Source organism: Falco punctatus, assembly GCF_963210335.1.
Source record: "Falco punctatus genome assembly, chromosome: 3".
In the NCBI taxonomy this organism is placed as follows: Eukaryota; Metazoa; Chordata; class Aves; order Falconiformes; family Falconidae; genus Falco; species Falco punctatus.
In genome coordinates this window covers 102,837,372-103,069,895 of record NC_137582.1, presented here as the reverse complement: position 1 = coordinate 103,069,895, position 232,524 = coordinate 102,837,372, and the positions used below count along the sequence as shown (strand labels likewise).

At 45.6% G+C, this 232,524-nt stretch overlaps 3 protein-coding genes across 14 annotated transcripts in view; 1 reads left to right on the top strand and 2 right to left on the bottom strand.

Annotated features, from left to right (window-relative positions):
• The first annotated feature begins 4,666 nt into the window (after positions 1-4,666).
• Positions 4,667-70,177, top strand: SLC66A2 (solute carrier family 66 member 2). 5 transcript variants are annotated; one of them, XM_080380368.1, is made up of 6 exons: positions 4,667-4,792; positions 5,112-5,415; positions 14,807-14,940; positions 19,195-19,248; positions 47,391-47,607; positions 67,212-70,177. In XM_080380368.1, exons 2-6 carry the CDS (start codon positions 5,213-5,215, stop codon positions 67,417-67,419), a joined length of 816 nt encoding a protein of 271 aa, XP_080236494.1. In that variant the 5' UTR covers positions 4,667-4,792; positions 5,112-5,212; the 3' UTR covers positions 67,420-70,177. The 5 variants fall into 5 exon arrangements, 4 of the variants coding, with proteins under 4 accessions (XP_080236494.1, XP_080236493.1, XP_080236496.1 ...); XM_080380367.1 differs by having other exon boundaries at positions 4,776-4,792; positions 5,109-5,415; XR_013927002.1 differs by lacking the exon at positions 4,667-4,792 and adding an exon at positions 62,396-62,688 and having other exon boundaries at positions 4,807-5,415; positions 67,212-67,342.
• Positions 68,887-138,495, bottom strand: KCNG2 (potassium voltage-gated channel modifier subfamily G member 2). 8 transcript variants are annotated; one of them, XM_080380349.1, is made up of 4 exons: positions 133,691-138,495; positions 111,957-113,378; positions 99,062-99,882; positions 68,887-76,213 (listed from the first exon to the last, which is right to left on the bottom strand). In XM_080380349.1, the coding sequence occupies exons 3-4, from the start codon at positions 99,812-99,814 to the stop codon at positions 75,401-75,403; spliced, it is 1,566 nt and encodes a 521-aa protein (XP_080236475.1). In that variant the 5' UTR covers positions 99,815-99,882; positions 111,957-113,378; positions 133,691-138,495; the 3' UTR covers positions 68,887-75,400. The 8 variants fall into 8 exon arrangements, with proteins under 8 accessions (XP_080236475.1, XP_080236472.1, XP_080236473.1 ...); XM_080380346.1 differs by having other exon boundaries at positions 99,062-112,109; positions 112,796-113,378; XM_080380347.1 differs by having other exon boundaries at positions 99,062-113,378; positions 133,691-135,337; positions 135,985-138,495.
• A 29,197-nt stretch (positions 138,496-167,692) lies between these two features.
• The window catches only part of CTDP1 (CTD phosphatase subunit 1), a 114,553-nt gene continuing 49,721 nt past the window's right edge, over positions 167,693-232,524 (bottom strand). The window contains exons 11-13 of the mRNA XM_080380333.1: positions 230,764-230,929; positions 205,713-205,903; positions 167,693-168,728 (exon numbers count right to left, since the gene is read on the bottom strand). Of these exons, the coding sequence (XP_080236459.1) occupies positions 168,587-168,728; positions 205,713-205,903; positions 230,764-230,929 (499 nt within the window). The 3' untranslated portion in view covers positions 167,693-168,586. The remainder of the gene's footprint in view (positions 168,729-205,712; positions 205,904-230,763; positions 230,930-232,524) is intronic.

Here is a 232,524-nt window from a genome sequence, read left to right as displayed (position 1 = left end):
GAACAGGCATGGCTCCCCTTCCGGCTGGGCAGCTAGGTAGGCTTCCCTCTGGGGAGCAGAGGTTTGCCCTGGGGGCAGTCAAAGTGGGCTGTCCACTTACAAAGTCATGGAGTCCTGCGGTGAAGGGTTTGCAGGGGTGAAGAAACAGCTGGAAATGTGGAGGAGCAAGCGCTATACTGACGTGCGGAATTAGACTCTATAACTCGAAAGTTATAAAGTAGGTATGTTTATTGCGCGCAGATGCACGGGGGATCGCTCCTCCACAAGCGTGCATACTCAAAGTGACGAACCATCTCACATTTATACAATAAAACAAATGAATATTCAATTAACGCCTATACATATTTGTTACCTAAACCCCGCTTCGTATGTTAATGAGCTTATCAGTCCGTTTCCTGGAATGTGGTGGTCTTGCAGGTTTGTAGGTGATTCATGTTCTTGTGACCATCCGATCTTTTTCAGCAAGGAGACTTAGCACTCCCTCCCTCTAGATAGCATTGGAATATCTCTCATCCTTTTCTCATTCTTTTTTAAATAGCCCCTTTGTTAGAGGAAGAGGGGCAGGCGTCTCCTCAAAACTGTAGTCCTCTCCTCAAAGCTGTGTGCCTATGTGACCAGACACCGCACCCATGACTAGTCACCATACCCACATTCCTGAGCAGATATATACAATCACAGTTGGTGTCCATTGTCCCCATTTCACACTATTTCTCCATATCAATACAGCTAGCAAGTTCGCCAGAATCGCCCTAAATCTTCGTAGTGCTGCATTTTAGCAATGGCTGGGTTAGAGCTCAGCTGAAGCCTAGCACGACTTGGTAAAGGCTTTTTGCAAATAGCTTCTCCTGTTTGCGAGGCAGGTCAGTGGGGTCAGAAAAGGACGTGGTATCCAGCCAGCACAGCAAGGGAGAAAGGGCAATTAAAAGCATGAAGGAGACCAAAGGGAATATTTGACCCTGCATTCCCCCTCCAAAGGTCTGGTCTGCTTACGCTGTGGCGACCGCAGCTGACCCGAAGGGTCCTCCCCGTTCAGACCCTGAGCTGCGCTAGGCCAGTAGTCCACAGCTGGGTTTATGGAATAAACATTGAAATGTCTGTAAAGCCAAAATTGGTTGTGGAAAAGTTCCAAAGTTCAGAAAACCTAAGAACAGAAAAGACAAAGAGCAAGACCAAAAGTCGTTGTTTAACAATGAGCTTGTTGGAACAGAGCAGCTTTGCCCCGCTGTCCTCTCCTGCCTCAGAGGGCTCAGTTTGCCTGAGTTGGGCTGTTACACATTTCCAGGGTCTGAAATCTGGGAATGGAAGATAAGCCATGTTTTAAAAGCAGTTACCCACGTTAGGCATGCATCCACGTACTAAGGGAAGCTGAGCCAAAGAGCTTTGGGTTTTTTGTTGTTGGCTTCAAAAGCAGAGGCTTAGCCAAGAACCAGCTACCAGCCGGTGCTACCGGTGCTCTTAAAAGCATTTACTGCAATAAGTAAAGAATACTTCATTTAGTAAAAGGGTACCAAGAAGTTTGTGTTGGCAATGAATACAAAAACAGATCTTGAGGGGGTTAGAGAGAGGAGCAAGAAAAAAATTGACAATAGAAATTCATTTTCCATGCCTAAATACGCTCTATGCTGTTCCCTTTCAGTAAAAAGCTTAGATTTCAGTTACTTTCAATTTAAATAGATCTTCTTGGTATGAGGCACGTGAAACAAAAATAAAAAGCAGGGTGACCTAGAGGCTGGGGAACCATCTGCTTCCAGCTTGTGTCGGGATCACAGGCCTGTGCTGTCAGCTCCTCAGGCTGCACTTTCGTGCTGTTGGCACCCAGAGCGTGCTGCTCTCACTGCATCCTGGGGAAATGCTGGTCCCGCCAGCGCTGGACGGAGAAGCCAGGGTAGCAGCATAGGAAATAAAAGTGTGTTTAAACATTTATAGTCCTAAGCTCCGACTTCAATGCCACTACTATACGATGCTGTGCCATAAAAGCTTGTGGTGTGGAACGGTAAAGGAATTGCATTACTTGTGTTGTTTGGATGTTACATAAACTCCTTTCCCTCTCCTCTTTGCTGACAAATGAGATTTTATATACCAGGGGTCAGGAATCCTCTGGTCATGTACTCCAAGCATGTCTGGCGCAGGGCTGCTTTGGAATGGAGGTGGGGACAGAGAGAGGGCACCTCAAAACAAACAAACAAAAAAAGCCTAATATTCTGTGTGTAGTAAGAAAGAAAACAGGGAATTTAGTCCTGGAAGGGGACAAGGTGGCAAGTATTCCTGGGCTGCCATGGTGGCTTGGCTGGCTGTAGGTCAGGTGGCAGGATGCAAGTCACACTGCACGTTTCTTGGGTTTTGCTTTTGCCCCTCCCCAGCAGAAGCATGGTCAGCCGTAGGAGTTTTCCCTGACGAGACAAGGGCTGGGTACAAGCCAGCCCTGGCACCGCAGCTGTGGTGGTTTTGCTCCCAGGTGGCAGGGTTGGGTCTGTGTGTCATGCTGTGCCTGGTCTTCCCCTCTCGTTGCAAGCTTCTTGTGTGTCATGTTGCAGTCGTTGTTCAGAGGGACACAACGTGCAGGAGAAGCATCTGGCTTTGCTGAGTCATCAGCTTTTATTTGCTGAAATCCTAAATGGTGCTGATGGCTCTTGCAAGCAAGCTATTTGATGTTTACCTGTTTCTCCTGACCTAGCATGGTGTAGTTCACTGAAAGCTTGTTCCACTGGAATATGTACTGGTGAAGACTTCCCTATCCTTTCATCTGGTAACATCAGTAGAAGTAATAAGGTGCTGTTATTTCAAAGCATGGCAAGATGTGGCGAGTGAAACATGGATCCTTCAGGCATGGGGAAAAGGGGTCCGGGTCAGCAGTGTCTGACTCTGTGGTGCTGCTGTCATAGACAGGTCTTCTGAGGTGAACAGTAAAGGCTTGTGCATTTGTGCACGGTGCAGATTTCAGGCTCTGTATCTTTGAAGAGAAAAGGGCAATTCCAGTGGTTGGGAAACCTGATCCCTGATGGAAGTGCTCTGCCGTCTGTGAAAGTGTTCCTTTTTGGCTGCTCACAAATCCCTTATTGTGAGACTTGCTGGGGCAGCCCCTTTCAGCAAGCTCCTCCAGCACGCCTGCTGACAGGGTGACGGTGCTCTCTGGGTGATCTGCGGGCACTGTATCGCCCGGTGGCTGCACCTGACCACAGGGCAGCGTTTCCCTGGCAGGGTTCTGCCTGGGGTAAAGGCAGCAGCAGCAGCAGGACTGCTGCGGGTGCTCGGGCCATGGGGGCTGGCGTGGCAGTGCCCTTCAGCCCTGGGGGAGCTGTGCTAAGGTGGCCCTGTGGTCACCCAGCTGGCTGCTGCCGGCCACGTTATGGGGTGATGGTCTCGAAATCTCTGGCTCTGTTTCCCGGGCATGTTGAGATGCTACTTCCGACGCTGCTTTTTGCTCCAGCCTTTTTCCTGCTGCCCTTGGAGAGGGGGCATGGAGGAACGTTCATGGAGCGGTTCCCCTCCCGAGAGGCTGGGGAGGGCTGGAGGTGTTTGTCCGCTGTGGGAAAGGGAGCGGGGTCTGTCCCTGCAGCCTCGTGGCCCTGGTGGCACGCCTGACACGGGATCTGGGGGTTGTGTGCCTTGCCTCGCAGCCTTGCTCCTTGCACTGGTGTCAGTGCGTGGTGACCCTTCAGGATGAAGCTGCCATGCAGCAGGTGAGGCTGTGGCAGCCGCTCAGGGGCTGTGCCATGGTGCAGGGACATGGTCCGGCCCCGTGTTCCCACCCCACACCCTGTGTGGGTCCCTTCCAGGAGCCTCGTGGGCCGAGGCACAGCGCGTGATCCCCACACAGGAATTAGATGCAGTACGTGGTGTGGCATGTGACAGCAAGGGGATTTTCTGCGGCTGGAGGGGCTTGGGAGCTGGGTGAGGGAGGGAACGGTTTGTTTGAAGACACAAATTTTGCTTTTCGAGAAGCTGGGAAGGGCCATGGCCAGAGCTCCCTGCGAGCCACCTGCAGCCGTGCTCACGCTTCCTTGCAGCTCCAGGGAGTTTGCCCCGAGAAGGCAGCAGGAGTGTTTTTCTGGTACGAGCGGTTTAAATTCACCTTGGATTAGTGGAAAACACTTACCGCAGCTGCAGAAGACATGGGTGGATTTGGACAAATATGGGGAATACCCCTGGGGAACAGCAGGTGTGGGGTAAGCGGTACCTGCTCTGACAGGGGGGCTTGAATGGGTGAGCGACGGCAGCAGCGCAAAGCCTGGGGCTGTGGGAACCCCGTTCTTGGGCTGCTTCTGTTGGGAGAAAAAGCTCGTGCCTGCCTGAAGCAACGGCCCTTCGCAGTGTGCTGAGGGCTGCAGCCGTCCCCAGCGGCGGCCGGCCCGCCCCGGCTGTGGCGTGGGGCCGTGCGGGACGGGCTCTGCCGCCTCCGCCGCCGGTGGCGCCTCGCCGCGCTCCCAGCAGGAGCCTTGCGGGCGCGTTCCAAGTGCGCCTGGCAAACGGCGTCTGACACGAGGACGCGGAGCGATCAGACGGTGCGGCAACGCTCAGCGAGGCTGGCGCCGCCGGTCTGGGCCTGCCCCACGCCGGTCTGTGTCCCCCTACCCACCGCCCCCCGTCTGGCTCCGCCTCCAGTCTGGCTCCGCCCCGTCCCGTTTGGCTCCGCCCCCGCCCCGCCCGCGCGGGATCGGCGGAGCGCCCCCGTCGCTCATTGGCTGCTCATGGTGACGTCACGGGCCGCCCGGCTCCGCCGCCGGCGGGCCGGGCCCTCAGTGGCGGAGTGGCGGCGGGCGGAGGATGGCGGCGGGCGGAGCTCCGCGGGCAGGTGGGCGGGCGGGGAGCGGGGCGCGGCCGGCGGCCGGGCTGGCTGTGCGGGTGGCAGGCAGGCAGGGAGGGGGCCCCCTCAGGGAAACAGCCCGGCGGGCGGAGGAGCAGCCCCCCCGCCTCTCGGCCTGCCGCCCGGCCGCCACTCCCCTCAGCGGTGGCTGCCGCCCCCGCGCCGTGCCAAAGCCGCGGTCCCCGCTGCGGGCAGCCCCCGTGGTGCCGGCGGCGGCCCCCGGCCCGCCCGGCGCAGGGCGGCGGCGCAGGGCGGCGGCCCGGGGGCGGGCCCCCCGCTTGACGCTCCGTCCCGTCCCTCCCAGCAGGCGCCGGCCCCGCGGGACAGGCCGCAGCCATGGTGCCGCGTTCCGGCCGGGGCGCCGCGCGGGGCTGAGGCCGCCGGAGCGCTGCCCGCCGCGGCCGCGCCATGGAGGTGGCGGGGCTGGAGTGGCTGCTGGGCCCCGCGCGGCAGCTGGTGGCGTGGGGCGCGGCGGGGGCCATGGTGTTCGGCGGCGTGGTGCCCTACGTCCCGCAGTACCGGGACATCCGCCGCACGCAGAACGCCGAGGGCTTCTCCACCTACGTCTGCCTGGTGCTGCTGGTCGCCAACATCCTGCGCATCCTCTTCTGGTGAGTGGGGCGGCGGGCGCGGGGCCCGGCCGTGGCGGGGGCGCTGGGGTGGCGACGGGCGCGCCTCCCGGCTGCGCGTGCCCCTGGCCCGGGGGTCCGCGTGCTGCCCCGCCATCGGCGCGTGGGTTTGCGGGGCGGCGGCGCCGGGCGCTGCCCGTTGCCCGTTACTCGTGCCGGCTCCGGGAAGGAGCCCTGCGGCTTCTGGCAAAAGGGAGAGGTATGTTCGAAGTCAGGTCTATTTTCCTGGCTGGCTGCCTCCCCCTGGCCCTCTCGCTCCGCTCCCGGGGCGAAGGCCCCGTCCTGCACGGCTGTTCTAGCACCTGGTTGCTGTTACCGGCACTGGGACGCCTGCTGTATGTTTCCCGCGCGCCAGTTGGCTCCAGAGAGGTTCACTTCTGGGGCTCCATGCTCAATTGCAGACTAAAATACTCTTTCTTAGATAAGCGGGCAAAAGCTGGATTATCTATCAAAGCAGGATGTTTTCAGCACCACTTTCAATATTGAAAAGCAACTCTGTTACCGTATTTAGGTCTTGTGCCGCTGGACAAAAGAAATGTTATTAGAACATAATTTCCGTGAATGAATTTTACAAACTAATTTTCCATATTACTACTTACAATATAGATGCTACATCACTGGGAACGTGCTTGAGAAACCAAAGATGAAATGGTCTAAAAAATTACTGCAGAATTATTCTAAAAATTATTTGACTACAAGATGCTGCTTTGTAGTCCAGAAAGAACTGATAGGTAATGTGCTACATCCTTTTGTTGCTTTGCAGTTTCCTTTTAAAGCCTCTCTGACCATTTAAGTATAAGGAGCTTCCTGGATTCTTATACAGCAAAATGCAACATCTAAGTTGTGCTGGAGTGGAGAAAACGGGACTCTCCCTTGGGGCCAGGGCTGGCAGTCAGGCTGAGGAGTTGTCACTAGATCAGAGCTACTTGTTGCATTGGACCTGTAGTTTTACTGGAGAGAAGCACGCAGAGCAGCTGCTGGAGGAAGCAGAAGGGAAGCAGAGAACTGATGGGGGTAGGAGAAGTGGAAAGCCTGAGTTGACAGTCTGAGAAATAGAAATTGTGTGATTTTTTGTTTCACTGGAGGTAGTTGAAATATATGAATGACTTGGGCCTGAATGGAGATGCTGGCAGTTTCTGGGTAACCCGGGTGAGCGCATCTGTTAAATAAGACTTTGGCTGTGGAAGAACAGAAAGAGCTTTAATCGGAATTGATTTTAAGTATATCTAGTTGAGATGTGCAAAAGGATAAATACTATGAGCGATGAAAAGTTATAATTTATGTCTATGTTAAAAAATTTACACTTCAAAAGAGAAAGAACGCAGTTACATTGATAAGGTTATGTAATTTTTTACTGTGAGTATTTAAGCCATGTAATAGTATCGCTCTCTTGACACGTACTAGCTAGTACTAGCTAGCTCTGCGTAGGCTCTGGTGATCTTGGAGCTCGTGATGGCATGGAATGGCTTCAGAGAGCATGTGCATAGGTGTGTCTGGCTGAGCAGGGAGTGTAAGGTATGCTGCTGGCTCGTGGTACAGCCACTTCTGTGGGGAAATGTGAGTGTGTGCCTGCAGAAACCTTGCTGTCTGTACTTGGAATGAATTGTCCCTTTCTCTAGTTCTGTTGAATGGAAAGAAAAGAAGACTTGTGTAATGATAATCCAGTGTTCCTTGAGAGAGAATATTTTGCTTTTCTACTTACAAAGATTAGGCATCTGTGGTAGTTCACTACAAACACCAGTAAGTCATGAAGGCAGCACTGGGGGTGGATGTTATCCTTGGGCATATGGGTGATTAAAGGCAGATAGCAGAGAGCCTCTGATTTCTGTGAACATGTTTAAAATACACCCATGGAGCAGCTTGGCAATTCAAATTTTGCATTAGTTGTTTAATGTCAGCTATGGCTGATGTGATATCTGGGATGCAGCCCTCCAGATAATTTGACATAAACAGAAGAATTATTTTAATTTTCATTGGAGGGAATTAGAAGTTGGGTTTTTTTTGTTGTTTTAAATGTATGAAATAATTTATCCATTCTTGTGCCAGAACAGAACTGTTCCTCCAAATAATTTTTTGTGCATAATTTTTCCCCAATTTGACTTTCAAAGCACCTGTTGGTAAGATTATCCCTCCTTCCCTTTAGCAAGCCAGTCCAGACCTTAATCCAAGTCTCTTCTGAGAACTTTACTGACATACAGCTGCTGTTTTTTCAGTTGTTTTTAGTTTTTCTTCATTACCTCTAGTTATTAAGAGTATGATTTGTGCCAGATTCATCCCTCCTGAATTCCTCGCCACCCTGATCCAAAAATAAATGGTTAAAGTGGTCCGCCTTAAAAACTTTTGAGTTCTAATGGTGTTGCGTTTCAGGCCTTAATTATTTATCAGGATGCCTCATAACTTGTTTTGGTGTGGTGGTTGTTTTGTTTTGGTGTGTTTTTTTTTTTTTAAACTCCAAAGACATTTCTGTAGTTTTTCTTTTATTACTTCCAGATTTTCCCTGGGTTTCATATATTCTTGAATTTGAGGCTCACAGAGTGGAATGCTATGTATTTCAGATGCATGGCAACAGGAACAGACAGTTCCTGCCTTTTATGCTATGTTTTCTCTGTATTTTCACTCTTGAGTAGTGCTGGTCTTTCTGTATCTCTGTCACTGGTAAGAGACCCAGTCCACCTTTCCCCTCTGGCTCTAAGATTCTTTGTTCATCTCAGCTGTGCAGGCAAGTCCCTCCTTTCCTATTTGTGAATTGGCAGATTCCACATGTTCCTAGGACTGTACTTGGCTATCTCCAGAGTGGTGTTTTAATTTGTTTGTTTCTAAGTCTGGTTTTGCAGTGGGTGAAGTTTGACCTTTTGTCTCCCCTCCAAACTGGGTATTTACTTCCTAATCTTGGCACATTTTGTATGTGGGTAGAGTTGCAGCTGGTGTATTGCACTATGCCAGTAGCCAATGAACAAAGTACTAATGAGATCAGGGATAACAAACCTGTTTCCAGTTACCTGTTTTCACAGTTTCTCTTCCTCCAATTAGACTGTCTCCAATGGTAAGCCATCTTTTTAAAGTCAAGAAGACTCAGTGCAGTGGCTCTTCTCCTTGTCTTCCTGCCACTGAATCCTTTAGTTTCAGGGTGTGTTCAAAGAACTTCTGTTTGCTATTGATGACAGTAACACATTATCTGTTAAGTCATTTTTCGTGCTTTTCTGTTAGTGTCTCAAAATGTCATCATTAAAGAGACCTTTCTGCTTTCGCTTGTGTGTGTTTGGCCTTGCTCTGTTCCAACAACGAGTTATGCCAGAACTTTGTGGAGAAGCAGTTGGAGAAGACTGCTCTGCAAGAATGGAAACTGTATATGGATAACAGTGGGCATGATTCTACTTTGCTTTGTTTGTGCACACATGGCTTTTTTTTTTTTTTTAGGGAAAAGGAAGTAGAAGTTTGACTGTGCAAACTTGTTCAGTGAGTTGACTGGATGTGAAGTCTTTGGTTCTTTTAAAGAGGATTCTGGAAAAAAAACAATAAATGTGAAAAGTAGACTTTGCTCACAGCATCATACAATGAGATCTCTGTTTACCAGTGTGAGAAATAGATTTTGTGCTGTTACTAGATTTGATACCAAGTTAACTTAATTTTTAGTAATAATCCATTGTTACAAATTTATGTAACACTTCAAAGCAGCGCTTATTTTGGGGTGCCGACATAGCTGCTGGTCATGTTTTCTGATTGGTACCAGCTGCTCCGTTGTTCTGGTCCTTCTGCCGCTGTCAGTGCTGCTGCTCCTGTCAGTCTTCTCCAGACCCCGTAAGTCATTATTTCCAGCTCTCCACTGAGTTCAACTTCTGGACTGGTCAGCCTGGTGGAGGTCCGTGCTGTGGGTCAAGAGGAGGAGGCGGTGGCAGTGCAAAACTCAGCATCTTTGTAATTCTGGTACACAGGAAGATGTGTGGCATGCTCCAAAAAAATCTGTTACCAACCCCCCCCACCCCCCCAGTATTTTTACTAAAACACTTAATTACTGTTTTTTTTTCAGCTGATGCCTTACTGTGCTTGCTAGGGTTATCTCTGACTTCTGGTTCAACACTGGTTGTTAAAATATCCAAGGGATACCCTGGGCCTTACTGATGGTTTTGAAGTTGTGGGCTGGCTTCAGGGCGCACCATGGCACTTGAACTCAGTTGTGACCAAGACAGAATATCTCCTTGGTTGATGTGGCCTGCAGGCTGCCAGCTGACAAGCTTTGCATTGTCATCTGGAACTGGAACAAGAAGGCGGGCGAGAGTTGTGTAATCAGTTGGGGGTGGACGATGCAGAACTTACTTGTGAGTTCTCTCTCTCTTCCCCTTTTTTTTTTTAACAGAGCTTATGTTGAGAGAAGTTACAGTTTCTTTTAGTATTAAAATCAGAATAAATAGCTGGAGGAAAGGGAACTGCAGTTTTCTTAGAAGTCAGCAGTAGGTTTTCTTTTTTTTTTTTTGTATCTTGAGTGAGTTCAGCCAAAAGTACTTATGTTCCATCCAATTCCCAGAGGGTTTTGGACTTTTTTTTTCAGTTTTGCAGTCCATAAAATGCTTTATACGGTAGTATGATATATGGTTTGTATATCTTCCAGGAAGACAATATTCCCTCCAAAGGTTTTGAGATACGATTCTATGGGCCACTGGCCTAAACCCTCTACGGCAACACCATAGAAATTCAAAGAACAGAAAATAAAATCTTCCAGTTTTGGAGGAGTTCTCTCAAAATAGTTGCCTTGAGACAAACTGTGGAAACAAGTTCTGGCAGTCCGGCAAAAGATGAAAACTATGAAGCGTGTTATTTTTGAACAAAGGTAACCCTCTACTCATTCCACTGGAACAAAGTGGGTTCTGAAAACTGTAATGTCAGTAGAACTGGGGGCTCTGTGCTGGGGCCAGTGCAACGTGCTCCCTGCTGTGCTTAGAGGTTTACTGAGACAAGCATGCAGCTGGAGATGATGTACAGGAACACGTTCAGCTTGCCATTGTCTGGGGCAGATTCCTACACACGTACTTGTTGCACTCTAACACCTACGGTGTTACTAGTGGATCAGGTCTGTGCTGTCTGGTGCTGCTTTGGCTTCGGTGGGCCAGTGGTGTCTGTCTGTGGGACTTATGTAGGAAGGAGAAACTTTTGCTTTTAAGACTTCTGTTACTAAAATGAGTCTTGCCAGCTTTTACCAGGTGGGGAAGGTGGTGTGATGCTGTAATGAACCTGACAGAGTGACTACAACTTTACAAGATTGCACTACATATGGCCTGCTGGTGGAATCCTGCTCGGATACTGACAGCAGAAGCGTGTTATGCAATTCCTCCTCCTCTTCATAGATGCCAGAGAGCAAGGATAAAATGCGCTGCTCTTTTGTATAAAAAGTACAAGTAAAGCAGGTATTGATGTGCCCAAATGAGAAGCTTGTTTTGGGTCTCCATAAAGTCCTGGAAGCTCACATGTTGAGGAGAATCTCTTATCAAGAGATCTTGTTGTAAAACTAGTTTGTTTCTTGTTCTTCCTGCTGGTTAAATTCTGTAATTAGGCTTTCAGGACCCTGCCGTGCTGCTGCCCTGGGCTGTCTGTCGCTGCCCTGGTGGCATGTGCAGTATCCCGTATGCTTTCCACGTTGTCTAGAATCTGTGACTTCCGCTGGAGCAGTCAGCCCAGAGCAGTGAGGCTGGTAGTAATCTGGTGTAATTTCCACGCTTGTGGTGAGTGCACCTGCCTCGGCTGTGGGCAGAGGCTGTGGGGCTCTGCCTGGGACAGTGTGGCCAAGGAGATGGGGATCTGGTTGCAGCAACAGCAGTCACTTTCTTCTCAGAAACATCTTGGGAAAAGAGAAGCAAAGCTTTTGTGTTTGGTCTAGTTGGGCTGCTTCTGCACAATTGGCATTTGCTGCTTTGAGCAAGACCTGGGCTGGAACAGCAGGATTATTGCAACAGGATCAAGCAGTGCTGATGGGATTACGTAGCTTTCTCAATGACTAGTCAGTCTTTGCTGTGGCTTGAACATTCACTTCCCTTGTCTTCATTGCCCTGAACATGCATAGGTCATTTTAAAGCTGTGAACTATTAAAAATGTAAGCCCCACTCCGCCCCCCTTTATTTGCATATTTGACTAGTACAGGAAAAAAGAATTAGTTTGTTTTTACAGCATTGAGTACAAAGAGATAAAAGCTGTTTAATCTGGCATATGAGGTCCGAGTTCCCTGAGTACTGCACATGTCCCCGTTCACCTTCTCACACAACATCCTAGCTGTGGGGTGAAAATGCTGAATGATGATGGTGACCCCCTCATCACCAGGACTTCAGTGTTGTTCTTTTCTGCAAGCCTGTTCTGGTGTCCTGGGGCTCTTCATCTTTCGCTCATCATCTGCTTCAATGTTCCTCTCCTCCCGGTTCCTGCTTAGGCAAAGATGGGAATGATGTCTGCAGGGCAGGTGGTGAGCAGGACGTGGTAGAACGGCACGCTCTGCCCGTGGGGCTCGCAGCTTGCAGCGCTTCTGGCTCAGGCTGGCGTGAGGAGCCTTAGGCTGGATTGGTGTTGCTTTGGTAGGCCCCGAGATCAGCGTGGAGCAGAGTAAGCGGCTTGGAGTGCTGTTTGTTTCCATGATCCTGAGCAAAATGGTTGTTCTGGCTGTACTTTTAAAGCTTCGAGAACCCATCAGTGCTCCTTGACACTGGTACACCTTTGGGTCTGGGCAGTGTGGTGTGTGGGCTGTGCCCCGTCGTGCTGCCCCGTGGTCTCCGGGGTGGATGTCCTGCAGCGTGAGGGCTGTGCAGCCTGCAGGGCTCCCTCTGGGGCTTAGTGTCTGCGGGCTTGTATTTCACACGAGTATGTTTTGTTCTGTAACCCTTACTGTCTTTGGCTGAAGGGTTGTAAAAAAGAAATCTACAGGTGGCGTGTGCGTTGTTTGAAGTCCCTGTAAGAATTTTCAAATTTTCAGTTTGCCTCCCTTGCGCATTGTAACTTTTGTTCTCTTTCCCCTCCCCCCCCCCCCCCCCTCCAGTTTCTAAGGGGTAGAGGATCTGCAGCAATACTTCTGGTCTCATTTCCAGTAAGGCTGTGGTGATGGCACATTGTTATGATCAGATAGCAGGAGCTTATGGGTGGTGGTGGTGGGTGGATGTTGATAGTGCAAGCAATACCTTTGTGAGGCACCCATTCCTGAAGGGCCAAGTATCTCATCAGCTGGGAGAAGCTAACCTTGCAGGGACCTGAGGCTGGCTTTACCGTCATAACAGCTTCCAGCTTATTTGCTGCTAGCTCAGCCCCTATTAAAGGCATTACTATATTTTTGCATGCAAATGCTTTTGTAATTGGAGATGTTTTTTCTAAACCTGATGTAAACAGCTCTAACTGCTCTGTTATTCTGAGTAAGTCTTTCGCGCTTTTTTTCCTCATTCCCTGAGTAAGAGACGTAAACCCGTAGTGAATTCCAGTAACCTGGGGGAACTTGGCCACAGTTAGCAACAGGGACTGAGTGAGCTTTGGGATCATGGGCACGGTGAATAGGCTGGGCCAAAGTCTTGTTCTTCTCCTGTGCATTTTTCCTAGTGTAGGGAAAGCCTTACCCAGAGCATGCTCTGCCTATGGTTACGTCCATCAGTTGTGTTCTTTTTTCCTTCCTTATAGCATCCTGCAAATTTGTTAGCATCAGTAGTAGTAAGAAGAGGAGGGGACTAAGGGATGTGGAAATACTGTATCTTCAAGTAGCTGCTGATGGTGTCTTTGGAGTGATGTGGAGGCTCAAGCGTTGTCGTACTTTTCCAAAGCTGCATGCCATTAGGCAGGAAATACTTAGCCATTTGCATGGGTGTAGGCTGCTTGGCTGTTCTGCACAGGAAGATTTCCAAGAAAGCTAGTCAAGGACTTTCCAGTCTCTCTCCTGTTCCTCGTTAGTTGACTCATAACAAAAAATACCTCTCTGGTGAAATGGCTGTAGTGGAGGTGAAGTATTCTGTGAGAGAGCGTGGTGGTGAACCTAGTTGTTTTTTACCAACATGGAGCCCTGCCATGACAGTAGCCCAAGCATAAGAAATCATGTTTTGCCAGGGTGCTGTAAAACAGGAACTGTCGAGAAGAGGGCAATGGTTGCTATGCCTGTGAGGCTGAGGTCTCAGGCAGCTTCATGTGCTCAGAGGATGGCTTTAAGCAATTATGCTGGAAGGAAATTTGGAAAGACTGTGTGCCTCACGGTGCAGGCTGAAGGATGTGGGGAACATAGCAATCCATTTTCACCAAATCCCTTCCTCAACACCTCTGTCTTCAGGGCATAAAACCTGGCAGAGCTGAGCACAGAGAAGCAGCTCACAGTGATGCATGTGCAGCCTTCCTATTCTAAATCTAATATGCCTTGAGGGCTGCCTATGAACAGCTTCCACCCTGTAGCCCTAATGCACTTACTGAGTGTGTCTGGTGAGGACTGCTGAGCTTTCATTGAGGAATTCAGGAGCATCGCTGGCCTTTGCTGAAGGGTCTCGTTTTCCTCTGGCAGAATCTTGCGCAATCGCGTAAGAATAAGCTCTTCGGTCAAGACTGGCTGCAGTCCACGTTCACCCCTCTGTGTTAACATGCAGGAAGGGCTCAGTAGTCCCCACCAAGCATCATCTGTGAGCAAGCAGAAATTAAACTGGGAAGGGTGGAGGGCAGGAGAGGACAAATTAAGTATGTTTGGTTCCCACATCTTTTGGGCTTGCTTACTTGCCCCGGCCTTGGTCCAAATTAGACACAAATTGATTAATTGATTGGTGTGTTCTGCAGACCTGGTCTTTCCACTCAGAAGTCTAAAGGCAAAGTATCATACTTCTCACCCCCAGGAAGATGTTATATTAAACCTAGCAAGCTAATAGCTGTGGGTATTTATTTCTTTATAGGCCAAGCACTATTGTTTTTATGACTTCACCTTAAAAATGAAAACCTGAAAAAGGTTAAGTTTTGCACAGAAGTCCTTGTGAAATCTACTGAGTGTGTATGTGGCAAGGACACACAACTGGTATTAATGCAGCATAACTCTCTGGTCTCTCTGTACTGCCTTCACTGTTCAATGAATCTGCTTCTCTTTTCAAAATAATACGTTTGCTGCTGGCTTTGGAAATGGAGACTTCAACTTCTGGTTTCAGAATTTCTAGGATCAGTCCACAGGGAGGTTGTAATAAGGTTCTTCGGTGCTTCTGCAAGGGGATTGTGACTCTTGAGCTACTATATGTGCACCTAGGTTTGGCTGGTGACTTTGTCTAACTCAGGCTTTCATACCTGTTACTGTTAGGATTTCTTTTTTCAGGTGCTTAGATAGGATCAAAGAATGAAAGAGTACAACGCTTGTTATCTTTGAGATGTTTTATGTATTTTCTTTTATCTTTTTTTTTAGGTTTGGAAGGCATTTTGAATCCCCTCTTTTGTGGCAAAGCATTATCATGATCATTACTATGTTACTGATGCTGAAGCTGTGCACTGAAGTACGTGTATCCAATGAGCTGAACATAAAACGCCGCTCTTTTGCAGGTGAGTGACACAACTGACTTTTGCAGGATAAATCTTTTTGAAAGCAAGGCGCACTGTATTTTGGACAAAAGTTCTGTCTGAATTGCCATCCATATATAATTCAGTGTAGCACTTCCTGAACTTTTTTGAAACTGCTTTTTTTACAGGTAAATATGTAAAGCTGTAATTTTATTTCAGATGAGTCTTGGTTCAATCTAGAAATCAGAGTTCTCCTTAATATTTCACACTATGCCCTAAGTATAGAGCTGGCTGTGATGCCATTGTGCTAGCCTGTGTTTTTTTTAGATCTTGACCAGAATAAGAATTTATTTTCTTTAGCTGTACTTTCTACCAAGTTCTTAGCTATGGTCATATGTTTTTATCTGAAATTTTATTTTGCAATTGCAAACATTTGCTTTTGTACATAATTTATTTTCTACTTACTGAGTTTCTGGCAGTCAAAATAGGAGGTGCTGTCATATGGCTACAAAACAATGTCTTTTTGTGTACAATTTCCTTAGGTTTTAGTGTGCGTTTAGTTGGGATTTATGCAAATTTTCACATTTTATTTTGGTTATTTATTAATTTTTAGGCATTGATAATTTCAGTTAGGGCCAGAGTATTATTGTTTATTTAATGAAATGTTCAAGCTTAGTGGGAAGTCCCTGCTTCTTTTCCCAAATATAAAATGAGAGGGGTATTTTTTGTGTTGACTTTGACTTACAACATTTTTATGTTTCAGCTTATCACCAACAATAACAGAATTAACGCTGTCAGCTTTTTGTCAGTTGTTTTGCCAATATAGATGTATAATTTATTCTCTCCATCTGTTCTCTTCTCTCACTCCCCATATAATTGAGGGTCTGATTCAGTTCCAGATATCCACAGCCATCATTAGAAGGCAGCAGCTACTGGCTGTGCAGTAGGGTAATTTATCTAATAGCTAAGGAAGCTGCTTCCATTCCTGCTCACTGTGGAGTGTAGTGTGGAACTGTTCAGGTAAGTGAATCCATGTGGAGGGGGAGCTGCACTCCAGCTCCCAAACAGAAGCTGCTGTGTTCACAAGGGTGTTAGTCTGGCAGGATGAACGACTTAAAAACTGCTTTCAGCCAGGTGAGGCAGCAGGTAAAATCTAGGAAGCGTTCGGGAGGGACATGGATGTTTTCTCCCTCCTTTGCTCTCTGTGCTGGCGTTTCCTGAAGTGGCAGAACGGTTTCTCTGTTTGCCCTTTCTGAAGGGAGATTGTCCTTGTGCACATTTACACGTACACTCTTGCAGGCTCCTTTGGTAACCTTTGGGCAAAAGGGGAGGCTATTCAGTTCCGTATATAGCGCTCTTTAAACAACTCTCCCTGAAAGACATGCAGTCTCCTAAAGGGTAATCAGTCTTTCCCTGAGCAGGTAATCAGTCTTTCCCTGAGCAGGTAACAGAAACTTCTCAAGGTCACATTGTGTCATTTGATCCTTTTCCCTGAAACTCTGCTTGTCATGTGTGTGTTTAACTGGGGAGACTGATTTTACTTGTGGACCTTATTTATTTGTTTTCATCGAAAGGCTTGCATCCTTCCACAACCTTTGAGAACAGCTAAGATCTTTTTCTTACCTGTGATTGATTTTTAGTAAGGCCAACTGTAACGTGATGGCTCAGAATAGACATGTAAATGCATACAAAGCTCCTTTCAAGACGGGCAGAAGGATGGGTTTGTATTTCAAGCACAGTATGAGTAGGAGTGAGATCTGTGTTTCTAATCCTATGCCTAATCTTACCTCCTAAGTTTTATGGTGATCTAGGCAAGCTGATAAATCTGTGTACTTACTTTCTTTCCTCATAGGGTACAGGGCAGTGAGAGGCTAGGTTTGAAGTCAGTGTTCTTCATTAACCTTGTCGTATCCTGAGGGGAAGGTGCAAATTTTCTGTATGATAATATAATTTATTATTTCTCACATGGCTGGTCTTCAGTTTAAACCTTTTTCTTCTTTAATTTCTATCCTCCATCTGAATGTTTCTGCAAAATAATCCAAAATAGTTAGAAGGTGAATAGAATAGAATATTTCAGTGGAAGGGAGGTTGCTCTTAAATTAGTGTTAAATGTGGTATTTCTCCCCCAGTCACATTAGTATATGTTTATATATATATATATATATATAAAAACTATATATATAGTTCGTTTTGAATTAAGTTGGGGTTGCTTTTGTTATTCTCATGCATAAGGTTCCTTAAATAATAACTAGTTCAGAAGGAATCTACTTTAAAACATCCTCAAGAAGTAAGGAGCAGTCTCATTCTGACAAGCTTGTTCTGTATTCTGTAGCCTGTTTTGTGGTGTTACTGGGTTAAAATACACACCAACAGTAACTCAGAACATAGACATAAAGCTGTTCAGTCGAGATCTTGTACTTTCACTATGTAACTATCATAGCATGAAAATATACAGTCTCCCCAGACACTTTCCACTAATGCTTGATTATTTCTGGTAGGTTCTATATAAAGAACTTACTAGGAAAACTCATATAATCTGACTTTTTCTCTCAGTTACTTCTCAGTTGTGGGATTTCTCCCCCTCCCCTTTTTTAGTCTTGTGAAGTGAAAGTAAGTTGAAAGTGGCAGAGCCCATCTTTGGCTGCTGCTGCCTTCTCTGACTTTGTTCTGGATACATAAACTTTATCCTTCAACTACGTGTACTGGTTGAAGACAGGGTAAGTCCTCTTTGTATATCCAGCTGTTCTATTATTTTTAAACTTTGACTGGGTAGCCTGTTTTTAACTGGTCTGAATTGGAAAAAAACCCTAACCAACCTCCAAACAAGAAAACAACATTAAAATCCAACTTTATTTTAAAACCTCCAATGGTAGAACAGTTTCTCTCCTGTGTATGAATATTTTGAAAGCTATGTGAAGGAGTCTCCGGATGAAGTCGGCAGGCTTGAACAATACCTCCTTTTATCCTTTATTTAACACCACTTTGATTGCATCCTGGCTGCTTTAATGCAGATCTCCTGTTACCATTGTTGTGGTAATAACAGCTCTCCTTACTCTTAGCCCACTGTTAAATTGGTGTCTTCACAGCCCTGTGTGTGCTGTGTGGTTGGCTCGGTACAGAAAGGCTGGAGGCTCCGTGGTAGTTTCTGTTGTTGTTGAAGGGGTTGTGCTGTTTCTGGGGCATGATGGTGCTGCCAGGCTGGAGAGCTGAGTGGTGACAAGCAGAATGTGCACATGCCCATGTATCGACTCGAGAGCCCAGAGCAGGCTGCAGCGAGGCTCTCACAGATAGAGCAGCTAAAACCACCTTGTCACTCTAGAAAACGTCAGCAGGCCAGAGCAGTCTCCTCATGTTCCTGTGGAGACAGACACCCTATGAAGAGCCCTCTTTTTCTTTCCCCAGATAAGCCTTCCACCTCTCTCTGACAAAGATCAGTGTCAGTTATGCTGAAGACATTGTGACAGATGTCAAGCACACTGAATGTATGAACTATTCTGAAAAGCAGTGCACATTGTTCGTTAAAAACAGACTCTTAGATATCTCTTACTGTAGTACAGCCCAGGCTCCGTAAGTAGAACATGGGCTCTTGTATTTTTTTGTGAAGATGATTTCCTCTGGTCATTCATCCAGACTTGTCTTCCTTCCAGTTGCCTTAACCTGCCTTGTAACGTGTATCTTATTATAGCACGCTGATCCCTTGAAGAGCTCTGGTTTTGGCTCTGGAAAGCACTCGTGTAATATATGGTTTTCAACTGGCAGAGGAGGGCTAGAGGGAAAAAAAATTAGCATGCAGAATGGTTGCAGATGGGGTCTGCTCCATCCTTGATACGATTGGCTTGAGCTCAGGCTTTTTGAAACTATTTTAGAACAGCATTTTCCATGGGAGGCAAGGCAACTGTATTGTCTTAGCTGATTATACGTACATATCCGCAGGCTCAGTGTTGCTGAGGTAACAGCTTGTTTTCTCTGATCACGAAGAGTATATAAGTAAGAGTTAAGCTGTCCGTTTCACTGGTTTTAAGCCTCCATTTTTTCGCCAGGGTACATGGCTGTGGGTTCTGCATTGTGACTGCTCTGGGCCTTCCTACTGCTTGACCCTATCTTAACATCCTGGGGTGGGAGCCTTACAGAAAGCACGGAGACTAAAATTTCTGGCATGTTTTGTTTTGGCTATTGTTGTTTTATAAGCAAAATATACTAACTGACTAAACTGTAACTAGAAGACCCACTGTTGCATTTAATCATACAAGTCTGTTTGTCTTTCCTTCTTCCCCCCCTCAACTGTTTTTTACATAGCTGCAGATAGTAAGGATGAAGAAATCAAAGCACCTCCCAAGAGATCCTATCTGGGTATGTACTGTACAAACCCATTCTGCATGAAGTTGTCCTCTCAACTATGTTTTTTGTGCTTTGTTACCTTTTGTAACCATTTTTAGAAATGATTGCATGGTCATTTCTATACAGAATGTTTGCGTTGCCTTACATACTAAAACCTGGTATGTGATTTTTTTTCCTCTTAATTTTCCCCTCCCCAGTTTTAACTTTCATAGAGGAAAAGATGCTTTCAGCTCTATTTCAGAAACCAGTTTTCTGAAGACAGTTGAATTCACCGCATTGGTGTCTCAATGATACCTTCCTTTTTCTTTTCCCAAGCTAGACAAGCAAATACATGATACAGGGATCCATCTCTTTAGATTCATATTCCTCCTCTTCCAGCTGTGATTCTGCAGGAAACTATGAAAAATACAGGAGTATCTTTCAGCACTGTGTTCCGAATGCTAGATAAAAAATTTCCCACAACACCTGATACTCAAGCAAAATGCCTGCATCCTTGTGAAATTTTCTGTCTTGTTTCCCTGTCTTTCATTAGAACAGCCTCAAAATTGTTACTTGGGCATTAGTAACATTTAAGGTGAGAGCTTCCAATCTTCAGTTTCAGAGTTGGAGTTTATGTTCTTTAGTTCGCCTAAGGAAGAGGAAATACTAGGTGCAAACCAGCTTTGCAGTATTTTCAATTATTAATAGTTTGGGAAGACAGTTTTACTCAAGTAATGGCAGTTCTGTTTTAATTAGTTGGGGCATTGCATTAAGGAAGTTATACTGACTAGAGATAAAGAAGTTCCCTAGAGTCAACTACTAGGCTGTTTTTGATTGAACTGATTTGGAATTCCACATTGATACTGGCTATGCTGTCTTGCAATTCTTGAGTTAGTAAGGGGTCAACTGAAAAAAATACAGGGTAAAGAATAATATTACTGGTGCAGAAGCAGAGTCTCTATTTGTCAACAGACACAGTTAATTAAACTGGAGTTAGCTCTGAGAAACACTACCAAAGAGTTAATATTAACCTGAATGCTTTCTTGAAGACCATTCCTGCTAAGGTTAAATAGACTCTCTTTTAATGATTCATCTGTGTCTCCCCTGTCCAGCTGTAGGGGCAAAATGCATGCTCTGAGAAATTTACCTTTTTTTTGGTCTGATACCAGTATTTTGCAAAGCACCTTTTCCTTTTGTGTTTTCAAAACATTTTTTTCCGGACTTGGTATCAAACTGTTTTGGTTTTCTGTTTGTCTTTAATTGTAGTTTGTAGTCATCCTCACTGGCTTGCAACACTAACCAATGGAATTTGTTGTTATGGAAATAAGCTTTAAGAAGTGGTGTCTTCCTTGTGCCTGTGTTTCTGTTGTCTTTTACTAGTATTCACCAATGCTTTATTTACAGTGTCAGCGCTAGAAACAGCTGTCTGTGCTCCTAGTTATGAGTGGATTATTTAAAAATGCTTCAAGTGGTTAAACAGAAATAAATAACTTAATGTGACCTTGTATTTATTTTAGTGTTTTTTTTCTTGTCATTTTTTGGTTAAAAAGGAATTTGTTTGGTAAGTTTCATAGCTTAAAAATTTGGTTTGTAGAAAAAAGCACCATAACTCTTAATCCAACTTATTTAAGTCTGAAACTTTTGGTTAATAAATGTTACTTGAAGTTTACTTTGGAATTGTTTAGCAAAATGGGATGAATCAAATTGCCACTAGGAAAGAGGATACTCTTATGCTATTGTTCAGATGAAGACTGGGGTGGGTGAGTCTGTTGAAATGTGATAATTCGTAGTGGTGTAAACAAACTAGAAATGTTTTGAGGTGTTTGTGTATATAATGTATGTATAGAAGTATGTCCTGGCGGTTTAAAGAGTGGGCTGCCTCGTGCTTTGTCACAGTGTAACTCATACTTCAGTTTGCAGAGGACTTAACCGAGCTGCATCCTGCAGTGCTGTGTTCTGCTGCAGCGCTGGGGAAGCTGCTTGAAGTTAGGTAAGGGGAGTATTTGACATGCTTTTCTGCGGCAGTGCATTCTCACAATGTCTTTTTAATAAGTTTTGATCTTTTTCATTTCCCCTATTCATTTTAGCGGTGTAAAAAATGTTCTTCGATGTATTTTTAGGCTTCAGAAACCGTTTGTATTACTTTCTTTTTCTGGTTACATAGTAAGCACTCTGTGTATTGTGTTCATAATTGAAGATTGACTACCCATAAACACTGTTTTGTTGTGGAACTGTTGAACTGTTAATCTGAAAGCGTGCTGGCCTACCAATGAATTTCAGGTGAACTTGGTAGATAAATACCGAGGCATTTGTTTGGTGCCTGCCTTTGAATAGGAACTGAGCTCCTGCTGTGCTCCCTGGGGTTGCTTTTAAGTATATTTTATTGTCAGTAATCCAACAAACCACTTAATGGCACTGTTTTTCCACTTATCTGAAAAAGCCTTTATCTGGCACATGACTGTGACTTTTGAGCAGTCAGTGCTGAGGGGAGTTGGGGGTGTGTGGGAAGGTTGCTGTGGCTCCACTGCCCTAAGTAAAATGAATATAATTTACAGTATGGTGGGCCTCAGAGTGTAGGGTTTCTTAATTTCACACAAATAAAATTATTTCCCTCTTTTTCTAGGCAAAGGAAGGACTAAAAAGGATTAAGGAGCTCCAGTTCTGAAGGAACAATGCTTTATTCCCTGTTTCTAATGCAAGTGTCTAGTTCTACCTAGTGCCTGCTAGCATTTGATGGCTGCCGCTGAGGCTGAGCAAAGCCGCGGTTGAGTGATGTTTGCTATTTTGTTTTGGTTTTCCTGATGATGTGTTTTGGAACAGATCTAGATAAATGCCTTAATTTGTTGCACTAAAAGAGAAGTTTCCTCTCTATATATATTGAGCCCTGTGAGTGTTGGAGATTGTTGGGGCAGAAGTAACAGCACACTAAAGGAGGCATTGCTCCAAAGAGGCTGTGTATCTTTTGAAGTTGTTTCCAGTGGTCTTATTGGTGTGGCAGGCAAGTCTCAAACTGGATGTGGCTTGTTTGATTTTTTTCCAGGTAGATGTTTAAACATTTTGAAGGACAATTCTGATGGATCACAAGGGTTTTTCTTCCTTCTCTGAAGGCTTGCAAACCTCTGGTTTTAAAACTTGCCATATTACCGAACCTTGCTTTTAGCTCAAACAAAAAGTTATCCAAGTAATGTTAAGTTTTAAAACAGTAGTAGTAAACGACAAAAACTTAAGATTCACCAAATGTGCATTGAAAAAATATTTAAAACTAGTTCTTTTTTAGGTGGGAAAAAAATGTAAAATGTCTGTGTAGTTAACTGCACAGTTAGTATCTCCATAATAATGAAGAGAGAATAGTGAAGTGGATTAAGCAGGTGCAGTCATCTGCTACATGGTTTCCACTGGCAGCCTGACAGCCGGGTAAATAACTTGAACTTTCACCTCTTTTTTTGTCTGCACTCTTTACTTAGGGCATCGGCTGGCTCATGATAAATTAGGTGTTGGCATACTCCAGAACAGCAGTAATACATTACATGTGCCACGGAGGACGTAAAGGATTTATTGGGTGCTCGGCTCTGTCTGTTCAGTGTTGGGTCTGCGTGGGTGCGCAGGGGCGTGCAGGCGCGCACTGTGGTTTCCCATGGGTGCTCTGGCAGTAGCATGCACGGTGCACTCCTCTGTCCGGGTGCCGGCGTCCTGAGCCGAGCTGAGCACAGAGCCGAGGGACGGTTCCCTTGGGCGGCTGTGGGCAGCACTTGGGTTTCATTGGAAGCGTGTGATTTCTACGCCATGCTCTCCAGTAGCCGAGTTCTCTGTACAGCTGCTGTGCAGTCAGACACCTAGCGAAAGCACAGTTGTTGCTGGGATGCGGCTGCCACCACCTCTGTGTGTAACTGCACACGGACGTGAAAGGGTTTAGACTGTGAAAGGGTTTAGACCCCTCCTTGCCAGGATTTAGATGTATGTTTGTTAGGCTAATTTCGGAGTGCTTTTGTTGAGCTTCTGGGGAGGGTGTGCAGAAGAGGGATTGTAACAGCAACCCTGTGTGAAATTGGGATGCCAAAGGGATTTTGTTTCTTGCTTATTAATGGAGTTCTAGTTGTTGAGGAATTCAGGTCTACTTTGCTTAAGGAAATGGCACCTGGCTGCATTGGCACTTTGGTTGTAGTTCTGTTTGTGGTGGGAACAGTTGTGTCCCCTCATCTTTCTCTGCGTCAGTATTTAGGCCTTTTCAGAACAGAAAAGAAAATGGAGATTCTAAGGATGAAGTAGCAATTTTCAGTTTGTTATATGGGAAATACTTAATATGAAAACTGTAGAATCTCTGGGGTTTTTTTTGGATACCTAATTTTGTTTTCTTCTTAGTTGATGTTACAGATGAAACAAATAGAAGTCTGGAAAATATCTGTTTATCTAGGTATGGGTCTGTGCTGGAGGTCTAAGTTTTCAGGCATTTCAGAATAGTTCAGTCCAAATAGAGCACCTACTAATTTTTTTTTAAAGGACCTTACAAATCTTTTGCATCCTGAACAGGTAACTTTTTTTTAAAACTACAGATGCAGGCAGATAGAGGGAATAGTTTCATTAAAAAGGTTGTTGCTTTATTTTCATGGGGAATTCCTGTTTCCTGAACCATTGCAAAACCAACACTAAAATACTTTTCTTTCAGAAAGCTTGAAAAAAATGGTTTTGTGTCAGTGTTTTCTGGGGCCAGTGTAATGTTTCTCTATAGATACTCTCTTTCAAGATTGAGTTCCATTTAGTGTAAATCTTTCTTCAGCTCCTCAGGCTAATAGGCCTTGAGTGAGAAGTTGTACTGCGGCCTTTTCTGTCCTGTTGAAGCGTTGGAAGTTATCCAGTCGGAGGGCATACCTTTTTGCAGTTTATCTGGTGCTATTGAGAAGTTATGAAAGGAAAGAATAAGTTTATCTACTTAAATTTTATATTCCAGAGGGACATTTTCCTTTTAGAAAAGACAGCTGGGAAGGGAGAAACCCAAATATTAGGTTATGATTGCTGAGGTCTCTCTGCAGATGTGATCCCTGTCTCTGGTAGGCTGCAGTTTCCTTAACACGAGGCCCCCAGAAATGCAGGTGTGCCCCCCACCCCCGGTGAGGCGGTGGGGTAAGGCCAGTATGTTTGCTGTGTGCGTGTGTGCTTGTTACAGTGTGGAACGCGGAGCTCTGTGAAAGCACATTCCTGGCCACGGAGCGATACTGTCTTTCGTTCCCCGATTGCCCTGTGCCGGAGGCAGCTGTGCCACATGGCTGTGAGGTGCAGCAAAGAGGGGAGGGGGAGCCTGTCCATAGACTTAAGAGGCTGTGATGAGGGACCCAGGTGGGCAAGTTGCTCTGGAAATGCATGGCATGTAGCAGGTTTAGATGTGAGAGGCAAGCAATGAGATGCTTGGGAATAAAGGTGATGGATCACCAGCGGTTTCTTTTCATGGGAGGCATGGATGAACTTGGCAATAGAAGGGGAAGGGGCTGAAATACCTGCATGAGTGACACATAAAGTATGAGGCAACAGCTTCCAAGTCTTAAGCAGGTTTCAGATGCGTCGCTCTATTCATGAACTGCAGACATAATATCTGTAGCTGTAGTAAAGTGACAGGGGGGAACACACCTGTTGCTGTGTTGCAGGCTTGCCCTGGTGGGCAGCCTAGCCCACGCAGCCGCTCGCTCACTCCCCTGCTGTGGAATGAGAGGAGAATCAGAAGGGTAAAAGTAAGGAAACTCATGGGCTGAGTGAGGTAGACAGTTTAATAGGTGAAGCAAAAGCTGTGTGTACAGGCAAAGCAAAATAAGGGGTGCGTTACTTCCCATCAGTAAGCAAATGTTCAGCCATTTCCAGGAAAGCAGGGCTCCATCATGGGTAGCAGTTACTTGGGAAGCGACAAACTCCATCACTCCAAACACCCCCCTTCCTCCTCCTGAGCATGCTGCTTACACTTTTTGTGATCACTTGATGAATGTGTGAGCCGACACAGGCAGGGAAACAAAAGACATCTGTATTCCTAAAATAGGGAGCTGAGAAGATGATGTTACCTATGCTCACTAGTGATCAGGCCTGGGAACCTGGAAGACAGTGTTCTGGTTTTGGGGCTACCACACTTTGGAAATACTGTTTAGCTTCCTTTTTAAGATTTCAGCTTACAGGCAGTAGGGAAAACAGCCAGCCAGAGGCTTGTAAAATCTCTGCTGAGTCAGAATGGTTTCAGCAAGACGTTTATTTGGGGGTAGAGCAGTATGTTCAGACTGGAGTTATGGGCGTTCCAACCCCTCCTTTTGCACCAGCCTTGCTACTGCTTTTGAATGGCTTCAGCGAGAAAAGGGAAGCAGGCCATGCATTTAGTTCTAACGCAGTTTACAGTGCTTGTGTTTATAATTTCAAATGGTCTGCCAGGTTGAACGTAGGACGTGATGGCCCGTGCCTGTTCTGGCACCCTGCCTGCCTCACGGAGGATGGGGACGGTGGGTTAGGCGGTGCAAGAGGCTCCTGCAGCGCGGGGACCTTGCCTTTGCCATGCGGTGTGACACACGTGGCAGTTGTCCAAAAGGTGGGAGCCAGTTGACACACACAGCTGAGGTATTTCTTTGTTACAGATTTGTTAAAAGCTGGGGGCTAGGTAGTATTCCACAAAGCAAGCCCAGAACTCAGAAGAATAATAATGACACAGTCTAGTTATACATACGTGTTTTCCAAAGTCTGCCTAAAGGGTACATTGGTAACTAGTTATGCTTGGTAGTTTTCTATTGGTCTATGAATATCTTGCTTATATTTAAACTTACAGTGTATTTTTATTTATTACGCATGTCCGGAGGGAGGTGGAGGGCTGAGTCTTTTTAGTCCTGAACAGAGTTGGTGGTCGTGCTCTCCCCCTGCCGCCTTTACCTTCACTAGTTAGTCTCATTCTGCTGACTTCTTGTCTTTGTTGCAATTAACTGGCTGTTGACATTTCTGGGGTAGGAGGTTCCCCTTATCAGGCTTGTAGTTCTCCTTCAAGACAGTCATTAATACAAGTTACAGATACATGACTAACCTAACTTCACTAGAAGTGAATCATTTTGTGTTGACAGCAGTAAGATAATGGGGGTTGAATGCATAGCCTAGCCATGACAGCGGCGGGGGGAGCGGGGATGGAGGAGTGCAGCTGTTGTTCTAAGCCTCTCTTTATTGAAAAGAAAAAGGTGGGCAGGGAACAGAAAAAAATCCATATTTGCTATCAGGAAATTCTAGTTTTATCTTAAACTGAGGGAAAACTGTCCTTTAACACTGGAAGAAGAGAGAGGTGGTGAAGGTGGCTTTGCAGCGTGGCATGAGCAGTGACACCAAGGGGTATGGCAGGCCGGGCTCAGCCCTGGGCTTCAGCACTGAGCTGCTGGGTCGGCGCTGGGCTGGCTGCCGGTGCCCCTGCCCGGCCCTTCGGCGGGGGTGAGCCCGCCGTGTCACCCAGCTGGAGGCGGGTAGGAAGGAGGTGACTGTTGGAAGAACTGTTGGTGGCAGGCTGGCACGACTGTCGCTTCTGGTTGGTGGTGTAGGGGGGAAATAGACGAGGGAATAAAATGTGGATTTTGCTTGTGCCGTACAGCGTACCTGGGGCGGGGACCGCTCGCAGCAGCGCGTAGCCACACGAGGGTGCCCGTGGCTTTCCGAGCTGCCTGCCGGGCCGTCGGCTGGAACCCGGGAGAGCCTGCCGAGCTTGCTCCCGCGGCTGCGTGGGTAACTGTAAAAACAGCAAATAAACAGAGATTTTGAAAAAATCTTTTCCTCCGTGGTGAGAGAAACAGCTGGGTGCTTTAATAACATCGGCAACGAACATTTAGACATTCCAAATAACCGATTTGTCTGCCCATCCTGCGGGTCCGGGAACATGTATACAGCAAAGCTGCTGCTTTGCTTTGGTAGATGCGAGAAGCTTTTGCAGTTGCCTGCTTCTCGAGCATGTCACGTGCCGTTGTATACTTGGTCACATCTAGATCTGAACGGTGAGATTTGTTCTTTAAACAAGGTCACAGAATAATTTGGCTTGGAAGGGGTGGCTGAGGTTATTTGGTCCAGCTCTACTTGGAGCAGGTCCAGTCAGATGAGGTTGCTCAGGGCCCTGGCCGGGTGAGTTTTATCTCCAAAGATGGAGATTGCACCACCTCTCTGGCATCTGTGCCAATGTCTGACCATCTTCATGATGATAAAGTTTTTCTTCCATGTAATTGGAATTTCCCTTGCTGTAACTCATTTCTGTTACCTCCTGTCCTGCCACCATTTGCCTTCAAGAAGAGCCTGCCTCCATCTTCTCTACGTTCTCCCTTTAGATAGCTGTAGGCAGCAAGAAGCCTTCTCTTAAAGCTGGACAAACTTGGTTCTCTTGCCTTCTCGTGTACACCATGTACCTCAGTTTTTAAATAACCTCTGTGGCCCCACCAGTGGGCTCATTCCAGTAGGTCAGTGTCTGTCTTGTACTGGGAGCCCAAAACCGAACACGTTACTCCTCATACCATCTTGTGGACATTGAATAGAGAGGAATAAACACTTCCATCTGCTGGCCACGTGCTTACTCGTGCTCAAATAGTCTGCCAGGCTGCCCTCTGCTCATCTGTCTGCACAGCTGCTCTCTAGTGGTTCAGCCCCCTGCACCTCTACTGTGGTGTGTGGTTACCCCTTCCCAGCTGTGCAACAGCCCTGCATTTCATGGTACTCCTGTTGGCCCACGTCTCCAGGCTAAGATCCCTTTCAATAGCAGTGCTGTCCCTCAGTTTATCACACACTCACCCTAGTTTGGTATTGTTCATGAACTTACCATCATCCAGGTTGCTAATAAAAGATGTTGAAGAGTGTTGGCCTTAGTGTGGATCACTGTGCTGCCTTGTAACTGGTCATAAATTGTATGCTTTTTCTTTGAAAGGAAAAATGCTTTGCTCCTGATGATCCGGCCAATTTTCTACACTCTTTATTGTCTGCTTATCAGTTGATATTTTACTAATAAAGATACTGTAGGAGACTGCCAACAGCCTTGCTAAAGGCACCGTAAACAATATCCACTGCTCTCCTCTTGTCCTTTGAGCTAGTAATCTCATAATAGAAGGCAGTCAGGTCAGTCAGGTGCAGTTTGCCTTTGGTAAATCCATGCTGGTTGTTACTAGTCACCTTCTTGTCCTTCGTGTGCTTTGAAATTACTTCCATGAGGACTTCTTCCATAACTATCCGAGGGATGAGGTTAAGCTGACTGGCTTGTAGTTGCCCTGATCCTCCTCCTTGAAGACAGGTGTGATTTTATTTTTTTTTTCTCTCCCATCCCCAGTCATAGAGAACCTCTCCCAATCACCATGACCTTTCAGAGATGATAAAGCAGCCTTGCAAAGACATCAGCCTGCACCCTCAAGACCCTCAGGTGCTTCCCGTCTGTGTCCTGTGACTTGCATAAATCCATCAATTTAGAGGTTCCCAAACTCATACCTTCCTGTTCTGTGGTTGCTGCTTCACTCCCTCAGCTTTGCTAGTAGAGCTCAGAAACTGCAGAGGGCAGACACTACCAGTGAAAGCACATTAAAGCATTATTAATGCAAGAAGTCAATAGGTAAGTTTAAAGCCATGGTGACAATGAGTTGACTAGCTTTGATTATGATATGCTTTGCTGCTTGTCTGATGTCTTTCAATTTCTGTAAGCAAAACAGGTGAGAAATTTTTTTGTAGATTTTCTAGATGATGGCTAAGTTGCCAGTTTAGTGCAAAAGGTATAATTAATGAAACATTTAAAGAGTAACTCAGTTCCACAGACATCATAATAAACTTTCAAGGTGAGGTGGTTTTGGTTGTTAGTACAGATGCAGTGATAGCTCATTTCCCCCCCCGCCCCCCCCCCCCCCCCCCCCCCCCAACTGGTTTGTAACACTGGATGACATGGTGCATGCTTAAAGAAGTGCTGCCTGCTCAGATGTAATGGATTGTCTAGACAGCTTGCTAGGGAAAAAATTTCTGGCTGCAGCACATTTTTAGGATCTTGTTATAGATCCTGGCACATCCCCATTTTCTAGGTTTCATGTATTCTTAAAGAATGTTACCTTTACATTTGTGTAAGTGGTGTAGAATCAACAGTTCAACACACGAACACATCATTAGTGTCAACGTATCAAGAGTTATGTCCTGTGCAGGAGGTGGGGGCAGAGCCTGCCCTCAGCTTCTGCTGCTGGCTCTTGTATGTGGGCTCCTATGAAAGGCAGACGCTGCTCGCTGCTCATTTCGTATGTTGAGGCCCTGCAGGCATCGTTTGCTCAGGGCTTTTGTTTCTGTTTACAGTTTGTCTTAGTCTGTTGGAAGTGTGCCCACTGAGATACCATACCCACTGTAGTATACTGAGTGGGAGGAATGGACAATGAGGTGACCCAACGTCTAATGCTGGGTGCCAGCTCTCACTTGGTCCCCATTAAAATGGTGTTTACAAGGGGCCGGTATGACAGTAAGATGTCTGAGCTGACATAATATGTTCTACAAACTGTATGTGAAGGTGATGCTCAAGGTACAACCTGATTGTTGCACTCAACCTGATTTTATTTTTTTCACTACATTTTATGTCCTATGTGTTTTATTAGCCTTCTTTAAAGTGCACTGGGAATATAAAGTTAATAGCTTCTACTAGCTAGAAATAGGGAACATGTTTAATGTCTAAGTTTCTGAAGCTTTTATAAATAATGACATGTTAACAAGATGTTTCCTTATGCTGGATATTGAAAGGCACTTATCCCTGAAGCAGCAGCGCTTTGCCATTTTCATTGCTGTACCAAGGGAAAACAAAATAAACCCCTATCTATTTAGACACAAATGTCATGCTTTTAACCTGTAATGTGCTATGCTGACCATCCTTGACTGAAAACATTTAGGAATAGCTTTATTTTACTGAAAGATTCCCACCTTCCCCCAGCTCCCACTCCTGCTTTGCAAGCAGTGATGCACCAAAGATACATTTATTGGAAAAGGGTTTTCAAGCCCTAGATGGACACCTCAAATGAGAAAGAAGAAAGGTCTTTGCTACACTCCAGTTAGCTGGTCTACCTGGGCTGTTCACTTTTGGGAGATGACGCAGGAAATTCCATTTTATGTCCCAGCTGTGAATCGGGAAGACTGAGCAGTGGAACCTAGGTGGTCACTACCCGTGTCCCATGGGCATACTAAGTGAGGGTGAATCAGGGCGGGGGGTAGGTGCTCCTGCTTTCCTGCATGTTCTTGATCCCCTCTTGCCCTCACAAAAAGATGCAGTTGGCTCTGTTTTGCCTTTGCCCCTGTTTAGCTTGTTTAGCTCTCCCCCTGAATGCTTTTAGCCTTATAAAGGCTGCAGCTGAAACAGCCCGGCCATACAGGCTGTAAGGCAGCGCTGTGGGCTGTGAGGGGTGGAGATGGAGGTTCCTCCTGCACAGGTAACTCCGAGTGTATCCTCTGAGCAAAGCCACTCTGAGGGTCCCCTGGGAAGCCAGGCTGCAGGCAGGAGCAGACCGGTGAGAGCTTGAGGCAGGCACGCTAGCCCTGAGGCTTCTCTGATACTTGTGTTCCCTGTCTTTGGGATTGTCTGAAAGAGTGTGATTTTATCCTGACTTGGCATGGAGAAACATCTGGAATCTCGGTGTTTCCCATAAAAGAGAAAGGCCTCCAGTCTGGCTCTGCCCCTGCCTCCGAGTCGCCCACAGAAGCCAGAGGCAGGCAAGGGGCCTGTGTCCCATCCCGGCCGCAGGCTCCCAAGCCTGGTGAGATGAGGACTACCCTCTGTGGTGCTGGGATCAGCACTGCATCATGGAAAACTTCCCACTGCCTTACTAAGTTTTACTTACTAATTTGCTTTTGGGACAGTAAGTTCATGGTTGCCTTTATTTATGTTTATTTTTTTTGAGTAATTTCTTACGAATTTGCAAGCCCAAGGCATGCTGAAGAACAAAACCCAAACCAAACACCCTCTGGGGTGAATGCCAAATTGTCACTCCTGATGCTTGGCAGTTAATAATAGGTGCCTAAAGAACAACTTACAAATACTGAAGAGAAAAAATCTGTTTGTGAATTATTCATTCAGGTGGGGAGATGGGCATTGTTGGGAACAATGACCTAGATCTTCTTGGGATTTAGCCTGGAGGTGGTTTGATGGGAATGCTGCCATAGCACAGACTTGGCCTATGTATAGTAGTTAACAACTAAACCCCCCTCCTTTGTTGTACCTCTAACAATAGGAGACATTTGTTTCTTCTGAACTTTGTATTATAAGTAACTTTTTTCCTGTACTGATACTCTATCTCATCTTACTGAGATGACAGTCACATTTCAAAAATAGGCAACTTCTCTTCCCTGACCCCCTTGATTTTTTTTTTTACTGTTGCATGCACCCTAAATAGATAATTTCCAAACAGATGATTACATTAGATATTGGGACAAATTATTTAGACATTTAGCGGTGTGACAGTGCAGAGCGTTCAGCAGCACTGGCTTACAGTCATGTTCCAGATTGCAGCCTGGGCTGCTGGAGGGTTGTGCAGGACATTGCATCGAGGAAGAGACAGAATTAAGACAGAAGGATTTTTTTGCAAGCCATATTGTTCCTGAATTCACTTCAGAGTCTTGTCCCACAAACAGTTGTTCCTGCTTTAAGGCCCAAGCCATCTCTCTTTGATTTCCAGAGACTTCAGTTCATTGAAGCTGTGGTGAGGAAGTCTTATGTTGTAAAAGATTTGTTTCCTCTTTCTTGGTGAGGATGATTGGAGCTGCCTTTGCAAATAACAATTTGAATTATCAAGTAAGAGATATGGGAATAAAATACGTCATTGTGTCTTTCATTTAGTTCACATGGTGACGTCTGTATCAATACAGTCATTATGCTGAAGTAGGTTTTGTTGCTGATGAAGGAAGTGTGGTACCTATACAGTTTAGTAATGATACAGCTGTGGTGGGTTGACCTTGGCTGGATGCCAGGTGCCCACCAAGCTGCTCCATCACTGCCCTCCTCAACAGAGTGGGGCAGAAGAAAATAAGATTAAACTCCCCCTTGCAGGTCAAGAAGGCGGCAATTTAATGAAGCAACAGCAAAGGTGGTGCGTGCGGAAGCGAAGTGAGACAGAAGACGTTATTCCGTACTTCCCATGGGCAGGCGATGCATGGCTGCTTCCTGGGAAGCGGGGCTTCAGCGCATGTAGCGGATGCTCCGGAAGGAAACGTCACAAATGGCAAATGCCCCCCCTTCCTCCTCCTCTCTCTCAGCTTTTGTATTTGAGCAGGTGCCATGTGGCGTGGGACATCCCTTCCTGGGCCAGCTGTCCCGACTGTGCCCCCTCCCAAGGCCTTGCCCACCCTGTCCTTCCCACCTGCCCACACAAGCACGGCACAGCGGGCTGCTGTGGGGCTTAGCCGGATCCAGTGCAACAGCATAAGGTGATCCATTCAAACTATGTTTCTTGTCATGTTAATAATACGTTAAATAGCCATGTATTGGATTACTTGTAAGTTATAACAAGCTGTTTTAGTTAAAATTGGATTTCAAATAGAAATGTGGATTTTTTTTCATATAGAAAATATAGAAAAAATAGAAAAATGAATAACTTATTCAAATTTAAAAAATGCAAATAAACTGCAGTGTGTGTACCAAGTCTTCTGTGGAAACATGCTTTTTTAAAAAAAATAAAGCATGTATTATTTTTAGATAGATTTTTAGTAAAATTAATTTTTTTTCTGGTCACCTCGTCCATTTATATTCTCAGCCACTATTCAGAAATGGAACAAAGTGGGTGTTACTCAGCTCCCAATCAGTTTCTTATTGTTTGAATAAATGAGACTTTTATTAAACTGAAAAAGTAAAAATTGTTCTTGCAAAAGCAGACAAAGCTTTCTAAGCTCTGGTTCCGGTGCATCAGCCAGTAATTCTTTAGATTTAGTATTTGACTCGTTAAAGCTATGTGGTAGATGCTCAATGGTTTAAATGCTACTAATAGACTGGCAGACATAGGCCTCATTAGAAATGTGCATAGTCACATTTTAAAATTTTAATTTGTTTTATTTTTGAGTAAATATTTTTAACTTAAATTTTATTTTATCTTGTTACTAGAAGAGTTGTATGTTGTTTCTGAGTATATGGGGAGATGACATAATACTGAGTGGGGTTGGGGAGAAGGGGTGTAGCTTAGCTGTTCACGCGAAGGTGCTTCCTGCGTCTGTTGGATCAACATGGAAGAGGTGTTAATTTTTCAGTGAATCATCAATTTACAGTGAGGATCAGGGTGCGTGCAGTCTCCCTCCAGATGCTCAGAGTGCTAGTAATCATCATATTTCCCTCCTTATGGAGGGAACTATACCACCATTATCCCTGAACTTACGAACATCTCCTTTCATGTGCATTGATTTTGTGCCCTACTTTCTTTTTGCTCTGCTCTATGATCAGTATGCATTGCATCTACTGCACTGGGATCCTATGTTCCCTCCCATGGGTAGGGGAAACATTCCAAATCCCAGAATTCAGTTCTGACAGATTTATTTTTACTTGCATTGTACATTTAAAAAAACAAGTCTTGTTCATCCTGGATGATTCCATGGAGACATAGAAACTAGTGAAAGCAAGACAGATCCCGAGTATTTCAGGGAAACATTTTTTATTTTTAATAGTTGCTTAAAGCTGTCTTTTTTACTCTTACTTACGGCAACTCAAAAGCCTGATGAGAACTCGGGAGATGCAACATTTTAAATATTCAGAACATTGCTGTTTCTTCATGTAAGGTATACGAATTTCAGGTTCCCCCCCCCCCCCCCCCCCCAAAATCAGGACCGATACCACCATTTCTAAAATACAAAGACTACTTTGGCTTTTATACACACTTCAGTAGCCTTTGTAAGCTTGCTGCATTTTGTGTGTGGACACTTTTCTTTAAAATTTGAAGTGTATTTTATAGTCATAGTAATGAAAATTTTACCAACCCCTCCTTATTTAAAGTGACTTTTTGGTAGGTTCTTTCTAAATATCACAAACTGTGCAGTTTTTGCTAGGTATCTTTTTTTCCCCTCTCCTTATCTCCAGTTTTTATAGCCTTTGAAAAGAAATGGTTGCTGGTCTTGAAATTCTCTGCTTCCTCTCACCACCGTTTTTTGTCTGCTTACACAAACAAAAAACTTGGAATGACTCCTTGCTTATGTTAAGGTTTTACACTGCTGACCTTTCTTGTCTTTGCATCCCTTGGCATGTAAAAATCAGGAGCAGTTACTTCAGAAAATGTCATTTGGCTTGAATTTTTTTACTGTCTCTTCAGAGACACTATTTACTCCCTTGTGCCTTTCCTCACCCCCTGTTGGGATTGGGTTGTAGAAGAACAAGTAACTGTGCTCTCAGGGAATACAGCAAACTTAATACTGAAATGGCTTAAAATAGTTTTATCCACAGGTTCCTCATTAAATTTCTGTGTACAGTTGATGTCAAAGAACTGCTTAGTCTTTGAAGAAATTTACTGTTTCTTCACAGAAGAGCACAGAAGTGTAACGAGGAGTTTGTGGACAGAACTGTTGTTTGGCAGCTCATTGCTGATGGCTGACCGGTCACCTTTCTCTGTGTCCCCAGCACTGGGAGCATGGGATGTGTAAGGGACGCGGCAGTGGAGGGCAAGTCGCCCTACCACTAGGCCAGGAAGAGAGGGGCCGTACCCTGTCGCGACAGAGTCATCTCACTGGCGAGTGCTGCCAGCGTGCTGTCTTCTGCCTGTTTTGGTGTGGAGTTTTCTTTGTTGTGCTTTTTAAAACTGATTATATTTATGAAGGGGGCATAACAGTCAAAGTCTTTGGCCTCCAGCAGTGGCTGGGTGCCGTGACATTTGGCAGCAATGGCAGTCTAAGATATTCCTGATCCTCTCTTTCTTTTTCACCTCCACTCATTCTTGCCCCCTCAGTTGTACTGACAGAATGGTTTGTGGGATTGTTTTGAACCAAATAAGTGCACAGATCTGGCTTAAAATGCTGGCCTGTTCTTTTTTGTGTGTAAAACCTTAAAAAAAAAAAACAAACAACAAACCAACCAAACAAAAAGCCCCACGTTTTGTGGCTTTGATGAGAAACACTTCAGGGAGCTAAACAGTTGTTGTGCTATAGCTTGAGGCGGATGAGAGGGACTTAAACTTCTGCTGAGCAATGTGAACAATTTGTGAGTGCACACCTGGGTCACCACCAAACTCTTCATGACAGATCAACTTGCTTAACCCTAATACCTCTCTTTGCGGATCTTGGAGATCCATGGACTGTGGAGCATTGCACTGCAGGCACAAGGTGTTCACCAGCTGTGGTGTTCAGGAGTGCATCTTGTGTAACCACGGCTCACGTCAAAGGGGGATGGCTCTCAAAGGGGGATTGCTCTCGTTCAAGCTGAGCAGCTGGGAGGTTGAAGGGTAGTTCTGTTTGAGGGTAGCTCGCTCTGGCTTGGCTCCTCCAGTTACAAGTGCTGTAATCAGTAAGGCAGCCTGCAGGTGCTCAAGTGAAACTCTGCACTGGTCTCCCTCCCTATAAATTCTTCCTGCTAATGCAAGTGAAGTCATTTGTATGGAAATTCCTCCTGTTTGGTCGCAGTATACAGTAATTTAGATTTGTGCAGATTTGTTGTGAACAGAGTGAGTTTTGGTTTAAAGATTGTGAGAGAACACTGCAGGCATGTAGGTTCTGGAAAACCTTCTGCTACCAGAAGTCCCTTTTTTTTTCTTTTTTTTTTTTCCTCCCCCTTTCCCTAGAAAGTCATATGGAAATTGAAATTACTCCCAGATTCATCTACCTACATTTCTTTTTTTAAAAGTGGATGAAATTCCATAGTCACCTTTACAAATGTCAGTGTGCTTAAATGATATTTATGGTAGCAAATGAGAAATTGTAAGTTGAGTTTTTTCTGCTACTACTGGCCAGAAATTTGCTAATTGGTTGTTGGGGTTAAGGGTTGTCATTGGTGAATAGTCACATCTTCACAAACACATACGTAAATAATGTAAATGAATTTGCCGGGTAAAACTGTCTGGCAAGGGCAGAATTTAAGCTGAGAGGAGACACTTCCTAACCTGACTGGGCAATAGCCTCGTGGCTGGAGGCTCCTTTAGGACATGGAAAGACCTAGGCAGAAGGTCCTTAATTCAAATCAGAGACATTAAAATCTTGAATTCACTTCCCAAATCCCAGCTGTATGTTTCCCTTTCTCCTCATCCTTCCCGAGGTATTCCAAAGTCTTCCTTTTGTTGCAGTGTAGAGCAAAAATCTAGAAATAACAATTTCTTTTTTTCAAAATGGGATTCTTGTTTGCCAGTCTACCCTGTTATTCTTAACTACAATAGACATTTGAAAGGAAGCCCGATGAAGGGAGTAGATTGTGCACTTATTTTGAGATATTAGCATCTTTGTAACACAGTTCAGTTAATTAAAAAATAGTCTGACATTTCCGTGTGTGTAGCAGGGACTGGGCAGAGGAGCAAGGCAAGTGGAAAAAAAGAGCAGAAAGCTTCCTACCATTTTCTGTGGGCTTGTTACAATTTTGAAGCGTTCAACTATCGATACTAAAATAGGTCATTCTGTGGTTAACTGAGGCAATTGCCCAGAGATGTATGTAAGGCCACCTGACATTATTTTGGCAAAAGAGGCAGTTGCACAGGGCATTATTGTGTTTGGATGCTAAATTAGCAGGGCCAGTTTGGGGGCTAGAATTTGTCTGGAGTGGTGGTGGGTTACCTAGGAAACAAGGATTAAACTTTCCACAAAAAGATCCTAAATGAGGAGAGTAGTTTATATTTTTAGGAGTGTTTAGCTTTGTGTTGTATATATAATTAGATGTGCATGTATGTGTGCCGGACTGCAGTATCTGAAAAGAAAAAAAAATCACGTAAATGCTTTCTTTTTGTGGTGTCCTCACAATAGAGGAGGTAGGGTCTCAGGTATGTCAAGCTCAGAGGGAGCTGAAAAAGAGAGAGATTGTTTCTCTTGAGGCAAGTTACTGGCTAGTCAGCATTTTCCCCGGAGATGTGCAATTCAGAGGGGGGTGAAGCATCACCTGAGCGCTACCTTCGGCGTTTCTCGGGGGAACTTGCTGTGTTATACACGCAGCCTGGCACTGTAGTCCCTGGCACGGTGGGATCGGAGGCAGCCTGCGTCTGGGCTAATGCACATCTTGGGTTTGTAATATTTCAAAGAACCTTTATTTGTCTCTTTAATTGCAGTCTTTGAATGAGGAGGAGGATGATAAGTGCATATTGTTTCTAATATAGTACTCTTGGTATCTTCTGAGACTTTAGCTTCAAAGAATAAGTTTTGGTACTATTAAAAATAAACTGTTTTCATAGTGAGTTTATAACTCTAAGGATTCAGAGCCAAGGCTGCCTGCTCTGCAGTGCTTGACTTACTCCCTTTCAGTCTTTTGTGTGGAGGCCTTTGTGTACTGCATGGTAGGGCTGGGGGTGCTAGCTTCGATAAACCATGCTGAGGATAGAGTAAAATATTGTCTAAAAGATTGTAAAAATAGTAACTTGGTACTACACGTTCTTGCTGTGACATTCTCATCACCCTTGCTTAGCTTGCTGTCAGAAAAAGAAGTCTCTTTCTATAGTTAGCATGGGAAGGTGTATCTAGCCAGAAGAAGAGCGAGCTTGGCTCTAATCTGCTGCCTCCATCATTAGCGCAGCTGGGAGCAACGGCCTTACTTCAGAGCTGTGCCTGCAGGTGAGGGGCTGGGGGATTTGTTCCTTTAGCTTGTCCTGCTCTGGGACTTCTGATGCTCTTGGTGTAGGAGGTGAGCAGAACCAGGAGGGTTTGTAGCGAAGGCATTGGGTGCCCAGAGTCATCAGAACTCTGCTGTGGTGCTCCCTGGGCTTCCCATTCCACTCCTGCCCTGCGTCTGGAGAGGAGGGCTTCCTCCCAGAGTCCGTGCTCTCTCTGTTTCGTGTGGTTTCTGAAGCTGTTCATACTGCTTTCACTCCACCTTTCAAATACATAGCTTATTTTCTGTAACACAAATTCCTTTGGGTCACAGCTGCCTCATGCCAGTGGCTTTCCTAGCCCCACATCTGCCTAGTTACTAGGCTGTTCTTCATCAGTCGTCTTGTAGGCCAGCTAGTAGCTGCTTTTGCTGGCTGCCAGGATAGTCTCGTGGAGACAGTGACTGAGCATGGTCAGTACATTGGGATAGAAAGAGGCGAGAGTTGTTCTGCACTGAACAGGCCAAAGCAGCAGTACATGGTAGGTGTTTTCAGCAGCAGTGTTACTGAGGAAATTCCCATGACTGGATTGATTTAGGTATGTCTAGGCTTAAGTGCCTTGCCCCAGTAGCACTATTGGTGTGTATCTGCAGTGGTGGCTGTCTGCCTTTTTTTCTTCTCCTAATCTCACTGGCCTGCTCTGGGAGTACAGACCCGGTGTTTTCTCTCAGAATGGCTTGGGAAGAAGACAGAGTTTGGATGGCTTATGTTGCACAAGGTCAATCAGCAGGGGTTGCAAGTGTACCCCCTGTAAGATTGCCTTGACAGCATCTGCAGAACTCCAAGAGGACTCCAAGAAACGTCCTTGCTTTGGAAGAGACCAGTCCAGAGTACGCTTCTGCAAGCTTTTTTGGAGGGGAGCAGGGCAGGAGTTCGCTGCTGGCTCACCCAGTGTTGGTTGTGCCCGTTCTGCAGTACCGTGCAGGATGGCGGCGCTGAGCTGTGCTGCTCCATGTGGATTTCCCAGACAGCTGGCACTCACCGGCAGCCTCTGAGCCCAACAGCTGGAGCCTTGTTCACAGATACCGTACTTGCTGAAACTTCCTCTATATTAGAAGAAAAAACCCTTTTATAATTTTGCTTTCTTTTTAATGCTTATAATGTTAGCAGTTATACTGTGAGGAAGAGGTATGTATGTGTGTGCAAGCATTTTTAGGTGTATATATAAACACACACAAATTAAAATTTTGACAGAGCTGGTAACAGTGCAGCATAAGGATGTAAACAATTCTGCATCCTGTTGTAAGACAATGGAAAATGTCAAAGACAAGTTAAAGGTCAACCTAATTTTGTGGGTTTATATAACTGCATATTTCTCTAAAATGTTTTTTTTCCCCCTCTTTACTGTGAGACTTCCATGAACTGAAGCTGTGTAGAAAACAAATTACACTGTGGATAGCACGGCAAACGGTATCAGCTGCACAGGAGGTACCCAGGATATGAATATTTTGTTTCAGGTTTTCATTCTTACTTGTCCTTGTGTTACTAACAACAGAGGTAAAACTTTCAGACTAAATGTAACTTTTTAATTGCTGTTCTTTAAGGTTCACAAATGGTCAATATAGGTGTTATTGCTAAGTGTCTCTGCTCAGACCACTGAATCAGTGGTATTCAAAGGTTTACCTTAAACCAAAGGCCATAAAATCAGGAAAGTAGCAAATTAATGGGAAAGGCAGGGTATTATGAAATAGTTTGGATTGCTTGACTTTTTTATATGTACCAGTGCATTTGTGTGTGGGTTTTTTTGTTTTTTAAAGTAGTTGTAACTAACATGTATCTCTTAGCCTTGCAGTTACTAATTCCCTTTGGTGAGGAAGTAGAGTGGACCTCCTAGGACCTGAAGAGGGAAGGCAGAGCAGTTGCTGATGCTTGGGAGGTGTGTTGTCCTGGGGGACAGTATGGAAGATAAGTGAGAATCCCTGAGGGGAGGACAGTGCTGGAAAAATTTCATCCCTTTTACATATAACTTCTTTGAGAAAGAGGAAGAAGAGTGAGCAATAACCCTGATTGTGGGGAAAAAACATGAACCTGATGTGACAAAACGGAGACCCAGCACAGGAGATTTTAGAAGCTGGTGACACCACGTGAAATGAGGCAAAGAGCACCAAGGCAAGTACTTGCCTTCAAACTACGGAAGACTGAGGGAGACTGTGATAATGTTGATGTGGAGGAAGTTTTGTCAGACTTGAGCTTCTAATCTCAGGTGTTCAGCAGTCCTCCACCAAGCAGCAAAACTGCCAGTGAGCTTTTTAAAACATGAGTTCTTTGTATGAATCTTCAAGGTTTGTTTGGGTCAGGCTTTCACTCTTTTTCTCTGCAGTTAGGATTTGACATTTTACCCCACTGACATGAAAATCTACTGATTACTTTTTTTGTTAACTCAAGGACTTTGTGCTGGGGCTTTAAGGAGAGTCAAATACTAAGAAGATTGACTCTGTTGAAACCCTGACATCAGTCTAGATGTGGCCAAGGAAAGGCACTGTATGGGCCAAGGGATGTAAATAATGGATTTCATTATATGACAGTAATTTGTTCGGTATAGGCTGGGATGGTACTTTCAGAAGGTTCAAGACCCTCTGGAATACTTTGCTCTCACCTTAGATGTGCTAGAGAGAATGAAGTGATGGTGTTTGGGTACTACTCGGTGTGAAGGCCAGATGACAGTAGCCTGTAGGTGGGAATGTTGTAAGGTAAAGGCACATGGAGAGATGCCTAGGTACTGTGGTGACAGGGCTGTGCAGATACACAGAGATGCAGAAATTCCTGGGTCAGAGGCCTGAAGGAACGGAGATGGAGAACGGTGATGTTAGCATATTTATATAGACAGTGCAAGGTGGTGGATTCCTTAATTTTTTTCCCAAAAGGTTAGCGGTTTGGATCAGAGGTAGAAGTTTGTGATGCTAAGCTCTTATTTCTTCTCTTTTGCAGCATGAATGGAACATAACAAGTCCCTTTTCAGTCCCAGTGACTGTAAAAGAAGTGCTGGCTTCAGACAGCATTTTGCAGGTTTCTATCACTTCTTAAAAAAGGAAGAAAGAAAATCTAAATGTATCAGTTCTCACTGTCTGCCTGTAATGCTGCTTGCTTCCTCCTTTCTGAAGGAAAGAAGAAAGTGCCTAGCTGGATGTGTAGTTGATGTGGATCACCCAGTAGCAGTCATGCAGAGCCTGCCTTCTCTCATCACCCCAGTTAGTTCCTGGGTGCCTAGTGGGGTACGCAGGAATTTCAGAACAGAGGATTGGAGAAACCCACCTGCTGGCTGGTGGCTGCCCGGAATGAGCAAGGTGCTCAAGTGCTAGCCAGCGTGCTTCTCAGCAATCCTGCTGCTATTTTGAGATGAGGCATCTGAAATCAGGATTGCCAGGGAGACGGATAACGCTCGAAGGAAAGTGTCTGGCGCCGCAGCTGGAGGACGGCAACTGTAAGAGCCCCCTGCTCAGAACCCACTGCCCGGGCCCCACCTCTTGTGGCAGGTGCCTCCCAGGTCCTCTTCAGAGCATGTGCCAAAACTTACTTATTTTAAGATGTAACTGCTGAGTGCAGTGCCTGCGTGTAGCTTAGAGCACTCACTCAGGGTGTGAGAGCTCTGAGATAATTTCTCTTGTCAACCTGGGGATGCAAGTTGGCATCTTCGGGCTGTGCAAAGTCCCTGTTGCCAGGCTGGGATGAGGAGGGGCATTGCACTGACCTGCTGCTCAGAGCCAAACCCCTTTTACAGTGGAGACCATGGGCTTCTTGAGACAAGCAAAAGAGCAGGGAGCCTGTTGCACCGTAGCTCAGTGGCTAGGGCCCATGGCAGGGCAGAGTTGCAGGTTCCAACTCCTGCATCCTTGAACTGTCTGTACATTTTACAGTAAACAGACTATGGATAATAACCTGAAATAACTTCCAGCCATGACTGCCTTTTGTAACTGTTCCAGGTTGGCTGAGTTACCGTTATCAGCCTCTTTCACAGCATCTAAGCCCTCAGGTTTTGGATTCTGGTGCTGTGAAGGGAAGCGTTGGACATCTGATGGCTTGGGCTGGACTCCTTTGATTGCGTGCAGAAGTAGGCTGTGACGGGAGCAGTCAGGTCAGGTGGGCAGGCACTGTGGTGCAGAGTTAGATGATGGAAAGTGCAGGTTCTCTGAACAGCACTGCAGTCTCCCAAAGCACAGGACTGCTGTAAGCCAGGGGAGAGAGGATTCACTGCCCAGGCATCTGTTTAGGAAGGCACTCGGGAGCAGAGACAGTCCAGCATGCTCTTAGAATAAGTTGGTGAGCACTGTTTTTCATACAGGAGGTCAAGGGTTTGATTATAGGAGGGAATTTGGGTGCACGGCTGTGAATTGATGGTGTTTATAAGAAGTGGGAGGGAGCACAGTAAAACAAAACCAGTAGCTTTCATAAGAAGGAAGGAGTTAGGTTCCTTGGTGCAGCTATACAAAGGGCTCAAATGCAAACTCTCCCACCTTGCAAAGACGGGGAATGTAAATTGCAGGCTTTTAATTGACATCAAATGCAAGAAGGAACCAAACAGAAAGCGGGAACTGAGTCAAATAACTAAAGATAAGTATAAATGAAAATAGTGCAGGATGTGGGTACAGAATTAGAAAGGTCAAGGCACAAAATAAGATGCTGCTAGGAAGAGAAATTGAGAGCTACAGTAAATAATTTTTAGGATGTCAAAGTCTTTGCTTCACTTTCCCAAAAGGAAATAGCATGGTAGCTGACTTGGTATAAAATACTTCTTGACTAAAAATAATGTTACTGTTTGGACCTCTGTGTCATCCTCAAGTGAAAGTTGATACTGTGGACTCTTCTTTGTGTCACTTGCATCTATGCCACACCAGAATCTTGAATTTACGACTTGCATTTTGGCAGGACTAGTGCTAACCATGGTTATTTGCAATGCTATCTCTGCCTGCTTTACATTGCATGTGCCTCCCAGAGGAGGTCTTTTAATCTCATCTTTCTTCACCCTCGAGCTGTGTAGACTTTTCTCCAGTCAGTGCACAAAGAACCTACTGAGCTGCTCCTTCCCTGAGCATCAATAGGGTTTTCCAACATAAATCTCTCATCTATCAATGGATTAACATGCTTAAAATGCAGCTCACTGAGTGGATTAAAGAGGTCAGGCATGGGCAATAATATATAGTACCTTCCAGTGCAGTAATGCCAATTCAGATCAACCCAGGACGTTAGTGACTGGGAGTTACCAGTTGAACTGCGTCAACAGAGTGTGGTTGCAAACTAGCATTGTGAATTTCTCTCTGGGTAGGATGGGGAGCTAGCAAATGTGCAAGCAGTGCCTTCCCATTTCAAGGAATAGAAAGATACACAGTCAGATTTAACTTGGACAGATTTTAAGACATTTAATAGAAATAAATTGTGGTGCAGTGGGACTTCTTGTTTTGTCCCTTTAAAAAAAAGGAACTGTTTACTGGGGGAGAGGGGCAAAAAAATCCCAGTATAATGTTTATTATTCATAATTCTCTTCAAGTGTGAATGTTTGCAATAATTTTTATAACTTTGTTCAGATCTGTGCCTCAGATGCCTGGCCCAAGGCACTGCTTGGTGTCCTCCAGCTATCTTCTTGAGATGATTGTGGCTACGTCTGCCTCTCCCCTCTGCTGTGGGTTGCTCTGTATGAATGGTGATGGGACTGATCTGCACAGACATGTGGATTTTATTCTATATTTAAAACTTCTTTTTTTAAGGGAGACTTCCCTTTTGTTTTTAAGCATCTAAAAGCCTTTTTTGTGTATACCTGCCACAGTACTCAGTGCAGCCAACATTTTTTTCTTTGGAAGTATATAGCTTCTATTACAGAACTACTGTGTTTGGGCCCCCTTGAGAAGTGAGCCACTTGGAAAAATGAGTCACAGTTTATTTCCGAACCTTGAAGTGATGGGTATGTTATTCTTATTCCCCTCTGAATTTTTGAACCCATTTGTCAGTGAAGATGAGCTTCAGCCTTGGTTAAAAAGAAGCAATCATGTGGCAAAACAGTTGAGCAGTTCAAGTAAGGGCCAGAGAAACTATGACCTGTATGAAAGGTCAGGTGTGCCATTCTCTACCTTTTTTTTTCTCTTTTAATTTTTTTCAGTGGGTTTTTCTCTTTAAAGTTCAGTCATTCTTTTACTACTTCTTGGAAGGAGTTGGTAATGCAGTTTTGGTGATGTATAGCATCCTAAAATAGGCTTTTGCATTTGGAGAATACATCTGTTAAATAGAGCAATTAGTGATTATGTATTGGTTTGTTTTTAAAATAATTAAGATGTTTTTCTTTAAGACTATTAGCAAGGTTATGATTGTTCTTGTCTTATTTTGTCTGTCTGTCTTTCAGGAAGACATTACCAAGCAAAATTTATAGCAGAATTTGCTCATAACCTAGTATAGTGAAATGGAGACTATGTAGCTTATGATAGTTTTGAGCAAAAAAGAATCTCACTCTCTTTCCTGTGCTAGTAATTAACTCTCCTGCTTCACCTGAAGTCCTTTTTCACATAAGTTTTCTCATCTATGCATGTTATTATAATAGAAATAATACTTAAGATTTCTGGACAAAAGATGATGAGTAAATTATCGTCATTACTGGATTTCTTGGCTGCCAAATGCCAGGTTCATGGGTGTTAGTAGTTAGGTGAATGGAAATGGACCTCGGGGCAACAGTACCGAGTACGCACCTGAACAGCTGGTGTGGCAGGAGGCGACTTCGTCTTTGAGTGTTTGCATCCATGGATTCTGTAGCTGGCCTCAAGGTAGCTGTAAAAATGCTGGCTTTTTTGTTCCGTGAACTTCTGAAACTTCTGCACCCCCATGTAGATATAGTTCTTTCATTTCTATTATGAAAATGAAGTTGGGGATATAAGGATTTGGTTTACAGGGATGGGTATTTTAAAAGCGATCCTTGAGCATGTGGAGAACGTGGGAGGAGAAACACAGCATATGCAGGCCAGCCCTGAGAGCTGCTGGGAGGCTTTCAGGAGAGAGGGGCCAAGGGTCCCGCATGCCCAAGGCAGCAGGGCGGCCAGACCCAAAGTTATGCTACTGAGTCTCGGATTTGAGGTGTCATGATTATATAGCAATCTGAAAGGCCAAGATGGGCTCTTCTAGGGCTGAAACTGTCTGTGTGCTTCCCGTGTTCTTGCCAGCAGCTGCTAGTTGTAGGTGTTGGTCTGAGATGGTACCTGTTGAATGCTATCGAAGTTGAATGACCCTTGCTGGAAAGTAAACGCAGGTTTTCCACCCAGCATGTTTGAATGCAAGAGCTCAGACTTAAAATGAGACGCTTGCCATTTTGAGTATTAAAAGCCAGTGCTTTAGTTTGCTTTTTCTTTAAATGGCCTGAAACCTCACCAACTCGTATCTTTGTCTTCATCCCCTTTTCTTCTGCTGTTTGTTGTTCTGTCCCTGTTGTAAGCCCACATGCCTGTCCCAGAGAGCATCTCTTGTGAGCGTGGCAGTTGTGTAGTGTCAGATTTGTTGTGTGGGGTCAGGCCGTTTGCTTTGTGTTGCTTGTGAGGCTAACAAAATTAGTGTCAATTTACTCTGTTATGCCTCTCACTGTTTTATGTTATGCAGGTGTAGGTCAGGCAAAGTGAAAGGAACGCGAGTTTTAGGTGTCTTTTACTCCATCTACTTTGTCAGAGGTCCTCATTGACTCTGCTCCTCTCCAGAAAATGCAATAGAGATGAATTAAAATGGATCATTTTTTCCAGCTTTTGTGGTTGTCCTTATTCTGCTTCATTCTCTTTTGTTCCTTCTTCATCTCCAAAAAGGAAAGCCTTCACAAACCTCCAGAAATGCATGATGCTCATGTGCTGTGTGGGCTCTGCTGGCACTGGGTCTACCTTTTATTTAGTCTTGTGTCCCTGAATTCTGAGGCTGAGTCCTCACTGCCATAAAACACTGAAGGTCAACATTACATTGACAGTGGCTTTGCCACAGATTATGTAATTTGGTTCTGGGTGGTGACGGACAATGGTACAGGTTGGACATGGCTCCTGGCCCGTCTGCCCTTCCTCTTTGTGTGGCAGCATACGGTGGTTCAGCCGGATGCAGTCCATAGTTGTCCTGAGGCACAGCTGTGCCAGGTACTAAAAAGGGGAGGCTAGTTAATGAGGGGTGTCTGAGGGCCGGCCTGGTAATATGAAAGTATGAAAAGATGCAGAAAATGAAACTGTTACTTGGCACGTGTACGTAGCCTTAGGTAGCTGGGCGCCTGTAGTCCCGTTTCACTCAGTTTGCCGTTAGTCTTAACGGAGGTCAGTGTCTTCCTCGCCCGAGTTAACAGCAGGACTTTTTTGTAGCGTTCTGTACTTCTGCTGAGGAGGCAGCAGCAGAAATCTTGTAGTGATGTGGTGGGTGTTGCACGTTTTTGGGCTGGTTGTAATAACCATGTAAGGATGATGGCTTGTTGTCCTGATAATTAACAGAATCCACTTGGTCTGAGGTGGGTATTTTTAACTTCAAGTGCTTTTACAAAAGGAAGACATGAACAGCACCTGCTAATAAACAGTTATTTCAGAGTTCTTATGTTGAAAATTGTTATTATTTTTGCTATACAGTCAATGGTAATGGGTATGTATATTTTATTATTCATAAATAAGATAGCTACGTATCTTCCAGTGGGATGCTGTTAATGTGCCAAGCAAATGCCATGGTTGGTTTTTTCTTTCCCTTCTGCTCTCAAGAGAGGATACAGTGTTTTGTGGTGGAGTGTTTTGTTCTGATGGATGCAGAAATGGGTGTGTGCACCCTGCACTCATGGGTACCGGCAAAGGCAGCAGCGAAGCGCATTTTACACTTGCAGTGGAGGGTGGTGACGTGTGGGAGGTCTTGTTCCAGTGGGCATTCTTGTTGCAGTCCTGCACCTATCTCAGTAAAGCTCTACCAGCTGCACATGGCAGCTTGCCCTTCGCCGCAGGCAGCTGCACCGCAACAGGGAACGGAGCTGTGGGCTTCGGCCACCTTCTGAGCAGCTTGGATTGAGGCAGCTTGAAGGAAGAGAGAGTGAGCGCTTGCGTTCCTGTGCTTGGGGCTGGTACTTAGTATTGTGAAGTTTTTTTGTGAACAGTTCCTGTGCCAGCTCTGCTAGAGTCGTATCCAGAGTTCGTCATGTTTGATACGTGAAGATCAATGCTCTCTCTCTGAAAGTCATCTTCATAAATATTTTGGTAGCTTGCAGATCTTTGTTTTATTGTTTCTTTATTGTACACCACCCAAAGAATGTTTTCCAAATCAGGACTCCTATTTTGTATTTTTCTTGTGTTTTTGAGTTTGATGGGGGTTGGGGGGGGTTTGCTTTGTTTCTTTGTTTTGTTTTTATTTTTTTAATCCTTTCCCTCATTTCTACCTTCCCCTACCTCCAAAGACTGACAGTGACTCCCTCATGCTTCCCAGTTCTCAGTTACACCATGATTAACTTTGAGTCCAGTTGGGAAAACATTTTATTCTTCTCCCGTTCCTATTCTGTTGCAGATTTTGACTTGAACTATTTTTGGCATTGGAGCAAGTTTACAGACTATGTGCAGTGTGTCCTGACCTTCACTGGTGTGACCGGTTACATCACTTACCTCTGGCTTGACTCATCTCTCTTTGTGGAAACGCTGGGCTTCCTTGCAGTGTTCACCGAGGCTATGTTAGGCGTTCCGCAGCTCTACCGTAACTACCAGAACAGGTCTACAGAAGGAATGAGGTATGTTTGTCTTGCATAAAACAAGTGTGTGCATGTAGATTAATCTTTTTGTAGTGTGGGAATACTCTTCCTGGGAAGGGCAATGTCATCTTTCTAAATTTTACTGGAAAACACAGCAGCTGTCGGGGTCAGTTCCCTGTCAGTAGGAGCCAGCGCAGCACTGCTGACAGCAGCGGCAGCCCTGTCACACCTCCGAGGGGTGACCTATTGTCCGAGTCCAGCTGCACGGTTCCAAGGTGAAACAATTTTAGTGAAACCAACATGAAAAACTACTGCTGTTGCCATTAGTAACATATTGCAGTTCAACTCAAACTGTGCTGCACTGGTAGTTAGAAATGGACTAAAGAGATCTTGCATATCAAAAGTAATGAAGAGGAAGAAAATATTTTGAGCCTGAGCCTGCAGGGAATAACTCTGTCAATGTAGCTTGCATATCAGCTCATCACTTTTTCTCACATACCTACTCATCACTTTTTTGTCACACATTATTATGTATGTAGCAAATGACATAAGTATTTATTTTTTGTATCAAAACTTGTAACTGACCATTAAAAAAGCTCCAATGAGATGTTTATAGTCATGACTAGGAAACGTTCTGTAAACAAGTGTGTGACAGAAAGCTTTAATCTTGTGCCCACTGTTGGGGTGTTAAACTAGGCTATCTTCTCATACTGTTTACTGGATATCTCAGTGATAACATGAAGATTTCCAAATCCCAGAGGCAACTTGTGAAGTGAAGCTTTTTAAGAGAGAAAATGTCCACTGTGATGCGTCAGTGCACTGGTCTGTAGAAACAGTACAGCAGCAAATTAAGTTCATGGAGTGCTGGGATCATTTGTGATCCTAACTGTCTTTTACTGTTTTGGGATGACTTCTCTTTCATGGCTTTTAAACTTGCTGGGATAATTTTTGCTTTGGTCAAAACAAATACCCACTGCCCCCAAACCAAAACAATTAGTTCCCTTGTCTGTTGATGTTGTTCCCTTTACTTGTTTGGCTTGGACACTAACACTAGCCGCTTTAAGTTCTTTTTTAGCTTGAAATGTTGTTGAGGGAATGTTCAGAAATTTACTTAGACGCTTAAGGCGTTTTCTGATTGGGAGCCCCTTTAGTACAAATTTACTTCCAAAATATTGGAGTATTTTTCATGCACACGCTGCCTTGGAAAATTCTGTACCTCTGGTATCCAGAACGTAGTTTACCTAGTAGACCTTCTTTTTGTTCTGGTTTGACTTTTCCCTTGATGTTTTTTATCTGTGAATCATACTGCCTTAATGCCATATTATGATAGCTTTTCCTTAGTGCCTCTCTGGGGACTCTCTCCGAGTTTCATTTTCCAATTTCCTGTATATGCTATTTAGCAAAAGGAGAAAAAAACCCCCTTTGTTCTTCACAACAACAGTTTTTGTAGAGCATTAAGCATAGAATTGCAGAATTCTCAAGACTGCTTGGCAAGTGTGCTGTGTTTAGTCAAGAGAAAATAGCATAAACCCTCTCATTTCCTTGCCATCAAGCAGAACAAGGTCTAGCGATTGTCACCTTCCTTATCAGTTGTGCTCGCAGGTTTTCAGAATGCATTCCCCACTCTAATTCTGCCCTTGAAGCAGCAGCACTTTGCTTGGCATTGGACACCAATGGCTCTGGGGACGGATGAGACCGTATACAGCTTATGCTGCTTTACTGCAGCTGGAGTATGTTCATGCAAATGCCCATGTTAATACCCTTTCTTTTTTCAGGTTATATTGCAGCTTTATGTATGTTGCAGGTACCACGTATCCCTTCTAGCACAGTGCAATCCTGCGTTGACTTGATGGGCTCTAAGTGTTACCGGGCTGTTTCTACTGTGAGAGATTCTGCTGGTGTGTTACCTTCTGTTGAAGGAGCTGCTGGGGATGTTTCCTCTGAACTTCCCTCCCTGTGCCGGCTTCTGTGTCTAAAAGCGTGGCAGAGGAGAGACCCCCATGTGGGGGCACTGAAGGGGGCACCGAAAGGAGCACCTAACAGTCCAGCCAGGCTACTGATAGGACTGAGTTTCTGCACTTGCAGGGATATTCCCAGGTGGGGGCTGGCTAGTGCCCACTGCTCTGTGCTGTTAACGTACTGCTGGGTGCAGAATAGCACGCGTGTGGATGGTTACCCGGTCAGCAGCAATTGCACTGGTGACCCCCTGCCCATCGGCTGCGCCATAACGGCTGGCTGCCAGATATGCTCTTAGCCAGCCTCAGCGGAAAAATGGAAGAGATGAGTTCAAATGCCTCTGTGGCTTTAAGCTTAAGGAGGAGAGCAAGTGAGTGCTAAGCTGTTCTATTTAGTGATCTTTTGGACAGTTATCACGTCCTGGAGGTGGTAACTTCTTAAACCACAGTAGTTCTGTCACCTGTGGTGTGTGAGTGGCGCTCGTGTCCCTGATAAACATCAGAGCCTTTACTACTGCCAGAGGAGGGGTGGTTTGGAGATCCTCATGGCTTGGCTGACAAAAGCAGCAACATGCATCTGTCTCGTGAGTTGGGGCAGAACGGGACACAGCAGCTGATATGTTGTCTGGTTTTACTTCAGAAAATAATTCCTTTCTTAAATGTAAACTGACAAAATAGAAATGGAGAATAAGGTTATGGTACGTGGCCACACCTGGTCAGGATATCCTGCCAGACTCCTCAGACATTGTATTGTTTCTGAAAAAAGGCATGGAATAACCCCATAGGCCCCTGCCGCCCCCAGTCACCCCTTTCTGCTTAAATGAGAGAAACTGAGGACATCCCATGTTTGAGGTAGCAGTCATGTCCTGATGAGCAAACTTGGAGGCCAGAGGCCGTGAGAGATGTAAGTGGGCAGGTGGCTGTGGTGGCAGTCAGGGGACCCTTTGGGATCTGCTGTGAAAGGGGTCCTGTCACCTTGCCTCTGTATTTCAGTCTGCTACCGCCTGAGAAGTCCCTTGCTGAAAACGTGCTCAGTGCCTGAGGTAAAGCCCAGAGGACATCTGTAGCTGAGTCAGTTATGTTTATTGTAACAGGGCATGGCTGGAGTGACGGAATCACAGTGACGTTTGTTGTAGTGCTCCTGAGAGTAAGTCTTCCAGTTCTTTGGTATCTGTTCCGTTGGATACAGCTCCTCACTTCTTATATTTGTTAGGTCTTCGTTTCTCCCTACTTCTCTGATCTTCCTTCTTTTTGTAGGAATACCACTATTAAGTCCTGTAGTTTCCTCCTCTGTTCTCAGAGGGCAGAGACCAAAGGAGAAGTTGGAAAGAGATGCAAATAATAAAAGCAGGAAGGAGATGCACACTGAGTAACAGCTTTTTGTGGGGGGAAGGTGGCGTAGTATGTCCTGGTGGGCTGGTGACTGAAGGGTGGAAATTTCCCCATGCTTAAGTAAACAGAACTAAGCCAGTCAAAGGAACAGAAATTTTCATGATGTTCTTTTCGGCAGTTCACTGGATTGCTTTTGGAATCAGTACTTTGTAGAAACTTAGAGCTCTATTCAAGCATTTAGGTTTGCAACTATTCAAAAGTACTTAAATAGTACAGCCATAGTTCTATTAATTATGGTACTAACCTTGACAGAAGTGCTTTTTGAGTGAATTGTGTTAATAGCTATCAAGGAAATAATCACTTTAAATTAGTCTCCATTCAGTTCAAGAACTAAGCTAGTTCTGTCCAGTCACCTAGTAAAAGAGTAAGTACATTAATTGTTGTTGGGATAGATTAGGATCATGGATATGTTTATGTTTGTATTGGTTAGAAAAAGGAGGAAAGCAACATCAAAACTTGAGAGCTTTGGAATACAGGAGGCATACTGTTACGTGGGGAAGAAAAGGCGTTGTGAGGTTAAAAGACTGCTTGTCACTTGTAGCTGCGTTTTTTTTTCTTTATTACGTGGTAAAATATACCAAGATCATGGCAGCAAATACAACCCCCCTCTCTATCTTCCAGGAGGCAGAGATGCTGACTGCTGCAGCTGGGATCTGATGCTGCTTGTGTTACTAACTGCTTTTCCTTTGTGACAAAAACCATACAGGCGAGAACTTCCTCTGTCATTTTTCTTTGTGTCCCCGCTCCTTCTAAGATACTTGCTTCCCAGCCACTTTCCCCTTCTAGTAACCTGGAGTCATGAGAAGAGGTAGCATTCAGCGTGAGGTAGGGATCTGCTAGTCAGCGCATTGGGAGACTTGCGTCCTTGTGGGGAGACTGGCTTTTGTGGGGCTCCTGCAGTGGGGGAGCATGTGCTGTCGCGCAGGGATCGGTCGGGAGAGCCTCGTCTCTGGGAGGCGTGGGCTTGTGCAGGCACTGGTGGTGGTACTCACTCACTGTGATGCCAGAGGAGGGGGGTGTTTCTCTGCATGCCTGTGCAAAGCTGTAGGTGTGCTGTCCTGCCCAAGGGTGTGTTAAACCCGGGGCTGCACAAGGGTGCATTTGCTCCAGGGTGCTCTGTTGTATTGCGTTCCTGTCTGCCCTTCCTTGAAAGTTTTTCACAAAAGCTCATAAAGACGACCTGGTGGTGACCCTTTTTGACTGTGAGCTGCTGCTCCAAACCCTGTGGAGCAATGGTTTCTTCTCAGTTGGTGCTAGGAGTCCAGAGCTGCTGGATGGCAGAATCTCCCAAGGTCGAAGAGGGAGGTCTGGTGGTAGGACTGAGCTGGGCTGTGTATCTTGAAGTCTCAGAAGCCACGGTCCGGGTGATACCCAAATGTGCCCATCAGTGATTAGCTTGGAAGCACATGGGTCCCCCAAGCAAGGTGGTCTTGCAGCATTTGTGGAGCGCCCGGTGCACCTGGTTGCCTCTTGCTGGCTGCATGCAGGGTGCGAGGCAGCTTGTCCCTCTGCGAGCTCTCTCTGGAGTCTCCCTGCTAGCCTGGGGCTGGTTTTCAGTTTGCTTGAAAGGAACCTCCTTTCTGCACGTCTTTGAGTGTCATGTTTGCTGACATTGGGTCAAAGGCTCAGAACTTTGTCGGCACAATCAGTTACTCTGCTGACGTGTTGATGTGAGCCCGTCTTGAGGACATCTGGCCTGCAAAGGTTGGATAAGGAAAACCTCAGTATTGCGTTCAGTCAGATTACTGTGTGATGAAATCAAGAAAATAAGAATTTAGCCCCTTCTGTGGCAGTACTGGGTTGGTCATGGAGATCATCCTGTTTTAAAAACCACAAGTCACTGAGGGAGAAACAATTGTCGCTTACTGTCTCGGAAGCTGCTGGAGCTGAGATGCACGTTTTAAGAATGCTTTCCCGTCCAGAAGTGGTTTATGAGGCGCAATGCAGCTGTGAGCTAGTTATGACCAGGTGTTTATCTGAAGCATATCCACAGAAGTGCAGTGTAAAGAGGTAGGAAAGAAAGAAATTGTATAAAATGCATGGTCCTGAGATATTATTTCCTCTTTCCCCCTACACATAATATTAAAATGACTAGAAGACAGTATTTCTTAGGGAGATAAAATTTTATTGGGGGGTGCTTTTATTTGGTACTGCTCCATGGCTTCTTCCTTTATGATGCATGCAGCTCTTTATATACTTTTTTGAGAGGCTTTTGACTTCTGACAACAGTGTTTGTCCCACAGTCAAATCCTGGCTTTATTCAAACTCTGTGAAGATTAATGCAAGCTGCTAGATTTTTCTGCCTACATTGGATTAGCCAGGTACTGTGATGAACGGATGTAGAAGGGTTTATTCAGGACGAGCTAGCCAATGTCTGGCCACCTCCTCTAGTGAGATTTTAAATTCAAAGAGATTGGGCAAGTGCTCTAAAAATGCCACCGCTGGGGTTTCTTGGGGTTTTTTTAGCCTGAGGGAATTTCTGAATAGCGAATAGGTAAAACAGCTCCAGTGAGTGAGTTACTTTGGAGTTCTGCTGTTCAAAAGAAAACAAAATCCTAAGCTAGAGAGAAGTAGCAAGAGCTGTGGATTTCTGCTCAGGCGCTAACTGAGCATTAGCTGCTTAACTGCAGAATAAATATAGTTCCATTGAAGAGAGATGTTAAATGCAATCAATATCTGTTATGGCAACTTTGTTATGTATCTGTGCTTCTTTGGGGAGGTTCAGTAAAGGAGTAAGAGAAACTAACTGGAAAATGACTTAAGTGCTACAAAGAAGAAAACTTAAGATGATGCAGGCAATGGCAGTATTGATTTTTTCTTTTTTTCCGTTCCTGTTTCTCAGTGACAGAAATTACATGAATAAGAGCAAAATGAAAGAACTAGGAGCAGGGATAATGGATGACTACATGAGAGATTTCCTTTTCTGAGTATGCCATATACATAAAGCGGACGCTGGCTGGTGCAGTGGTGACCTGAGTTAGCAGTGCATTGTGTCTGGTCTGGGACTAACACAAGGAAGATGCTGAAGAGAGAGAACTCTTTCCCTGAGGCTTTGGAACTGTAGCCTCCAAATGCTGGTATAACAGGGTCGGCTTTTATTCTTAAAATAGCAGCTGCTTTATATATCAAACGGTCAAAACAGAGAAGGTGGAAGTGGGGGACATTTAGTTTAAGAGAAAAGAATATATGAAAAAAAGCAGAATGGCTTTGTGGATTCATGTCATCTGACCCAACTGAGAAGCAGGTTTTCATTACGGGAAGCATTGTATGGACAATCGTAGGGGACAAAGTTATAAAAGAGAAGGCAGTTTTCAAGAGAATAATTAGGAACTAAAAGGTAAATCTGGGACCCTGGCAAATGGGGAAATCAAGGTATTAAGTGTGAGCCAGAAATACATTGGGTAAATGCAAAATTATTATACTACTAAAAAGTGGTTTGTACTTAATGTTTTACAGGCCATTTCTCAGTTTCACTGCCTTTCATATTGTACTAAGTTAATCAAAATTGTCTATCGCTGTGCGTACAAACTGCATATTTTAAACTATTCTTACCACTCACTGTAGTTCTGTGATTATATTATTCATCTTCCTATACATCATCCTAAGTGCCATTTCTTTCTACTCAGATCTTTAGTTTTCTCTGTGGGTCTGCAAAAGTCGTTGTCATTGCTTCTGGGACTCCAGCCAGCATTCATATCATATTCTGGGGAAGTTTTACTTGTTTCATTGTTTTGCTTTGGTGACATTTCTTCTTTCACTACTGTGGCCCTGATCAGCTGGTTACTATTGTCCTTTGTGGTGGCCCTTATATAAAATAGCCCAGGGTTTCTCATTTTTGGATTTTGCATACACATCCAGGATCGCAGGAGTTTGGAGAGTAGTCAGGAAACAATTCTCATGACTGGATGGACCAGGTTTTTGTACAACTGTTAAGGCTTACCACTTACAGCTTCACTTCTCTCTTCCCCTTTTCATTTGTGGTTCTAACAGATAGGAACATCATATTCCCTTCCTGAATCTGGCTGTTTTAAAGTTAAGAGGTTGGAAAAAGTAGTCTCAAGTCCTCGAAAAAATTCTGGTTTCTTTTCCCTTTGAAGTGTTAATACATCAGGAAAGTAAACAGTCTTGGTCTTTCTTCAGTGCTCTCAGGATGAGGGCAGAGTGCTGTCAGCATGTGAACAGATAGAATGAAACCCTTTTGTTTTGATCCCAGGAAGCAAATCGATTGTCTCCTCCACACCCTCTTTTCAGTTACAGCAGCCTGTGATCCGTGCTCCAGGTTGAAGGACCTGCACTTTCTGCTTTGAGTCTGTGGATGTGTGGCCAGCACCGCATTCGCCTCTGTGCTTGCCTGCTGTGTCTCCCTAGAGTTGTTCTTTTAAGGACTCCAGCAGCACAGTATGAGGCTCCAAAGACAGTTCTTTGTGTCCTGTGCACTCAACACATCTGAGAATTTCAGGAACTGAAGGAAGAGGCAGGTGAAAAAACCCAGGAGGTAGTGGGAGACCTTCCTTCCCTCGCCCTCCCAGCACTTCTGACAGTGAGCAGCAGTATCTGCTTCTCTTCAGCATCACCCAGACTGCAGCACAGTGTGGACAGCTAAAGCCCTTGCACATATTGAACCTCTTTCTCATTTTTCTTCCCCTGGGACCTCATCCCATCAGTTCAAAAAGTAAATTCAAAGCAAATATTTCAAACCAAAAGCATTCATCTTTTACAAATAGTTCAAGGCTTCTTTACAGTACTGGGAATAAAGCACTGCAGGCATCTCTAACCAGTGCTCTCCTCAGCTGGTGCTTTTGTCTGTGCCCTGAAAATTATGAATATAAGAAAATGTATTGTACGTCTGTTACAAAAACATTCCATTAGGTTTGGGCACTCCGTTTTCTGCTGGCAGGAAAGTGTCATGCAAGGTGCTTTGCATAGTTATGGTCAGGTCTTGCCAAGTCACAAAAAGTCAGAATTGAGTTTATCATGAAGGCAGCTGAGAGATGAAAGTTTTCTAAAAATGTCTTTTTCCTCTGTTACCTAACAAATTTGAGAACAAAAGTACCTCAGTTCTTGAAATTCCAGCACCTGTGTTATTTTGCCAGAGTTCACCACAGCCAGTTGTGTAAGTGGGGTAAGTTACCACTTGTGCGGTTGCAGAATTGCCTCCCTCAGTGCAGGAGGGCTGAGTGGGATTAGAAATACAGAATGAAGGTAAAATGAGATTTGGGTTTGGAGAAACGTAGGCTGAGTTGCAAGGATGCGAATACCTGTAATGATAATACTGACTGCGATGAAGATCTGTGAAGTGAGCAGGGTGGTGAGTAATTGAAGGGGTTAATAGATGAGGTAGAACAGCAGGAAAGAGAGGCTGGTGGAGCTTAGGCTGGAAAGTGACTTTGCAGGATGGTCAGGAAAGAAAGACGAGAGGTTTTCTGTTACAAGCTGACCTGCAATGGTGCATTTCGTCCCCTGCTCCTCAGACACAGAGGGGCAAGCAGGCAGAAGAGTGGGAAGTGTGGTGACTGACGTGTTGGATAATCTGCCCGAAAACTGAGATGGGAGGAAGTGCTTGTAGCATTCTTTGAGTGGGATGTAGGAAGAAACTAACCTGGTGTCAGAAAAAGCTGTTTCAATGAGGCTTAAAGGTAGGATTTTAATTTATTCTAGGGAGGATGGCCGGGAGTGATATATGTCTGCATAAGGGAATGGGATTATATGCCAAGAAAGATGTCCTGGCATTGCCAGGTAAGCTTTCAGGATAGTGATGGAAGTCCCGTCCCTTCAGATACTAAATCTTGTATCAGAGATTTTCCTAAATCGAAATTCATAGTGTGCAAAGGGGCAAACGGCAGCAGTTTGGGAATGAAGATCGGTTGGGGGATGTCAGTCCTTTCTGGGCTGCAAAGACCCTACTCGGGCTGAAATTTTAAGATTTGTGTCATGCTATGGTGTATGGGCTGTGATTGTGACGCTTCTGTTTCCACCCCACAGCATTCAGCTCTGCCCTCAGCTGCCGCGGGTTGGGGTGGTGCTGCTGGTGGGACACGGCTCACAAGGCGCAGGTCTGTGGTGGCACCTTCTGACCAAGCCCAGCCTTCCCGCAGGGCTTTGCTGTGAGAAGCAGCACGCGGGCGCATGGTGCATCACCGTCACCAGGAGCTTCACACCTGCACCTATGTGCATGCATGTGCGTGTGGAAGCAGAGGGCAGAACCTGGCATTTCATATGAAGACTCAGGTGCTGACATACCTTCATACAGAGCTTGCGAGGGGTTATTTCCTTACAGCAGTAAAGTGCTTTTGAGAAGAATGTGAGCTTTGTTTCCTGCAAAAATCTTAACTTATTTCTAGGCTATAAGCTGACTGGAAGGTAGGACTTTGTCCCTGAGTGAGCACTCTTACTTACACACTAGTGTGTTTGGGGTTGTCATTTCTCCAGTGTTTTTTTAGAATGTGAGAAGCATTTTACTGGCTGAAGGATGTGATTAATTCATGAAAAGTAATGACTGCAATATTATTAGATTTTGTCCTCAGGGGCACTGGCTTTGGAGACCACCACCGAACGCCAGTCCTCTAGAACAAGGTCAGTACCAGAGCTGGGGCCGTTCCTCCTGTATGTGACTGAAGCGACAACTGCAGTTCCCGAGCTGGAATACTAAAGGTGCGCTCGGGCTACGCGCTGCTTACCACAGGAGGGTGAAGGGAAAAATGTGCTCAAATGACCTCAAGTTAAATTGGATGAAGAGTCTGATTTCTTTGTTGTCTAGGGCAGGAAAAAAAGAAGATTTAAAAGTGTTACGGTTTGAGCCTTGGGATGCACAGCTGTGCTGAAGCAAAGCTCTGTTCCCTCCCATTTTTTTATTACCTTTCAAGTTGAATGTATCCCAGGTTATTTAGAATAACGGGTGGTGTTACGCGGAGACATTGGTTTGCCGTCCCTTGGCAGGGCCCTGCAGGGCGCAGCAGCGGTGCAGCTCAGGCAGCGGCAGCAGCCAGGCTGCGGGCTGGTTTGCTCTGCAGGGAGGGAAGCCGTGGGAAGGGTAGGGTGCTGCTTCCTGGGATCTGCTGCTGGGTGGGGGCTGTGGGGCCCCGGGGAGGCAAGGTGGCTGGTTCAGCTAGCTGTGCCGAGTGGCTGGGGAGTAAATGGGCAGCATGAGAGCACCTAGAGCAGCATTAACCAGCAGCTGTGCCCACAGCTCCATCGATTTAAAGCCTTGAGTGGAGGCGAGAGACAGAGAAGGACAGATGCTCAAGAGCAACTTCACGAGTGAGATGCTGAAGGGTGGTGTAATTTAGGTGTGCTCTGCACCATTTACATTAAGCTGACACTACTGTGTGCGTTGGCAGCTGACTGTATTACCACAAGCAGCGTGGGGCACGACTTGCTGCCCCGGCACCCGAGGAAATCTGCTCGTGCTGTGGCAGCAGGTCCTGAAGCTTCCAAACCTGCCAGAAGCAGAGCCCGTCTCATGGGTGTTCGTAGCACATGTCTGAGTAGCCCTGAGCTTTGCAGCCTGGCCAGCACCCGTTCGAGTCTGCAGGCAGGAAGGGCCTGGAGGGGTTCAGGTCGTTCCTCTGATCCACAGAAAATGTATTTTTGTGCCTGATGCAGGCGTAGGGGTTGGAGGCTGTTAAGACCTGCTGCCCTTCTTTCTGCAGCACAAGTTGTAGGGTACTAGAAGCATTCTGTAGCTGTTAAGGGTTACCACCTTCTGGACCCGTACAGACTAAACTTCAGGCATAGCTGCTTGGAGCAGCCAGAGGCCGTGCAGTGACCCTGACTACCCACCAGCCCGTGCTGCGTGCCCTGCAGTTTCCCCGTGACAGACATGTGCTGACAAACACCGGCGTTCGGCTGGGTGTGCCGAGCAGCATCAAAACACCTGACACACTGCCGCTCTTGGGAGTTCAGGAAGCAGATGTTCATGAAGAAAAATGATTGTCAAATACTTGTTTACGCTATTTTTCCATAAAACGTTGTTTATTTGTGAGCCTTCATATAATGCGTGTAATAAAAAAGAAGCCACCAACAATCAATCACTTGAGGCTGCATCTTTTTGGGTTTGTTTGCCTGATGGTGTTCCAGAGGGAAATCCTCTATTTCATCTTTCCTCAGTGACATGTACAGACCTTGAAAATCACAGGAGTTTTCGGATAGCTTGCTCTTGTATGGCAGCTGGCTGTGGTTTCCAGTGCTCATGGATGCGGCTTTAACTCAACTGCTTTAGCTCGGTTCCAGAGATCCAAAATAAATGCTGGATTTCTCTTGCTGCGTGCCTCTTGACCCCCGCTAGCACTGCGGGCCTGCGCAGCTGGCTCCCTCTGCGGATGGTCAGCGCTGCCCCAGCTCAGGGATTGCTGAGCAGTGAGGTAAGGTGCTCTCTCCGCGGCAGAGCACGTAGGGCTGGTGGAGTTTCACACTTGGATTCTCAGCTGGCTGTGCAGTATTTAAAAACGAGGTCTGTGCTCACTTACACAGAGTGACCTGTCTCAGCGTATGCACGTTTAGTTTCCAGATTTTCAAACTTGCACTTTGGATAGCTGATCCCAGTGGTGTGTGGTTTTTTTTTTTTCCTTTTAATAATTTTTGGCAGGCTAAACAATTTGGTTAGCATCAGGAGAGCTCCTTTTCTGTTAAGCCATATGGCTTTTTGTTAGGAACAAATGCTCTATTTATTTTTGTTTGTTTTGTGCAGTGTTAAAAAAAGGCATTTGGGTTTTGTGTTTTCTGGTCTGTGATTCACTGTTGAAGGCAGGCCAGCCTCTGATTGAAGTGCAGTGTTACGGATGCTTGCTGTCTTCTCTAAGTAGACTATTTTGGAGCTGCAAATGGGAGCTGAAAGTTTTCCAAAGCCAGGATGTTATAACTGAATCTGGTTTCTCTTCCAGACATTCCCATGCTGTGGGAGGTAACAGCTTAAAAGGTTGCAGGAGAGATACCTTCTGCACCCACTTCCTCGCTTCCCAAAACCGAATACAGTGTTCAAAATACTCATTGACAGGCAGTTGTGATGTGGACCTTATTCCTGAAGGAAATACTAGCTTGTCAGCTCTTAAATGATTTTATTCTGCTTTTATATGCCCAGTCAGTTAAAGAACTGTCACCATTTTTTAACATATATGAAAGTCGAGTGCTAATACATGAAAAAATGTCTGACACTGTGTCAATCTAAAAACTCACATTTTTGAATCCGCATCCCCTGGGTCTTGGTCTAGCACTTGACCTTGATGTGGGGAAGTTGTGGCCAACTTCACTAATTTTTAAACAAAAAGAGTCCAGGCTAATTACCCTTTTTTTACTTCCAGCTGCCTGGCATAGAAAGAAAGAAAGAAAAAAAAAGCGCGTAACTTTCAAAGTAGATAAAGGTCAATAAATTATATTAATTTTTCTGTTATTGAAAATAACTTACGATTTTTGAGTTCATTGGCTGTCTAAGCACAATTAGCACTAAGTTTGTGTCTGTAGCAGGATGTAATTACATCAGGGCAACACGTACCTCCTGTTGCTATTTGTGCTGAAACGTCTGGTCAAACCACTACAGAATTTCTCAGCGGAAGCCACTGTCTAACGTTTGATTCTCTGTGTGTCTTCCAGCTTGCAGGGTATTTTTGGTTTGTGTGTTAAGCTACAAACATGCAGAGTCATAACGTCGGTGTGAGAAAATCAACAGTGCAAACGGGAAGCGAGTACCACCGTGTCTGTCGTCTTGTGTCGGTTTTGTGCTAAGTACAGCCCGTGTGCCGCAGGCTGTTGCTCTGCAGCTCTGCAAATGCGCTGCACTTGTGACGGACTTTAATGGATGGTTGCAGCCAGTCTTAAGACAGACTGTTTTACCAGGGAGGAGGGAAGAGGGGGCTTCACTTCTCGTATGTTTGTTTACAAGACCCTTTTTTTGGTAGTTTTTGCCCTTTCGATGAAGGAAGAAGAAAGGTGTAATGACCAAGAAGTGACTAACGTTGAGCAGAGTGTGCAAAGACTCCGGTGGAACATCGGACACTTGAGACTGTTGCAACCAGGTTTTGAGCAAAAGGATGAAGATGCTAAAAAGCTTTGATTCGAGTAGCATTAGTCCTGGATAAAGGGGATTAAGCCTACATATCTGGCTAATCCCGTTGTTTTGTAAATAAGTCAGCCTCTAGTACAGTTTCTCAAAGAAAAGCAACAGAAAGGTGTTGGTTTTTTTTGACTGCACTTTACAAGCTCTTTCTACATTGAATAATTTCAGGAGTGTTCCATAAAAATCACAGTTTGTTGGCTGACTGCAAATACAGTGTACTAATAAGTGTTTTTTACCTCTAGTTGCTGTTACTTCAGAACTAATACAAAATATACAAGGAACCTGAATAAAGCAAGCTGTTCCTTGAGAAAAGGGAATGCTGTTTTTCAGCATGCCATTTATTTATTTAGTAAGTGAAGATTGGTACTGTGTCTTTCTGAAACCTACCATCGGTGGTAGAGAATGGCAGCGCTGTAGGGTATTCTTACATTACCATATTAAAGCCCAGCATTTAGCAACCCACCCCTAGTCTGGTGTCTGCTCAGAAGTGATGGTGTCTTTCTGAGAATTAATTCCAGCAGCTGAATAAATAAGTGCTCTTTCAGATTTTAAGAGTAGTTGAAAAATACCGGCTTTTCCTCTTTGTGGTCAGCTGCAGTTTACACAGACTTGACATTGACTGGTAGTACATTAGCAACTCCTTGTAACAAACTCAACTGTGAGGAAGGTGCTTGCTTTTAGGTTTGTTGTCATTGGATACTGCAGTACTGATTTACATTACTGGGAAGTGCTATTTTTACTGCAAGTCTGCTCCAGCCTCTGGCAATACCAGCTATTTCAGCACAGTCCCTGCCTCCTGCCCCTCCAGTTGGCATCTCTGTTGTCACACAACCAGATGCTGCCATTCGTTTATTTCTGCCTCCCCAAATTGCTCTGTGGCACTGCTCACCTCTAACCTGCTCACTCATTTGTGCTGCTCCGCTGGACTGTATCCTCCGTATCAGCGAGGTGAGCAGCTCCTGCCTTCCACATCTCCCCAGCTTGGCTTCAGGCTCTTTCAGGAAAGACGCCGGTTTCTTTACTCCGAAAGCCTGCTTTGCTGCGTAGCCAGTGCTGTGCAGAACAGCCTCGCTCACATGGCTTTGCAGATGTCGGGAAGATGCAGCATGAAGTTGATCTCTGTGAGATAGGTTGGAAGATTTTTGCTGCTGTGTGGTGCTGTCCAGTCTCGCACAGTGTTGATAGTGGGCCGTGACCGGCTCTTGCAGCGAAGCCTCACATACCTTAATAGCGCAGCATTTTCTCTTGCACCGTGGGGCCAAGGGCCAGACATATGCCCACAGGCTATGATCTGCCAGCTGATGGCACATGGCATTGCAAAGGAGCAGAGCCACACGGAGGACTTGTTGGCCACCACTGGCAGCCTGCATTGGAGCTGCTGCTGTGTCATGTGGCTCTCCAGGACACTCATGCTGTTGCTTTGATCCCACAGATTTTCTGTCACCTGGCACACGGAGTCCTGCAGGGGAAGAAAGCTGAGACTGGAGGGATGCCCCCTGTGATGCATTGGTAGCTTTTTTAAAAATCAGCCTTGCAGATCTTACAGGAACGGACCGCGGCTTCATTCTGCAAATGGAGGTTACAGCAGAGCAGTGGAAGAAGGACTTGGTGTGCTTTCCCCTTTTTCCTCTTCCTTCCCCACAACCAACTGAAAACTTCGATTTCTTTTGGGCAGCAAGACACTCCCTTTTCACACAGACACTGCTCTTTTCTCCTGTGGGGCAGGTAAGAGGCAGCTGTCTGCCCAGGATAGGTTGGTTTCTTTCTTTTCTACCCCAAAAGTAAGACTAATAGCAAGAGTTACCTCTCTTCCCCAAGTGACTGGGTGAGGTTGAGAAGCTGCAGACAAAACCTGGCTTTTCTATCCTGTGTGGCTTCCTTGAAGTGACAATGATAGCTGCGAGTACGAGAGCAGTGATGGTCATGCATAGTCATGCACGCACCGTTGCATTATTGCGAATGGCATCTGTGTATGCAGCAAGGACAAGGCAGTTGCACAGCCCAAATAAAGGGATGACGACGATGACCATTACTATTGTACCTGAGTGCCTGGAAATTAGGATGTGGCAGAAGCCACAATGGTGGTTTAAATGTCATTCAGCCCCTCTCCCAGCCTCCTGAAGCATGATGTGGTAGTGGGGGCAGGGGCAGCTCTGTTTGCCCCCAAGATGCCATGCAGACACTTGATGGGTTTCTCGGTAAGGTGAAACTTTCAGGCTGTGTGTGCAAACGGGTGCTGGTTGAGATGGGGGAGAGCTGACAGCAGTTGGCACTTCTCCCCCTCCCCCCCCCCCGCCCCAAGGCGGGCACATGAGGAATGAGACGTGTACTTAATTGCAGAGGGTGCTGGGGGCATTCGGGGATGCTTGCAGACATTACAGTGATGAGGTGGGGGGTCCTGGTCCAGTGCACACCTCTTCTGTGCATTCCCTAGAGCTTCATCCTTGTGGTGGGTTGACCTTGGCTGGACACCAGGTGCCCACTAAGCTGCTCTGTCACTCCCCCTCCTCAACTGGACAGGGAAGAGAAAAATGCCTCAACCCGTGAGCCTTTTGTAAGGACAGGGAGGTCACTCGCCAGCTACTGTCATGGGCAAAACAGACCCGACTCGGGGAAATTAATTTATTGCCAATCAGAGTAGGACAGTGAGAAATAAAACCAAATCTCAAAACACCTTTGCCCCACCCCTCCTTTCTTCCCTTCTTCTCGGGCTCAGCTTCACTCCTGGTTTCTCTGCCTCGTCCCCTCTGGAGCAGCGCAGGGGGCCGGGGAATGGGGGCTGTGGTCAGTTCATTGCACATTGTCTCTGCTGCTCCTTCCTCCTCGTGCTCTTCTACTGCTCCAGCCTGACCCCACAGGAGACAGTCCTCCATGAACTTCTTCAATGTGGCTCCTTCCTGTGGGCTATGGTTCTTCACAAACCACTCCAGTGTGTGTCCTTTCCGCGTATCCTTCCCATGGGATGCCATCCCTCAGGGATGGACTGCTCCAGCCAGCACGGGTCCCCTGTGGGGTCCCAAGCCCTGCCAGCAAACGTGCTCCAGCCCAGACTCCTCTCTCCTCGGGTTCGTGGGCCCTGCCGGGAGCTGCTCCAGCACAGGCTTCCCACAGGGCAATAGCCTCCTTCGGGCATCTCCCTGCTCCAGCATGGGGCCCGCCATGGGCTGTGGGTAGATGTCTGCTCCACCACAGACCTCCATGGGCTGAGAGGGACAGCCTGCCTCACCGTGGGCTTCTCCACAGGCAGCAGTTCCAGCCCCCACCCCACCCTGCCTTAAATACACTATCCCAGAGGGGCTGCTGCTGTTGCTGACGGGCTCAGCCTTGGCCAGCAGTGGGTCCATCTCGGAACTGGCTGGTGTGGGCTCCGTCAGACATGGGGGCAGCTTCTGGCATCTTCTCACAGAAGCCACCCGTGTGGCCCCCCACTACCAAAACACCTTGCCACGCAAACCCAATACAACCCTGAATGCCCTTGTCCCAGGCTGTACTCCTCCATCTGTCCACCCCAAATTCAGATCGTTTCCAAGGACTTGTGTCCTGAGTTCCCAGGTCTCTTCTGTTCCTGTCATTCCCTGTCCTGCTCCCCCCTTTTTTTCCTACCCCCTTCTCACTTGACCACCTTCTGCTCCTCTGATGTCTCCTCTGCTTTCCTCTGTGGCTCGTCGTTGCCTCTTCTCACTTCTTGTGTGACACTGTCCCCATTTCCCTGCTGAGCTGTTTTTGGTTTCCCCACACTCTTAAGTCTGTGCTGGGCATGCTCCCTCTGTCCATTCCCAGCCTCTCTGCAGAGCAGCCAGCACTCCCACAGCCACTGCTTTGCGTTAACCCTGGGCTCCGAGAGCCTTGGTGCAGCTGCAGTCCTAAGGTTTTGTAGATGTCAAGTGTTTTGTATATTTTGCTTTTTTATAGTACCTTGGTGATTTTCAGGTTTTCTGTGCTGTTTTGTCCAGCTACTGGATAGAGAAGCATGTGTATTTTTTGATTCAGTGACAGACCAGTGGTGGTAGCTCTTTCAGCTGTTCATTAGGTTCTTTAAAATCATTTTTGCGAAGGACAAGTTGAGGTTTTTCTGCCATGTCCCAGTGAGAACTCCAGGTGCGATGCTGCTTTCCTCGAGTGCCTGGTGTACGAGCTGAAGAGCAGGGCTCTGGAACACACAAAGGCTACGGGAGGGTGCACCAACACGTAGTCAGTGTTGCAGGCTGTTGAGTTCACAGGCGGCTTCCTAACTAAACCCAGAATTGCTTTGGCAAACTCTGCACAGCAGGTGACACATGGAGAGGTGTGCTCCTAGTGCTTGATCCTGTGGTGCTGCTGAGCTGCACGTGTCCGTACGGCTTCCCCCAGTGATGATTCTTCCTTTGTGGGAGTAAACTCTTTTGTAGGCTGTACATCTACTGACAGCCTGTACCTTCTCCTCCACATCTGCACTGCTCTGTGGGGTCACTTTTAAAACCCAGGTAGCTTTCTCCATGGGGAATATGTGACAAACATGCTTCGCACGTAAAATTCCTGTTCCAATATTTTGTGGCGTCTGTGAATTGCCTTTCTGTCAACAGTCAGCAGTTAGTTTGATCTGGCAGGTTTAGCGTGTGCTTTTAGTGAGGGTCCCCCACCACGCAGGACAGATTCACAACTGAATTGTGATCAGTTGCTTGGCACACACTGATAAGCTTAAAATCAGAGGATGGGGAATGTTGGCTGCCTGCAAGCAAGGTGCCAGTTTTATTACCTTCAGAGTTTATTGCCCTTCCTGATTAAAATCCCAAACAACCCCCACCATCACCTGTGTCTGTAAACCTCCCTTACGTGTGATGTGAGGTGAGTCGGTGTGGCTGGGAATGCACACAAGGCAGGTGGTGCAGGCTGTGTGCACTGAGCGCAAATCACACTGGGCTCAGCAGTCGTTTTCCTTCTCTGATGATTTATTTACATTTTTAGAATGACCTTGGGTGGGAATGGCTGCTCGCTCCACCCCATCTCCTTGCCTGCACTTCCACGCAGACCCCCTCAGTGGAAGCTCCCCAGGACTGCAGACCCGTGCCACGCTCCCGGCTGTCCGAGGGGCTCCTCGTGCCTCCGTGTGTGGCAGGGCGGTACGAGCTGGTGCTCTTGGCCGCCCTTCCCATACAGGGGGAGAGTGGGTTCTGCGGCATTTGGCTTATGACAGCGTTGTGTACTTGTGTCCAAAATACAAATTGTGCTAGCTCCCTGCCCGATGTTGGAGAAATGAACATTAAGTCCTACCCCGCTGCATGGGCCTGACTGCATTTGATGAATTGGAGTCAGTGCTGGCAAAATGTAATTGCTTATAATTATGACAAATCATGCGCAGTGCTCATACTGTGAACTACAAAGCTTTTGTCCACTATGGCTTATCCAGCTGCTTAAAAAGCTCTCCTGTTAAAGTGTACAAAGCTGGGAAACAGCCTTCAGGATCTTGTTGTTCACATTTTGTTGAAAGCACTGAAAAAAAAAATTGATCTGTGTGAAGAACTTGCTACTGTTCCCCAGAGTTTCTCCTGGTGGGGGGGAGCAGGAGCCGGACTGCAAGAACAGGGGATGGCTCAGCAGTACATCGAGATGAAAGCAAGGATGGCTATTAAAAGGAAGCCTGAGCATTGCTCTTGATCTGTGTCCTTGATAAAAATCCCTAGTGATGTTTGTCCTTCCAGCAGCAGCTGCAGGCATGTTGTTTCCCCTCTCCCTGTGGTACTGGACAACCTGTTTTTTTGTTTTTTCGTTTTCTGTGGTGATTTCTGGTATCAGAAGCATTTGTTTCAGCAGATGCTAACAAAGCGGGTGTGCATGAGGGTGCAGTCCATTTGTCAGTTCACCTCGTGTGAGCACAAAACGGCCTGCACAGGCGGCGGCCGTGGCTCTGGGTGGGCTGTGTTGCTGTGCTTCGTGGGCAGTGCTGTCAGCATGCGGCAGTTCTGTTTACAGAGCACCTCTGAGTCCTGTCCTGGCTGGAGGTTTTAAACGTTGGGTACCTTCATAGCCACAGGCGTTTGGAGCTGTGATTGCTGAGATAAGAGTGCTGCAGTTGGTGGGGTGGAGAATCTGATCCTCCCAAGTACGGCACTCCTGCTCGGCAGGCTGTCTGCCCTTGGTAGGGGGAGGGGAGTCCCAGCCCACTGCTGGGTATAACCCTGGCGAGACGGGGGGATCCTCTGGCGTGGCAGGTCTAATCACCAGCCAGGTTCTTCTCGGTAAATACTCTTCCCCTCTTTTCTGTCTTTCAGTGTCAAGATGGTGCTGATGTGGACCAGCGGGGACACATTCAAGACTGTGTACTTCATCTTGAATCAGGCCCCCTTCCAGTTCTCCATCTGCGGACTCCTGCAGGTTTTTGTGGACATCACTATCCTCTTGCAGGTTTACCTGTACAGCCAGTACCCTCAGAAGCCCGCGTCCCACACTGCACACCCAGCCAGCACCAAGGCCCTGTGAGGGGCTTGGCGGGACAGGCTGCAGGCCGGCGGCGCTGCAGAGCCAGCCACGGCGGCTCCTCTTCCACTGTAAATACTCCTGTGTTGCCAAGGTGAAAGCAGAAATGAGAACAAGGATTGAAAATCTGGCTGCACTTCCACCTCGGGAGGTTTTATTTTAAATAACTTGCTCTCTCTGTTTTCAGACTTCGCTGTACAGAACTGTTTCTTGGTGGGGGAGGGGCACTTTATTTTTGCATATGTACCTATGAGCCTTATAAATTCACAAATGTTTGTATATTTAATCACAAGGGCTGGATGGTTTGTGTTTTTAATGCTATTTAAAAATGTTACACCACAGAAATAATAGGATATTTTGTTTGAAACTTTTACCTATTTATATAATATAAAGTCTGTATATTAGCAGGAGGTCCGTGGCATATGCTAGCATTCAGTATCTCCGTGATGTAGGAAGAAGCATTGAAGAGCAAGTGCAGGAGCTTTCTCTTGCCTTGAAGAAGGGTGTCTGCTGAGCAGAGAAGGTGAGGGCGGGAGGCCCCGCGAAGAGGTGAGCAGCCAGAAATGAACCCGCTAGGTGCAGCGTAAAGCATCGGTGCACTAAGGAGTGAATGGCAGGTGTTCACCCCGCAGTGGATCAGCGCTCGACATGAGGTGATGAAGGGGGTCTGAGCATGGACCGTGCTGGAGCCGTGCTTAGAGCAGGCACAGCTGGTCAAGGGCTCAGCCAAAGGAGGAGCTAACAGGAGACTGCAGGTAACTTTGGTAGTCGTGTTGTGAAGCGATGGGTTTTTTCGAGCAGCCCGCCCTGCGCCCAGGGCAGCTGTGCTCCTCCAGCTGTGCGCAGCGCAGAGCTGGGCTGCAGGAGTCTTTCACAAACAAGGGCCAGCAGATGCATGTTGCCTGTATCGCCAGGCAAGTACTTCTAGATGGCAATTGAGCCACAAAGGTAAACGCCACTCCACTTCCATTGCCTCAGAAGGGGAAGTGAAAAAGCTTGAGCCAGAGAAAAAGCCGTATCCTGTGGAGCAGGACTAGCATCTGACAGCTCCGTTTGCTGAGGCTGAGATTCATGTTCATGTTATTTAATGCCAAACAAGAACCATTGGGGTATTTCTTGTACTGACTCAACAAGGAAGGGAGACCACATTTTTCTTTTTTCTGTTGCTTAAGATCTTCTAGGCCCTTAGAATAATCAGCAGCCTGTACTTGGACTGGGAAAGCTGCAAGAGCAGAGAGTTTATTTATAAACATAGATGTTGTCTATAGTGGCTGTTTGCCAGTGTAGGTCACCGTGCCCTTTCGGAGAACGGCATGCGGCTGGCGGCTGCAGGTGGTGGGGACCCGCAGGTCCTCGCTGCTTTGGGAGGCTCCCTCCCTGCTGCCGGGCGAGTCCTGCTGAGCACGGCAAGGTGTCAGAGCTGTCACAGGTTTTCAAGAATTGCTTTTTTCTGCAGGATTAGCCCAAGAGCTTATGTTTTTGTACTGATGGCAGCAAGCCTGAGGTTTAGTAACTTTAGTGTGTAAGTTAGGTACTTCCCCTGCCTGGTTTTATTTGGGAACCCCGTGATTTGAGTCTGGACTGTCCTCGTTGGTGGCAAAGTGTACTCTGGAGGGGAGGCGTCAGCAAGGCTGCAGCAGTGGTTGTGTGATGCTGGGCTGGGGATGTCTCTCACGTGATGGGGAAGAGCGGGCTGTCCCTGTCCCTGTGCCCTCCTGACTCCCCAGGTAGCCCCGGGCTGACATCGGGGCTCCCACTGCACGTGCCACTTGGTTCTGGAGGACGTGGTGGCAGGGGCTGCCCCAAACGCAGGCAGAAGTCCTGCCCTGTGGCCAAGCCCTTTGGCGGGGGCAGTGCAGGGGGTGGAGGGAGGGGTGTCCTCAGGAGGTCCCTGCTGTCCCTCTGGTCCATACCGAACAGAGTATGTTCAGTTCTTTCAGGCCTGAAGTGACCTTACAAAGACTATGTACCTGGCGTGGCAGACTATGAATGTTTTGTTCCTCTCTTTTCTCCAGTGTCCTGGCTGTGTTACAGGAACATCTGGGCTTTTGTCTTTTTTAATTGAAAACTTAACAACTGGCTTCTCCGGTATGATGCTTTAATGAGGATTGTATTTCTACTGTATGCAAACAAAGACCTTCTTGTGTGTTTTAATGGTCTGAAGGGGTTTTTTTAACTTGTAATGATTAGATTTTTGTATATGGTGGTCTTTTTCTAATATTCTATGAAACGGGGATATAATAAATAAATGGCTCTTAAGAAATATACTTCTGTATGTTACAGCTTCACCGGGGAGTGCACAGCTTTGGCCACCTCTTTGGCTTTGAACTACAGGTATTACTGAGGATAAAACAACTGTTGTTTTTTTCCTTTTGGGACTCTTCCCTGGGCATATTCCTGAGTCTGTCACCAGTACCCAAACCAGTGAGCTCTGCAGACCAGTCTCACACCAGAGCTGCAAATGCTGGAAGAGAAGCCAGTGAAACCATGTCCAGGTCATCTTCTGTATGTGGCATTTAGCAAGGTAGGGCTCTTGGCCAGGAACTCTTGAACTTCATCTTGGAAGATACTTTAGGAGCAGAATATTACGGAACTTTGTTTTTGTTCTTTCATTTAAGTATCTGTATCAATGATCACCTCAGAGAATAAGAAATCAATTACTTTAAATACATGTCTTTGAATGTATGGCACATTTCATGGAGTTTATTTTCTCTGTCAGTTGCAATGTTTTTTTAAATATAAATTACCTATTATATATAAATTGCAGTGTGGCTTTTGTTCAGATAAGAGTTGCGAGCTGCTTAACTCGTACTGTAACTCACCTTGTCTGGAGCACTGTCTATAGGAATAATTAGCGTGCTTTTTGCTCCTGATGGGGGGATAATGTCCTAAGGTTGTGATGCAGGATTCCGGATTTCTGTCCCCTGCTTTTGCATCCATCCTGGGGTAAAGTTACCCTCATGACCATTTAACTCTTCCATGCTTGTGATGCTCACAGTGAAAACAAATTATTATGTACTATTATGATGTAGTTTTATTATTATTATTGTGTAGCTTTAAAAAAAACCCTGTATCATGCAAACGGCATAATGAGGTCAAAGACTGGACACAGCTGAGGGACATGCTCTGCAGCTTCTGCACAGAAAATGGGGAAACAGAGTGTGTCATCTCCTGGCCAGCCACGGTGCCAGGAGGAGCCTTTCCCTGTGACCCAGGACATGGGAGAAGCGAGGAGGGGTCGGAGCAGCCCTGCGGCCAGCGTGGCTCCTGGGCCCTGCCGGGCTGCTGCTGCTGCGTGCGATGGCTGTGGAAACTGGGGAAGGGGAGTCGGTGAGGAGAGGGCTGCGGGCGCAGGGGAGAGACATGGGGGAGACTGACCTTGCTCAAATGAGGGGCTGAAGGGAGAGGCTCCTGCGGGGGAGGCAAGGAAGGAAAACCAAGACCTGGAAGGGCAAAGGTAGGTAAGTCAATGAATTGCAGGTAAAGGAGGAAGAAGATGAGGGTGGGGAGCAAAACCTGCCTGCTCTCAGAACCTGTGGGCAATGGAGAGCACGGGGGGCAGTGGCCCCAGCGGTTCCTGCAGCAGCCGAGCCTGCTCATTACCCACAGGGGCTGCACCAAATTGTACTGGTGTTACCGGCCGCTGCTCTGGCCTTCACTGAGGGGAAACTAACGGTAGGACCGGCCCTAAATGAAAAAACGGGGAGCCCCTTCCGGACGTGGGCGCGCCGGCAGCAGCTCTGGGTGCTGCCGCAGGGCCCGTGTGCTGCTGGCCGGGGCAGCGCTGGCCCTGGGTGCGGGCAGAGCCTCCCTCAGCCGCGCTGGGCAGGCGGCTCCGCGGGCACGGGGTCCCATGGCTGGGTGTTAGGGTGCCTGTACCACGTATGTTGTTGCAAATAATGTTTCAAGATGAAAGGCAAAGTTCTGATTCAGCACTGGGTAGTAGAGCAAAAGTTGGGCCACAGATGCTGTTTGTTAAATTTGGTGGCGATCCTTAACACCGGCTCGAATGCCAGGAAGGTTGCGGGGACCTGACTGACAGCTGTGGCTTTGCTGGTGGCTTTCTGCAACCGAAAGAACATGTTAAGGTGTAAGTAATAAAGACGCTGCCTGGGTGCCTGTGCCAGCAGCAGTAAATGCGAGGGGGACTCTAACCAAACGTGAGGCATGCCCTGTGGTGGGGCAGGTCTGCTGCCAACAGCCCTGTGACGCGGCCGGGTCCCACGCGGACAGCAGCGTCTGGAAACGCCCCAACGGCAAATGCAGACTTTGGACCTCAGACCCCCATCCTGCCCCTTCTGCATTGCCCTTTGCATGGAGCTAGCTGGTGCCGTCTGAGCTGCGCTGGGAGACCGAAGGGCTTTGCTCAGCCTCAGGTGGGCCAGCAGAACCGTGCTGGATTTCTCTACCCCTGAGACCCTCCATCCATCTCTCTCCTCTTCCACCCCAAGGCTGCATGCTCTTCTCAGGCTGTAGCTTGCGGGTGCCAGGCCCTGCAAGAGCCAAGGATGCTTCGCCTCGTGAAGCACCTGCGAGGCTGCTGCAGACCGCGCCTGATTGAGCCCATCGGCGCCAGGCAGCAGCCTCTGCCCACGCTGCTGCTCCGGCGGTGATACCCCATCACAGATTTTACGATGACTGCATTTCCTTAACTGGGGTTGCTGTGAGGCAGAAGGTGATGGCTGTGCATGTGCTGCACGAGCAGGAGGAACTGTGCCTGGCTTTTGTGCCATTCCCTCCCCTTTACCAGTTACCGCACCCTTAGCTCTCAAACGTGGTTAGAGTTTTCAGATCATTACTGTTGCCAGCTGCCAGAATTTGTCCGCCCAGGCCCCCGCATGCTGCCACCGAGATGGCCATCTAGAGCAGGCGGCTTTGCTCACATTGCTGTGAGTCTGTCCCATTGGAGAGTGGAATTGTTTTTTCCTTGGGGCAAAAGCAGTGTGCTGCAAACATGAAGCACCAGACCGCATTTCAAAGAAACGTGTGTAACTGCCTGCTGGCACCGGCATGTGTGCAGGCAGCAGTGTGGCATTTATTATCGTTAGAGATAAATGGCCTTAAATCATGTGTGTGCTGTGTCAAAGAAAAAAACCCCCAACCACCACCACACACAACAAACGCAACACTTCTCCAGCGGCTGATCCAAAGCAACAAGCATCACCCGTAACAACAGCTGCGCCGGCGACTCGCTCTCCTCTGGGGATTGCTCATGCCTGGCAATGTGTGCATTGCAACTTCATACAGCTTCCGAAAATAATTTGTTTAAAAAGTTCCTGGTTTATATTTGTTTCCTCATCTGTCGTCTCAACAGATAATATGAAACTTTATTAAAAGCCAGGCCTTGACTAACAGACATAATGAGGAGGTTTTGTTACTTTATTAAAACTCCGTGTGTGTTGGAATTAATTATGTGCCTTTTGAAAAATATAAAGAACTCACTATTGCAGGACAATAGCAGCTTCATGGAGCAGAGCAATAACATGGTGTGTGTCATCAGTCTGTTTTTCTACACAGCTGCTGAGCTGCAGTTAGCTGTCCTGGTGCTGTTTTGTTCCGTGCTGCAGGGCCAAAGGCAGCATTCATTCATGGTTGTTTGTTAGCACCACAAGTGTCAAACTCTTCATTCTGCTCCAGCATGGTTCTTCTAACAGTAAACTTCATGCCGCCGGTCATTCATGGGCCTCGCTGCTGGAGGAGATGTATTCTGCCCCCTCCGTGCACGCTAGCCGTGGTTCCTGCATTCACACCTGCGATAGAGCATCAGCCAGCACCTGGTGCACAAGAACCAAGGTACCGCGGAAGGTGACCTTACGGGCTCCCCTGGTGCATGTTGGGTCCCACCTGCAGACCGAGCACCCAACCACCACCATAAATGCCCTTCTGCCCCCCCGGCACCATGCCACACTCTGCCCTCCCCCCACCTCTCGCTGCTGGTTTACGTTTGGCTGGCTGCAAAGCTGTACCCCTGAAGCCAAATCTTAATAAGCCTTAATGCAAGAAACCACGTTTAAATAAAACCAATAAAATGAAAATCTCTCATGACTCACAGCAGCCCAGTGCTGATACCGCTCTGCCAGCAGCCTGAGTCAGCCCAGGCACCAGCCCCCAGCCCTCGCCCCCCTGGCCTGGCACAAGGGCTGCCGTCCCACTGGTGGGGCTGTGACCAGCCAGCAGCACCTGGGCGAGCGCGGCTGCGTTCAGTTCCATGTGGCTGGGGGTCTGGGGACCCAGGGTCGGGGGCAGGTTTGCTGCTTCCATCTCTCGCGGCACTCGCCTGCGGGCTGTTTGTGTAACGCACCTGCTGCTCTGAGCTGTGGGGTGGCGGTGCTGTAGCAATGCTGCTGTGGGGCAGAGAGCCCCATGGCGTGGGGCTCTGGCTGCAGCCCCCACATGCACGGCTTCCCATCAGCACCGTGGCACCCTGCCTCCCTCCCGCACCCCCGCATCACCAGCTGTGAGCATTCAGCAACAAAGCTGCTCGGTTTTATTAAAATAGTGTAACCTTTTATTTTCCCTTGCTCCCTTCCTGTAAGGAACGGCTTAACATGGGAGTTTGCTAATGTAGGCTTGGTGTTAACAACAGATGCTGAGGCAAAAAAACCCAAACCAGACAAACCCTATCCTCAGTACGTCAGCTTGTGTTCCCTTCCCGGCAGGAGAATATGGAGGGTGACACTGCCCGGCTTCACTGCCAAAGGGGGCATGGGGACCAGAGGCGATTATGTTCCACTTCCCTCCATCCCCTGATGGGATCCCACCTGCAAGCGTGCTGATGGACCCCAAGCATGCCAGCCTGGACCAGCGGCACAGCTCTGCCAGGGAAGGGGCTGGCACTCCTGGCGTCCCACCGGTTAACAAAGATGCAGATTCCACCATAGGATTTACTTTCCCCTTAAATTAAGTCTTTTGAGAATTAGGAAGAAGAGCCAGAACAATAATTGTAGGTTTTAGATGACAAGATTGTCTTTTTCTTAGCAGGAAAAAGAAAAAAGGACTACCGGTCAGGTGGAGCACGGCCCCACGCTGCAGCAGGGGCCAGAGCCTGCGATGGTGCTGATGGGCATCGCCCCGCTCGCACACGGACGCAGCCAGCGCAGCCGCTGGGGAAGGGGCTGCAGAGCCGGGAGCTGCTGCTGCTGGTTTAACGCCACCCTCCCCTTCCCGGGCTGTGAGCATACAGGTTTAGTTGTCTGTTAAACACTTTTTTTTTTTTTTTTTTTTTTCATACATGAGAGATGGAAATAGGTAACAGAAGGAGAAATGGCATGACTTGTAAAGACATTTGTTATATTCAACTGTTAGCAAAGGAAAAAAAAACCAAGTTAACATTCAGTACCATAGCCAGGAAGATTGTCTGTATATTTCTGACATGGGGCTAAGACACAAAGCTTAGGGCGGTAAATACGCATATTTCCTAACTGATGCATACGGTGCCAGCAGGAGCCAGCGCCGGCAGCTGCGCTGCGCTGCCCAGGCTGCGCTACAGGCAGACCCCGGCCCCAGCAAAGCTGAAGGGATGCTCTGCCCTCCCGCCCTTGCCCTCGGCTTGTCTGAGGTTTGCGCTCCTCGGCAGGGCTGCCCGAACCCACCCCCTGGTGTGGGGCGTCGTGGCCGGGGAGCCCCTGGCTGGGCCTGGCACAGGGGTGTCACGAGCCGCGAGGAGGGGGCACCCAACGCACCCCACGCAGCCGGCACGTCCCCCGCTCTCCAGGCAGGCTACATTCAACAGCTGCTCCTTGGGGCTTGCAAAAAATACTCGTCCAATAAAAAGAAAAGCCCTACAAGAAGCAAGGGAGTGGTGCAGCGCTCAGTATTTCCAGGGGCGCTCTGCAGAGGGTCCTTCAGATCAGAGGCTGGTCCTTAGAGACCACATTGCGTGTGCCTCCCTGCACTGATGCAGTCCCGGAGGTCCCCCTTGCAGAACCGGCCCTGCCTCGTCCACCGCTTCTTGTGCTGCCAACGCGCCTCTTCAGCTCCTCAGTCACCAGCTTCTCTCAGCCCCCTGCTCAGCCACAGGCTGCCCCCCCTGCCCAGCAGCACCTGGTGGGGATGTGGCACCGAGCCCCTGCGCACCACCACTGCCCGGGAGCTCGGTGCTCTCTTCCAGCTGGCGCAGCTGCCTGCTTGCTGCTCGCTGCTGCTGCTCCTTCAGCTCGCTGTAGGAGCGGGAAAAGGTATGAAAGATGGATGTGACCGGGAAAGCCATCAGCAAAATCCCGCTCAGGATACTGCTTAGGGCCACCACCTGTCCAGGGATGCTACGAGGCACCATGTCCCCGTAGCCAACAGTTGTCATGGAGATCACAGCCCACCAGTAACTGGTGGGGACACTTGTGAATTCTTGCTTGGCTCCCAGCTCGCTCTCAGCCAAGTACACCAGCGGGGAGAAGAGGGCCATGGCGACGCACAGGAAGAGCAGGAGAAGCCCGAACTCCCTGGTGCACCGGCGCACGGTGAGCCCCAGCGTCTGCAGCCCCAGCGAGTGTCGCGCCAGCCTCATCACATACAGAATGCGCAGAGCCCGCAGGAACCGCAGCACCAGCCCCACTCGCTCCAGGTACTTGTTCCCAGCTCCCCCGCCGGGCTTGCTGCTGTTTTTCGTGGAGACCATATCCACAATGAGAGAGATATAGAAAGGCAGGATGGCCAGGATGTCGATGATGTTGAGCGGGGTTTTCAGGAAAGCGCACTTGTCCTCTGCCTGGATGGATCGCAGCAGGAACTCAAAGGAAAACCACGCCACGCACACCGTCTCCAGCACGAAGATGTCATAGCACTTCCGCGAGCACTCGCCCTGGGGAGGAGGAGAGGGAAACACAGAAAGGGGGGAAGAAAAAGATTTAGCCAGGGAGCGAACCAAAGAAACAGAGAGTCGGGGTTCTTACAGGAAAGCCCCACGTAAAACTGCCACGCGTTACGAGGTACCAAAGTGAAACCAGGGCTGCCACGAGCAGCTGGGGCACGTAACCAAACCAGAGCTACCAGTGACGTGTTTGCTGCAGGACAGGCGACAGACCCGCAGGAGTACCCCAGGGCTGCCGGCATGCAGTGCGGTGGTATCAGCTGCCCGCCAGCCTGTTGAGGGGCCCGGCGCTCACACCTCGGTTCTAACCGAGCCTGTAACACCCTTTAGGGAGGATCAGTGCAGGATACATGGATTTTTAATAAATGAGTGATCCTTCCCTCCCTTCCTGATCAATCAGGAATTGCTTATAAATGGCTCATAAACACCTGCAGCATTTTATGTTACGTGCTCAGAGTCATCTATAATCTATTATCCACAGAACACAGAATACTTTTTATGTTCCAGAGAACATTTATTGACGCACTAGCCCTATAGCCAAAAGCTTATACAGAGTATATCGATAAATGTGGGTATTTCTAAAAGAAATCAGTACCACAAGAATAGAGGGAGGGCCTGGAGCGATAAGGATTTTTAATTACCTCACCTGTAAGAACTAATGACCCCAATGCCCTCCCCAGGCTTTCTGAGACACTGGCAGAGGTGCCCTTCCCTGCAGGCTCACTCGCTGGACAACAAAGGGAGAGAACGCTGGCTCATTCTTTCCTTTTACGCTGCCTGCAAACAAGCCAGCCCCGGCGCATCGGAATGGCAACACACAGTAACAGTGGTGACGGCTGCTCCTTGGCTGTTAATTTAACAGCACAAATACTATGGCAATTCTCCGCTACATCACTGTTAGGAGCTCCAGCTGAATAATCATCAGCTTCCCTAAATAAACAGATTTTGATGTGGACAATTATAGTGCTAGTGCTGTTTCCTCTGAATGCTCATGTAGAAGTGTTAATGCTCTGGGGTCTCTGAGCAGAAGGCATGTGTATATTTAAGTGTATGTTTATTTGGGGAGCCAGTTTGAACAATTCATGAAAACTCTTGTATGGACGTAGGAGTCCATCCGTACAAGTGGGGTGTGAGACTCCCACTGATTCCAAAAGGTACCAATGTAAAACCTCATTTTGCTCACCTATGCTAAATTACAGCAATAAAATATCACTCAAACGCGGCGAGGCTGTGCCAAGCTGGCTGCCCTTTCACCACTGGGGAATCTGAGAACCTCGCACATCTATACACAGCTCTGCCCACACGCTCGGTGCAGGTGCCTTTTGCTAGGCGGAGATGAGGAAATCTTAACTGCACAGCACCGCATCCTAACTTCACCCCTCCCCAAGCGCCCGTGCCCAGGTTTTCCCTGCAGTGACAGCAAACAGCAGAGGAGGGGGGAGATGTCTGCCCTGTGGGCTCCCTACAGCGTCCCCCAGGCCACCGGGGTGGCTGGGCTTGCCCCATCCTCACCTGAGAGCCAACCACTGGGTCCAGCCCAGAGTGGATCTGGGACGATGTGAGCAGCATGACGAGCCTGTACGGCTGGTAAGGGATGTGGTCTAACAGGCAAGCCAAGGGAGCGATGCCCGGGGTGAGGGGGGGCGTCCCAGCCTGTGTGGCTGTGGTGAAGGCAGGCAGATCCCCACATCTGCAACCGTGCCTGTGCCTGCGCCGCAGCCCCCCTGCTCCGCGCTGGCCCTCCCGAGCCAACACCTCGTTCGGGGCCAAGCTGCACACAGCAAATGACATAGCCCCACTGTCCCCTAAGTATAAAACCTGGCACGTTAGAATCTTTTTTTTGATTCAAGGATGAGAACTCTCCCTATGGGACAGGCTGACGGTCCTGGACCTCTCTCCTCTCCAAGCAACGATGCCTCTTCAGTAAGGTTTGTGCCTCAAACTATGTTGGATGTTACCCGGGACAATATTACTAACAAAAGCACTGTACACTTAACTTGAGCTTGATTTTTTACAGTAAGACTATTATTTTATATAGTAAGACTTCATATATAAAGACTATATTGCAGTGGCAATTCTGAACTTGCTATATCTGTTGCCTCAATAAAACATCTATTTTCTATTCAGTTCTGTGAAACTGTTTCAGTGAAAGTCCTTAAATGGGGCTCTGGCAGGAAAACATTCGCTCTGATGTGTGGTTGGACATAGAAACCCTCAGATCTAAAACACTGACCAGGTCTGGGACCAGGACTGGATCTAGCTGCACCCATACTCCTCCCGCCAGGGAGTTTGGAAAGCACGGGGGTCCTTCCCGACCCTGGTGGCTCAGCGGGAGGGCTGTACCCCCACCCGCTCCGACCGCTCATCAGGCTCAACGCGACACTGGACACATGGACACACGTTTCAAGGGCTGCTGCACTGCCAGCAGCCACAGCAGCAGCATCACACCGAGCACAAAGCCTCGAGTTACGGCACTACGATAACCAAAAGGCCAAGGCACCTTCCCCACCCCACGGTTAAAAGACACTAAGACAATGACTAAGGAGATGTCAGTAGGAAAACAGAACGTGAAAATCCTCGGAGCCGGCATCTGTGGTCCTTGTATTAACACAATGAAAGGTTGTAGCGCCTTGTATTTACAGATATTTATTTTTTTATTCCACTTTCAATTGGGGGCCAGAGCCAAAGGCCACAGGGCCAGTGGAGGGACACAGCTGGTGCCACTGTGACTTCTCACCTTATTACCAAGAAACCAGCCGTCAGACCGATACCATCCCAGAGTCCCCTGCCCGGGAATCTCACAGCAGGATATCTTGATCTCGTGCCTCAGGGCAGTGGTTGCAGGTGATTTGCAGCTCCTGGTGCTGTCCTTGCACAGGGACGAAAGGGTCAGGCTGAGAAGGACGATGGCCCACAGAGGAATGGCTGTGGCTTGAGCCAAGTGGCAGCAGTGGCAAGGAGGAAAAAACCCCGATGTGCACATTTGCTTCCTCTGAAAGGTCCATCACTGCTTGGACCACCATGGATGGACACTGAGCTGCAGGCTGCCTTAGGAGACCTAGCTGGAGGGAAGCATTCTGGATTCTGACGTGCATGTGTATCATTTTCATGCCGCTAGAACTTTAAGAAAGTCAGTGAAGCCTATGGAGAATTTAGCGCTGGAGCAGAGCTACAAAGACATGCAGGCATTTAGTAGCTAATTCAGCACCTGATTCCCCTGGCGCTGTTTGGTGCATAAGGAAAGGCAACTCTCCAAAGTCCTTCTGTGCATGAGCTTCGGTGTGGGAGCAAAGCAGAGTGAAAATCGCTCCTCATTAACAGACTACCAGTGGAGATGATTTTCGGAAGACTCTCTGCCCTCCCACACGCTGACATGTTTATCCTGTGTAGGTTCACAAACCCACAGCTTTGCTATTTATGTCTCTGATCCTCCCGCAGCACAACACCAAGCCCACCAGCGCAGGAGCCGCTGGGCTGGGCACCAGGGGCTGGCGGCACCCACCTGGCCCCCGTGCCCCGCGTGCAGGGGGGGTCCTGCCTGCTCCAGCCGAGGCTGACCCCGGGCTCTGCCGCTTCGCCACTCTTCCCAGCACCCACAGCTGGCAGCTAGCGCTGTGAATGCTGAGATGTTTATGGTCAGTACAGCGGAGCGCTGACGCTCTGCTACACAGAGTTCATTTTAATGGGATGAAACAATCCCCTTTTTTAGCTAATGCATAATTATCTTCAGCAAAGTGCTCGTCTTCCTCAGTATCGTTATTAACCTACTGCAATCTGAACAAGCCAGGCTCTGTCCAAAGGCTGTCCTGAGAGTAAGAGGGTCTGAACAGGCTTTTAGAAAACAGCCCTGTGTATCAATTAACCTGCCAGAAGCCTTTGTCTTGCTAATTAAAGGTCTTCCTGTCCCCTGGACCATGTTTCAATATCATCTAGGTATAAGCTATTATTATCCTCACATGAAATCAAAAACAGTATGAGAAAAAACACGTTTCATGCTCTTTGCGCTTTGCTTTTCAGCTGCAGCTGCTTTTCCTTGTTCTTTTTTCCCCTTGAGTACAGCATGTAAAAAAAAGAAAAAAATAAGGCAATTTTTCTCTTTCTAAAACTTTTAACTGTGTATTAGAGTCCAACCGGATGGTGTAACTCTGCTTAGGGTTTTGAGATTCTTCTCCATTCAAGAAAACAGAACAAAAACATGCAGAAAAAACACACACAGAGATGGAAAAAAGTAATGAAGAATTAATCAGCCATTGGAATATGAGAAAAACAAGTCCTAACAGAATAGGATAGCATCCTGCCAAAACCAGAGCTGTAGCAAATCTGTGTGTTCTCAAAAAAGATCAAGTTTTATTAACTCCAGGCCACAAACATGTACATGAACAAATACATACTGCCTTTTTACTTCTTGCAAGCAAAATAGCTAGTTCTCCATCTTGTAATCTAATGGATACATTTTTATAATTACATTCTTATATACAGCTTTATGAAACTGGGCCCGAGGAAAACCTTTTTTTAGTTTTCATAACAATTGCATTTCTTTTTGTCTTTTAGAGGTCTAAACAAAAACCAGGAAGAATGGCAATCATAAAGGACACCCCTCCTTGCATTTTTCTAGTATTAAAAGACTATCATTCTTTATTTTTTAATATGCATATAACACTACCATTAAAGAAGCAAAATCTTAGGTTTTTGATTACAAAAGAAGTGGTATAATAAAAAATAATATGGAAACAGTTGTTCTTTACAAGATGTGTATGTTTGTTTATGTGCATACATGTGGTTGTTTTCAAACAGCAAGTAGATTTTTTTTTTTCCCTGTGCAGTAATTACTTGGGTATGGAGAAATACCTGCAGTTGCACAGGATTTTGGGGACATGTACTAATGTCATCTCAGGGCACAAGAAAAGAAAGGAAGGTCTCAGCAAGGAATTCTGTTTAGTCAAATTAAAGTGAGTCTCCTTCAGTAGGATCTATAGCAATTTGCTGTCAAAAAGCCAACCACAGTATCTTTCTTCTGGAGAAACATTTCCATTGCCAAAAGGAAAATTACAAAAAGGAAAGCTGGTGTCACTGGAGTTAAAATTCAGCTGCACTCGTTGCTCTGCATGGTCCATCTAAAATTCACAGGCATCTCTCGGGAACACTTTGGTTGGGCTTGTGGGGTCCCTTCCGCGGGCACCTCCCTGTGCTGCGCCTCAGGAACGCTCTGCCCTGCGCACCGTGTGATGTTGTGACCCTGCCTTTGTCCACCCATCTCCTGAGAAGAAATTCTGCCTCTCCTCCAGATTTGTGCAGGCTTTGACACCATCTCCCCTGCTGGTGTTAGAAGATGTCAAAAGCCAGATCACCTCTAACCGCCCCAGTTCTCATGGTGCTTTGCACACACATTTTGGTAAGCTCAGCAGCTCAGCAGTACCTTTGGGGAAGAAGTTTCAGTGCTGCCCACTTGCCCCTGTAGTGAAGATTTCCCTCCCTGGCAAACGCGCATGTTAAGACCCCCGTGCCCCCAACATGAGAGGCACTGCATATAAAAATACTTACATAAGCTTTAAAACTGCGACATTTCTAAAATGATGTTGTTCTCTTCCACTTGCCCCTTGTTCCTTGAGGCTTTGGGGTCATGCATTTCCAGTGTTTCTCTGCACACCGTTCTCTGGTTTTTAACAATGTGGAACTTGAAATTCCGACGTAAGTGAGGTCTCAGCACCGGCGATCAGCTTGGAGGGACCCCCAAAGTCCCTGAGGCTGCTGCACAAGGTCTGCCCCAGCCTGGCCACAGCACTGCCCAGAGCGGGCCAGTTCCCAGCCAGCGGCTACGGGTGACCCCGGTGGGGGTGGGCGCGATGCTCAGCCACCTCCCAATGGAGTTCGCAGGGGATGCAGAGGACAGACCCTCCACTCCCACTCGGCACCTGCAGTGCTTGCCTGGAGTGGCAGAGGCGCAGTCCCCGCTGCCAAGCGGCTGGTGGGAGCCTGCGGCTGCTCTGCCCAGCCTGGGGTGCCCGGCGCTGGGGCACAGCCTTGCCCCAGCCACTGCTGCGAAACAAAGGACCCTGCCCCAAGGAAAATTCCAGTAAAACGGCAACATTCCCCAAAATCTGCCTCCCCAACAAAACCTAATGATTGTGCTCACACTGGCACTTTCTGATGGAAAGCAATTTTCTGATGCAAAGTGATTTTCTGATGAAAGCATCCAGATAATTTTCACAGTAAGGGTGACTGCGTGACTCCTGCGACGTGACCTGCTGTTGGAAGGGCAGCATCGCTCCCTGCCCTCGGGCACAGGCACGCTCCCCTTGCACGAACCACGCTCCCCTCACCACAGACCACCCATGGGCTTGGCGAGCGCCGTTCAGCCCATCTGCCACTGCAGCCAGGGTCAGGCTGAACTCGCAGCCAGCCTGCTCTCAGTGTTCCTTGTGCTCCTCAGCAAAGATGATTCAGCTGCTGCACAGTCTGTCCTTAAAGCTGGCTGGCTGTGAATTCAAAGGAACAGTTCCTGTTCTGAAAGTCACCAAGGGGCTATGAAAGAGCCCTCTGCTTCTTGCTGTACACACTCTGATCTGTAGGTAGAGCTTAGTTCGTGCCTCATCTTCAGCCCAGCTGCTAGAAGAGCCACAGAGCAAGCATCGCCTTCAGCAGGGAGGGCTCCCGCTAACATCTTGCAGGTGTATCGTGGAGAAAAGGTAGCTCCTGTGCAACCGCTCCTGTACAACCTGGCTTTGTTGACAAGAAAGGGCAAGGAGGTGGGCAGGAGCTATACCTGCTTTAGCCTTAGCTCTCTGGATTCCCTGTGATCCCGAGACAGCACAGCCCCACATCACCGCTCAGAACCCCTCAGCCTGTCCCTTTCGTTCTGCCAGCGAAGCTGCAAATCCACACGGAACACCAGCAGAGCGAGGGAGATGCCAGCTGACTACGGGAGCTGCTAGGAGGTAACTTCGGGGAGCGCTGAACCCCCCAGCGGAGCCTGATCAGTGTGTAAGGTCGGAGGCTGAGCTGTGCGGTGGCAGTGGTGCACCCAAGGGGTTAGGGAGGCAGCAACACCTGCACGCGCCCTGCACTGGGGCCTCAGACTGCACTTCTGATGCAGCCACAGAGCCAAACGGCTGCTGCATTCATGGAAAGCTCTGGAAGCGGCCGGCAGTCAGCGGGAGGGAAGAGAAGACCACCACGTGCGCAAGGGGTTCACCACGCAGGGTGGCAGCTGGCGGGCAAGGGGCAGGGGCGGCAGGTGGCATGCATGCACAGGTGGCCACAGGGCAACCAGCTGTATTCCTCGGGCTGCCCGAGCCACCGGCAGCCCACTGCTTCGGGCCCCCTCAGCCCCAAACTGCACCACCAGAATTAGATGCTGTAGGTAGGACCAGGGTTTCTAAGCCTTAAATGTTGAGCCTTGAGACCTGTTTAACTGTCACCTTTTCCCCTGCAAACGCTGTAGATGTCTGACCAGCTGTACTCTGGCTGCATGGATGTGGCATACGCATCTGTGTGTGGAGGAAGACACAGACACGGGGGATTCAATCAACCATCTACCAGTTCAGACTGTTGTACTCCATTCCCCTGCCTCCTTCACTTACAGTCCCTGCCACAAGCAGATAAATTCTTCAGTCCACTGTCCTGCTTCTCTTTGCCCCAGCAGAGGTGCTGGGAAGCATGGAAAGCACACAAGTAGCACTACAGATGCACGAAATGCCCCCTCATTAATTTCTTCTCAACCAGCTTTTCTCACACCTGCACCTACTTTTAGCACACACCTCTCCAAAAGCAACAGTGTTTGTAAGAGGGAAACAAATGTTATCTGGCTCTACTTTATGCAAAGCAACCAAAACCTAAAACCTGTAAGAAGCAAGAAACTATATATAAAGAATAAAACAGACCGTAAGTGCCTATGAAGCAGAACACCATCAACTGCCTGACTTTGAGATGCTTATCAGGACCAGCACAGCACCTCACCTGGAGAGCCTCGGGGGTGGCGCGTGTGTGTGTGGGGGTGTGTGTGTGTGTGTGTGTAAAGACATTGACCATCTTAAAACTCCTCAGACTGTGACTGCAGCTGGGAGCAGCCAGAGGGACCAGTATGATCCAGCAGCGAGCTGCCGTCTCCCGGTCTGACCACACCATGCACCGGGAGAGGGGCTACACTCCACCTTAGGGAGGGGCAATACACCCTGGTAATGTTTCTTTGAGGTCACCTCTTAAGACTCTGCTCCATGCTCACCCTTAGTGACCTCCTCATGGGCAAGTATTCCCTTCACTTTGCATTTCTTTGGTTTTCTCGTGTTTGTAATCTGCCTCACTACAATGAGGACAGGCAGCGTCTCACAACCTGTGCTTTTCATCTCTGAAACCAGCTTTGACACCAATTCTTTCTTGCTCACCAAATGCACGCATGCAAACCAACCATCGCTTGTTATTTGGAGCTTGGTGGTAGGTCCCTGTATGTAAGTGAAGGATTCGATTTGTTCAGGAACCCCCCACGTTCAACAAGGATGATTCAAACTGGAAGGAGTTTGGAGAGCAACCCAAGGTTACTTGGATGGCTAGCGGAATGGGAAACCTATCTTAAAAATAGACATTTCAATGCATTTACTTTACCATCACCAAATGAAGGCTGAGAAGAGACACGTTTGCTGGGGGAAGAGAAGCACTGTTCAACGGCACGGTCAGAAGTTCTCGTGCAGGTCTGCCCGGCCCTGCTGCGAGCACTGCTGTCACCACCTACGACCTGCCTGTTTACAATCCGCAGCTCAGCCCACAGAATGGGATGTGTGATCACTCCTGAATCTTCCTCAGTGCAAAGTCACCCTGGTGTTTTGTTCAGGAGTGGTGGGGAAAGGCAACGCCATCAGCTCAGCAATGGCAACCAGCAGTGAGGTAGGAGGGGAAGGAGAGGGACCCGGACAGACTCAGTTTGCACCAGCTGTTCGCAAGGAGAACCCATCACTAACTGAAAGGACCGTGCTGGCAGGAGAAGAAACAGCTATAGCAGCTTTCGGAATGCGGATTCTAGCAGGCACATGAGGCTCCAAAAGAACCCCTCTGCAAGGACAGGGAAAGCCAGAGCCCTTTTAAGATGAGGCAACCACACTCGCCTCAGAGGACCCCTCCAAGTCCTACCTGCCCTCACCGTACAGCCAGCAAAGGAAACGATGTGCTTGATGCTGCTGGAGCTGGGCCGCAGGGCGTCTGAGAGCCCTGCCTGGCTGTCCACATCTGTCATGCGTGCAAGACACTAGTAGGCTATTCATTATATTTAGATAATTACAATCTATACGTACAAGAATAGGTTTGCTGCCTTTGTTTAAACAAAAATTCTGAGTCAAAAGGCTGGGTTTGTACCTGGAGTCTGCTTTGGTGATTTTACCACATCTTGGTCTCATTTGGAAATTGCCTGAAGACAAATGGCTACAGAAGACAAGGGTCCACAAGAACAAGGTATTATATTAGAAATTCATCAACTGCCTCGGCATTTGAGGCAGGGTGCCATGGGCCACTATCGCTTGCCTTCTGGCAGCTCTGCCCTGTGGCAGACCCCCTCCGTAGGGAACGCCCAGATGTGGCACAGCTGTGCTGCTGTGGCCATGGCCCCTGTGCAGCCCCCGTGCTTGGGCCGGTGCAAGGTGCACCACGGGCACACGGCACGGGGCTCGGCTGCCGCAGTCACTGCCATGGGCAGGGCAGCCGCACAGAGAAGAGAATGAGGATTTCACCAAGCAACCATGTCCTCCAAAGAACAGCTTCACTTTAGAAACACTGATGTTCTTGGCATTTTGGAGTAAAAAAATCCCTTGGAATTTTCCATTTTCAGATTTCCAGAAAGTTTTTCTTGGTTTTGGCCCACTTATCCACTGAAATTGAAAGAAAGAAACCCCACAAGAGAATAATGAAGCACCAGAAGCCTCCCTGCTGACAAATGTCCCCCTCTCCCCCTGATTTCACATGAACTAGAAATCTTCCTCCTCAGCCCACTCTTTTCTAGGTCTGATAGAGGCATCGTATCCCTCAAGGCTTGGAAACTACAATGCTTCTTGTAAAAATCCATTCTCTGCAAACCTAAGCAAACGCTTGATCCTGAGTTTTTACGTGAAGAAACCCAGTTACCTTGCAAATTAGCAAATCTCCTGATTTCTGGAGAATAATCCTAGCTTGTATTTTCCATCCTAGTGCTGGAAAGCAAGACAGACACAGTTCTTGCTGAAAACACTTGAGCAATGGCACTTGGCCCTTACAGCACACCTGCTCCTCATAAACACAGCAGGACTGCACAGACAAAGGTGGGGGGTGTCTCCCCGAAGTGGCAGCATCAATCAAAACACAGCAGGACCCGAGCGGGGCCGAGCCCGCACCAACCCGCAGCGCAGCCCATCAGTCTCTCCAGGGAGTGACAGCACCAAGACCCTGCACCCTCCTCTGAAAGGACCAGCCCCGGAGAGACAGGGCTGCGTTACAAAGCAGCAGCATTCCCAACACCTTCACACCTACCCAACGCCTGGGAAAAGACGATGCTGTGGTGGCACCTGGCTGTGTCTAGAATCCTTCCCAAACCCACCATCCTCTTTTCTTCTTCTCCTCAAGCTTGTCTCATACTAAAAGAGAATCTCAGTCTTCTCTCTCCCTCTCTCACTTACTAACTGTATTAAGAACAACTGATTATTTTCAGAATTTTTAAGTATATTTTCCCTCTTACTTCTCCCAGTCCTCCCCTTCTTTCAATCCCTGCTTTAGAAACAGTTTTCCTCCTCCTGCCTCCCACTCATCGCAGGTTCTATTTTACTGACCCACATTAGTTTCACTGGTTCCTGCAACCCTGTAACCTGCTAGAAAAGTTGGGGGTATCTGGTTTTTCTCTTGGAGGAAAGGGGGACAGAGTCAAGCTCACTCTTTTCCTCTTACATTTTTTTCCAAACCTATTTCCGCGCCCGCCCCCCCCACCTCCCCCTCCCCCCCCCCCCCCCCCCCGGCCTCTTTCCCTTTATCCTATTATCTGAAAGGCAGTGAAGGATTTGCTTATGCTGCCTGTGGGCAGATTTGCTCTCCCGCTGGTAGCGGCTCAGCCGCAGCTGGCAGCCTGCTACCCACCGCCCTTGCACTGATGTGCTGTAAGCGCTACCCCTGCGCCTGCAAAGTGGACGGATTTTTGCAAGGTGGATCTGACCCCGGCAAACCCCTGCACTCTCCCACATCCTCTCTTTCTGCTCAAGGCAACAGCAACAGCAGAGCTGAATGCAAGAACTGCATGACTTGCCTTAAATCAGCTAATATTTCTACTGTGTATGAAGGCAACTAGCTGTGGGCTGGGGGAATATACCCACAGCTCCTGCCCACAGACAGTGCGCGGACCTTTCAGGAGGGTGCTGCAATTTCTGTTCTGTCACCGTCATTACCCAGAGCAGCATGTGCCAAATTTCCAACACGGCTCAGGATGTATTGGATGGCTTCACATTGTTCTCTCCATTGCCTACTCATATCCAGACTCAGAAAAAGAGCTGAAGCAGAGGGAAAGAGAGCGCACGTGTGTGCCTGTGTGGGCAGGTGGGCTACGGGGGCTTGGCCAGTGAGTGGCCAGAGGGCTGGCTAGCACGTGCCCTGGGGAACAGCCCCTTCTGGCTGAGGCACCCACCTTGTGAGAGACCCACAAGCTCAAGTCTGAGCAGCAGCTAATGCTGGGACCGAGCCCCACCAGCGATGTGTCCCAGCCCCTGCAGCACCCCCCGCAAACGCAGCCAGTGCTGGACCTGGTACCTTGGTTGGGATGCTGCCTTCACAGGGCCAGACTCATGCCATGCCACTCCTCTTCAGAAAGCTTCCAGGCTTTCAGGCAGCTGGCTTTAATCACAATTAGGAACTGCCACTGCTCATTTCATTGTATTGATGACTTCAGGTCTGACCAAAAGGAGGGCCAAGGAAGTCCCAGACGTGCAGCATCCATGCTGGCACCTTGCCCAGGGGATCAGATCAGAGCTCCTGCACAAGGAGTCCGGAACGGGATAGTGATGGCTCGCCCATCCCTGCAGACAGAAAGAGGCCCCTGAGCTCACCCCTTGCAGAGCAGAGTGTCTCACCAAGTGGCTCATGAATCACACACATGGTTCCCACTGAGCTGAGACATGTTTAGAAGGACTGACAGAATGCATTTAACAACTACATGAGATGTACTCAAGCATCTCTAGATAAATGGTTTCCATTGTTAATTACCCACACTGTAATACTCTTTATTTAGAACATGAGTTTGTTGAGCTGCAGGATCCAGTTATTGTTCATTGTTGTCCACAGACATTCTTTTATTCTGCTCTTTACTGCTTGAAAAACTCTTCTAGTGTCTCAACTATGAAGAGAATTCTCAGATTTTAAATAGTTAACTTTTTTTGCAACTTACCTACTTATTGGGTACCAGACACAGCATGCCAAGCCTCATGCTCTCCCTCCCGACTAGCAGCTTGGATGGGCAATTGCATACATCCAGTGGGCCACCAGCGTCTCAACATCCCTTCTCAGTGCCTGCTGCCCAACAGTCTTTTGCCCTCTCCACGCTACACTTACAGGTCGCACTTCGATGCACATCGTTACCTCCACAAGTTCACATCAGCTAACTGTGTCAGACACCTCCAGTCCCTGACCAGTATGTCATTTCTGTGCTACCTGCAAATTTCATTTGCAATTGTTTTATGCTTTCTCCCCAGTCATCAGCAAAACACCAAGTAGCTCTGGGCTAACACCAGACACCTGCATGCCTGTGTGCGCTGCCACTGGATGGTGATTTCTCATGTTAGTTTGCTGCTACTTCAAGATCTAACAGAAAATTTTAAAACATTTAATAAGGGAGGTAAATTTTTGAAAATGCCATTTTTATTAAAGAATGATGTTGTATGCCACTAATTCAAACATCTCACAGAAGTATCTACATCAGAAAGTGTGGTTTTTTCAGAAAACTTTATAACTTCATAAAAATTACACTAAGTTTGACTGAGTGTGGTGTTCTACATAGACTAGAATTAACTATGCTGTTGTCCTCAAAAATGCTGCCGACAGTACTCAGTGCCATCTTTTTCATGGTTTTACATGCTTACCTTTAGAAAATCCAACAACCTTATAGTTTTCTCCTGGCCCTTTCTTAAGCCTTTGTTAAAAACCTATTGCAAAAAATGTTTTAACTTTTTTTTTTCTTTTTCTCCATTTCTATACCACTCATAATTTAATTTGTCTGGAATCTAATGTCTCCACGGATACTGCAAAAAGTCCCCAATTTCAAAAACTTCTACATTTCATCTCAACCACTACATTTTAAGCAATGAAAATGCAAGCATTTATAATGTTAAAGGATTTAACGCAATTTTTCTAAGTGCTGTACACATGAATCATCAGCTCATTACCTCAGCCTAGCTACAGGAGGTCTAGCCAAACGTAAATCTGGTTGCTTTCTTTCTTTCCAAACCTCTAGAATTGATAGCAACGTACCCTGGAGCTCTGAGATTAAATTTCCAGATGATACTTTTATTACAAAGAAATGAAAGATGTCTCTTTCAGAAGACCAGGCCAGTACTCAACAAGCCCACAGAGCACAAGCTCTCTTGCAAAAGGTGGTGGAGCAACCTTTGGCGTAAAGGAGCTACGCTGTACCCTCAGGGTATCACAGAGCAGGCTATACTGAGTACCTGTAGTAATTCTACAAACATGAGTGGAAGCCATGCAGCTACTGTCATGAGATTGCTTCAGAGACTCCCTGGGTGATTTACCTGGAAGTCAGAAGAATAAACCCACTAGTAGGTACAGATAGTTATGGTGGCGGAACCAAAGAAATACTAAAGAAATTAAATATGGAGCATATTTTGCTGGGTGACCCACCAAACATAAGCCAGTAACAATGTGACAAAGTTACCAATGCTTTTATGGCAGAGTCTTAGCAGCGTTTAATTATTTATCACTAATGTTATGTTGCAGCATATTTATACAATATTTAAAAGAAGACCTGAGCCTGCTATTTATTCATGAGAAGATACCCTGTAGGCTGAGAGTTCACTGGCACAACAGAAAGTTATTAACAAGGCAACAGGAATTTTGCCTTATACAACGCTTGCCTCATGCCCAAGCTAACAGCGCAGAGAAATACTCTGTTTTTTGCCTGCTAAGCCTGAAACACTGCAGAGAGCCTGGGGTGGTTCCCAAAGTCTGTATTGTAACCTGCTGCCCTCAAAACCCTCCGGGGCAGCCCCTTGTCCCATAAGGATTTCTCTCTTTACTCGGAAAAAGCCACTTGGCAGATGCTGCTGCTGCAGTGAGACCCAAAGCTGGCGAGAGCTGGGCACGAACTCTGCCGAGTGGGGAATTCTGAGCAAAGGGTCTGTGGCTCACCGGGGGGGCTCTGGGCGGACCTGTTCCACCCAGCCAGCTCCCCACCCCCCCGTCTGAAGTCAACTCTTAATGAAAGAAAATACAACATTTCTCCTAACCCCCTGACACAATAGAGAGAGATTTTCTTGCTGGGACTGTGTTTCCTTTATCTTTTCTTGAAGGAGCTGCCACGACAGAACTAGATACGTCTGCTAAAGTTTAAATAGCTTCAGTCAAGCAGGAAAGCTGGATTTTTTTTTTCTCCAGGGGAGGAAGGACTGCACAAAGTAAAATCTATTTTTTTTTTCCCAAGAGAAGCAAGCAAGCTGAGGAGAAGAAATGGTGAGAGCTCTCCAAACGCAGTTGTTACCCAGCACTCTGTCCGCACAACCAATACCAAGCATAACCAACCATTCCTTCAGACATTCTCTACTCATTAGCAGCTTAAGGCAGCCTTGCAAAGGGGAAAGACTGTCTCTGAAAAGAGCTGGCAAAGCTGGTGGGTGGTGTGCTGTTTGACCAGGGGGTCCCTGGCAGCTGGAGCCCTGGCAGGGGCGAGCAGAGCTGGTCAGTGGGCAGCATGTCGTGCCACAGCGGTGCTGATCAGGGCTCCCAGCACCAAATGTATTGCCCTGGTGTGAGATTACAACAACCCTGAACTCAGTAAGATAAATTGAGACAGAGATAGGCTCTAACAGCTGGGAAAGGTTTAGATTCAGACCCACAAAGGAAAGATTAATACATGTATTTCTTTTACATTAAGGGCTGTATCATTCAGATGATTCATAGACAAGTGCAGTTCCCAGCAAAATGATCAAAGGACATAATCACCACTTCTTGATATTTGCAAAGAACATTTTGCTATTAGTCTTATATTTGAAAACTCCATGGGAGTCAGATGAACGATGCACACCACTCAAAAAACCACACAACTCAACATTTAAGGTTTAGACAGAGCAGTGCAGAGTTTCTCAACTCCTTGATTTTAAAGCGCTCTGTGTGTCCCACAGAAGCAAACCATTTTTATCTTTCAAGCCTCATCACTTCAACTGCTTTCAGGCAAACGCGAGCTGTCTGAAAGGCAACATGCACAGCAAATTTCTCTGACCATCAGACAGGAGCTGGGAGAGCACGCTATGATGACTCAGACTTGCACTGCAGAACTTTGCAGTTACTCCTCAGGTTTGGACTCTAAGGGTATTGCACAGTAACTGCATCTTGCGTGAACTAAGTGGGTCTCAGGAAAAGAAAAAAACTTCCTTGCTTAGAAACCCAGCCTGCAGCCCCAGGCACAAGGAACGTGCCCGTGGACTTGAACAGCATAGATGTAACTTTTATTTCTGTTATGGTGATAGTTATAGCCATTATAGTGTTTAAGTGTGTCCCAAAGCATTCACAACCCAAGAGCAGGACCACGCTGGACCGGTGATGAAACTAGACGAGCCAGACTGAGCACACCAACAAGAAAGCAAACCTTTTCTTATTGCCAATGACTAAGGCTGTGGGTAAGGGATGCTCTCAAACCTCGTGAGCTGGACTGTGTGTTACCACTTTCAGTTTTGTACCATCTGAAAAGAAAGCTTCCTTTAAGCTTATGAAAGAAAAAAATAAGAATCACCTTATTTTTAGTTAAAATACAGCTCAGCAGTGCTGCGAGTCCCACGTCCCTCAAGCCAGGGGAGGCGAATGTGACAGTGAACACGACTCATTTGTCTACAGGAACTTCCCTGTGCATGATGTCATAGCAAAGGCAGGTGACAATTGTTGCCAAGTCCTTTGGTCTTTCCCTGGCCTCTGGCCAGCTGTGGCCTGAACTGTCCCGAGCCGACCTGGGATGCAAACCAGCCACACAGGGCACCAGTACGTCAGTACATCAGTTCCAACGCCACCACTGGTGCTACTGTTACATGGCTTTTGCTTTTCAACAGCAGAGCTGAGAGAACGGTGTAACAAATTCACAGGTGCTCCCCGGGGAAATTAGCTAGCCCAATTCCCCAAGATTCTTTTTATAAAAAGTCACCTCAGTGTCTACACACTATAAATAGTTATCCATAATACCAGCGGGGAGATTTTTTAAAATAAATGTTTCATGTGGACCATGCTGTAATTTCTAGAACAGTTTATTCCACAAAGAAAGGAAAAGCACAAGCTGCAATTTTATTGACTTTCATTCATGAAAACAAACCATCTATGCATCACATAAACATGTGGCTCTGAGTTAAAATCAAGAAGGTTTCAGCACCACATGCAGAAAAACAGCTGAACACTCACAAAAGAAAGTGCTAAATACGAGCTCCCCAGTAATGAAAAGCTTCGTTCCAGAATCTCAAGCGGAGTGCCATCTTAGGATAGATAACAATAACAACTGTCTTACTCCTTTACAGTACTTCTCACTGAAATACACAGGAGATTTAAGGTAAAAATGACAGTTTTCCCCACCCAGAAGTACCTCAAACTGCAAGAGTTTTGGGACAAGCTGACACCATTCATTCAATAAAATATTTGTCATTTCTGACACACCGAAGCCCTGAATACTTGTATTTCTTCCTATTTAGCTACCTATTTAGATTGCAAACCTAAACAAATCCGTAGTAATAAGCACAGAATCACAGAAGATTTGAGGCCTGATGGGACCTCTGGAGGTCACCTAGTCCTGCCCCCCCGACCCTCAACCCCTGCCCAAACAGGGCCCCCACGCTGCCTGGCACCCTGCCCAGGCTTTTCAGCGTCTCCAAGGATGGAGATGCCACCCCCACCCCCACCCCGGGCAGCCTGTGCCAGTGCTCGGCCACCCTCACCATGAAAAAGTGTTTCCTGACTCTCAGAGGGACCCTCCCGTGTTTGTGCCCACTGCCGCTGGTCCTGTCACCGGGCACCCCTGAGAAGAGCCTGGCTCTGTCCCCTTTGCACCCTCCCACAGGGATGAGATTCCCCTGAGCCTTCTCTTCTCCAGGCTGAACAGTCCCAGCCTCTCCTCATGGAGAGAGGCGCCAGTCCCTTAGTCATCTTGCTGGCCCCCCGTTGGACCTTCTCCAGCATGCCCGTACCTCTCACGTGCTGGGGAGCCCAGAGCTGGACGCAGGGCTCCAGGCGCGGCCTCACCGGTGCCGGGCAGGGGGGAAGGATCCCCTCCCTCAGCCCAGGAGCAATTCCTTGCCTGACACAGCCCTGGATACCGGTCCGGCCGCTTCTCTGCTGCAAGGGCACAGCACTGGATCATGGAAAACTTGGTGTCCACCGGGACGCCCGGGTCCTTCCCTGCCCAGCCGCCTTCCAGCCAGCGGCCCCCAGCACATCCCGGCTGGTGCCTGCGGCCGCTCCTCACCAGGTGCGGGACTTTGTGCCTCTCCTTGCCGAGCCTCCCCAGGCTCCTGCAGCCCGTCCCTCCAGCCTGCCCGGGTCCTGCGGGATGGCAGCACAGCTCTGGCCCGTTGGCCACCCGCCCAGAGCTTGTGCCGTCATCCGCCTCGCTGGGGGTGTGCTCTGCCCACCCTCCAGATCACAGATGAGGCCGTTGGACAGGAGGGGACCCAGCGCGGAGCCCCGGGGTACGGCACTAGCCACCGGCCTCCAGCTGGGCTCTGTGCCGCTGGCGAGCACTGCCAGGGCCTGGCCATCCAGCCCGTGTCCAACCCACCTCGCCGCTTGTCCAGTCACTGCATCAGCTCGTCACGGAAAGTTGTTGAGAATCGTTATATACGACACTCCCTTAACCTTGTCTGAAATTACTTCTGTGTGTACCTTTGTGAAATGAAATCTTCAGCCAGAAGATGGTTTGAAACGCACATTCACGATTTATCTATTCCCCATCCTCACCAACATGAAAGTTGAAGCACAGTGTGTAAATTAAGTTTTGAGGTTAAATAGTTCCAGGCTTCTTTATGAGCTATTATTAACTTCATTATTTATGAGTCTCTCTCTTTGTTGTAACGTTCTTCAGCTGAAGGTTATTGAACTGTAACTTCCTATCCCAGCATCTTTAATTTGACGAGCTTTTCCCCATGCGCTGGAAAGCGTGGTGCAGAAGGAGGTACTCTCTGCTCTTCTCCTGTTTTACACTGCGGTGCTACAAATGCATGAGCTCAGCGTGGCTCAGGCCTATAAACGCTTTTGTGAATCAGGACAAAATGCTTGATGCTAATCTCTGAGTCCACCACCTCTTTTCTGTGATGGGGAAGACAGTCTAAGAAAAGAAAGAAGCATTCTTCTTCATATAGAAATGGTCGACATTTCTTTTTTCACCAAGGAAAAAGGAGGCGTCTACTACGATGACCACCTGGCTTTCAGTTGAATCTCTCAATGTCTTTTGATTGATCAGCTCTCAGTTTGCTAAAGCATTTGCTGTCATGTGTCCCCAACTGGTTTAAGGCTCCTGTGATGTATTAGCTGCCTTCCTTGAGTCACCCGTTGCCTGCCATTTTAGAGAGCTGAGAAGCCCACTTGAAGGGATCATATGCCTAAAATGCCTTAAGCATTATGCCTTAATCTATGCCTCTAGCTCTATTTACGACCTGGAGATCATTTTTGTGGTGGTTTTGAAAGAACTCGGTGCCTGAGGGCTCCTGCTACGATTTTGTCTCAGCAGTATTCTGCCTTTAGAGGGGACTTTTCACCGTTAAATCTAGATCTTGCATAGAAATCTCCCATTCTGAATAATTCTGAAATTAAAAACCAATTATTGCTTTGTTATTTTACACGGAAAATGTGACTCTCTTCACAGGCTCATTTTCTTTATACATTTGAAGTGTCCCTTTTCTGAAATTTCCAGAAGCAGCTATTATGTGCATTACTGGATTGGTGGTTTTTAATCAATAAATAAAAGCTAAACAAGAAAAATATTTGACAAGACAAAATATTTGTCCTAGTTTGGTAAGTAAAAAGTAGTTTAGGTCTGTTAATTTTATTGATAATTGCACAGCATCTGAAATACACGATACTACTTCCAAAAGGGAGTAACACTTGAGGTAAATCAGGGTGACCATTAGTAAGATGGCTACGGTACACAGGAACGTGATCCTTCCTGCTCCTGCTAAAGCACCGGGGATTGCCACTGTCATCTACAACATCTGGAGCCACTCATAAAGTTGACAAAACATATGACTGAGTCTTCTGTATTTAAAAGAGATAGGCAGGCACCTCAAATAATCTCCTCACCCACTTGGTAATGTCTTTTAACTTCTGCGGTCCCACGCCTGCATCTGTGTAGGTCGCTGACACCTCTGCAGGACATCACTGGGTGTAACAGCTGGCCCGCTCCGGGGGCGTTACTGGGGCTGGTATGAACCCTGCTCTCCAGCACAGGTTTTTCATGGTTGGTTCGTCGTCCTTTCCCTGAAGCAGCAACAGGACAGATAGGCGGCACATAAAGTTTTTGTTTTCTGGAAAACACCAGCTTCAGGAAAAGCCCACTGCCTGTTAGCCAGAGCATCCGCCACAGCTCAACATGGAACCCAGCAACAGCAATGCCAGCCCGCGAGCCTGGAAAACGTACACGCAGGCTACGGTGCATCCTTGAAATAACATTGACTGTTTATTTGTTCCCTAGCCAGGAGGGATGCACATGCATTTTGCGCTTGTTAGGAGACTGAAAAACCAGACCAAAGAGCTATCCCTGGGCACGAATTTTAAACTATGCAGCTCAGGGTGATGAACACGACTCTGAATCCATGCAAGCTCTCTTCTCTCCGCACCCGTTATGTGATGAGCTGCACGGGCTCGCTGAACCACGCGCAGATGACACGCAAGGAGTTTGCAGCCAGGCCTCTGATCCTACAAGCAGCTCCACGTGGGCAGACGCCTGGCTCCTTGCCCAGTCTTACTGAGGCTGAAGAGACCTACATGGGTATTGACATCCATTTGTGCAGGACCAAAACCAGTCACTCCGTGTGACTCCTACACGACTAATTACAGCTGCAGTAGAGCGCTGACCTTCACTGATTCAGGAGCAGGCGGGGAACGCTGGGGGTGAACTAAGCAATGTAAGGAGTGATGCTTCACCTGTCCCCTGCGCTAGAGAACTGTCTTTGTCTCAGCAAAACAACTGTTCCCGCTCTGTCCACAGACCTTCCCTGTGCAAAGGGCAGAACAAAGCCTATTTGCAGGAGCTCTGGGCTTTTAGAATTTAAGGGCACCGAAAAACAGCAGATCATTTCTTTTGAGGTCCTCTGTATTGCACACATTTCACCTTTGTAACTTGAACTGAAACCAGTAATTTACTTTTGATCGAAGCAGAGTGTGTTTAGCTGAAAGCTACCTTCCAGAAGGGCAGTGAGCTTTGAACTGAAAACTTAAAAAATACAAAATCCACTCTTCCTAGTCTGCCCCAGTAATTAATCACCATGGTATTAAATACTGGCACCTAGTTTCCCATACAAATTTATCAGGATTCAGCTTTTAACCATGCATTCTCTCCCTGCTTAATTTAAAGGTCCTTTAGATGATACAGTTTTCCTCCCCCCATAAAAACCACTTATGTGTGCTTAATCTACTCATCTTCCTTTTGATAATCTAAATAAACCAAAATGTTAAAGTTTCTTATTGTATGGCATTTTCTGCAGGTGTCTAATATTTATAGGGTTTTTCACCCTCTCCAATTTTTCAATGCACCATTTAAAAATATGAACATGAAAACTGAATGCAGTGTTCTAGTGTCGGTCTCACCGATGCTGTGTACTGGCACAAAATCATCTTCCAGCTTTTGATCACTACTCCCCAGCTTAGGTATTCAAGGAGCACATTAACCCTTCTGACTTTATGCTACAAATTGGAACTTGCATTCAATTGCTTGTACCCTAAATCCCATTTAGAGTCCCATTTGGGAATGAGACTCTGCTTTTGCAAAAGCAAGTCTGCATTCATCTTTATTGTACAAACTTGCATTTGACTATGAAAACGTGCTCCTTTTAACGACCCCAGCTTACCAAGAAATCCCAGCTTCCCTCAAGGCTTGCTCTATCCTCATTATTACCCTGCTCCACCCAACAAACATTATTAGCCTGTTATTATGAGTCCCTATTTATGGTCAGTTCATTAGAAAAATACAAAGTGCCTGAGCTCTGGTAATTCTGAAAGCGACTGTTCAGCTCTCACTTAAACCCAGGAACATCTGAGCACTAAGTACGTCTCAGTTTTCTGCTGTAAGATATCCTTTATGCTTAAAATGCCAGCATACTGGCGCACTGTTGGCTAACTGCAGTAAAAGGCATGTGGTTTGGAAACAGTATTTTTACAAAATTCTTACGACAGTATAGTTTTAACTAGTACCCAGTACTACCATCCTCAAACTTTAGACCAGAAAAAGCCTTTAAAACAAAGATAACAAATCACAGATCAAACAACACACCAAATGTCTCTTTTTCTTTCTGGCTGCTGCTGAACCAGCCCGATTCCAAACCGGACAACTCTGTCGATCGGCAGGCGCTCGGGCAGACGCAGGGCTCTCTCGAGTGCTGCTGCACCCATTTTCCACCAGCACGCTTCTTACTCGCAGTGCTACAAACCAGCGGGGGCCTCCCACCAGGTGACAACCTCCTCCCCTCTGCGGGCAGCAGGGAGGGCAGCGCCTCGCAGCAAGAGGGTGCTGGGGTTGGGGGCTCAGCCCCCAGCCCGGGGCAGGACCTGGCAGGCTGAAGCACTGTCCGGGCAGCTGAACTTCACAATCACATTTCCCAGCCCCCGTGGCCATGAAATAAGCCAAAACATTTACTGTTGACGTTGGGCTTGAGTAAAACTAAGGAGAGCATGAAAAGTCTCTGCCACCCAAACCCCCTAGGTTGCATTTCAGCATGTATTGAATGAAAATGTGAATATTCTCCTGAATATCGATCTTCAGAGGAGCTCTCACTGGCCTACATACAACTAATGTTAGAAAACTGAACTGCTTGCAGAAATAAGGGACTAAACCCTCAGGAAATTTGTTGAACTAAAGAATAAACAAAATATCCATAGTACTTGATTTTCAAGGGCATGAAGCATCCAAAGTTTACACTTGAGAATATTAAGCACGTCTGAAAATTGGGACATTTGCTTTGTTGCTACTGTTAAATTGCTGCCTCAGCGCCCTTGCCCTTTACCTCACCTACAGCATCAAAAGATTTCAGTTGTAGCTTTTACAGTGGGGTACTGAGAATCCATTGGAAGTGGTATGTCAAAGGACCTTTAAGGAAAACTGATCCGTTAGCTCTTGACATAACTTCAAAACATTAAGCCTCAAGCAAGGCTGATTTTTATACCCACAACAGCTAGTTTGTCATCTGGTCAGAGATGCCAGAAAGCAAACCAGCTGGGCAAAGCTGTCTGCTGGCATGACCCTGCAAAGCTGCGCTGGCAAGGCAGAGTTTGGCCCCATCTTTCCTCACTATTCAGTGACACAACGCTTTCTGTGCTCCCCCCGCCAGCCCTCCCCCCACCAGCACCGAACGCGATACCTGCTGGAGTGGCTTTGCCCATCACCTCCCTGGAGGAGGCAACAACGCAAACAGGCTTTACTCCAAGAAAAGCTGCACTCACCCGATCTTCTTCTTCTCTGACATCTGGCATGGTGCTGATGCAGAGGCTGACTGCAGTGATGGCAACAAAAGAGATGGAAATACAAGCAAAGATCTTTCCTGGGATCCCCGAGTGGGGGTTCTCCACCATGTCCCTGAGCTTTCGCATGCACAAACTCAGTCGGCTACTGTCCTGGAAGGCACATTGCGTGGTTTCACTAAATACCATCTCCCCCTCGTACAGCCTGGCCTCAGCTGCCTCCTCCTCTTTCTGTCGCAGTCTCTTTTTACAGCACCACTCCAGGTGGTCCTCTTCTATCCCCCAGTACACAAGCTCCTCCTGAAACGAAAGAGCGCACATCTCCCTGAGAAGCCTCAGCTTCCCAGCTGTCAGGAAAGTCATGATCGTCCTGAAGGCACTAGGATTACGGTCAAAAAAAAATTCATTGCAGCTAACATCATAGTCATCGCAGATGTTCATGATCTCATCATAATTGTTGCAATACTTCAGCTTCCCAAGCCTGGTCAAGGGGCAGTTCTCCAAGGTGGTCCATGGAACTTTGTACTTAATACCACCTACGTTGATGATCACAAACCTGGTCCGGTCATCCAGGTGGGCTAAGCAGCACAAGTCTTCCCCAGGGTGCAGAAGTTTGGCCTTTTTGTAGAAGAATCCTTTCTTGGTTTGCACCTCACATAGGTTTTCCAAGTTATTGAAGGAGTAGCTGAACTCAGGATCTGCATTCCCAGTGAGCAATGCCATTTTGTTATACATCTGTTGAGACCATAGGGAGGTCAAGGCTACTCAAACAAATGCATCTGGAGCTCGAGCAGAGAGTCAACCTACAAAACAGAGTTTTAAAATTACAATAAAATCAAGGCATTGCTAGATGAAAAACAATCCTATCCTCTCAATCCCAAGAAACTTTTCTCCATGGTACTATTTCTTCCTCGATTCTTTTAAGCCTATCTTTGCTTGATCGTCACTTGGGGAAAGAACTTAAAACTGCAATAAGGTCAGAAGCCATGTTGATACTTCTAGACGGTTTAGTCAGTGAATGAATGGAAACAAAACCAGTGTATTATCATTTTCAGAAATTTCCTTTCTAGAGGTTTGAGCTATATCCTGGGCATCAGTGGGTACAGGAAAAGAAAATGGGTCTTTTGGATAATGACGATTTATATTTTAGCAACTTAACAAAGAAACTTAGTCGCAAATGAGTTTTTGTTTATTTTAGTGAATCTACATAATGTTTCTATTACAAAATGCCTATAGTGTGAGGATGCAATGGTTACCTACAGTACAGTCAGAAACATGACTGCAGAAATGTTGGCAATTCCCAATCTAAATCAACCAAGCTCAGGTACCAAGAACAAAGACAACGTGGGAGCTGAGAACCCAGCCTGCGGCCAAGCAGTTTGGGTGCCTGAGCACAAAGTGTGTGCTACAGATCCAGTTGCCACTGGTACCCCGACTAATGGGATTAAAGCTGTATTGGGCATATCAGCCTGGACAACCCCACTTCCAGAAGGTAGAAGAGCTTTTGTTCTTGTGCTGGGGTGCCTGCCACCCAGGCTGGTGGCATCTCCCGCAGAGTGGTAAGCAGCCCAGCTCACAGTGGGGACCAGAGCTTGCCCTGCTCATTGGGGCTGCTGGAGGCTCTGCAGTGGGTTTGGCTGGGGGAGGGGGGCAGGGGGCCTGGCAGCAGCTCTGCAGTGGGAGACTGAACCCAAGAACGAAGCAGAGCCGGAAGCAACCTGCTGGCTGCTCTTACTTCTGGATGATGCAGAACCCAACTGCTCACATTAAGCAGGAATTATGTGCATTATGTGTAATTCCAGGATTTCATTTGTGCCTTCTGCTTACCCCTCCTTTACCACACCACAATCCACAGACCTCCTGAACACATCTTTTCACCTGCCACGTTGCTTCCTCACTTTCTCTGGAGCTTGCCACTAGGTTCTCCAAAGCTGTCTCTCCAAAGCAGTACTAGGATGGATGTCTTGGAATGCTCAGTATGTAATCGCATCAGTGAATCACCCAGCACTTCCTGAACGGCTCAAATATGGAGTACGAACAAAGAAACTGCTGTAGGACCAGGACAGAGAAGACCTGGACTGAGAAGGGGTGCAGCGATGGGCAACAACCTGAAGCAGGGCATGTAGAAACCTTACAAGTTAACAAAGGACAAGAGAAAAAACTGAGCTGCAAAAGATGGCCTGACGCTATGATGGCAGGACAGTAACCATGAGGGAGTAACTCTGTAATTTATAAGCGACGTTCTCCAGTCTTCTTTGAACCGCATGCTTTCAGCCCGGAGGGAACAGAGAACAAGTGGGTGCTAGGGAAAACTGCAGAGCACACGCATTCAAACACCATCTCAGAGCAGCAGCTTCCTTTATCCGTAATCAACTCACTGACTCTTAACTCATTCCTCTCAGTCAAGAAAGCAGAAAATGCTTGCTACTCACAGCCCTGATCACCCTCTAAATATTCTTGCCAACCACACTTGAACAACCAAATCACAGCAACAGCAGCAGCACTCCTACTTCAACACTTCTGTGAGGATCCAGGCACTGCATTTTAGAAGGGCATTTATGGTGGGTATTTATAAGAGTCAGAGAAAGGCTGGTTTACATACAAAAAACCCTAAAGCCACCTAAAGATACTTCTCAGCACTGTGAAAATTTCCAAAGAACTAATGATGCCAAAATCTCTCCAATTTCACCTTGGGCAAAAAAGTTGTTTAAACATCCATTTATACAGGGCAACATGAACAACAGAGAAAAGCTCCTTCACCTGGCTAAGGGCCAGGAAAGGACAAGAGGCTGCACCACGTGTCTTGAGAAATGGGCGCCTGAGTGGTGCTGGGACTGCAGATACCATCACTGTCACAAGGAGAGCACACCGTCAGCACGGCAGACACTTTAAGGATTTAGTCTCTTGCTGCTTTTTGTTGGTAAGATAAAATATTGACTGCCACCATTCAGGGCACTGTGCTTTTATTTTCATGCCTCGCTTGTTACACAAGTCAACATACAAGAAGTAGTTTATATTATTTTGACATCAAGGCCAGGATTTGCTTTTCTTCTCTCCCTTGTGCATGGTTGTTGCATAAAGGGGCCAGATACATTTCACAGAATTATTTTGAATCTAATCCTACATGCGCTTCTTCCTTCTTCTAAGCAGCAGCCAACTCAATGTGAAAATCTGTAAGCATGTTGTTCATTACAAAATCTCTGAGTTACAGAGGTTAGTCTTCTGTTTTGCGGATATAAAATGATGTTGACTAAATGTAAAGTTTCAGCAAGCAGCTATTAATTTTCTTCCCCCCCCCTTTTTTTTTTCTTTTTGTATCATCAGTGGTTAAATAGAAAGTGATAACAGAGGTAGCTACAGATGGTATTGCCTGTGGTTCAACAGTTTGATTCTGGACACTGCTGGTAGCATCAGATATTGGAGTTCAGTTAATAAGGTGAATTTTCTGACCTCACACTTCAAGATCCCAGAATCCATAATAGTATACATTACCAGCTGTCAGGATTTGTTTTGGAAATCTCAGCTAAAAAAAGAAAGAAAAAAAAGAAAAGAAAGAAGCACATGAAGAGAGCCATACATATTACTCTCCTTGGCACCTCCGTGAGGTTGTTGCCCCAGACCAGGGTGCAGATGTCAGTGGAACAGCATAGCCAAGCCTGCTGTGCCACTTCAACTGTCCTACAGAAAACCAGAATACATCACGGTGAGCTCCCAGTTTGGCATCTATCCTGGGAAGTAAAATAAGCCTGGAAGGTCTGTTTCTGATCTTATGTGCATGGAATGTATCACGACCTCCACTGAATATTAAAGGGTGTTTCAAAATTATGCGGGTCTTAAAATACTCTCTGCATGCCAAGGTTATCTAATGTATGCACATGTAAAGCATCCCATTGAAGATTACTTTTAAAAGCCAATACTTCCAGAAATGATGCTACATTATCATCCAGTTGGCATTTCTATCATTTAATCTGACACATGCGTGCAAGAAAGGCTATTAAAACACAGTCTGCAAGAAGCTGCCCATTGCAGGGACACAGGACAAAATTCGACTCTATTTTTGTTCATCATTTTAAACTGTGGGAGAAATGCTGCATAAATGTTTCAGTTTGATGATCATACACAGGGTGGGTCATACATATTGTGGATTCTTTTCTTTTTTTAAGTAGTCACACAAATTTATTCACAAAGAAATACTTTCTTTGGCTATCTATGTATGCATATGTGTGCATCTACACACACACAAGTTCAGCCAAATTCTGTCAACAGCAGACAGTTGAGATCCTCAAAATGCAGGTATTTCTCATCAAAGATTTTAAAGAATAAATGTCACAAGCATACAGCTGCTTCACATTGTCCTTTTTGTTGCACTATTTTCTCAATGCAGAGAGGGCGATTTCTTTCCTTACTGTCTTTTCACCTTGCCTGCTCCCATCACTGTTCTTCACCAAACATTCTTCACCCCTCCGTTTTATCAGTAGGGATGCATCTAAGTCCTACATGGCTTTGCAATGTGGCTCCACTGGTCCCAAGTTGCCTTGAGCAAGAATGAAAAATGTGGCAAAAACACCCCTGCCAACAGGCTGGCCAGCCTGGTGAGGAGAGCTTGGAAATTGTGACGATGGGGCGGAAGCGGTGGAGCTGGTGGGGGGTCACATGGCCAGGAGAGACCCCGTGAGCAGTAGAGGGCTGAAGAATGACTGCATCTAATGTCTGTGTATAAATGAGGGTATGCCTACAGGGAAGCGTCACGGGCAGGGTGCTCATTCCTTTGCTGGGAAAGCATCACGACTAGGTGCCTCTGAAGCACCCGCACACTAATGTAGGCAGCCAGGGAGCACAGGGGAAGAATTTGGAGGTCTGTGCACAGTTGCACAGAAGAAACTGGTGCTATGAGGGCAATCCAACACTGGAATGGGATCCCAGGAGAGGTCATTTCCATCCCTGGGGATATCCAAAACCCAACACAGTCCTGAATAACTGGCTCTAGCTGATGCTGCTTTGAGCAGTGGGGGTTAAAGCAGATGAACTTTGGAGGTCCCTTCCTACCTGAACTGCCCCGTGATTTTGTGAACAGCCTCTTTTTAACTGCTGCTGTAAGTTACAAAGTACCGAAGGTTTACACTTGTACCATGGTAGCAAGAGGAAGCCATGAGACATTTTAGTAATTAATGTTTTAAGATTTTCTTTGTGAAATGAAACACACTTCAACAGAGAACTGGTTATTGTGTAGTAATTTCAAGCAACAGACACGAAAGATAGATTAGGGTAACCACAAGATGTTTTCCGCCAAGTCCAGCTAGAGTTGAGCCAGTGAATCCACTCTACAGCGCTCAGCCATTTCCAGTTGGAGACGTGCTGGAACCTGACATTGCTGCCTAGGACCAAAGCAATTCCCACTTCTCACCATGACACTGTATTTTACAATGCACGCAATTATTTTAGTAGTAAAGCTTACACATGCAATTGACCATATGTTTGGTGGCATTACAGCTAACGCTCTGGACGGAAAGGTTCAGGAGGTCCAGGTTACTCTTGTACTTGCTACATTCCAGTAGAACCCAGACTCACAGATACTGGTTCCTGACAGGCACTGTGGAAACAGGAAGAGGGGAGGAGGGCACCAGACCATGAGGCGTACACAGTGCAGAAAAGACGGGGTGCAACCAATATACGGATTTAAAAATGGAAAATGAGACCAGGAGGATATGGAAACAATAAACCAGACACAGCTTAGCAAGGAAGCAGACTCTTTGCCCAGTTTGGGGGAATTGGCTTCTGAGTTTGTCCACACTGAAGACTAATATGGCTGCCTACATACTCATTATCACGAAATCATCCAGATTGGAAAAGACTTTTAAGACCGTTGAGCCCAACAGTTAACCCAGCTCTGCCAAGGCCACCACCAAACCCTGTCCCCAAGCGCCACATCTACGCGTCTCTGAAACGCCCCCAGTGCTGGTGTCCCCTCCCCGGGCAGCCTGTGCCGGTGCCTGACCACCCTTCCAGGGCAGAAATGTCCCCTCACCCCCACCCTAACCCTGCCCTGGCGCAGCTCGAGGCCGTTCCCTCTGCTCCTGTCGCTCCTTCCCTGGGAGCAGAGACCGACCCCCTGCCCACAGCCCCCTGTCAGGCAGCTGTAGGGAGCCATCAGGGCCCCCCCGAGCCCCCTCCTCTCCGGGCTGCCTCCCCCCTCAGCCTGTGCCCCAGCCCCTTCCCCAGCCCCTGCCCGGCTCTGGACACGCTCCAGCCCCTCAGCGTCCCTCTGGCAGCGAGGGGCCCAGGGCTGAGCCCAGGGCTCCAGGGGCAGCCCCGACAGGGCCCACCGGGCACCGCCGCACCCAGCGCTGCTGCCTCTCGCCCCCGGGTTGACACACTGAGACCTGACACTGGCACCGCTACACGGCCTGATGCCTCCCCATGCAGACAGAGCACTCAGAACTGTAAAGGCTGTATTACGCTACCTCTGGCAACCATGTCATGTCTATGTCAAATCCCCTTGCTAAGGGAACCATTCAACGTGTGCCCAAGCGGAACCAAAGAACACAGCAAGGCATGTGCAGTGAGGATGACAGGGACTACAACTTGGACACAAAATAAGGAAGAGGTCAACCACGCTATACAGATCCAAGACTTTCTAACTCAGTGCTCCAATCTCTGCTAAAGAATCATTATACGAAGATACAGACAGTATTTCTCTCACATTTTGCTTCAGATTTTTGTTTCAAGTTTTCTAAGCATATTAGCGCCCCACCAAGCACAACAGGGGGCTGAACTCTCCCTGTTGCTTTGGTACTTCTATGTCATGAAAGTGTTGTTTCATGAGGAATGAAAGTGAGATGAAGTAACTGGTTAAACCAGAAGCATCAAAGCATTCTTCTGCAAGCTTTCTGAAGTAAAGGAATCACTGCTGAAAGTAATTTTGAAGTCTAGATTTTAAAAATCATGAAGATATGCAAATACATCTTGTTTGCCACATGTTGCCAGCTTCAATCTCAAAACGTTCAAGAAAAAACCCAAACCCATGAACAAATGACAATTAGAACAGAGTAGAACTGCTATAATCTCCAAAAGGACACACTGCAAAGTACAGAGAGGCTAGGTTGATTTCACTCAGGGTATTTTCTGTGTAACCCCAAGAAGATGAATTTCACATATTTCTGTATTTATTATCAGTAAACTTTAATATCCCTAATGTGTTAAGCCACCATCATTCCCGCTTAGAAAATACAATAGTCCAAGAAGTTGGAAAGACGCTAGAATTTTCAACAGTCCTTCCTTCTGGGCTTTTCCTCCTCAGCTACAGGGGCAGGGGTGCACCTCACCTGCCTGCCTAGCCGGGATGTGCCACCTCGGAGGGAAAGGCAGGCTGCTCGGGGCGCAGGACAGCTGGGACAGGCATTTCCAGAGAGCCTGGAGGACGCTGCGGTGGCTGGTGCAGCAGGGAGCCCTGGAAGAGCCCTGGCGTAAGGGAGGCCGCACAACTCTGCATGTGACACTGGACACTGCATACTCTGACTGCATGTTTGCCTTAATAGTTTCATTAATTTAGTGGAGGGAAAAAGGGATGGTTTTCTTCTCTGAACATCCCTCATTGCATTTATGCCACACTACGTAATTAGCTGAAACAATTCAATTTGTTAAATGAACAAATCAAATTAACTTGACTCAACGCTAATTATTCTGACATGCATCCATCGCTGTTTGTCTCCACTAGACAGATTGAGAGTTACCCGATGTTACTCACTTGTCAGAGCCGTACAGTGAAAGTATTAACACTGCAACATCTTTATGAAATCAGAGATTTGGTCCAACTTATCACCTGAAGGCACAGGATCTTTACCTGTCTCCCCACAGCACAAACCAACCTATTTCTGCACTTCCACGAGCTTTCAGTGCCCACTTAGCTTTGTGCTCTGCCCCTGTTTCTGCGAAGCTACCTGCACGCCCAGCTGCCCGGCGGATGGATGCGGCCACGCCAGCCGCAGGGCAGGCAGGGGTGGCACCGCATGCTGCTGCGTGCCCCCAGCATTCCCGCGTTCCGAGCAACCTGGCGAGCTTCAAGATGTCACAAATGTCCTAAAACATAGCGTGCTTTCACAGTGCATTTCACTATAGAGAACTGTCTGTGTTCCCAGCAACAGAAAACTAGCAGAGCCTGCCAGGTTTAGGCAGATCCTACAAGGATGAGGCAGAAAAGTTTTTCTCCACAGAACTATTATTACATAAGGTAGGAACCAGAGCACTGTGCTCAAGCCACATTTTATTTGTTTAGGTGTATTAACCCTCACCTGGTTACAAGAAAACCACGCGTTTATCTCAGCTGTGCTTTCCTCCCCTGTAGTTATTTGCCGAACACCGGCACAGAGGCGCAGAGAGGCACTGGGTGGGCGAGGGGCTGCAGGGAATGGGCTCAGCTCAGGAGCAGCACTTCCCAGGGCCCGAGGTCAGGAGCTTGCGTGCGGAGATGTGCTTGATCCAGTTCCCGTTAACTGCAACCATGGACAAGTACACAGCCTCAAGAGCCTAAAATTAAAACATGTTTGGTCTGCACTCCCTTAGCCAGGGACTGGACCCTGCTAACAAGGTAACTTTGGCCACAACCAGCAGCCACAATATGGAGATGTTTCTTATCCTTCCCTGGGTCATACACAGGCTTAATTTTAGGAGCCGTAACGATTAATCCTTTTAGCATCCTGTCTAATCAACCAGTCTAAGAGGCTCAGATAAGGTACTAAACTTTATGATATTAGTTGCCAGTCTGACACATTTCCTTCCCTGCCCTTACAATGCTGTATTTCAGAATAACCAACCATCAAAACTCAGTTTTTTATATACCTGCGCCAATCAAGATTGCGCGCCCACAACTGGCCCAAGGTACAATGTGAACGGCACCACCAAACGCAAAAGTGACAGACTGTGTAGTATGTTAAAGCAGCATTGTTTACTCCTCTCACCCAGGAAATTAAACAGATTGTCTCATGTCTGTTGCCAAAATTCTGGAAGAGTGAAAACCCAAATGAGTTATGGTGTCTTTCAAATCCCAGAATTAACATTCAGGTGTTCTGGTGGATCTACAGATCACTGCAGGGAGAAAAGCAGTTTTTAGCATGAGCTCTGCTCCCTCGCTGACACTGATAGCAGTATCTTTTATTTCTGATCTATCCTACTGATTTCTCCAATTCTATACTTAGCAGCTTCCCACCCAGATGATTAATATGCTTCATTTAGTACAAAACATAGCAACTGGATTTGACTGGAAATAAGAGGGTTCGGCTGTGTGATGCTACTCTTGGCCCAGTTTCACACTCAGATGTTTATGATGATTTGCTGCGGCACTTTTCTTAATAAATGGATGCGTGTACCTGCCTTGTGTCTCTTTCAGGGCCACTCACAGGTTGGTATGAATGGTTGTTAAATATACGTGTTCAAATACAACAAGAGGAAATGGCCTCAAGTTGTGCCAGGGGAAGTTTAGGTTGGGTATTAGGAAAAAATTTCCTTACCACAAGGGTTGTCAAGCATTGGCACAGGCTGCCCAGGGATGAGGGGAGTCACCATCCCTGGGGGTATTTAAGAGACAGCCCTTTGGGAAATGGTTTAGTGGTGGACTTGGCAGTGCTAGGTTTATGGTTGGACTCAAGGGTCTTAAAGATCTTTTCCAATCTAAATGATTCTATGAATAAATGCTTCTTTTCAAGTGCTCGCAGGTTCTAGAAACAGAACGAGGCTTTTTAACTTCTGCATTAAATCCTTTGCAGAGAAGATAAATTGTATACAGATGCATCTTGCTTTTTGTTAGCTTTAATTAGTTAACACTGGGGTTTACGCATCTTCATTGCTTTCTTGCAGATGACGTTCTTGCTTTTGTGTGTTTCATACATCAGTTGTGCATTGACCTCAAAAATATTCCCATCTCTGTTTAAACACAAGTCTACCTTTGAATTCAACATAATTTTAGTTAATTATTAACATCATTGCATAGAACACCTTTTAATTTTAGACTCTTAAGACTGTCTACTTAATCCATGGTTGCAGTTAACAGAGCTGGATCAAACAAAGCTCCGTGTACAACCTCATCACCTCAGGCTCCAGTTAAAGCACAGCTCCTTGTCTGAAGTCTGTCGTCTCAGCCCCCCACTCGGTGAGTATCTGGTGTCTCTGTCCAAATATTCACGAATTATGAACTGACGATGCAAGCATATTTTACACATACATGAGGGTTGACACAGCTAAACAAAACACTGATTGAACACTGTGCTCTGTTTTTTTACGGAAAGTAATAATAATTCTGTGGAGAAAAACTTTTCTGCCTGATCTTTGCAGGTTCTACTAGTTTTTTATTGCTTAGGATACAGTCATTTCTTGTCACTGAAATACACTGTCAAAGCACTCCAAATTTTAAGACACTGTGAACTTTTCAAATTCAGCCCTTTCAGCAGGGTGTCTAATCAGCACAGAAACAAAATGGGCAAGACAGGGATGGCACAGAGCTGTTCCAACCCCACCCCACGGTAACACGGCTCACAGCTTGCTCTTGCTATTGCATCAAGCTCCCTGCAACGCAGAGAAGAGGGAAGAGAAGTGGGGATTGATGAGGCAAAGGGACTGCAGTCCTGCTGCTCGCACTTCTCTGACCGCTATGAATGCAGAGGAGCACAGGCAGAACAGAACACAGGCTAGAGAAAAGACAATGAGAAGAGTGGAAGAGGAATACCACATACGATTCAAGCATAGGTCAGATGGAAAAGAAACAGAGAAAGTAAAACAAAACCAAAAGGTGATTATGGTAAGTCTTCATTTTGATGTCAAAACATTACAATACACAAATGGTTTCTACTGTCCTGTGGAGGTAGACACACTTTCTGATTTCAGACACATTATTTCAGCAGCCTAAGATTAGAATGATCAGTTTGTATTTAGTCAGTGAGAAGCAAACTCTCAGCTTACATGTTTAGAAACTTGATTTTGGGGAAGTCACTGTCCAGTTGTCGCCTCTATGGCTTGGTCTGCTTTCTTAATTCTCACTCCTACATACAGCATAAAGATCCCACAGAGAACTTGTCCCAATAGCCTCAGCTTTTAATTCAAGCCCAGGTGCAGGCAACTTTTATTATGGACACTACAAAAAGGACTGTAGTAGACCAAGTGATCTAGTTCTGCAGCAGGAATCATTCAGCTTCAGGGGCACAAAAGCTACCACCGAAACAGTTCCCATTACATCTGTAGCCAGTAGGTTCAAAAGAAGAGGCAGGCATTGTCAGAGGGGAAGAGAAAGCAGAAACGCGGCAGAAAAGAAGATAACTTGAAGCCTTGGGAAGACACTTGACATTTGACATATCTGCCACTGGGGTCCTACTCAAGCAGCCCATTCACCCCAGTGCTCTGCTCTGCTGAACGACAACTCGCTATGGAAATGATCCCATCTGCCTGACAGCCACAGACCCTGGGACCTCCCACCTGCTCTCCTGTGCCAGCACTCTGGTGCCCTGGTAAGGCAGCATGTGTGCTCACTCTCAGCACCTGCTCCCGTCTCTGCATTGCGTGTTTGGAAGCATGCTGCCAAAACGCTGGGTCTTGACTCCCTATCCAGGAGCACTAGGTCTGCACTGACTCATGTCAAAGCTGGGAATAAGTCAGGACTGGAAGAAGGTTCCCAGATGCAAATGTGCTTAGTAGAACAATGAAATGCCACCAAACGGTAAGCCCTTCCCTCCTCCAGAACATGGCTGAAAGAGCAGGGAACCTTTGAACACACTTTTAAAAAAGGGAGGAAGGGTGAAAGGAGTAGGCAGACTCTCAAGAAAATCCTGTGCTCTTTGGGGAGCTGGAAGGGAATTCAAACAGCTTCAGGCAGACAGGGCCTGCCAGATCTCAGTCCACAAGGAAATGAAGAAGCTGGAGCTGCCAAGGGAGCTCTGCCACTTACCCCAACTCATCCACATGTTGACCCTGTCTTATGTCCTTGACTTGACTGAAGCTTTCCTAGTTTTCCTATCCCCTCCATACCATCTCTTTTTATCCTCTACACTGCACCAACCCCTCTCCCCTTTGCCTCCCTCTCACACTTCTTTCCCATCAATCATTCTCGAGCAACTTGTGAAAACACGAGTATTTCCTACATCTTCTGCTGTGCACAGATTAAACCTCCTCCTGCTCCAAGAAAAAGCGGCAACAAATGAAGACTTGAGTTAGATGCTGTCCAACCACTCAGCAGCTGATGAAGTCAAAGCCAACACCCACGGAACGCACGGCAGGCACAAGTTCTACTAAACACCGGTTTAAGGAAGCCAGCTGAGAAGCAGGGCAGCCAGGCAGAAGCCCCTGCAGCTTGGCAGGTTGTGCCTACACCAGTCCAGCCACCTGTGCTAGGCACATACCCCTAACAGCAGCACTGCCCTTCGAGGAAATGGACCCCATGTACTAGGCGAGTAAAATTTCATGCAGTTGAAACCACTGGTACACTAGTAAATCATTATTTCAACCTTGAGACCCGCAGGCTCATATGCTGCACGTGTGCACTAGCTGAACCTTGTCAACGTCAAAACCCCTGGGTGAGACCCCCCCCGCCTGCAGAGCTCACTGCTGGTTCTGCCTTGTTTGTCCCAGTAGCCCCCCCTGTGCCCATAGGGACACGTGCACATTTCAGTACGACATACATAAGGCTGCAGTTCCAGAACCCTTGGACGAAGTGACCTTCAACGAGAGTGGAGTTTTAACTCTGTAGGATGATGCCACTCATGGAGCGCTGGGATAATGACAAATGACAAATAACCGCTGCTGCCGCAATGAGCACTGCCCCTCCTTCCCGCTGTGGGCATAATTCAAGAGCCCTGTCCTCCCGTCGTGGTTTTAAATGAGGAGGCGCTGCAGATCTCACCCTGTACACCAGTTCCATTTCCACAATGAACCAGCAGGGCTGCCCGGTGCAGGAAGCTCCCAGAGACCTTCACCTCCGTTCTGTGCAGTCTGTACCCAGGAACATCCCCATTTTGCAGCTTTCAGGTGTGGTGAGCTGGAAACACTGCAGCAGCTTGAAGTAAATTAAAAAAATATATTTTTTTCTCTGAATTAAATACGAAAATTAATACCATAACAAGGATAGTACCCCTCATGTATTTTTATTAATTTTAACACAAAATTCCATTTTGAAATGTCAATTTCACGACATTTTCTAGTCTGAATTCCTCCTAGATGGATGCCTGTGGTGGAACGTCAGCCTTCCCAACAAAGCCTGACAGGACAAAGCCAGAACTTCTGGGTGGGAACGTTGATGCTTTTGGCTCCTGCAAAGGCAGGAGATGGCTTGATTTTTTCCCTCAGACAGGCAACAGCAGAGGCCTTTTGCAGTTCAGGGTTACAGGTATGTTTCCCCATTCCTGCCTTGCTATAGAAAAGGATGAAAATGACCCATAATAGTCTCAGGCACCTCTGTTAATTCCTCTCACCAGCAACCCAGTTCCCCCTACACTGAACTGTCATTGCTCTGTTCCCTAGAGAAACTTCTGTGTTTACTAAACACGCTTGCTCACTTAAAGGATCATCTGATAAATGTTATCAGAATTCAGTTTTAATGTTTAATAATAAACCAAAAGGATTAGAAAACTTTATATTTTCTCTAATGCAATTATTTCAGATGGCTCACAAGGCTCACAGAGCCAGGGTGTTAGCATTTCTAAGACCTTGTTCTCTATAAATTTGTACTTTCAGTGGACTTACCTGCACAATGAAGTGGGAATGAATGGATTCCACTGTGAAGATGATGGCTTTAAAAATCAAGTAAAATATGACTGATCCAGTTATGTCTAATAGCTTCAACAATCATGCTGACTCATTCAAAAATCACCTACCCTTTCAAAAAGACTGGAACAGAAACAAGAGGTAGGCTGACAGGCTAATGAATCATGTGTGCAACAGATGAAAACATGTTGCTGACACCTTGTTGGAGAACATTGGTAGACCAGGTGCCACGAACACACGTGCTGACAGAACGCTTCCAGCAAACTGCTTCAGTGACAGAAACATAGGAAGCCCAATCCTAACAACAATCCCTCCTGCCCAGAGGTTTTTGACCTAACAAGTTTATATGAACCACTGAACGAGGTGAGTTCTTGGGTCAACGAAGGCAGGTACGAAAACAACATCAAGAAAACAATCCAGGCCTTTGCGTGATGCTCAGGGCAGTTATTTATTCAATACTTGCTTTTGTGACTGGGCCAGCAAATGAACAGCTCCTGTTCTCCACGAGAAAGCTCTCCTCTGTTCAGAGCTCCTTCAGCTTCTGCCAGAACCACCGTTCTACCTGCAACAGCAGGAGACACACAGAAACACCGGGATAAAATGCAGCTATGGAGCTCATTTTACAGCGCCACTACTGCTGACAGGGTTTTGTTTCTGAGCAGTTATTTTCATGCTGCAAATGGACATGTTGTTACTCATAAAGCACATATTATTCTGCAAGTGTTATAAACAATAAATCATTCTGCCAGATCCCAGTATCTCTGGCACACGCCAGGCTGCTGGTTTCTTTCCCTACGTTGTCATGCTTTAAATCTTATTACCATCAGAAAGACGACCAGGAATTTCAAGCTACTCCAGTTCATTGCCACCCAGCCTTCCCCTCCCATGAGGAGTCCATGGGCTGCACCATCTGCAGTACTCATGAGTTAAGGACAGAAAATTAGGAGGTAATTAACCCAGCCAAGGGCTTTGTTCAGGAGGTGTTTAGACTTCGCTACAGCACGCAGGGTTGCCAGTGGAGCAGCTTTTTCACTTGGTTCTGAATTCCCACTGCATTGTCCATACCACACAGCACCACATAACTAGCTTGTCTCTACAGAACTATGGAGACATGTGAACAGGCTTTCACATCAGCAAAAGCAGTATAACCACACAAACCAGTTTACACTGCACCTGGATTATGCTACATACCCATGCGGGACTGTTGCTCCAAGTGCCTGCCCTGACAACTCTGCTCACAACCAGATCTACAAAGGGCAACAAGGGAAAAAAAAGAGGGTGACCAACATGGTGCTCTGGGACAGCAGGGCTGAAGAAGTTGCTTCTGTAAGTTCCCCCTTCCCACTCCACCGCTCCACGATGCCTGCTGCTTCTCCGTTACACCCTTACCCAAGAGGCCAGCACAGCAGCCAGCCCGCGCATCGCACAGCTATGGGGACACGTGTGCTCTCTCACTTCCAGCAACGGAAAGCTGCTCTGATTTTCTCCTGCTGCCAGAAGCTCTGACAGGCTCTCAAAGAAGCTGGAGACTGCCAAGTGCAGGAATGATTTTGCACCTCTCTTTCAGACTACAGTGCCTGACTGCCAAAGGAGGCTCCCTAGAAGGTGCTCCGATGAGGAGTAAGCTGGTCTAACACATCGGGCCATGGCTGCTGGAGCACTGAGTTACCAGCATGGTCAGGGGGGAAAAAGCTTCATGTTTGGCTACGTGAGAATGGAGAGTCACAGGCACTAATAAAAAGCTAGGCTCCAGCTCAGTGTCAAGCCTGTACTTTGGGAAGTAGGTATGTCCTGTCCACCGAAGGGTCTGGAGCCTGGTCCCTACCAAGACCCTTTCCTCTCCCTCCACAGTGACAGCACCGAGAAGCAGTGCGCCTTAGAAACGCTTCTAATGTGCTCCACAGCTCTGCGATGTTTGTGATACAACAGAACAGCCGAGATTTAGCCACCTCCATTTTACTTATCCTAGGAGCATTACTTCCAAACAAAACTTCATTATTTTATTATTGTAGTCTTGCTAACAATCAGCCTCTACTGTTAACACACAAGAGCCATTGAAGAAACATGCACAAAAATAACTTTCATTCTCTCTCCTCCTGAAAGTTTTCAATAAATAACATCTCATAAAATATGAATTCATATCCTGTTTGCTTGCTCATCAAGTAAAAAGTAAACATGGATATCAGCATCTAAAAATCTGAATAAAGATCAGTAAATAAGTAGGTAACAGATACTTAATGGGGATGCTTGAAAGGAAAGTATGTAATCTGATTTGTACTGCATAATTTTTTTTGTATTATTTATTTTACACTTTAAATGACCTCATTTTATTTAATGCATTCAGTCTCAGTAGCTCACTCTGACACAGAACCATTTAGCTCCAGCTCTGATCAAGCAGCTGCTCTCCAGTTCATTCAGTCCCCTTCCCAACAAGGACATTTGCTCTCCAAACTCAGTCCCATGCAATTACATGCAATAACCATTTGGCTGCTGAATACTTCTGCACCCTGCCAGGAACCTGGGGCCCCCCCTCCACGTCAGAAGCCCCGTGCAGCCGTGCACCACCGCACTGCACAAGTCCCAGCTTCAGCTGAGTCAGCAGGAACTGAAGCGGCTTGGGAAGCTGGCTCCTAGGGAGGTCGGTCCTCTGGCTTCGGAGGGGCTGGAGCAGAGGGCACCCCGGGAAGGCTGGCCAGACAGAACTGGGAAGATCCTACCGGTGCCATACAGTCAGTCCAGTTCATAATATGAATTTCTGTCTCTGTAGTCATTACAGGGACGTTTTTGTGGCTGTAAAGGATAGCTTCATGATCTAGAATGACCTAGAAATAATTATGAGGCCAGAGCAAACACAGATGGGTTTACAGAAAGAGAGCACTTAGGTAAACCTCTTGCGGTCAACTAAGAAATGTAAACTGCACCGTTTTCTGATAAAATATGACAGTGAACTAAGATCACATGGTGGATTTATGCTTATAACAACTAATAAACCAAAAAGAAACATGTAATTTCCTGAAACCCTGTGAAGGAAGAGGAGAAGTGAAGGATGAAAGGCTTTGAATAGAGACGAATATAGTACGAAGCAGACACTTCATTATTTTAGAGCCTAATCCAAGCATATGCTGAATCCCTGTGCTTTTCATGTAAGTCAGCAAGTGCCAAGCAGTTTGTAGGAAGCCCTCTGCCTCTCTCAGAATCAGGACCCTAGTCTGCTATATCACCCAAGAAAACCATTGCCAAGTAAATGCATAACTGGTACTAAGCTCATGCCTAAATATGCATAAATATATGTAAATAATCCGCTATAAAATTTTCAGTTCCCCCCCCCCCCCAAATATGCTACACATATATAAGTATATACCTATGTATACACATACATATATATATATATTCCCCCGAACAGGCAGGGAAACGACAGACATAAGATGTGAGACGTGAGACGCTTGTGGGTCTCCAGCCAGAGCCCTCTGTGGCGTGAGGGCCAGGGAACCCCCCAGGGCAGCCATCAGCTCCCACTGGCAGCCACCAGCAGCGAGGAGCTCGAAGCTGGTGCCTGCACAGGGGCACCCCGTGCAACCTGAGACACCCTGGGGTAGCTGAGGATGGCAGATGTGGAACAACAGCTGGATGCCAAGCAAGATGTGCCAGTACATCTAAAAGAGCATGGGATGCTCATCTTTGAGCAACAAAAACTTTGGGTGTTTTGAAAATCTCTGCACACGCAGTCTGTGGGGATTTATTTTTAATTTCTTCAAAGCAACAAAAGATCCTCCATATTCATAACTTTTTAAAGTATGGCACTCTCACATCAGAAGTCAGCACTGCGTATCGACTGATTTCTCCATGGAGATAAGGTACTCACTGAAACAGCAGAAGTGCCGTTTAAAAAAAATAAAAATCAATGGATTTCTGCTGTGCTGGGGTGCAAGTAAACCTGAAACGCTCAGTAATTAAAGTTAAGCGCTATTCTGGAAGAAGCTTTCCGTAAGATCCACATTAGGCAGCTATATTTATTACTGAATGCTTCTTGTTTTATCCCAGCTGAACACATTTGTATTATGGAGCATAACTCCTTAACTCCCAGGCTACATGTGATGCCTGCAGATACTGGTTTTGCAGCCTGCGTGTGCACATTTCTGATGTCCATAGCCTGGTCAGGGGTCTGCTCACACAAGGGTCGTGACAACCAGCTGGAAATACCTATGTGCATATCTATAACTACGAATGTGTATCTAAGCTGAAGAACAGAGCATATTATTCCTTATTTTTGGAGGGAAGATACCTTGGGCACATCATGGCATTGTGGCAAACCTTGCCAAAGGCAGGGCTGTGGCTCTCCTTTCAGGGCACCACACAGCCCTCCCCAGGCACGCACAGGGACCGACAGCCCAAGAGAAGCCAGTGACAGGGTCAAACCCTGCCAGTCGGTGTTACTGCTTCTGCGGCTGAATAAACCTTGTTGTCTAAAAATCAGAAATTGCCTTCACAATCCAGGGCAGGTACAGTGAGGCAGAAGGATTTTAAACAAAACTGCGGTCTCCAGGACCCACAACACAACAACACTGGTTTCCTCCAGACCCTGGAAATCCTACTATTCATTATATTTATACAAAACCAAAGCCCAGCTATTAAAAAAAAAAAAAAAAAAGAAGAAAAAAAAGAAAAAAGGTAAAGCTACACCGATCCCTTTCTGTAATACATAGGTGAGGATCTCAGGCTTTTGGCCCCTTGCCTCTGTTTTATGTATACTCTGCATTCTCACTGACTTAAGGCAACTGGGGATTTGTTACAGTGAAAGGAAAACTGGCATCCCTGAACTCACCAGCCCATGACAGTAGAGCAAGCTGCTTTCTGTAACGTACGTACAGGTGTCACACGTTAATGGGTAGCCATTTCAGAATGCCTGGGTATCTATTGTGTGTTTGTCACACTGTCCTAAAACACCACAAATACACAGCTAATAAAGATGCCCAGACTGTAGATGCAGTCTTGCAACATGGACAGGCTACTTCCATCTAAATTAAGAAGGCTCGTTCTAATTCTGGATACAGAATGGCGTACAGCATCCTAGCTTTTTTTGCATGTAAATCCGTTAAGATTTTCAGAGTGATGATTTTGCACACAGAGACCTGTGCTTCCCCAGCTCCTGCAGACCCACTGGATCCTATGTGGTGCCACCAAATGAGAGGAAGAAGAGAAAGCAAAGAATTAGAAACCACTACAAAGGAGCCTTCCTGAATACCCCATCCAAAATTGTAGGGACAAGATGGGGACAAGAAGAGACAATATGTATCCTCATTTCCCTGCCATCTCACACTCCTAAATACCTCTACTTCCACCAGGAAAAGACAGAGGCAGTGAAAGCCCACCAGCCCCAGCCAAGCCATCCCAGACAGACAGCAGGGAGCAGCAATTTTGTAGATGTTACAGACATTTTCATTCCAAATTCTCCTGCATGTGCCATAGTTGTTGCTGAGCACCTCCCATTCGGGCATCCACTCCTACAACCCTGCCAGTGTTTAATGCTTGCTCCCCTCAACCAGATACTGAGCTCTAAAACTAAATCTAAAGAATAAAACACCTTCATCTATTAGCCTCTTTTCCGCTTCTTTCCTAATAATGGAAAGGCAAAGGAGTCACTTGTGATATCTCTCCTTACCTCTCATAATCTGGCAAATATCCTTCTAAGTAGCTTCTTTACTCTCTCTCTCCAAGTTATCCTCCACTAGAGCAAACACACTTTTCTTCTGTTTATGGACCCTTTCACCCCAAGTACATGTCTCACAGTACCAGCACGCCGAGCATCAGTTCTAGCTCGTCATTACCAGGTCCATTTTCCCTTCCACAGTGACAAGCATGATTACATTTATGCGGTACAGCATATATAAATAATCTATCAGGTAGTCATATGTTCTAAAAAATTGAGCTGCAATTGTTATCCACCACAGAACTTCACCCCAAATATTTATACACATCATATCTAAGCTGCAGAGTCAAAAGTTGGCTGAATATGGATTACTGAAGCTGGGTTTTGGAAGCAGTAATTTGTCATTTATGTACCCATAGTCCTCCTTTCAAAGCTATGGTGATCTCATTCCCACAGGCCTTGACTCTGATTTTTGAAACAATGCTGAAATCAACTTTTTGTCTGGTAAACTTTTCTTTGGTCCCCGGTTCAGAAGGCGAGCACCTCCGCCCTCACGCACCGCTCCGCGCCTGACGCCGCACCGGCTCTCCATCCCCACGCTGCGGTCTGCTGTGCCACAGGGCTGGCAGTCACACAGGGAACACGTGGGCAACACATGAAATTTGCCTGACGTCTTCAATAAGCAATGACTAATAGCTTTTTTAATTATCAAAACAGTGATGAAAATAAATGATATTTAATGTTACATTTCCACTGCCTCCTTATTCATATGTACAAAATATGCCCACATAATTGTATCAGCTAATCAGCTCTGCAGCAATTCAAATGCCTTTTCAAGTGCAGCTGTATGTATGCTGAAACGTAGATTTCTCATATCTGAATGATTGCAAACACACAAATCAGAAGTCTGATGAAGACTTGGCTATTTAACCTAGAGGATATTGCATACTGAGTAACACAATCTAAGTTTTAATATTGTGAATTATTGTTATGGTATCCCTTTACACACCCGCAGTTTCTGCATTAAAAAAAACCCTACACCTGAGTAATCGAAAATAAATCTGGTCAGAAACTGTTACAAAATTCAGAATGTGCAAAAGCTCCCACAAACACAACAAGCAAACCCGTGCAACTGGCACATTACACTTTATTTCCGAGTCATTCTGTCTTATTGGCTTATATTCCTATTGCTCTTAAAACCTTTACCTATGAGTTATTTTATGTCCTAATAAATGTTACTTTAAATCCTCCCATTTCTTTTTGTTTAATTTTGAAAATTTTATTGCTTGCAACTTCCAGTAAGTATCTGCAACAGTTACATTTAACCTTCCATAAGCCCCTCTTTCTCATATAATCATTTACCTTCTACGACAAAGACTGGTATCAAATTTCCTTTTTTATTATTATTTCTTCTTCCTTACTGCTAGATGGCAGGTGTAGCCCCTAGCCTTACAGTTTACTAAAAAACCTGTCAACACTTTTCAGCTTCCCTCAGCTTCTTTCCCCTCCACCAATTTATCACAGTTGATTACACTTGGCAGTTCTAAAAACTTTAAAAATTTGGTCTGCTGAAACTCAACACCGGTGCAAGATGAGATAAGGACATTCTAAAACCTTGACAAGAGATAATGCCAAATTTTGAGCACACCTGTCTAGTTATCTTGACCGGTCTTATTTCATCTGCCATTCAATGCCTTGAAGTGTAACTGGGGCATACTACCCACACCACAAAACCAAACGTGCATTCCTTCCTATCCTAGAAAAACATCTTTCCTTCCCTTTCCTAGTCAATGACTAAACAAACATTTCCAAATTTTCCTCCTCCTCACTTTCGCAATACTCCAACTACTTTGAGTGAAACCACGCCATCTGACTGCTTTCCCTGAGGCAGATGGATACAGATTATTTTAACATACCTTCTTTTTTTTTCCTTCAGAAGGGTGAGGCCAGCAATTTTTATACTAGACTAACAACATACTTGAAAGTCAAATTTTAACCAAATACTCTGTATACCTCCTGCCTTAATTTTAGCTCTGAAAATGAGTATTTCAGAAATCTTATGTTCATTTGAAACCTGAGAAATAATCACATGTGGCCATAACAGGGCCATGTATCTAGGAAAACAAACCCTGTCAGCTACACTGAGATATTTGTGTCGTATCTGGCCTCCTGGTTCTGCTCCAGCACCATCGCTCTAGCTGTGTCGGTGACTTACTGCCATGGGTCACCCGCTCATGGCAGTGCTCGGTGGCTTCTTCAAGGCGATTCACAGAGCATTGAGCTTGAGGTCACTTCACACCACAATGAACCGTGCAATGGGCCGGAGCACACATGGCTCCTCTTCCTACGGAGCCCTGCCTCCTCCCGCCTGCACCTCCCCCCAGCAGCGGATGCTCCAGAGCCAGAGGAAGGAGGTTATCAGCCTGCAGATGTTTCCAAGATGTGTCCACGGTTAAGTGAAGATTTTCCTTTGATTTTGTCCAGCTCAGGAGCAGATGAAAATAAATGAACTTCTTCCCCTCCCCGCCCGCCCCCCCCCCCCCCCCCCCCCGATTCTTTCTTTTGCATTTAGTTACTTCTGAAATACTTTCCAAATGTTTTCTCAGCATTTGGCCTAAAATCTTGGTATGCTGCCTCCCAAAATTCTTCTCCAACATATGTTATTTGCCTTGAAGTTGATAGTGTCTTTCCACTTTGGAAAAAAACTTCAGTCAGAGGAACCATGAGATTCTCTATTTCCAGACCAAATCCATTCACTTATCTAGGAAAGAATTAGGTCTTCTACAAAACCAAGTTAGGGCACCCGCCGAGGAAGCCGACCCGCTGCGGGAGGAGGTGCTGGCTGCACACTGACGTGCCATATGCTGCCGCCTGCGCCCCGCTCGCGCCCTCCGGGGAACAAGCTCTGGGTGCTGCAGCCCCCCCCCCCGCCTGCCCTGCGCTATGGGCCCTGTACAACAGGTGTCTAGACGCAAACTAATGTCTTCTCACCCCACCCCAAGGTGCTGGAATATGTGTTCAGGCTGTAGGACGGAGCAGATGCACCTTTCCCACACACGTTGCACCAGGTGATGGAACAAGGACACAGACTCCCCCGAGGGCCTGCGGCAGGCTGAGTCACACACCCACAGCGGCTGAGGGGGACAAGTGACAGTCTCTCACTCCATGTGTGACACTGGCTTTTTGTTTCTGATTCCCTGCGAGTAGCAAACAGGGTTGAGGTGAAGGGCAGCCACAGCGCTGTTCTGATTCCCTGGCCCTGCATCAGGGGAGCAGGGGAGAGAGGCAGCGGGAGAAGACTGAAGCTCTGCTAGACCCAGCCTAAATCTATCCCTAACATGTGCTGTAGCAAACCAACTGCTTCGCTACGTGGCATCAAGGCTGAGCAGTGCCCCTGCGGAAAGGCAGACTCCTCAGTGCTCTGCCACACCAGTGCCCGTAAGGAGTCAGTGCTGCCCGGTGCAACAATCCTCAAAGCTCCTCCAGCTCCGTCCCTGCCTTCCCCAGCCATGCTTGTACCCAACTGCCAGCTTCCCAGCTCTCCCCAGGTGCAATAAACCCGTCGCCCTGAAAAAGCTCTGAAATGGAAGCTCCAGCCAAGATCCCCCTCTTGCAACCTCCCCTAAGCCCCCTCTCCCACTGCGGCCTGTGCGGCAGGTCACAGGCGGCACTGCTGCCACCGCACCCCTGCCTGCCTACCTCGTCCTCCCACCACCGGCACGTGGGCCCAAGGGCTTTGCCTCTCCCCCTCGACTGCCCCCGTGCCAAAGCAGACAGGATGGAGGCTGGGGACGGCGTCACACGCGCTGCCCCTCTCCCCCCGGGAAGCAGAGAGGCTGTCCCCACGGGGAAAGGCACAGGGCCGTGGCGGAGCTGCTAAGTGCAACCACAAGGAAGAAAGTCCCCGGCCCGACACACACATTTCATTAAGGAGCTCTGTCAGATTTTCTGTTAAAAATGTTGAGTTTCCTTTAGGACTATGGATTTAACAACCTCTGCTGCTACCATGTTGTTTGTTCCAGAGGCACTTCACAGCATCTCAGAACACACAGTAGAAAATGTGGGTGGGAAATAAAAACTGATAAATGAAACTGCTTTTACACAATCACAAAACCCTAACTGTAACGGTACTAATACCGTACTTATTGCCGTGCTGTTGAGAACCGATTGGTGTAGAAAAATGTAAAGTGGGTGAATAAGCAACATAAAAATGTTTTTAAATCCATCCTTGGATCCCTAGAAACCCACATGTTGTTTCCTGGCACTCCAACGCTTACCAGTTGGCTCAGATGAAACTATGGAAGCGGCAGAGGGATACTCGTTCCATTACCACATTCATTCATTACCTTCCATCCTCACTCTCACGGCATGAGAAGCAAGTTGCCTGCCACCAGGAAAATGGGCACAGTATCGTGGTCCCTCTTGCCTTTGCCTTCTCCATCCGGCCCTAAGAGTTTCTGGTGTGGGGGGCATGACAGAGTCGAAGGGAACACCCAGCCAAGAAGCCAGACCCTGACCCAGAGGCTCGGAATCGGCAGTTCTCACTCCGGAGCGCAGCTCAGTTCCCAGCCTCACGGCTCCAGCTCAGGGACTGCTGTCCCACCCCACTGCCCTTCCAAAGGAAACAGCAGGCTCCGCTCTGTCCTTCCCCGGGGCTGAAGGCAACTACGCCTGACAACCACCCCATTTTAACGGGACTCAGGGAGGTACCTGCTCACAGCTTTGACTCGGACTTGGCTATGCGGCAGGGGTTCAGAAACACTCTTGTGGAGAAAAAACCCAACAAATGATAATGACAACGCCTAAGCTGCAGCGCTTTCTGCAAACTGGCTGCACCCTGAATCTACACTGAAGAGCTCCAGATCCCTATTTTCCTGCCCGTTCCCACACTTTGCAGTACTCTGGTTTCCAGAGAGCAGGAACCCAGCTGTGCAGGCTGCAGAAAAGCTTTGGGTCACGCTTTCAGTCACAACGTGCAAGAGCTATGTATGCTGCAGCAGAGTGACCAGGGAGTGTGGTGGGTGGGTGCTACAGAACAGGTCGCTCCGGGACCCACAGGCAGTGCAGGCAGCGCAGGAACCACATCTGGGGCTTAGCAGCTCATTCAGAAACCTCCAGTCAGGCATTGCCAAGCCTGGCAAGTAAGGAACTGCACCTTTTTTCAGAGGCAGCCCTGTGAACATGCAGCTGATGGCTGTGAAGCCACATCAGGGGCTGACGCCCCCATTACCTCCGTGAATCGGGAAGCGAACGCACAAGATGAATGGAGACAAAACTTCTCGTGACACAGAGGACAGAAAATAATGCCAGATGTACAGCTGAACAGCCGAACACTGCTGTTCCACTTTGTTCTGCTACCACTGTAAGCCAAAATACCAGTCTGTGCAATTTTACACCAACTTATTTTAAGTGAAATGAGATCATTACACTTATATTGTGACTATTTGAATACATTTAATGGCCAGCTGAAATGCCAGCAATGGATGCCTCAGAGTCAGACGATCTCTACCAGCTTTCATAAATGGAAATAGGATGGGAAAAGCAGTAGCTGATACCACACAATTCACTGGAAGGTTCAAGGAACCTCATAATGCGCAATCATGACATGTCTTGCTCTTCGGCGTGCTTTGCTCCTAAACCCAAACAGTGCATTTTAATTTACATTCTGAAAATAAGGGGTCTGATTTCTTTTATACCTTTCTATGCTATTTAGTATAACTGCAGCTGTGTCTCTTGCTTTATTATTTTGCATTGAAATCTCCAGTGATGCATAGAATAACTTAAAAATTGCAGAGTAGGATCTTTCTGTGGTACAATTGCTTTTTCTCTTTTCTTTTTAATAACAGTCCACTTCTGAGAATGCCAAGAGTGGTATAAACTGACATACTCTAGTGGATTATCGAGATTCATGGAAAAAGACAATTAAGAAAATATTGCGCTCTATCAGGATTGCAAATTATTTCTGTGAATTTCTCTGAGACCTGTACTCTGGCTCCTCGACAGTTCTGCCTGCAACCGAGGTTGGTTGAGCTAAGGCAGGTACCCACAGGCAATAACTAGGCCATTGGGAAGGAAAGCACTATCACAATCCTGTTAACTAGGTCATTACGGGCCTTGTTTGGCTCTTGCGACTAAGTTCAAGGCAAGGACCGCAGCAGACTATGCCAGGACCCTGAGGAGATCTCTGAGGTGATGGTGGTGAAAGGTGCTGGAAGGGAAGATGAAATCTTCCCTAATTAGCCCTGTCTAAGCTACTGCTGACACCATGAAGACCAGGACGATGGTAACTGGCTTTTCTTTCTTCCAGGAAGACGTGATCTGAGTTTGAACAGGTATTAACAGCTCACCAACTGCACACGCCACCACTGCACCTACTGTTCATCTCACTCTTGCTTGTTAGCCTTCTACAAGCAAGAGCACCCTTGGCTTACAGCTGTAATAATTTAATTCACCCATACTTCCTGGGGTAAAAGAAGAGCAAACAGACACTATCCTTTTTGCAAGGATATTGAAGCATGCGTAATCAGAACAAAGGATGCCAAGGAAGCAAAAACTGGGGGAAAGAAAATCACGTCACCAACTCTCTTTGATCTTTAGATCATGCTTGGAAAATCTTCTCAACCAAGAAGGAGGCAAGAAAAGCCCAGGGAAATGCTCACTCCAGAGCCTTCAGAAAAGAATCAGGCTGCTGCCATTGTACATGAGAAATCCTCATCTGACTTTGGTTTTTCACAGTGATACAAGCAATGTGCCCCCCTTATAACACTTTTTATAAGCATCTCAATTAATCCAGTTCATTAAAACACATTGAAGTATGAGTCTTGGATCATACACCTGTCTTCTCTCACTTAACCTAAAGGAGGATCCCTTCATTTGGGGAATAATTTAATTTTAGACAGTATTAAAAAAGAAAAAAAAAAAAAGGAAAACAGATATCAGCATTTACAGCTGTAGTAGGTTGTTGCATAACAGGCCGTGTTTGGTATGAAACAAAAAAGCGTATTTCTGAGAAGCACGCACATACAGGTCACAGCGTTGAGCAGGTGCTATCTGCCACAGCTACCACAGGCACCATCAGAGCCGGCAGAGAAACACAATGGCTATTAAAAATGATTCATCACACTTATTAACATGACAAAGCATACGAACTGTGAACTAGTAATTAGAATGTATGAGATTTGATAAATAAAAGGCTTTTAAATGTTCTGTAACACTCTTGAAACCCCTTACTTACACTAGTCTCCATCAGCTCCAGGATGCCGATATATTCTGTAGGATTGTTTGTGTGCATTAAGAATTACTGGAAAGGGTAAAGTCTGGCAAGATTAGGCACTGAATGCAAGCCCTTTTCACAAACTTTTATTTTAAAGCTAGAAAAGAAATAAAATTAGAAGTTTTACTCTTGCTTAGCCTAAGGGCAACACATTAGTAGCCCATAACTCTGAGGGTTTTAACTCCAGACCACGGTACAAATACAAAGAGATACAAGAACAAATGTCTAGAGCAGAGATATGCTCTCATTTGTACCACAGCAGATCTGGGCAGGCTCCTTCGATCCACCTCAGCGTAGCAGAGAACACTTCCCTGCCGCCCAGCCAGGGGCTGCTCCCGCTGCAGACCCGCGCCCGCTGCTGGGGAAGCCCTCACGGCAAGGAGCCCCCAAGACCACCAGCAGAAACTGAATGTGGAATATGGGTTTTAGGGAAACACTAGATTTAATACTAAACCGAGAAATATTTTAGTGACATTTACATTGAAGAATATATACACAGAAGGCGAGATTTGCAGTCTACAGTTACCAAATGCTGGGGCTCTCAAAAGCCGGGGAGATGTGCTGCTCCGGCTCTCGGCGGCTGAAGAACAGGTTGAGCATACTGTGCATTTCCAGGCCTCAAAGGACCCAACCTTTTGTTCCTAATCAGTAAGGATAAAATGGAGCCTTATACCAGCTTCAAGACTACTTCAACTTGTCATGAAAAGACTTTCTACATTTCTCTTATTTCTCTCTTTCATAAGTAACCCCGATCAGCTTCCCTAACCCATGCATATTTTCAAAGGCTTTAGAGTCATACCTGGAAAAGTCCTTTCTGAAACACCTTTGAAGACTTTACAGACATCTAATAACGTTAAAAACTACAACTCAGAAAGGCAAATCTGAATAAACGACCTTGAAAAACATGAGAGACAAGAACACAGCAAGAAAACTATTCTAGGTACAGAACGTGGAGCAAATCAGCTGTGTCTGAACTAGAACTAGAACGACGGGAGTTGCTCCTGCTGCCTTGTAGACTGAAGAGCAGAGACATCCCCAAGGCACTGATGTGGGACCGTGAAGGTCCCTTCAGCAATGAACACAAGCTCAGCCGAATGACAAGCTGGAAAAGGTACATAAAACTTCCCTGGGAACTAAGACTGAATATATTAACATGAGAACTGCCACAGGAACTGTGGCCACGATTAAATACAACAGGGTCAAGACTTTATTGTCTGCTTCTGGATATTGAAAGACATCATATAAGTGATGTCACTCAAAGTAAGCATGCCCATAAGCATCAATAGAAATCACAAACAAGCCCCTTGCGGCTTTGCTGATGGCTCAGGTCTGGCAGGTAAGGCTGGTCACTCTTCTGAGCACCGGGGTGAGCTCAGAACTAGGTCAGTGTGTGCTACTGCACACAAATGTAACAGCTCAGCTGAACAACCATGTCTTGCAGCCTGAAAAGATGGCAAAAGGTCCAGTAATGGCAATGAAGTGGTACCAGCCTGTCCATGGAGGCACATAGCAAGTCTGCCATCAAAACAGAACTGCAAATTCACTACAAGAAAAAACTAAAAGAGGAAAGGAAGCATGAAATAAGGAAAGGCAGTATCAATCTTGATGGTCTATCACAATCCTTATTAACTAGAAGCAAATTACAGTCATCTCCAAAAGCAGTAATTTCTGATGTCAGAATTAGAAACTAAAATTTCTGAGGATGTGCTCATGGGACATACCTGCTTTCTAAAGTAGTTCCTCCTTAACTCCATAACATTCTCAAAGGCAGCTTGTGAGGAAAGAGAATTCACTCTTGAAAACCAAGTAAAAAATTTCAACCTGGCAGGTCAGAATAAAGTAGAATCCTAACCCATACAGACTTTAGCCTTGGAATAATATTTGAAAAGCTCTAAACTAAAGAGACTTTGTTTTCACTCGAGTTTTGTTGAATGAATTTATATTGTGATTGCAGAGTCTCCATGTAGGTGCCAGCTTCCCAGCTTCACCAGCTGAGAAAAATGCACTGATAATTTGAAGGAAAACAACTGTTTCTCCTGCTGTTCATCACAATCTGTTCAGCGCGGAGTACCTGGGGTTCTTGCACTTCACCCTGAGAAGTTCAAAACACCTCATCTTCCCTCAAGCTCAGTCTACCCTTTATCCCGTTATTTTGACTGCTCAGCGATTGAGTGTTGACAATGCACTTTCTCTAGCAATTGTTTCCATCTAATTTCCAAAGCAGCATGTTCCTCTTTTTTTTTTTTTTTTTTTTAAATATATATAAAAAAAGAACATTTTTCTACACACTGAAAAATCCATCCATCAGTGTGATAACCAACTTCAGACAGCTGGGCTGTCTCCTGTCTGGCATTGCTTCACACCAACCATGCAAAACCATGCAAGCCACATGAGCTCAACTCATTAATGGGAATCACATACCGTTTCCTTCATTAATCTACATCACTTGTGTGGTTAAAATAGAGTATTCCCATCGTTGTTGACGCTGTATATGGTGTTCTGCCATTGGTGTGCACCCAATTCAGCATCACTTCAGCTGTAACCAAATTCCGAGTTTAGCTGTGAATGAAACCATTCCATCCCAGGCCAGGAACAGCCCAGAAATCCCAATCCCACCTGAACCAGCAGTGGGATAAGGCACAGAAATCAGGGCTCATGATGCATGTGCTGTGAGTCCCATGGCAAGGGAGGGACGAAGAGGGGCAGGGAGGCGAAAGGGAGAGACTGGGAGATGATGCAAATTCTCACACCTTCAGAGTCACCCCAGTAAACAGATCTCCCTAGAAGACACCTGTTTTCAGCTAAACAGGTAACAAAGCAGAATCTTCCTTGATTCAAAGTGGGTTTGATGTGACAAAGATTTAAAAGCAATAGCTTACATCCAGTTCTAACTGGAGAAATTAAAAAGTGGGTGGAACTGAGCTTCCCATTGAGCACCCAGGTCTGTTCAACACTCTGGGTAGATAAAATCCCAGTCTCAGAAATGAGCTGGACTGGAGATGTTTGGTATATTTTTCAGGGGTACAAGGCTTGGCACAAAAATTATTTTCACAGCTGTGCCAAATCCCTGGAGAACGGTTTATCCTAAATCTGACCAGTTTACTTCTCCTTTTTCCTTCATCTGCCCAGTGTCAAGCATTTTATAGTTGCAGATGTCTTGTAATACAGACAGTGGGGTAAGTATGTGCAAGATGATGACACGTGTGAGGAACTTGCTTCACAGCCAACGCATGATGCCTGCTTTACAGTCCATCCGAGAAACCTCATTTTCGGTTCATTCCAGTAATGTGTCTGACTAGAAACATTTTAGAAAAAATAATCACAGGATGGCAAGATATATACACATTCAGCATGGCTCTTCTCAGAAAATAAACACATTTATCATTCCTCTCCAAAGCTCCAAGGAGACCACACTCAAATCCTAGGTGTACCAAGCAAAGCCAATGTAGTGATGGACTTCACAGTGTCAGATTAACAGTTGGACTCGATGATCTTGAGAGTCTTTACCTAAATGATTCTATTAGGTGTCAGCACCCCTTTGCACCCAGGGAGTGGTGGAGTTCAGACAGAGAAGGGTACCACCAGTGCACTCACAGGTGTTCCCATGGAGCTCCTATTCCTTGAAGGGTGAGCACAGGCATCCTGGCATGAGACAACCCTGCACACACGGACAGGGCTGGATCTTACCCATTATTCCCTGTCCAGATGACATCAGCCTATTTATTCTGCTACGAAGCCATTTATAGAAGGCTGAGACAAATGGTTCAAACTCAGTTGTCAAAACCCCCCACATCACTACTATTTACAAAGTGCTTCTTGTGGATACCACCTCAGTCTCAGCACTATTTGTTTCTTCAAGAAACACAAAGCTCTGAAAAAGATGATGAGAATAATTTCCATAATCACCAGCACATGTAATTCTTTTGAAACAACACTGAAAGGATACATCTTTAATGCTTTATTTCTGTTTTGTCTCAGTTGCTTTAATATTCCTAGAAGCTTGGGTACAACATTTTTCCTTTTAAATGTTCATGTTCTTTCCCATTTGTCTAATATTGATTTACCTCCTGCCGGTTGTGCAGAACTCTAATTTAACATGCTTTAGTTGGATCCCTTGTTTTCAACAAACTTCATGAATGCTACCAAGAGAGCTCAGAAAATGAAAGACACCAGTTAACCGAGTAGCACAGAGCATGGAGAACCGTTATTTGCGTAGATATTCTGCAAACATAGCGGCTTTACATTTATTTTTACCAATAGGTGGCATCCCAGTTAGCAGCCTTTATTATCCTTATTTTTAACGTAGTCATGTAGATCCTAAAAGACAACGAGAAAGAGATCATCTGGGACCTTTTCTACTCAGGAGTAGGAACATGTTAAAGTGACTTGATTCAATTACCGTAGTCTGTAAAAACTCTTCTTTCAGTTTTCTGTCACTTGGAAAAAATACCACAAACCTCAGATTTGCTTTAAAGTATTAGATTTTATCACCAAATGGTTGTGAAATGGCAAATTTGTTGGTATAACCTGAATGATTGTCAGAGATGCCAGTTCATGTGAAGAAGCTGGGAGACTGTACTTCTCATCTTTTTCCAAGGTGGAAAAACATAAAAGAGATTTTAAGTTTTTAAGAAGAATAATGCTCCAGAAATTGCTCTTCAGTGGAAGATGTGCACCTAAGGTTAGTGCAAGCACTGAAAGGTTGAAAATGTAAAGCACTCCTCCTAAAGCTCATCAGCTTTTACTAAGACATCACAGATGATTTTTGAGTTGCTAAGGGCAGAAGGACAGTAGTAAGAAAGCAGAGGGACCCCGGCCCCTCTCTCACCTTAAGACACAGGGAACGTGTGCCCATTCTGCTGGGACATCAGGGGGACAGCTGCCCGTCTTGCACCAGCCAGTATGGCCAGCACCAGTCTTCAAAAATCTTTTTTTTTTTTTTTTTTTATTCTGCTCACCATTTAACCAAACCACACAGAAAAGCAAGGAGCAAGGAAGAGGTCTTCCACAGACAGACTACACAAGAGGCACAGAAGCAACAGCGTCTGACTTTCTGTATGGCTAAACTGCCACCTGAAATAGGACATAGATTCAGCTGTGATGCACAGTAAAAATGCACCAGGAAAGCAGTACAAAGCAACTTAAGTTGTTAGGTTTAATCAATAGGTACTTAAAAAATCCTGACAAACAAAGCTTTAAGGACCATTGGTGATAAAATGTGCCATAATCAATCTGATGAGGGCATTAATCTGAGTAGGGAAACATGCAAGTCACATAATTCAAAACTGATGTCTTAAACAAATAAGCTACCAAATGCAATGCAAGGCACGCAATATTCAAAAAGACACCTGGCCAGAGCTGATACGGCTTCTTCATTTTTTTAGTAGAGTTACAAAAAATTTTAAAAGGAACAATCTCCATCCTTATCACTTATATACATCTGTGAAGTTTTTCAACCCCTGCTGAGACCCAACTGTATCACAAAATTAATACTCTGGTCCTTGACTGCCTATGTCATTTTTAAAATAGGAAACTGGCTCCCCAATCACTTAGACCTTCCGAAAATGTTTCAGAGTTTTCACTACCTCCAGTTTTCTGTTTCTTCCCTTAATACCATTCAAACTGAACATTTATTTTTATCACCTGCTCAGTCTTCCTCTCTTCCTGCCTTGCAAACAATCTGAGGACACGGTGATCACATCCAGTTTGGTCTTTCCCCCAGTTGCTCAAAACAAGCAACCGAATAGCTGTCTGCATGCAAGTTCACAAGCAAAAAGCTCTGCTGAGCATTCAGGAGACAACACTCCAGATCCATTCACTGCCTGGGTACTCTTACCCTGTACCAACAGTACCCGTGCACGATGTTAGCACGGGTCAGCTACAGCATTGCTGGTTCCTGGCAGCTTTTCTGGCTCACGCTCCTCTGATGAGACTGGTCTTGTGCCACAGAAGTGCTACGAGGGTTTCCACAGCATAAAAAACCCCATCCAATGCTGACTTGATTACTGATCCCGTCTGACTGCAGACAGCACTGTGTTCAGTGCAAGGCGCAATCTGACTGCCTGGGAGCCATTTCTTAGACTGTCCTGAAATTGCAGTCATGCATTTGAAAGGATTTCTTCCAGAACCAAACATGACGATGACAAAGAAAAAGGAAAGATGAGAATCATCTGAAGACCACCACAATCCTGGCTAAACAACCAGCAAAGAAATGCAACTCTTGTCAGTTTTATCAACACAGAGCTGCTAAAGGGAAATTAAAAAATGAACTTGCACATTTTAGGGCTTCAGAACAAGCCACGTAAACAAAGCTGGGTTTAATTAATGGGGACACTGCCAACAGATCCAGGCACCATGAGAGTTATTCATTTACAGGACTATATTACATTTAAAAGCTGAGCTGAAACTTTCCTTTGTGTGCTGTTTTAAAACCACTCTGTAATTAAGCCCGAAGAGATGACAGACATCCACTGACAGTTAATGCAGTGCTCCCACGATGTATTATTAGGCACAGGACCAGGGGCACAAGGCCAGATGCTGTTATGTCCCAGTGAGTGCAGCAGTGCCTCAGATACCCACTGCCTGACAATGTCGGGGGATACTGCCGGTATTTTTTAAAAAGAAGAAGTCTTGAGTTTTCACAGAAACCAATATGCTGATTAACCCACCAAAATAAAAGTGTCATGGAAATTTGCCTGGTTTCGAACCCTGTTTCTCCAGGCCCGGCGTGGCGCATGGGCAACCGCTGCCCTGCTCTGCCCCACCGCGCTCCGCTTCGGGCCACCTCGGGTCCCTCCTGCCTGGCTGGAAACCCTTCCCGGAAAGCGGGAACGTCTGCCGGCCTTTCCCAGGGAAAGGAAGTGCTGAATATTCAGCCATAGGTCTCCTTCCAAATGCTCCGCTTGTTTGTTTTAGGGAAGCCCTAAGATGAGCAAATAAAAGAGGTTTGGAGTCCTCCGAGCAACGAACGGAAGGTCACCCTCCGGCGCCTCGAACCGCAGAACATCGGGGGGGGTGTGTGTGTGTGAGCAGAGGGCACCTCTCCCTCCGCAATAACGCTGCTGCCGCAGGCTGAGCCGAAAGCCTGCCCTGGGGTGGGGGCTCGCCCCCTGTCTGGGGCCAGACAGCCCCCCCGGGGAGGGGGGCGCGCTGCGAAGCTCTCGCAGAAGCGCGTGCAGCATCGGTGCAGGCACAGCCCGGCTGCCCGGTGCCGGCGGGGCCCCCCGGTGCTGCCCAGGGCTGACGGGACCCCCGGGCCGGGGCCGAGCCTCAGCCCCTCAGCCACGCACGGTGCGGTGCGCTGAGCCCGGGCTCCGTCACGACCGGCGGCCCGATCCCACCGAGGAGCCGCGCTCCAATTATCCGTAACGTTCACCAGACATTAACTGTGAGTAACGCGCATATTCGCAACAAATTTTGCTTCGGATCCACGCTGAAAACCGGAGTCACGCCAGCCGGACACGTCGCTGAGCAGACGCTGCAACCTGACCAAGGGCCCGTGCTGTGCGCACCGGGGGGGACCCGAGCCGCGGGGGGCCCTGCCCGAGCCACACCGCGGGGCCGGGGGCGCTGCACGCCCGGCCACCCTCCGCTCCGGCCACCCCTTGCTGTAACTCGGACGGAACGTCCCCCCAAACCCACCCGAGCAGGCAGGGGAGCGTTCCCTGGCAGGTCAGGCGCTGCGCCCCCCGCAGCCCCCAGCCCCGCTGCCAGCGCCGGCAAGGGACGACCGTCGGGCTCGGCAGCGGCCACCACGCAGCCCGGGCTGGGGGCACGGAGGGGACCAGGCGGCGGGGTCCCGCCGCGGGGGGCACGGAGGGACGGGGCTCCGGCTGCGCCCCTCGCACCGCGCACAGCCCGGGGCGCGGAGGGGACCCGGTAAGTTAGCGGCCAAGTCACCCACGACCCCCCGCCCCTCGCCCACCGGGGCGACCCCGCCTCGCGGTCCTCTCACCTGGGGCTCTGGCCGCTCCCCGCCGGGGCCGGGGAGGGAGGCGGCGGCCGCTGTCCGCTGCCGGCTGCCCCGCTCGGCCCGCCTGGCTCCGGCTCGGCGCGGCCCCACCGCCGCCGCCAGTCCCGGCCGCAGAGCGCCGCCTGCCGCCGGGGGCACGGGGCCGGGGTCGCCCGGAGCCGCCGGGCTGGGAGGGCCGGGGTCAGCGGCGGTCCCGGGCAGCCCGTAGAGCACGGTGCTGCTCGGGGTGCGCAGCGGCGATGCTCAGCGCCGAGGGGGCGGCGGCGTTAACATCGCGGTTAATCAATTTATCCCCCCCGCCCCCCGGCGTCCCGCCGCTGGCAGCCCTCGTCCGCAAGCTGCCGGCGCCGTTCGCCCAAAAACTTAATCCCGAGTCTCGCTGTAACGCACTCTGGGGAGCGGCCGCGCTGTCCCGGCGGTGGGCTGTCCTGCGCGCGCGGCCGGGTCCCCGGCCCGCCGGAGCCGCCGAGCGCAGCCGCCGCCGGTGGGCGCTGCCGGGGAGCCCCCGGTGCGTGGGCTGCGCCCCCGCGGCTGCGGAGCGCCGCGCTGCCGAGCTGGGGCCGGGGAGCGGAGCCGCGCAGCCCCGCCGCGCCGTGTCTCTGCGGAGGGGGGGAGCTTGCACGGGCCCCGCTCCGGGGGCGGCGTGGGCCGGGGGCTGCCGGGTCCCCCCGGCCGGCACAGTGGGGAGCGACGTCCGCAGACGGCCGGGCGCTGCTGTCTCCCCGGCCGGTGCTCGGCGCTGCCGTTTCCCCGTTCGGTGCCCGGTGCTGCGGCCCCCCCCCCCGCCGGGCCGGCAGCGCCGCCCTCGCAACTCCGCTGCGCCGGTAGCGGGGGTGCCCTGGTGCACCCGCTCCCCCCACTGCTACAGCGAGTTGCAACTTACTTGCAAGGACTAGAACACATTTCCCCAGGCACCTGCGTGAGCTCCGGCCAGTCCCTTCTGAACGTCTCTGGCTGCATCTGGCTCCGGAGTTCTGTCAGTCTTTACATCCTTTAATTTATTTACCGTGTATCCTGGTATTCATCCCATTTAATTTTTTTTTTTAATTTTTCCTTTTCCCTCCCTTGTGGAAACTTCTGGCTAGTTCTGACATCTGTCATGATTTTTGCCTCTTAAGACCAAAGCAAAGATTATGTATGCATTAATTAGTGTCTTTTCTCAGTGCATCAGCTTCAAGAAAGGTCAGGTCCAACTGGATAAAAACCACCAGTCCCAGGCAGCCCCTTGACCCTGCAAGGAGCCAGCTCTGCGTGTCGCAGGGAAAGAAACCAGCGTATAGTTTTATTAATACAATCTGTGGGTATTAGGGAGGTTTCCTTTGTACATACATATGTATTTCATGCTTTTACTGATTATTGCTTACATTCATTCACTACAAAACCTATCAGGTTTCAAGGTGACGCTTCACTGTTCTTGAACTACTTGGTTTTCAAGGTAACACTGAAGAGGTAATTGTCAATTTAAACATATTGCCTTCTAATTTAATTTCATATTCTGTTGTTCTTGCAGTACGAAAAGACAAACAGGACCGCCCATTCAGCCTTGCTTATTCAACCTTCTCAGCTCCATCTTGGCACTGCTTTTGGCATGCTCTCCGCCAGCTCTCCCCTCAGCTCTCCCGCTAAAGTCTGGAAGCAAGACAGGCATCACAATATCTGACCTTGGTTTTACCAGTACTAAAGAACCATTTGAAACCAATTGCCTTTCTCGTACAGCAAGATCTTTTTATTTTAATTTGTTTGCTTCTTGGCAGCACACCTAGCCTGGGACATATTTTGGCTGGCATGAGATTTTCATGCATTTACTTTTCTGTGCCTGTTCTGTTTATTTATCCATTTAGCTTCATCTGTATATGGCTTGCACTTCCTCAAAATTTTCTGTCTTAAAATTCACAGAGGTAAGCCTCTATTACTTCTTTTTTTACCCTCTAGTTCCTAACCAGTAATTAGACAAGGCCATGGACATTTGGAGCCCAATTCTGTTCACAAACCGATAGGGGTTCTGTTATCTTCAGAGGTTACCTTCTGGCTTGCACTGGGTCAAGCCCTGCTGCGTGTGGTTAATTGCATGGCCCCAGAAGCAAATAGCAAGCATGACTACACAGGTAAAATTCTGCTTTTGAATATGTCCAAAGCATTAAAAATAATCCCTCCCCTCCGCCAAATTCCACTGAGTTGCAAATACTTTACTAGGTGCAATAATTCGGGTGATAGTTAGTGGAGAGTGATAATGAGGGCCAATGCCAGACCCCCGTTATGGGGTCCATGCCACTTACCCTCAAACATCATATGATTCCACTTTTTTGAGCAGATGGAGAAAAGGTTGCATGGAGCAGTGAGCTGGTTTGGACAGGACCACATTTGTACAGTCTTGGCAGAAGTAATGGAAATCGGGGTCTCTGGCTCCAGACATCTTCATGCGGTGGCATCGCTTTTGCACTGCTTTGTGCCCCCGTTCCTTGCAGGTCACCTCGTGTGTGCCAGTCCCTGCCTCCTGCGGCTGCAGCAGCAGACCCTAGCAGCAAAAGTGGGCTGCAAAGGGTAAAATGGCAGCTTGGTTTCATACTTATGCCTGTAGGAGAGTGGGACAGACACTGGTCCTTCTTATTCATGTTCCCAGGCTTGCCTGGAGTAAATGCAATTGATTCTGGTTTACAATCAAGCCTTCCTACTGCAGTTAAAAGGATATATATATGGTTTTCTGTGAGAAGCTGTCTTTACATGAGAGTGTGGGTGCAGCCTCATCAGTCTTCCAGTTTAAAAATTCTGGTTTCTAGTTGGACCTGGTCCTGCTCCAAATGAAATCACCACCTGAAGCCCCCATTATGTCAAAGGGAGTGTGATTAAATGCTTTGCAGGTGTGTTTACCCATTTCGTCCCAATCCATCCCACCAGTGTTGCCATTGCTTCTGTTCCACAGATGGTAGCTACAATTGCAGTGACCGGGCAAACACAGAAGCTAGGGCACACCACAGTTTAATTTGTTCAATTAGTTTAAAATTTCTTAAATATGTTCAGATTTTTTAAAAAAAGTAATAAACTTAAAAGCGTTAGCTTTATATGCTTGCACTGCTCACTGAGGGCAACTTTCATAAAGCAACCCACCCCCCAGCTTCAAGTGCAATACTTACAGGTTTTTTACCTGAAAGCTGAGAAAAAACTGGACTGTTATCCCAGAGCTGCGAAGACAAAAAGGTAACTTTTCCTCTAGACTCACAATGTGATGACTTTTAGCATTGCTTTTTTGCTGATTTCTTTGGATTATTTTATCATCTCACTTGTTATTACTGCCACAATGAATTTGGTTTAGGGATTTGTATCATCTAATCCAGAAAGGATGTCACAGGTCAGTAAGATGTTTCAGCTGAGTCAAAAAGAACTCCTCTAATATCTTCAGCTTCTTGGGGCTCCTTTGGGTAAGTAGCACTAGGGATTAGGGGTTTTGTAGGTATTTATGTGTTTTACAGATTGAAAAACTGAGCCACTGTGGTTAAATAATTCCAAGATAAAATGAGGAATCACAAAAAGGGAGGGAAGGTGATAGTGCCCATGAACTTGGGGCACCTGGGGTGTGTGTAGGCCGTGGGGATGAAACTGGCTTCTCAGAATCGGTGGCAAGGACAAAAGAAAGCCCCTGGGAGCCTGCCCCCCACTCCTCAGCTCCTCCTAGAGATGGGTGGGTGAATGTGCAGGTGAAGGCTATGTTAAAAACTATTGTTGTAATTTTTTTGCTCGATTGTCACAAAGTATTGCTGAGTGTGCTTTTGAAGGGAGAGATGCAGACAGCAAAATCCTGGTACCTGTCATGGAGATAATTATTTTTTGTAGCTGTAGGGAGGGGAAAAGGATGGGGGAAAAAACAAGAAAGGGAAATGAAGCATCGCTTGCTTCAGGTGAGAGGGATTTTTTTTTTTTTTTCAAACAGGAGAATAATTAAGCTGAACTTCTGTTTATGTGACTGCAACCAATTCTGTTCAGGGCAACTGATGTGAACAAAGTTCTCAGAACTAAGAAATAATGCTGCAAATAGCAATGCAGTGGGGAGGGATAGTACCATTGCACCAATGACAGCAGTAAAGAAAATACAGTATTATCCCCCTGAAGTGATTTGTAAATCAAGTGGTCATTTGCACGTGTAAAACATTAATGATCTATTACAACAGTGGCCATGTGTATATATTACACAAACATAACTTTTTCTGTGTATTTATGTTCTTTTGTGTAGGAACAAGGAGAGTTTAGAGTTTTCTGCGAACTATATATAGAAATTATATAACCTGCTGCAAGCAGGATGTACTTTTTATATTAAAGTCAATTTTTCAAATTGTTCCAGGGAAAATTACCCAGGTTGGAAAATCACAAGAGTTAAATAAACAAAGGAAATTAAGAAAGTCATGGAAGACATCATAGAGGTACTGTGGTGATGGCTTGTAAACACTCCGTATCTTTTCTGTGTGGCAGTAATATTGCTGTGAGTTACAGCTCTGGTATTTCCTCCTTTATTAGACGCCAGGTTACGTTACTGCAGCTTTGCCGAGAGTCACAGCAACCAATTCAGGTCTTGATAATCTCCTATATCCAGTTGCAAGACCACAGTCATAATAAACAGCATACAAGCCACCTTGCAATTAAAGCTAAACTCAATTTTAGGGTAGTATGTGCAAGTCTACCCTGAAACAGAAACCTCGTTAAGCTTGTTACGTACAGGGGTGTTCATTTTCCTCTTGTTGTGTTGATCTCCAGAGTCACGGGGGTGGTGGAGGGGCGAGTAACTCTGCCAAGCAAGAAACTGTGATTTGAACATGAGACCCCGGTATCCATATTAACAGCATTTATCAAAACAGGAGCCTTAGGAGAACATGGCATGTAGTTAGATTTCAGCTGCTTTTTTCCCCGAGCAGATGCAAACGGCTCTGTAGCGTGTCCCGTGCTGTGGCCGCGCTGCCAGAGCCGGTGGCTGCCCTGCACCTCCCACCCAGGCAAGAGTGCCCTGGCCCAAGGCCATGCCATGTGTTTGGGAATTGCTCTCCTGCAAAGGCTTTGGATGTAAAAATCAACATAAGTCAGCCTCCGTGCTGGTATAAGAAATCCCAGCTGCTGTGCTCAGGCTGGAAAGATATTTTGCCTGTGTTGGGATTTGCCCACTCAAAGTACCAAGGCAGAAAACATTCTATAAATGGGAAGAAACACAGAGCATAAACTGCAGGCAGTTTTGAAATTAGCTTTCATCTTTCAGACCTAATGCCAGGACCCAAAGCTCCAAAGATGAAACCTTTCCTACTGAATAAAGACATGGTCAGGCAGCCAAACACATGGAAAAACAATCCAACAGTGTTCAGCTCGATCCTGTCTTGATTTGGGCAAGATTTCAAGCTCAAGGGTTAATGCTTTTTAAATACAATTCATTGTGTAAACTCAACATTGTGCCTAAAATTATTGTATTTGCTGCATCACAGGCTTTGCGGTCTGAAGGGTTCTCCTAAGCCATTTGGCTGAAAATAAAGGACAATGGGAGAAGCATAACATCAGGATGATCTCTGTGGGGTTTATCTACACTGTGGTTCTTGGGAAAAAAATAATCCAAATTGACTAGTTTCAGATTTAAAAAATGGATCATTAGACAAAGCTAAGCTCCTGTGTTGACTGTCATTCAGAACAGAGGTTTTCACAGTAAATGGTAGTTCATTTTGGAAAAAAAAAACCAAACCAAAAAACCCCCCAAAAAACGTACATCCCCTTTAATTCTGAATGTCAATACACAGAAATGTAAAACGGTTTAACTAAACGACTCTGAAAGTTGATTCAGATTAATATTTAATCACCCAGCATTCGGGCTGTCTGGAGGCTTACGAACATGGCAAACAATGTGCTGCAAAGTAGCTTTTAGAGTTTCATGGAAGGCGAATACACCATTTTCAGGGAAGAGTAAACTACTGCTAGGGGTGGTCTACAGAAGGAGTTAGCCTATGGTAAGTTCAGAGTCCCCCTCACTCACTTCACAGTAACTTCCTCTATAGGCGTGCATCCAGATGGGCACAATGTATGCATTATTCAGCTTGCTTTGCATGGGTACAAAGCGGGTCAGAGCACAAACAGCGAACGATGGCTATGTCTGCAATTAGGAGCAGAACGATGCCTGGCATCCGCACTGTGTTTCAGGAGTTTTTTCCTCCCGCGCAGCTGTAGGGTGCTTCGGGGACCCAAAGCCCATTAGCAGCTGGGTGGCACCTTTCAGTCCAGCTCTGCAGAAGGACCCTGGGCTGGGCAGTGTGAGCCCGAGCACAGTAAATGGGGAGAGTGAAGAAACTACTTTTGAAAGCATGGTCCTAATCCGAACCACGACAACAGCGTAGACATTGCCAAGCCGAGCCCGGCACCCATGGAAGGGCTGGTCTGACACCAGGCTGGTTGCATGGCACGCCTGGGGTGACCGGCGCCCTGCAGACCTGCTGGCGGGTGGCTCAGCACTCCTGGGGTTAGCAGAGATGTTGGTGTTTCCCATTTTGTGGAAAAAAGGATGCAGAAAAGCACTTTCCATCTTGATGCCTGTGGCACCGTTCAGGCGCTCACAGCACTTGAAGCAGAAGGAAGAGAGTTTGCTCGGCACACACACAGCACCACGGCACACAAACCACATTACAAAGAGCGCACACAGAACTGGCCCTGGAGCTTTCCCTCCCCCAGCCTGTTTACCACCAGAAACAACAAACTAAATGGCATCGCAAGCGCTGGACTTCTATACGTAATGAACGTGCAGCCCACTGAATTCGCTGTGAAGCAAGAGGTCAGTGGGCTTAATGAATTTGCCTGGGTCTTTTAATTATTATTAATATAATAGGAATTAATAACAAATTACACATAATAAAGATGAGTCTGACGTATATATACACAGATGGGTCTTACATGCCCTATAATATAATAATATAATAATATAATAATTATTATTAATAACATTTTCAGCTTCTTTATGTAAGCTGAAGTTACTGCAGAGCTTTTGAAACACATTTGAGGGGAAGGGATGTGTTACACCTGACTCCAGCGCTGTGTTTGTTAGCTATGGACATTGCTGTGACTATCATCTTCTGGCCGTGAATCCACTTTGCCATCGAACAGAAAAAATGAGGTAACTGATTTGCTCATGGTGCTGTTGCTGGCACGTGTGGCATCTTTCTCATAAGAAAACAACAGACCTACCGTTCCAGCGGCTTGCAACATAAATTAGAGAGAACAGTGAGGTTCTGCAAGTGTGGTTTTGCTCTTTACATGCCAATTCAGATTGAGAGGAACACAGCTGGCCACAGGTGGGTCCCAAGGAGCTGTGCACAAACCTCCGGTACCCCCCTAGGGCACCTGTTGGGATTCAGGTGGCTTTGGACAACCTGGGGGCTGTTTGTGAGTTGTTCTTGTGGATGCCAGCCTGCTCCTACAGGTGGCAATCGCAGGAGAGAGGTGGGGATGGCTGCCGTCAGGAAGGTTGGGGCAGCCAGCTGCACATCGCATCATCTGTGAACGTTATGGGCTGCGACAGCCAGGGACAGTTGGGATTTGCAGGAGGCAGCGCGGATGCCGGCATCCAGAGGAGGCTGCTCTGGAGAAGAGGGAGGGAATGCAGTCACCCCATTAATTCCAGCATGGCTTACATTGGTGCTGTGTCTTTAAAAGCCAAATAAGATGCTGCTAAGACTTGTAAAGGAAGGCCTGACGTATGTTACACGAGTTGTTAAGTTGAATGATGTTTAAATTTATTTATTTTTCTCCCGCAAATGCCAGTGGCTGAGCTATGGCATAAAGCAGAACAAAGCCACTGCAGTGAAGAACATGAGTAATTCCAGCAGTGCTACCTGCAGAATTATTTAAGCAGATTTGTGCGATAACTGGGGCTTTTCTCACAGTGTTTAGTCTTGATGAGAACAAGACTGATGTCCTATCTACAGCGCTTATCACATTTACTGCTTACTAGCAGTGGAGCTGCTGAAAACAAACAAACAGAAAATTGTCAGGAAAGTTGAGTGATTGCGTTACCACGTAATGAATGCCCAGTTGCCAGCAGTATTTTTGGCAAATAAAAAAGGGATTTTCAGAATCCGCAGGGCTGGGATGATCATGGAGAAGCCCCCGTGGGGGCCGTGTCAGCAGGAGGCGTCACACCGGAGCAGCCTGCCCTCGGCTCTGCTCCCTCCTGGTGATGGAAGAACCATCTCCACTTCCACAGCAGGGAACCATCGCAGAGCAGAAGGATGGGGAAGCAGCAAGGGGAGGGAGGGAGGCGGCTTGTCAAGGAGCTGCAGCCACCTTGGGCGCCTTTGGCTCATTTTCTGAAGTGCAGCCAGTTTGGGGAGAAGTGGGTGCTCTGGGAGCTGGCGGGCTGCCCCTTCTCGACCAGTAATTAACCCGAGCCACAAGATGAGGCCACTCCTTTGTGAAATGCTTATTGTCATATAATGGTCATGACAGAGATGAAACTGCTGGGGAGTGCAAGACTGACTCACTGATCAAGGTTATAACCCGGCTGCCGGTGCTGCCAGCAGCCTGATCAAACCCTGCTTTGTGCTGGGGCGTTCTTGAGCTGAATGCCTGCAGGCAAAAGGTCGCACTCATTTTCCATTGCCCTCTTTCAGATACTTTGGAGATGTGGTTTTATTACTTTAAACTGAACCCAACAATCCTTTTCATACTGTTTTTTGAGCCTTTTTTTTTTTTTTTTTTAGATAGATGTATCCCATAAACCTTTTTGTTTGATGGTGCACATTGAGAAGGCATCTTTGCTGAACTATTCACAAAGATCTTGCCAGGTTATTTTTACTTTTTCTAAGTGGGGAAGTGGCAGCTCATTTAGAGCCCAAGAATATGCCCGAAACAGTCAGAGGAGTTCCAGCTGAGACAGCTCTGGGTGCCGTGTTGAAAACAGGGGGTTTGCTTGGCTGAAGAAGGTCACCTTACAGCAGGGCATCTCTCCTCCTCCTAGCTGTCTGTCTTCAGTAAAACCAAGGTGACAGATTAAATGTCATCAATAGCCTTTGCACTTTTCCTTTTAATTAATGGTTCCATGAGTGAATGAGCAGACACACAAGACTCATCTTTATTATGAGTAATTTGCTATTAAATCCTATTTCACTATTTTAGTTCAATGGTGCTATTGCTTCCTTACAACACACATGGCAAAACACCGTTTCAAAGCCTAAATGGAAATTAAAATTGATTAAACACCCAGTTACTTTGCCAAAAGCTGTATGAAAATGGAGCACGAATAGCTTCAGAAGCTAGAAGCTTTATTGTAAAGAATTTTCTTCTAATTACAGGTTCTCTGCCCCAGGCGAGTCCAGAGAATGATGCTGCTGTTTACAGGGATGCTGGCTAGGGAGCCCAAGCTGGCATCGCTCCCACGGGGCACATGAACCTGGAGGTCAGCTTTCCCCAGTCAAAGCCCAAGGGAGGCTCGATGGCTAGCTGGGGGGCTGCAGGCTGTCCCTGTCCCTGGTGGTTCTGAGGGGATGTTAGTTAGACCAGAATGTCTGTTAGAACAGAAACCCACCTAAAGTACTGAAAACTTTTTCTATGTTGCTAGGGAAAGCAGGACAGTGGGGCAAGGACAGTGTTTTTCTTTCTTCATCCACCCTCCAAATATTTGTAATTTCTGTGACCGGTCCCTGGGTGTATTCTTCATTATCATTTTTGCAAAAAGTATTAATCTCACACTTTCTGGATAACAGTAACATTTCAAACCCCCTGATTTTTCTCAAGGCAGTACAAGTGAGACACACTTACCTTATTCTCCATGGGGCTCCTAAGCTGTAAGCAAAGCAGGTTGTAGGTCAACAAGATCCATCTTCTTTTTTCCTCCCCAGTTTCCTTTTTTTGTAGGCTTTTTTTTTTTTTTAATATAGTAAACAATTCCATTTTAACCTCTTAGCACCCACTATCTCTGAAGCTGACACACTGACAAAACAAGGCATTTAAGTTTTGCTATGACAAAAAGCTACCCCAGTGCAACACAGAAGACACGGTGCCCATGATATGCCCATGGTGTGCCCCTTGAGCTGCGGGGGCAGTGCGGGTGCTCAGCAAGTACTGCAGAGACCTGAGGCTCAGACCTTGCTGCCTGAGAGGGCTGGAAGTAGCTGCAGCAGCTGTCCTTGGGTTTGCCATCAGGTGACAACCCCAACACAGCTGCCTTCCAGGGCTACAGCTTTTTCTCTGTCCTGTCTTTCTGAGGCTTATTCCAATAAAAGCCACAGTTAATTATAATTTCTAGTTAAGAGAAATATATTTACTTGGGGTTTTTTTTGTGATATTACCAAAGATGCTATTTCTCATTTCACTCTCTATTGTTGGAAAAAGTGCCATGCTCTGCTCTAATCCCATTGAAGTCAGCAGGTTTTTCTGAGCTTGCACCACAGAATTATACCAATTCTGTGTGTGTTTCTCATTGTGCTGCTCCCCTTGCTGCTAAAACCTTCCCATTTCCCTGCACTCTGCAGAACTTGTAATCACCAAATTAACAGATTCCACATCACCAGCTCCCACCCACCCTCACCCTCCAGTTAATTTACAGGTCATTCTGCCTGGGACACTGCTGTGGGGGAAAAGACGACCTCCCACAGCTGGGGCTGAGGGTCCCAGTCATCTGAGTGGGAACTCATGGCACCACCAGCTGTTGTTAATCTGCTCCCGACCTGAAGCTCTAGAGAGAAACCACCCTGGTAGATCAGAGGAGCATCATGTACCAGAGCCCCGCTGCTGGACAGACATAACCTTGCAGTGCTACAGCATCTAGCAGCTAGCTTGGCAGTGGGAAAAAGAAACTCTTCAGCTGGGGTATCAATTAAAAAGATGCAGCATAATAAAGCTCAAGATTGTTATATGTTCTGCACATTAAGCAACATCTATCCAAATGCTTTTTCCATCCTACTACTTAATCAATTTATAATAATACAGCAATTGCCCAGGAGCATGAACATGTTCATATGCAGGAAGCAAATTAACTCAGTAAATTTCTGACAGAAACAAACAAACCAGGTGTTTTTTGCTCCAGGACAACATCCTCTCAACCATTATCAAAAAACAGACACCTGTGTGAAAAGGTTATACTTAAGGTGCCCTCCCCAGCACTTCACTATTCATGATACAAACCCATGCAGTTTACTGCAGCATACAAGAAAATTATTTTTATCTGCAAATATTTTGCAGTAGCTCTTTCTTGCATATGAATTACAGGTCATTAGCTACCAAATGAGAAATACGTACTCGCACATGTGGCCTGTAGCCACCTTAATGGGGACAGTGGATGTGTGTCCCCAGTTGTCACCCTGGGACACTCCTGCAGAGCCAGGCAGCTCTGGGTAGCAGCCTAGAGAAGCAGGGACTGCAGGAGATGCTTCCCCATCACTTCCAGGCTAGGCTGTACAGATGGCACTCACTCCAAACTGTTCCACTTTGTGTTAGAAAGTGTTTAATATGCAAGTTCAATCTATTTTATTCCAGGCTGAACATATCCAAGAACCTGAATCAAACTAGTCTCAGGGAAGGCGTTAGCACAACATTTGCAGCTTAACTTTTCACCAGACCCTGGAAGTTATCTTCAGACCTGCCTCTTGTGGGAGGAGTGTCAGTGAGGGCTGAGTTAAGCTGATAAATTTAATGTCAGGATTTAGACATCTAAACATATAGTTGTCTTCTTTTTTTCATCATAAGCGCTTTGGTTCCGGCAGCATGAGATGCTTGGGCTTTGACAGGCACCGTGCCAAGTGCCAGCATGGCTCAAGCCCTGTCCAGGTCCATTGGACTGGCCATGGTGGGACAGCAGTGAGTCACCAGCACATTGACTCAAACGGCTGGATAGGAAAGGAAGCCATGGTCTATGTCCAGAGGCTAAAGGCAGGTATGGAAATAAGAAAAATCACCACAACAAATGCCACTTTATGGCTGCTTGGCCTGACCCCTCAGCACAGTGTACCAGGAAGCTGGAGAGGGGTGGGGGCAACTATGGCTGGGGGAGTGCAAGAGAAGAGGAGGTTCATCCCCAGGAAAAATAGTGTTGGCACATTCAAAGGTGCACAGTGAAACGAAGAAGTAAGCGCCAAACTTCCAGCCTAGTAAGAGAGAATGGGTTATTGCATCTTTGCAAGTTGCAAACGTGACCATAAAATAGCATTCTTCTGCAGAAAACTGAACACCAAGATAACGCTTGAGCAGGAAACTACAGTTACAGACAGAAAAATGGATGGTCTAAGAACAGAATGCCCAAAGAGCTGGATATTACAGAAAACATTGGACTGTGAAAAATCAGGAAAATATTTTATTTCTAAAATGGAAGGCACCATTTTTCAAATGGGACCTACCACTTGCAGTTTCATTATTCGTAACACGTTATTCACATTACTGATCCAGAGGTGGAGAGGACATTAGATGACCCAGGTAAAATCTGAAGAAGAGTGATCACAGATCTTTAAATAGGGGTGAACTGAAAAAAAAATATTAAAAAAGATAAAATACATCTGCAATTAAATTGTAACTCAGCTATAACCAAGTATGCACAAAGTAAAATGAGCTCTGGCTCAGTTTCTCAGAGAAAATTAGATAGTTCTGCTTAAAAAAAAAATAAGTGGGAGAGAAATGTATCCTTTTTGAAATGCATTTTTCTACTTATGCTTTTAACTACCAGCTTTTAAATCGTGTCTGAAGAGGCCTGGGAAAACACATTAGCACCTCTCCATGAGCACCGTGTTTGAACATGGTTGGCTTAGGGAGAGGGGAGAGAATGATTTCCAGACTCAGTATAGACAAAGCCCAACGGCTGTTGGCATAAGCGCAGATCAAGAATAGGGATTCAAGAAAATTGAAAGAAAATGTCTTTAAAGCAGAATTTACCAAAAAGACATTAAACAGCAAACAAGAGGCAGGGCCTCTGAGAGCAGCATTTAATAATTGGGTCACTGCTCAGTTGCAGAGCTCTTTTGTGGGTGATGAAGGTGCTCTACAACAGGAGTCAGAAACCTGTTGAAAGCCAATTTGCCTGCCTCTGTCAGAAACCCTCCTGGATCTCCCGGTTCAGCTTTCACCTTTGTGATTATCGGGCTGCCAAGGCAACTGATACAGCAGATTGGCTGTTAACCTCCCGAGGTGCTCACCGCTTGTCTTGAAAGAGTTCCCGCGGACTGGGAGGCAGCAGCTGCTGGCAGCCTGCCTCGGAGCAGCTCCCAACATTGTCTGGGGGAGTGACGGACCGGCCAGGAATTTTTGTGTGCACAGCATCGTAGTGCAATGCAAAATTACCAACTGCATTTAAAAAGTCTCCCTTTCTGTGGTCACTGCTCTCCTTTCCCTGCCTCCAGGCCAGCAGAGCCCTCACACATGCACGGTGTTTTAAAGTGCAAACTGCTCTGGCGCTGGTAAGACCCTGGCAGACAATGCCATCCCAGTGAGGAGCAGCCAGTGATTGCCCCCTGCGTCCGGAGGAGCAGTTCATGTTTGCAAGAGAAACGATGAGGCAGCTGCGTGCTGCCGGCAAGCGACGTGGGGGTAAGCAGAGAATGCCATCCACCGGCGTGCAAGGCGAAGCATGTCAGCGGAGTCTCAGTGAACGTGTTTCCATTTCTTTTCTTCCTTTTGGCTTAAATATTTTATTATTTTCGAAAAGAAGAACATGTGAGCAATAAAAAAACGGTGTGCGAAGGAGAGCAGTTGCATTCTCAAGGCAGCCTCTAGCTGGGAGAGATGGCACCTCAGAGGCAGGTGGATATAGATTTCCAATCAAACCAGTCATTAAGCTGCGCAGAGCTGGGGGTGAAGCTCAGTGCGGGTTTAGGCAGGTCTGTGTGCAGCGTGGCTGGTTTTCCAGCTTGTGCTTCAACTGACAGTGTCGTTTCGTTTCCCAAGGAAAGTTTTGGCAGCCCGGGTATGGTGCGCCGGGCTGAGCAGACGGGGCTGCTCATGGCAGGACCAGGCACGGACAGAGAGCTGGGTGTGCGGGGCTGCCTGTGCCACTGCTTGCACGGTGCCGAGGGGCTCCTGCCTCCGGGAAGCGGAGATGGAACCAGTGTGAGGATCTGGGCAGTTGCGGTGGGCTTCAGGAAGGCAAGTGGCAGCTGCGGGCAGGGCTCATCTGTCAGCCAGAGCCAGCAAGGGCTTGGCCGGGAGCCAGAGCAGCACCAGCACCGGAGCAGAACCACATCAAGAAAAAGCTTTGGCCCATCGGGGCAAGACTAGCGTTGCAGCCAGAAGCTCAGGCAGCCCTTAAACAGGAGCTGGTCCCAGCAGAGCAGAGGCACGGCGGAGCTGTGGCTGGCCCCAGGTACCCCCGGGAGTGCCGGCAGAGAGCAGACCCCGCTGCCTGCAGCCCCTCCATGCCCCAGGCTGGTGGGCTCCAGCCAGGAGACAGCCAGGCACCGAGTGGTTTCTCAGCCCAGTGGGAACAACTCTGTTCTCTGCTGTTCCTTCTTCAGTGCAATTCAATTTTGCTTCTCTTTTATGCTAAGGGAAATAGGAGAAAGCATTGATAATGCTCAGAAACTCTTCTGGGGAAATGCGTTATAGGTACAGGTGCTTGTGATTTTGTAGTACATATTTTGAGGGTTCTGTGTTATAACACACAGCTTACATAATTTAAAACCACTTTTCAAGGCTAAGATGAAGCTTTCTTTTATGTTTTTACACTAGTGCTGTATAATCATTATTTTAAAAGATGGACAAGTCTTCAGTTTTTGTTGTTTAGTCTTGCCTTCCTGTGCAAGATCTGCTTTAAGCCATCTGAAATCACTGGATGAATTACTTACTGAACGGCAAAATCTACTAAACTGTCATTGGGCTCTGTACGATTAATAGAGCTAAAGAAAGCGCTGGCATATGTGCCAGCATATGACATGACTGCTCCTAAAAAGAACCGTTACTCATTGGCTCACCATCTGAGATTAATTGGCTTTGCTTGTTACCAGGGGGAAATGAGCAAAAAATGAGCAAAAAGGTCAAGTTGCACTAGCAAAACCGTGCACTATCGCTTAGCCATCTCCTTCAGCAGGAAATATCCACCCATTGAGTGAGAAGGGTTGTTTGGTTTAGTGGTTTGTTTTTCTTCCCCCAGCCCCCCCCCCCCCCCCCCGTTTTTGTTTGGTTTTTTTTTTTTTTTTTTTTTTTTCCAGATGAATCCATTCAGTCTATGTAATTAGGGGCTGACACCAAGGTACGGACCCTGCGGGGCGCTTCATTGCCCACCGCCAGTCCTGTGCCGCTGGAACGTGTGTTCAGTGTCCTTGTTTATCTGAGATGAGTTCAAGGCACTTCTGACACTGTGTTTTTGCTGCGAGTTTGATTTTGCAGGAACAAATCAGGCCTGCTTTGGCCATGTTTGGTGCTGGTTTAGGGCCTACAAAGCTACTTAGTGTCAGTACAACAATCTGTGCAGGCAGCGATTGCTCAGCTGAGACCTTCATGTACTTTAAACCATCTTTTTTACAGCGTTTGCATGAGCAATTCTGCAATGCTATTTACAACTGAAGTGAAACTGTTGATGAGTGGAGAATGGCTGAGGTGCTGAGTGGCTGCATGGAAAAATATTCCATCACAAAGCAAAACAGATAGAGGGAAGGTGTGGTGTACGTACGCTGCTTACACAGTCAGCTATCGTGGCGTGAGACGTGTGGCTGGTTTAGGCTGTTTCTGAGTCAGCAGGGAGAAAACCATTATTAAAAGAAATATTGATAAGGAATTGATTTGCAAAGACTTAGAGATTTTGCAAAGTCCTTCAGTATCAGGGTGGGGAGGAGCATCCTAGGGGCCTGAGAGTGACCTTCTCCCCCCAAACAGCGAGAGTCAGTGCAGCCCAGCTGGGCTCCAGTAGCGTTGGCCACTACGCCCTTTGTATCACAGCTGAACATGGCAAACGTGGCACAGCCCAAGGCTGTCTAGAAGGTTAAAAGTCGTTAAGAGCCATGCAGGATTTTCAGAAGAGGCCTAATCTCCTGCTCCAGGCAGGTTATGGCCTGAGCCCCAGCCAAGGAACAGCCACCCCTCGTGCAGCTCTTGGGAGCCTTGGGGACACTCCTGGTGGCGTGAAGGGTGGGGGCGCAAAGGGGGTGCTGCGGAGAGGCACGAAGAGGAACTAGAGCAATGTGAGAGCAACTGCTTGTCCATCAGCTAGGAAAATACAAAGGTCAATGGGGAAACAGGGACAATTTGTTCCTCTTGAAGACATGGGTTTATTGACCTATATTTGCAGTTCTGGGACAGGGTGCTCACAGTGCATTGAAAATTATTTTTTTTATTATTCTTGTACATAAGATTTGAAACAGGGAAAAATGTAGAGGAAACCAATCATTTTCCAATAAGTTATTGGAAGAACTGAATTATGCTTCAAAAAGCAGAATCCTGATTTATGCTGTGAAAACCAGGATTTTATCTTTCATGCGGGTGATTCCATACGCAGTCAGCATTGGGCCAGATTTTTGACTAATTTCACTGAAAACACAAATAATCATGAAAGCTCTTTGCTGAGCTTCTGAAGCCAGAAAAAGTAATTTCTCATCTCCAGTAGTCTGGTGTAGGTTGCCACAGAAGGAAGACAGTCTACTTTTTCCTTTGAAAGGTAATGTCCTTCCAAAGCCACAGAATTTAATTAAAAAAAAAAAAAGAAAAAAAAGAAAAAAAAAAGAGAAAAAGAAAGGGTCAATAACGCAAAGCACAGAAATGCCATGTCTTTCTGAGCATCCTTTTTTGTCAAGGTTAATAGATAACAGAAAAATTACAAAACAAACAGCTCTGGGAAAATAACATCTGTAACGCAGATCCTGCAGACACTGGAGCCTGCAATGGCTGTCTCACGTGGCTGCCTCCCCGTGCTACGTTTGGAGTCACTTGTAGAATATCTTATGAGAGTGTCCATTGAATCTTCATCTCAGCATCACTTACTAGGGTTAAGAGATGATCATGTCTTCTAAAAAGAAAATTAAATATTATAAACAAATGGTTTTGGTAATGACTTACAGGTCAGCAGGGACACTAGCAGAGACATTTGTTAAACAATGTGCATCTGTTCTTTTATGCCTTTACTAATTATCTAAAGTAGAGGATAAAGAACATATTAATGAAAGTCCCAGATACATTAAATTGAGGGAGATTACTAATAGAAAAGAGACATGAAAAAAATAGGAAAGAACTTGTCCAGATAAAAAATACAGGAAGAAAGTGAGAAAATGAGATACCATTTATGGGATAAAATCCAGTCAAAATGACAAGCTATTCTGAATCACAAGGGGAAATAATAATCTAAGACACGCACAATCAGACAAACCTGTTAAGAAATGACATGGAAAGAATCTTAGGGGACTGTACTTGCAATGCGGGGCAGCAAGGTAAGGCAGCCAGAGCAACATCTAATGAGGCTGGAAAACACAGATACGATCTTTTCTCAGGCACACCTGGAAGAGCCTGTTCATTTCTTTGTGAGATGAAGAAGATCTGATAAATGGGAGGGAATTCAGATCAGCGCACTAAATGGATTCATCAGGGTCCGACGTTTGATTTACAAGGAAGAATGAAAAGACTTCAAAACGTATTAGATTATTTAGATTAAGAGACAAGTACGGCCTGAGAACAAAGGAATAGCCTTGAAATACATAAAACCTATACGTAAGGTAGATAAAGGGACTTCACTGGCAAATTCAAAGCAAACATAAAGAAACAGGTGAAACTAAGAAAGGAGAAGGCCAGGCTGGAGGCCCTTCCCGGCAGCAAATGCTGTTCTGTTTGCTCGCGCAGGGGTCTCGCCAGGGACGGAACGAAAGAAACTTCGCTTGGCCCGTGCAAAACCTGCAAAGCGTGCAGGAGAAGGCAGCCGGCAGCGGGCAGGTTCGGCTGCCCAGCCAGAAGTGACCGGTGCTGCCTGCCCTCCCCCGGCCCCCCACATCTCGCCAGGGGGATGTCAGCCGGCAGCACCGAGGCAGCGGGTCACAGACCCTGGCCGGTGCTGCCCCCGTGCCCCAGCCCTGCCCGCGGCTGCTCAGCTGCTGCTTGCTCTCTGTGGGACTCCTTCGGGCACGACTCACCCGCCACCTGCCACAGGGCAGCCCTCGCCTTGCCGGGCTCGGGCGATGAGCTGTGCTGAAGGGCGCTCCCCGTCCCGCACACCCAGCTGTGCCAAAGCCAGCCCGCCCCGCACCTGCCCACAGGATTCCTCAGCCTGGCCAGGACGAGGGTGCCAGCGGGTAAGGGTGTCAACTGGGAACAAGATGCCCTAACTGGGCAGCTGCGAGGCGGACCTGCTCTTCAGAAAGAAGCGCAGTTTGTGTCCCATTTTGCAAGGCAGAGGAGAGCGGCTGGTAAGGTTTGCATGGCAAATTTAGGGAGGAAAGAGTGATGCTATGGCTTAGCAACCTGGCAGTGCTGAAAGTGGAAAAATGCTTGTTAAATTTCTTGGCTTTAATGTCCTGCTGAGCAGTTAAGCACAGAAGGCGAGTTGCTGGGAGGTAATGTCTGCTCCGTCCACCTCTCTGATCCAAGGGGATATTTCCCTCCAGCTCAGTTTTCTCCCTGGGCTGGTGCTGAAATGCCAGCCCTGCAATAAAGGAGCATTTGCTTATTAGCGCAGACAACCCTCTTTCATGTACGATGTGCCCCACCACACGGTTCCTGTTTCCCTAAAACAACTTTTCCATAGCTATTGGTAAGGATATCATGTTATTCATTAAACCTTTTATTAGCACACTGCTGGCTTTCATTGTCTAACAGCACCCACTGTGTTAATGATCATAGAGTGTAACGGTATGGTGGGAAATAATGCACGTAATACAGGCAGGAGGGCAATTGATCGGACAGTTTAATCTACTGGTTTATTCCCCTGCTGCCATTAGGAAGCCCATATCAGAGTGAAAATGCCAAGACATCATCTTGTGAGAAAGCTTGCCTTTGGTGGGATTTAAGGAAGGGATGAAAAGTAAAGAGAACATTAAAAGTAAAACAATACTTACATAAAACTCTTTCAGATGCAGATTAGTCACACTGGGTTTGCAGGTAGGCATTGGTTTTGGGCGGTACATTCCTACAGGAGCACTGAGCGGCTTTCAGCTTCATTTTCTGGCTGAGGGAAAATGCAGTGACCTTTCAATGTTTTCTCTAGATAAGCCCAAATTAGAATCCCAAACCCTAACACCCCCAAAATGCTGGGGACACTTGGATCTGACAGACAGATTAGCTAGGTAGTTAGGGATAAGTTTAGATATTTGTGGAGGAGGGAAAAGAAATCTTCCAGTTGTTACAGCCTGCGTAATCTTAATGTCTGCGTGGAAAGTGCATGCATGTGAAAAGGGGACCGCAACTCGATGATATGGAGGAGAATGAAGAGGAATACATGGGAGAGGGGTAAAGTTTTCCAGGCACTGGGAAAGGCACTGTGATGGGCATGAGCCACCTGCCCTGCTGTTGTGTGCCTGCGCCCTGCTGATGCGATGCCTCAGGAGGAAGGCTTGGGCGTCTGCGGGGCCAGCTGGGGGCAGCTGCTGCAGCAGGTCCGCTGCCTAGCGAGGTGCTAAAAAGCAACAGCCAAGGTTGAGGACTGAGACATCAGCCTGTTCAGCAAGGGAAAGAGAGGCATCGTCTCAGTGATTTACATCAACCCTGCCCAGTTCTGCCTCAGCAACGGGAGGTGTGACTATGGCTGAGCCACATGGACCACTTGGGAGAGGGGTTCTGGTGTTAAGGTAGGGGCGCCGGGTGGGCCCGGCAGCATCGCTTCTGGAGTTCCTTTCTCTTCTTGGCTTTATGCTGCCAGGGAGAAGCTGGAAAGCTAGGGGCAAAGCCTCAAAGGCACGTGATTAGAGCTGATCACAGAGGTGCATCTCCTGCCAAAGCCCGAGAGCTGAAGAGCCACAAAAGACTGACGTGTTTGTGGCTGTGACAGTCCTGGCATTGGTGGAGGGCAAGCAGCAAAGTTAGCAAAAGCTGGCAAAGCTGACCCCTAAAAGCTGTCACTCAGCTATGGGGAGGATTAGTTTCCTGGAGAGCAGTTTGGTGGGGGCCACTCCAGCGAAACATCACCCTAAGGAAATGGCTAATGTCTTCATTTTGGATTCTTTCCACTAACTCAACAAACCACTGAGAAATTTATTACAAAAGAACACTGAGCAGGAGGAGTAGGTTAAAACAATTATGTGCTTTGTAGCGACAATTCTACAATGATCCTGGCCTTTATGTGCTAAAGGACATGAACTCCAGCTGCAACTGCACATGCAGAGTTTGGTATGGGAAGACACTGGTGCAGGTGTTTTGCCACATCATGGCATTGGCAGGCGGCGGTGCCACAGGGTGCATGTGCCCTGGGGCTGATGTCTGCAGCTGGGGCTACTGACAGCTGAGGAGCAGCCGATTTTTCCAGGGGATGCCCTGCATTGCTGGGCAGTGGGGAGTGACTTGTCTCCATCCCTGCTGTCCTCAATGCCTTTGGAAATAGGATGCCAGGCTGCTGGCAGGCCCAGGAGCTGGGGCCTCTCGGGACTGGATGTTAGAGCTTGGAGTTGGGCAGCGTCACTGCTTTTTTTCCAAAACGATTGGAAGGACAGGGGTCTGAAGCCCTTGGCACCAACAGCACTTCCAGCACCGCTGTTCCTTGGCACAGTGGGAAGCGGTCACACAGCTGTACCCCTTTCCCTCTCCTTTCCTGCTTTGTGAGGGAACGATGGGGTGCGACCACAGCAGCACACTGCCACGCACGGATACGAGAGCCGGGCATACGTGCGTGGGCGGTCTGCGGGCGCCTTTGCTGGTACAGGCAACCCTACAGCGCTGGTTCGGCTCTGGTGCAGCCCACGCTTGTTACTGCTGGGCTTTCACTGCTCAAGGCAGTGCCTGGAGCTGCAGTGTGAGTGCTGCCAGGCCCGGGGCTGGGGGGCTGGGGGAGATGCTCCTGTGAGCAGCTGCAGAGGGTTGAAGCCCTGGCTGTGAAGGACGGGGTGCAGTATCAGCTGGGAAGGATGGGGTGCTGCATCCCAGGGTCTGTGCTGTTAGTGGCACACTTGGGGGCAAAGCTTGTCAGACTGGGAGTGCTGGCATTTAACTCTCCAAACACAGGGCAGGGACATCTCGGCTTTGCTGAGATTAGTGGGATGGCAGCCTTGGGCTTGGCAGGAATTCAAAAACCCCATCCACTGTAAGTCATGACAGGCAATATTTGCAAGCCTGAGTGACTCATGCAGGGATTGCACCTAGTACTGGGCAGGTCTGTCTTGGGGTAACCACTGCCTGAATGTCCCAGACAAGCCCCTTCCCACACCTGGAAGGGCAGATGCTGAGCACCTCTGCAAACCCCTGTGGTCAGCCAAGGGGGGCTGAGGTGGCACTGGGAGTTCAGAGCTACCCGGGAGGACAGGCTGCAGCCACACTGCTCGGCTGAATTGCTCTACTTTATAATTAAACCCCCTTTTCATTCCCTAACAACTGGTGAAGATGTATGACAAAAATCAAGAGCAGATGTGCACAGGAAAAGCCAGCTTTGGGGGTGAGCCGGGAAGCCTGTTTTGGGGATCTCTGGGGAGTGTCCCCGGTAAGGACCCGGCAAGGCAGCCTGGGGAACACAGCATCATCTGTGGGGTGATCCCTGCCCCGTGCCTGTGGGTAGGAGACAGAGGGAATCAAAACTCGGTAAGAAATCACAGCAGGGCGCATCGCGTCCTGTGCCGGGTACTGTAGCAACACAGCTAAATGCCTGGAGATGCCACCATGGCGTTGGAGCCAAGCCTGCCAAGTGCCCTGTGGGGACAGCCAGGTGGGCCGCAGCACCCGTGCCCCGTGCCACAGCATGTGCACGTCGCTGTGCCAGAAAACAAAGCCCTTTGTGCAGCATGAGGTCCCTCAGAGCCCCACAGGCTGCTGCCTGGGGACACTTGTCACCTCGGTCCCACCAGCTTGCAGGATGCAGAGGCACGTGGCAGTGCTTATCAGCGGGTGAGGAAATAATGTGCTTCTTTTCAGCTCCCTGGCCTTCCTCCCATTGTGAAGGCCACCATCTGCCATGCTGGCACCCCGACCCCTGGGGCTTTGCGGAGGCCCAGCTGCGGCAGGGGAGACCGATGAGCCCGGCGGAGGAGCGGGCAGCACCACCAGAGCTGCGAAGGGCAGTGACAGGCAGGGTGAGTGCTGCCCCAGGAGCAGCCTTCGGAACCTTCACACGAATGGGACCCCTTGTCCTTGTGCCTGAGCGGTCCCTGCCAAACGGCCCGAGAGCAGGGCTTGCAGTCCTCACCGTGAAAAGGCAATTGCAGTGCCGCCACCGCCACCCCGGCCCTGGCTCTTGCTTCCTCCGCAGCTCGTTTTCTCCTCCACAAGCAACAATAAACCTGAGCCCCACAGTGATGCCCGAGGAGCAAGTTGGTTTCTGATTTCTCAGGCACCTGAAGCCCTGCAGAGGGTGGCAGAAGGAAGGGGTACAAAGCCCAGTGGGGACCCCTGCCTGGAGGTGGGGGCCATGGAGCAGGGCTGAAGGTACCCCCTTCGCGAGGGGGGACTCCCACTAACAGGGGCTTTGCCTGCAGGAGACTTGAGCCCATGCCTGGGCTCACAGGCCTGGCCACATTGTGATTTTTAGTGAAAGAAGTAGCTAGAGAAAACAGAATAAAATTCAAATCAATTATGCTGTTCAAAGTCAGTCTCTAAATTAATCTAATTATGCTGCAGCAATCTTTGCTTAATGCCTAGAAGCTAGGAAATGATTGTTAAAGCAGTGGTTGGGGAAATTAGATGATAATGACAATAACCAACAATAGAAGATGCTATTCTGAAAGGGGGAGCAAGGGGGAGAGAGAAAACACTCTATTATTTATCCTTCAAGTGAAGTATATTGCTTAGCTGTTAGAGGATAATGCACCAGAGCTAACCAAGCACAGCGCTGCCTCCAGGTCTCGGTGAGGAAGAAGTCAAAACTTGCTTATCACTCTAATAAGGAAACCTCCCAGCACTGTTGTTATTGAAGTACAGCTCTTAATAACCATTGCACAGCCATCTTCTGGAACAGCTTGCCCACACAGCATCTCTGCCGCTGTCAGGCAGGCTGCTAAAAGCCTATTTTTATATTTTCAAAATTTAGTTTTCAAATCAACTTGGTGCAGCAGCTCAGCTCCAGGGTCTTGATGCTTGTCATAGAATCACAGAATGGTTTGTGTAGGAAGGGACCTTCCAAGGCCATCCAGCCCAGCCCCCCTGCCATGGGCAGGAACACCTTCAGCTGGATCGGGATGCTCAGAGCCCCGGCCAGGCTGGCCTTGGACATTCCCAGGGATGGAGCACCCACAGCCTCTCTGGGCAACCTGTGCCAGTGCCCCACCACACTCATCATCAAGGATTTCCTCCTCACATCCAGTCCGAATCTGCCGCCTTCTAGTTTAAAGCCATTCCCCCTTGTCCTATCGCTACAGCCCCTGCTAAAGTCTGTCCCGTCTCTCCTGTGAGCCCCCGTTACATGCTGGAAGGCTGCAGTGAGTGTCCCCGGAGCCTTCTCTTCCCCAGGCTGAGCCACCCCAGCTCTCCCAGCCTTCCCTCACGGCAGAGCTGCTGCAGCCCTCGGAGCATTTCTGTGCCTCCTCTGGACCCGCTACGACAGGTCCATGTCTGTCCTGTGCTGGGGCCTCCGCACTGCAGGGGGTCTCACCCGGGCAGAGGGGCACAGCCCCCTCCCTCCACCTGCCAGCCACACTGCTGGTGATGCCACCAGGAGACAGGTGGCTTTCTGGGCTGTAGGCACTGCTGGGTCACATCCAGCGCTTTGCCCACCGCACCCCCACATCCTTCTCCGCAGGCTGCTCTGCATCCCTTCACCCCCAGCCTGTGCTGAGACCGACCCGGACACGGGGCCTGGCCTGGGCTGACACAAGGGACCACAGTGACTTGCAGCTGGGGGCCTGGACAGACCCTGGAGTGGCAGGCGCAAGCAGGACACACTACCGCTTTGATTAGCTAGTTTGTGTGAATGCAGCTAGCCAGGCAGCCTGGAACCTTTGCAAACACTGGTGAAGAATTGCTTATTGACAATTACAGGACACTGAAAAAACTTTAAAATGTTTGGCCCAAAATGCCTGAGTAATGGATAGCAAATAGCAAGTAGAAATTTGGCCAATTGCCCCAAACAGATTGCACTCAGCCTGCATCTCAGGTAGTCTTTACGGGGCCAAAAGCCGTCTGAAAGATGACGGATGCTCATGAGTTTTGTGAGAGACCCGTATTTGTGCCACTACATGGAAGTCGTTGGTATCTGGGGTGGTTTGTGTGCCTCTCAGCCCAGTATCGCTGAGTCTTGGTCTAGCTTCCTTGTTTCATAGAATATTTCATAGCAAGACTTTATTTTTGAGATCTAAATCCTCTTCAAAATACATTGTTCACATCCTCTCTGCTGGAAAACAGATGCATCCTCCAGTGCCCTATCTCGCATACCAGAACATAGAGTGAATATGTATACACACACACACATATATATAAAAGATACTCTGCTCTGAGAATGCTTGGCTGCAATTTCTGAGGCAGGGTGCTTGCTTGTTGATGCTGGAAGAACCTGTTCTCAATACTGCAGCCCATGTGCTGCTCAGAAAACATTTCTTTCAGTTTTCGAAATTTCACAAAAGACTTGAAGGAGCCTCATTTCAGCCCAGTGGGGAAATCTCACATTGTTTACACCTTTCCACCTACTTGCCTCAAGAGCACTGTTATTATTATTCATAGCCCCTCACATGCAGAATTTCATATAAACCCTCACAAAGCTGTGAGCTTAGCTTAAAAATCTCCAGGTACACTTACTGGTGCTGTGCTTGTTTCACAGCGCAGCCAAGGCATACTTTCAGGTTGGTGAAGCAAAGTTTGAAGGAGTACAGAAAAAAATTTCCATTTTCTTAAAGTGCAAACTAAATTATTGTAGTTAATAGATGCCAGAAACTACAGTTTTAAATGGGAAGAGGGTTAGTAGCAGTTTTGTAGCAGAAGTGCACTGCAAGAGTTGTGCAGCTACGTTTAGAGATACAAACGTATTAAAGTATACTGATTAGCTAAATGACTTCCAAGGAAGCCAGGTGAACATCGTAACAATGGAGCTGCAGGCACTGAGCCTTCAACGGTACATCGGGAAGCTCTTCAGCAATGAAAGTACTCTCTCCTCTGTGCTCTCCAGGTTTCCAAATACCACTGGCTTGCATGCACAATGACCTAGAAGAGCATCCTGGATTAGTTCTGAATTCCAACCTCTGAGCCAGAAAGTGGTCCATCACAGCTTCCAGAGATGCCAGAGAGCACCTCCTCAGCCAGTGTGGGCTCCTTGGAAGCCTTCAGGGTTCAAAGCGCAGGAGCCCTGGCAGCGTGCGGCAGGTGGGAGCTGCCCTTTGGGAGCCCCGTGGTGTCCCACAGCCCCCTGCAGCACTGGGGCCATGCACCAACACAACAGGCAATGGGAGGATCTGAACAAAGCCCCCCATTTTGTGCCCTAATACCAAGACGTGGATTCCAGCTGAGGACGCAGGGCAATGGAGCATACGGGTCATGCTGGCACAGGGCTTGCTACCCCCAGCCCCGCCAGAGCCCGGAGCAGGGGGGCTGTTTGCATGCCCCTTCCCTGGGCTCGCTGCAGCCGAGGCAGCTGGGGTGCAGCTCGGTCTGTCTGGCTCCCCCCCTGCATGGGCAATGCCATCAGCGTTTGCTTTTTGAAACGAGCAGCCGTTTCTGCATTGCTGCTCATGCCATGCGTGTGCTGCATCATGGCAGGGCGCTGTGGCTGGGGGCTGCTCTTTGAACACCTTACATTTTCCGTGTGCAGCTGCTGCGTCCCAGGTGCAGGACTGCGAGCATGCTAACCCCCAGCCGCGGGCACGGCGAGCTCCCTTGGTGTGCCTGCGCAGGGTTAGTTTAGCTGAGACAGGGACGTGGCGCAGAGGCATGTGAGATCTATTAACTGAGCAAGTGAAGAGCAGCTGAAGGCTGCAGGCAGTACCATAATGAGGTAAATGATATAAGCTGGGGATAAAACAGGAATTACTCACGGACTTATTCCTTGGCACTTCCACTGCAGCTGCTAATGCCTTAGCCTCACCCATGTCAGATGAAGGCAATTAAAGTAAGAGTCACAGAAGTCTGCGACTGCCGCTGAGCCCTGCCCTGCAACAGCTGGCACCTGTGGGTAGGTGGGGTGTGCAGATGAGCAGAGCCACCCTCTGTACTGAAGCAAGTAAGGGGCCTCTGCTCGATGGCGTGTGTAATTCTAGTTGCAAGGACAGCGACGGGCTGGTACCACCCCGCTGAGCTGCAAGCGGCCCCAGCACCTGCCATAGGGGACAGTTTCTGACCTGATGAACTGCTGTTTTGCCACTTGCCTTCCCCTGGGAGACTGCTGACAGTGTCCAGCCTTGGTCACCATGCCAGATTTCTCCTCCTGCCCTTAAAAGCACCCCACTTTTTTTTTAAAAAAGCACAAACACTATGTTTGTGACATGCAGACACCTGTGTTGTGGTGCCTTATAGAAGCAGCTGGGTACAGCGTGGCAGAGTGGGGCACGTGTCCCCCATTTCCCCAGAAACACACGGCCTGTGCAGACAGGCTGATCTGGTCACAGCCTCGCAGAACAATGCCGGCACGTACCACAGAGCTGCGGTTCCCATCGCAGGGCCATCAGGAACAACTGTACTGTCACAGCACTCTCAAAACTGACTGGTTGCAGCAAGGCTTTTACCATCCCATCCCGGGTTAACTTCAATAAGTAGTTAGCACGCCTCGCCCCAGCACGGCCACTGATCCCCCACAAGGTTTCAACAGTTCATCTACTGTTCGTGCTGTCTCCTCACACTCTTCAGGCCAGTCCACCCTGCTTCTTGCCTCTGCTGCATCCTTCTCCTTGTCTCTCCTACCTCCAGGGTTCTTCTCTCTCCTCCCTCTGCTTCTTCCAGGTCTCTCTTCACCCAGTGCTCCTCTTCCATCCCCTTAGAGCTATTTAACTACTCAGCAGGAACCAGCCACAGCTGCACCTTATCCACGGCAGCCAACCCACCGCCCCTGAAGCCAGCCCACAGCTGTATATTGTTAATCAATGTAGTTTCATTCCTCTACACTGTACATTGTACCACGAGCTGGAAAAATGCAGGACCGATACCTTTTCTTGGCTGATGTGCCTGTTCAGAGGAAATGCACGCCAAGCGTAGCCTCCATCAGAGAGGTGAGTTCCTCTGGCAATGCGTTCAGCCTGCCGAGTTTCTGTTCCTTCCCCTCCCATAGCCCACCTGGGGCCTGCTTTTATCTCCTCAGCTGCCTTCTAAATTTTAAAAAGGGAGAGAGATTGAAAGCGCAACGGAAAACCAAAGTGCCAAAAAGTGGCTGGAATTACTGAGCTGGGGGCTAGCTGCAGGGAGGGCATCCCTGCTGAGGCAGCCGGCTGGAACTAGGGGTTCTTCAGGGTCCCCTCCCACCCAAACCATTCTGTGGGTCTGCGATACCGTGCTTCACGCAAGCCAGCTGAAATGCCATTTCCAGCAGCGAGGGGAAGGCGATGGTCAGTGGAGCAGAGGGATGCTGGAGGACAGCGGGTGTTGCTCCGAGACACACTCAGAGGGGCTCCCTGCCCTGGTGGGGGCAGCCCCCGAGGGACAGCACAGCAGTGTGCCGTGCTGGCTGCTGGTGCACACTGTGGCGCTGGCCCAGGACTGCTGTGCACGTGGTCCCGTGGTGGGGCTCCCTGCGGGCTCACAGCCTGGCTCAGAGCTTGCATCCAAGGACAGAAAGTAAAAACCAGAGAAATAAAATGGAGCATTCTTCATTTGGTATTCAGTGTCAAGGAAAAGAAAGCTTTTCTGTGGGTTGCAGCTATAAGATTAGGAGAGACAAAATTGAATTATTAAAACATTTATTCACCCAAGTACATGTTGAGCTCTTCGAGGACCAAACTCATCCACTTAATTAAAACAGAGAACTTCCCAAGGACCATTTATATTGGCGCTAAGTGACACATTTAATACTTGTGTCCTGAAAGGGTCATACATATCTGTAGCCGTGGATCTGAGAAGATAAAAAGCTCTTCTGACTCCTTGCTGTACTCCTTGCCAAAAAGCACTGGCGCTCAGTCTGCGGCAGCGGCAGCGCAAGGAGGAGGAGGCTGCTGCCTGCGGGCTTTGCTGCTGACAGTTGATCAATAGCGACGGTAGGTTGTGCTTGAGCGAGAACAGCTTGCCTGTTGTGAAAGAGCAACAACACCCAAAATCTGACAGATAAGGCGGGCAAACATTCCTGGGGACTTAGAGCTGTTGGTCTCCTGTAGGGAAGGGAACGGGAGGAGGGGGCAGCCCGTCCAGGCACCCTTGGCCAGGGTTACTCCCTTGCGGCTCCCGTGAGCAGAGACACGTCGCCGCAATCCGCTTTTCCAAGCCCTCCTGTGGCAGATGTGGAAGGGGCAGAGGAGACACATCTGCATCACTCATGTCCTACAACGAACTTAGAGAAGGATGGACCTTTTGTCATCGCCTGTTAAAACCAACATGGTTTTGTGATATGGCTACTGTCTGCCTGCTCCGGCAGTTTGCCTGGGGAAGAGAGTGGCGGTGAGTGGGGAGGAAGGCCTGGCCCCCCTCCCCCTCCCAGTCTCCCAGGGGGTCACCCGAGCTCACAGAGGGCAGCTCAGTGGAAGAGGGCAGCGCCTAGCAAGCTGTGGGTACCGCTGTCCATCCCATCGCTGCGGCACTAAAAGACACTTTTCTTACCTCTGCTTACCATCTGCTTGACCTTTAAAATGCCTCTAAACCTACCCAACGGCTAGGTCAGTCCGGCTTCTTCTTGGGACGGAGATATGTAGAAGTGCCATACATGCTTACATTGACCAGATTGGCTCCTTGTCTTGTCAGGAAAGAGGATTAGGACGGGAGGTAGAAAGAGCAAAGAATTCCCCACAGGGGAAATGCCCTCTGCCATGGGAGCTGTCTGAAGCAGGTGCTTGGCTCCATCAACGCGGCAGCACATGGCACAGGACCTGCAGAGGTGAGAGAGCTCCAGGGGGGTTACAAGTGGCAGTGCGTGTTAGCAGCGTAGGGTAATGCACACACCTCAAACCCAGCCTCCGCTCGGCGCACACTGCACAGAATCTGTGTCAAAGCTGGCCTCCATCTTGCCAAGTAAATGACCTTGGTGCTCTGGGTTGGGACATCTGAGCATCATGCTCTGGGGTCACCCCACAGGTCATCTCTGCTCCTCCAGCAAAATGAGAAAGTGACAAAGAACACAAAGTGTGAAGCCATAACTGGCTGGGGCAGAAACAGAGGTGGTGCAAACCAGGCCCCTGGCTTTTAGCTCATCTCTGGTTTTCCACAGCTCTAGCAATCCTGCATTCCAAGTGCTTGGCATCCTTCTCAAGCCTTGTTCCCACATGAAAATCTGAAGGGACTCAAAAACCCATCACATATGTATTAAAATCCACACTCTCCTTAGCATGGGGTAGGGAACTCTCCCGTACAGTGGCTAGGATCGGCAGAAGACAACAGGATTCTGTCAATCAGTCATCCAAAACCTTCAGTTCTTGAAGAACACAACAGTGAGGACCACACCTGCCTTATGCCTCCTCTGTCTTGGCCAGCATGGAATAGCCAAGGAGCTTGTAATGACATATGCAACAGCAATGGTGCTCCTTGTGCTCGTTCTTTTTCCCCTTGCACATCCCCTAAAGAAACCAAAAAATCTTTTTACTGTGAGGGTGACTGAGCACAGGCTGTGGAGTCGCCATTCTTGGAGACACTCAAAAACAGACTGGACATGGTCCTGGGCAGCCAACTGTTGGTGGCCCTGCTTGAGCACAGGGTTGGACTAGATGACCTCCAGAGGTCCCTTCCCACCTTGGCCATTCTGTGATTCCATGAATTTCTCTGTTTATATGCATGTACTGATGACAGTGGGCTCAGACTTTCTTTTTCCTTGGAGGAGAAAGATCACAGGGGTACACGTGGGCCCAGTGGAGATGCGGGAAAGCAGCTGGCCTGGCTTGCCAGGACAGTGACCTTACTGGGGCTGGGAATGGTCCAGCTGAGCAATTCATGGGAGCCCAGAGCTGAAGCAGAGGTGAGTTTCTTCATTTACGGTTATGAGCCCTATGACACTGAGGAATAAAGTTTGCTTAGACAAAAGATGTTCCTCCCTCCACATGGAAGCACTCACATAGCCTGCAAAAAGGCAGTGCTTTCACTTCTCTGCACTATTTGTTACTGCTCTGTTGCTATAGCTCATATATATATATATAAAATAAAACCAGTCAACGACTCTTAATGAAAACAGCTTTCCTATGAATGAAAAGCTACTTTCCCACCTGCAAGAAACTGAGACTAACCTAGCTGGGGGAAGCCTCCAGCATCACAGTAATGACTGCGTGTGCAACAGGTGGAGCACCATGTCCTTCACCCTCCTGCCGTTCCTGAGCCGGGCTACCTTCCAGCACGTAACGGGGGCTCACAGGAGAGACAGGACAGGATTTAGCAGGGTCTGTAGCGATAGGACAAGGGGGAATGGGTTTAAAAAGCAGGTAGATTCAGACCAGATATAAGGATGAAATGTTTTACAATGAGGGTGGTGAGACACTGAGAGGCTGTGGATGCCCCGTCCCTGGACACATCCAAGGCCAGGCTGGACAGGGCTCTGAAAAACCTGATCCAGTTGAAGATGTCCCTGCCCGTAGCACGGGGGTTGGACTAAGATGACCTTCCAACCCAAACTATTCTATGATTCCATGACTCTATACCTACCTTTGTGGCCATGCCCAAGAGCTGCCTCTGTATCTGCTGGGTTCATGGTTGGGGAATCCAAGGCTTTTGCTGGACTGGCAGCTGGGAGAGCAGCAGCATGTCAGGATGAGGAGGACCCCATTGATGGACCTGTGCCGGGGAAGGAAATCTAGTGCTGGTTTTGGAATTTTTATGGGGAGATCAGATAGGTGATGTGGTTGCAAGAAGAGGCGCTGCATAAGCTGCATATTCTTTTGGTGTGATTCAGATGGGGAGGGGAAAGGCAGATACACTCGGAACAATGCGATAAAACAACAACTACTAATGATGTGTGAGTAGGAAGGAAGATCTCATTAGAAAGAAAGTGTAGAACAAACCAGCCAGATCAACAGGCAGAGCCCACGGTATGCAGCTGCAGCAAAGCAGCCTGCTGTAGGTAATGCTCCCTGGGGGACCAGACACTACTGCCTCCCATCCCTTGGGGGGAGGGGAGAGGAGGCTGTGCCGGGTGCTGGGCTCCAAACACTTCTGAAATGACAATGGAAGGTGGTATCGGATAGGAAAAACAAATGTATAAAAGCTTGCATGCAGGCAGCGAGAACTGGGAGACTTCTCATGCTTAATTTCCAGCTATGCAGAGATCCCCTTCCTTAACAGGACCTCTGCGTGTTCATTCTCCAACTTACTTGTCCTCAGCTTACTGTTCACTGTAGTAAAATTAGGCAGAGCTGAGAAATCTTTAGGTGTAGCTCCAGGTTTGTGTGTGGATTTGCGAAGAAGGGAAGTTGAGACTTTCCACCCTCCACAGAGGATGTTATTACCCAACACTGAGAACTTGAGGCCCCACTCCACATACACACAAAACCTGACAGTGGAAGTGTTTGCATGCTTGGAGTTTTTCACATCTCGGCACTAAGCGACACTGTTCCCTCGTCTTCCCCCTCCTGCCCAGCACACGCACAAAGGGAAAAGCTTGGCCGCTGCCCGGCTCTGCTTTTATCACGGACCCCACCACATCCCCTACACAGAGCTGCGGTGTCTTCCCATTCTCTTCAGAACTGCTGCCGGCAAACTGAGGTGGGAAAAGTAAACTTTACACTGCAATGCCTGGCCTTACCTGTTCTTACAGGGCCGCCGGAGCTCAGGAGCTGCCCTTCCTGACAGCAGCGGCAGCACGCCCTCAGGACGTTACTGAAGCAGGGCGCGCTGCGTGCCCTGTCTGTGCTCACTCCCACCCTGGTTCCCCTGCAGACCAGCACTGCCCAGCAAGTTCAGCCGCCTCAGCACCAGTCTGGCCTTTGCTTCTGTGCTGCGAGCCCTTCCCGGCAGCAGGTCCCTGCTGGCTACAGAAGTAGGGCAAGAACATAGGATAAACAACTAGTCAAGAGATGTGGGTCACTTAATAAGGAGTTAAAAGCCGTTTCACAAAGCACGTTGGCTGCCTTTCCTAGGGTGCTCCTGCATGTTAAAAAAATCCTAAGTTAGTGGGAGTGAGTGGCAACTTCGTACACCAAGACTTCTCGCTGGCAGGTTAGCCAGGGCATTTAACTCATCTATTAAATTTAGAGTCTCCGTTTCTCTCTCCTGCCCAGGCAGAGAGGCTGGTGCCCAGTTTGATACAGCTACCTGAGCGAACAGGAGCCTGCTCCTGCAGAGAGCAGGCTCAGCACCCCCCGGACCGCTCTGGCAGCGAGTGGTGGGTTGGTGTCTCTGCCCTCACCCCCTGTTACTAGGTTCCCACACCTCAAGGACCGGAGAGCAGGGGTTGTTAGAGCTACCTGAATAATTCAAGTCAAAATAAGGATTGTCCATGTCGTAACAGTTGTAGCTTGGCTTTGCTTTGGCAGTGTGCTGCCTGCCCGGAGCAAAGCGTGCGGTACCGGCTGCGGGTTTTGGCAGCTCCCATGGAGGCAGAGGAGCCCTCGCCGGCACCAGATCTCTGGTAGATGCAGCTCAGCCTGGTGGGAAGCCTTCGCTCCGTGTTTACCTAGGGGTCCAGATGGTACTGGCTCTAGTGGAGTGCTGACTGCTTTTAGGACTCCTGCCCAGACACATGCACACCACCAGTTAAACTGAAAGCATCAGCCATAAAATAAAACTGGGAAGGGGATACAGCCTTTCGCACCAAAAGCCTTGTCAAACTTCCCACGTATGGAATGACCCCCCGAGCACGGCGAGCCAGCTCCCGTGGCAGGGACATGGTGCCCGAGGAGCAGCTCGAACCCAGGTGGAAGGTGGCTGAGCCAACAGCGCTGCCCTGCTCGGCGCGCTGGCTGTGCTCACGTTCAGGGCTTGAATGCTGCCACGTGGAGCAGCAGCCAGAGCGGGTGTCCCCCAGAATCTGTGCTGTGAGGTCATTTGCAGCATCACAGCAACCCAAAAAGTTGGTATTACTTAAAATTCTTTCACCAGGGTTTGATTTAAGAAAGCACAAAACGTACCCCACAACTCCTGACATTTTAATATTTAATTGCAAGGAATCATCCCTCTGGTAGCTGGGGAGGCTGCGTTTAAGTTGCTGAAAAAAAGAGAAGTATTTTGACTTCCCATTTCACAAGCATTAGCCTTTTTCTTCTGTCATACAAAGCAACTCGCCTGGAGACACCCTGCTTGTTTTCACGGAGAGCCACCGCAGGGAGGTCACTGTAGACTTCAACAACGTGGCACCTGTGTAAATGTCCATGAAGTTTGACATTTTTCCACATAAAACACTATTTTTGTCTTGCAGATGCTGACCTTGTGTTCTGAAGTGGAAAAGCAGTATTAACCTGAAAAAATTCTCCTGTTTTCTCAGTCTTCCTCTTATTGCCATTATGAAGCTTTGAAAACTGGGCTGTTATTTGTAAACCAGCTGGGATTCTGTTGGAATATTCTGTTTTACTGCTAAGTGACAAAATTAAGTACCTCTGCACCAGAAAGTACTTCCCTTTAACCATGACGTCTGAATTAATGAGTCTTCTTTTGCAAACATGTTTTTAAAAGGATTTGTCTCCGCAGTTGCTAGCAATTGAGAATAAACCACAGCTCTCCCCTCTGAAACTCAGCAGCAGAGCAGCAACTCTTACAATGCCTTCAGAGGCCAAAGAGACCGGAGAAAACACCAGAACGTCAGACTTCACATCCAACAGAAAAGCAAACCTTCTGAGCCAGTGCTTTTCTCCTCTGCCTGAACTTACAAATTTGCACTCGCCTTCAATGTTTTTCATCATTTTCATGCAGAGCAAAGGGAAGACAACACGGAAAGGTGCATTCTACCTGATGGAAGCAAATGAACAAGAAAGGGGAACAAAGTGTACAAAATGAATTTTTATTAAATGAAAGAAAATCTGTTTTGTGGGTCAAATATGAAATAGAATATACAAAAACTTTACATCAGAACTCTTGTCAAAGAAATTAAATCCTATCTAGACTGAAGTAGCACTCGCTCTTTCCAAGACAACACGAATGGGTGAATATGCTTCTCATGGCAGTACAGGATCACAACAGTATGCTGTGCTAAATTTCCGGTTACAGAGAAGAAAAGTTAAAAATCTAAATGATGACCCTAAAGAACCCAACTATTCCACAAAGTAACTTAAAAACATGAGTTTTGATCATTATGTATTATCTTAGAAGCAAATGACAGGTGGGTCAAGTGCAGAGTTCACAAAGCTTGCATATCACATTCTCTGTTTCTATACAAATATAAATCGTTCTTTTTATTTTAAAAATCCTTTTATATTTGATAGCATTTATTTGTGGAAAAGGATGACCAGTTCCTCAGGTTCCTGCTGTACTACCCAGACAATTCCACCTCCTTTATCTCCTCCTTTTTTTTGAAGACTCTCACCCATATGCCACAGACCGCGATATTTTTAAAAAGTTACTGTACTTCAATCACAAATCTTTGTATCACTGTCCTGTATATGAAGGTTCTGCAGAGCTCCTAACACGTCTTTGGCATAGCACACCAAGTCCCATTTAATACTTTTTTTTGTTTAAAAAAGTATATTTTCCTTTAGTAAAACACCTTAAAAACATCTATTTCCGATTTTGTAAAATAATGTGTCACCTCTTGTGTTGCTTTGCAAAATATACACACACATTTTGGAAAAACATTGAGTACTGACATAAGGGACTCATCTGAAGTCCAATCTGTTTATGAGGAGTACAATACCATCACAAATTCCGCCTTCTGCATGAATGTCACATGAAGTCGTTCAATTCTGCTTCAAGCGCTGCTGCCATTTCATCTGCTTCAGAACTGCTTCCTTCCTCATCTTCATTGCTGGATTCTTTACTGGATTCACTGGCAGCATCGTCTTCATCCAGTTTGCGCTTGTGGCCCCTGGAAAGGCAGGCAGAGATAACGTGTGTGAATCAAGGCATCTTGTTGCTTATTAAAACTGACCACTACTTAACATGAGAGAAAAAAATGGGGCTAAAGGACTCTACTTTTTTCCAGGTCTAGACAAAAAGTACAGCACTTGTTCTTAAGTGAACAAAAATATTTAGTTCACACAACTGATTTTTTAATTGCTGTTATTTATTGTCAGCTGTAGGTGCAAAGAACAAAGTACCGTTAATTTTGTTTCTCCCATTCCCCTGAACAAGGAATGAAAACAAAGTATGACTGTCTGAAAATCACGAGCTGATCTACTTTCCTTTCACATCCCAAAAGAAAGAAATCCATCGTATGAACAAGAGATTACCAAAATGTAGTGGAATGAAGCTGGGTTAATTATCATCGATAATATACAACTGTGGGCTGGCTTCAGGGGAGGCGGGTTGGCCGATGGAGATAAGGTGCAGCTGTGGCTGGTTAAGTTCAGTGCTTGGGAGGCAATGAAGAGAGAGCAGCCGAGGAAGAAGCAAGAGGAAAGAGAACACAAACCCTGGATGAGATGAGGAGAAGGCAGCAGAGGGACTGGCATGAAGAGTATGCTGGTATGAGATGGTAAAAGACCTTGTTGCAGCTTGATAGTTTGGAGAGTGCTGCGACACTGAAATACATTGTGTATTGTTACATGATTTTGAAATATTCAAGTTTCTGCATTTATAAATAGAAAAAATATAAATGTATAGATATTTATATAAAGAAAACCTTAACAGATTAACCAAATCTGACTGCACCAGCTTCTACACTTTGATGCTTCCAAACATAGGGGTCTCATCCTTCCCTTTTGTGTCTTTTTGGATTAGTGCTGCCAGGCTGAACCACACATTTCCCAGCGTCTCCGGAGAATTACCCAGTTTACATAGGAAGCTGAAAGAATCATGTTCCTGGTTGTGAAAGATCTCCAAGGAAAACCTAACGTTTCAACTGGGACATAGCCATAAGCAAAAGAACTTGGATTTGTGGAATCCTAAGATCTCTCTTCCTTGCCAAAAGGGAATTTTATATTAGACATGTTCTTCTGAGACAAAAATAAAGTTGAGACTTTGCATTGCATAGAATTCATAATGAGCTGCAGAAACACCTTCAAAATCCTTCCTTCATCATTTGATCTAATTTCAAGCAGAAAAATACATGCAAAGTGGGTATCTCTTAAATAACTGTCCTTTCCATTACCAGGTGGGGTTTCATGAAGAAGAGAATGCATCCACCTGCAACCATGAAAAATTAATAAAATGGTCTTTTATGTTGCAGCAAAAAGCAGTAATTTAACAATGCTCCCTTTAGTTCTGAGAGTATAGAGAAGTAGCATATAGCAAGAAAGGCCTTGGATAAATACTGACTTGAACTATGTATATCTAAAAGGAATAAACACAAAGATTAACAGTCAAACCTGTGAGCCTGTAAGCAACACTGAAATACAAAGCAATTTTTATTTATACAGACATTCTTACTGCCATTTTCCCTGAAACATTAGCTGTCAGGCTGGCTGGGTGACACCTGACACACACACACACACACACACACACCCCCCTCCGCTTTTCAGACAGACAAGATGGGGAGTGAAGTCTGGAGGGGAGTTGGGGGGAAGGCAGCAGTGCCACGTTCCCTGCGGTTCCTCGCTGCTGCACCAGTGGGACCAAAGGATGCGCTGCTGCTGCTTTACTGCCTCCTCCAGCGGCCTTGGGTGGGCTTCTCTGCTCCGTACCAGGCAGCAGAAGCCACACTCCAGGGAGGTAAGGCTGATGCCCCAGGATTCAGTCTGGGCTCTGAATCCGTAACAAAGAAAACCGGGATGAGGTGAAAGCATTTCCTGAATATTTTGCTATTGAAACTCAAATGCGGCCTGTGGAGGGACCACAGGGCACTACATGCAGCCTAACACACAGCAAAAAGCAGTTTCTCACTCACAACTCTGATTTCCACGCAGCCTACATTAGCACGCAGCTTGGATGAGAAGCACTCAGACTAAAAATGACCGCCTGGAAGGACTCTCAGCACGTCTCCATTAAAAGCTACACGATGTGTGGAGCTTGAGTTCCACTTGCTCACCTCGTGATGATTTCAGCCTTCAGAGACACAGCCCTATTTCAGGCATGATGCTATTAGCTACAGAAAAGCTAACCGGGAACTAAAGCAAGCCAAAAGAGCCTTACTCAGCAAAAGAGGAAAAAAAGCTGTGCGCAGGTCGCCAGTAGTGGACACATGGTGCAAACCACGAAGTACGGGTGAACAAAGGCACCAAGGGAACCTATAGCCCGACGCTCACGGCTGCAAACACTGGCATTGATCTCTTTGAAACAGTGCATCTATGGAAACTGATGGTGTCTGCCAACTGAAAAATAAAATGAACAGCCTGACAGCTCTATTTACAGATATGAAACACGTATGCACAACGGCAGGTGAGGGGTTACAGAACACAGCGGGACAAGCAGGATTGCAGAGCCAGCCCCGACACCGTGAGCTCGCCCGGGTCTGAATCCATGGCAAAGATCCTGTCGAAAAAAGGTCTGTCAAGGAACAGTCTCCTGCTGCCAGCTGACTATTTGTTGTAAGTGAGGAACAGTTCATTACTAAATAATTAAGGCAAAGACTAGCAAAATTACTAATCTATACAACAAAGCCACCTTTTAATTTAAATCTGCTCCATAGCAACTAGACTTCAGTGAGGACAATCAACAAAATACAGGGACCTGAAATACTCAGCGTAACCGGTTAGCTAAATAACGCAGTTCCAGTCTACAAAAAGACTTCCCAGAGAACTTTAAGGGACGGTCCCGACATATTGTCATCCCTCATTTGGTTGTATCAAACACTATCTTTGGAAATGCAAAAGACTGGCTGTGATCTATTTTGTCAGCTCTTGTTCTTTCGGCACGGCTAGAATGACAGCTCTAGTCAATCTAGATATTAAAACTTCCTCACTCAGAGGAGGAAAAAACCCATCAAAACCAAAAAAGAAAACACAGCTAAGTATTAGTCCTCTGCTAGAAGAAACAAAAAATCTCTCAAGAATGTACTGCTCTTATTAAGATATAAACACCTTTCGGTATTTGTGTACTGTAAACTGCAGCTTCATAGATATTCCAAAAACATTGAAATTAGTATTATGGAATCAAATGCAAAGCTAACTCTGAAAAAGTAACCTCAGTAACATAGTGCTGCATTTTTATTTGCAAATTCAGAAAAGAGAAACAACATCCCATTAATAATTTCTGTCTTCAGAAAAAAGCAGTATATCCCCACAGCAGCACGTCTATTAACATAACAATTTAAAACGTATATTTTCCTCATTATTTTCTGCCCATTCCCTGTCATTTCCAGTTTCACAGCCACAGTGCACAATGCTTTTGAGTGGAAAAGTTAAGTGCATACAGGAATCCTCCTTAATATTTAGAGAAAATGATTCAGCAGTATGGTGCAGGCTTCCATTAGCCTGATTTGCATGTTTCAAAGGAATTTTGCTGGCCCGCTACTAAAAACCAAACATACGGGTAATAAGTTAATATCTTTATAACCTTCTAGATGAACAATTAAAAAGACTGAACGTAGAATTTTAAGTATCTGACAACTCTGTGAAAAAAAGTGTACAATTCGTATTTGCTTTGCCTTTGCATTAAGTACCCAGTACTGGGAGGCCCACCAGTCTGTGTGATGGAGAAGTCTTAGAAAGAGAACTAAATTTAAACCCCACATATTTCAATTAATTATCAAGATATTTAAATAAACTACAAGTGTAAATCATAGTGTCATTAAAATTAAAAAAACCCTTGTAATTATACATATATAAAAGTTATTTCAAGGAAAATTTAGTCTACAGAATGCAAATGAGAAATACACTTAGTGGTATTCCACTAATAATAAATGAACACCCAGGAAGAGCCGACATCACAAAGTTGCAGCAGATCATGGTGTACGCATGTGAAAAACAGTAGAGGAAAAATTACTGAAAATAAAAACTTATTCAGCTCTTGATCTGTTAAAATGATCACTAAAACATGACTGCAAAAGTTCAACTATAGGTTGAATGAAAGCTTCATGCTTATCATTTCAATTTAAATTCAGTTCTCTGAAAGAGCCGCAGGAACAAAGCAGTGAAAAGAAAGCTAGTATTTGTTGCTTCTATTATCTTAAGGCCTTAATTTATAGTTAGCTGAAAACAAGAAATGTTGGAAAAAACATTTTTTTCCTATTAATTGAAAAGCAGGTTGCCTCTGGTCAGTTTTGCATCCCGATGGCTCAAATTTAAGAAATGCAGCGCTACATTAAAATAGAAACATCTAATAAGCAAAGGAACTCAAAGGGCAACATAAGCCTTGTTTTAAACAAAGCAAACCTAAAACTTTTCCAAACCTTGTTTTAAATTTGCAAAAGAAAATGACAGCAAATATTTAAATAAATGTTCATGTATACTGTAAACTCCAAGTACCTGCAACCTCCATCCCTACTCTGATAAGAAGTAAACGTCTAAATTATTGCAAATTGACCTGGTGTTTTTTCAATAGCTCCTAAAATCGGTGCAGTAACAGAACAGTCTGGGGACGGGATGTGTTCAGGTTTCTACAAGCCATCAGCTTATAGCACGGGCATTGTAAGCAGCACTTTACAGCTGGTACCAGCTACAGTCAAGCGACTCTGATGAGAATCCTGCCCTGGGAGCCGGGGCAGTGGGGAAGGCAGCCGGCACTCTGGAACAGCGTGCTGCCTGCCAGTGCTGACCGTGCTGCCCAGGGCACCCCTGGAGCCCTGTGGGAAGGTCTGTCCCCGTCCCCACACTCACCCAGCCCAGAGCCGCCTGTGACTCCTTCCGTAATGGATAGAAGGTGATGCCGAGTCCGGCAATGCAACAGGAATTGGACTCCCTTCCACAGGAATTTGACTAAGAGAACAGTTTTTTGAGATAAACCAGTTCTGTGGTGATGCCTTCAGTAGCCATGCGCTGGAGCACAGAAAGCAGAACTGCTCTTCAACCCGTTTTGAAGATGCCAGCCCAGTACTGAGCTAACGAGGTTCAAGGACACGAGATCTGTGTGGGCAGCAGTACGTCACACCGGGCAGACAAGGCATTACATTTGCAGGGAGATGTTCAAAGTTTTGCAGTTCTGTTTTCTTAACATGCGACACTTAGCAACACCCTTGATGTGCACTCGGTATGGCAGCGAGCGACTGTCCATAGCTGGAATTTGGCTGTAAGTTTACAGCTTTACACCTGTAACACTCGGGCGCCTGCCCCCTGGCAACCCCTGCCACGCATCCAGGCAGGAACATGGAATTTTCCGTCCTGGTGCCTGGCTGGCCCCATCCCAGCGTGCTGCCGAGCACGCAACCTTCCTGCAGCAAACGCCGCTGGCCCCGCGCGGGCAGGCAGGAGCGTCGGTCTTCCCCTTATGCTCCCGCTATGAGGAACAGGACAGTATTGGCGTTGCAGGAACAAAAGCCAGACACCTCACGTATTTCCCCCAGAACCCATCAGCATTGCTGGCAGAATTGCAGGGCGATCCACCAGCCCAACGCGCAGAGAAATGCACGAGAAGGCTCACCGCGCCGCACCGGGTGGGGGGAGATGCTGCTGTTGGAGGAGCAGCGGGCTTCCAACTCTGGTCGCAGGAATCCACCCGTTCCAACTGACAGCTCCAAAATGTATTTTAAGTAACACACCGGTAAAGTGAGACATAATTAAATGCTGTACAGCTTCAGCGCCTTCCTGCTTTCCAATTCTGCACACCGGCACACTATTCAAACACTGAGAAACCATTCTGGAAACTTTTAAAACTATTTTAACAACAGTTTTATAGTTCTCTAAAGTAAATGCTCAATGTATATCTAAATTGAAAGGAAGTTTCTAAAATCAGGAAGTCATAGAAAATTTAAAATAAATTCAGAAACTACTACAATATGTCAACATGGGTATTTTGTAGATTTTGCTGAAATCGAGCATTTGGCAAGGCTGTGCTTTCCTGATATTTACACCAATAGGAAAGTTTAGTAACAAAACCCCCACCCCAAGTCACTGAAAACAGTTCTTAATTAAACATTCACTTGGGGTATTTTAAAAACAGTGTAGCAATAAAGCTTTAAAATGAAAGCCTACACCGAACTAAACTAATTTTCTCTGCACTGAACTAATTAGATACAGATAATTATTAAATTGGATAACACAAAACTAAAAAGTTGAATCTACAATTTTGCTTATAAAATTAAATCACAGATAAATAAACTATGTCTCTAGAAAATTGCTTGTTATTTCATTAACTTCAAGTTTTATTAACTTCAAGTTGTTTAAAAATAATCCACCTAGTAGTTGTAAGAATTTACAACATGTAAGAATTTACAACATCTTATAATATGTAAGAAATTACAACATTTACAGCATGCAACACTGATTTCTTCAAAAGGTGAATGTGGCAGTGGCGGTTCTCTGTCACTTAACAGATACGCTTGTCACTGGTTTGCAGAAGACAACAGAATGCTAATGATCCTTTCCAACACGGGGAGCACCCAACTACTACCTGATGCTCTCACCACCGAAAGTGCAACGGCGCCACTGCCATCACGTCTCCTGATCCTGCTGCAAACAGGCAGGGACATGGCCATCTAGTCACCTTGCCGCAGCAACCTCACCCCCTTCCCAGACCCTGCACCTGAATAACCAACAGGCGAACAACCCCATATTCAGACAAAAAATAGGTGTCCACCAACAGATCAATTATTTTCCAAGGTAAACCAGGCCTTCGTCACTTGCAGCAAGTTCTCCAGCTTCTGCCAGTTTAGAAGCATCACCACTGTGACAAGGAACGGCTGGGGGCAGCCGTGCCACTCTGCTGGGCAGCTCCGGGTGGCTGCAGGAGATCCCAGGGACCAGCAGTGAGCAGGGGGAGCTTCCAGCCTTCCTCCACCAGCGCTGAACGGGCAGAGTGTAGCAGCTCTGCCTGGATTTGGTTTGGAGAATGTCCTTTGAAAACGGCGACACTTGGATTAATTTCTGCTACAGGAAGCACTGCAGGAGACTGTCTCAGGCAGTGACGAAGAGTAATGTTCTCACTAGAGGGCTGAATACGAACTGTTGTTAAAATTGGTAGCATGCAGTAAAAAAATCAAGGTGAAAAGCAGGAAAAAAACTGTACGATGTATGGGCAATTAAAAAATTCAAAACCATAACCAAAACAAGGAGCTGGATAAGAAACAGCACACGATCTCTCCGAGAAAAGCCAGCCTGCGGCCACTGCTCTGGCCAGAGCGGACGTGCGCTGAGGCACCCCTGTGCGGCACAGCGCAGCACCACTGTGGTTTGACGACCCTGTGCTGCAAACTGATGCTCAGGATTCACCTGCCCTGCCGTACCGGCCGCATGGCCAGCACCACCCCAATGTCCAGAACGTTCTTCAAGGTGCATCATCAGGCATCAGTTTAGTCATAACATGATGAGTAAGGTGCTAACCAAGGAGGCTGGAAGTAGGACTTTGTATTCTCTTACTTGTGCGGTGGCTTTTTAAATTAGATATTCACAGATCATCTTAATATGTATGTTAACATGTACATTACAGGCTACACTAAATTATACTGAAAACTAAGATGATTTTGTTAAAGCTTTTAACTCCAATTTTTACTAACTCTTCTATTACTTTGTCATTGTTTTCTATAAATTGAGATTAAATTGCAAATAGCTAAACCCAATGTCTTTCTAGCATGTTCATCCACCAAACAGTGGCTTTACTCACAAAAATATTAACTAAGAATGTCTCTGTTTCATCATAACATGTCAAAAAACAACACAAACACATTACCAACTCTGTGTGGACATTGTTAACACTTCCATCTGCACTGGAGCACAGAAAAGACTTAAACCTGCTTTAAAATGTTGTGCTCCAGAGGGGTAAAACACACCCATTCCTTCCATGCAGGTATATTCTTCCATGCAATGTACTCCGTCACTTCTGCTAAACAAGGGAAGTCCTTCATCCTCCTCACCCCGCCAGAGGACTTACTGGGATGCTCCCTCCGTGCACAGGCTCTGCTGCCCGCCTCGCGGCGTGGGAAGGTAGCGCAACCCTTGCCACAGCCGAGTGCCCAGTGGCTCTCAATGAGCAGCACCTCATCGTGCGGGTGCTGGGGCGTCACAGATGCTGTGCCAGTGACATGGTGGCACTGCCAGGTGTGTGGCAGCTGGACCACTCTGCACAGCAGGCAGTGGCAAGATTTGCTCTGCTCCATCCCACAATGATCTCCTGGAATATTACATTCCTCTACTACTTCCGTTTGTCAGAAAACGTCAGCACCCCCAGAGGCAACACGTGCTACCTTGGCGCTCCCGATCCCCCCAGCTTGTCCTTCCCCAAATTCCCTTGTATTGTTCAGCTGCAGCCCTTCCCGTACCTCTGATGAAGGCGACATCTGACGGAGAAGATGCTTCATATCTGTTACCAGCCCAGGGCCACAGGCTGCTGCTGAGCACCTGGAGAAACAGGCTGCTACATCTTACTGATGCAGCGGTACCAGCCACGGGCTTGTACAACGTCTGATTATCCACTTACCTGGCTATACAGATGCACACAACAGGAATGTGTGAAAAGATGTTTCTCTGAGCCCCAAATGACTACTGAGAGCATATTTAAAACATTTAACAAAAACTAAGACTGCGACAAGTTGTTCTCTTTCTAGTTGCTATCTGGGATTGATACAGCCACACGGTGCAGGGACAGAAGCAAGGTCCGACATGCCAGGCAGGGGCCCGACTGGAAGGAAGACCAGATGCTTCCCTTTGCACGGCTTTGGGAATAGAAGCACTTTGCAGGCTGTCTCCAAAGTGACCGAGCGCACTTCCCAGCTGAGCTGGCTGGAGCCAGGACACACTGGGCTGCCCCCCTGCCCCGCCAGGGGGGTTACCCCTGCCAGGTCAGGGCACGAGTGCTGCGGTGGCGGGAAGCAAAAAGCCTGGCCGTGTATCAAGACAGTGCAGGCAGCTGTGGCTCCCCAGCTCAGCTGCTGTTTACCCACTCTTGTTAACACCTGGAACACTAAAAAACTTGTCAGACTTTCAAGTATTACCATTCCAGACATGGTGGTCTGAAGTAAATAGCAGCATCAAGTGAGAGATGTGTCCTTTATATTGATGCTGATGGTGTCTGAAAACTCCACTGCAGGAGCGGGCTGCAAACTAGGACCATGCGCGGCAATCAGTTAGCTGAGGGGAATGTGCTCGAGCTTGTCTAGACAACAATTAACATGATGAGGCATGTTTGCAGAGCACAGGGGAGTGGGAGACGGATGGCGCCAAGGAAAGGTAACACCTTGTTGTTAATTGCTGGCAGTTAACCACCAATCAGGGATTGCCTAGTATGCAAGGCTTAGCTTCAAGAACCAATCTGTTTAAAACGCGCAGCTTCTGAAAGAGTATAAAAACTCGTGCTTCTATACAATAAATTGACATTTGCTTGCATCAAGCTGCGTCCCGTCTCTTCATTCGCCGCAAATTGGTGACCCCGACGTGATGCGTTTAAGGATCTGACGTGAAGGGCTCTCGAATCGCCTGACTGAGCGACATGCAGCGAATCCCACAGAACTTTGAATGATCTGCTGAAAGGAAGCAGGAGCCGGCCAGAAATCCCTCCGGAGTTGAGAGGTGAGCTGTGGGAAATCCGTAACGGGGAATCAGGCTTCGTCCCCAGAAAGAGACGTATATGGACTCATGAAGGGTCTTCTAGTCAGATCAGGGAGTCCGTGCCTCAGTTTCCTCAAATGGTGACCCCTATGGTGGTGTTCCGAAGCCTTGGAAGAATAAGGACGGAACTGGTCGATAAAAAAGACAGCTTGTGAAGAGGGCTGTGTTCCGGAGGAGACGGCTTGGCTGAACGATCGTCTGGCTGTCTGGACCAGGCAGACAACCTAAACCCCGAGGATAACACCTGTATTCATCGAGACAGGTGAGCAGCCAAGAAACTTCAGAGACTTTGAAAGAATGAAAGTGTGTACATACAGCAGCCAATTGTATGATGCTGCCGCGGAGGGGAACTCCGTGTCGGGAATGCATTTAGCACCTTGGTGGCGAATTCTGACTACTCTTTGCCAAGTGTGGACTAATTCTACTAACGGTGCTAAACCAGAGGAAGCTGTAAATTCCACCGACAGCGCGACTCTTCTCAAGACACAGTCAGCAATGGCGATTCCGTCCACACCTCCTCTGCCCCCAAAGCTTCTGTCACTGATTGCAGCGACCCTCACAACACAGGACCAAGCACGGGAACAGGGCAACTCGGAAAATGATTTCATTGACACTGATAAACCTTTGGATCCAGGTCCTATAGATCTGGAAAAGGAGCTAGACCTTTCCCCCACCCCCTCGTCTCTCCTGATGCATTGATTGTATTTTTGGGGAGGGTGAAAGGGAGTCTGAGGGATTGGTGGCAGGAATGCAAGTGGGAAACACTTCAGTGATGGGTTTTGGGAGTCGCTATGGCATGTTCAGTATTTTGTCAGACAAATCAACCTCCAGAGTGGCAGCCTGTGCAATACGAGGCTGTTAAAGAGTTAAGCAAAGCAGTGCGGGAAGGGAGGATTCATAATACATTTGCTATGTCCCTTCTTGAAGTGATGGCAGAGCCTTATACGCTCACACTGCATGATTGGAAGTTATTGCTTTGTATGGTACTAACTGATACAGTATATGATGTGGTTATCTGATTTTTGTGAGCTATGTATAGTGGCCTTGATTGAAAACCTTAATCGGGGAATTGCTGTTAACTATGAGCAGTTGGCTGGAGAAAATTAATTGTGCCGATTCTGTGACTCAGGCAAGGTATCCCAGGGACAACTGTTTGCAAATGAATGAGATGGCTATTAAGGCAGTCCGGATGCGGGAGTCTTGCCACAGTCTTGCAGGGTCCTAGAGAGTCACTAACTTTAATACTAACTTGATTGATTGGCTTCAGAATATTTTGCAACAAGTCGAACATCAGGAAGCTCAAAGGTTGCTTTTAAAACAACTAGCTGTGATAATGTCAATGAAAATTGTAAACGGGCAACTTTCACAATCGCAACCCCAACATGTGTCAAATGATTGTAACGCAGAACTCACAGCAGACTGTAATTCTCAGGCTGAGTTCTGGAATGCAGCATAACAGATTTTTGCTTCTCTAATCTCTTCTGTAAGAATAGTACACGCTCTTAACTTGCTTAGTAAATTAGGCTGCTAGCTTGCTAAACAAAGTAATACTACAAATACTGTTCTTTTTTTTCTGGCTTATTAACAGATGTTGATTCTGTCCATCATATGTTGCTACAGAACCGAGTTGCTATTGATTTTTATTATTAGCACAGGGACACAAGTGTGAAGACTTTGATAGGATGTGTTACGTGAATCTGAGTGACCACTGTGAATTAATTTACAAAAGTATCCAAAACTCAAAAGCCTTAAAACAAAGATCTGCAACAGAGCCAGGGGCGGGATGCCTTTGGTCTCTTCTCACGGCTGGGAAACTTTGGGCCATGACTCAAAAGTATTACAGGATTTATTATAATTATCTTTAACCACCTTATTGATGTTTGCCTTACGTCTCCCATACTTTTTTTTTTTCTGTATTCAGTGTTTAGTTGATTGTAACATAAAGCAGGTCATGGTCACCCAGCTACACACACCCTTTGCCTCCTTGCAATTAACAAGCAAAAAAGGGGAGGATAGAGAATGTCTGAAGAGAGAGATAGGAGAGGAAACTGGAGAATTATTTGACCTAACAAGAGATGAGAGAACAGCTAGGTCTTGTGAAGGAGAATAGGAAAGATGAACATGGTTATCTAGTGTTTCATAGGTGTCTGCATGCTTGTAGAGATATATAGCTATGTAACTACATGAATGATTTCTGCCCTGAGCCTGGTGGAGCATTCAGCTGCGGTTTGTGTCCGGGCTCAGAGATGTAAATAGGGGCTTCTCTGTTACGGTAAAAGTGTTTCTCTTTGCATAAAAAAGAGAGGGAATGAAGGGAATGACCCCAGAGGTATGTTCAGAGAAGGCATGCTATGTTTTGAACTTTTTGACTGAACCAGTTCTTGTTTAGTGTGCCCTTCCACCTATGTATAATGTTAATCCAAAAGAAGATGATATTGCTTACACTTTGAATGTCGATAATTGTCTTTCTGTAGATGCTAATGTAGTAGGAGGCTATGATGGGAACGTGTCACAGCGGTTCTTCTCTTATCCGGAGTAACAGCAGGGAAAGCATTAAAGAGTTAAATCACCTTGTTTGGTAGGCAGTTAAGAATGTGGGTCAAAATTGCCACTGCTTTTTGTTGTTGGCTCAAGGACATGGCTGTGAGGATTTTGATGGTATGTGCTGCGTGGATTTTAGGCGCCCCATGGCAACAACATGTTGTCAAAATCTGAGAAAATGTCAGCCTTTTTTGGCATCCATTCACTCAATTGGCAGTATTGTTTGTTTGCTATTGCCTTGGTTGCTGTCATGTTTGCAAGGGCCCTGCAGAACATGAAAAACCTGGTACTAGCTGTTCAAAAACAAAAAGGGGAAATTGTAAAATTGTACGAAACAAAGACAGTGGGTTATTTTGACATTAATAATATGTCTCAGTTGTTTTTTTATTTGTTCTATTACTTATACCTTGTTTTTACTCGTTCGGTTTCAAAGGTTCTTTTTGTGCAACAGGAAGGGGGAGATGCAGGAGCGGGCTGCAAACTAGGACCATGCATGGCAATCAGTTAGCTGAGGGGAATGTGCTCGAGCTTGTCTAGACAACAATTAACATGATGAGGCATGTTTGCAGAGCACAGGGGAGTGGGAGACGGATGGCGCCAAGGATGCCGCCAAGGAAAGGTAACACCTTGTTGTTAATTGATGGTAGTTAACCACCAATCAGGGATTGCCTAGTATGCAAGGCTTAGCTTCAAGAACCAATCTGTTTAAAATGCGCAGCTTCTGAAAGAGTATAAAAACTCGTGCTTCTATACAATAAATTGACATTTGCTTGCATCAAGCTGCGTCCCGTCTCTTCATTCGCCGCACTCCACAGGCACTCCGCCTAGCAGGAATACATTTTGCATGAGCATTTAACATGATCTGGTTTGTCTGATGGGTTTTTTCACTGTGTCCTGGTTTCAGCTGAGATAAGAGTTAATTTCCTTCCTAACAGCTGGTACAACGCTGTGTTTTGGATTTAGTATGACATCGATAACACACGGATATTTTAGCTGTTGCTGCGCAGGGCTTACCCTAGTCAAGGACTTAGCAGTTCCCGTGCTCTGCCAGCAAGGAGGGGCACAAGAAGCCGGGAGGGAGCAGAGCCGGGACAGCTGATGCCAACCGGCCAAAGGGATATTCCATACCATGGGGCATCACGCTCAGTATATACACCAGGGGGAGTTGGCTGGGGCGGGGGGAGCACTGCTCGGGGGCTGGCTGGGTACCGGTCAGTGAGGGGAGAGCAATTGTATTGTGCACCACTTCATTTTCTTGAGTTTCATTCTTCTCTCTCTTTTTGTTACCTCCCTTTTCATTACAATTATTATATTTTACTTTAATTATTAAGCTGTTATAATCTCACCCCACAGGTTTTACCTTTTCACAGTTCTCCTCTGCACCCCACCACGGGGGGAGAGAGCGAGCGGCTGCATGGTACCTAGCTGCCAGCGGGGGTTAAACCATGACACACTGTAACTGGTGAAAGAATGACTATCACGTATTCAATTTAGTTTTCCAGTAAGTCTTTCCTGGGATAGCTAGGATAACTCAACCCACACTGGTAGTTTCAGAGACAGCAAAACAAGGAGATGTTCCCTTCGGTGAACAGAGACCCCATCTGCACAACACGGTGGCAACACTGAACTGCCTGGCAAAGGATACTTCTGCTGCTGGGAACATCTGCTGTGCATGGTGAATTTAAACATCCATATTCTGCTTTTCATGTACTTTCTGATAACACAGGGAAATTCCTCACAACCAGCCTGATACAACAGACTTCTGAAATAAGTTCAGGTTTTCCACAAAATCTGACTTTGTTAATCCTTTGAACTCCTAGTAGGTTTTCCCCTTGGGAAAAACCAACTACTTCAGAAATTGGAAGATCTACTCATTTTAATTCCTGTTCCCTGCCCCGCCCTCCCGCATGAAAAGTAGCAGCACTGCTTCTCTTTTACCAACATTTTTAGCACATGCTACAAGCAGGCATTTTAATTCTTGATACACACTGCTGTCTAGCAACCATCACAGACTTGCAGGGGTCAAGATTAATGCACATTAGTTGTTATATGAAATTTTAAGCACTTCTGGAATTCTTCAGGGAGACGAGAGGGTTGTAATATATCAGCTATTTTTCCTGATCAGAACGACGTTGCCTTCAGTATTCCTGCTAATGTCCTAGGTCTCAATAGCGGCATAGAATGAAGGATTAAAACCCTTCACTAGCAGTTGTTAATGTATTACTTTGTTTCCTTACTCTCAAGGGACATTTAGATAGATAGCTGTACATCTTAATAAGGAAAAACATGAATTGTTTAGTAGCTTATAAATTGCACTGAAGCACTCAGCCTGATTAAAGGAACAAATGCTGCCTGAATCACCTGAGGACCAACCCCGGGCTATTCTTCAGAGTCTTTGTGCCAGCCTTCTCACCCACACGTAAACTGAAGCAGTATGTTACTACCTTTCCTCAGCCTGAACTTCTACTTTTTATCTTCCTTAGCCCTCCCCATTCCTTCGAAGCCACAGGTGCAAAACAGCATCAGATCTATGGACTGCCAGAACAGGGTAGTGGTGGCAGTAACAAGTGCTTACACGTGCGCCCTGCGCTGGGGGAGCCGCATCTCTTACATGAGTTGAAGCAGGACATGGGAGCCTGGTATTAGGTGCTGCCGTGGAGAAACAGGAATAACTCCACAACGATCCAGTGCCTGGAGTTCCTTACCTGAATTCAGACCACATCAGAGGAAGGAACCGCCCCCTGTGTGAGGAACAAGTGCTCTGAAGTCAGAGAGTGAAATGCTTCATCTACCCCTTCCCTTGTGAGTGAACACTGAGAGCTCAGGTTTTTCAAATCTGGCCAGGATTCTGGGTCTCCCCTTCTCGCTCTGGCAACTGCAGAAGCCAAGCTGGAGCTGCCGCGTCCACAGGCTGGCAGAGCAGGTAACAGACCCTTCAGCAGATCGAGTCAAGAACTCCCTCACCTTTTCCCCATTATCTCAGTTTCCTGCAGCCTTCATTTCTTCAGACTTAAATTGTACTGTTGGCACTTTCTGGATGTAGGCGATACCTGCCCTTCACACAACTGCATCTCTCCCGGCTGGGCAACAGAGCCCCCTGGTTTGTGTGCTGCTGTGCAAAGTCTCCCCTCTGGCCTGCGACACTGCTCGAAGCAGCCCCCAGCCAACAGCCCCTGGGGGCACCCCATGCTGGGAGCGCCTCAGCTGGACTCAACAGTCGCCTCCGTCCTCCCCAGCACACCAGCACCGCTGCCACAGGCTCCCAGGACCTGCCCTGGGCTCCCCTGATGCCCGGCTAGCTTAGGCTCTGCCAACTCTGACCTCGGCAGCGTGGTTTGGCAGCTCACTTCACAGTTGATAGGCTAATTACAGCAATAAAACACTTGTCCCTTGATTCTGAGACAAAGCCATCTTTACTGCAGAAGCGCAAGAAAAACTGCTAGTAAAAAAGACAAACACGTCCACCTAATTTCTTCCTCTCACTAGTCTACATCACTCGCTAGACTTAAGGGTGAGGTCCCTGAAGTGTGCCAGGACCCTCCCTGTGGCACACGGACTCTGCCCCAAACCGAAGTGCTGTTTTCCAATGCTTTGCACTTCCTTCTTCAGCTGGTCTCACAGTTACACAAGAATCCTGCGCCAGAAAGGACATCTCTGTTCTTCCTCTCTGATTACATCAATGCCTCTCATAATTTTTCAGCCCTCACCCTTTCAAAAATGATAGTAACAAATACCTGATTTCTATAGTCTGCTTCTACAAAGTCTAGCTGCTGTAGCCTGGTGCTTCTTGCAGATCTATCATACAAAGTTATTTTCCCTCAGGCTCCTGTCACTCCATTGTCCTGGGATGGAAGCTGTTGGTTAATGGCTCTGCAGTGACAAAAGGCAAGGGCTGCAGGAAGACTTCTGCTTCAAACACAGACACATCAGTAAGAAATCAACTTCATTACTTCACCCAGAACTCTAAGTTATACACAAATTCACTAAGACATTACAGAGAGTAAGAGTCAGAAAAAGAAGAATAACAGCAATTCCTGTATATACTTGAGCATTTATTAGCACATTTAAGGAGATAGGGAGAACAAAGTAAATGCCATTACACCTGACAACCTGCATTATGGTTCCAAACTTGTGCTCCTGTATAAACTAGAAAAAAGCAGCATCTTAGATTCTCAGCTGATTTTGCAGATATCAGCACACTTCTTATGGAAAGTGAAAGTGAAGCCTATTCAATGTTAAAGTAATTTGAGAAACTAAAGATATATTTTAACAGCTCCTTCCTAATTCTAGTAACATAGACTTTTAATTGCCTTTCTATCCTTCCCCCAAAGTGTTAGAACTTAAGCATCATGTAGACTTATGCTGTTAAGCCGCATAATACCAAAATAGGAAAACCCGTTAAGAAAAAATGGTATTGATGACTTAGTTCATTTTTAATCCGTTTTCTATATATGAAGACACACTAGCTTTCAAATCTGTTCCTGAAAACACTTTGTATATGAGAAGTTTATGCTATTTTTCACATTTCCCAGGGATGCCTCTTTTCCTGATCTTGGCTGTGTAATGCCTGTGCCCATGAGCAGGTATGGCCTCATATCACGCGCGACTGAAGTCCCACTAACTGCACGCATAATACGGATAATACCATATTATTCCATCTAAACAGCTTCCACGTATTTTGACAGCAGAGAGCCAAAGCAGCTGAGGGCAGACGGTCACTCACCAGTCTGTATTTCAAAAGAGTTTCAGAGTTGCCACCTGCCGCGTCTGCCACAGGCACAGGTACTGTGAGCCACTGCTCCGGCCAAGGGCAGACGGGCGCAGCTTACACACCCTGCAGCAATCTGCAACGATTTGAACCCTCCGTATTGTGCGGGGAAAGGCAAAGACACCACAGAGTCACGTCAGTATCTCACAAAAGTCTAAAGTACCACTGTTTAGCTATTTACAATGAAAGAAAGTATTGATAGAACTAAAATTTTGAACTTATGTTATTTTAATGCAAAACTTATTAAAATTAGGTGACAGTTAAAACCAGAGAATACCTCGCTTATACCACCAAATGCTGAAGAAACTTGGCAAAAAAGCAACATCATATCCGTATGGAGAGCAACTTCAGAAAAAAATCTCTTAGCAAAAGGAAAGAAGGTTAAAAAAATGCAGCTGCTGTTTGTATTTGATAGATTTGATCTGAAACCACCTCATGTTTTGTGGACATGGATGTTACTGAAAACAATTTATTTATTGAAGTTGTTTAGGAGCTCTGTACAAGAAAAGCAGTTGAGGTTCTCTCCCGAAAGTGCCACCCCAGGAGAAACCAGCAAACACCAGCTGGTCCCCTTAAGCTCCAACTCCAGCCCAGTTATGCAAGGCTTAGAACCCCCCATGCACCGGTGTCACCACTGGCATCTCCCAGGACAAGAGGGCCACCACCACCCAGCTGACAACAGCGCGGGCCTGAACGCTGCCGTGCCGCTGCAGCAGGGCCCCAGCCCCCGGCAGCCCCCAGCCTGTGGGCAGCGGGCCGGCTCCGCAGGCCACCGCCACGCATCTGGCACGTGCCACCACCGGCACTGGAGGACAGTGGGAATGGCCCGGCTACAGCCCAGGAGCTGCCGCGGACCGGGCGGCAGGGCCCACCGCGCAGGGCGGCCAGAAGCCAGCTGCTTGTCCCACAGTCCTGCACCAAGGTCTGCTGGGTCGTGCCAGGGGTCAGACCGTACAGCTCGCTTCCCAAAAGCCTCTGGGAGGGCGAGCACCTCCTTTTTCGAGACGGAAAATTAGCTGCCACAGAAAGTTAGCAGCTTGACACCAAGCAAACACGCACAAGCTGTGCACTTGTAGCAAACAGAAATACAAGACCACTTCAGCCTCACAATCTAAATGTAAACCCGCACCCTCAGTTAATTTTAGCTCAAGTTAATAGTCTAAATGTGTGAAAGTTTACACTCTCACTGATCTCTCCCAGTGACTTTTTTTTTTTTTTCTTTCTTATCCAGTTAATGGTCTGAGGCTTTCCAAAATGCATACTCCTCTTTAATTAACAGATACTGTATTAGACCTTTGCAATAACTCATCAGCAGCTCAAACTATTTCAGAATGTGTAAACAGCAGCGATGAAGTGAACGATGTCGTTCTGGGATGTCTCCAGAAACACACTCTGCACCCATTGCTTGTGCTGCATCCATCAATGATGCACACATGTGCCTGGATTCTTAGAACCACCTCCCTCTTCCCCAAGCAGAACAAGCATACCTTTGCTTCCCTGCTGATTTATGCATCTCTGAACATACAACAGACCTAGTCAGGCCTATTTTTTTCTCTGTAATCTTTCAGAAACGTTGAGAGTTTTGATTTGCTGTAAACAGGGATAGAACCAGTTTGAGCCTCTCAATACCCCCCTGCACAGTGAAATCCTATTCTCCTTTCTTTGCACACTAGTAATTTTGACACAGAAAAACTATTTTATCAAGGAGAAAAAATATTTCAGGATACATCTCTGACAAATAGGATGAAGAAAGAGAGACCTGTAGAATGTCATGCAAGAAGATACATATAAAAATAAAAACTGTTTCTCCATTTTGACATGAATTGTAAGCCTAGTGCAGTAACTGGAATTTCAGAGAATTGTATTTGAAAAGCTTTACTGAAGAATTTCCCATGTTCTTCTGATGCAGAACTCACATTCAAACATATCTTTGTTGAACTTGAAGTCCCAAAAACAAAAGTTTGAGGGCCAGATGTCAGATCAGCTCTGGAGTAATCCATATTTCATGCAACCACTTTCACTATGGAGCAGCAACCCATGCTGGAAGATCAGGATGAAGATATTACATCCCCTAAATCTCTATCTATGACAACTCATGTGTCAGAATCCTTAGTCTTTTGCAAAACTGACTTTGTCACTGCAAACTCCGAACGGCAAAACCAGCTGCTTTTCATCTGCTCATTGTACTAAAGTACTTTCAAAGCTAGGCTAGTGCTTCAAATACTGCACGTTTCATGCCTTTATTCTAGAATCACTTTATGCATGGTATGTAACAGCAAGGATAAAATGATATTTTTTTTATTTTAAACAAAAGGGGACTTGAGAAACAAAAATTGCTATGCCATTCAAAGGTTTGTATCACACTCTGAAAGTTTACTCCATGCTTACATCCTTCCCGTTGCAGCACGGGCAGTGACATGTCAGAGGGCTAGTCGTGCATGCACAGGATTCCCATTACTCCACTGGTACTGCACATTCTGGGGGATAACAAATCTATACTTAAAGAGGTTCCTGTTTTCCACGGGATTAAGAGTGTGCTTTATGTGATGGAGAAAAGTAGTACACAAATGTGAGTAGCACCTAGCTCTGCATGAGTTGTAGCTTTACATCTGCACTGTTGCCTTCCTATTTTTATTTAAACACACTGTATTTCTTCCTTGAAAACTGGCTGGAAAAGCCTGATACCTTAAAGGGAAAAAAATACAGTATACTTTGAATTGATGTATGCTTCCTCCTATCAGTTCCTCTCTAGTGACCAGCATTCTTTTTGCTGATTTGCTTTTTAAGATTAGTGAAGACTACACATTTCTCCCATTTGTCAAACACATGCTAAGCACCTTCACCAGAAACATGATGTAACACTTCATCAGGCACAAATGTGCAGTAGGAAAAGGTAATCTCCCCCAAGTATTCCATATGGAATCCATGAAGAATTTCTTACAGTTTTTACTTTCCTCACAGAATCCTACCATAAATTTGTAATAGGAGTTATAAGGAAACCTAAGGTTAATGGCTGTCAATGTTGTTGTTTAATTTTAATATACCATATAAATAGGAAAAATACATCACTGTCAAGAATCATACTAGAAGAAAACTACAGTAAATGTATGCTTCCATAATGAAGCTGCAAGCACAAAGCTTGCTTCACCGTGCAACATACCTTTCTTAAATCCCCTGATCTTCATCCTATTCGTCAATTTCTTAAAGCATTACATACACACACAAAGACTATATAAGATTCTATTCCAGACAAGCATATGAAATATTTTTTAATAAGAATACACAGTCAGTTTCTTACAAAATTCACTGATGAGTCTTCAGGGCAAAACTGCCCAGGTCAAGAGCAGCGCAGAGCCTTCCGTTACACCCAGGTGTATCCCTCAGCACAGATGCCTGGGTTTTGGGAAGAGTTCCCCAGTACCTTCCCTTCTTTTTTTTTTTTTTTTTCTTTTTTCTCTAAATAATTGGTTAAGGTAAAAAGAAACTATGTATATATTAAAAGCAGATCCCTTAGTATTAATAACTAGCATTTTCACTATAAAAACTATTCCCTTCAAAATTTTTACTTTCACCACATACACAAGACAACAACCACCTAAACCAATTTATTCTAGAGATTGTTATTTACATTTTTTGTGCATTGAACATAGCTGTATATCCATGATGACCAGGAAATCACGTGTTTCAGTCTTCTCCTTCCCATCTCTTATGATCTCCAGATGGGAAGGCCCATTGAGACACACCAAATTTGCAGTAAGGACTGATTTTTAGAAGGAAGCCATTTTGAGGGTGTAAGAGTTTACAGTCTCCTTTCAAAATCAAAGCAGGGATTTATCAACTGTCCTTTCTAACAACAACAAAAACATCATCTTAAAATTACCCCTCTCAGTTGGCAACTTTCTGAAGCCTAAGGAAAGAAGGAAGATAACAGATGATATTGAAAGGAGAAAAGAAGTGATTGGTAACAGAGGGAGTACAAAAGCCTCAGCCAACCCATGCAAATTATTCATTCACTTTTTTTATTTTTAGAAAGATGCTACAACATTTTCCTCTAGAAGATCTGCTTCAGGTAACAGGAAGCCTGAGCAGTTACAGGGCTTTTAAATGCTACCAGTGGGACTAACCGACAGAGAGTATCTGAAGGCAGGCACACTGTACTTGAACTCTGAAGACATTAAGAGTATAATTCAGAAACTTCTCCTCCTCCAGCCTGGGAGCCACTGCACGACGTATCTAGTAGCAAATGCAACCACCCTCTCATCCCTGAAAGCGCTGTCCCACCCACACAGAGGGTGCCCCACAGCAGGAAGAAACTCCAGCGATGACTCTGCCACGCAAGGTATGTGGTGCCCTACACCCAAAGTACGTGGGTTTGATTTACAAGAGCCTATTTTCTGCTCTGTTGTCTTCAAGATTTGATTTTGCTGTGTTCTCTTCCCTCTGCCCACTCCAGAACAACCTGGTTCCTTACACCAAGCTACCATCCCTGGCACTTCACATCTTTTCTATTAGTTTCCCTAAAATTTGTACCTTCCTTTCTTCTCTAATTCAAATTCTCCCTCAACCTCACAAGAGAAACTTGACTTTTTGCCAAGACATCCAGCCGTGTAAGAACTGAAAAGCAATGAAACTGAGAAGGGATCCCAAGCTCGGAAAAATCTATTTTTTGGTTGCTGGAAAGGAAAATACATTCCTTTATAAACAACATGGATGTCATAGGCATCACACCGTAATATTCACCTTTTAAACAGGAGCTTGGTTTATGGAGAACCGACTTAATTATGGCAGCTTTTCACCTTTTGGTCTTCCTGCAGGCTGTAAATACAGTTCATACACAGCCAAGAGAAGACACCTTCTAATATAAATTATGATTTTTCAGTATAATTGGATGACAGTAATTCTTAAAGACAACGTATTATAGGAGTAAAGCCAACTGTAAAATTGCAGAAAAAAAACTTACCTGAAAAAAACCCAACCCAACCTGAGGTGAACTGCAACCACTTCTGCCCCTAACTTACTAAGTATTCAGATTCATTTTCTCAAGTATTTTTCTTACAATTTTCTTGAAATCCACACGCACACTGTGTACCAACAAGACTAATCAGCAGCTGGAAACACAATTGTAATCTAATCTGCAACTTAACTGAAGTTGTAGTAGGTATATTTTTAGTGAAAGCTTGAAAATTTAGGTCATTAAATTCATTAACAAACTTGAAGATATGAATGTCTCATCTACTTAATTGAGTGCTTTTATAAAAAACCTACGCCATGCATTCATTTGGTTATATAGCTGATTTTGCCATTCATGAGTGCTACTCTTATAATTTAGGGAATTCACCACTTGAAACTTTAAAATAAAAGCCGTGTCCTGCAACGTCCCAAGGTTTTAAATTACTACGAAAAAATTATACTAAATTGTGGTCACTGTCTAGATAAGAGAAACTATCAAAAATGATAAGAAAAGGAATCTAACCCTGAAAGCATACAAAAGTTCAAGCAGAATAACATTCCAGGTGGCATATACACTACTGCCCTGCTTACGCTGTACGTATCGAGATACACATCTGGCATTGGCACAGGCGGGCTGTAGGGCTGGTTACACCCGGCAGGGCCGGGATTTACTCTGGACAAGCTTTAGGCTCATCCTGTGGGCTGAAGGTGCATTAGTGGCTGCAGCACAGCAGGCAAGCTCTTAGAATTAAATCCCAGTTTAGACTGAGCTAAAGGCCAGGGTGTGCTGCGAGGCTCCCCCGGGAGGCACGCCAAAGCACCCCGTGGAAGGCACGCTCCGACCCGGGCCAATGCGCTGGTGTAGGCACCACCTCCAGGGACCAGCACACGCTCACTGCCACCATTCGCTGCTCCACTGCGACCTGGGTGCCACGACATACCCAGAGACTGCTCCTCATTTCTCACAACTTCCTTCAAGCATTTACCACGTGTGCTACAGTTCCTCCTCTGATTTATTTCTGAAGAAATTTGAAAGAAACCATACAGCCATTTATTTTATGCTTTTGCTAATTTTGTTTCCTGAACAGCCAGGGTAGTTCAAACTATGCTTTATGATTTATGAGTTTTTAGACTTGTCCACATGAATTTTTTCCAGATGAGATCATGAACCTTAATTCCTTTAAATTAGGAATAGAATAAAAAAAATTTCTTTACTACAGCAGTAGCAGAAAACTAAACACAAAAGCTAAAGTGAAGGACACGCAGACCAGCTCTGAAGGTTTAAGATATTAATAGAAAGATAACTTCTCTTTAAAACCCAAGCAAATTGGTATAGCTTATATCTCAAAAATTCCCCTAGGGAACAGTTCCCTCAATCAGATAGCATATAATAGCAAATTAAGAGGAAAAATATTTTTCACTGACATGATAATTTTGAGGGTTTTTTTTACTTGTATTAGAGCACTCCATTCAGTCTTCCTAAAAAAACATGCTCAGTGCCAACCTCCCTTTCTAACACTGTTGTCCTCTTGTGGCAGATCTCCTAGATACCCTTTCATTTGTGGGACTTAATTTTAGGGTATTTTCTTTTTTAAATATAAATGTAATATTCCTTAATCAATTTAGCCAGGCATGCCTGACTTTTTGTTATACCATCAAATAAAAGAGTATACTGAAAATAGCACCACACATTTAAGTTCCTTAGACCACATCTACCTACCAATAACTTTCAGCATCTTTCCATCCACCTGTGGGTTTCCAAGGGTGTAGAAAACCCATTCCTCTGCACCATCACCTACTACTGGCACACCAATGCCACAAAATCCCAACAACACTAGCACATACTAATTTTTCAACTCAGTATTTCCATATGGTTTAAAGTTAGTCCCGAAGGCATAACATACCATGGCTACACCTCATAGCTTTGAGGGAAGGAGGGAAAAAAAACCTGTCTGGTTTTACAGGGCAGTCATCATAACAGATTGGAGACCTAATTCAAATCAATATTGAAAAAACCCACCCTTGAAAATCACATATTTGGCATAGAAAGACTTACAGAGACCCTTCTGTTATTAAAAACTTTCTAGAAAGATTATCCAGAACAAAGTGGAGCAAATTGGGTATAATCCTTTCACAGTAATAGAATTTTGAATCCTCTGTGAAAAGCAATCTATGAAGCATTACAACTCCTCCTGTGCATCCTACAAAGAAGAGACAAGTGAACAAATTAGCTAAAATACGTAATTCAGACACAGCAAATGAGTAGAATATTGTTGCTATTTTGCAAATACCATTATTACAAATATTGTTTATAAAAGAGCTACATGATTCAATCTTAAAAGTCAAAAGGATTTCTCTGAACCTTAAGAAGAGAAACTGAATCAGTAAAGTAGCTTTGAAGTAGCCTACACCATTAACACCTTAAACCTTTAACAAAAACTATTTTCCAACTAATTCCTCTATGCATCTATTTTGGCCAAATTCAGAAAACTTCTGAATTTCTCAGCATGTATCTTTTACAGGTAGAAAACCGCAAACGTAAACCTGTAAGATGCTTCAACATTTTCTTGGAGATGTGCGTGTGCATCTATAAACCAGGCAGAAAAATAAATATTTAACTCCCCAAGTCACCTGAGATGTAGAGCTAAAGACAGAATCCCTCACTGACTTCCACCAAATCTGTGCGTTCCCTGGACTCCTTTAAAAGAAAGCTTTAAAGGAAAGCAGTATTTCTGCTCAGGTAAGGAAAAAATCTTGAGAACAAAAGCTGACTTTCAACAGAAGTGAACAAACCTCTAAAAATAGCCAAAGGCTGAACAGGCCTGAGGAGGTAGGAGGGATGGGACAGGGACCCGGGGGGCAGCTGGAACCCTCCCTGCTGAGCCTGGCAATCCTCGTGAGACAGCAACAAGTTAAGTTCCAGATAAACTCTGTTTGGTAGCTTTTTTAGAAGGTAGACTTCTTCCTAGTGGAAAAACCTCATTTTAATGAAAGAAAAACATTACACTGAAAAAGAAAACAGATTTCTGCAGCCCCTCCCCGCAGGAGGCACCTCTTCCCCTCGCCTGACCGAGGGGCTTCCCTGTAAGGATGCTCCTCTCCAACCCACCACAACGGTTAATACGGAGACACTGAGGAGCAGTGAGCAGTCAGCGGAGTAACTTGTCTTCCAAGCCACGAGTAACAAACGAGCCTCACCGTACCTCTGGTTGCTGCAGATACAAAAAACAGCTCTGCTGCAACAAAGCCATCTTGGGGCGGGGGAGTGGGAAGCCCTCTGCCAGCACGCACTGCCTGCGGCCACGGCTGCCACGGGGAAGAAGGCATGCGGCATCTTCTATTTTGCTCCAGTAATCAGAAGGAAAAAAGCAAGAAGTTTCTCTGATAAGACAGCTTAAAAACTATCTTATGTAATAGCTTTATATTAATTACAGAATAACTCAGCATTTTACATGAAAAACCAAGCGATGCTTAACCCCCTTAATGAGGGGAGAACTCCCCACCTTTCTGCTCACACTGCTACAGTACTCCTGCCTTCAGGCAGACTGAAAGACCAGCAGTTACCTAACAAATGACAACTAAAACCAAGGAAAAGCTTTAAACAATATGAATACAGGGGAAATTCTTCCTGATTTGTTAAGAAACTTACAGGTTTGCTTCTACAATGATTCAAGTCTAGTGAGCAATATATGGCAAAATTTAAACATTTAATTCTTTCAGGCAGTTGTTTCTCTTTCACACAGGGATGGTGTAACTCTCCACATCAGAAACTGCAATGTCAGAGGCGATGTTTTGGTGAAAATATGCATGCAAACTTGCAGACTGATCACATTCAAATGGTTATTTTCTCTATTGTACAAGTCTTCAAAGAGTCCTTCAACAGAAGGACTGGCTTAGCAAACTGCAATTTTAGTGACTCTTGCAAATGAAGCACAACCCATTACATATATTATTTGTGAGGCCATAGCATAAGAATGATGTTTAGAAGTATGTTTCCAGTCAAATGATATGATTGACATCTTTAAAAAGAGAGATTAGTTTAAAGATAATAAGTGGGGTGACAAACAGAAGCATGGCAGCAAGTAGATGTTATTTTAAGAGTAATATTTCCAGCTCTCTTGATTCTTCCTTCTGCATTTTTTAATTCTCCACTGACAATTATAAAACACTTCCAATATGGTGTTATAACAGTTGAGTTTGTCAGTGACTTCTCTAGACATTTGCAATTACATTCTAATACTGTTGAACTTTTCTGTTTAAAAATCCACTTGATTTTCAAATGTTAGTTAAAGCTCCACAGATCACCGAGTAAAGACACACTCGGAATAACTCACCAGTACGTACTGAAGCTTTCTCACAAAGATTGCTACAGGGAAGGAACTACTTAAGAGCTTGGATAGTATTTTCATTCAATCAATCCACTTTTCGTGAACCAAAGCTACTCAAACAAAACAAAGCATGGAATATAACTACGTTTTCCAAGTACAGTTATACTTAGCATGGTTTACTCTTAAAAGGAGATTTTTGTGCATAAAATAGAGAAAAGTAGTACCAAAGGGTGAGATTTACCTTGGTGAAATGAACTATCTCCCCGAACTATTTTTCTCTGAGGGGAGGCAGGGATAGAATGACCGGTTCAGATACACATAAATGTGGAGAGGACAGTTTTAACAGAAATGCAAGACACACACAAAGATAAAAAGCTGAGAATCAACCACATATTTATATACATATATATCAGTATATTTGAAACAAAAGTATCAACCATTAAAAGAAATAATGCTCTTACTACTTAAGGAATGTGGTTAAGTGTTGATGGGATGCTCTCCAGCTGCCTGAAGCAACCCTAATGAATACCTGAAGGTGGTCACTAACTGGATCTGAACCTAATCAGGCAACAATTACAGCTGAAGGGGACTCCTGTTTTTTTTTAGGATATGTCTTTGCCTTTTAAAATGCTGTAATCCAGAATAGTTAGCATTCTAGTTGCTCGAGCAGGAAATACTTGGTATAAAGCACTGTACTAATCACATAACATGTGAATAAGGGTGGGCTAACACTCCCCTGCAGCTGGTGGGAGAAGCACACGTCCTTGGAACTTTGCTGCGTTTGGACAATTTTCAAGAGGGATCGAGAAAGGCACACAGGCATGTCCTTGCTACATACGGAACCTGGCATGTGAGGTCCAGCACTCCAAAAACCAAGGGTTACCAAGCCACAAACCGGTTTTTCAACACTGGAAAGCTAGTGTGGTTTTTTACCGACCACCACGACCAATTTTGTCCCCCTCCCGCGGGTTAAATGGCTGAATCCTTTTTACTTAATTTTTCCAAAAGCAAGGAAGTGTGAAGCACAGAGCGAGCCTCAGAGTATTTTAGCTCTAGCAGTTTCTCTGGCAAAGTTACAAGCCAGTAAAATGGAGTTATGCAAGAAGAAAATGTCAGGCAGCTGAACACTACTGATCCCACCTATTAAAATACCACCTGAAGACCATTTCTGCAGGAAAACCACTTCCCATCACAGCTCACCACCCACCACAGCCTCTGTCCAGCCCCGGCTCCTCTTAGCCCTTTTGAGGCTGAGTAAGTCCAGAAGGACTTTGCATGTAACAGGACTTTGCATGTAACAGGCACTACAGCAGCGTGATTTCTGGTTGGTACAACAGCAAAATGTTTGGGCTAGGTAAGTTATTTTAGATATATGCCCCACATGAAAAAAAACTGTTACCAGGCTGCAGTTTAATAATCACGCAGTAACTCTTTGCTGCCTACATCTTCACACCACTCCAATACATTTTTACAAGACACCTGTGTGCACATCAGCAGTTCATTTTATATCTGTAAGTATTTCATTACAACTCTAAATAAAAGTAATTGGGAATATTCTGATTCTAACATATTAGTCAAACAGTGTGAATACGTGGGGTGAAGAGGGGGATAGATACAATATAGATACTTCAATATCAAGTTTTCTGTGTGAGAAAATGTACACAAACTGAAAAATATTTCTGTGCTACGAAAAACCCCCACAGTATAAACAATCAAACACTAATTTCTTGTGTGTTTTTGACGTTATTGTTTAACGTAAGGATCTATCAATACCTTTTATTTTTTTGTTTCATTGATTCAACCCTCTGGAACCAGGATCTACAATTTTCTAGCTGACAGTGAAAATGAGTTGTTGCTTCAACGCAGCACAGAGGACAGAGCATTTGGGACTAGAAATGTTAAAAAATGGGGGGAAAAAAAGGAAGAAATCACCTTTGGAGTAAACAAATTTATTTAATGAAAATGGTTTCAAAAGTCGTTACTGTCCCAGTATCAATTTTGTTGTGTAGAAATTTTGGATAACATGAGAGCTTTCAAGTAAAACGTTCCTAAATGGAATCTGATCTTTAAGTTCACAGTGGACACTGATTCAATAATGACATTTAAGTACAAAAGCAAATTATGCTTTGCATGCCCAGAGCCTTCTTACTTTTTCGAGCCTTCAACGAAATCACTTCCAAACAGAAGTGACATTAAAATTCTGCAGAACAGCCGGCTCATGTGAAAACAGCAAGATGTGCTGCCAACAGGAGCACTCGCCTTTAAAAGCTGATCCTGGATTTCGGTCTGGACTGTTTCACCATTGCTTCTGGAAAAAAAAACCAACTGAAGCTGCAGTAATGTTTTAATTGCTTATGTGTACTACATATGAAGAGCCTGTTTACTTCCAAAGCATTAGAAATGCAAGGGAATGCAGTCATTTAAACACACTCTGCTTCTGGTAACTATGAGAACAATCATCGTACCAGGAAAAATTTGTACCACCAGGAAACAACAAAAATTTCCACTTGCAAGTGGAATTCAGTCAACACTTTTGGGAAAAAGGAAGTTGGTGGCCATTTCAGATCTTAATGCCTCAAAATTGCCCCCCTGAACAGCCACATAAACTCTTCACAGGAGCACGGTACAGACCTGAAACACGCTAGCTCGTCCAGGTGCTGTACTACCCATATGAGTTATGTTTTAGACCCAAGAAAAAAGTACTTGTGGTAACCTTGCAAAAATTTTAATTTGAATTTTCTGTTACATAAAACTAATATTAATCTCTTATTCTGATTAGACTAATCCTGTAATAGTTATAGAGACAAATTTGGGCTGTTCTCTATGAACAAACTCAAACTTCTCCCAATAACTTGAAACTTCAGAAGTGTAACAATCTATAAGATCGCAGCCATCACATCACCTATATTGAGCTTCCTTTACTTGCTCTACCTTAAGAACAGGGATTTCCAGGGAAGTACCTTCAAGCTGACAAATGCCACCTACCACTGCAGATTCTCAAAGCAAATCAGCTTTTCCCACAAGTGGGAGAGGAGATGGTTGCCTGTCAAGGATCTCTAATTTTGTAGAGTTTAGGTCTGGTTTTTTCCCCCTACTCAGTGATTATTCATTGTCTTCAAAGGGTGAGTGGGCTTTCTCCTTTGGTGAGGAGACATACTGCATCTCACTAAAATGGGACAGAGATGCTCACTAAAATGCAGTAGGAAAACCACATTTATTTACAAAATTACGTGAAGGAACAATAATGATCTGCTGCTCCCATCAAACATATTTTGATTGGGGATTCATTATCTCATTGCCTGTAATAAACAGGCTGTATGCGCTTTCTGAAGTTTTCCAGGGATCTTAGTTCCATGCAGAGATCTTAAACCACCCAAACAAGCTGCAAGATTCAACTTAGTTCACCAACGCTTAACTGAAATGCCGCTTCTGTGATCCAAAGCTAGACGTAATCAGTTTTGAGGGACCCCATCTTCAATCCCACAGCCATTGACATGGCAGGCCCACAGCCAAAACCACAGGGCGGTTTGAGAAATGGGCTGATACTCCAGTTCAGGCCAATTCCAGTAACTAAATCCAGTTCTCAGAGAGACATCTGAACAGGAGGCTTACAAAAGGGCTTTGCTATTATGCATGACTAAACTCCACTGCTCCAGAAGCTTCAGTAGTTCAGAATAAACACCTATCACAGAGATTCAGGTTAAATGTGAGAAGGAATTACTTGGGAAAAGATGTATCAATGAGAGCAAGATGAGGTTAATTTTTTCTTCAGACAAACAAAATTTTCCAGTTACCTACAATGGCAAGTAATTGTTTGCTTTAGGATTTGTCCGCTCCAGAATGAAGCACAATGTTTTCTTGAACATCCAAGCCTTCACCACATACAGAAGTACTGATGCCCCTTCTCATTTAGCGGTTAGCCACCACCAGGTGTCCCTTTACAGAAAATCTACTTCAAGGGAAAGGAGCTAATCAAAGATTTCATTCTTAAAATTAACTTCACAGAACGTGTTCTGTCTCGGCAGACCTTACCGAGAGGCTCTTTAGTGGGCAGATTGCTCCAGGAGGCAGGACAGGGCAAATTTAAACCACCAGTATTCCTAAATTTTGATCTTCAGCTTCTCTATATTGTAAATACCAAATCAAAGTATACTTGCATGATTTAGAGAGGAATTCTGGAAGACTGTACAGTGTAATAACATTAAGACTTTACTCATGAAACAATGCAATGGGTTGCTTGGATAAGAAAAGAGAGGACGACCATTCTGTGGCAAAACACCTGAATTTCTACAGTTATTTTGCCAGCCGTAGTTGAGATATACCGTTGGCTATTAAAGGTACTTTCAACAAGACTTTGACCATATACCAGTTAGTTCCTTAATATATTTTGAATAGACTGTCACTGAAATTGTTTTTTGAAAAGATTTCAGACTACTATAAATAACAAATGCAAAGCTGACAGCCTGGGAAGCACTGAGCTGTAAAAATTTAGGTCTCAAGATTCTCAAAGCTGTGTGTCTCAAAATTGGGAACTGGAAGAAAGTTGTAGTGACAGTGAATATACTGGTTCAATTCCGATAAAAGGAGTCATCAACAAAACTTTGCACAGGAGTTTGCAGCAGTCTTTTCTGGCAGCATGAAAGAAAGCAAAACTAGAGTATCTGTTTTCTGGCAGAGTGGCTGTTGAAAAGAAGTGCTATTGCATTTGAAAAACACAACACAAAATAATCAAAACATCACTGTTCCTACATGTTCCTACACTGTCTGTATAGAAAGTTGAAGTTTTACCTTATGTCATGAATCATGTAATACAGCTGTATCTTAAATTAAACCACTACTCTTATCTGTTAAGACAACAAAGAATAGACAAATTGACAAAACCTGTTTTGGAAGCACTCAAACAGCAGGTTTAATATGCAGACTTTTTCTGATCATATAGCCAAAAAAAGAGTAAAATAATTTGCTTTACTTCAACCAGAGTTCAAAGTTTCACATAGAGTTTCACAGACTGGAGGCTCCCTGAAAGACTTCAGATCAATGCCACTCTGTAGCACAGTACCTTAAAATACCTCCTTATTGAATTTAAGAAACATGTATCAGAAACTCACAGTGTGAATGTACAAAAGCAGAAGGCATTTTCAATGTTTTGCAAACAAGCTGAAGTCTAAGCATAAAGTACCATTTCATATACAACTTTTATAAATTACCTATTTGTTCTTAAAATAATGATTTCTTCATCAGTCAAAAATATAACTACTCAGAATTGATACAGAAATTATCAGTAAGAAATTTTGCTACAGAAAACATGTCACTGAGCTATACTTTTGTACAGGAAGTTTAAATCCTGCAAGCAAAATTTTTGTTGCTAATAGATTAGATAATCACTTCAAGTTATTAGATTTCTTATCACTAGTTATTCAGAGGAGAATACTTCCTTCTTAAGCTGAAAAACACGTCCCAACACAAGTACTGAAATTTCCATTCCAAAGTTAAGAAATTCTCAGTAGAGCAACCATTAGCCCTTACATCAGATTTACACAAGCTGAAATTACCAAGACTGGGACCAAACACTGTAAAGGCACTGGCCTCTGCACTGTGAATTCACAGTGTTCAGAAGGAAGTTTATTAAAAAAAGAAAAACAGGGCACACTGGGAACCTGAACAAAACCTATGAAAATGAGAAATCCACACAGGTTTTCTGTGAATAGGTGACCGAACCTGCCTGATGTACATGAAGTCTAAATAAAGTTAACTGTTCTACCTAATATCCAACAGTAGATACAGACAGAAGTGTGGTTTATGAGCATACTTCAGATAACCTTTCAGAACTAAAATAAACCCATTCAAAGACTGCACTGCACCACTGTATCAATCTGTTTCAGGCCGGCAGCCTTCCTCCTTCATTCCCACCCACTCTCAGGTCCTTTCATGTTGGTGGCCAACCTGTGCAAAAACCAGAAGAAACCCCCCACCCAGCTCCCCACACCAGAAAACTGCCCCTTGCCACACAGCGACCTGCAGAAGCCCATGGGCATGCTGTGCACCAGGCTTTGGCAACAGAGGGATGCAAAGCCAGCAAGCTGCCTCCAGCCTGGGCTTCAGGGAGGAGCTCCTGCACCAGACCTGGGAGCCTTCGGTGGTCCCGACACCAAAATAGTCCTTCCCACGAAGCAGCCGCCACCATCCTTTACTTCCCTGCAACTTCCCACAGTTCAACAAGTCCTTAGGGTTATTAGAAACTGGAGACCTCCAAGGAAGACTCCTCATATCACAGTGACTATTAACAGCAAATAGAATACTGCTACAACAGTTCAGTTTCCTACTTAGAAGCTATTAAAAAATACAACATATTCATTCTAGGAAAACTAATGTTACAGCCTAGGTAAACAAACACCATTATTTTTTACTTCAGTGCCACTGCTGGGCTCATTTCCCACCGTTTATAAAGCACCCTGCACCCCAACTCCCCAGGCACAAGTGAGGCACGTGAAGAGGTGCTGGATGCCAGCGTGTTGGCAGCACAAGCCAGCCTTCCAAAATCTGAAGGTTCCTATCACGCCTTTTCCCTCAAGAATCAGAATCTGACTGCAAAGCCTGCCCTAAGACATATGAGCACAGAGATGGAAGGGCTCATCCAATCAGTCCAGCATCTCAACAACATAAGTACTCATAACTTAACCACCATTATGTGATTTGTTTCTTTTCTGCTGACTCCTACTTATTGTTGAATACTTCCAATATGTTAAGAGAAATTTTAAGTGTATGATAGAAGACCACATGCCACAGCTATATGCCATGCCACTGGAAGACAGCAATAGAGACGGCACATCTGCAATTCCTGTTTTTTTGCCCCAGTTCTTTAACATTTCAATTTATTAAGTGAAGTGCACTCAATTTCCTAGCTTCAGTAATACAAATGAAGTATTTCGTTAATTATTTTCAAAGTCTGCTCTGCATCAGAAAACAGGCAAGTCAATAGACACACAGCACACTTACACAGGGCTTCACATCTCCACTAGAAATTGCCAGGATCTACAAACTGAAAGAGGCTAAACCTCAACCTCTGGCATATTGCTTGGCTGATTTTCTCAACAGCATTCACATGCCTGTTCATCCTTCTACCAAATACATTCTTTTGAGACTGCAACAGCCTTTCACCTGATTTTCTCCTTTTCCTACAAAGACCAATATTAAAGCATACTAACATGGAATATATTTGTTCAATACATATTATTACGGCAACAACAAGTTTAAGATAAGGGGAACTATGAGAACCACAGATGTGTTAACTACCACTTGAGTCTTGGTGGACACAGCAGAGTGTGATCAAGATGCACTAGAAAAATAAAGCAACTGTGCACTGACATCTGAAAGCTTGAAATACCTCAACAAATCAGATACCTCTTGTTGCACAGGTATATACTGTGGTACAGAAGCAAAGCATTCAGTTTTCTCTTATGAACAAATTCCATTTGTACTAGTCTCAAAAGCCTTTTCATATTATATAGCATTAATTGCTGCTAACAATTATTAAAAACACCTGTTCACTTTCATGATTTGTAACTCCTGATTCATAACTTACAGCAATAAATTTCACATGTGACATGTTTCAACTGCATTAAGTGGAAATTTATTCTAAGCAGAAAATTTTAGAACTGCGTGTGGGGCTCAAGTCCACCTCCTGCTGAAGTCAGGCTCCTGTTTGCTTCAACAAAAGCTGAATTGGAGCTCTAAATAGCAGTACTTTTATTTTAAAAAAATTAAAGAAGCATCTCTATTTACAAAAAGATCAAGCCTATTTAAAAATAAAAACTTGTCTACCTCCCTTAGATTTTCTGAAGAAGGTAAGCCACAAATGCATTTTATTGTTATGCAAGTCATAATCGCAGCGAGCTGATCAAATGTGAATAGTATAATCTATGTTTTTTTGATTTACTAATTTCTATTTCATCTTTTTTAGACAGTATGAAACTCACATTCATCATTTGGTCCATGCCATACCCTTTTAACAAAACATTCATGAGATAAAGGCAAACATTTCATTAAGCTGCATGAGAAGCTAGGATTTTGAAACAACTGTAGGCTGTCAAATTGCAAGCTAATGGCATGGTACTACCAAAAGTCATAAAAGTAAACGGATGTAGGAAAGATCATGCATTTCCCTGCCCCTAGCAGCCATCAGATTTCTCAAAGATTTTTTTTTTTCTTCTAGACCTCAAAATATTAGAGGTAGCACCAATGACTGAAATGATCCAGGTGTTCCATAGATCTCAAGACTGAAGCCTGACATCAGGCAGAAGCGTTAGATTTCCACCGTGTCAAGCGCTATGGTCCCCACGCCAGTAACACTGGGAAGGTGTAACGGAGCAGTGGAGCATCGCTCAGCACAAACCCACAGGCTCTGCAGCCCTCAGCTCTGCTCGGCACGAGCTCAGCCAGAACACCAGAGTACAGGATCGTATCTGCACTGCCTTCCCCTCGTTCATCTTTTGCTTTCTGGAAACAGTAATCACTAAAATCTGGACATCAGGGTGATCCCAGCCAATTGAGAAATAATGATTTAAACAGCTGGTCCGGGGCAGTTTTACATAACAAACAGTCTGGACTGGCCTTTAGAACACAAAAACTTTTCTTAACATGGCAAGAGATGATGATTTTCACGGTAACAAATAACTCAGCTTCAGGCTAGATGACAGAGCAGAAATAATGGAAAGTTATTAAACACAATTTCAGCCTCATTATGCTACCAACAGCCCAAAGACTCCAATTCTCAGAGCAGAAGCCTCAGGTGCTGTTGGGACGCATATGCTTGTGCAGCACTTAGCTCTTAGCAGTGTGGCTCCAGAAACTGCAGCTAGTATCCATGTTGGGAGTGGACCAAGCTCCTGGAGATTGTAATCCTGCTCTTTAACAACTGCTCTTACATTACCCCTCTGGTACGGTATCTTTTTAGCGCACACAACACCGACTGACCACAAAACCAGCAATTTAACATTTCAGACTTCAAATGGAATTAGGATGATGGGCAGAGTCTCTTTCCCAGCAAGCAGAATTTCCTGCGCAGCAGCACTGGGTCAGCACCTGAACCAGCACTTCGCAAGCAGGTTTTCCAGCACTTCATTCAGGTTCAACCCTGGATGCAATTTAACAAACTGACAGGGAAGCTCTTAAGAGGTAAAAAGGTCAAAACCACAAAAGTTACTTAAGCAGCCACTCAAGACTTTATTCTAGCAGTGACACTACTACCTCTACATGGCTTCTGAATGCAGAAGTGGTGCCGAGCTCACTTATGAACTTACCCATATAGAGCAAAAGTTAATTACAAATGTACTTGCTCTACCTTTGTAAAGCATACAAGGGAAATCGTATTTAGCAATCACCCTAAGCAATATTCCCCCATCAGATTCTTTCTGACTTTTGCCTTTCAGAATTTGGTGCATTTGCTACACAACAAAACATCACAGCATCAGGGTGAATGAACAGCAACGAGCCGCCACCATGCCTTGCTGCTTCAAAGGGTATTCTAAAAATCATCACTGGCTTGCTTCTCCCAGTCCAAACTTTATTTGGGAGGGAATTTTTCTTCTAGCTATTCGTGAGAGATTAAATTCTCATACCCGTTAGACCGACATTTTTCTGAAGATGCTCACTGATTAGGAATACCCACAATGAAGTAAAAGGCCAGCACAAGCTTCCCGTATGGCTCTTTCTCCAATAACACCCAGCACACAGCATCACTGCTACCCCATCAGGACCTCCTCACAAATGTTTCTATAATCACATTCGGTGGTGGGTTTTGTATTTTCTCATAAATTCTTTGTGTGCTAGTAAAAAGCTCACAAAAGTTAAAATAACATAAAGAAGTTGCTTCGGTCCTACTACTTATATTATCCTCCATCAAGGAAAAACTGTTAGAGCTTAAATTTGTATGACTGAGAAGAGAGCCCAGTTATGAGAGCAAAACAAACTGCAATGCACATCTGAGTCCTGTTTGCACGTTTAGCACTTTGTGGTAGAGGAGATGATCCCAGCAAATCTAAATTAAAATGGCTATAATCTTACATCATTCTCCACATATTGTTGGGCTTAAAAACCGTTAAGGGGCTACAGACTGAGAACATTCCTTAGCATTTTTAAAATTAGCATTTATTTTATCAAGTTCTAGATTACTAGCAAATTGGTTGATAGTCATCATTTAACAGCTGATGCTTGGACACTGAAATAAATTTTGCAGAAGAGACTAGCAAGTTTAAATTTCTGCCTAAGTAGAAAACATTCTCAACAACTCATTTTTATGCATATCCCATGTAAAAGGATCTCAAAAATCCAGGATGAAAAAACAGCTTTACAAAGCCATGCTTTATTTTACTTCAAGGAACACTGCAGAGTACCTGGTCCTACACATGACTTGGGATCAAGCCTACTTTAAAATAAGCACAGTCCAGTGGTCTTCATTTTTTCCAAAGGAGGCGATACCCTGGCTCCCAACAGACATTCTCTATGACCATTTCCTTACATCAATCCCAAAACATTGTGGAGGAAAGCACAACAGTTTCACAGGGTTACAAAAACATTACCTGCATGCAGAGGCTTACAATGATAGAAAGACTGAGTTGCCAAAAAGCATGCTGAATAGCACAAGCACAACGAAACATCACTAACGCTTCTTTTTATATTTGAAAAACTCATACCTGGGTACACTGCCTGTTAAGCTTCTTTCACTTGATGATGATGATGATGACGATGATGATGATCCAGGTCTCTGATCTGCTTTCATTCCTAGAGTCTCTGTTGCACTAATCTGAGGTTTTTCACCTTCTTCTTCTGGCTTTTTTTTTTCACTATCACTCTCATCACTGCCTTCTCCTAAGATGTCATCCACCTGCCAAAGAGTGGAAAGTCAGTGTATCCTCTAACAGACTCTTCTGCATTATCAATCTTTCATAATTATTGGATTGCACTTCAATAACTGTTAAGTATATACTTCAACTTTCCTTGACCTCCCTCTTGAAAATTCAAATTAAACCCCAATGTCTTAAATGTAGTTTCTGTAACAGCTCTAGCAACATTCTATCCAACTTAAATATATTCAGTCTACATTCAACTTCAGGTATACATATGACTCACATAAGTGATACAGTCACATCTGAGGGTGTTTGCACTTCATTCTAAGAGCATGAACAGCTGTAAACAAGAAACTGTATTATGAAAAAAGTGTTGTTTTATGAAATTAAAGGCATAGATGTTTTATGGTATTGTAACATATAGTAAAAAAACCTCTATACAATACGTATTTTACATTTACACTATTATACAGAATGTTCCTTGACAGATATATAACTCTAAAGAAGTATATTCCCAAATAATACAGTATGAATGGAATGGAACATACAGAACCGCATTCTAACCACATTGCCTGCTTATGCTAATCGATGAAGACAAAGCTATCAAAGTGTTTCCACATTTCGTTAAATAATTGTTTGGCTTTTGAATCTGAAAAGTTAGCATGGGATTTGGTACTCCTCTAAGAACATGCTAATTTGCTTGGACAAGTCTGGAGCTGCTGAAATCATCATTAAAAGCAAATCATACTCATGAGCTACTCCGCTAAGCTTCAAAAGATTATGTTCTCTTTGAAGTGGCATTCAACCTTCAGAAAGAGATAAACACCAGGAAACCACACAGTCCCTGTATTTTTGTGAATGGCAAAGGACGTGGAAAGAAGCCACGTGAGTATTTCTCTACTGATGTTTAAGAATTTTTCCTAAAAGCAGCTTATCTTAGCACAAGTTAAAATACACCTCACAACTACCCTCTGTTCCCACTGATGCCACACCTGCTTTATCAAGAAGAAAAACTCTGTATATGAACATGGACCAAAAGATTTTACACTGCCTATCCACCGCTTTTACACCGATAATCCCAAAAGCTAAAAGAGAGCTGTAAGAAATCAGGTCTCTCTGGCCCTTCATACATGCACCTCTAATTTCTTTGTTTACCTTTAGATGTACGGAGGGAAAGTCAAAGCTGCCCTGTGTTTATCAAACTAAATGTCAAAGACCTACACCTTGCCAGTACTCTGCTGGAAATACGGCAGAAGTAAATGAAATACCTTTTTCAAATAAGGGGAACTCAAGTGAGAGCTTGCAAGCAAGGAGTGAGCAGAAATAGCAAATATAAAAGTTTGATAACAGTCAAAGATCTATTCAATTTCTTTTTCTGATGCTGTAACAGAAAGGAAAGGTGTGTGACCCGTGATGATGAAGATGCTCCACTGGGCAGCTTCACCCAGCACACAGGTGACTCCCATCACACCCCGGGTGACTTCAGAAGGATGGAAGATGTGGCATTTGTCTTCACTCCTCTGCTAAACAGATGGATTTGGGGCATTTCTTATCCTTCCACAGGCCTCACTTGGCTGTTGCTGTTTGAGGGCGGCAGCAGCAAATACTTTTTCTTCCTGATCTTGTGCTACTTTCTACCGATGACTCTGCCAATGTATATTGTTGCACAAGAGAAATGATGTAGAAATAATAATAATAATGATAATAAAAAGGTAAGTAGTACCTTCAAAGCATCCTAAAATAATAGTTTTGAGGAGACTTGCAGGCCTTAAGAGAAAGCAAGGACATTTTGTTACAAAGTTTACTTGTAAAAAACTATGTCTTTGAATACGTAACTGTACCAGAGTTCTACAACTCAAGCTTTAAAACTGGATTTAAAAATCCTGGCTATGCTATCCTTGGATGGAATGACTTCTATACAAAATGAGAAGTAACTTGCAAGTTTCTTAGATCTGCAGTCCAAGCTGCTTGCCCACTGGCCCTTGTCTTGGTACATTTTTACTACCTGAACCGCTGCCGCCTGGCGCCCAGCTCCTTCACTGCTGAAGCTGTAAAGAAACCGTAAGAAAAAAGGAACCATGTACCAGCTCAGTGCATCTAAACACAGGTAAGTTTCAGGTGGAACTGTAGGAATTGCTGTGTCAAATCAGATTACGTCAGTCCAAAGAATACTTTTCCCGTCACCAGAAATTGTCCTATTCACGGAAGATAAGAATCATGAAATCCAGTCCAGGGTCAGGGAGCCTGAAGGGACTGAGAGAGCCAAGCCAACAGTGAACCCGGGGAAAGCATGGCAAGTACGCAGTGGGGGGATTTTTTGGTGTGTACAGAACACAGAGAAGGTCTCAAGTGTTTAAAGTATTATGCTTTGGGGTGGGATGGCAGGAACACCACGCCTGTATACTTTGCCAGAAGATACTCACTGTAGCCATGATGGCCAGCAACTGATAGTCAAATGGCAGCACAAATCCACAGCTCTGATGACTTCTTTCTAGCAAGTCTTATATTTAAAATTGCATTCCTCCATTGCAAAAGCAGTACTTTTCCAGAAAGTCATGTTTAAAACTATGTTCTCACTACAAAATATGTTAAAATTTTCCAAGGACCAAGCCAGACTGATGTTCGGTGTTACAAACGTGTCTCTCAAACTGATCTTCTAAAAAATCTACTTTGTCTGAATAATTTTGACAAGACTAGCAGTCTAGTTATTGCCATGTCTTTTTCTTACATTCTGCACAAAGATGACATTCTTTTGAAGTCTGGAATGCCATTTAATATTAGAATTACTAAGGTAGTTGTACACATACATGCCCCATTTTGGTGGAAGGGCATTTAAAATGCACGTATAAATCACAGAAATATGGCAAATTTTGAAAATCATTGCATATGAAAACAAATAATATGAGATGGTTCTTAGAAAACACTTTAACTAGAAAGGCACCCAAAATACAGATTCCTGCCTAACTATGGGCTAAATTGCAAGTTGTGCTGAAAAATACAAAGATTACCATCTTCATCTTCCAGAATTCTCCAAAGAAATTAAAACAAACTGTGTTTTCATCGAGGCAGCAAGATTTAAGCCCTTCGCTTGAACAAATCCATAGGTAAAAAAAGGATGTGAACATTTAAGAAGCAACTGTCTATCCAGACACATCACTAACTTTAAATATATAAAAAAGCTTAAAGAACAGAGGAAACTTTCAATCTTGGACAAAATTTGGACCAAGACAGATGTACCAATCACAACTTTTGCTCATAACATTAGATTTTATAGGATTAATACAAATGGAAAATATAACACTTCAGAAGAAAATGCCAGCTAATACCAAATCTTACTGGTAAGATACAGTGAGGGGATGTTTACTGCTTAAACACTACCATAGCATCTATCTTTAAAGGCTTTTATAACGCAGCAAGAATGATTAACATTGAAAAAGAAAAATGATTCATCCCTTGAAGACGACAAATTGTTCCATTTAGCAGAAGAATGAAAAGCCTGACAATTCTTTTAAACACCCGATTTTAAAAGCTAGAAAAAGTTCTCAGCTGACAAAGCTGTTTTATTTCTCATTTAGGAGGAGCACAGCATGCACTTATGCAGACAAAGTATAAAGACCAAAGAGCAACGAGATTTGCAGTCTCATATTCTCTTATTATGAGCTGTAAAGTACCTAAAGCTTTGTTAAAAAGAAAGCAAAAACTTTCTGTAGTATTAACAAACCAGGTCAGCTGGAAAATGTTCTTAATCCAGAAGTTGAGTTTACACATTCAAAATTAATCAAGACTCTGAGAAAACACCAAAAAAAGAAACTGTCATGAACAACCTCAATTTGTTAGATAACTTAGAGGCAATGTTTCAGGACAGTGTTCTGGACTTGACAGAGACCTGTTGTGATGCTTTACATTTTCTGGAAGAAGAAATCACATATGCAGTAATGAAAACTACATATGAAAAAAAAAGAGCTGTGAATAAGCATTTAATTCTTGTTTTTAAACTAAAAAGTATTTAATAATTCAAGTTTTACTAGAACTGGGGAAACAAACTACCTTAGCAACTGAACACCATATGTAACTACCGAAATGATGTCTCGTAAAAGCGGTATAATGCTCTGAATCAAGTCCTCACTGGAATTACGGAACATTCTACAAAAAAAAAAAAAAAGTCTCGTGGACAGCTGTTCTTTTTGTGCTCCAGTTTTGCATGGAATATATACACATTCCCCCCACCTCCCCCACCCCAGTCCTTCCCAAAAGACCAATTCTAATTTTGCTCCAACTGATTGTGTAAGTTAAGGGAAAAACACAAAACCCCCAATTATTTCTAAGAGTTCTTTAGTTTTATTTCTACTGCCACAAAAATGACTGTTCTTTGTTAGCAATGGAAACAACCAAACCGGTACTGACAGCCAGCACAGCTGAGCCTGCAAGCACACACCTGAGACTGCTCTGAATACACCGCACCTTAGGCAGAACTTGCAGATACTTCGGTCATCTGCCATCCCAACATGCCACAATGTTTCAGCCCGTACCTTATATTCTGCTCCGGTATATAAATTCAAAAAAGTAACTTGAAAATGAAGATAAGATGTCCAAGCACACCAGTAACTGTAGGTATCTCCATGTAAAACACGGTATTAACTCAACATACTCTTCACTTTAAAACGCTGCCATCTTTGGCGCCAGGGACCATGATGCCCTCCCAGTAGTTACTAAGCATAAAAGCTAGCTGACCACCATCTCCATCTCCTTAGTGGCTAAACTAATGCTCTGCAAACAAATACCAGACTAAAGAAGGCCAACAGATGTTTCACACGTCAGTTCAAATGTCACGGCATTTCTTCCAGTGTTCTTTCACTTAGCCAAGTCTGACTCTTGGTGTTTCTGGTCAGGATGATATACCTACACCATAAATACCATCAACACCAGTTTGCTTTAGTACATATCTCAAACCGTATGTGTACAATTACTTGAAATGTAATAGGCCGGTAGTCTTGAAAAAAAAAAAAAATCAATCATGAAATGCACACCACGCCTTTTTTGAATATATTTCAATGCATTGCTGACATCCTGAAATCCCAGTGTGCTCAAAACTGTTCCTAAGAACCAAAAGAGCGCAGTGCTTGACAGCTTGTTCAGCTTGACATTTTCTCTTTTTACCGAGACAGATTTTAGGACTGATCTCCTACACTTGCATGACTTATACGAAGATTTATTATTTGTTATTAAAAAAGAAAAGTAAAAAGCTAGGCTTTACAGGTTACTTCTAAACTACAGGACACAAACTACTCAAGGGACCACAACTGTAAATATATTGCATGTATAACAGAAGTTACCAAGTAAATGTGCATAAACGGGCACAGAACTTAAAGTATCTTAAGCCGTATTTGCATCAGAAAGCTGTCCCTGAAACATGGGCACCTTCCAAATGCTGCTGACATCCCAACTGCTTTGCAGCCCATTAGCAGTACTGCCAAAATAGGCTCCTCCATGCCACTCGTTTCTCCAGCAGAACTGGTTGCCACGCTGTTTCTGGAATATGGAAAGTTTCCCCAGAGGAGAGAGAGAGACCTTGCTTTTACAAAGTCCCACAGTTCTCCATTTGATCCTGTAATCTTTACCCCTGCCTCCACTCCCAACATTCCCTTCTGCTTTGTTCTAAACTATTGCTTTTGAGTAGATCAGTGGAGTTTTTACATATATTTTACATGAAATATTAGAGAAATCAGCAGACTATTTCAGGAACTTTAACACAGCAGTAAAATGAGAAGCCAAAAGAAAGAGTAGAAGGGAAAAGTGACATGACATCAAAAACGATGAATTAAAAAGCACTTCTGAGCCTGTGGAATCAACAGCCAACGATGGTATTAGATTGCAAATCAAATCAGAGTGGTGGCACCATCTTCCTGGAGTTGTGTACTGAACTCTCCAACCTTCCAGCACAGAGGCATGAGAACAAAACTGTTCTGTCAGTGGCAAAATAAGTGGAAATAACGCTGTGGAATGTTTATTAACTCCACATTCTGAAGCAGTTAGAGTGAATACAGTGGCGGTAACTGGCGAAGGTGCAGCTGCCTATCCAGCTTCCAAACGCCGGCCAGGAGTGCTCTGCCACCGCGCTAACGAGACCACGGCAATGAGGGTCACCCAGAATATTTCACTGGCGGTGTATCGCAGTCAGAGAGGATAAGAGTGAGAGTTCTTTTGAGAAGTTATGTTCTTCAAAAGGTTCAAGCAAGGCTGCCTCGCTGCGGACACTGACGTGGCATATAATTGCCTGACAAATTGTTGTTCTAGCACATTCCCAAATGCTTGTCCTCTCTTTTCTCAAGCTCCTCAGATCATACACCAGGTATCTGGTAAAGCAAGGAGAGGTTTGTCAGGAGTGTGGCAGGAGAAATGAGATTTGTGCAACTGACTTGGAAAGTTTAACTCCTTGACACACCAAAAAAAGTAGTTTTGCAAAGAAGAGTGAGAGGCTGTGAGGGGACTGATAAAGCACCTTCCTGAGCACAAGGCAGAACGACAAGCACAGGGACATTTCACTTTTGCAGGCAGCTGTCTTTAATGTCAGATCCTGCTTGATTCTGTGCTAAACAGTATAATACAGATTTTACCCATATATAAAATTTAAGCAAGATCAGGTGTTTGTGAAGTAACTTTCTATGTCAAGAGTAAAACTGCTACAATGGCTGCTTACGTGAATGTGTCTTCAACCAAATACAGCATTAATCTAGCTTTTACACATATTTTTAAAGGCAACTGATTTGTATTACATTGTATCCTTGAAAAAAGGGGCCGAGTTCAGCAATATACCTATAAAATCTTTTTAATTACTAGTGAAGTCAAATAGCAAAAAAGAAGCAGTATCAACACCAAAGTTTAAAGAAAACATAAGTTGTACTTTTAAGATAGAGTTCCACAGTTTTTTTTTCAGTGGAAAAGCAAACAAATCTTTTCTAGGAAGAGAAAAAAGTACCTGAAATCAAGTGAATTTATCTCAGTGATTACAGACAATCACAGTTATTTACACTACGAAAAAATTCAAAGTTGAATTTGTTTGTAATGGTTTAAAAATAGTTTCATGACAAGCTTTCAGAACATCCCATTAATTTAAAACTAAGGGAACTTACTTGTCTTCATAGTTTTTACTTTCTACATTTGATTATTCTTTGTTCTTATATTCATAAACACACTTGTTTGTTTCTCTCTACCTTTCAGTAAGAATACATATGCTCCAACCCCACCCCCCCAAAAAAAACCCTAAAAAAATCAGTAGTTTCTTCATTAGCAATTAAGGAATCATTAAAGAATTCTACTTATTTTTTGCAATACCACAGTATTAATGAAACAATCAAAGACACTACTGCTTTGTTCCTCAGCAGCAGAAGTTCCAGAATAAGAGATCTTAATTCTCAAAATGTATTATTTAAATTACACTTCACTTTTCTAAATACCTTATGGCATATTTTTGAGTGGGAGGGGAGACAAACTTTTTGCCTTTTTCCTGTGTGAAGGGGCATTACCCATGGATAAGTTTTTTTTTTTTTTAGTTTAGGCAGCAAGCAGATTTGTGAACTATATCAGAAGTTTGGAATGAGAGCAAACCCAAAACTGTAACCCGTGCTTCCTGGCACCTGTGGTCTGGAATTCTGCTCACCCACCGATACCGCATTGCGCTCAGACATACCAGCAGCCTCTGGCGAAGACCTACCAGTTCTAGGATGAAAAGCAATTGCGTGAAAAGAAAAAGCTTTAAGCCTTGGCTCTGACCACAGCTGCTATGCTCATATTTGAGAAACAGCAATTAAAAATACTATGTGAAAATGAGTTATGTGAGCTCCCAGTGACCATCCCCGGGGGCTGCGCTGGGAGCCTGCCGGGGAGCCAAGAGGCCACGCAGCCCCTGCACTGGCTGCTCAGCGCCCACGGTGCAGCAGTGCCTGTGCCTGCACATCTTTGGGTGGCAACCCCCAGTGGGCTCCCCAAAGGCAGGTACTGCAGGGAAGCAGGCCAAATCGACCAAACGGGTTGCCTGTAATAATTGGACCGCTTAACTTTCACAAATGAAACTGTAACTGTGGCTGCAACTGTACAGTTCACTACATCTGGGTTTTACTACTGCCACTAGTGCTTAGACTAGAAATGAAATGAAGTGTCAATTAGATATTACATACCGATACTGTTATTAAAATGCAACACTAACAACAATCTTATATCCTTGCTTATGATTGAGACTACTAATGCTTCAAAAGAAGGCCATTTAGAAAGTCTAAATATCTTTGAATTTCCTTCCTGGAAAGCAATGCCTAGGTCTGAGTAGAAACAAACATTCCGGAGACCGTTTGGACTAATAATTGAAACTGTTAAAAGAAACACGAGGTCAAGTATTTCCTTGGTAATTAGGGTGCCTGAGGCACCAACATAAGGATTCTAGGCAGTCCCTCTAAAACATTAACATTATTATTAGTATAACAAAAATGACTTTCTTCAATTAAATTATTGAAGAAAAATAAATTTCTTCATGATGTTGGAAAGAGAAAAAAGGTCTATTCCCAACTACCAATTTCTGAAACATAAAATAAATTCACAAAGAGTAAAAGTTACTAGTTGCAAAATTCACATGGATGTTTTAATTTAAAGTCTCTAAAAAGAAAACATCTCAAGGGAGATAACATGATGATTTCTGCAAAGCCTTCCTGAGTCGGCAACCTCACTGCAGCCTAGAAGCTATGGTTTTATCCGATTATAAAGCCATCTATACCTCTAATCTTCCTTTCCTCTATTTTCAAAAGAAAACCTCTGCCAAAAGTTCATTAAATAGTAATAGGCCTATAAATCTACATTGTAATGTTTTTTAAATGTGAAGTCTGGGAATAAAATCAGAATTAGCACAATAGCTATGCCCAGAATACAGCTGTTCACCTGCCCAGCAGCACAGAGTTGATGGGAATCGCTGAGCTCAGGCGGGATCCCAGCTCTGCCCTGCCTGCGTGTCGGGCTGCGCCGGGGGGGGGTACCCAGAGCCTCCCAGGGGCTGCGAGGCTGCAGCCCTCCATCGCTCTGCCCGCACCATTTCTGAAACAATGATACCTTAGTAGAAATAAGAGCTCTCTGGCCGCTAAATGCAATGATTCTGGCTGCTAAATGCAATGATTCCTCAATTTAGACTGCTGAAAACATCCATGCCGAGATTCCAGAGGAGGCTCCAATGACAAGTTAAAGGCCAGTGAGTAGCAGGACGATCTACAGCCACCCTTCAAAGGACGCGGGGTTTAGCCTGTTACTGCCACGACTTGTGGACAGTTCTGGCTCCAGGCAAGAAAAAACGCCAGCAGTACAAGGAGGTCTGGCGTGGGGTTCTTTGGAGGGAAGCGATCCTCACGGTGGTGAGGGGAAGGTGGCAGCGAGCAGCCTGTCCATGGGGTACGTCCTCGCGCCCCGCCACACCTCACAGCCTCCTCCTGTCCATGGGGTACGTCCTCCCGCCCCGCCACACCTCACAGCCTCCTCCTGTCCATGGGGTACGTCCTCCCGCCCCACCACACCTCACAGCCTCCTCCTGTCCATGGGGTACGTCCTCCCGCCCCACCACACCTCACAGCCTCATGCGCGCCACGGGCACAGCGCATCTCGCATCACTTCACCCAGTCACTAACAGCCAAATACCGCGAGGCAAATGTGGATGCGGTGAGCACAGCCAGCGAGCGCCTCTCCTTCCCTCCTCGCGGGAGCACCTCAGGGAGCGTGCTAGGACGGCAGTGGAACCCTCACCGGCTTGGCTGCTCTGACATCCCCTGCAGCACTTGTATAGCTCACCTGCTAAGACCTTACATAGAAGAAAAACCATTTTGGGTCTGGATTTCTGCACTTCTTGGTGCCTTTTCCCAGTATTTCCAAGTCCATTATTAAGTTTGCCTGACGTGAGCTAACAATATTAGTTCCTTCTAACTTTCATAGCCATAAGCAGCTACAGGCTGCAGCATGAGGCCATTTCATACCAGACAGAAAAGAATCTACTCAGTCTGACATCAGGAAAGTTTTCTCCAAATATGGAAAGTCTAATAATTGTTAACATACCCTTGATCTTTATTTTTTCCTCTTTACAGGCAAACTCCTCCACCCCCCTCCCACCCAGCTGCCCCCCCCCCCCCCCCCAACAAATTGAATAACTTTTAATTTGTATTCTTACCACCTGAATGTTTCGGAACAATTACCTGAAGAGCCAGACATTACCACCCATGCCTCCAAAAAAGCTAGCGATTTTTTAATAGGCTTTAAGAGGCAGCATTATGAAATCATGCATGTGAACAACTGAACTTTCCTACAACACACAAAGTCTGCATTAAGAGATTTGGGCTGAATGTAAGTCACTTTGAAACAAAACATTTCCTTCTACAAAGACGTCACTGGAAGGATAAACTGTCTGAAGCAGGTTAAGTTGTCCTGCAGTACACGAAGTTTAAGGGAGAATGTGTGATATAACTCAGTCCCATTTCTTCCAAGTAACCTCAGAAGAACTTGCCTTTCACATCCTGTTTAATCTATTTTCTTTCTTTGGCATTACAGCATTTTATCCTTTGGCATTTCGCCTTGATTTTGAGTCACACAATGCATTTATGCACAATGCAACACCCCTTTGTCTCAAGCACTTCAGATTTTACTGTTCTTTCACAATTACCATTGGCTCCTCCAAGCAGGTGGTGAATCAGTAAAATTAGAAGTGTAACAAAAAAAGTCTTGTTCGTTATTAAAAAAAAAGTAAAAGAATTTTCTCCTGTATTTAAATATCCATACACTGAAAACTGTCTTTGTACTATCCTGTTTCTGATAAAGCCATGCTTCAGGTTAGAATATCAAGTCTGGCAGTGCTATTGTATTTACTTCAACAGATTAGAAAAAAGGTGCTGTGAAGAGTTTAAGGAGTATTACCAAACCTTAGAAAAAAGCTTTTATGAGATTTATTTACATATAACTCATTTACAGGTTGACTGTTGTGTCTTGGATCACTAAATTTAAATTAAAATGTGTTCTGCTGGAACAGTTCATGAAATCAAAGCTGGTCAGATAAAAGGCTGTACATTTACATACTCAGTCACGAACTGCACATTCAGTACTGGTTTCCCTACTGAAAATCGTAGGATTTGACTAGCTAATATGATTGACACTTGCAGGGTTGAAGGAAATAGAAGCCAACTGAGTATTCAGCATTTCTATTAAGCAGAATATTAATCTTGCTTTTTCTATTTCACTTATCTGTTTAAAAAAACCCAAAAAACCAAAAAACAAAAACCAACCAAAAAAACACACCCAAAAACCACACCACCTTACAGGACATCTGAGAATTTGTTAGTCTGTAAACCCCTAGAATCACAGAAAAAATTAATTTGGAAGGGACTTCTGAAGGTCACCTGGTCCAGCCCCCTGCTTCAAGACAGTCCAGTTGTATCAGGGGCCTCAGGGCTTTGTCCAGGGGAGTTCTGAATATCTCCAGACATGGAGATCCACAACCACTCCAGGAAATCTGTTCCAAAGCCTGATCACCCCTCAAGATGAAAATATTTTTCCTTATATACGATCAAAGTAACTCATGTTGAAATTTGAGTCTGCTATCTCCTGCCCCACCACTGTGTGCCTTTGACAAGGGTCCACCGTGTCTTCTCTAAACTTATGCAGCTCTTGACAGCTACTGTACTCAGGTCACCATGATTAAGCGAGTTATCGTGTGTTTGTAATGGCACATATTTTTTAAGGAAAACCACTAGTTTGGATCTTGGGGAGCTCCAAGCAGGACCTTGTTCTAATACTGCATGGCTTTTTCTGTTAGGACAGATAACCAAGCATTAAACTTAGTAAAATGGGGTTTGATCTCTCAAGAGCTGATAAGCTTAATGGCAACGGAAATAAAAATATCAAGACTACAAATAAAAAAAAAAAAGAGAGGAAACTAGCATGCTGAAGTTTGGCTTTATATTCACAAAATCAAAACTTCTGATTTGCTTTTTCTCAGACACCCAGGACAAGAACATTGAAATTACAGGACAAAAACTGAGCACCAAAAGGGAAGAGGAATTTAGTTAGATTTATCCAAAGCTTTTTTCCCTCTCTTGCATAATACTACCAAGCACCAAGCAGAAACACAAGTACACCTTCAACAAAAAGGTGGCAGGTTTAACTATGGGGTTTCCTGGTCTCACAGGAAAGCAGAAGGAAGGAGGAGGAAGAACCGCCGCCTCCAGCATCCTGCTGCTAGACTGGTCCATGTGCAACAAAACTATCTCATTGCTCGATAAGCAACAACTCAGTGACTGTAACAGCTTAACCACCTCCAACTATTTTGAACTGGGTCATTGCTTCACTACACCAGTTCCCCGTCCCACTTCATGTCTGTCTACACAAACACTCACACCATAACATTACACGACAGCAGGAACAGATCACTGGGAAGAGACTTTGGATAAGCATCTCTATTAAATGTGTAGCCACAACCCAAACAGTGGAAGCCTGCAACAGGAGACAGACCGATGAGTTGGAGAAGTTGTGTCAAAAGCATTATCACATCCTCTTTCGTGGCCAATATAGAATTTCATTAATTGATGAACCAAATCATCCACTACTGTTGTGGCTTACTGGCACTGTCAGCAGATTCTCTTACAGATAGTAAAATTATTGTCACTGGACAATCTTTCAAGTTTTTCCATACATGCAAATCTTAAAAAGGAAAGCCAGAGAGCCTGCAGTGGAACACCAACTGGAGTTGCATGCTCAAGTGCGACACTTTACTAGGTGTTCTGATTTCATCTTAGGCAAACCTTCATCTTAAAGGAATGAGCCAGTGAGTGAATCCACAGATAATAGTTGTACTCAAACACCGTTACAGTCTTTTTATAGAGATAAGCACCATCTAAATATCCAGAGACTGGAAAACCTAGAGTCTGTTGATGCTATACAAACAGAATACAAATGTACACAAACTCACAGAGGGAAGGGAAAGGACTGAGGAGAAAATTCTTACACCAAGACCTTCAATGATCTTTAATCCACAGTAATTATCTTTCAGGTGTGCAAAATAAAGACAGACAAACATCAATGTAATCTTTTCCTAGGCAACAAAAAGGCCTGGTAAAGACTAGAAGTATCCATACCTGTTAAACAAAAAAAGTAACACAGGTGGATGCTTCAGCCTGCTGCAAACATTTATCAGTATAGCTCCCACCTTGTAAACCTTCATAGCAATACCCTTGTTTTAAAACAAGACAGTCCGTGATACTTTCGGTTCTCAAAGCCATCAGTTCTATTTTAAAGCAAGTGTATTTTGCCAATATGCAGCAAGAAGCAGCTTTGTTTTATAATTTTGCAAGTCTCTTCTAAGAGCTGCCAATCTAGCTATTAGCAGAGGCCCAGTTTTGCCAGATGAACCTGTAACTTTCTTCCTATTCCTAGAGATTTACCAAGACATGCACAGTCCAGTGATCGACATTTTTTTTGAACAAATTAATCTAATTTGCTAATGAAAGAACACTTGCAAAAGGTGTTTAAATACTATCACAAAATACCACTGATATATCAAGTCAGAAATCTTAACTATTAGAAGTGACAGATTCCAATTTGCAAGGGCATAGTGCCTAGGTCTTATGTGATCTTTTCTGACACATTTTGCTGCCAAGGGGAGACGTCTGTAGCACAATGTTAATGAAGTGCCGAGGGCAGCAGGGTATCAAGGGATTGTTGAATCAAGGGTTACTATGAAGGGATTGTAAAATTTCCAAGCTCCTAATTTCTTTTTTATATTATGTATGCTATTAAAAAATAATAGAAATTTGGGTATAAATCACTTAGTTTACTTGTATCACTTCCAATCATTCCCTCAGAGCAAGTTTTCTTTGGACATAAGCTTCCTTTTACAATTTTTGATCATGAAAATATGTTCAAGTGCCCTCTTGATAGCATCTACTCTCATCAATTTCCATTTAAAAACATAAAACAAAAGTGAAAAAAATCCCTAGATGCTGATCACATCTGTTACAGTGTTTATTTTCAGAAGTATTTTGTAGAGGATAGCATACTGATTGCCCAAATGTAGAAAGCAATGGGATTCCTAAATAACAAAGACGAGGATGAAGTGTAATCTGCTGTTAAAACTCACCGGCCCAGCTGATACCATGTTTCTAGACATGCAGCGGCAGCTTTGAACAGGTATGGGCAGCATCCCTCCATCAATCCAGCCTGTTGTCTGTCTGATTGGTTTTAAAAAGAGAATGGGACGATTCCCTCCATATACTCACTATTTTATCTGGCAACACCTGCTGAACTGGTGGAAGAGGTTTAAAATAATCCCCCCCCCCCTTTTTTTAATATGAAAAGTGATGCAGGTTTTTGCAGCCTGCACTTCTAAACAGAAAATCTCGACTTTTATGGAGGAAAAAACAAAAAGTAGCAGGACACTGATCTACCTAACCTCTTTCAAGTCACCCTCAAAGGCATTAATTAATGCTGTAGTTAACCTGCAAGCACACTTGGCACAGTATCCTTGAAAACCTCTGAGAAGCATTTAGGGCTTAGCCCATTTGGTTATTCCATTAAAATAAAAAAAACATAAAATCCAAGAGTGGGAGGGAGCTTGACTTGCACTAATCTCCAGTCACTTCAACCTGAATTACAGTCTATTTAGAATACATTTAAGGCTCTAATGTGCATCAGCTCAGAGACAACCCCCAAACTTCTGAAATGCTGCAACCGAAAACGCTGTCGTGATCAGTCACTGAACAGTGTCAGGAAACACCGCCTTTGTGGAATAACGGTCACAGCCATGGACTTCACTCCAACAGATATGAGAACTCACCCTAAAAAGAAGAGGTTCTGGTATACACAATATGCACAAACTTTTTTTTTTTTGGCATCTCAACTGTTTCCAAGCTTTCTCATAATGGTCCTTGTTACCAGATGTTTTAACGACAATTAGCACAATGCTAGGTTCTACCATCCCAAGGTTAACCGAAAGCGTATCTTTCACTTAGTGAGACTGAATAAATATTCATTGCTACATATGGGTTTCAGAGAAAAATAAGTTTTTTCCATTTCAAAGGTTGAACTCCTGAACTTGTTCAGCATTATAAAGCTGTTCAGAAGTCACAGTCTACTAAGTGAAACTGAAAATATTAAAGTGAGAACAAAAGACAGGCAAAAAACTGCTTTCATTTATCCGTTAAGTGCAGACTTTCTGCAGGCATCGCAGCTGCAAAGGAACTTAAAAACTACTCCTGTGTAGAGCAACTGGGATACAGTAGGGCTTACTAGCTCAAAACTACTGCTATAGAAACACAGATGCACTGTGTTCAGCATAGATTTATTCACGCATGCTGTGAACATGCTAGTAAACCCATCCTGATCCAAGCTAGCTATAAGCAGGGCCAGCCTGGACCTGCCATGACTTACTAGTTCTAACCTAGGCTTAGAGTTAGCATTTCCAGACATCAGCTGGCTTCATGAAGCATGGCTTTGTTGTTTCCCTCTTCAGTAAACCTGATTTGCTTGGTCTCATTGCCACAAGAGCCAAGAGACATTTATCAATGCACTCAAGCTAACAAAGTCACCTCAAATAATGAGCACTGGAGAAAACTATTTCTGAATTTGCTTTACTAGAAACTGAAAGATGACAGTGAAGCCAGGTTAATGTTTAAATGGTTTCTGCTGAACTGGGCAATGGGGCTGCAATCAGACTCTGTACAATCAAGCATGAAGCTTTTAAGTGAAGTAGCGAAGAAATACGAGCACTGTATTCTGCATAGCTCGCCCACACTCAATAGCCAGAATTAAGCACAAAATAAGGAAAAAAAAAAGAAAAAAAAAAGAAAAAGAACCAGTCCAAAATACAAGTGGTCAGCTTCTACAAGCAGGTCACTTTTAAGGTGATGAATACATTGTAGGTTCTGATATGATCTCTATGGTACGCCAACTGTATCCAGTCCTCAGTCCCTCTGTGATGAAGCAAGTTTGATGCTGGAGCACTACAATATCTGAGACAGGCAGCTGTCTGTGTTAATTTCAGAGAAAATGGTATCACTGTTTGCCATGAGAAGCAACATGAGAATATTGTCTACAGCTGACTGTGACCCCGGCAAAGAGAAAGCACAAGCTCATATACAAACCCCATAACAATACAGAGCAACGCTGACATTCTCTTAAAGTCCAAAACTAATACCACTACTGTAGACATGAAAAATTTACAGCAGCCGGCCATTCGGGTAATTACTCATTTTGTGACTGCATTGCAGCAGGAGATTTTTTTACATCAGTAGGGGGCTCCAGTTCTGCAGCTTTTCACCATCTCCGTGAAGTTATAGTGAAGTTATACGTGGAATTGAAACATTCCTTGTGATGCTGACAGCAGGTGGGACATGCCCAGCTGCAGAAGGATCACAGAGGGGGAGAGCTGAGTGGCTGTATTCACTGCGCTCTGCAGGTGGCACCTGAAAACAGTGAGGACTACCAAAGCAAAAGGAAGAGCTTCTCTCGAAGAGGTCTCAGAAGTCAGCAACTGCAATTACGCATAATTTACATTTCAAAATAAGTCACCTTATGATAACTGATCAAGATCAGCCGATTAAAGACTAATAGTACAAACTGTCATTCAGTGCTGCATTTAGAAAGAACCTGGCCTTTAAGTCACCAAAATGGATTTGTATTTTTATAACCCCAGAAATCCAAACACAAATTAAGTCTGCTAGGTGACTAGCAATATGCAAGTGATTGTAAAGATCCTCCATAGCACTTAGCATATATTATGCTATACTTCACAACTATATTGTTATGTTGCAATCCAAGTATCAGGGTATCTTGATTAAAAAAAAAAAAAACCACAAAAAAAAGTTATGAAGAAACAGTTCAGGCTTAGACGAAGACTTGGCCAGACACTTTTAAATACCACTCAGGAAGAACATCAGCTCCGATTAAAATGTAAAAACCGTATTAGACTTACGATGAGGCTCAATCAGACCATATATGCAGCTGCTCAGAATTGTGTTAGGGATCATCTTGCAAATCGCTTAACACAGTTCAGACACCCATTTTTAACTGTGGCCAGTTAGTGTTGACAGCATAGCTACACCTGATTTAGCATATGGAGGTAGACATACACCTCCAAGTGCGGTTATTGAACTCTGTTTAAAGAGGTTTTGCCCCATTTTCAGTGAGCAAGCCAACAGTTGAAAAAGGCTTTCAGTTTATCAAGGCCAAGCAGAGAAGGCTACAGATATATAATGCACTATCAGTGTCAGTAGAAAAACCAAAGAGAATGTATGGAAAAGCCTTCTTCCCTACAGGTTAACCAACCTTCACTTTTTAACACCCTGTACATACATTCTAGAGGTGGGAGCTTTATAGACCTACTTTCCATTTCACATGGAATAGCATTAAAATAATGCATTTGCTATATAACCAGTCATACTTTAAAAGCCAAAGAAGTTGTTCTTATCTGCAGAAGCAAACACATAGAGCTTAGATTTAATCTTATTTGCATAATAATTTTTACTCTATGCTTAGCAGAATGCCAACAACATGTAAAAAAAGTTACTTTTCTACAAACCCAAGTTTACTTACAATGAAACAATTTTGAGAACCTTTTTGGGAGAAGAACTGAATCAGCTGTTGATTGCATCAGAAAAGTATGAAGAATATGTAAGATGGCAGAAGCACCTTTACTGACAACTAAATCAAATCAATTTTTGATGGACTGTCAATAGAAGAAACAGGGACATCCAGCCAAAATGCAAGCAGGCACTCCTATTACTAGCAACTTTTATCAAAAAGAGGTCAGCTCTGAAGTAAGCATGGTTGTTTTTTTAGTTGATGTCCATTTTGTGCAGCCCATTAGTAGTATCTATTGTAGCATAACCATTTGTACTTACATCATGATTAAATTACCTGTTAAAATATCTGGGCATAACAAAAGTGAATCAGTCTCAATCATATGTTTTATTTTCTCCTAATAATAGCCTGACCAGCCAGGAATTTGACTGATCATGTTCACTTAGCACAAGATTCTATATAGTAATATCACCTTTCAATTAACAACTTGCCATGAGTACCATCAAACTACTCCTTATATATATAGGTAATTTCCATTTTTTATCTACAAAATGCAGGTATTTATACAGTGTGCTGTCTGAATGCCAAAATGTTCCAATATGTTACCCATATTCCCCCATGGCATATAAGTTTATAAAAATAAATCTAAAATGAAAATAAAATATCCAAGTACACCAGAAACTGTGCTTAAATAACGCTTTCTAAGCAATCTGTGTAGAAAAACAGAAGCGGTCCAAAACTGTTTGCCTACCTGAGATAATATCAAATCTGATAAAAATCCTTTTCCTATTAAGACAATCAGTTGTCTCCTTGTAAAACATGGTATTACATAAAAAAAGCCTCTTTCCAAACATTTGAAAAAGCTGCTGTGGCAAGTTTGGACCATGATGCCCTCTTAATAAACAAAACCCAGCAGATAACCAGCTCTATGCTATTAGTGCATAAACTAATGGTCTGCAGATAAGTATCAGACTAAAAAAAGGAAAATACATGTTTCGCATGTTTGTAATGCATACCAATGTCACTAGCCTCATCTACGCTGCATTTCTTTTAGTGGTTTTTTCAAGTAGCTGCATAACAGTCAGTGTCAACGTTTCTGGTCAGGAAGATTTGCCTACAACTTAAACATGGCAAATATTGTTTTGTTTTTTCAATATGCTTATAACTTCTGTAATCAAAAATAAATAGAAATGCATTGCTGCTACTTGGAATTGCATTTTTTTCAAGGAATTCTTCAAAGCAAAACAAAGGCAGAAGCAAACGACTGACATCCCACTTCCTTGAAGCGCTCACCTTTCCTCTCTCCACCCCACCATACTGATTTCTTAATTCTACGCTGCTGATTCTCACTGCCAAACTATTAAAAATAGTACTGGACAACTTTACTCAATCTTCTCTACTAATCAGACGAGACATGGGTGAAATGATTGCTTTAACATTATAACATTTTAATGTTCAATTACTTCTCTGTCACTTTAATAATAGAGACGGGTGAATGTGAAAATCTTAAACAGGGGAAAGCAGTAAAACTCTCCTTGGTTTACAACAGCTTTAAGCTATGTTGATTACAAAACAAAGTCATATTTCTCAGTGCATCAGGCAGCCGCCACAGCACAGCCATCGCTCCGTGACGGCACACCCGCAGCGGGACTCCTAGCACCACTCTGCTCCTCCACAGAAAATGAACCGCCGAGGGACAGTGAGCCAGCCACACGTCCAGCCCTGCTGGGTTAAGCTCTTGGCACTGACGATGAAAAGCTGAGGGGGCTGGCAAATTAAGTTTTTCTAGCTTCCACATTACCTGCCCTTCTGGGGCAGCAGCCCCCGGCCAGCCCGCCTGTGCGTCCTCAGGGCTGCTGTGCCATGGGACCTTTTGGCAAATTGTTTTCATATAGCCCCTTACTGCCTTGTAAGTTTCTGGATGAAAAGTAGCACATTTTCCTTTGCTACTTCTCCATACTATACTTTCACCAATAGTTATCTCAAAAAATAAAGTTTAGTTCAAGTGGAAGTGGCTGTAAAGCAGACCTCATTATTTGTCTGGATAATAATCACTGACAACAGCAAGTGCACACACAGGCTCCTCCTTTTAACTTCAAATAAGGGTACAATTTTTAAGACTGCTAGCCAAATTTAGCATCTGTACACTTCATGCCATGCTGTATGTTAAGGTGTTACACAAGGTATTTTGTATGAGAAACACATTTGAGGAATTTCGGAGAACGGTTAATGTGCAATGCAGTGTCCAAGTGCGCCCCAGGCAGCTATTATTTTGCACTACAGACCACATCCTCCGCATTAAGTTAGTAATTTTAAACTAACCAAGAGGCTAACCATTACTGAGATAATAGCTTTCACTAAATTGAAGGAGAAAACACTGCCGCTTAATTCACGGCATGGTATAGCCACTAAATTAAATATAACAAAGTACAAAACAGAAATCAAGAGATAAATCTGCTTATATGAAAGAAAAATGCAGAGTGATAAAATGGCCTTATGTAAGAGCAGAATGTTGTAATTTCAGTCTTTGTACATTGAACATAAATTCCAGCTTAGTTAAAAGGGAAAGAGTGTGCATAATATATACCAAATCAACAGAACCATTTTGAATGCAAGTAGTTCATTAGGTCATTCCCACTCAAGAAAAATCTCTGGACATAAATGCACTGGTGCGGAGCACATACCTCTGCAATGTGGTCACTCTGCAGCTGCTCAGTATGCATCCAGCCAGACGGCAGGAATTTTGCAGCCCCACTAACTGAAGCGGAGATGGGAAAGCTGGAGGTCTGACTGGCACCAGATCTATTCCCTCTCTTACCCTCTCCCAAGTCCCAAACTAAGAGGAATTTAAACCAGGGAAATATTTTACCGTAGATGGCAGAGGTGATGACATTTGACAAGATACAGACGCTGCTCTCAAACACTCCGAAAAAAACCACGGTAATAAACACAAAAGCACAAGCATCATATAACCAGTAGACTATGTGTGCACAGCTGTGCCAGGACATTAGTAATCCCAGGCCATCTTGGATGAGATAGCACTGCAAAACACTATTAAAAAAAAAAGTATCTTTCTGCCTTACTGAAATCTTACTGCCTTACTGGCAGTTCCTTTTTGAACTTCCCATCAGTGAAGCCGGTACTGGGTATCTGCCCAAGACTGGTCCTACAAGCACTGACAGTGACAGACGCGAGTCCCTGCGGCTGCCTGTCTCCTGCTGTTACTGTTCGTTCCAGACTATACATGACCAAGACAGCACAGCCCCTTCGGTGAAACCAGCAGCATGAAGATTACAGCACACTAGATACAATCCGATATAAACAGCATTTTTATGGCGTAATCTTTTGCAGGTTATGTATCAGATAATCAGTTATTTAGAAATAAAAATTTACACAGGCCTTTTAAATGACTATAGACAAGCATTTAATTCTGCTTCCCTTTACCATTCCACAGCAGAGACACAGCAGCAACTGGTTGCAAAGCATCTGTGTCTAGCTAGCACAGAGAAGAAAGGGGGGAAATGTTCTCTCAGCTGTGAGGCAGCAGCATTAGCAGGCTGTGTATTGCCCAATACAGATCCATTCCTTATGCACTTACTCTGATTTGACAATTGCCTTTTTAATGGCAACCCTAATACATTATATACTCTTGTTCTTGCACTTTCCTACAGTTCAAACAGTCCCTCATGTCAGAGGGAAGTTACCATTGGATCAGGTCTCCCAGATCTCTGGCACTGAAAAAGACACAAAAGGTTAAGTGGCCTTAAACAGCAACCCCATGGCTGGGATGCTATTCATTTCCTTTGAATTCTTTGGTATCCATAGCACAACTACAGCTAAAATAATAAGAGAAGATAAGATTCAGTATAAGACCAAATTTTAGCAGAGATGCCCATCCATGGCAGTTCTTCCCCATGGAATACTGGAACAGAGACTGCTTTTTTCACTAGGAAAAGTGGCAAGCAGATGTTTGAAGAGGTTAAGGATGGAAAGAGATTTAATTTGGGAATAAATCATACTTAAATTCTCTTTTTTGGCTTCCATCTTGATTCTTCTAAACAAAACTCTCCCATGTATAAACAACATGCAAATGCTGTACTGCTTGGGGCTGTGTGGCCTTCTCATAGATTTTTGCAAAGAAAAAGCAAGATTTCTTTTTGGTGTTAGGTGCAAAGGAGCTATTTAAACTTGTTATGTCCACAGAAACAGTATATATAAACTCTCGCATTTCCCGAATTTCAGTTCATTTCACTGAAAAAAATCCCAGTGCTTAAAGCTAAGTGACTCATTTTGATCTAGTAAAAATCCTTATCTGAATTTGCCAGGGAATTCTGAGGATGCATTTTTTAAGCTAGAGGGTTGCAGTTCTGCCTTCACTGCCCATTCCCAGCTCTTCCCATCTTCTCCCTACTCCTGGCACCAGCACTCAGGCAGCAACAACGGTGAGTTATTTCAGGAATCTGGTAATGATGAAGACTAACCTGGAAAATGACCTTTTCTGATCAAACCAGCTCCCAGAACGGGCTTGCTGAAAGGTCCCATGATTATCAACTGTGGCTCAGGGGCAGGAACACAGCAGGTGAGACTCTGGCTGGCTTACACTGCAGCAGAGTCACACTCTGACTTGCTTTCACTCTTGTTGGACCACGTACTCCTGACCCTAACAGTCCCAGCACTAGCATTTGTAGCTGTGGAGCAAACCATCACCACTGTGACTGAAACAGACTCCCTCACCCCACCAAGGCAGTCTGCAATGGGCTGTAGATCTTTGCGGCTGGCATAGCCACTAGAACGGATACAAATGAAGGAAATACCCGTTTGTGTGGAAATAGGCCATTTGTGTGGCAGAAAAGCATTCACACCTCTTCATGACATGATTGCAGAAAGGTTCTTACGCTGTAACATGTTTTGATAAAGAATGAGATACAGGCAAACACCTTCCTGTGGAAGCTGAACTAGTCACAGTGTCAAAGTGAACTGAGCACCGACCGGCAATGCTTATCAAGTTTATTTTCACTTTATTTGATAATGCTCCTGACAGCGGAATCTCCTGTGTATGCTCCACTAAACTTTTATATTTTATGGACTACGTTACCACACATCATCCCTCTGTTTTGTTAAGTGTACGCCCACATGCCGCCATAAAACCCTGTTTGATTAGTCACACTACATTTCTTGTACACAAATACATTATCCTTACCAAGGTGATGCTTGCAGTCCCCAGGCTGGTACACACAGGTTACTCTCCCTTGGCTGTCTCTATAGCAGCGACCAGGAGCTGACAGCCTGCTGGCACTACCATGTCAAGCTCAACCTCCCCAGTGTATGTGCTGTATGCCCCCTTCTCCATGTTTCACCGCTAATGTTTGATCCTTGATCAAACCATGTTGGGGAGCTAAGATACCAGACACTCTCATTCCCCTTCCCCACCAAACAAACCCAAAACATAGCCCCCCGGCCCAAAAAACCCAAAAAAATTCCAAAATTACAAGTGAAGAGTTTCTTCTGGTTCAGTTGCACAAGGATCAGAGAAATAAGCCAGGATGGGAACAGAGACTAGTGGAAATCTTTTAGTAGCACCTGTAACCTTAAATCATACTCCTGGAATCAAAGCTAAGCCAACTAAGAAAAAAAACACACACTGGAATTTGGGCTTCATTTGTTCTGAAGTTCACGTAGTCTAATTCCCAGACATAATATGCAGCTTAAGTAAAGCATAATTTACAAACAAATTATCACAATTTAAGATGTTTATATTTGTAGGATAGGTAGAAAAACTTTAATTTCTTTAGTCTAACTGTAGGTAGCAGTATAGAGACCAATCAATCACAAAAGAAACAGCACCAGGAGATTCAGATTTTTAACAAGGTACTTGAATAGTGTCTTTGAAAACAGAACAATAAATACTTTACACAGTACCTCCAGAAAACGTGCACACCTTCTTTTGGCTCAGTGCGCACATCACAACAGCAATTCATTAATGTTTTCCAAAAGCCACATTATTAGAAAAATGTTAGTACACAAAACCATAAAATCAACCCATAATAACAATTTGCTTTAAGTACCACTGACAACACAGAAAGAAAACAGATGGATTCAGGGACTGGCATTATGACAAGAAGAAATACTATTTTTTCTGAAAGTCTGACATCAAATGGGCAAAATACTTTGGAACAAACAGCAGAAGAAATCAAAATTTGTTAACTTCAAGAGTTACCAGGAAAAGTTAAAAGCTTGCACTCATCTGAAATTCAGATTAGATCATCACAGTGGTTGAATGTTTTTGGACCTTTCCCTAGAATACCAGCTCGGAGTTCCTCCCAGACCTGTCTAGCAACAGGACATCTCAAAATTATGCTATGCTGTATATACAAACTCTTTTCTTCCTTGGTGAAATAATGCAGTTTACTTCTCACACTTCCATTATATTTAACTCTTGTTAAATAGCCTGTTATGGCTAGAACCTTGTAATCAATTTACTGCCAGAAGCTGGCAAGTTATATGTTCCTGTCCCCACCCCAGTGAACGATCAAAGCTAAAAAATGCATTTGAGCTCCAGTGTTGCTAGGTTTTATAGTAAAGTCACACACAATGTAACAAATTCATGATAACATAGTGTGCAGATGGGTATTTTTTCCTCTGTGTATCATGTAATATTATGTAAGATTGTGGCTCCTTTGACAAAAGTGCATAGAAGTGTAAGTGAAAATAATCAGCTGCTAGAGGTTCACAGCGAATTTCAAACTATGCGTTTATGTACGAAAGAAGTACAGTACGCTCTGTAACAGAAAGCTGCCATCACCTGCAGAACTGTGACGGCTATGATTTAAGAGCACCGCGATTACATGTCTATGATGATAATGAGGCTCCATGCTCCCCTTTGGCTCTCTGATCTCAACAGCCTGCGCCTTTTACATCCACAGACCTCTCTTCTCCCATCTCACCACTGATTTTTGTCCAGATTATCTGAATATTTACTTTAAAAAAACAGTTTAAAGTGATACCTGGCAAAGCTAAACACACAGCAAATGTGGTAAGATGTTTAGTGTGACAAAGCTATACTTAAGTGAAGCTCTACTTCAAAGGCCTGCTTACACAAACGAGTACTCCCTTTCCTTAGTTCAAGTTTGCTTTGCAGAACATATCTGCATTTTAGCTTGAACCGTACTTCTTACCCTGCCATGGCTTTTATTTGAAGTTACTGCAGTGGCATACAAGGTCAGTTCACATACATGCATAATTTAACCAAAGTCAAACTGTTATGCATAGCTAACAATGATTATGTTAGAAACCTGTCAGAATTAGTTAAGCTCACCTCTTTATCCATACTCTCTAAATCCTCTTTACATAGGGTGTACAGGGGCATTGTCTCAGACATACTTGGCTGGCGTTTCCGCTTAGATGGACCAGGCTGCTCTTCATTTTCACTTGCTGGTAGGTCATCTTCTTCAAACATCTGCTGCTGATGTGGTTGAACAACTCTGAAAAATTTCAGGGGTCCCACATAAGAAAAATTTACAGCTTGTCAAGAAATACAATCCTATAAACAATTTATGACTGCTGAATATCTACAGCTTTGCCTAATAGGGTTCTGTATTCATTAGCAGAGAAAGATCAAGTCTCTCAATGACTCCTTTTATTTTCAGTCTGAAGGCTTAAGTTCCACCTTTGACAAAGCACTCTCTCCTTCCTCCCCACTGTAACTGTAAGTAACCATCAAACCTTCCTTGAAGCCAAGATCTTCATTAGCTGCAGATGTGTTGCCCTGAAAATACTTTCAGATTTGTGCTCAAGTGGAGGTTTGTCTGTCACTTGATCCATCATTCAGGAAACAGTTCTTACATTCTAATATATTTTTTTCTGGTCTATGTTATGCTTGTATTCTTGAGTCTCAAAGTATACCTTTCTATTTCTGAACCTTACAGACAAGAGGTTTGCAAGTAGAAAGCTCACTCCTGCAGCCTCAATCTTCAGACACTTCCCAGATGCTAAGCCTGGATGAGATGCAGAACAGAACATATTTCTTTTTGGCTAGTGTATTCAAATAAGGTAGCATTTTCTCTTAGTCTGTATTTTATGACCTTGTTAGTTACTGTATTTAATCAGAACATGCAGATAAAAAAGGGAATGTCAAGATGTTCATGAAAATGGATAAAAGAATCATAACTTCATGGGAATTACTTTATAACAGCAATAAAAAAATAAACTACATCTAAAACAACTGCAGGAGACTTCTACCTTTCTTGGCTAACTTCTTTCTGTGAATATTACTTAACTACTACAGACTTGCAGAGGCTGGAGCTGCTACCCAGGGGTCCTCAAACTACGGCCCGCGGGCTGGATACAGCCCCCCAGGGTCCTCAATCCTGCCCCTGGTATTTACAGAACCCCCCCACGCTGCCCCGCCGGGGGCTGGGGGGGGGGAAACCAAGCAGCAGCAGATGACTGCCTGCCACTTCATCCATGCGCTGGCCCCCTGTTTAAAAAGTTTGAGGACTCCTGTCAGCTACACAATACAGTTTAGTCACATATCTTGGGCTGTCACACTAACCTCCTGGAACACGTTACAGCAGCTCAGCACCACCCAGAACCCTACCCAAAGATCTTGGGTCACAGACTTCACAGGTCACAAATTATTTGTTAGCCACAAGACTGGGGGGGGGGGGGGGGGGGGGGGGCGGAATGATTACCACAAGCAAGTATAAAAACGACTGTATTTGAAATCACAAGCTGTTTCAAGCTGTAACTACCAGGCGAGACGCCACCAAGCTGTTTCTGAGAGCAGTGGTGGCTGAGAAAGGGTACAGTGTGGTCTTTACCAACAAGTGTTTCAGTTTCTTGTTTTTCACCAAGCCTGGATTTTCAAGATAAAGCTATAAATCAGCAGCCCCACCCAAAAAAGCCATTAAGAAATTATGTAAATCCAGTCATAATTACAGGTTCTACAAAAAGATTTCTCCTATCCTGAACTTGACAGCTTCTTGAGAAGCTTACTAAGTATCAACTTTTTTTTTCTACATCAGTACTTCAATCCCAGAACATATAAAATCTGAAAGCCACAGGAAGCTGTCAATCA

Coding starts and splice junctions, on each gene's coding strand:
- SLC66A2 (XM_080380368.1), top strand. CDS start 5,213: ATGGAGGTGGCGGGGCTGGAGTGGCTGCTGGGCCCCGCGCGGCAGCTG. Junction 5,416..14,806: donor ATCCTGCGCATCCTCTTCTG/GTGAGTGGGGCG, acceptor CTTTTTTTTTAG/GTTTGGAAGGCATTTTGAAT. Junction 19,249..47,390: donor TCCCAAGAGATCCTATCTGG/GTATGTACTGTA, acceptor ATTCTGTTGCAG/ATTTTGACTTGAACTATTTT.
- KCNG2 (XM_080380349.1), bottom strand. CDS start 99,814: ATGTATAACAAAATGGCATTGCTCACTGGGAATGCAGATCCTGAGTTC. Junction 76,214..99,061: donor TCAGAGAAGAAGAAGATCGG/GTGAGTGCAGCT, acceptor CCTCCTCCCCAG/GGCGAGTGCTCGCGGAAGTG.